The sequence below is a fragment of the Typopeltis vanoorti genome, chromosome 9, assembly GCF_054136105.1.
Source record: "Typopeltis vanoorti isolate ZY-2024b chromosome 9, IOZ_Tvanoo_1.0, whole genome shotgun sequence".
Taxonomy (NCBI): Eukaryota; Metazoa; Arthropoda; class Arachnida; order Uropygi; family Thelyphonidae; genus Typopeltis; species Typopeltis vanoorti.
The window spans coordinates 23,835,394-24,079,186 of record NC_143557.1 but is presented as its reverse complement, the minus strand read 5'-3'; the positions used below and the strand labels follow the sequence as shown (position 1 = coordinate 24,079,186).

Sequence of the window (243,793 nt, the reverse complement as noted above, 5' to 3'; positions counted from 1 at the left end):
AATTATATTTTTTTCAATTATCGTTACACGAAACAAATGCACTGCGATCTAACGCAGTGTGAGAATTATCGCGCAATTGCGGCTAGACTCGCCGATATTCGTTTACGCATGTCATTGCACGTTACAAGTTATTCCGACATTGCTCGATTGGGCAGTGTAGCTTACATTTATTTATTAATAAATTGGTTACTGATTAGGGGAAAAAAAGATTTTTATTTATTTATTATGTATATGCAGCACCCCCACTTAAAATTTTCACAAGCCGCCACTGCAAGCCTTGTGTTAGTGACTCAAGGCTTCACTAACACAGTCGTGAATCTGTAAAATAGGCAGTAGTCGCAACCAAATCCCTTTCTTCTGAAGCACCCTCCAGAATTTTTAGATATGCAGTAAGTTCACCAGCCCAGTGCGTCACTTTGCTCATTGTTTATCTTCTATGGATATTTCCATAGTCGCTGTTCAGTAGAACTAGCATCAATTACGTCTCTCCACCATTTTTGCTTACCTTGCAGGAACTCGAGCAACAGCTCAACATCCTTTTATAGTTGGACTGCTGATGAACCGAACCTGCTAATCTTAATCATCTTTTATTCAATCTATCTCCCATCCCCATGAAATATTATCCGACTCCATCCCCTATAAGAAGAATGTTGATACAATACTGTACTTTGTTCTTAACACTCAGTCCACACTCAGCATTTATTGACAATAGGCCTTTCCAGCCACTCATGTGTGGGAGTGATATAAAAATAATAATAACACCAGTAAACCGCTATCAGTATTTTCGCCACTTTTTTTTTTATAAAAAAAAAAATATTATGCAAGATCTGATCCCACTAACACCCTAACAACACTAACCATCAAAGATTCCATAAATAAAGTACTGTATTTCACGCGTTTTTCTCTCGCATGGCTGTTACAGGTATATAACTTGTACAGGCAATGTTTATTTTTTGATAGGGGATAAGTAAAAGAAAATGCGATGTTGAGTCTTAGTTTTGTTGACTAGGTACAAGCATTTTTTTCCCTATTCATGGTTAAGGGATATGAACTTTTATCCTTACTACATATTTAATTATATTTAAGAAGATGCGATGTTGAGTCTTAGTTTTGTTGCCTAGGTACAAGCATTTTTTTCCCTATTCATGGTTAAGGGATATGAACTTTTATCCTTACTACATATTTAATTCAAGAACTCTCAACTTCAAAGCAGATTTTATTAAGAATTATATATGCGCGCGTATGAAATAGAAAAAAAAAAGTTCACCCGGAACCAAACATTTATACCGAATGCAGTCTTTATAATATGTGCGCACGTGTGTGTGTGTATATTCTCTCCCGTGTCTAAGATCAACGAAAGAATAATAGTATTGCCTAGGATATATAGGAATTCGATCATCGCTCCGTTTGAGATAACTGTTTCTGAATTTAAAATGCACACAATGACATGTTACTGTTTCAGTTAACTGTATTGTATTCCCCGCCCTCCTCAACGAAATTCTAATATTGTTCTTCTCCATTTGACGAATTACTGTAATTTTTGAGATACTGTTTCTCCAAAAGCATTACTATATTTGAAGAATATACAAAACAACAAAAACATGCTTATTTTTTCACTGTAAAAATTGTACCTTTGTATATCCTTTAATTCTATCAGCTGACTACAGTTTCATAACAGAATATTGCTCCCGTTATAATGTTTCGTTTATCCCATACAACTGTAGCCTTTTGAGGCTACAGTTATATGGGATAAACCAACTTTATCTTTCTTTTCTATAATTTTTCTTAACTTCTAAAGTATGCTTACTGTAACATTTATTGAGGAAATTCCTCTTAAGTTTTCACGTTTTATTTTTTACTTTTCAAAGTGGATTGATGTTCTGTGTTCCAATCATGAATTTGACCTTTTGATCACACCATCCGAATTATACCAGTGTAGTCACTATAAAACTTTTATGCCTCTATTAAGCATTTCTAGTTGAATATCACTTACTACAACTATCTTTCCACATTTCAAGTTTCAATGAATTCTTGTGCCTCAAGTATTGATATAGACCAAGGTGTACTTGATGCAGTTTGAAGTTCCTTAGACTGAAAGATAAGATCTAAAAATATTCAACTCCTGACAAATAACAGACTAATTTGGAGAGCTGATGGTAGGTGGTTAATAATGTAAAATGTCATAGTGCTTATACCCTTGAGGATACACATTGGGAAATTAATGAAGTATTGATATGTATTACTGATGAATATAGAAAGTTGGATATTTTGCACTGCTTTCTCTCATTTAATCATCCAGAATATCTTTAGATTTTATGTTTACATTGCCTTAACTATCTGATTATTTTTACAGTACTGTTTCCTTCATTTCTAAGTTTTTTACCAGTATCCTCCAAAATGTTTTATGAGGCCTTTGTGTACATTATTTATTTTCTCTATTCATACCAGTCTTAGTCTTCCCATTACCTTGGTTTAGCTACTTTTGCACGTTATTAATATTAACATCTGACCTCCGTGGAGTCAGAGACTCATTGTGACTTATCTTAGCATTCTTATGTTTTCCTCAGTATTCCCCGAGGATCCATTTTCACTGAATTATCAGGAATTTTTGACATTTATTCTTTTCTTGGACTGCCTCTTAGACTTCTTAAGTCAGTTATGAAATTCAGACTTTCTATTTTTCAAACCACTGTCACCATATGCCTCCCTTACCAAATCAGTCAGTATTTTCTTTAGAGTTTGTCACTGAGTCTCCAAGGTTTGGTTCTTATTTTCATTCATGCATTTTTTTTCTTAAATAATATTTGTACATGTCTCCTCTGAAAGCAGCTCTATTTTAATTCTTTTTAAAATCTTTTTACATATTATGCTTATGTGAGCTAAAAAATAGAAAACACAGAAAGGAAAGATAGTGTGCGTGTTACCCAGGTATGATAATGACGAGCTATCAGAAGAGCAGTAATAATGAATAGCAGAATGTGTCAGAAGAGAGGATTGGAATACGTGGATGCTTGGAGGGCATTTGAGGATAGAAAGGAGCAGTATGCAAGAGACTGCTTGCATTTGAATGAGGAAGGATGTAGGCATCTGGAGAGATTGCTGTTTTCTGAATGAGTTGGTGTGTCAATGCAGGGAAACTAGAATTCCCAGGGTAGATGGTAGCAGGGGTAGCCTCTTGTGGGAATGGGTTTGGGGGAAGGGGGACGACATCAGGTAACACTGAGTCCAGCAGACTCTTGAGGGGATAATGATAGGTATAGAAGCAGTGACATTTTTATGCTTTATACTAATGCCAGGAGTATCAGAAATAAAGGAGATGAATTGGTGGCTCTGATAACATCAGCCTGGGCCAAAGATTATTGAGATCTTTGAGACATGGTTGACAGAAGATGATACAATAACAGGAATAGAAGTAGCAGGGTACAGCATTTTTCGGCAGGATAGGAAGGGAAAATGCTGTAATGGAGTGCTGTTTATGATAAGTAATGACTTATGTCCTCTAAGAGTGGATTTGAGGAATAAAGAGTGGAATAAAGGCAGTGACACTAATGGTTTTGAGAGCATATAGTGTGAGGTAGAGGTGGGCAAGACAGGATATTTAGTGGGATGTTGCTACAAACCAAGGAGCACAGAGGGTGGGGACCAGGAGATGTTTAGACAGTTGAGCTTGGCAAGTGCAAGAAAAATTATTGTTATGGGAGATTTTAACTACAGCAGTATAAGTTGGGAAGAGGAAAATGCATGTAGTAATAAGGGAATGGAATTTTTGGAATTCTTGAGGAACAGATGTCTTAGGCAACATGTGATAGAGGAAACAAGAGGTTCAGGAGTTTAGGATTTGGTCATAGCATCAGATGAGTATTAACTGAGATGACATCTCTCCCCCCTGAGAGAGGCTTTGGAGGGCAGTGACGCTAATGGTTTTGAGAGCATATGGTGTGAGGTAGAGGTGGCCAAGACAGGATATTTAGTGTGGTGTTACTATAAACCAGGGAGTACAGAGGGTGGGGACCAGGAGATGTTTAGGCAGTTGAGCTTGGCAAGTGCAAGAAGAATGATTTTTATGGGAGATTTTAACTACAGCAGTATAAGCTGGGAAGAGGAAAATGCAAGTAATATAGGGAACAAGAGGTTCCAGAGTTTTGGATTTGGTCATAGCATCAGAAGAGCTGATAATAAGTGAGATGAGATATCTCCCACCAGTTGGAGAGAGTGACCATGTGGTTTTGACTTTGAAGATGAATAGACATGCAGGAGTATCAAAGAAAAGGGAACATATGTGAAATTATAAGGCAGGTGATTATAATAGTCTCAGATATCAACTTGGGGCAGTTCCACAGAGGGCAGAATTGGAAGGCCAGGATATCATTAGTGCTTGGGAAATTGTGAAGGAATATTTGTTAGCAGCAATAGTAATCTGTATTCCATGAGTGAAGAAGAGGACATAACTTGGTGGAAAGTGGATGATAAACAATATCAAACAGGAACTGCAGGTGAAAAAGAGGTTATGGCAGAGATATTAGGAGAGGGGTGGAAAGCAGATGCATGAAAAATATAAGACTCAGACCAGGAGAGTGACTAATATGGTAAGGAAGGCAAAACTGGAATATGAGAAGAGATTGGCACTATGATCCAAAGATAATCCTAGGGTATTTTTTTAGCTATATGGCCAGTAGGAGGAGAAATGATTGTGGAAGAATGACATTATTTTTATTACGTAATACCTGCAGGGAGTCCAACGCCTCATCGAGGGATGGAACTTACCCTACAACTCTGTATCCACCATTCCACCAACCTTCATCATCTACATCAACGTCATCTACTGCTGACCACCACCATTAGTATTTTCACAGACAATTGCAAACATCCATGCTCGTGGTGGGATTCGAACCCGCAGCCTTTTGGCTGGAGAGACGATATTCTAACCACTCGGCCAACCAGGCTGGCATTATGAGATAAAAATGGGGACAGTGACTGATGCAGAGAACATAGTGGAGTTTTTCAATAAACACTTTATTGGAGTATTTCATCCTGGAGAAGTAGGTTTTAATACTAGAGGGAGATGGCAGGTTTGAGGTTTTAGAGGTGCAGGAGGAGAGTATGTTCCAAGTACTGAGTGCCCTGATGTCAGTAAAGCTGTGGAACTGGATGGTATTTCACCACAGGTTTTGAGAGAATGCGCTAAAGAAATGACAGCTCCGTTGACGTGGCTTTTCAATGAAAGTCTGGCTACAGGAAAAAGTACCCAAGGAATGGAAGGAAGGTAAGATAGTGCCATTGCATAAGGGCGGTAGCAGACCAGATGTGTCTAACTATAGGCCAGTTTGTGTTTCATCAGTAGTTGTTAATTGGAGAAATTAGCATGTACAACATTGGGCAGATGAGGGTAGCATTATCTGTGAGAGGCAACGTGGATTTGTTAAGGGGTGCTCTTGCTTTAGTAATATGATTGCCTTTTATAATAAAGTGAAAAGAGCAGTTGATGAGGGAAAGGCATATGCTGCCATATTTTTGGATTTTGCAAAGGCATTTGACAGACTGCCACATGATAAGCTGATATTTAAGTTGCGGCACATAGGTTTAGATGTCGGGTTATTCAGCTGGATTCAGTATTGGATTCTCACACAAGACACAACTGCTCTCTAATTAAACCTAGGACACAGCTACATTTATGTTGTGAAGTGTTGTGAGAACAAGCAGCCTTTTCATACTTGTTACAGCAGGACGATAATTGTCCCTGGCTTCATTATGACAAGTTACTTTTACTTTATTTATAAAAAAAAAGGAAAGACTTAGAAAGCTGGTTGTGCCTTTTATGTAATGAACTTTTATATGTTAAGATTTTCATAATTTGTTGCTGGAAATTGTGATTGTACTTTTCACTTACCAGTTTCATGTAGCCATAAGCATAAATAAATAAATATTGGCTGTCTGATAGGTATCAGAGAGTTGTGTATGGTAGAGCAGTATCAAGGAGGCAGAAGGTTACGAGTGGAGTCCCACAGGGCTCAGTACTGGGACCTATATTGTTTAACCTTTATATCAGTGACATTGTCAATGGATTGCAGGGGGATATTCAGTTGTTTGCGGATGATGTGAAGCTGAGAAGGGTTATTAGTAATAGTGCAGATGCCCTGCAAGAGGATTTGAATAAACTAGACATATGGGCAAATGAATTGGGGTATCAGTTTAATGTGCAGCAAAATGTCAAGTCTTGAAGTTTGGAATACATCGATGGGAGCTGAATACTCGATTGCAGGAGCTCTACTAGAGTAAGTAAGGGGAGACAAGAGATCTGGGTGTGATAATTAATAGAAACTTGAAATTCAGGGAATATATTGCAAAGGTGGTGAAGGTAACCCAGAGGATTGCTGCAATACTGAGAAGGATGCTGACCTGCAGAGATAAAAGAGTTATCGTTCCATTGTATAAGACCCTGGTCAGACCACACTTAGACCATTGTTCTCATATTTGGTTCCCAGGATTTGAAGGGAATAAGTTAACTGTGGAAAGGTCACAGAGGAAGATAACAAAGATGGTACAGGACTGTACAATGTAGTTATGAGGATCAGCTGGGGGAATGTGGACTGCAGAGTTTGTAGATAGAAGGAGATGTGATATGATTGAACTTTTAAACTGTTGAGAAGTAGTTATAGGGTTGGCACTGGGAAGTTCTTTCACTTGGTGGAATGGCAGGAAGGAGTGATGACAAGGGACCATCCCTGGAAGTTGCAAAAGGAAGCTGTGAGCATGGAGGGGTAATTGAACCGTTGAATGCATTGCCTGGTAAAGTGGTGAGAGCAAGAATGGTCAGTGAGTTCAAGGAGTGGTATGATAGATTTTGTGTTTCCTAGGAAGGACCTTCTACGATGAATCTTTTAACTCCATGGAGGCCTGAATGATGATAATAATTGTGAGCTTCACTTTAATAAAACTAACTGTAATGTAACTATTCAGTAATATAATACCTGGTGTGAAATGAATGAAATGTTTTAGTAAGGCAATTAATCAGTTATTCCTAGATTTCAAATTAAAAAAAAAATAGTAAATGATTTGGTTGATTAGTAAGTGGTATTTCCCATATTTTTCCTCACATATATTCTACTTACATTTCCATTTTAAGCAAATATTTATTTTCAAATTGATATTCATTTTTATCTATTAAAAAAAAACAACACTAGCTATGCACTGGCTTACACACACACATACATACATATATATATGTGTGTATGTGTGGCTTCAGTTAAGTCTCTGTGGAGTCAGAAGTCTCATTGTGTGTGTGTGGGGGGAACCCCTATATTGACACACTAGCCATTATTTACGCAATGTCTATCACACTTCTCCTTAAACTCATTCACAGACAGAGCACTTTCAGTCCCTTCTGGCAATGTATTGCACCCATTTAATCCCCCCCCACACCCCCCAAGCAAAAAATCTAATCCTTAACATCCTCGTTAACCACACAGTTTCCATGGGTGACCCCTCATTCTCTTCCCTCCTACACTATACCAAAAAAGTCATCAGTGTCAATCCTTCAAAAAACCCCTTTAATAACTTATATGCCATAATCATCATTATACTACTCTAAGGTCTTTTGTATGAAAAAATTAATATTTATTAATTTTTTCTCTTACCAACTTTGCATCATCATCAACCAGCAGTATATTCCCCACCTCCCCCCAGCCCAAAGAAAAATCTACAATTGTTAATTGATAAACTTTTATGAATCTCCTAGTTCACTCTCAAGGATTTTTGTGACTGAGCTATGGTATTTATTCAGTTTATGCAATAACTTTCAATGTGTGGTGGCAGTGTCTACTTACATTACAGTGTAGCCATCGTCCTAATTCAGTTTGATTTAAACTTTTTTTTTGCATAGTCTGAGTAGATTACGAACACAAGATTACTGAGTAGATTACTAATCCTTAGCAAAGCCATGTATTGTCATTTTATTTAGTTATTCCTGAATTGTTGGTCAGACCAAAACCTTAAAAATTCTATTTAGCATCTGTCAGTATCAGTGATGCTCTTTGGTTGAATCCCATTGTAAAGAACTTTTTATAAGGGCATTTCAACTAAAGGTGAGTTAATCATACAGAGATGGGAGAGTTTTCTCCCTCTCCCAGAAACTTAGTTTTTCATTCCACCTGACATGGGGGGGGGGGAAGAGGAAAAAGTAGATAAATTTCATTGCCCAGTGTGAAAAGTTCTATACTTTGTCTCTATAGCAGGATTTCCAGACTAAATAAAAGAAGAAAAAAAAAATTAAATTTACACCACCCCTGGAAGACCTAAAAAAAACAACAGAGTCAGAAGCCCACTCTTATTACAAATCTAATGTAGCTTTTAAAAAAAAACTTCCATGGGTGGGAGCCACATAAAGAGAGAGTAATAATAAAAATTATCAGATTATTTTCAACCAGGCAGTAAAATCTAAACTATAGCAAACACTTTTGAATGTTAGTGAGATACTGTTACTAGTTATGCATATAAATAAGTGTAGGCACTGGTTGTTATCCATAACAGTACTTCACACTAGTGGAAAATAAATAATTATTGAATATGCTAATATTACAATGGATTTCACTTATTGGAAATCCTGCTAGGTATTAGCAAGTTCAATAAATGTTTATTTTTCCTTTGGTGCTATTTATACTGTGAAGCACTTATGTTACTGGTTATATATTTTTACTAAAATATACACACACATATCTTCCAGATTCAAAGCATATGAACTGTTTATTTATCTTTGCAATATTGTATTCTTTAAATTACAATTTCTTATTATTATTATCATTGTCAGGACGCTGTGGAGCCCAAAGACTCATTGCAGGAGGTCACACACACACTGCTCATCATACCATGCCTTAAGTGTATTTACTATCTTCATACTCACCAAACTCTCAGGCAGAGAATTCCAATTGTCCACCACTTGCCATTCAAAAACTTACTCCTTGACTCTCCTCCCTTTCTCATACCCTCTTTACACAACTTCCAGGATCTGCTTCTTTTTGTCCCTTTTAACTTTCCCAATTGTATAAAAATTCTCATTCACATTAATCTGGTAATAGCCCCTTATTATTATTATTCAAGCACCTCCATGGAATGCAAAGACTCATTGCCAGAGACCAAATCTATCCACACAGTCTATCATGCCTCTCATTGAACCCATTAACAGACAAAGCACTCACAACTGACTCTGACAACCTATTCACTCATTCACCACTCTCCAAACAATAAATCTAGTCCTCACACCCCTACTAAACACACCTTTATTCAACTTCCAGGATGGCTCCCTGTTCTTATCCCTCTAGCCAAATGCTGAAACATTATCCCTGCATCTATCCTATAAAACCTTTTAAGCAACTTAAATATTTCCATCATATCCCCTCTTTTTCTCCTATCAACCAAATTCTACAATCCACACACCTTCAATCTATCTTCATAAGGAACATTCCACAGGCCACTCACCATCTTGGTCACTTTCCTCTGAATCCTCCCCACTGCTTCCTCATCCCCCCAAGAAACACAGAGGACCATACTTGAGCACAGTAATCCAGATGTTATCATATCAAGGCTTTATAAAGAGGAATGACAATTTCCTTATCTTTATTTGTTAATGTATGGCTATGGAGAGAGAGATTGAAGAAATGTGGATTGCAGAGTTTGGTGGATAGGAGGAAGAGAGGTGATATGATAGAGACATTTAAATTAGTGAGAGGATTGTATCAGATTAATCCAGAGGGGATTATAAAAAGAGTAGAAAGTGAGACGGGAAGAACCAGAGGTCAGTCCTGGAAGTTATGTAAAAGTGTGGTGAAGAAGGATGCGAGGAGTAGATTTTTTACATCGAGAATTGTCAATGAATGGAATTCATTACCAGAATGTGTTGTTAATGCAATGAGTGTTAAGGATTTTAAGATTTTGTATGATAAATATGTTGTCAGTTGAATGAACTTCTCACGATGAGTCTGTCGACTCCATGGAGGGTGTATTAATAATAATAATGTGACCGACAAGTAATCTTATGGGCTACTTTAGCAATATGTCCTCTAAACTTTAAGTCTCTGTCTACCACCACCCCTAAATCTTTATCTGCATCTATTTCCTGGAGTACAGTGCCATCAGTGTGATACGTGGCTTGTAATCTGTTATCCCAAAATGCATAACTTTATATTTCTCAACATTAAACTGACACCCATTAACTTTTGCCCATACTGACAGTCTATTTAAATCATCCTGCAAGCTCTCTACATCACCTTGATTAACTATTATTCTACCTAATTTCACATCATCAGCAAACAACTGAATTTTTTCTTTTCGGTTGTTTCTTATATCTTTTATGTACAAATTAAACAGCAATGGTCCCAGCACCAAATCTTGCAGCACATCACTAGTCACCTGTTTTCACCTCGATTCTGCCCCTCCATATACCACTTTTTGATATCTGTCCAGCAGCCACCCTCTTATCCACTTAACCATTGTCATATCCATCCCCATTTGTTTTAATTTCCATAACAGAGTTACATGTGATATTCTGTCAAATGCCTTTGCAAAATCATCATGTAGCCATTTCCTTTATCTGACTCAGCTGTTACTCTATTATAAAAAGTTTGTAAATTACTAAGGCATGACCAACCCTTCACAAAGCCATGTTGACCCTCATATAGTATCATATTTTTATCTGCCCATTCTTGAATTCTCTTTTTTATCAATTTTTCTAGTACTTTTACTACCATGCCTAAGATACTAATTGCTCTATAATGGGGTGCCCAACTACACGTCCTTCTGGAGCCAAAATAATTTCAGTTATTTTGGCACAACCTTTTACCGATGCGATGGTACGGGAGTAAGTATATGTGCTCATGGCAAGGTTGTAACGAGCTTGTAAGAACTGCTTTGACTAATTACACATCTAATTTTAAGGAGATTACTAAGAAAATGGATATAAGGAAGGCCTCTATTAGTAAATAAGTAATGAAAATTATTGTTTCGACTTTAAAATTCTTCTAATTGTTCAAAGTAAACTTCATTTAATGTGTTTTGAGTTAAACTTTTTTATTGCAGAAATTTTTATTAACCCAGTTTTTCTTTCTCTCTTCTTTTTCTTTTTCTTTTTTTTTTTTTTCTTCTCTCCTCTTATATTTTTGTTTATTTTTTCCTGGTAGTTCGTGAAGAGTCACATGACACATGGATGTGAGCCGCATGCAGCTCACAAGCCACGTTGTGTCCACCCTGGTCTATAATTTGCTACTGTAGTCTTAGAACTCCCTTATGCAAAGGAATTATTTTGCCCTCTTTCCACTCCCTTGGAGCTCTACCAGAGCTGAGACTTAAATTAAACAGATTAGTCAAAGACATTGCCAGTTCCCTTGTACATTCTCGTAAAACCCTAGCTGATATCCCATCTAATCACACAGCTGCATTTACATTGAGATTCTGCAATATCCTAAGAATCTCCAATTCATCCACCTCTGTTCCCACATTAGTGTCTGTCACATAGGTTAAAGCAGTAACCTCACTAGAATGATATATCCTTGCAAAGTGGTTACTGTAACTATTTTATCTGCTTCTGTTTCCTCATGATCATCATCACTCATTAATTAATCTTCCATAGTCATTCTTCCTCTTACTTGCCATATAACGAATGAACTTTTTGGGATTTCCGTTGACCTGCTTAGCTAGATTCTTTTCATATTCTGATTTTGCCTTCCTTGCCACGGCCTTGTATTGTTCATGAATTTACTGGTCACCTTTCTCCTTATATACCCTCTACAGTATTTTCTTCTGTACCTCATACTTAATGATATTACTCATCCATCTAACTCCTACCTGATTAACCCTAGTATTTAATACTGCTTCTAAGTTTATTTTTCACTTGGTTAGACTATAATAAATTTAGTTTAATCCTTTATCCAAGTGTGAACAAACAAAGTTTGCACCTGAAAGTATCTTTCTTCAGGACTGGGGTAAGGTGGTACAACACCGTGCAACTCGTTGCAAAGGTGTTGTACCACCTTACCCCAGTGTTCAGAGATTTTCATGCAAGTCTGTTTTTGATCTGCTGTGAGCAAGCATGCACCCATCTTGCACAAAGCCTTTTCATTTGCATTTCTTCATGCAAAATGTATCCTACACGTTCTTTTTGAAATACCTATAGTCTCAGCAATTTCACGCAATTTGACTCACCAGTCATCCAATACCATATCATGCACTTGATCAATGTTTTCTGCTGTTACACTTTTTGGATGTCCTTCACATGGATCATCTTCAAGGCTGGTAGGGCCGCATTTAAACTTGGCAGCCCATTTCTGAATTGTCGAAAATGAAGGAGAAGAGTGCCCTTAAACTTTTATGAACTTCAAATGAATTTCTTTTGGCATTAAACCTTCTTTTACAAAGAATTTTATAACCGCATGATACTCAATTTTATCCATTTCAAGGGTTAGAGACAACACTTTTGCCTTAGACAGTTGTATTAAAAAAACTACTTGATAGAATGACTTGCAATTTCACATGGATGCTTTTGACAGATATACCAACTTAGGAAAAAAAATCTTGCCGACGGTGTTGCCATCTATGGTCGAGGCCAAGAACTTTTCAGACCACCCTCAAACAGTGTAATTATAATATCTTTACTCTGTGCTCACAATTTTAGAAATATGTCCCTGAAAGGTCCTTATCAATCTCCAATCCCTCATATCCTTCCTCTACCTCATCTAGGATATCTCTGCCAGTTCATACTGTACATTTCTCAAATTTTAGAGCACTATGCTTTGCAACATTCAACAGGTGACCAGACTTACCTAATCGGTCAGTCTATTCAAATCATCTTACAAGCTACAGCGTTTTCTCTACTCCCCATAGTTTTTCCCAAATCGACATCTGCAAATAACTGCATATCACCATTAAAGTCTATCCTTATATCATGTAAATTAAACGGCTATGGCTCCAAAACAGATCATGACAATAGGGACTTTCTTCTTCTTCTGGGATTCCTACATAGATGAATTTCTGATGCTAATCAGAGAACCGGCTCCAAATCCCATTCGTTCCAATTTAATTACCAGTTTGTCATGTGGCAGTCTGTCAGAGGCCTTTGCAAAAGCTAAATATATGCCACCGTGTGTATACATCTCCCTTGTTTAACCCCCTCCCCCCAACGCCATGACGTCTGTAGACATCCAGCTAAATCTAGATATGATTCTGTAACAGCCGTTGAATAATATGGATAAGAAGTGCAAATTGGTCTCACTATTTCATCCACCTCAGCCGGCAGGGAGGTTAATGCATTTGCCACCGTGTTATAATAAGTAAATAGATTGCTAAAACACGATCTTCCTTTAGCAAACCAATGCGATCTAGTGCTGTTGTCAACCCATTTCTGAATATTTGCCCTCACCAACTTTTCTAACCTGAAGAAACTTCAGGCACAAACTTTGTTTGCTTACACTTGGATAAAGGATTAAACTAAATATATAATTTATAGTCTAATCAAGTAGATAAAAACTTTCAACATCTTTCTCTAATCCAGAGTAATTTAATAATAAGGTGTTGACACCTTTTGGCAACTGGCATACGGAAATATGAGTTCTGCATTGCTTTAACCTTGGTATCAGCTCTGGGTCTGGCTCCCACTGAAGATACCTCAATAAAGGTCGAAACCAGTCTGGGTAGTGACGCTTCCCATGATGCATAGCATTATACATGTCTGCAAGGAGATGCTTTACATTATGGGATACTAAGGAAAGTGATGAGAACTCAGTCTACCTTTGCCAAGAGTTGCCCCAATCCTGAAGATACTTCAGGTGCAAACTTTATTTGCTTACACTTGGATAAAGGATTAAACTAAATATATAATTTATAACTTCCCTAACACTTGAACCACAACTCCAGATGCACTGATTGGAGTCTTAGTCTTATTGCCTCCCTTATTAAGTGGAACAATATTGTCCTTTTTCCACTTTATAACTTGTCCCAATGTAAGACTCATGTTTAAAAAAAAAAAAAAAAAAATTACATCAACACCATTTCTATCTCCTTAGAACATTCCCTCAAAATATACGGTTATGTATCATCTTGCCCTAGAGCTGTATTCATAGCAAGTTTACTTAATTCATCATGATTTCCTCTCTCCTTCCAATGCACTCAAGTTGTGCATGATATCACATTCATGAGGATGGAAAGATTATCAATTGCCCATTTAATATCTCAACCATATCCTTCCGAGCAGTTATCATTTTCACAAAGCAGTATCATCCTTCCACGATCATTCTTTTGTCCACTATCCACATTGAAAGAACATGCAGCCCCCCCCCCCTATTAATTGCTTCTCATACTTCTCTTTTGCTGCACTTATCAAGCAATTTTTGCTTTGTGTTCCTCATGCAACTAATTATCGCTACTTATCCTATGCTGCATTGTCATGCATTTCACACCTGTTGTATTTAATCTCCTGACCTCCGGAATACATTCAAATGTGATCTCCGCCAGACAGTTACTGAGTAGGGCACAAGCAGCATTGATATTCTTTTCATCCGTCCAGTTAGTCATTTCATGAAATAGTTGCATGCTACTGCCCGAGTTTGTCATAATTGATAGCCTTATCATTCCACATATCCCTTTTTCATGGTTACTTCTGGAGGAAGACTCAATACCTCATTTATATTAACATCCTCTGATGAGATTATCAAAGTGAATATCTTGATCTTTGTGTGCCCCATCTTATTTACTGCTTAATGTAGTTGCCACTTAAATACTCGAGAAATTCAATCTCTTTGCCTCTGAATGCCATATGTTCCTTCCAGTTTATATTACTATAATTAAAATTACCCATAATGATCACTTTTTTCTTATTTGCCTATATATTTCCTTCTCACTGCTCTCCATATTACCAGGTATATTGCAATACTGAACTAAATATTTCATCTTATCCATCTCATACATTACTGCCTCTATTTGCCCTTTGTATCTTCTCCATGGTTGGGAATAACTTTTCTGCTACTAATTTACAGCACTCCTCCTCCCTTTCTATCCTGTCCGTCTTCATAAAAAAAAATAATAATATCCCTCCATCTCTATTCCTGTCATCCTTATCCAACCATATCTCACTTACTATAACAATTTTTTTGGGTGAATCCAAAACATATATTTTTGCTATAATAAATTTAGTTTAATCCTTTATCCAAGTGTACACAAACAAAGTTTCCGCCTAAAGTATCTTCAGGACTGAGGCAATTCGTGGTAAAGGTGGACCAAGCTCACATCACTCCTTGTCTCAGTACTTCCCATAATGCAAAACACATCTCCTTGCAGACATGTATAACGCTATGCATTAAGGGAAGGGCCACTACCCAGACCGGTTTCGACCTTTATTGAGGTCTCGTCAGTAGGAGGAGCCAGACCCAGAAGTGGTGATACTGATGCAGAAGCAATGGAGAAGTCATATTTACCTATACGAGTTGCCAAAATCTCTACCATCTTATTATTAAATTACCCTGGATTTAGAGAAAGATGTTGGAAATTTTTTCTCACTTGGTTAGACTATAATAAATTTAGTTTAATTCTTTATCCAAGTAAACTAAATTTAACAAATGGAAAAAAAAAAACTTCCAACATCCAAAAAAAAAAATAATAATAAATATTTTTGCTACTTTATACCATCTGTAATGCATGCTCATAACTGACACTGGCAACCCATTCCATTCATTCACAAATCTTCAAGCAAAAAATCTAGTCCTCACACCCCTACTAACCATAATACATAGTGTGCCAGTTAAGTAATGAGATTGGTTTTTTTTTACAGGACAGCCCTTTGAATATAAGTGACAAATAAAAGTAATGGATAAAATTTGTACTATATGTGTAAATTTTTTTTTACAGGTATTAACAAAGTACAGAAGAATTCTTCATTCTGCACTAATTTTCTATTTTTAATGGTTACTGTGTTAAGTTTTGGTACAATTTTCAAGCAAAGACTTATCTATGCTAATATTACCAGATCATTTTCATGTTGCCTAGAATATCCATATCTGTTGAGAGCAGTACTGAAAGATGAAAATCCAAATAAAAAACTGTTATACAGAAGAAATAAGGAATTTCAAAGATCAAAATTTTTCTACTCTTCACAGTCCAGTGAACAAAATTTGAGAAACAGAAGTGCTTTACTTTATATTTCAGCAGCTGCTGTATTAGTTCTTGGATTTAGTTATGCAGCAGTACCTTTATATCGTATATACTGTAAGGTAAGTTTTATTTATTACTATTCAGTGTATTTCATTAGACTTTTTGTGAAAATTTCATTCTGAAATATATCACATTGTCCACATATACTGTCCTGCATTTTATAGTGTTTTAACTTCCAGACTGATTTGCATTTCCTGTTATGGTTAAAATAAATCACTTTACATAATTCTTTTACCATGGATAAATAGTGATCTCTAGGATAAAGCTAGTTAGCAAGAAGAAAACCTCCACATGTCCTCAAAGAAACCCAGAAAACTAGGTGGGCTTCTGATACATTGTTAGCTCACTGTTGTGTATCCTGTTTGTCGGGTGCATAAAAATAAGGTCACAGTCTGTCAGAAACCTATCCTTGTTTATTTATTCTGGATACATATAGCAGAAGAGTTCCCTTGAATTATCATTGGCCCGACTGGTTCCAATCTTCTCTTATACTGCACTTTTTCTTTCTTTACCATGCATATCACTCTTGCCTGCATTTTATACTTTTCATACATCTGATTTCTATCGACTATCTTGCACCTCCTTTATAACTTATTTCCTTTCTTTTTTTTAGTATTTTTATTAGTCTTTAACTGAATTTATTTGTTTACAGCTATTAGTTTCTATTTTTAATTCTCTCTAAATATTTGGTTTTGAGATTATTATTGTTATTCTTGTGTAGGCACCTTCATGGGGTCTGAAGACTCTTTGCCGGAGACCTAAACTATCCATACAATCTATCATACCTCTCTTTGTACCCATGAACAGACAGAGTACTTATAACTGACACTGGCAACCCATTCCATTCATTCACAACTCTTCAGGCAAAAAATCTAGTCCTCACACCCCTACTAACCACAATACATAGTGTGCCAGTTAAGTAATGAGATTGATTTTTTTTTACAGGACAGCCCCTTGAATAAAAGTGACAAATGTGTTTATAGTTTTGACCATTGGAGTGTGTTGGTGCACTAGTTTTCATGTGCCAACCATTGAAGTGTGAGTGTAGTGTGTTAGAAGTTGCATCATGGAGCAAAGAGCTGTGGTAAAATTTTACTGTATATTGGGAAAAACTGATACAGAACTGAAACTGGTACCAAGACCTAAAACAGTTTACAGTGATGACTGTCTGTTTAAACCAATGTTTAAAGAGGGGAGGGAGTCCCTTGTTGATGACAAGCAAATAATCAATAAGCTACTTGCTGTACAGCTTGGTGTTGGTAAGGAAATGGCCAGATTAATCTTAGAAAGAGATTTGCACATTAGGAAGATTTGTTGACACATGAACAGAGATAGAGTACTGGGTTTCATGTTGTCAAAATATCATCTATGCACTTGATCAAGATTGTGATGTGTTGCAAAGAATTGTCATGATGAAAGCTGGCATTTTCAGTTTGATCCGGAAATGAAACACCAGAGCATGGAAATGCCGTGGATTGTGTTCTCCTCAGTAGAAGAAAGTCAGGGTGCAAAAATCACATGTCAAGACAATGGTCACTTCTTTTTTTTTTTTGACACTGACTGCAGGAATTACCCACTGCAAATTTGTTCCTGAGGGTGCCACAGTGAATGATCAGTATTATTTAGGAGTAGTGCAATGTGTCAAGAAAGAACTGTTCCACAACAACAATTGGTTTCTGTTGCACAACAACATGTTTGCACGCTGTGTGCTGCCTGTGAAGCAGTTTTTGGCTTTGAAGTTGATCTGTGTGATCGAACATCCCTCCCCTATTTTCCAGATTTGACTCCTGCAGACTTTTTCCTCTTCCCAAAGATGAAGTGTGTGCCTTAAAAGGCAAGCACTTGAGTGACATCAAGGACATCCAAACTGTGTGACCCAGACACTGAAAGATATTCCCATTCAGGACTTCCACTGTGTCTTCGACCACCTGTACGACAGATGTAAAAGTTGTGTGGAGTTGGAGGGAGATTATTTTGAATGTGTGTAATTAACAAATCCAAATATACTTCTTTGTTTTGATATAATAATTCTCATTACTTAATGGGTACATCATGTACACAATCTTGCCATAAACACTGTTACAACTTCTGCACACTCATGCACTGCCCATATAATTGTGTGAGCCTGGTTCCATCAATGGCACTGTGTACAGCCAACATTTGCATGTTTTATCAGTAGAGAGAGTTGTCTATCTGTACCAATTAGCATGCAGTGGGAAGATTATGAGAACTGTATAGCTGTAATAGCACTTTACAAGGTTGGAATGCAGCCCCCCCCTGTTATTTTCAAAACACTAAAAACACTCAGAATCAGTAGGATATTGTGTATTGGATTATTAACCATCATAATGATTCAGAAAACATATCTGCCCACCAAAGAACAGGACAATCATGCTGCATTAGGATGCAACAGATTGTGAAGGCACACCTCTGCCATGCCTAAATCTGTGAGAACGCAGAAAGCGATGCGATGACAGATGAATGTTTTGCAGAGAATGATGTCACACCTGGGACTGAGCCTATCGTTCTATGGGACACTTCCTAACACCACAACTTATGCAACAAGTACTTCTTTGGCAATATGTGAACAACAGACATGGAGATATCCTCTTCACAGATGAGAAGATTTTCATCGTTGAAGAGTTGTTTTACCATCAAAACAATCAGTTATATGTCCCAGATGGTTGCCCAGCACATGCGATAGCACTAAGGATTCAGAAAGGTCATTATCCTGCATCAGTAATGGTTTGGTGTGGGGAAGGGATCATATCAGGTGATATCCAAGTTTTGTTTCTGTGAGAAAGGGGCCAAAACCTCTGCCAAAGTGTATCGAGACACTGTACTAGAACCTACGGTATGGTATGGCCATTGAACATCACCTTGTTTCTTGATATGTGGCCACACAGACTTTGGGCATCTGTGAAAACAAAAAGTGAACATTTCGAACATTGGGTGCTGCTATAGGCATGTTATATATGTGGTTTGTATGTGCTGAAAGCTGTAAATGATTTACTATTAGATTATAAGTTTATTTCTATGCTGTTAAAGTTGTAATAGTATTAATGGCTAGAGTGGGTACTACTCAACTTCCAGGGATGACCTCTTATTCTGCTTCCCCATCCCCTCAGCCAAATGCTGAACATTTTTCCCTTCATCAATCCTATAAAACCCTTTAAGTAACCTAAACGATTTCATCATCATTGTCTGAACAAATTTACATATAGGCTTTTTATATCCTATTCCTGCTCTGCAGATGAAGTTAGAGGAGAGGTATGATAGATTGTGTGGATAGTTTGGGTTTCCTGCAATCAGTCTTTGGACTCCACGAAGGTGCCTGTACAATATAATAATTCTACAGAGCACTCACCATCTTAATAATTGCCTCTGAATCTTCACCACTTCTTCATTCCCAAGAGCCCAGCTGTGGTACAGTGATCCAGATGTGGACATATCTGGATTACAGTAATCCAGATGTGAACATATCAAGGCTTTATAATGAGGAATGACAATTCCATACCTCTATTTGTTAGTGTGTTCTGTAGCCAAGTAATCTTTATGAGATACCTTAGCAATATGTGCGCTAAACTACAGATCTGTCTTTCACCATCCCCAAATGCCTAGCTTCATCTATTTCCTGGGGTATGGTATCATCTACTCCAGCTGCCTTTCCACATTTCAAGCTTTTCATGGATTTTTCTCCCTCAAGTATTGGTATGTACTCCTCTTTGCATTCCTCTTGAAAATTTTCTTAGTATGGTTCTGTCACTGCTTGATTTTTTTAACAGTCTTTCAAAGTAATTACTCCAGACATCTAGGATATCCTTATCTTCAGTTTTCATGTCACTTTTATCATCTTTGATTCCTTTTACAGTACTCTTTCTTCCATTGCTAAGCTTCTTCAATAGCTTCTAAGATATTTTGCCACCTTCCTGATATTTATTTTTATATTTTTACCAAAGTCTTTCCATGACTTTTGTTTAGCTACTTTTATACACAGCTTAGCTCTCTTACATTCTCTTGCAGTGGCTACACTGCATGATTCAGAGGGTGGTCAGAAAATCGAATTCCCAATGATTGGAGTAGCGCTCTCATACTACCCATCTTTAAAAAAGGGAATAAAACTGAATGTGAAAATTACAGAGGAAATTTTCTGCTAATTGTTCCAGGTAAGATTAATTTGAGCATACTTGAAAAGAGGTTGAGAAAGATTGTGGAAGAGAAACTTGGAGAAGAACAAGCTAGGCTCAGGCCAAATACAGGTATTCAAGATCATATTTTCACTTTAAGACAAATAGTTGAGAAATCATGGGAATATGACAAGGATCTGTACTTAAGTTTTGTAGATCTGGAAGGAGCCCAGAGAAAAGGTTTTCAAAACATTACAATTATATGTGGTGAATGGAATATTATACAGAACAATACATAGTCTATATTTAAGTTGTCAGTCAGCAGTTAAAATTAAAGGAAATACAGGAAGATGCTTTGATGTAAAATCAGGGGATAAGACAAGGATGCACATTATCTCTTATTCATCATCTATATGGATCATGAATCAGGCATCAAGCCTGATCAGGGGATAAGACAAGGATGCACATTATCTCTTATTCATCATCTATATGGATCATGAATCAGGCATCAAGCCTGATTCATGATCCATATATGGTTCATGGATCAGGCTTGATGTCACTTACAAAAGAGGCATCAAGCCTGATGAATTAGAATTGGAGATTGACATCTCTTTATGCAGATATTGTTCTACTCCTAAACACATCTAGTGCAAGTAACAAATTGGGCATGAAAATCAGCAATAAAAAAACCAAAAGTATGAAAATACACAGGAGCTTAGAAAACTTCAGCTGCATTCTGAATGGAGATCTGATCTGATCTGATCTGATCGAAGATAGCAAAATATTTCAGCTATTTAGGCACAGTTTTTAGTGAAGATAGCAGGTTAAATCTGGAAATATACAACAGAATAAGAAAAGCTGGAAGTATGGTTATTAGCCAGCTGAATAAATTTATATGGAATAAGAGAGAAATTAGCCAAAACACCAAACTCACAGTATACAAAACAGTGTTTAAACCAGTTTTAAGTTATGGATCTAAGAGTTGGGTTAGAAATAAAGCACTTGATCCAAGACTAGAGACCACAGATATGAGGGTTCTGAGAAAAATTAGGGGAGTGAACCGATGGCATCAATGGCAGAATCATATTAAAAATAGATATTAGAAAGGAACTTGACATTATTAGCATTCAAGAATGTGTCAGCAGAGCTAATCTAATGTGGTACGGTAACTCAAATAGGAGAGGAATAACTTTCAGCCACCTTCTTCATATTTATTTTCTATGTTCTTACCAAAGTCTTCCCATGACTTTTGTTTAGCTAGTTTTACACAGTGTTTAGCTTTCTTACATTTGTCTCTGTATTCTCTAAGAGCACAAGTTGACTTATTTGTCATGAACTTTTGATATACTTTCTTCTTTTCCTTCACTGCCTCTTTAACTTCCTGTGTCCACCAGGGAGTTCTGATTTTTCTATCCTTGTAGACAACCTCACCCCATGCCTCTCTGGCAGAATTAGTCAATGTTTTCCTTAGAGCTTGCCACTGAATCTCCAGGGTTTGATTCCTGTTGCCAAACTCTTTCATTTTTTCTTGAATAATGTTTGTATATTTTAATCTACAGTTCATATCTGAGATCTGCTCAACTTTTATTTGTTTTAAAACTTTCTTACATGTTCTTCTTTTCAATATGAAATTCAATTTTATCCTGCCTAAGACCTAATGGTGATCACTTCCAATTTCAAATCCTCTGTACACTCTAGTGTTCTGCACCAGCGAGAAAACATCACTATCAACAATAATATAGTCAATGAGACTTTTCTTATTCCTTGCCTCTTCTATCCATGTGAATTTGTGCACATTTTTATGTTGGAACATGGTGTTAGTAATAATCAGTCCATGCCCTGAGCAGAAATCCAACAAGTATTTGCCATTATTATTAGCTTTGCTCTTTTCTCCAAATTTTCCCAAAATATTTTTGTATGTCTGACAGTTTTCCTACTCTGCTATTTAAATCCCCAACAAGGACCATCTTTTCATTGTGTCAATTTCTTTTTCTAAAGCCTCAAAAAATTCCTCCACTTCTACCTTAGGAGAACCTTCTGTGGGACCATAGGCACAAATATATCTCATTGTCCAGTTCTCCATTCTGATATTTGCCCACATCACTCTACTTGAGACTGCCTGCCATTCAAGAAGATTAGCCTCGTATTTATTGTTGAATACTATGGCTACGCCTTATTTTCCTTGATTGTCATTGCCTAAATATAACATTTTGTATTTATTGCTCAGAAAGAGATCACCAGTTTTGTTTTGTTTTTTTTTGTTTCAGTCACTCCTATTATGTCGATCTGGTACTTATCTAATTCCTCAGCTAGCTCCATTTCTTTGCCATTCAGGCTTCTTATGTCGATAGTACCGATCTTCAATTCTTGTGATATTGATTTGGCATGTGTTTTAGGATTTGTTCCAGTAGCTGACTTTTCACTGTTCACCCTGGTTCCCTGGCAAAAACAACAGGGGCCTTGTTTGACAGGGCGATGCCCCAGCCGGCATAAAATTCTATGATGTTGTACCATCATTTAATATTGTGGTTTAAGCCAATAAGAATACAATTTGGTCGCCTAAATCCCAAATTGCCGGTCCATCCTCATTCGTTCAGTATCCAGGTAGATACCTAACAGGGTGCACCACGAGAAGGTGAGGATTGGACATTAGATCAGACGCCCTGGTCGGTTCTCCACATTCCTTTAAAGGCTATGTGGAGGTCTCCTCTCAGTTATACAGCTTTGACCCTTAAGCTTATTTTTATTAAATTCTTTAGTCACATAATAATGTAGTCTCAATACTCAATAACTTCTCACAGAACTACTAAACCACAAACTTACATTTGCATCTAATAGATTATATTATTTGGGTGAGATTTTTAAACATAAATATCTCTAGTTTGCTTAATCAGTGTAAGTATTATTCCTTTTCTTTAGTAAATGATGTGGACTTCCTTGAATGCATCTGATTTGAGATTTCATGGAATTATTGAAAAAAGAAAACATAGAACTCTCCTATTTCAAATCAAAGCAAATCATGAAAGCTTACTGAATATAGAATATTGTGCAAGCAAGGTGATTATTCATTTTGTAATAACCTAATGCAATGAAAGACCTGACTAATTTCATCAAGTTGAAGGTTGAAAATGGTTTTAGAAAATTCAAAGAAATTTTGAAGTTTCAGATTTTTTTTTTTTTTGCTCCTTAAATTGTGAGTTTTGAATGTGTCTTGTCTGTTGTACACTAACATTTGTCTAAAATTTCAGCTTTCTAGCCTCAAGGAAGTGAGTAAAGGAACGTTTGGAAATTTTAATACTGTTCAGTCATTCACTCACTTGCTTAGCAGTGTATATGATAACAGTTTTTAAATATGTTTAATAATATATATATTATTATCATATATATGTTGCAAAGACTGATATGTTCAACTATTGACTTGGTATCTCTGGAATGGTGGAGAAAGTTTTGTAAAAGTTAGTCAGAGCTTGATTACAGAAATGGGTGGACAGAGAATATATATATATATATATATATATATACTTTGCAATGAATAGCATATTTCTTAAACATGAACAGGGAAGTTCATGTTTAAGAAACTTGCTCACATATTTTAATAATGATGTTACTGTTCAGTTTGACAAGAGGAATGGATATACCATGATATTTTTGGACTTTAAGTCTTTTGACAGGATACACCATGGGGAAACCATTGCATAAATTGGAGACTATGGGATCGAATTATAAAATATTAGTGTGGATAAGAGAATGGCTGACTGACAGATATTAAAAAGTGGTACATGTTGGATTTCAGTCTTCTGAGTTCATGGAGGTGCTCATATTAATATCTACTAATGCCTTTTAATCTCAAAAGGAAGGGAAAGCTATTTAGTTCAGACCAACTTGAAATCACGTGTGGCCACTCTTCACCTTTGGCCATTGCTGATAGCTGGTCCAAGCCATCAGCGATTTACTTGTGAGCAGGAGAGTACATCAGACAACTGCTGCCATCTCATGGCTCCCGATCTTGGCATTATATTATTTAATTTGTTTATAATAATATCTTACGAAATAAAAAAATGATGGTACAACATGACAAAATTTCATGCCGGCTGGGGCGTCGCCCGGTTAAATAAGGCCCCTGTTGTTTTCACCAGGGAACCAGGACGAACATCGAAAAGTCAGCTACTGGAACAAATCTGAAAGCACACCCCAACTCAACATCACCAGACTTGAAGATCAGTACTATCAACATAAGAAGCCTGAATGGCAAAGAAATGGAGCTAGCTGAGGAATTAGATAAGTACCAGATCGACATAATAGGGGATGACTGAAACAAAAAATACAAAATGTTATATTCAGGCAATGATAATCAAGAAAAAGAAGGAGTAGCCATAGTATTCAACACAAAATACGAGGCTATTCTTCTTGAATGGCAGTCAGTCTCAAGTAGAGTAATGTGGGCAAATATAAGAATAGGGAACTGGACAATGAGACTTATTTGTGCCTATGGTCCCAAAGAAGGTTCTACTAAGGTAGAAGTGGAGGAATTTTTTGATGCTTTAGAAAAAGCAACTGACACAATGAAAAAGGAAAAGTTGGTCCTTGTTGGGGATCTAAATAGCAGAGTAGGAAATGATTGTGAGACATACAAAAGTATTTTGGGAAAATTTGGAGAAAAGAGCTAAGCTAATAATAATGGAAAATACCTGTTGGATTTCTGCTCTGGACATGGACTGGTTATTACTAACACCATGTCGCAACTTAAAAATGTGCACAAATTCACATGGAGAGAAGAGGCAAGGAATAAGAAAAGTCTCATTGATATGTTATTGTTGATAGCGATGTTTTCTCCCTGGTGCAGGACACCAGAGTGTACAGAGGATTTGAAATTGGAAGTGATCATAATTTAGTCTTGAACAGGATAAAATTGAATTTCATATTGAAAAGAATGACATGTAAGACAGTTTTAAAGCGAATAGAAGTTGAGCAGCTATCAGATGTGAACTGTAGACTAAAATACACAAAGATTATTGAAGAAAAAATGAAAGAGTTTGAGAACAGGAATCAAACCTTGGAGATTCAGTGGCAAGCCTTCAAGAAAGCCCTTATTGATTCTCCCAGAGATGCATTTTGTGAGGTTGTCTGCAAGGATAAAAAAATCAGAACTCCCTGGTGGACACAGGAAGTTAAAGAGGCAGTGAAGGAAAAAAAGAAAGCATATCAAAAGTTCCTGGCAAATAAGTCAGCTTGTGCTCTTAGAGAATACAGAGACAAATGCAAGAATGCTAAACACTGTGTAAAACTAGCTAAACAAAAGTCATGGGAGGACTTTGGCAAGAATTAGAAAATAAATATCAAGAAGGTGGCAAAATATTCTGAAGGGAAATAAAACTGAGTGTGAGAATTACAGAGGTATTTCCCTACTAAGTATTCCTGGCAAGATCTATTGCAAGTATACTTGAGAAACGGTTGAGAAGAATTGTGGAAGAAAAGCTGGGCGAAGAACAAGCTGGATTCAGGCCAAATAGAGGCTGTCAGGATCAGATCTTCACTTTATGACAAATAGTGGAGAAATCATGGGAATATAACAAAGATCTCTATTTGAGTTTTGTCGATTTGGAAAAGGCATATGACAAGGTGCCAAGAGAGAAGCTATTCAATACACTACAGTTATATTTTGTCAATGGGGAATTATATCAAGCAATACTTAGTCTTTATTTGAGTTGTAAGTTAGCAGTTAGAATTGAAGGAAGTACAGGAAGATGGTTTAATGTTAAATCTGTTGTGAGACAAGGATGTACATTATCCCCTCTGTTATTCATTATCTATATGGATCACATTATGAAGGAAAGTGGTATTAAACATGATATCAAAATTGGATATGTTAATGTCAGCTCTTTGCTTTATGCGGATGATGTTATACTTCTAAATAAATCTGCTACAAGTTTGCAAGATTTTCCCTGACTAAATTGAATAACTGTTGTAATAGATATAGTATGAAAGGTTAGCATTAAAAAGACAAAGACAATGAAAATAGGCAGAATCATTGAAAATGTCAGCTGTGTTGTGAATGGAGAACCTGTGAACAAGTAAAACATTTCAACTACTTAGGCAGATTTTTAGTGAAGATGGTAAATTAAATATAGAAATAGACAACAGAATCAGCAAAGCTGGTATGGTGGGAAGTCAATTGAATAAATTCATATGGAATAAGAGAGAAATTAGTCAGAACACTAAATTAGCTGTATACAAGACAGTGTTCAAACCAGTTTTAACTTATGGATCTGAGAGCTGGGTCAGAAGTAAAACACTTGACCAAAGACTAGAGACCGCAGATATGAGAGTCCTGAGAAAGATTATAGGCGTGAACAGATGGCATCAGTGGCAATATCATATTAAAAACTATGGATATTAGGAAAGAACTTGACGTGGTCAGCATCCAGGAATGCGTTAGCAGAGCTAATCTCAGGTTGTATGGGCACTTAAATAGAATGGGAGAGGAAAGATTAGCAAAACAGGTGTTCTTTGCCAGGTTCGCAGGAAAACGACCCAGAGGAAGACCAAGATATAGGTGGATTGATACGGTACAAAGTGCTTTAGACGATAGAAATATAAGTTCTGATAATGTTGGAGTCTTGACAAGTAACAGAGACTGATTTGGAGGAAAATTGTAGATGGGAAGTTAATAATGATGTAATTTTTTCATGTGGTACTATCATATCCTGTACACCCCTTGAGGGTACATGGCAGGAATTTGATGATGATGATAATCTCATACATGAAAATTTGCATGACAACCTATAGTACTCTCAGAACCGGCACTGGGTCTTTGCCACCCGCATGCAATTTCTATTTAAGTGCCCCTTTAATGATCCGGGCATGTGTGGTTCTTTTACAATAATAAAAATGTAAATTATTTGAAATTTCTTAAATAAATTTTGACAGAACAGCCACACGTTGGTTCGCTAAATGTAATGAACCGGAGGTGTTGACTAGGCAGGATAATCATTAAAAACCCGAATATTCAAAAAATTCTCAAAAGTTAAAGCAAATTTTGATAAAGCCACTTCACTTTAATCGTTGAATACAGGGATTATAGAAGTCTCACCAACCAGAATCGCTTACAAAATTAAAAGGAATTTTAATTAAAGTTAAAATTTATTTGAACTAAAGTTTAAAAAATTCTTGCATTTTACAAGTTACTAAATTCTTAGTAACTTGTAAAAATTTTTTAATAATTTTTATAAGTGGAACTATCTTTTAGGAAAATAAAGATAAATGAGAAAATAGGAAAAGAATTCAGAAATAATTAGAACATTTAATATATTAGAATATTTAATATACATTTAATATTTTATATATTTAGTATTCAAAAAATAACATCTTTACAGAATAACAGAAAATAAATTAAATTACATAAATATACTTGAAATTTTTTAACTAAAATTTTAGGGTTTTTGATTTCATATTCACAAAATTAGAATAATGGTCTTAACGTCTAATTCCACATGTATATCATTTTCAGTAGCTATTAACGCCAAACTAACACGTCTTTTTTGTGACATACTTGTTGTTAAGTAGGTTTTAATCAATTTCAACTTGGAAAAGGAACGTTCACCGCTTGCTACACTAACAGGTAAGATTAATACTATTCTTAAAGCAATTGAAAAGTTAGGGAAAGATAAATTATTGGACAAAATAAAATTAAGAATATCGAAAGGGTTTTGAATATTTAAATTATCCCCGAAAAATATCCCGGAAAGCACATAACTCGTCATATAGTTCTATTGCATTTACGTTTTATTGTCACCATCCTTCAAGAGAATCTCTAAATCGTCACAATTTTTTCGTAAATCTTCGTTATTAATTTGTAGTAATCTATACAAGAAATTAAAATTATCATAACATGTTTTTAGTTGTTCAAAACATTCTACTAACGAACACATTGCAAATTTAGAAGTGTAGAAAACACATTCATTCTAAATTTATCTTCTGGCGATTGTGGTGTTTCGTCATGATGCTTGTAGTCAAATTGTCATGTCTTCTTTCGTCATCGAACTTCCGTACAAGTTTTGAATTCTTGTTCTCCATCCACCTCTGCACTCAGTTCTTTTGCCGTTTTTAGAACTTCTTTAAAATTTGTATCTTATTGATACTCTTGTAAGAATATTTTTATGTTTTTGATAGATTCTAAAGCAAGTGTAATGTTCATATTTTTGTCTGGAAGCATTTTACTCACAGGGTTTATTCTGTTAAATAAATCATAGCAAATTATAAGAGAACAAATAAATTTGTAGTCCTTTATTTTAGCATATAAGTTTGTGCTTCATGCTGAGTTTCTTTATTTAAAATTTCAAAAAGTACATAAATTTCTCTTAACTGATATTCTATAGGGCGGATTGCATTAATTTTACTTTCCCATCACATTTCTGATGGCTCTTTAAATGTTAATTTTTTTACGAACTTTAAAAGGATTGCCCAACATTTGTAAGAGAATGAAAGGAATTGTATATTTCTTGAATGATTGCAAAGAAACTAATTGTATCTGCATTCACTTTGGCTGCATCGTTAATGATTAAATTTAGACTATGAGCAGCACGTTGCACATAAAAAGCTTGAGGATTTTTGTTCAAAAGCAAATTTTGGAGCCCATGTTTTTTCCCTTTCATATTTGCCCCATTGTCATACCCTTGACCTCGCATGTCTTCAATGGGAATGTTCCATTTTTCCAGTTCCATTATCGTTGCACATAAACCACATCCTGTGGAATCTGATATATCTGCAAAACCTAAAAAGTTTTCCCTGATCTTGACAATTCCATTGTCACAGGAAACAAAGCGAATAATAATGGTAATTTGTTCTGTTTTACTTGCATCAGGGGTGCTGTGTAAAATTATGGAATAATATTTAGATTTTCGAATTGATAATAAAATTATATCCCTGATTGCATTACTTAAAGTTTCCAATATTTCATTTTGACTGTCTTTACTCAAATAGTGTACTCTATTATTTCGCTGTAGGGCCCTTTCAACATGATTTTCCATAACGGGATCAAACTTCGCAAACAGTTCAACTAATTTTTAAAAATTGCTGTTATTCCTTTCATATAATTTATCAGATGATCCGCAAAAAGCTAAATTTTGGCTACCAAGGAATTTTATAATTTCAATCAAACTTTCTAAAACACTCGAATATGTTTCTTTTCCCTTTCATACATGCTTTGAGTCTGGCAATCAATAGTAGTTTTGTTTTTTTAAATTTTTATCAAGTTCCTTCCATTTTAAGAATGTTTCATGTGAGTTAAAATAGTCACGTATCTATGCAAAGTTTTACTTACATTTCTCCAATCGTTATAACCTTCTACAAGACTACTTGATTCAGTAGGTGTGAAAAGTTTGCAACAAAAGCAAAAAACAGAATTTAAAGTTTCGGAATAAATGAGCCATGTTCTTGGCACGAGCTCCCCGTTTTCCATTTTTCTATTATAATACATGTAGCCAAATTTACAACCATACGTATCTCTGGGATATATTATATTTTTCTTTTGAACAGGCCACATTTCAATTAAAACAACTCCTAAGTTTTCATCAATATTTCCCCATTCACCTTAATCTTCTAAATTTACGGAGACTAACAATGTGTTAGTTTCGTGGTCAACTACAACTAAATCTTCTCCTAACTGTTTTTCACTTAAATCATGCTTCTTGTTATCTTGTTCAATAGTTGCAATAATACTTTCATGCAAACTGGATGGACTGTTTACACATCTGGGCACCACCCCAGATGTGTAAACAGTTGATAGTTGGTTGAATTTGTGATTTGTATAGGATTGATAGCTGTTCAGGTATGAAGTAACATCTTGAGAGAAAGAGATCCTATTTTTTTGATTTTTTTTTTTTTTGGATGCCAGGGAAGCAATAGTTGTAATTTCTCTATCTGAAGAAGAGAGGGGGGGGGGGGTATCATCTAGTTTAGAGATTTGGGTTTTGTCAAGAGTAAGACTGGAAGAAAAATTATCCTTTTTTGTAGAAGATAGAGAGAACTGTGTTTTTCTGCCATTGAAACTGGCAAAGTTGTTCAAACTCCATCAAAGAATGGTTTGGAGATCAGAATTTAGGGTAGTAGAAGTTCTGGAGGTTGTGGTAATTTCTGTGAGAAATGGTTGGTCAATGAGAAAGAGATTTGTAGTGTGTTATCAGTAAAGCTGTGTATTGAGTTGATGGTCAACTGGAAAATTCCTTGATATGTAGAAGGAAGAGAATGGGCAGGAGAACAGATCCTGTTGAACTCTAGTTTGCATAGTAAGACCATAAGGAACTCTTAAGTATTACAAGCTATGTGTCCAGTCAGAAAGCTGGCAATCCAGCTGCAAATCCAGAGACTGAATGATCTGATCTTATTTAAATAGACCCTTATGCTAGACCTTTTAGAGGTGTTGGTGGTTGAGAGCAATTTTCCCATGGTATTTATCCTGTGATAGTGACATAGATAACTGAATCCCCTGTTGATCTACAGTGAAAAAGTCCATATTGGTGATCATTTATTAGTTGAGTGGTTTCAAGATTACAGATGAGTTCAGTGTGGTTGAATGCGAGCACTACAGTTGCTTTTCTTGACTTTCAGGATTAAAACCCCAAATTTTTTCCACAAAGAAAAAAAAAAAGAAGCCTACTTTCCCATGCCAGAAATTTTCTAATTCAGGAACCAGATGAAGAAATCCTTCAAAAATGCTTCTAGTTCAGTTCTTGTCTAATTCTAGACTAGAATTGAAGTGTAATGATCTTTCTTCAGGTGATCTAATGTTATGGATGCAAATGCTTTTTCAACATAACCACATAGGCACTCAGTTATTATTCCTAAATTAGAAAACACACACAGAAAAGTATAGTCCATATGCACAAGAACCTAAAATCTTGCACTATGTCTACTGTATTGAGATCTGTAATCATTCATATCACTAAACTCTTCCTTTTTTTTTTTTTTCTTTATCTTGTTATAGCATTTTCTTCCTTCCTTCATTCACACGCTCTCTCTCTCTCTGTCATCTAAAGATGCTGTTATTCTCTTATTTTGAAACTTTTCAATGATTCCCCTTATCACAGAGCTTCAGAATACAGTTCTCCTCCTCCAATTAGGTAGTAGTCATTTTTTCCAGCATGAGACCACTGCTACTCAGCTTATTGATATTTGATTCCCAGGAGTGGAGCTCCCAGATTATGTCATTAGTCCATTCACTTTCTTAATGTATTAGAGATTTAAAACCTTTTATGGGTAGGAACACTTTGGAACATTAGTTCTAAGAATTTATGGTGTACCAAAAATTCATATGATAGGTATTTCCTTAAGACCAATAGTAGATGGTAGAGACTCTCTGACCTCTAATTTAGCAAAACATCTCACCAAAATGATTTTACCTCATACAGGAAAAGCATCTTCTTTCATCAAGAACAGTACACATTTTATTGAAAAAGTAAAAGATATTTATATTGGACCTTCAGACATATTAGCAAGTTTGGATGTGATCAGCCTATTTACAAATGTTCCAAGAAACGAAACTGTGAATCTCCTAGAAGACCTTTTTCCTCCGGACATCGTAGATCTTTATAAACATTGTATAAATAATGCTTTTTTCAAGTTTCAAGACAAATTTTGGGAACAAAAAGAAGGATTGGCTATGGGCTCTTCCCTCTCTCCGGCTTTGGCTAACCTATTTATGGAAAACTTTGAAAATAATGCTTTAAACAATTATCATCAAAAACCAAAAATATGGCTACACTATGTCGATGATATATTCATTATATGGCCAGGAACAACAGATGAACTCATTGCTTTCAAAGATTACCTAAAAAATTTGCATAATAATGTAAAATTTACTTTAGAACAAGAACTTAGAAAATTGCCTTTTATAGATATTCTATTAGAAATCAATGAAAAGGATAATAAACTTTCTTTCTCAATATATAGAAAACCCATCAGCACAGGAAGATTTCTTAATGCAGCCTCACACCATCACTCTTTGCAAAAAATAGGTCTAATAAAAACCCTAAGGGACAAATTTCCAGCACAGAGAAATGGAGAATTAGAATATCTAACACAGATCCTTCAAAAGAATGGTTATGAAACCAAGACTATCAAAAAAATCCTCCACACACCTCCTACAAGCATCTCTCAGAAACAAGATTTCAAAAATGCTATCTCGCTTCCATATATCAAAAATGTTACAGATAAGATGGCTAAATTACTTAACAAATATAACATCAAAGTAGCCTTTCTGCCCCTGGAAAAAATTTCAAGATTTCTACATCCCCCGAAACCTCCTCATCATCCTTTAAAAAAAAAACCAGATGTTTACAACATTTATTGTTCTTGCAGTATCTGCTATGTAGGACAGACAGGAAGATCTGGGGAAATTTGCATGAACGAACACCAAAAGGATGTAAAAAACAGAAGAGAACAAAAAGCAGGTCTAGCTTTCCATACCACTTCCACTGGCCACAATGTACTATGGCAGAATACAAACATGTCGTACATAGAAAAAACTGTTACATAAGGAAATTTAAAGAATCTGCAAACATGCTTAAAATACCAACACAATGCAATAAAAATCAAGGATTAATTCTCCACCAAGTTTGGTCAGCTTTAATAAAAAATATATCTCACTCGACCTCAGACATTATGAACGTGAACAACAGAACTTGGCATCATCCAGCATAGTTTAAACCCAGTACTGCTTTGAATCTGCATTCTGATTTTTTAATTTTATGAATAGTCAGACGGCTACAACTGTATAGTAAAAATAAATAAATAATCAGCTAACGCCTTTTTATTCCCGTATACAGGGAGTAGGCGAGGCCATTTAGCTCTATCTAACTTTTGGAGACTGAGTGGGCAGTTCAATCTCCACTGGTACCAATCAGAGTAGATGGCCCAAGGTTATCACTAATTAAGCGGTACTCAGTGAAGAGAGACAGCTCAAATGTGCCGCCATCTCGTAGTCCCTAACCCTAACACAATATATTTAATGTCTGAAATAATGTGGGTTCTACGGTCGATTTTCTTGAGTTTACAGGACAAAAAACCCGAGTTTCTGGGAGGAAAAACCTGCTTGCCCGTGCCAGAGATCGACTAACTCGGGAACCGGTCGAAAAAAGGCTTAGAAAAATTTCCTCTAGTCGCCGACTAGACTCGAAACCAAGTCTTCCTTCGTGCGGCCAAGTGCCGTGGTTGGCAAACGCCACATCCACTGAGCTACACAGGCTCAACTGTTAATATCAACTGTAAGTATGAACTGTTAATCTCTTTTTTGTTGTTTTAACTTTCAGTTACCTTTTACCCCTGAAGATGTAAGTCAAATGACTTACAAAACTTGTCGGGTCTTTTATTAATTCATTGTATTTTGTATAGCTTATTAAAAAAAAAAAAAAAAAGTGGTCCAATTACCGAAATATACCATGTGAACTTTTAAACCACAGAAACCTCCACTTACAATTAAACACTTACATTGGGTATGAGCTTCTTATTGGTGGATCCCAAATTTTAAGAATTAACATTTAGTTGCATTAAACTAATATCCATCCCTATTCATTCATTCATTCACCCACTTTCCCAGCTTATTCACAACCTCCTGTGGAACCAAAACATCAGCATTATTATCAGAGCTTTAAAAAAATGTTTGTGTGCTCATCCATAAGTAAGAATTTTTGGTTGATGAATAAAAAGAAAAATCTGAAGAGCTTAAGTTTAATTGTCAGTTTTTCTTTACATATTGCCAATTCAGTGATTTTTTTTTTTTTAAACTTATTGTGCTTAACACATGCTTGTTTTGTTGAATATCACTTATTTTATCATAGAATATGCATACATGATTTTATTTTTAGACAGAGTTAAAGCATACTGCAAAGTAACCAACTAATTGCGACACAATAACCGAAAATAGATGCACAGCAAACAGCAGTATGGAAAGCTTGGAAAGTTGAGAAAGAATTATTACAGTTTTTTTTTTGTTTGTTTGTTTTTGTTTTCTTCAGAATGTTTAATTTCAATTTATTGATTCTGAAGTAACCAAAATGTTGATAAAGTAAAAACTGACTTTGCTGTGTCTCAATAAAATAAACTGTTAAAATTAACAGTTTATTAATAGAAAAGAGAAGAGAATTTCAAAAAGAAACACATGTGGCTTTTATTGATTATGAAAAAGCTTTTGACAAAATTAGTCGACAAAAATTGTTTAAAATATTAAACAATTTAAACATACCAAACCAACTTTTACAATCTATTCAAGAAATATATACAGGAAATAAAATAGCAGTTAAATTAGAACACACCTCAGAATGGAAAGATATATCAAGAGGAGTACGACAAGGATGTACCCTCTCACCTCTGCTTTTCAATATATATATAAATGAAATATTAACAATCTGGAAACAGCATAACCCATTTGGTATACAAATGACCCCTCAAATGAAGATAGATACACTACTATTTGCAGATGATCAAATAGTATTAGCTACATCAGAAGATGACTTACAAAGATCATTTAAATCATTAAATGATATCTCAAAGCAATATAATATGACAATATCCAAAGAAAAAATAAAAATAATGGCATTCAAAGGAGAAAACCCAATAAGAAGTAAAATAGTGATAGATAATAAAATACTAGAACAAGTAAACACTTTCAGATACTTGGGATGTGATCTATCATACGAAGAAGAAAAAGACATAGACACTAAAATATCAAACTTTGTCAAAGTAAATGGCATAATAAACAGTATATTTAAGCCATCCCTGGTACAAAAACACACTAGAATCAGACTATATAATGTCTTGTCAAAACCAACTCTACTATACGGAAGCGAAACATGGACCATGAAAAGGAAAGATGAAAAACGAATTCAAACAGCAGAAATGAAGTACCTCAGAAAAACAGCTGGATATATCAAGTGGGACCACAAAACAAATGAAGAAATCTTACAATCCCTAAAAATCAAACCAATTAATTACTACATAAGACAGTATAAACAAAAATGGCTAGAACATTTAAATCGAATGGACAACAGCAGACTACCAAAAATATTATACAGATACAAAATAAGTGGAAAAAGAAGAATCGGAAGACCAAGAAAGAGATGGCATGAAACCAGAACAGGCCACATGGCCTATATTCCATGTTAGGAAGAAGAAGAATTAACAGTTCTATTTTGAAGATTTATAATTTTGATTGTATGTTTATGCCTTCAGCATATAATATGAATTGACTTTTTTCATAAGTGATTCTATAAGTGCTGAAAGGTATTCGATAAGTACTAAAACTGAAAATGTATGAAAGTGATTCATCCTCATCATGAACCATGGGCTCACTGCCCGTTGATGTCTGATGCTTGTTTCACTATCTTCTTCCACCTTTCTTTGTCCAGTGCACAGTGTCGCAGTTTTTGCACACCCATTTGACACCAGTCTTTTATATCGTCTATCCATTCTCTGTATGGTCTATCTCTTCTGTTTAAACCATCCAAAACACCAAACATAAATGTCTTTATCTTCCGGTCCTCACTCATTGTACAGATGTGTCGAAATAATTGTAGCTTCCATTTTATAATCTTCTGTATTAGATTCTGTTTTGGTTGTATCTTCTGATAGAGCTCTTCATTGGTGATTTTCTGTACCCATCCTATTCTTAGAATCTTCCTGTAACAAGTTCTTTCAAATGCCAAAATTCTTTTTCTTGATTCCTTATTTATTACCCACGTTTCAGATCCGTACAGTACACCGCTGAAGATGCATGTTTCCAGTACTCTTATTTTGTTTGCAGACTGATCACTTTACTTTTCCAGATGTTATCCATGGCCTTCAGATTTGTTCTTCCCTTTGCAATCCTGATCTTTATTTCTTTTTTACAGTCCAAGTCATATGTCAGTTTACTTCCCAAATATGTGAATTGTTCTACATTTTCTATATTAGTTCCATCCACTTGTATCTTTTGTTTCATGTTCTTTTCACCAAATACCATTGTCTTTGTTTTTTCCAAGTTCATAACAAGTCCAAATCTCTTCCCTTCCTCATTTAACAGTTTCAGTGTTTTTTGTAGTTCTCTTTCGTCCTCTTCAATAATAACAATGTCATCTTCAAATCTCAGATTAATTCCGTGTACAGATATTCCTTTGGCATCTTCCTTCAATTTGTCCATTGCTCTTTCTAAATGTGCGATGAAAATGCTTGGTGATATTGGGTCTCCTGTCTAGTACTTCTGCTTGTTTTAAACCATTTCCCTAAATCATCACCTATTCTAACTGCTGCAATTACATTCTGATAAACATATTTTAATATAGCTATTAGTTTTTTTTATCAATTCCATAGGATTCCAGAACTGCTAATGGTCAATACTTTCTGGTCAATACTGTCAAATGTGTTCTGAAAATTAACAAAGCAAGTATATATGTTTTTGTTTTTTCTCCTAGCTTTCTCTGCTATTAACCTCACTGTCAAAATCTGTTGAATTGTAGTTCTATCCTTCCTAAATCCTGCTTCCAATTATGTTCTCAATCTTTCTGTCAACATGATCATCATCACTTTATCAAGGTGACTTATCAAGGCAATTGTTCTATAATTTTTACATTCTAGCTTATTTCCTTTCTTGTATAATGTTACTAATATTGATTTCACCCACTACTCTGGCATTTTCCCTTCTTTCCATACCATATTACATAGTTGGTGCATTTCTGTAACCATACTTTCACCACCATATTTAATCATTTTTCCAGTAATGTTCTCGTTACCAGAAATGTCTTGAAATGAAAATGATTGTGTATCATTAATAAATAATAAATGTCTGTGTATCACTGATAAAATGTTTTTTTTTTTTTAATTTTTTATGCTGTGAACACACTAAAGATTTTTTAATGTTGTACCTGTAGTACATGAAAACTCTACTTGGGCTGTTTTTTTTATTTTTTAAAATGTGTATTTTTTATTCATATTAAAAAAGAAGATGGAAGGAACTTGACATTCTAGCATTCAGAAATGTGTGAGCAGAGCTAATCTTAGGTGGTATGATCACTTAAATGGAATGGGAGAGCAAAAGTTAGTAAAACAGGTGCTCATTGCTAAGGATGGCATTAAAAAAAAATCTAGGGATGGATTGATAAAGAAGTTCCTTAAAAGACCGAAATATAAGGTCTGACAATATTGGTGACAGATAATAGAATATAATAAAGCCCTGAGCAGAGCTTGAAAATGTGCTCATTTGTTTGCCCATGATGAGTGAGAATTTTAATTGAGTAAAAAGAAATCAGAAGAGGAGTTTATGTTTAATTGTGTTTAGGTATATTTTATATATGTAGGCATGTTAAGGCCTCCTGATCATAACAAACTCTTGATTATGACTGATTTTGTTGTAATGGAATATGATTGATAAGAGGATAGAATATGTAGTATAAAGAATCTCAAGTTTTTTTGCAATCTGGTGAGTAGGAGGAAAAAATGAACGAGGACAGTGTTAGATTGTGATAGAGTAGAAATTTATGAATTCCTATCTTATCAGTCTAACATGCTTTTCCAAACAAAAGAATGAGATAAATACAGTAAATTGCCTCTAAGTGTAAAATAAGTAATATGTATATATATATCAAGCATGTTCTGTAATGAAAGGGTAAATAAGTATATATTTTGTGCCATTCGCGAACGTGGTTAATTTAGTAATGAAAATGTAAAACATTACCAGTGCTTTAGAAATTAACTTGTGTAAAAGAATTATAAAATGTAAGCACAAATTCAACAGTTGGGGGGGGGGGGGTCAAGTCCAAAGGTTACGGAGTTGTAACGCGGGGGAGCGGCTCACATGTCAGCTTACGTGCAATGAACAGGGCAGAGAATGGACGCCGTGATGTAACAGCAAGTGTGAGTCGGCCGGTCATCGAAAAGAGCGAGAATCGCCAAGAAGAAGAAGAGGGGAAATATAAGGGTCATACGACCCTGTAACAAGAGCTTTTTGTCCCTGGATCTCCTGTGTGTTCGTCTTTCGTGGTGGCGTAGGGTGCGAGTGTCCTCGATGTCGGACGGTGCCCTGGTATCGGAGAAATCCCAATAGGCAGCTACGGTCTTGGCGGCTGTATTCTCCTTGAAAAGAAACAAGTCTGGCTGTCCACAGAAGGCCAGTTTCCTGTGAACCTATGAAGCACTAAAGAACCGAGAGGGAAAGATAAGTAAACTTTGTTTGTGTTTAACAGAATATGTGCCATGTTATTATGTTATGGAAAAGGAACATTAATGATATAGGATAAGGTTGTATTGATATCGTTTTAGAAGAATATTGATTTTACCTTACTATCTGTCATTGTGTTAATGTTCGCCTTTATATTGAATGAAATTAAGGATATGTTTACAGTAAAGAATTGGCATAATATAAAGAGATTGTGAAAGATATGAATGTTATCTTGTGTAGTCTGACAGAGCTACGGAGTCTTCGATTGATTATGATAATAGTACATGATTAATGCATTAGCGAAGGTTAATATAATTCATACTTTAGGAAGCTACTGTATATTATTTTTTTAGTATAATAGTAGTGTTTGAATATTATATACCTTGTCTGGAACTCCCTTAAGATGGGATTTTAATTTATGTTATTATGTGTATCAACTTTTGAGTATAATAAACCTTGCTTTTGATTCTAACAAAGACTTTCTGTGATTTCTGGAATCCGATGCACCGCTTATAAAATATTAATGCGAACCTATGCGGGATATTAAAAGGGATATTAGAAAAGAGTAAATTTTGGTCACGTCTGTAGAGTTGATAGGTATCATTAAGTACTGTCCAGAGATTACCTCTTCGTTGTTAATGTTTAATAATCTAATAGCGCTAAGTGGCGCAGCGAAACAAATAAATTTCTTGGCGTTTTACGAGAGGTAAATCTTAGACACTCTGTTACTCTGGTACTGCCTCTATCTCGAGGAAATTCCATTGTCCCTCAGAGGTACCACGTACTACCCGATAGTGTATTATGGAGATAAAGCAACAAAGGTTTAAAATAAGTGTGAATAAGAAGAAGCATTACAACATAAATGGCGCAGCCGGTAGGATAGTTATAATAAGGAAGAAAAAAGTTACAACATAAATGGCGCAGATGGTAGGATTATTATAGAAGAAGGTTTAGGTTAGAAAAGATTGAATAAATTACAACCATTGTACAATAAAAAAACTACAATTCGATACAACAACAGATTATCTCGCTGGATAGGGATGGAACGTGGGTAACCAGTGCAGGTGAGGTGACATAGTTGAGCTGTTTAAGATTGTTTTCTTAATGTTCCATCCTGGAACAGCAGGTTTTATTCTTAGAGTGACAAGGAGTGGTGAAGTGTTGAGGACGATTTCTTGAGTACTGAGTATACTAAATGTCAGTGAGGTGAGGGACAGGACTAGAAGGAATTTTACTGCTTGTTTTAAAGGAATGTGCTGGGGAACTGACCATACCATTAACCTTGATATTGCAAAAGGACATGTTCCTGGAGAGTGAGGAAGTTAAGATAGTGTTATTGCATAAAGGCAGGTGGTAGAATGGCGATATCAAATATAGGCCAGTTTGTATTTCTTTCGTATTTGTTAAGATTTTGAAGAAATTGTTAAGAACTTGTATACAGAACCTAACTTAACCTATTTATGCAGGCCAGCATGGATTTGTTAAAGAGTGCTCTTGTTTTAGTAATCTGATATTACCTTTTAGTTTTACAGTAGAGTAACAAGAGCAGTGGATGATGGTAAGGCATACACTGTGTTTTTAATATTTTGCAAAGGCATTTGAGTGGGTGGCACATGACAAATTGGTTTTTTAATCTTGCAATGCATGGATTTGAATGGATTAGTTGACTGGATTGGTAACTGGCTTTAATAGAAGGTTACAAGTGATTACAGAAGGTTACAAGTGGAGTTTCACATGGGTTCAGTGCTGGGACCATTACTGTTCAGTATTTGTCAGTGATATTGTCACCAGCCTACAGGGAGCTATTCAGTTGTTTGCAGATGATGTGTAGCTTGGGAGAGTTATTAGTAATAGTGCTTATGTTTTGCTATTCAAGAGGATTAGAATGATGGAAAAATAAATGGAGATTCAATTTAATCCAACTAAAAGCAAGGTTTTAAAATTTGGGATCCACAAATGGGATACTTCATTTCACTTAGTATAGTTATACTGGAAAAAGTGGAGGAAGCGAGGGATCTTTCAGTAATTGTTGATAGAAATTTGAAGTTCAGAGGACATATTGTAAAGGTTATGAAGATATTGACAAAGACATTGACCATGAGAGATAAAAGTGTGGTGGTTCTATTGTATAAAGCTTTGATCAGACCACAACTGGATTTCTGTGTTCGGATCTAGTTACCAGGATTTGAAAAAGATTAAATATGAAGTAACCCTTTAGAGGGTGCAGAGATGGATTATAAAAATGATATTAGAACTGCAAAATGTTGTTTATAAGGACATGCAGACAGCAGACAGTAGAGTTTGGTGGATGGTAGAAGACAAAGGAGGCATGGATATGATTGAGACATTTAAACTGTTGAAGGATTATTGGGTTAACAATGGGGAGATTTTTCACATAATAAAATGAGGGAAAGGAATAAGAACCAGGAGGACATCCCTGGAATTTGCGAACAGAAACAGTGAGTAAAAAGGTAAGAAATCATTTTTTTTTTTTTTTTTGCGTGGAGAGTGGTAGAAGCATAGAATGCATTGCCTGAGAGGTTAATGAAAGTACAAACAGTGGATGAGATTAAGGAGTGGTATGGTAGACTTTGTGTTGACTAGCGTTGACCTCCCATGATGTGTCTTGCGACTCCATGGAGGTCAAGAAAATAATGCTAATAATAATAATAATAATACCATCTTCTGTGCTATCTATTTAAGATGTTTTTAGCAACTCTGAAGTTGTTTTAAAGGCAAAGGCATTTTGCTTGTATCAAAATGGATGATTAATTGTATACATATACAAATGCTTAGGTGTTGTTGATTATTCATAATGGTGCTTCATGGTATAAACAATAGCAAGAGAAGGATAAAGTATAACTTATTGAATATAAATATTTCACTGGCTTTCTACTTGGTATCTTCAGAGCACAGATTATGACTATGATAAGCACATTCACAGCACACAACTTATAGAAACAATTCAAGTTGTGGGATATTACATCCCATATCGTTTCTTAGCTGAATAAGAAACTCAAAGAGTTTCATGCCAAATATAGTAGAAACTATATAAAGTTTGGTGATTCCAAGCGTAAGCAAATACCTGGATATATGGGATGTAATATCCCTTAACTTAAACAAGTCATATGTTGCCGAATTGAAGCCTTTGGCTCTTCATATATCTAATAATTCAAGTTCACATAGTGTCCTCTAGGGGCCAAATAACCAGAAAACTAATTTGGAGCTTATCTGGCCTCAGAATGACTGTTGATCTTTGGAAAATGAATGCAGCCTTACTAGTTGAGATTATGGGATTGCTTCATAGCAATGCTGATTCTCAAAATAGTCTCTTAGACCTATAGTAACGCCTGTGTAATACCTATGTCTTCTTCCATTTAATCCTGCATGAAGGAATATCTAGAGCATTTTATGCTGATCATGACTTGCCATGTGATGATTGTGGATGTTAATTGATCTGTATAAAATAGGCTAAACTGCAGGCCCAAGGAACTTAATACACTTCAGGATGTGCAACAGGATCAAGTTTCTCCTTAGGAGAACAGATGAAAGCACCTGGCTGAATGTGTAATTTGAAAATGACATGGAGATTATATTTGCAGAGAACTTTAGCTCTTTTTCCTGATGTACCCTGAATATAAGGGATAGGAATGGTTCTGCTGTGATCTTATGTATCAGTTGGGATGCATGCATTATTTTAACTATTTTTTAAGAGATGGTGGCCATTGACTAAAGAAAGTGTTACAAATGTACTTGAGCTCACTTTCAAGGGTTATCATTTGAATAAATAGCCCTGAAGTGTGGTGAACTACTAACTTCACCACACTCTTTTTAGCCAATGGCTACAACCCCTGTAAAATAAATAAAATACTGTATGTGCCTCCATCCCTCTTACAACCAACAAACAAGACCACAGCAGTAACCATTAGCACTCATCTAAATAGCTAAAGTTCTCTACAGATATCATCTCCGTGCTACTTTCAGACCACTCATTTAGCTAACTACCTTCATCTGTTCTCCTAAATATCGGCTTCATAGTGTATAAAGTTTCTTGTGCCTGCAGTTTAGCCTACTTTGGATAGACTAGTAAATCATTTAACATCCATCTTGAAGAACACAAAAATTACATCTATGATCATCTGTATGGCAAGTCTAGACTGGAAGATCATGCTCTGGATACTCCTTCACATAGGATTAAATGAAAGAAGACATTATTATTACATAGAAGTCACTATAGGTCTGAGCAACTGCTTTTAAAATCAGCACTGCCTATGAAGCAGTCTCACAAGTTCAATAAATATGGCTGCATTAATTTTCCAATGATCAACAGTCATTCTTAGAGACCAGTCTAGGTTGCTATAAGTTTGAGAGACTATTTTTAGAGCATCAGCTATGCAGCATTCTCCCAATCTTAATAAGTATGGCTACATTTCATCAAAGATCAGAGAGACAGTCATGTTCTTGGTCTGTGAATAGTCTGGCTTCTTCAAATTATTTTTATGGGTATTTAGCTCTTCGAGTGCACCATGTTAAGACATTACTTCTTTTTCAGTTAGTTTGAATTGTTTCTACAATTATCTAGTTGAGTACTGTGTGTTTATCACAGTTGTAATTTGTGATCTGTAGATGCCGAGTAGAAACTTATCAGATTATTAAGTTCAGTAAATTGATGATTTTTCTGTTGTTGTTTATATCATGAAGCACTATTATGAACAACTAACAACACCTAAGCCTTTCTATACATATGTTGTATCTTTGAATATTTCTGACTGATGAGATCCCAGTTGTTAAAAATTTTTTCACTTGGTTATACTATAAATTAATGATGACAAGGAATTATATTCTTGGTTTGATCTTTTATTCAAGTGTAAGCAAAGTTTGCATGTGAAGTAACTTCACAACTGGGCTACTTGTATATAAAGGCTAATGACTCCATCAGTTGCATTAGTATCCCAAAATGCAAAGCACATATTCTTACAGACATGTATAATGCTATGCATTATGGGAAGGTCTACTACACAGACCAGTTTTGACCTTTATTGAAGTATGTTGAAAGTGTGGGGATACTCTCCAAAAACTCAGTGATCTACAAAATTACTGTAAATCTCACTGAGTGACCCTAAAGGATCACTACTAAACTCATCATTCCTGATTTGAATGACTCCAGAATGGGAAACTCATTGGTGATCCATCCAATGATAGGCAAAAACCCACCACACAAAAACCCACCAAGTAGAGCATCTCTAATTCCCAGGAAGTAAGCAAACCCAATAATGAACATTAATAAATGTCATTAGTGGGAGTCAGATCCAGAAGAGATGTGAAATCATTAGCTTCTGTATACAAGTAGCCCAATCATGAAGTTACTTCATGCACAAACTTCGTTTGCTTACACTTGGATAAAGGATGAAACCAAGAATATGATTTCTTGGCATCTTTAATATATTGTGATTATAACTGGGATCTCTAAGATCCCAGTTATAACCACAATAATCATCCAAACAGTTGAAACTTACACTATAATAATGGAACATTTTATATGCTTAAGTTATAGTAGATATTTAGTTCAACTTGCATTTGTCATCACTATTAGAATGAAAGTATTGTTGTAAATAAAATTTATGCTAAGACTGAATAAGATTAGAAATCTGAATATGATTCCTCTTTAGAGGAATCATATTCAGATTTCTAATCTTATAGTAATAATAATAATAATAAAAATGCTGAGTTTGTTATTGTCAATTGGTAATGGTTGCATGATTGCAATGCCTTAATAGTGGAAACTTAGTGCTGTGATAATAGGCTACTTATATGCTTCAGTTATAGTTTATATTTAGTGCAACTTACATGTTATTACTTGTAGAATGAAAGTATTGTTGTAAATATAACCATTCATAAAATCTAGACTAGTTTGCTAAGGCTTTGTTTGGAGTTATTATTATTGTATATTAGTAACAACACTGAGCAGATTTTTGATGCTGAGTTTGTGTTATTGTCAGTCAACTGGTAAAGGTGGCATGGCAGTTATGAAAGATAGTGAAGAAAAGATTGAGAAGATGAAGAAAATTCGTCATAGAATGGTCACAGTTTATTTTAATGCAGATACTGTATCCAATCTTCAATGGAATTTTAAACCTCAGCAAAGAAAAATCAAGGTCTGTAAAAGATTTAGTGTACTGAATTCCAAAAATATATTTCAGTATCTGAGTCACAAATATTCATATATTTTTTTATGAAACTTCAGTATGTTTTAAAATTTGAATAATTCATATATGCGAATAATTCATGTACAAACCACCTCTCACAAATATTAGGCAGTGTAGTGTGCAATTGACCTGTTATTGATAACCCTGTGCCTATGGGTGGGGGACTCTGGAAATCCACTTGCCACAGATGAGTGATCAAAAAGAAGTGGCAAGTGAATTTTCAGCCTCATCTAAATGTATTCAAAATATATTTTTTTTTTTTGCAGCAAATAATTTACACTTTTTTTTGTAAACATCTTATTCACTATTAGGTGTTATATGATTACAGGTGGCTGCCAACGAATTTTTCAAATAAGTTTTATTTCTAGAAATAAAACTTCTGGATCTGAAATCAAATCCTCCATTCAGATACCTACAGTATTTGAATGAATGCCTACAGTGATTACAGCATTCCCTTTTGAAGAATCGCAAAAAACACTTGAAAATATAGTTGCTGGCTTCTCTAAAAGTCATAACATAAACCAATCATTACTTTCTTCCATCCTTTTATCTCCTTTAAGGATTCACAACTTTATATAAGCAAAGTGGATGTTAGAGCAAGCATTATTTCAAAGCTGAATGTAGAAATTATGAAAGTTTCATAAGGTAAGTTGACCAGAGAGTTTACAGGAATACACTCCCTGGCATTCACGAGTTGCCTTAGCATGAAACATGCCACCCAAGTCTTACTAAGTTTTGTAAGACTTGGGTGGCACCTACGTCTTAGTTCATGCTAAGGCAACTCGTGAATGCCTTATGAAATATAGAAACTATGAATATGAAACTTTCATAGTTTCTACATTTGGCTTTGAAATAATGCTAGATCTAATATCCACTTTGCTTATATAATTTTGCATTGCCAAACTGAAGCCTTTTGCCGCTTTATTTTAGTAATGCAGAACTTTACTTTTCTTTCTATATGAAAGACTATGAAACAACGAACAGTCATTAAAAACTCAACCTGCTGTTCTGTTGTCATTGTCGTAACATAACAATTGATAACTTTTAAATGTTTTTCTTTCTATATGCTTCATAATTATCTGTTGTTGAGTTCCAAAAATGCACTTGTTTCTCTCATAGCAGTATTATATTATTCTTTTCTCTCCATGCATGCTCAGCTATTGGTCACTCTTCCGGTTTTCATTTCAGTCATGAAGCTAGAAAAATGAGCTGCCATTACATGTTATAGTTGTTATTATTATTACCCAATACCCCATGGGGTCAAAGACTCATCTGGGAGGTCCTTTTATCATACACACAGCTCATCATACCATGCTTTAAACACACACTCAAATTCTCTGCACCACACTCTCAGGCAAAGCATTCCAATCATTCACAACTCTGCATGAAAAAAACCTCCTTCTCACTCCCCTACTCACACCCTCTTTATACAGTTTCCAGGAATGACTTCTGGTTCTCCCCTAATCACCCACTGTTTTCTGTAGAATCTTTCCCACATTGATCCTATAACAACCCCATACTAACTTGTAGGTCTCTATCATATCTCCCCTCTTCCTCCTGTCCACCAGACTATAAATTGCATCTCCTCAATCTTTCCTCATATTCAACATTCCAGAGGTTAGAAACTACCTTAGTCAGTCACCTCTGGATCCTTTCCAACATCTCTTCATCCTTCTGAAAACCAGGTGACCAAATCTGTGCACAGAAGTCCATGTGTGGCCTAATCAAAGCCTTATATAATACAATGGAACAAGAATGTCCCTACTTCTACAAGTCAGTGTCCTCTGAATCATTCCCAGAAGCCTTTGTGTTGTCTTCACAATTTTGGTAATGTATCCCCTAAATTTCAGATCCTTATCCACTATCACCCCCAGATCTCTTATTTCCTCCACCTCCAACAATATATCCTCACCAAACATAAATTCTGCATCCCATCTTTGTTTTCCAAATTTTAAAACCTTACATTTTGCAACACTGAACTCACATCCCCATTTCTGTGCCCAACTCTCAATTTATTCAAGTCTTCCTGCAAGGTCACAACATCCTCACTACTCTTCATGGTTCATCCCAACTTTGCATCATCTGCAAACAACTGAATATCTCCATCCAAATCTTCACCTATATCATTAACATAAAAGTTAAACAGTAATGGCTCTAAAACAGATCCCTGAGGCACTCCGCTAGTGATTTTCTTTTCCTTGACATTGCTCCCCCCCATACACAACTTGTTGATACTTATCAGACAGCCAATGCACCAATCTAATATCCAACCCCATCCGCTCCAGTTTGACTATCAATTTACCATGAGGTACTTTATCAAAAGCCTTTGCAAAATCTAAGTATATTACTGTGTATCCTTCTCCTCTGTCCAAGGAAGCAGTCACCTTATTGTAATAAGTAAGTAGATTACTAAAACATGACCTTCCTTTAGCAAATCCATGCTATTCATCAAAGATAATACCATTATCGTCAACCCAAGTTTGGATCCTGGTTCTCACAAGCTTCTCCAACAACTTAAGCACAACATCTGACACACAGACAGGCCTATAATTTGATTCTCGAGTTCTATCACCTCCCTTATGATGCAGCACAATCTTACCCTCCTTCCACTCCTTAGTAACTTGACCCAGTGCAAGACTCATATTAAAAAAAATGTCAAAGCAGATGTCAACACCCTGGCACATTCCTTCAGAATACGTAGTAATATATTATCAAGTCCCACAGCCATACTAACATCAAGTTTGCTCAACTGCCCATACACCTCTTGCAAACTTACAGTCAGTCTCTCTACCCCATCACAACTGCTCTCAATCTCTTCACAAGAATGAAAGACCTTTCTGATACTTATTAAGTATCTCCACTGTATCTTCTGCAACAGCTGTCCTTATACCATTTTTTTCCAATCAGTGTCACCCTTCCATAATCATTGTGTTTTTTGCTGGCTACATATGGAATAACTCCCTAGGATTATTTTTAGCTTCATTAGCTAACTGCTGCTCACACCTCACTTTTTGCTACCCTTACCAACCAAGTCATTTGCCTTATATGGTCTTTGCAATCCTCATAGAATTGGTTATTACCACTTCTCTTATTCTGCCTCCATATTATCACAATCCCCATCACAACTGCTCTCAATCTCTCCATGAAGTTGCATTCTCAAGAATGAAAGACCTTTCTGATACTCATTAAGTATCTCCACTATATCTTCTGCAACAGCTGTCCATTTTCTCCAATCAATGTCACCCTTCCATAATCATTGTTTTTTTTTTTTGCTGGCTACATATCGAAATAACTCCCTAGGATTATTTTTAGCTTCATTAGCTAACTGCTGCTCACACCTCACTTTTGCTACCCTTACCAACAAAATCACCCGCCTTATCTGGTCTTTGTAATCCTCATGGAATTGGTTATTACCACTTCTCTTATTCTGTCTTCATAATGCCCTTTTTTGCTGTATCACATGCTTAATCTCTTAATTCATCCATTTCACACCTACCTTATTTAACCTTCTGACCCTTGGAATACAATTAGACATTGCTTCTACTAGATAGTTCTTGAATATCCCCAAGCTGCAATGATCTCTTTTCCAACTAACTCCTCTTTCCATGCTACACCTGCAAGCTGTCTCCTGAGCTTTTCATAATCAACCTCCTCCTTATAGTTCCACATATACCTTTTCTCACAGAGGTCCTCACACTTGCGGCAACCACCCAGGTAATCACTTCAAGGTCACTCTTACCAATTGGTGGTGATTTGACACTTTATTTATAATTACATCCTCTGATGAAATGATCAAATCCAACACCCTCAATCCTTGTGTGCCCTCTGTTACATACTATCTGAGGTAGTTATCCTTCAAAAACTCAAGAAACTCATTTTCTTTACTTCCAGTTGCTATCTCACCATTCCAGTCTATATTGCCATAATTAAAATTGCTCATAATGATTATCCTTTTCTTATTTGCTTGACGAATTTGATTATACATTTCATTATCACTACCATTCACATTACCTGGTCTATAACAACATCCAACCAAATATTTCATTCCATTCGCTTCTATCTCACACCATACTGCCTCAAAACCATGCACTATTTCCCTCTTGCATCTTTACTTTGTATGGATATAACTCTTTCTCTATCATCAATAGCCCTCCCCCCCTTCCTTTTTATCCCTTCTATCCTCAAGAAACACATCATACCCTTTCATCTCTATTCCTGTCAGGATGTTGTCCTCATCTAACCTTGTCTCACTTATTTCAAGAATTTTTGGATGAACAGACTCAATTAGTGCAACCATTTCATCTGCTTTGTTTCTTACACTTCTAGCATTTGTATACATACACAACAGCTCATTCCTGGATCTACACTTAGTTCTGCTGATACCTCTCATTCGATGTGATCTCTCCATGCTCAACTGGGGGCCATTTCCCTTTATGCTTATTCATTTTAAAACCCTCTTCAGTTCCAACTGTTTCCTCTTGATCCCAGGTCATATCATTCCTTTCCTGTCTAAACATGCTTTCATATCCTCCTAGAGCATCCACTTTCTCACGCTGTGTACCCCTGTCCACCCTGAGCTTCCCCGTTTCCCTGTTCTTCTTGCATACCCATTCTGTCATTTTCCATACTCATGGCACTCACTTCCTCATTCATAACCACCTCTTCAATTTCTCCTGACTTACTCTTCTGCTCTTCCACATCACTTCCCACTTGATCTGATTCATTCTCTGTACTCACTTCTCTACCCTCCAGCAGCAGTCTCTTCAAGTGACTCACACCATAACCACTCAAATGCAGTGCATCTCTCTTATATAGTTCACTTCATCTTTTAACTCATTCCACACATTAACAAACTGTACACATTTCAACTAACATATCATTCATAATCCTTGCTCTCTGCCTCATCTCACCACTGTCATACCTATGCAACATGCTTACTACCCTTCCTATCATACTATTCTCTTTTATCCGTCTAAGCAGCCTCTTGATATCCATTCTGACGTGCTCTTTGTCCTCTGTCAAGTCATTTGTACCTATTAAAAACCATGAACTCCTTTGCTTGCTACTTCCTCATATCCAATGCCTCAATTACTCTACTTATTTTACCACCTGGAAAACATACCTTGTGCATCTTCTCATCCAGCACACCTTTAATAATGGAGTCACCATACAACGCCTTCACTCATCTTTCATTACCTCTTTCGTATCAACATATTTTGTTTTAATCGTTTTTCACCCGAATTTTCTTAATTTCATTCCACATCCATTTCATCTCTTGCCTCATCCTACCTAACTCAACTTTCAAATCTCGTGTCAACTCCTTTGCTCGCTCCCTCCTCATATCCAGTGCCTCAATCACTCTACTCATTTTACCATCTGGAAAACATTCTTGTGCATCCTCTCAATTTAGGGGTGCAAGTTAAAGCACCTAGTTCAGGTGCTTTTCTTGGAAACAATAAATCTTGCACAATTGAAGTGCAGAGAAAATACAAAAGTTTTCCATCTCTTGAATACATTTAAATTAAATTAGTTATCATTTCCAATAACTTAAAATTTTAATCAAATCAATGCATTCCTTTATAATGTATGTGGTTTCCTTTATAATGAATCAGCAGGCCTTGGGTTTGAGAGTGAAGTTGCTATCTACCTACTGTAGGCATTGGTGTGTGCAAATGCCTTTAGGTCAGTAGTGTTCATACTATGCCCCCCCCCCATTCCCCAAAAAATCTTGCACCTCTACATTTAAGTCTTTATAGCATTATTGGAAGTGGGTGCCTTTTGATACAAAAAGGACTGACTTTGATTCTCGTTATGATGACAGGAATCTTTATATCAGCTTTTTACAATTGAAGGTGAGTTAGCCGATCTCACATGGAGGTATTGGGAGGGGGGGTTTCTCCTGAAAACTGAGGTTTCTCATCCCACATACAAGCATAAATACTGTTGTTGGTAGTGGGTGGTAGATGGCATTGTGTGTTGATGTTAATAGTGTCATTGTATAACTGGAATATTAAGCAGAGGAAGACATTGAGTTGTGTAGTGGAGTGGTGTGGTGTGCCCTCCCATGGTGAGTCCTTGGAGGCATCATGGAATGATACTATTAAGTTCAGTATTGATCTTACATGTAGATACAGTATGCATATGCACAACATATGTAACAGACAGTCTATTATTAAAAACAAAAGTGTACTTTTCTGGTAATATAATTTCATTAGCAAAATAAACATAATTATAAACACAAATTAAAATTGGCACAATCTAATTAAATAATGTAGTACATTCATCACTTTTTATGGAAAACAATAGGTGCTGGTACGCATCTTTGCTAGCTGAAAAAGTTGAATAAAATGATACCACATCCTTGTACCATGGTTTCACTATTAATAAAGATGCTGGTATGCTGTACTATTGCATACCATCCAAAAAAAAACAGCACTGTACATGTATATATCTTATTCTTCCAACTGTCCTAATCTTATTTTCATAACTCAATATAAATTTGCGTAGTATAACTAAATGCTTGCAAAATTTTACATAATGAAAATGGTTTTTAATACTGTCATTTAAAAAATACAATTATCTCGTAAAGACATGACTTTGTTTTCCTATTAAATTATGGAGAATTTATATCAATTCACCCTTTATTACAAACAATAAACGAAAGACCTAAACTGAATAATGATGATTTGTGTTGTGGAATACATTTTAAACCCTCATTAACCTCCTACCAGCCAGGACATATACACACGTTCAGCACAACCTGGATACAACTCACTACCATGTTGAAAGAACATGGATATGAAGTGCAGTTTGGCTGTCATGTCCATTAGAAGGCGTGATAATCCTCCACGCTGAGAAGAACACTTAACCAGATTACCTCATGTATGTAGCTATGTTCAGTTATCTATACAAAGAATGCAGTTGCTTGCCATTTGCTCGGTAACTGGAATCTTAGTTATATTAGACCAAATACCTAAAACTTATATTTATTTTTTTCTACTCTTTATCATAGCGTTATAGTTCTTAATGCCAATACAGAATAAGAGATCATTTCATACTTTTCTTCATTTAAATATTGTATCACCTTGGAAGATCAATGTCATTATCAATTTTTTTGCTAATTATCTTAGTTGCCAGTGCATTTTATTCTCCCAGAACTTGAGTCAAGATAATTATTTTTATCAAACAGTTATTTTGAAATACTGAATATTAAAAAAATGCAGCTCACCTCTGTTCCAAATTAAGTTTTTCTTATTTTTTATTCATAATCTTAGTTGAAGGTTAGTTCGCAGATTGTGAGAAATTTCGCTCTTTTATAATTTTGCTTTGTAGAGAACTGTACATAAATCTTGAATCATATCGTGCAATGTGTAATCTTTATAATGTAATCAATACAGGAAAACCACTTTCTTGCTTTCCCTGTATTGCTCATTACAAATAGAAATAAATGGCTGTTATATACATATTTTCTGCTAGTTTAGATATTATGCAGCAGTTTGAAGTTGCGATATTTCCCTTATAGTTCATCATTCAAAACATGCATTGTTGAATGCATCAAAAGTGAAATTTCATTTAAAAATTTTTCATAATAGAATTAAAATTATATTTCTCCTTTGATAGCTAACCCCCCCCCAAAAAAAAACCTCACACACACACACACACACACGCACATACACACAACACTGCTAGGTAACATAGCTGCACTTTATTTTTTGTTTGAATTTGTTATTTTTCCATAGTAATTGTACCAGATAACTTTTAATTTTTCAATACCAAAATTAAATTGTGATTATTATAAATGAGCAAATTTTATATATTTTCTCATTTATATTATTTCCTGATTATTATGAATCAAGAAATAATGTAATGTTTGGTAAATGGGGAAACTAATGTTTAAAAAACAGTGTCATCCTACTTAATCAATATTAGAATAAAATTTTAATTTTATTCTAATATTGAATAAAAATAAAAAAGTCCCAAGGCTGTTCCTTGGGACTTTCTTTCTCAGTAATCTTCATTAGCCTGTTACTCAATCAGAAAGGAATATTAACAAGTATATTAGCAATATTATCAGACACAATTCACTTCTGAGATGTCAAGTAGCAGTAACATTCAGGATAAAAAATTTGGCTACTGATGATGATGATGAGGGAAAGTTTTCTAGCTCTGAAGATAGTGATTTTGCCTGTAGTTTAGACATGTCTTCATGCAGAAGATGGGTGATCGTCACTAAACGCACACCTTTCCATTCATAGTTTAGGTAGCAACTACTGAAAACTAACACATTTTAGGCTTATATCTATTTCAAGACAATGATATTCTTTCTTCCATAGCAAAACAGACTTGCCTTTATGCTTGCCAACAACATCAAGCTGAGTACACATTTTAGAGTTCAATAGATATCAACATGCTGCTTACATTTATTATTGCACACTTGATTTTGCAAGGTATCATGAAAAAGTTTACTCTTAAAATGTATTAGTCTACAGAATGGATTCTAAACACGGCAATGTTTTGTGATGTTATGACTGAAAAACAATTCAATCTCATTGTGAAGTATTTGCATTTTCAGAATAATGAGGAATATGATCATGCAACACATCCTTGTCCAGTCCTCAACAAAATTTATGATTTTCTGATAAATTCGTCAGAAATTTAGATCACTCCACATTCCTGAGAGAGACATGATTATCGATGAAAGCCTTATGTGATTCAAAGGCAGATGGAAATGATAGCAATATATTCCCTAAAAGAAAGCAAAGTATTGGGTAAATTTATGCTGTGCAAGTGGATATCCTTGGGATTTCAAACCTTATACAAGAAGGCAGACTGTACTCAAGCATGATAAATATTTGGTTCTTCCTTTGTTGATGCATGTAGTAATGGAGTAACTAGTCCCTTTACTGGGAAAAGGTGACTGAGTTACAATGGATACATACTATATGTGCCCATAACTCACTGATTTGCTCTTACAGCATTGTACACATATTACAGGACGCCTACAACTCTCTCTCCACCACCCAATCCACACCAACTCCATCTACTACCCACCACCACTAGCATTTTCTTAGACAATCACAAACATGTCCACAGCAGGATTTGAATCCACAGCCTTTTGGCTGGAGAACTGATACACTAACCACTCGGCCAACCAGGTTGGCAATTATTGTACCGTAAATACAAAAAAGACAAGACATGCCTCCATATCTGGCATGGAAAACTGTCGAAGGGAAAAATCTGAGCTTATCAGTGATTGAAAGTCTTTGCACTACATTGCAAAGACAAAAAAGTTGTTTTTCTCCTGTCTTCCCTGCACAATCCATCAATGGAATCGATGGAGAAGCATGGTTTCAAGAAAGTCAAACCCATTGCTGTATATGCATATAATGACACTATGGGTGGAATCTACAGATGCGATAAGTAGTTATCAATTTACTCTGTAATGAGGAAACAACATAAAACAGTTACCAAAAAAGTGTTTGGACATATATTGGATTTTATTATTTGGAACAGTTTCTTCTTGTACAAGCAAAAGTGTACGTCTACCATAACACATCTATATTACAGAGCAGAAATTGCAAAATCATTGCTAGAAGTTTATGCTCCATCTTCAGCAAGCAGGGTAAACAGACAATCCTTTCAGACTTCTCAGATTGAGTGCTGCTAACTCTATTTCCTGGAAACTTTACCACTCTATTTAAAAAAATAAATAAATAAATAAAAAATCGCATGCAAATGTTGTGTCTGCTTTAAAAAATCAGAAAGGAGACAATGATGGTATCCTGAATGTAAGTATGTTCACTCTTGTTGAATGAAACTTGTTGTTTCATACTGTTCAAAATATATAAATTTTGAACAGTATGAAAACAAAATCTTACCTTTCAGGTCCATCAAAACAGTCCTTTTCAAGATTACAAATATTGATACAGAGGCCTGAGTGTACTGATTCTAGTTCCTCTTGAGGAGGAATTTGTTTAAGCTGTTTTTATAACATACAGAATCATTATTATTATATGGGCACCTCCATGGAATCTGAAGACTCATTGCAGGAGACCCAATCTATCCACACGGTCTATCATACATTTCCTTGAACCCATTAACAGAAAAAGCACTCGTAATTGATTCTGGCAACCCATTTCACTCATTCACCACTCTTCAAGCAAAAAAAATCTAGTCCTCACATCCCTACTGACCACAGCTTTATTCAACCTCCAGGGATGATCCCTTGTTCTGGTTCCTCTAGCCAAGTGAACCTCCTTGGAATCTGAAGACCCCATTGCAGGAGACCCAATCTATCCACACAATCTATCATACCTCTCCTTGAACCTATTAACAGAAAAAGCACTCATAACTGACTCTGGCAACCCATTCCACTTATTCACCACTCTTCAAGCAAAAAAAATCTAGTCCTCACACCCCTACTGACCACAGCTTTATTCAACTTCCAGGGATGACCCCTTGTTCTGGTCCCTCTAGCCAAGTGCTGAAATCCCTTGCATCTACCTTATAAAATCCTTTAAGCAACTGAAATGTTTCTATCATATCCCCTCTTTTTCTCCCATCAGCCCAACTTCTGCATTCCACACACCTTCAATCTATTCTCATGGGGAACATTTCACAGGCCACTCACCATCTTGGTCACCTGCCTCTGAATCCTTTCCACTGCTTCCTCATCCCCAAAAAACCCAGGAGACCAGACTTGAGCACAATATCCAGATATGGATGTATCAAGGCCTTATAAAGAGGAACTATAACTTCCTTATCTCTACTTGTTAATGTCTTCTTCACTAGCCAAGTAATCTTATGGGCTACCTTAGCAATATGTTCTCTAAACTTTAACTCTCTGCCTATCACCACCCCTAAATCTCTAGCTTCATCTATTTCCTGGAGTACAGTTCCATCAGTGTGATACATTGTAATCTATTTATCCCCAAATGCATAACTTTACATTTCTTGACATTAAACTGACACCCGTTAACTTTTGCCATACTGACAGCCTATTTAAATCATTCTGCAAGCTCTCCACATCACCTTGATTAACTATTACTCTACCTAATTTTGCATCATCAGTACAGGTTATTTCCTATGTCATTTATGTACAAATTGAACAGCAATGGTCCCAGCACTCGACCTTGTGGTACTCCACTAGTCACCTGTTTTTGCCATGATTCTGTCCCTCCATATACCACTTTTTGATATCTGTCCAGCAACCACCTTCTTATCTACTTAACCAGTGTCATATCCATTCCCATTTGTTCAAATTTGTGTAACAGTGTTCCATGGAGTATTCTGTCAGATACCTTTGCAAAATAGCAAAATCATCTTGTAGCCATTTCCTTTATCCAACTCATCTGTTACTCTATTATAAAAAGTTAGTAAATTACTAACTGATTGGTCTATAATTTGCTACTGTAGTCTTAGAACGTACCTTATGCAAATGAACAATTTTGTCCTCTTTCCATTCCCTTGGAACTCCACCAGAGCTGACACTTAAATTAAACAGCTCAGTCAAAGGCATTGCCAGTTCCCTTGAAGTGACCTATTTTGAGGAAATAAAAATAGGGAGGGCCGTCAGGACATGTGCCTTCTAGGTGCAATTTTCTTTTTCTTTTTTTTTATTGTTCACAAAAGTTTGGAAATTATAATACGTTAATGCTATATGCATGGAAATTAACATCAGATTTAAAATAAACATGTTTTTTCAAGCCTCCAAAAAAAAAAAACTGGGTGATGACCTTGCACTGTGCTATTTACAGAACTAAATTCATTTACCATCTAAATTTTTTTATAAGCATTCGTGCAGTATAAGGATTCTAATCTGGGGTTTCTATATTTTTTTATAAGCATTCGTGCAGTATAAGGATTCTAATCTACTTAGAAAAAAAAACAGTGACTCTCTCCAGTTGGCTATTCAAGTTTGGTTGTTCAATCGGAAAAATGATTGAGTTGACTAAGGCCATGATTTTGTTTTGATTGGAATTATGGCAGAAGCAACTATGAGCAAGGACATTGTGTGTGTCTGATATTTTCCAGTGCTTTGCATGTTTGCTATAAAATGTGAATTCCTGGCAGGGAAAAACCATCTCAGTATGAGACTAACTTATTTTCTTGAAAAGCCCTGATGAAGGTTTTCATAGCACTACATAGGTTTCAGACCCAAATTTTCTAACTGAAGAAAACTGTTGTACTCTCATCACATCTGCATTAGAGGCATACACTATGGACCACATCTGATATCTGTGAGACGCATGCACACCAACTAATTTATTTGTTTTGTGGAGAAGAGTCCTAATTTCTAAAAAAGGAATGAAATTGGGATAATTTTTCTATTGTTTTAGAAACTGTGTTTATTCAAAAAAAAAAAAAAAAAACTACAAAAATTTCACAGTTCATCCAAAATAACTTTGGATGAGCTGTGAAATCCTGTTTTCCACAACTGGGAAATTCAAAAGAACACGTGGAAGAGTTCCCATTGTTCGTCCTAGCACACACAAAGTTTCAAGTTTTACATTACTTGAAAGGAAAACCAAGAAATATGGCTACTTTCAGAATACAGAACATAGAAAATAGTGTTATTATTGTTGTTAGTAATATTATACTAAAAGCAGGAAAAAGGGGCTCTTTTCATGTACATATTAATTTATATCAGAAAACTTATTGTGTTGTTATTATTATTATTACCTGACACCTCGAAGGAGTCCAAAGACTCATCAAGGGAGGGCATCTACTCTACAGCTCTCACCCCTGAATCCACCAACTATAATGAATCACATCATCTACTGCCCACCACCATTAGTATTTTCACAGACAATCAGAAACATCCATGCCCATGGCAGGATTTGAACCCACAGCCTTTTGGCTGGAGAGTGGATATGCTAACCACAGTCAACCAGGCTGGCAATAACATATATCATACATTTTTATTTTATTTTTTTATTATCCCATGGTATTATTACACCAGATCATAGAGGTCAAATTCATGTATTTTATACAGCACCTTTTCTGGGTTGTTGTAAAGTTCACATTTGGAAATATTCATACAATTTAGTAAATGCATTGGTAAATTTAGTAAATGCTTCCTCGATGTTACAGATTTTACTAAACATGAAGCGAGAGATCATGGTAGTGGCGCAGTGATTAAACTTGGAGTTGATGGTAGCTCCTGGTTTTTCTGCTGAATACCAGTGGTGAATCATTCTTTTTATGTTTTCTTTTTGAGTGATTTTAAAAAGATTGAAATCTGTGGTATCACTTGATGTTGCAGCCATTTTTGCTACTTCATTTATACAGCACCTTTTCTGGTTGTTATGAAGTTCACATTTGGAAATATTCATACAATTTAGTAAACGCATTGGCGATGCTTCCTTGATGTTATGGATTTTGCAGATGAGGAAGACTTTTATGCCATTCCTAAACTTGATTAGTCTTGTGTGGCCAGTCTTGAGGCGAGAGATTATGGTAGTGGCACAGCAATTAAACTCTCTCATGGAGATATCATACATAATATATCATAATGTAAATTGTATTCTATAATAACAGCATAGTGATAATAACAATAGTTACATAACATATTTATTATTTTCATTCACTCAGAAGAATGAATAAAATAAGGTTAACTATTACTGTTATAAAATTTTTATTTCTAATGAAAAAGAAAAACTATTTGAACATGCAATTTTCTGAATACCTACAGAGCAATCCTCAACAGAAGATGCTCATGTTATCTCGTAATACTCAAATTCTGTTTTTCATGAAAGCTCAGTTTTTATCAGGGGAGAATATGCTATAATTGAAAAGTAAATTATTTCACTAAATAAATAATAATGTGAACATACTCACCCCCCCCCCAACACACAGCACTGATGTGATATGGGAAAATTTCCCATGTGATATATATATATATATATATAGGCTAAATTATTCTCAGATATTTATTTCTTAATTTTTGAAACATTCTGTGTATCACAATCCAGCCTAATGCAACTGGTTTTTGAAATTTGTCTATTATAAGATTGTTTTTAGTAAATAAGAATGCAATTTGCTGATAGTGAAACTTTGTCTTTTAAATTTTCATAGCAGTGTGTGTGCCACAGATTAGAAATTTTCAGAGTAGCACTTAATAATATTTTTTATTACAAAACAGCAAAGTAAAAAAAAAAAATTATGTTATGATATATTCAAAGAGAAAATATAAGATTCTATATAAACCATAGTGCAGGAAAATTATTTCATGCAGTTCAGCTTCCTTCCTTTTTTAGGTCAGAAAATATTATTAACATTCACATTTAACCTTCCTGACAAAGATGAGACTGAGAAGGAATAGAAAATAATGGTTGGAATAATCAAATATCAAGGAAATAGTATGGATATAGATAATAGAATAATTTTGTTTCATTTCTTGACTATTAAAATGAAGTTATAGATTTCAGATACTGAAATGTGTAGTACATACTACGAAAAGCATGAAATACGAAAGAATAAAAAAAGTAGATATTTATAATTCAGTTACTATAGGCAGTTGTGGTGGTAGCAGGGTGATTAGAATACTTCAAAACTAACATAAAATTTAAATAATTTCCCTATAGGACATGTCTCAGGCAATTTCACATTTATTTACAATGGTTAAAAAATAGATCCTTTCTTTTAGTTTATTATTATTTAAAAAAAATTTTTTTTTTAAACGAATGCTGATCACCGTGTAACGGTGATCAGCATTCGTTTTTGAAATTATGGATTCTACAACCGTGTTAAAATAACTCTTTTTATTATGCCAACATTTCGATCTTCATATCAAGATCATCATCTGGAGCAGGCACAACCTCTAGTGAAAAAAAAATTTTTTTTTCAATAATAATAATAATAATAGTTATTTCGAGTAATTTATGTGATTTAATTTATGATTACATGAATAAACTTCTTGCTTACAGATGGTTTTCCTTCCAGTAGCAGTGATGTCCTATTTCTATTATTACAATTGTTATTTTTGATTAAAAAAAAAAAAAATTATAAATTACAACATGAATAAACATTCTTTCTCATAGATTTTTTCTTTAACATTGATGTCCTATTTTTCAGTATTAAAGTTGTTATTTTAGATTTAGGTTCCTGGATTTTCTACAGTCCTGTTTATAGTTGTTCTTACGGAGGAAGGATTCCTGGGATGAATATATGCCTTCCATATGTGTGGGATTTTTAGACCATCGTTATTGTTTAGATTGGGGTGGTTGATAACGATCTCACAAGCTTCCTTAAATTTGCGTTCATACCATGTTTTGGTGTGATGTAGACAACTAGTGCTTTTCCAGTCAATTCTATGTATGGTGTTCAGGGCATGATCAGAAAGGAGAGCTTCACCATAATTATTATATTTGATGTTCTTTTTGTCTGATTGGAATTGTGCGTCCTGTTTCTCCTATGTATGGTATGTTGCAGGTGCAGTAAATACGGTATACTCCAGGGTGGGCCAGCAGAAGGAGTGAGTCTTTGGATGAGTTGAGTAAGCTTTTTAAGTTTGCAGGAGGTTTAAAGGTGGCTTTGAGGTTGTATTTTTGTAGTACAGGTATCCCTTGATTAACGCGGTTAATTAATTCCTCGATGTTACTGCATATATCAAAATAGCGTTAATCAAATCTAATAATCAGTGGTAAAAATTATAGTTCATCCATGATTGATTTTTCTTCTTCTTCTTTTCAGCCATTTTCTGTCCACTGCTTGACGAAGGCCTCCTCCAGTTCTTCCCACCTTTCTCTGTTCTTGGCAATGGTTGACCAACTTTCCCCAATAAACTCTGACAGTTATTATTACAGGCGACTCCAAGAAGTCCTTAGACTCATCGAGAGAGGCCCTAAACATCATGTCCACACAACTATTCGACATTCTCACAGTATCTATCATACCTTGCCTTGAACTCATTCACTGTCATAGCACCCACAACAGACCCTGGCAGCTTATTCCACTGATTTACCACTCTAGCTCTAACACCCTTGCTAACCACACTCTTGCCCAGCTTCTATAGATGTCCACTAGTTCTCCCACCACCAGTCCTAATCTCAAAAATATCTTCTGAATTAATCCTATAGAAACCCTTCAGCAATTTGAATGTCTCAATCATATCTCCCCTTTTCTGCCTATCAACCAATTTCTGCAACTCACAAGTCTTTAACCTGTTCTCATAAGGTTCGTTCGATAGACCTGCTATCATCTTGGTCACTTGCCTCTGGATCCTCTCACCTCCTCCCCAACAAGAAGAAACCTAGGTGACCAAATCTGGGCACAGTAGTCGAAATGAGATCTTATCAACGCACGGTGCAGAGGAACAATAATTTGCTTGTCTCTGCTCGTCAAAGTATTTTTCAGTAACCAAGTGATTTGATAAGCTGATTTAGCCACTTCTGCAATGTGTCCCCTAAACTTCATCTCCCTGTCCACCAACACTCCCAAGTCCCTGGCCTCATCAATCTTCCAGAGTACAGTTCCACCAATGTGGTATACTGCTGCTAATATTTTCACCCCAAAATGCATAACCTTACATTTTGTCACATTAAATTGACATCCATTCTCTTTAGGCCAGAACTCCAATCTATCCAAATCATCCTGCAAGATTTTTATATCTTCTGCATTCACTATTGCCCTACCCAACTTTGCATCATCAGCGAACAAATGAGCCATTCCTCTTAGATCCTTCCATATATCGTTAATGAACAAATTAAACAGCAGTGGTTCAAGAACAGAACCCTGCGGCACACCACTAATCACAGACTGTCTTTTGGATTCTACTCCTGAATAAACTACTCTCTGATATCTCTCCATCAACCACCCACCTATCCATCTCACCAACCCTATATCCATTCCCCTATGTTGCAGTTTACAGATTGGAATTCCATGTGGTATCCTGTCAAAGACCTTAGCCAGGTCCAGCAGTATCACTGATGAAAAATGGTTTTTGAAACCTAAAAGATGTCCTAAAAGAAGGTGTAGTTTATTACTCCACCTTCTTTAAGGATGTCCTCGACTTCGTTTCCCTTCTTTAGGAATTCAGTTCGTAAGTATAGTGGTCCATTGCTCATCTTCTCTTCTGGATAAATGTCCAGTCCTTTTCCGTTTTAGTCGCTTGTGGTGAAGAATGATGTCAGTGATGCGAGTCCGGCTTCTTATCCAGATGTTTCGCTTCTTATCTTTTAATGTGATGGCTAGCATTAACCTCTCCATTTTTCTTTGAGTTGTTGTTAATTTATTTGCCAGTGCTCTTGTTAGTGACCAAGTTTCGCAACCATATGAGATGACTAGAAGTATACACTGGTTAAATGTCTTCCTTTTTAAACAGAGTGGGACATCATCGTTTTGAACAATGTTTTTCAATTTTCTGAATGCACTCCATGCAAGTTGAACTCTCCTATTTATTTCCTTTTGGAGTCCACAGTTTAGGTCAGTGAGATGACAGTATGCATATAAAGAGACTCTTTCCAAAAAATTGTTTTCTATTATTATGTTTATTGGTGTTACTGAACGATTAAACATGATTTTAATTTTTTATCTGTTTATCTTTAGACCAACTTTTCTGCTTTCATGATATAGGTCTTCTATCATTATATTAAGGTCTTCTGGAGTGTTTGCAAAAATTATGATATCATCTGCATATCTTAGATGTGTTAAGTTTCTGTTATTAATTTTTATACCAAGGTTTGTCCAGTTTATATTATTAAATATTTCTTGAAGGACTACTGTAAAGATTTTGGGTGATAGTCTCCTTGTCAGACACCTTTTTCATTTGATATTTTATTGCTACTCGTGTGAAGTTGGATTGTTGCTGTTGCAGTGAGGTATATTGCCTGGAGGAGGTCCATATATTTTCCAGGAAATTCCTGATTCTGGAGTGCATTGATTATTGAGTTAGTTTTGATGGAATCAAATGCTTTTTCATAATCAATTAAGGCTAAACAGAGAGGCAATTGGTTTTCTTCTGCTTTTTCTATTATTTGTTTTACTGCATGAATATGAGCTTCAGCTTGTTGTTTATTATTTTAACGGTATAATAGAACACAGAAACTAAGTAAATAATTAATTTATTGACTTGATGCTGATATTTCGCTGGTATTATAACCAGCATCTTCAGAGCACAAAAACACTGTTTGTCACAATACGCGAGACTAAAACAACATGGTGTACTTAACCAAAATTGTAGCAGCAACACAAAGACTAGAGTCCTGATTTTGGCGCCCTCTATCTGAAAAAAAAAAAAAAAAAAAAAAAAAAAAAACGCTATCATATATTACTAGAGTCCTAGAAAAGTGCTAGTTTTTTCTTAATATGACTGTCTCCCAGATCTTCGGCAAGTTAATACAGCCATATTTGTTGAGATTTGGAGTGTGTTTTAGGGCTTCTGTCGCCTCTAAGAACAATCTCTCTGATTTATATGGGTTTCTGTGTAGTACTTTTGTGTTTTTCCAGTTGATCCTGTGTGCAGGGGTATCCAGAGCATGGTCTGCTAGGCCCGACTTCCCATAATGATATTTCCGGACGTATCGTTTATGTTCGCTGATGCGGATATTCACAGTTCTTCCTGTTTGACCGTAGTAGGCTTGATTGCATGAGCAGGGTACTTGGTAGACTCCTGGATGTGATAAAGGAGGAATGCTGTCCTTGGGTGAGCGGATGAGGGTGGCTAATTTGCTACATGGTCTGAATGTGGTGCGTAATTTATGTTTATTGAGGATTCTTGAGATCTTTTCGGATGTGCCTTTAATGTAGGGGATGGTGACTGTTTTGTTGTAGTTCTCTGTGGTAGATGGTGGGAGGGGTTTCTTAGGAGTGTTTAGTATTTTGTTTATTTTTTGTGGATTGTAGCCGTTGGCCAAGAAGGTGTGGCGTAAGTGAGTCAGTTCAACAGTCAGAGCCTTGTCATTTGAACAGATTGCTCTCGCTCTATGGGTTAGCGTTTTTAATATGCCATATTGTTGAGAAGGATGATGGTGTGATTGTTTGTGTAAGTATCTGCCTGTATGTGTGGGTTTTCTGAAAACTGAAAATGATAAGGAACCATCTGGGAGACGTGTGATGAGTGTATCCAGGAAGGGCAGACAGTTGTTGGCTTCCAGTTCCATAGTAAAGTGGATTTTTGGATGTTGGCTATTTAAATGTGCTAAGAATGTTTTCAATGTCTCAGGACCATGTGGCCAAATAGCAAGCACATCATCAACATAGCGTAGCCAAAGTGTTGGTTTGAGAGTGGCTGTATTGATTGCTTGTTTTTCCAGGTGTTCTATGTAAAAGTTGGCTAGGGGGGGAGAAAGGGGGGAGCCCATGGCTGTCCCATCAATTTGTTTGTATATTTTCCCTTTCCATGTGAAATATCCTGCATGTATTGTGAATTTGAATAGTTCAAATATATCAGGGGGGAAGTGTGACTTCAGTAGATTGAGGGTTTCTATTAGTGGTACATTTGTGAATAGTGAAGTGATGTCAAAGCTTACTATTAAGTCTGAGCTTTTTAGGGTGAGGTGTTGTAAGATGCTTTTTAGGTGTGCTGAATTTTTGAGCTTCAGCTGTGTTGAAGCCTTTACAGAATCCTGCTTGATCATGATTGATTACTCTATTAATAATTAGTATATGGTACTCTTCAGGAAAGATAAAAAATGATTAAAAAGTAAATGTTTAATAAATACTTGTACCTACATTATTTACTGCAATTTTTTTATCAAAAGAAGTTATCGAGTCGTTTGAACAGTTTTAGTTTTTTTTTTCTTATCGGCATAAATTCTATGATAACAAGCAAAATGACTCTCCCCGACCTCAGCAAACAAGCAATAAAACATAAAGAAACACACTGCAAATATCATACATGATGGCACAAATTAAGTGGATATAGAATCCAATATTATTTCATAGCCGAATATAGAAACTACAAGAGTTTCTTGCTGAATATATAGAAACTAAACGTTTCGGTATAAGCAACCTTATGGGCAACTCGTAGTAAAGGTGGAGTAAGCTTCAGATCACTTTCCTTAGTATTTTCCATAATGTAAAGCACACCTCCTAGTGGACATGTATGATAAATATTGAATCCAACATTATTTCATAGCCGAATATAGAAACTACAAGAGTTTTGGCAGATGCAAGCATAAACAACCTTATGAGCAACTCGTGGTAAAGGTGGAGTAAGCTCCAGATCACTTTCCTTAGTATTTTTCATAATGTAAAGCACATCTGTTAGAGGGCATGTATGATAAATAAGCCTTTGGCTCTCTATTTCAGTAATATATGATGGTTTATTTATTTTCATTTGCAATCTAGAAATTATTAAACAAAGAATAAAAAAAAACAGCAACTAAACCATACTAAACTGACATCGGAAATTGCGGTATCTCTCAGATACAATTTACTGTCAAATATCACAAACCTTTACATAACTTGTGTTAAATTAAACTGACAGCAAAAACAGTGCGGAATATCACTCGTAACATATGAATGCACAGCTACTAATGACCTCCAAGCTATATACTGAATTGTGTAAGAATATTTATATTAAACATTTTGCATGTATCTGTCAGATCAGCTGCGAGCGCCACAGGGTTAAAGGCACGCTAATCAAAACTCTTGCCGCATATATCAAGGGATTGCCACAATTAATTTCGGCGCGTTAATCAAATCCTGCGTTAAGCAAGGGATATCTGTACTCTGTTTATTTTGTCTGATGTCCCTTTAATGTAGGAAATGGTTATAGTTTTCTGCAGTATGGTTTGTCTCTGTTTTTTATTGAGGTCTTGTAGAGAATTTTGTTAATAGTGTTTTGACTGTATCCATTTTTTTGAAAAGTATTGCTGATCACTTTAAATTCATTTTTCAGAGCCCTGTTTTATAGAGTATCGATGACACCTAGTTTTATTGTTGGGCGGTGGTAGGAATTTATTTGTATATATTGGCCAGTATGTGTCGGTTTCCGGTAAACAGTGAAGGAAAGATTGCCCGAGGGAAGACATGTGACAAGTGTATCTAGAAACGGCAGTGTGTTATGTTTCTCAATTGTGAACTGTATGCGTTTGTGTTGCTTGTTTAGGTGGCTAAGGAATGTGTCTAGTGTCAGACTAGATTGCGAAAACATCATCAACGTATCTAACCCGGACTTTGGGTTTTAACGCGGAGGAACCTAATGCAAGTTGTTCAAAATGTTCCATATAAAAGTTAGCAATCGGGGGGGGGGGGATAATAGGGAGCCCATCACTGTGCCTTCTTTTTGTAGTTAGAAAGCGTTTTGCCATACAAAATAACCAGAACGTAATACATGCGCAAAGAGCACCATGATATCTGGAGGAAATTTGTTCTGTAAAAGAAGAATTGTGTCATTGATTGGGACATTCGTAAAGAGGGCAGAGACGTCAAAACTGACTAATAAATCATCTTTTTCTAATGTAATGTCTTGGATGATGTTTATGAAGTGTTGTGTAACTGGTAATTAATTTACGGAATTGACAACGCATATAAAGTAAATAAATTAAAGATAACTTTAATGAATCACTTCTATATTTCGGCAATGTCACATTGCCATCTTCGGGAACATAAAGATATGGTATGTGCACTAAGGAACTAACAAAGCAAATGAGGAACTTCAGCCCAACTGCCAAGACTACCAAATTAGCTCGCAAGAGGGCACCATTAGGACTTTAGGAACAAAATTAGTTCTTATTTTCTTCCTCATTTGCTTTGTTAGTTCCTTAGTGCACATACCATATCTTTATGTTCCCGAAGATGGCAATGTGACATTGCCGAAATATAGAAGTGATTCATTAAAGTTATCTTTAATTTATTTACTTTATATGCATTGTCAATTCCGTAAATTAATTACCAGTTATGTCTAACCAACGTATAAGTCTTACTACTAGAAGTGTTGTGTGTTTTTGATATAGGAGGGGGAAATGACCTATCAGCTCCTTGAGTGTTGCTGCTAGTTTTTTGGCTAAGTAATAAGTTGGGCAATCAATCTCTTCGACTATAGGCCTTAGCAGTGTGTTTTCTTTGTGAATTTTCGGTAGCCCATAAACTCGGTGAATGAGCATAATGTGGAAATAGTTTTTGAGCCATGTGGTAATTGACTTAAATGGATTCTCTGTTTTCTTTTTTATTCTATTAGTTGGGTTATAGTTAACTAATTGGTATGTGTTATTGTCTGAGACCAGCAGATTCATTTTTTCCACATATGTGGTTTGGTTTAAGATAATGGTGGCACTTCCTTTATCTGCTCTGGTTATTAAGATGTTCGGATTTGACTTTAGTGATTTTATCACTGTTAATTCGTGTTGAGTTAGGTTGATTGTTATTGTTTTGTTATGATTTAAAATGTTGGCAGTTTCTAAACGTATTTTTTCTGCTATGTTATTTGGGATGAATCTTAGGCCTCTTTCAATATTACAAATAAATTCAAGTTTGTTTATCTATATGGGTGCTAGGGCATAATTAAACCTTTGTTAACTTTCAACTTTACTGACATAAGGGGGTGAAGCAAAAGCTTTTCATATTCCCCGCTATCTTAAGAGAAATTGTCAGTGGAGAAAGTTTATGAGCTAATTGCTCACCCTGAGTGGGATAGGAGATTAGTCCTCAGTGTTGAAGTTTAGGATGGCTTTAGGTCTTTTATGTTTGAAATAATTCATTTCGTCATAATCTGCAGCCAGTTGGATCAGTTTGTTAGGGTGTACAGATGCCTTTGGGAAGAATTTGATTGCTATAGTCTACATGAAAGTATAAATATAGGGGACATTTGTGTCCCGATGAAGCTGCACAGTTCGTATGAACCACGGGGCGTTCAAGATCATTCTGAGACATTTCTTTTGCACACGTTGTAACTTAAGAATATTAGTATTAGCGATATGACTCCAGGCTGGCGTGAAGCATAGATGAGTATTGGACAAAACCATCAATTTATATATGAGTAGTTTGATTCTGGTGCTCAGCTTACTGTTTCTTTTAATTAGCGGATAGAGCTGGGCTGTGGTTTTTGATGTGTTGCACAGAGAGTCTTGAGATGGGAGCTGAAAGTCAGTTTTCTGTCTAATACTACTCCAAGATATTTGATCTCAGTTAGCCATGGGATTTTTGTGTCGAATAGGAGGATATCTTCTTTAGGAGGCAAAGTTCTTCTAGTGAATAGGACGGCAATGCTTTTCTGGGGATTCACTTGGAGTCACCATTTGGCGAAGTATTGTTCAATTTGTGATAGGTTTTCTTGCAGTTTCTTGATGGCTAGGTGTGGCTTTAAAGATCTGGCCAATATCACTGTATCATCTGCATATAGAACTTTGATTGAAGATAATGGGTTGTGCGGAATATCACACAAGTATAAGGAAAATAGAATCGGTGCTAGTAAGGATCCTTGTGGAACTCCAGCCAAGATGCATTTTTGTGTTGAAACTACCCCACACATCCTGACTTGCACGCACCTATCTTAGAGGTATGCCTTTATTAGATGAATGATTCCCATTGGTATACCAGATGAGATGATATCAGTTTGTATAGCAAACCATAATGCCAAACCTTGTCAAATGCACTGGCTATATCAAGGAAAACAGCCCTAGTGCATTGAGGCCAGTTAAAACCCGTGATGATATATATCACTAATCTGTGTATTTGTTGCATAGTGCTATGAGATTGGCAGAAGCCACACTGCTCCTCAGGCAGGATATTTAGTCGGTGTACTGAATCTTGGAGTCTGGTAAGAATTACTTTTTCTTCAATTTTGCCAAGATTTGAGATGAGGCTGATTGGTCTGTAACCTTGAGGCAATCTAGGGTCTTTTCCAGGTTTATGGATTGGCATTGTCTGCCAGTTTCCAGTAGGAAGGGAAATGTTTGTAGTGAAGAATGGAATTAATTATATTTGTCAGATGGACAATAGCTCTACGTGGTAGAAGCTTTATCACCTCGTTAGAGATACCGTCAGGTTCAGGAGCCTTTTTGTTCTTAATAATATCATATATTTCAGCAGGTGAGATGGGTGCAATTTCAGTGGAATATATGACAGAAGATTTGAGTGAACATCTGACGTTACAGTGGATCTTGTATATATGATAAAATTAGTTTAATCCTTTATCCAAGTGTGAGCAAACAAAGTTTGTGCCTGAAAGTATCTTCAGGACTGGGGTAAGGTGGTACAACACCAGGACAACTCGTTGCAAAAGTGGAGCAAAATCGAGGTGATCATATGCAGGTTTACATTGTTTTTCTAGATGATTTGCTATTGCTTCAGCTTTATCAGCATCAGTGTGGATGAGACCTAAATCTTTGTGAAGGAGGAAAGAGGTTTATTTCTGTTTTTAATCTTTCGGATGAGATTCCATATGGAGTGGTTATCAGGAGAGACGGAGGTCAATTTTTCTTCCCAGAGTTGACTTCTATGGGCTGAGAGGACATCTCTCACTGCAGAGTTGAACCTGTTCAAGATCCATTTGTCTTGCGGCACCCTGGTGTTGTGGCATCTTTTTCTTGCCTTTTTTCCTCGGATCAGATTCATAATATCTTCTGGCAAGTGGTTGGATTTGCAGGTAGTTGCAGGGTTAGTAACTGCTGCACAGGGCTGCTTTAATCTGTTCTGTTAGATTTTTAATGGCTGTTTCAATTTCCTCTTTTGATTTTATGATGGGAACAGGACCAATATATTTCGGAAATACCTTGGAGAGCCTTTCCCAAGAAATGAACGAGTGAGGGGGGGGGTAATTTTTCAAGGTTTCCCAATTTTAACCATATTGGATTGTCATGTGATGATAGATCATTACTCGTCATTAAACTGTATTGGAGTCTGATGTGCTGCAGTATGGCTAGGTCCAAAATATCAGCCCAACCATAAGTGTTGTGATGGGTGGGGGTCGGCGGGACTTATCACAAGCAGGTTGTTGAAACCAGCATAGTTTTGTAGTATGTGTCCATTTTTGTTGGTGGAATGGCTATTACAGATTGAATGCTTGGCATTTAAGTCACATGCCACAATGATAGGCTCTCCGGTATCGAATAAGGCATTCAAATCAGAGAACAGTAATATTTTTTGTGGAGGATTATATGCTGCGAAGATTTTTAATTTCCAGCGAACTCATGAGAATCTCAATGCCTGTGACCTCGAGGTTGGTGGTAGGAGGGATGTTTATAGCGTGATGAGAGATGAATTTTTAATGAAAATGACTGTGCCTCCTCCTCTGTGGGATAGTCTATTGGCTCTATACAGTTGATATCCACAAATTTTGGGGTTGTCTTAGGTGTGTCTCGTTTAGTAAAAGGACATCTGGCTGATGTCTTTGGGCAAAATCCTGAAGTTCTAAAATCTTACTACTCAGGCCATTCGTGTTCCATGCAATGATCTCTAGAGAGACTGGTTTTAATTTGTTACTGTTCATTAGCAAGTGCTGAGATGATGGTTTGTGTATCCTTTAGGAAGTTTCTGGTGGAAGAAGGTGAGAGGTTGGATCTACTAAAGTCCAGCAACATATTTGCTAGAGAGGCAGTGATGATAGCTGTCGAATTGGATAGTGGTGCTGGTTGAATCTTTTCTTGGGTTGACTTTTTTACATGAACTGCATCTGCATATGTCTTTGTCTGATTCTGTTGAGATGATCTTTTAGAGAAATCTGGTTGCAGAGGATGAGTTTCTGAGCATTTTTGGATGTCCGTGGGGGACTGTGCAGTTGTGGTCTCTTGGATAGGTCTACTATGAGGAGAGCCTGCCGGCTTCCTTCTGCTTGTTTTTCGGGTTTTGGATGCAACCTCTATAATTGGCAGTATGAGGGCAGCCGCAGTTGGCGCATTTTGACGGAGTAGTTTTTGGTTTTGTACATGTGTTGGTAGGGTGGCTTTTTGCACACTTCAAGCATTTGAACTCTGCCTTGCAAAGTCACTGCGCATGACCGAATCTTTGGCATCTATGGCATTGTCCAGTAGAAGCCTACTTTCTCAAAGGCTCTGGGGTGATTCTAAGATCACATACTGATTTCAGGTCATAGATATTTTTGTAGACTTGATGTATCTCTATTAAAACTAGAGGCATGGGTGTTTTGTCTGCTCTAGTCATCCTGCTGACCTTGATAGGTGGTAGGTCCTGGAGGCAGAAGTCAACCTCTATTTTGTCAGAGGTTATATCCTCTGAGAGACCCCTTAGAACCACCTTCAAATTTCGTTCCGAGCCAAGAGAGAATGTATGGTATTGGATATTGTTTGAATCCAGCTCTTTAGTTAGTTTTCTAAAGTCTAACACAGTAGTAGGCTGAATCCTAATGCCATCATCAGTATTTTGGGTTGAGATATACTGTATCTGAAGGTTTGACATGATAGATCTCAGTTGTGTTCACTTCCTTTTTTCCCCTTGGACAATCGGAGGTACCCTCTCTTTGGGGGAGGCAGTGCGATCAAGGCTGGGGGTGTCCTCTTCCATACCTAAATCCATGAGAGGTTCAGTGTCAGAGGTTTTATGTTTCTTATGAGCCTGAGTTTCATCGAAGTCTGTAGTAGGGGAAATCGCCAAATCAAGTTTCTCCTCAGTCTGGGAACTGTCTTCGCACTCATCAATTTCATTTGGCAAGGAGTAGAAATTAAGAGTGCCAGGCCAATCATTTTCAGCTTTTTGCAGTATCTTTTTGAGAATGCTAATTAGACGTCCTTTGGTGCTGAGTGAATTAATATAAGCATCCTCCTCCTCTTCCTAACACATTGCGAGATATTTAGAACAATAAGTCAGCAATGGTGGTTAGGCCTAGTGAATTGGCCTATATATAAATACAGAATCACTTACATGTGAGTGGTTAGCTTTAGTAACCACAGGCACTTTGACAACATGTACACACTTGTCTAAAAATTCTTATGACTCTTATGATTAGAGTGCAAAAACAGAGGGTGAAAGAATTAATAATTGTGGCGGGTACAAATGATTTGAAAGGAGATAAATTTTTTATGAGAGAGGACTTGAAAGTATTGTTAAAGGTAGCAAAAGAAAAGAGTGACAGAGTTAGAATGGTTAGTCTGTTGCCGTGGTATGACAGAGAGGAGTTTAGGAGGAGGGCCATAATTGCAAATGACATTATGCGTAGGTTATGCAGACGGTGTGGTGTGGAATTCGTGGACGTGTGGAATGAGTTTGAAGGGCGAAAGGACTTATACAAGATGGATGGCCTGCATTTGAATGGACTTGGTGTGCAGAGACTGGAAAGAGTGTTGCTGAATGAAGTGAAAATGGAGGTGCAAAACCAGGAAAACTAGAACTACCAAGGAGGGGGGGGGAATGGATATGCAGGCATCAGTGAGACTTCCTTAGGAACAAGAAGGAAGAATTTTTGGCCTTGATTGGTTCTTCCTGGCCACAGGTTATTGACATTAGTGAAACATGGCTGATGGAAGATGATATAGTTAGTGGGATAGAATGTGTAGGTTATAGTGTGTTTAGGAGGGACAGAGAGAATAAAATGGGGGGAGGGGTATTATTGATGATAGCTGATGAACTGCAGCCAAGGAGAATTGAAGTTGTATCGCAGGATAGTGAAAGGAGCTCATTTGAGGCTATTTGGTGTGAGATTGAGACTGGCAGAATAAAATATACAGTTGGGTGCTGCTATAGACCAGGTGATGGAATAGATGGTGGAGATAGTATGCCTAGCGAAATTGATGAAATGAGTGGAAGGAGAGTAATTATTATGGGGGATTTCAACTATGGTAACATTGATTGGAAGGAGGAGAGGACACATGAGGAAGGAAAAGGATTTTATTCAATTATTAAGGGATAACTATCTGAGACAGCATGTAATTGAAAATACTAGGGGTGTGAGAGTGCTTGACCTGGTAATAGCATCTGAGAATTTGACTGTAATGAATATGACCATGTTGCCACCTATTGGTGAGAGTGATCATAAGTTCTTGACCTGGGAGGTGGCTAAAGGTGTGGAAATTTCGATTAAGACAGGGTATATATGGAATTACCGTGCTGGCAAGTATGACAAGCTTAGGAGATTGCTTGGATCAGTGCCATGGCATGTACAACTGCAAGGGCTGGACGTCGATAGAGCATGGGAAGTGGTCAAGGAGCATTTACAGGAGGTAATGGCTGATTGTTTACCTAGGGTCCGAATAGTAAAACAAGTAGAGGTTAAATGGATGAATAACACCATTAAGCTTGAGCTGCAAAAAAAGAAACAACTGTGGAGGGAATTTAAAGAAAGGGGTGACCTGCAGGCACACGAACGGTATAATGTACAGGCCAGAAAGGTAACGAGTGTGGTAAAAAAAGCAAAAGCGGATTATGAAAGGAAACTAGCTTTGCAAGCAAAAGAGAATCCATAACAGTTCTTTCAATATGCTGCAAGTAAGAAAAAACTGTATACGGTAAAATGATTTTAAGGAATGACGATGGTAAGGAGGTCACTGAATCAGTCGATATAGTGGAGTTACTGAGCGCGCACTTTGCAAAAGCATATCATCCAGGTGGTGACATTGAAAAAATGAAGGAACCATTAGTTTATACGGGAATAGTGATGAATGAAGTGGAGGTGACTAGTCTATTACAGAACCATAATGTGAACACATCTGTGGGATTGGATGGTATACCGGCACGGGTCTTGCGTGAAGCGGCTAAAGAATTATCAGTGCCCTTGACCATGTTGTTTAATCTGAGTCTCAGATTTGGCTTAGTCATGAAGGTGTGGAAAGAGGGGAAAATAGTTTCACTGCATAAAGGAGGATCCAAGACTACGGTTGCAAATTACCGACCGATCAGCATATCAGGAGTCGTTGTCAAGGTCTTAGAGAAAGTAGACAAGGGAAAAATACAGGAATGGATTGATGAAAACAAGATACTGTACAGGGGACAGCATGGCTTTGTGAAGGGTAGATCATGCTTCAGTAACTTGCTCAAGTTTTATAACAAGGTGACGGCTGAACTGGATAAGGGAAATGGGTTTAGTGATACTGCTGTACCTGGCAAAGGCGTTTGACAGGATACCACATGGAATACTAACTCGTAAACTACAACATATGGGAATGGATATAGGGTTGGTGAGGTGGATAGGTGGTTGGTTGATGGAGAGATATCAAAGAGTAGTTTATTCAGGAGCAGAGTCCAAAATACGGCCTGTGACTAGTGGTGTGCCGCAGGGTTCTGTTCTTGGACCACTGCTGTTTAATCTGTTCATTAACGATATAGGGAAGGATCTAAGTGGAACAATTCATTTGTTCGCTGATGATGCAAAGTTGGGTAGGGCAATAGTGAATGCAGAAGATGTCAAAGTCTTGCAGGATGACTTAGATAGATTGGAGTTCTGGGCTAAGGAGAATGGATGTCAATTTAATGTGACAAAATGTAAGGTTATGCATTTTGGAGTTAAAAGATTAGCAGCAGTATACCACATTGGTGGAACTGTACTCCAAGAGATTGATGAGGCCAGGGACTTGGGAGTGTTGGTGGATAGGGAGGTGAAGTTTAGGGGGCACATTGCAAAAGTAGCTAAATCAGATCATCAACTCACTTGGTTGTTGAAAAATACTTTGACGAGCAGAGACAAGCAAGTTATTGTACCTCTGCACCGAGCCTTGATAAGACCTCATCTCGACTACTGTGCCCAGATTTGGTCACCTCGGTTCCTTCTTGATGGGGAGGAGGTGGAGAGGATCCAGAGGCGAGTGACTAAGACGATAGCAGGTCTATGGAATGAACCATATGAGAACAGGTAGAAGATTTGTGGGTTGACGAAACTAGTTGATAGGTGGAGGAGGGGAGATATGATTGAGACATTCAAATTGCTAAAGGGATTCTATAGGATTAATTGAGAGGATATTTTTGAGATCAGTACTGGTGGTTGGGAGAACTAGGGGACACCTATGGAAGCTGGGCAAGAGTGTGGTTAGCAGGTGTGTTAGAGCTGGGTTCTTTACTTTAGGGTGGTAAATGAGTAGAATAAGCTGCCAGAGTCTATTGTGAGTGCTATGACAGTGAGCGAGTTCAAGACAAGGTATGATAGATACTGTGAGAATGTCGAATAGTTGTTTGGACAAGATGTTTAGGGCCTCCCTCGATGAGTCTAAGGACTCCTGGTGTCGCCCGAAATAATAATAATAATGATAAAGAAAAGCAGAATCCATAACCTTTGTTAAGTATTGAGATTTCATCTTTGTTTAAAGCGTGGTTGGATAGATTAACTATATTACTGTTACCTCTAGGTGGTTGGTGGCACTTGTTATTTCTTGTTATTGTTCATCGTGGAGAAATTGAATATGGCAGCTGGTTCTTTCGATCTTTTAGTCTTTGGAATTTGGAAATTAGATTTTCTTTCTTCGTTTGGAGGATGTGGTTTGCCGAATTGTCAGTAATCTTTTCCAGGATCATCCAGATATCTTTACATAGTTTACATAGTTTGAAAGTTCCACTTTTTCCTTTTGTAGCTGGTTTTGTGTAGCGACTAAGTTCTTTCTGGAAGCTTCGATTTGTTCTCTGAGAAGTGCTTTCTCCATGCGGAAGTATATTCGTTGAACTTTATTCGTGTTATTCGTTGAACTTTATTCGTGTTGTAATTTATAAATTTTTTTTTTTTTAAATCAAAAATAACAATTGTAATAATAGAAATAGGACATCACTGTTACTGGAAGGAAAACCATCAGTAAGCAAGAATGTTTATTCATGTAATCATAAATTAAATCTAGCTTGATATAATTATTATTTTTTTTTTTTTTTTTCACTAGAGGTCATGCCAGTGAGTAGCATGTGATCAAATCATTGTTTCTCTAGCTTACGGTTTGAAATGTAACGCAGCTTGTTTCGTATATTTATGTATGCTCCAGATGATGATATTGATATGAAGATCGAAATGTCAGGATAATAAAAAGAGTTATTTTAACACAGTTGTAGAATCTCCTTAATTTCAAAAATGAATGCTGATCACCGTGTAATACTAAAAGAAAGGATTATGATAATTCATGGAGATTCGACCCACAAGAAACTTCTTTTACACAAGATCATTTTTTACATTAGAAAAAGATGATCTATTAGTCAGTTTTGATGTCTCTACCCTCTTTACAAATGTCCCAATCAATGACACAATTCTTCTTTTACAGAACAAATTTCCTCCTGATCACGGTGTTCTTTGCGCATGTATTATGTTCTGGTTATTTTGTATGGCAAAACACTTTCTACCTTCAAAAAGAAGGCACAGCCACGGGCTCGCCATTATCCTCCCCGATTGCTAACTTTTATATGGAACATTTTGAACAACTCGCATTAGGGACCTCCCCTTTAAAATCCAAAGTCTGGCTTAGATACGTTGATAATGTTTTTGCGATCTGGTCTCATGGCCAGCAGACACTTGACACATTCCTTAGCCACCTAAACAAGCAACAGAAATGCATACAGTTCACAATTGAGATCGAAAAACATAACACACTGCCGTTTCTTGATGCACTTGTCACACATCTTCCCTCAGGCTATCTTTCCTTCACTGTTTACCGGAAACTGACACATACTGGCCAATATATACACATAAACTCCTACCACCACCCAACACAAAAACTAGGTGTCATCAATACCCTAAAAAACAGGGCTCTGCAGATCTGCTCCAATGAACAGGCACTAAAAAATGAATTTAAAGTGATCAGCAATACTTTTCAAAAAAAATGGATACAGCCAAAACACTATTAACAAAATTCTCTACAAGACCTCAATAGAAAAACAAAGACAAACCAGACTACTGTAAAACTATAACCATTCCCTACATTAAAGGGACATCAGACAAAATAAAGAGAGTACTACAAAAATACAACTTTAAAGCCACCTTTAAACCTTCTGTAAAATTAAAAAGCTTACTCAACTCATCCAAAGACCCACTCCCTCTGCTGGCCCACCCTGGAGTATACCGTATTTACTGCACCTGCAACATACCATACATAAGAGAAACAGGACGCACAATTCCTGTCAGACAAAAAGAACATAAACGACACATCGAATATAATAATTATGGTGAAGCTCTCCTTTCTGATTATGCTCTGAACACCTTACATAGAATTCACTGGAAAAGCACTAGTTGTCTACATCACACCAAAACATGGTATGAACGCAAATTTAAGGAAGCTTGTGAAATCGTTATCAACCATCCCAATCTGAACAATAATGATGGTCTAAAAATCTTATACATATGGAAGGTGTATATTCGTCCCACGAATCCTTCCTCTCTAAGAACAACTATAAACAGGACTGTAGAAAATCCAGGGTCCTAAATCTAAAATAACAATTTTAATACTAAAAAATAGGACATCACTGTTAAAGAAAAAATCTGTAAGAAAGAATGTTTATTCATGTTGTAATTTATAATTTTTTTTTTTAATCAAAAATAACAATTGTAATAATAGAAATAGGACATCACTGTTACTGGAAGGAAAACCATCTCTAAGCAAGAATGTTTATTCATGTAATCATAAATTAAATCTAGCTTGATGTAATTATTATTATTATTTTTTTTTTCACTAGAGGTCATGCCAGTGAGTAGCATGTGATCAAATCATTGTTTCTCTAGCTTACGGTTTGAAATGTAACGCAGCTTGTCTTGTATATTTATGTATGCTCCAGATGATGATCTTGATATGAAGATCGAAACGTTGAGATAATAAAAAGAGTTATTTTAACACAGTTGTAGAATCCATAATTTCAAAAATGAAAAATTAAGAAATAGAATTATTGAAATGTGCATTTCAATAATAATTTATTATTATTGTAGGGTGCACATTTCAATAATAATAGAATTTTTATCGAAATGTGTACTCCACTCTGAATCCACAAGTCTGATTTTCAGTATGCTTCATTTATATATGTAGTTGAATGTGTATGCCTAAAATCACTTTGATCGAAGTCTTTTTTTTTTAATGAAAAAATATTGCATTAGTTAGCTTTAAAGAAAAAAGCTAACTTTCAAGCCCAAAAATGTTGTGGGGTAATAAAAATAACTGGTACTCACCACGTAAATGTAATTTATTTTTCCAAAGAAAAAAAAATCTTGTTCTCAATTTTAATAATTTTAGAGAAGTTGATTTTAATAGTTACTATCAATAGAGCAAGTTTGGAGATGCTAAATTGGCAGCTCCACCATGAAATTACGCTGCAGATGGCCAGTAAAACCAACCCAGCTGAATCTTTTCTTACTCCAAAATCTCAGGATGCAAGTGACCAGACTCACTCTGGAAAGCAACTCAGAAAAGGTTAACAGATATGAGCAGGACAAGGAAATGAAAAAGAATAAAAATAAATAAGAATATCTGGAATGTTGCTACTGTTAGAGTGTCAGGAAAATTCATCACAAATATCAAGATCTAGACAAAATCTAATAGAAAGAAAGAAATATCAGAAATACAGTAATACCAGAAACAAAGAAAAGACAAAGTTTTAGGTGAAACTAATTGCATCTATATCTACAGATAGAATACCAGCAGAAATAGTAAAGTTATTAGAAGGTGACAACACTAACATATTAGTAAAGCTATTTAATAAGCTCGACAATACAGGCATAATCCCTCAAGACTGGTTACAGTCGACCTTCATCATGCTACCTAAAAAAGTAAATGCGAAAACTTGTAATGACTATAGAATGATCAGCCTAATGAGTCACGTTCTCAAAATGTTTCTGAAAATAATTCAAAAAAGAATATACAGAAAATGTGAAGACACCATTAGTGATACCCAATTCAGCTTAAGAAACAGCTTGGGAACAAGAGAAGCCCTTTTCTGTTCTCAGATCTTATTTCAAAAATGTATTGACTAAAACAAGGTAATATTCATTTGCTTCATCGACTTCGAGAAAAGCATTTGACAAAGTCCAACATGCTAAAATGATTGTACTATTAAAAAGAATTGGATTAGATGGTAAAGACATCAGGATCATTGAAAACTTATATTGGAACCAAAAGGCATCTGTTCAAGTTGATGACATTAGTACAGACTCCATTAACATCAAACGAGGAGTAAGGCAAGGATGTGTGCTGTCACCTCTTCTTTTTAACATCTACTCAGAAGCCATATTTCAAAAAGTCCTGGAAGGAAGGAAGGGATTAGTGTAAATGGTGAAATCATCAGTAACATCCGATATGCTGATGATACAGCTCTTCTGGCTGACAATATTCAGAATCTTCAAAATCTTTTGGAACTAATAAATGAAGAGAGTGAAAAAATGGGATTAAAAATAAATATCACCAAAACTAAATTCATGTCATAAGTAAGAAACCAATTCTTAATTTAGCACTTTCTTTAAATAGGAAACAAATAGAAAGAGTGGCAAAGTTTAAATATCTCGGATGCTGGTTAAATGAAGATTGCAATCCAGAAATGGAAATAAAAGTTAGAATTGAAATGGTGAGAAAAAATTTTCTCTTGATGAAATCAACACTGTGTAACCGCAGTTTAAGCTTAGAGCTTAGAGTACGCATGGTTAAATGCTATGTATGGTCTGTACTGCTGTACGGTGCAGAAACTTGGACCTTAAAGACAACATCAATAAAAAGACTTGAAGCTTTTGAGATGTGGTTATACAGACGAATGTTAAAAATCCCATGGACAGCAAAAACGTCCAATCAGGAAGTACTGGAACAAATGGGGAAATCACGTGAACTTTTAGACACCATAAAAAGAAGGAAAACTGCATATCTTGGTCACCTACTTCATAATGAAAAATATAAGATACTTCAATTGATTATAAAAGGGAAGATAAATGGAAGAAGAGGACAAGGATATCAGACAGTGGACTGGTATGAACTCTGAGAGACTGCTCAGAATAGCTGAGAATCGCTCAAAATTTGCCAAGGTGGTCGCCGACCTCCGATAGGAGATGGCACTCAAAGAAGAAGAATATCTACAGTGATTAGATCCAAAAAGGAAAAAGAGCAAAATCAGGAGTAATGATTTTTATTCATAAATCTATTTTAAAAAAATGTCACGTTACAAATACTATGACTTCATGACTATTTTTGGTGCATGTGCTCCAAAGTAAGGAAGATGAAAATGCATTCTATTTAGATTTACAAAAAATGAAAGATAAATTAAACCTGAATGATTATCTATTAATAATGGGAGATTTCAGTGCCAGAGTAGGAAATGTTTCACTTGTTACAAATATTACAAATACGGGAACAAATGGTGAAACTACATGCAGTAGAAATGGATACAGACTTAGAGATTTCTCCACATATAATTACTTAAAAATTACTAATACTTTTTTCAAGTATAAAGATTACTATAAATTCACTTGGGAAATGTGAAACCTAAAAAGTAGAATAGACTATATAAAATAACTAATATATAGACAGCTGAGTATTTAGAGGCACAGGAATAGAATCAGATCATTATCTACTACAAGGAAGACTGAAAATACTCCCAAGATGGTTTATAATTAACCAAATCAATGCAGAGAAAAATTATTTTATAAATGCCTGAAACACTTAATACCCCTTTATCTGCAGATGACCAAATAATCATAGCAAGAAGTGAACTCCAGAGATCAATATACTCCTTAAGCATAATTGCAAAAAATTGGTTAAAAAAAATTATTAACTACCTTTATTTGCAAATAATAAATGAAAAACTAGAACAAATAAAAGGAAATGATATTGAAATCAAACAGAGTAATTTAAAAACCATATTAATAAGTGTAGCAACAGAATGATTTGCAGCCAAAAATAAATGGAAGAGGAGAAGGAGAATAAGAAACTGGAATGAGAACATTGAAGAATAATCAAAGATGAGAAAAAAAAAAACTTATAAACAATGGATAAACAAAATCACTAGGAGCAGAAATTAATTATAAACACAAAAAAGCAATAGCAAAAATAGCGAATCACGGAATCGCTTCATAGCAATATTGGAAAGAGATTTTACAGTGAAGAGACCAAATACATACAAAACTTCTAAGAAAATGAAAAAGAGGTAAAAGAAAAAGTGAAACTGAATAATTAAATAGAAAACATGCTAGACTTCTTCCAAAACTTATGGAAAGATGGTAATGAAACTGAAATTGATATAATGATAACTACTTACTGTACAGTGAAAGAAATAACATTACATGAAATCCAGCAAGCAATATATCAAAGTAAATCTGGAAAATCCCCTGGAGAAAATGGAATAAATATAGAACTTACTAAGTATGCAGGTATCCTGTTCATCAGACAACTTTTAAAATTATTTAACGACATCTGGAAGCAAGGAAAAATTCCAGAAAGTTGGAATAAGACAATTATCATCCCAACATATAAAAAAGCAATAAGTGTAACTGTGAAAACTACAGAGGAATAAGTCTCCTAAAGTTATAACTTTTAGCATATAACCTCTTTGGTTATAAGTTATATGCAGAAATATTGACTTAAGAACTCAAATCATATGTAGAAGATAAACTTTGCAAAGGACAAAATGACTTCCAAGAAAGGCTAATCATGTATTAACCTAGCTTTTACGTTAAAAATCTTAATGGCAAAGCACTGTGAATTCAACCTAGAAATACACAGCATTTGTACATTACCAGAAAGGCTTTAACAAAATCATAAGGAACCAACTGTAGATAATACTCAAGAAGCTAAGCATTCCAAATCAGCTGCTTGCAGCAATAACTAACCCTCTATCAAAGCAGCTAAATAGCTGTAAATTCATGAAAAAATTATAGAATAGAAATAAACAGGAGTCCATCAGCAATGCCCAATGTCACCACTTATTTAATATCTATATAGAGAAAATAGTAAAGAAATGGAAGGAAAATATAAAATCAGCATTTAACCTGAATCATGAAACTATATTTAATACCCCTGAGTTTTGCAGATGACCAAATAATCATAGCAAGAAGTGAATATGAATTCCAGAGATCAATATACTCCTTAAGCATAATGCAAAAAATTTGGAATGCAGATATCAAAAGGCAAAACAAAAATCATGGATTTTAAGGGAAGTCACTCCAGTCAGAAGTAAAATCCTGATTGAAAATAAAATTTTAACAGCTTAACCTGCTTCAAATACCTAAGATCTGCTGTATCATATACAAAAGAAGTTGACATTGATATCAAAATTTCAAGCTTTAAGGACAGGGATGCTCAATCTTTTCAAAACTGAAAGACATTCTAAAGCATAACATATAAGAATCAGAGTTTGTAAACTTTTGGGCCGACCTGGTTGGCTGAGTGGTTAGCGTATTTACACTCCCGCCAAAAGGCTGTGGGTTCGAATTCCACCAGAGGTACGGATGTTTGTGATTTTCCTGCTAACCATTTTCCATATGTACTACTGTAACTAACTTGTATCCTGGGGCAGTATGACCTTTGATATTTTTGCACCATAAAAATTAAAAACTAATTGTAAAGTTCTCTATTGTACAGAAGTGAATTATGGATCATAAAAACTGCAGAAGAAAAAAAGAACAGAAACTGGGGAAATAAAATTCCTGTGAAGGACAATCCAAGAACAACAACAAAAAAAAAAATAAAATAAAGCACAAAATACATAAACTAAAAGTATGCTCAGTATTGAACAAAATCCATAAATATACATAAACTAAAAGTGCACTCAGAATCGGACAAATCCATAAATAGCAAAAGTGGATTAAACATATTGAAAGAATGGACACTTTGAGACTACCCAAAAAACTGCTTTGCTACCACTGAGTTAGAGGACATAGAAGTCAAGGAAAAGATGGAATGAGGCTGGAACAGGCCATTGGGCCTAAATCCCTGAAAGGACGGTGATTTTATTACAGCAAACATGATCATTCAGTCATGGTAAAATTTTGAGTGCGGTTAGTAGTTGGAAGGGGGTCAATCGTTCGATGCTTTTGGCACACTCTCCCTCGATGAGTCTTTGGACTCATCACATAATAATAATAATAAAGTGACTGCAAAAACTGTAAAGCTCTCTGAAGCAGAGTGGTGGTGGATCTCATTTTTCTCATTGACTGGGAGGGACATGGCTAATAATTCTTGTCAAGTTTCAATGCTTTTGTAAAACATGCTGCTTTCACGTTCAATGTCTTCATTGGATACAAAAAAGAAATTCATACCATAGTGTTACTATAACAGATGTTGAATAGAACTTCTGTTTTCTAGCAACATTTTGAACAAATTGTGCAGCCTCCACTTCTTGCAGACAGGTTTGGACAATATTTTCAGTGGGTCCGATAATTCTGTTCATATCCTACTATTATCTTGATTAGTTTTTTACCTTATCTAAGTTTACAACCAGAGAGGGATCATATAACCCTCAATGACCATATTATTTTATCTTATCAAAATGCTGTTCTCTCTTGAAAATGGAGTGAATTGTTCACGATAAAAGTTTCATGGAGTGAAACAGCACTAGAAAATAATTAAAAATAGTATTTATTATTATTATTATTATTACCACCCCAAGAACATCATGGAGTCAAAGACTCATCTAGGAGGTCTTTTATTATACACACAGCTCATCGTACTGCACCTTAAACACCCTCAAATTCTTTGCAGACACCACACTCTCAGGCAAGATATTCCAATCATTCACAACTCTGCATGCAAAAAAACCTGCTTCTCACACCCTCTTTATACAGTTTTCAGGGATGACTTCTAGTTCTCCCCTGATCTCCCACTGTTTTCTGTAGAACCTCTCCAGCATTGATCCTATAACAACCCCTCACTAACTTGTAGGTCTCTATCATATCTCCCCTCTTCCTCCTATCCACTAGACTCTGTAAATTGCATCTTTTCAATCTTTCCTCATATTCAACATTCCAGAGGTCAGAAACTCCTTAGTCAGTCGCCTCTGGACCATTTCCAACATCTCTTCATCCTTTTGAAAACCAGATAACCAAATCTGGGCACAGTAGTCTGTGTGTGTGGCCTAATCAAAGCCTTATACAATGGAACAAGAATCTCCCTGCTTCTGCAAGTTAGTGTCCCGCTGTATCATTCACAGAAGTCTTTGTGTTGTCTTTGCAATTTTGGAATGTGTACCCGTAAATTTTAGATCCTTATTCACAATCACCCCAAGATCTTTTATTTCCTCCACCTCTGACAAAATATCCCCACCAAGCATAAATTCTACCTCCCACCTTTGTTTTCCAAATTTTAAAACTTTACATTTTACAACATTGAACTCTCATCCCCATTTCCATGCCCAATCACTCAATTTATTCAAGCTGCCCTGTAAGGCCACAACATCTTCTCTACTCTTCATAGTTCATCCCAACTTTGCATCATCTGCAAACAACTGAATATCTCCATCCAAATCTTCGCTTATATCATTAACATACAAGTTAAAACAGACCCCTGAAGAACACCACTAGTGACTTTCCTTTTCTGAGATATTGCTCCCCCATACACAACTTGCTGATATCTATCTGATAGCCAATCTCCAATCCAATGCACTAGTCTAATATCCAACCCATCCACTCTAGTTTGACTATCGACTTATGTTGTAATTTTCATAAGACTCTGCAAAATCTAAGTATACTACTGTATATCCATCTTCCTTGTCCAATGTGACCTTCACCTTATTGTAATAAGTAAATAGATTACTAAAACATGACCTCCCTTTAGCAAATCCATGCTGTCCATCAAATATAATACCATTGCTGTCAACCCAGTTCTGGATCCTAGTTCTCAAAGCTGCTCCAACAACTTAACCACAACATCTGACACACAGACAGGCCTATAATTTGATTCTCGAGTTCTATCACCTCCCTTATGATGCAGCACAATCTTACCCTCCTTCCACTCCTTAGTAACTTGACCCAGTGCAAGATTCATATTAAAAAAATATCTCAAGACAGATGTCAACTCCCTGGCACATTCCTTCAGAATACGTGGTGATATATTATCAAGTCCCACAGCCTTACTAACATCAAGTTTGCTCAACTCCCCATACACCTCTTGGTCACTTACAGTCAGTCTCTCCTCCCCATCATCAACTGCTCTCTATCTCTCCATGAAGTCACATTCACAAGAATGAAAGACCTTTCTGATACTTATTAAGTATCTCCACTATATCTTCTGCAACAGCTGTCCTTATACCATTTTCTGCATTCATTGTCATCCTTCCCTTTTTTTTATGCTGGCTACATATCGAAATAACTCCCTAGGATTCTTTTTAGCTTCATTAGCTAACTGCTGCTCACACCTCACTTTTGCTACCCTTAACAACCAAGTCACTCACCTTATCTGGTCTTTGTAATCCTCATGGAATTGGTTATTACCATTTCTCTTATGCTGCCTCCATAATGCCCTTTTTTGCTGTATCGCATGCTTAATCTCTTCATTCATCCATTTCACACCTATCTTATTTAACCTTCTGACTTTGGAATACATTTAGACATTGCTTCTACTAGATAGTTCTTGAATATCCCCCAAGCTGCAATGATCTCTTTTCCAGCTAACTCCTCTTTCCATGCTACACCTGCAAGCTGTCTCCTGAGCTTTTCATAATCACCACCCTTGTAATTCCGCATATACCCTTTTCTCACAGAAGTTCTCATACTGCTGGCAACCACCCAGGTAATTACTTCATGTCCACTCTCACTAATTGGAGGGTGATTGGTCACCTCATTTATAATTACATCCTCTGATGAGATGATCAAATCCAAGACACCCAATCCTCCTTTGCCCTCTGTTACATAATGTCTGAGGTAGTTGTCCTTCAAAAACTCAAGAAACTCATTTTCTTTACTTCCAGTTGCTATCTCATCATTCCAGTCTATATTGCCTTAATTAAAATCACCCATAACGATCACCCTTTTCTTATTTACTCGACTAATTTAATTATACATTTCATTATCACTACCATCCACATTACCTGGTCTATAACAACATCCAACCAAGCATTTCATTCCATTCACCTCTATCTCACACCATACTGCCTCAAAACTATGCACTATTTCTCTCTTGCATCTCTACTTTGTATGGACATAACTCTTTCTCTGTCATCAATAGCACTCCTCCTGCCTTTTTCTCCTTTCTGAAACGCATCATACTCTTCCATCTCTATTCCTGTCAGGATGTCATCCTCATCCAGCCATGTCTCACTCATTCCAACAATTTTTGGGTGAACAGACTCAATTAACGTAACCATTTCATCTGGTTTGTTTCTTACACTTCTAGCATTTGTATACAAACATCGCATCTCATTCCTGGATCTATAGCTAGTTCCATTGATAACACTCATTCGACGTGATTTCTCCATGCTCAACCCAAACCATTTCCCTTTCTCCTTATTCGTTTTAGAACCCTCTTCACATCCAAGAGGAAACAACTGTTTCCTCTTGATCCCAGGTCATCCCCTTCCTTTCCTGTCTACACATGCATTCACATCCTCTTGGAGCATCCACCTTTCTCACCCTGTGTTCCCCTGTCTACCCTAAGCCTCCTCCATTTCCCTGACCGTCTTGCAATATAACATAGCCTTTCTCTCATACTCTATACTCATGCCACTTACCTCTTCATTCATAACCATCTCTTTAATCTCTCCTGTCTTACTCTCCTACTCTTCCATATCGCTTCCCACTTGATCAGATTCATTCTCTGTACTCACTTCTCTATCTTCCATCAGCAGGATGCTGATGGAAGATAGAGAAGTGAGTACAAGTGAGTAAGAAGTGAGTACTCTCCAAGCGACTCATACCAAAACCACTCAAATGCAGTCCATCACTTTTATACAGTTCACTTTGTCCTTCAAACTCATTCCACAGATTCATAAACTGTACTCCTTTCTCCTCACGCATTTCCGCTAACATATCGTTCATAATCCTTGCTCTCTGCCTCATCTCATCACTGTCATACCTATGCAACACACTGACTACCTTTCCAATCACACTATTCTCTTTTATACATCTAAGCAACCTTCTGATATCCAATCTGACGCGTATTCTTTGTTCGCAGTAAAATCATTTGTACCTATCAAAATTACCAACTCTTTTCGTCACTTACTTCTCTTATCCAATGCCTCAATCACTAGTCATTCTGCCTCAAGTAAAACATATCTTGTACTCTCATCCAACACACCTTTAATAATTGAATCACCATATAATGCCACTCGCAATATAACATTATTTGATGAAATCAAATAATGTTATACTGACATTATTTGATTTCATCATTTCGCTCTCCCATACATTTCCCAAATTTTCTTAACTTCATTCCGCATCCATTTCATCTCTTGCCTTATCCTAACCAACTCAACTTTCGAATCTTATGTCAAATTTAATGCTTCCAATATATCATCTTGGTTAGAGACATCATCAGGGAGTACAAAATGAGACTTGTGACACAAACACAGCACAGAACTAACTGAAACACGTGAACGAAAGACGAGCCCTAACTAGGTGGGGGATGCCCTCTGTGGATACCTGTTGGTGACCTAGGATGTAAACCGAGATCTCACAGTATTAGTGTTCCCTATATTTTGGGAAGTTTTATGCAACCATATTTATTTAAATTAAGCTGATTTTTAAGAGCAGCAGCAGATTCTGAAAATACTCTCTTTTTTCTAATTTCCTTTATTTTATTTTATTTCTATATTTTATATTTTTAATTTTTTCCTAGTGCTGTTTCACTCCATTAAACTTTTATCATTAGTTTTTACCAGCACTTCACTTAAGCCTTAACCCATGCAGTGAATTGTTAAAAAAAATTAATTACAGATTAACATTCCTCTAATCCATATTAAAGTAACTGAATGAGACCAAGTTTGCTTTATAGCCGCCTATGAAAAATATCTCTTATAAAAAACTTTCAAATTTTTATTTGGTCCTCCTGAATAACTTTTTTAGCTTCAAAAAACTTTGTAATTTTTTCTGAGGAAAGGCTTCAATCGGGATAATTTTGGGCATTCATATTCCATGTATAAATGAAGCCACACAAAAAAATCACTTGCGAATTCAACCTAGGGCCTAGAGTACAAAATGGGAAAATTAAACACTCAGAACAACTAAAGCAGGTAGCATTTATATATATATATATATGTTACAGTTAAAGTGATAAATCCGGTTATTATTAATAATTACCGGTTAAAGTGAATAATTTACGAGAATTAATCACCTTATTATTATTATTTCGGGCTACTCCAGGGAGTCCTTAGACTCATCGAGGGAGGCCCTAAACATCTTGTCCATACAACTATTCGACATTCTCACAGTATCTATCATACCTTGTCTTGAACTCGCTCACTGTCATAGCACCCACAACAGACTCTGGCAGCTTATTCCACTCATTTACCACTCTAAAAGTAAAGAACCCAGATCTAACACCCCTGCTAACCACACTCTTGCCCAGCTTCCATAGGTGTCCCCTAGTTCCACCACCAGTCCTGATCTCAAAAATATCCTCTGAATTAATCCTATAGAATCCTTTTAGCAATTTGAATGTCTCAATCATATCTCCCCTTTTCCGCCTATCGACTAGTTTCTGCAACCCACAAATCTTCAACCTGTTCTCATATGGTTCATTCCATAGACCTGCTATCGTCTTAGTCACTCGCCTCTGGATCCTCTCCACCTCCTCCCCATCAAGAAGGAACCGAGGTGACCAAATCTGGGCACAGTAGTCGAGATGAGGTCTTATCAAGGCTCGGTACAGAGGTACAATAACTTGCTTGTCTCTGCTCATCAAGGTATTTTTCAACAACCAAGTGAGTTGATGAGCTGATTTAGCTACTTTTGCAATGTGCCCCCTAAACTTCATCTCCCTATCCACCAACACTCCCAAGTCCCTGGCCTCATCAATCTCTTGGAGTACAGTTCCACCAATGTGATATACTGCTGCTAATCTTTTCACCCCAAAATGCATAACCTTACATTTTGTCACATTAAATTGACATCCATTCTCCTTAGCCCAGAACTCCAATCTATCTAAGTCATCCTGCAAGACTTTGACATCTTCTGCATTCACTATCGCCCTTAACAGGTTAAAGTGAAATAATTCCTAGAGGAGTCTGGTAAATGTAATAAAAACATCTTTATAGGTTTTCATTCTCAATAGAAATTATAACAGCTTAGGTTAGGTTATAATGAAAAAAATAAGGAATGTACTTCTTTTGCACTCAATGAAATCAGAAATCATTATAAACTAACCTAACCTTTATTGGTTAGGTCAGTTTATAATGAAAAAAGTAAGGAAAGTACTTCTTTTGCACTCACTGAAATCAGAAATCATAAAATAACCTAAACTAATCTGGATGTCGCATGTCAAACCAGAGTGCAGTTAGTTGTAGTTTGTCGTGGGCAGATTAATGGGGTTGAAAGATAAACGTTGTTGTGGGCTGAGATTAATGATAGCAGGCAGATAAATGGGGTTAACAAAAGTTGTTGTGGACAGATGAATGGGGATAATAGATAAACGTTGTTGCTGTGCCTCTTTCCTCATCAATGGAGAAAAACACTGATCAGTTCCCCTCTGATTTATCAATTATCCCCATTCATCTGTCCACAATAACTTTTATTTGTTATCCCCATCTATCTGCCTGCAATCATTAAGCTCGGCCCACAACAACGTTTATCTTTCATACCCATTAATCTGCCCACGACAAACTATGACTACACTCTGATTCAACATGCGACATCCAGGTTAGTTTGTAATGATTTCTGATTTCACTGAGTGCAAAAGAAGTACTTTCCTTACTTTTTTCATTATAGACTAACCTAACCAATAAAGGTTAGGTTAGTTTATAATGATTTCTGATTTCATTGAGTGCAAAAGAAGTACTTTCCTTACTTTTTTTCATTATAAACTAACCTAACCTAAGCTGTTATAATTTCTATTGAGAATGAAAACCTATATACGGAACCTATAAACATGTTTAAAATTAAAAGAAACACACGTATTAACCACAGTGAAAATTATTTAATTGTAAATATTTCATCCTAAGTATTTAGGTACTTAGGATGAAATATTTACAGTAGTCATCAGCACAGTAATTTAAAACAATAATAGGAGTAACATACAGTTAGGGTGCATGATTAGCAATTATTGTTAATTATTAACTATAATTGTTAATTATATTAACTATTGTTTTAAACTACTGTACTGATGATGTCCTAAGATACTTAGGATGAAATATTTACAATTAAATAATTTTCACTGTGGTTAATGTGTGTGTTTCTTTTAATTATGATAGCACCACAGGTTTCATTATTTAAAAAAAACTATAAACATGTTTTTATTATGTTTACCAGACTCCTCTAGGAATTATTCACTTTAACCGGTAATTATTAATAATAATAACAGCATTTATCACTTTAACCGTAATATTATTATTATTATTATTATTTCGGGCGACTCCAGGAGTCCTTAGACTCATCGAGGGAGGCCCTAAACATCATGTCCACACAACTATGCGATTACATTCTCACAGTATCTATCATACCTTGTCTTGAACTCGTTCACTGTCATAGCACCCACAACAGACTCTGGCAGCTTATTCCACTCATTTACCACTCTGAAAGTAAAGAACCAAGCTCTAACACCCCTGCTAACCACACTCTTGCCCAGCTTCCATAGATGTCCCCTAGTTCTCCAACCACCAGTCCTGATCACAAAAATATCCTCTGAATTAATCCTATAGAATCCCTTTAGCAATTTGAATGTCTCAATCATATCTCCCCTCCTCCGCCTATCAACTAGTTTCTGCAACCCACAAATCTTCAACCTGTTCTCATATGGTTCATTCCATAGACCTGTTATCATCTTAGTCACTCGCCTCTGGATCCTCTCCACCTCCTCCCCATCAAGAAGGAACCGAGGTGACCAAATCTGGGCACAGTAGTCGAGATGAGGTCTTATCAAGGCTCGGTACAGAGGTACAATAACTTGCTTGTCTCTGCTCGTCAAAGTATTTTTCAACAACCAAGTGAGTTGATGATCTGATTTAGCTACTTTTGCAATGTGCCCCCTAAACTTCATCTCCCTATCCACCAACACTCCCAAGTCCCTGGCCTCATCAATCTCTTGGAGTACAGTTCCACCAATGTGGTATACTGCTGCTAATCTTTTAACTCCAAAATGCATAACCTTACATTTTGTCAAATATAAATTGACATCCATTCTCCTTAGCCCAGAACTCCAATCTATCTAAGTCATCCTGCAAGACTTTGACATCTTCTGCATTGACTATTGCCCTACCCAACTTTGCATCATCAGTGAACAAATGAATTGTTCCACTTAGATCCTTCCCTATATCGTTAATGAACAGATTAAACAGCAGTGGTCCAAGAACAGAACCCTGCGGCACACCACTAGTCACAGGCCGTATTTTGGACTCTACTCCTGAATAAACTACTCTTTGATATTTCTCCATCAACCAACCACCTATCCATCTCACCAATCCTATATCCATTCCCATATGTTGTAGTTTACGGATTATTATTCCATGTGGTATCCTGTCAAACGCCTTTGCCAGGTCCAGCAGTATCACTGTAAACCCATTTCCCTTATCCAGTTCAGCCGTCACCTTTTTATGAAACTTGAGCAAGTTACTGAAGCATGATCTACCCTTCACAAAGCCATGCTGTCCCCTGTATAGTATCTCATTTTCATCAATCCATTCCTGTATTTTTCCCTTGACTACTTTCTCTAAGACCTTGACAACGACTCCTGATATGCTAATCGGTCGGTAATTTGCAACCGTAGTCTTGGATTCTCCTTTATGCAGTGAAACTATTTTCCCCTCTTTCCACACCTTCGGGACTAAACCAGACCTGAGACTCAGATTAAACAACATGGTCAAGGGCACTGATAATTCTTTAGCCGCTTCAAGCAAGACCCGTGCTGGTATACCATCCAATCCCACAGATGTGTTCACATTAAGGTTCTGTAATAGACTAGTCACCTCCACTTCATTCATCACTATTCCCATATAAACTAATGGTTCCTTCATTTTTTCAATGTCACCACCTGGATGATATGCTTTTGCAAAGTGCGTGCTCAGTAACTCCACTATATCGACTGATTCAGTGACCTCCTTACCATCGTCATTCCTTAAAATCATTTTGCCGTGTACAGTTTTTTTCTTGCTTGCAGCATATTGAAAGAACTGTTTGGGATTCTCTTTTGCTTGCAAAGCTAGTTTCCTTTCATAATCCGCTTTTGCTTTTTTTACCACACTCGTTACCTTTCTGGCTTGTACTTTATACCGTTCGTGTGCCTGCAGGTCACCCCTTTCTTTAAATTCCCTCCACAGTTTTTTCTTTTTTTGCAGCTCAAGCTTAATGGTGTTATTCATCCATTTAACCCCTACTTGTTTTACTATTCGGGCTCTAGGTATACAATCAGCCATTACCTCCTGTAAATGCTCCTTGACCACTTCCCATGCTCTATCGACGTCCAGCCCTTGCAGTTGTACATGCCATGGCACTGATCCATGCAATCTCCTAAGCTTGTCATACTTGCCAGCACGGTAATTCCACATATACCCTGTCTTAATCGAAAATTCCACACCTTTAGCCACTTCCCAGGTCAAGACCTTATGATCACTCTCACCAATAGGTGGCAACATGGTCATATTCATTACAGTCAAATTCTCAGATGCTATTACCAGGTCAAGCACTCTCACACCCCTAGTATTTTCAATTACAAGCTGTTTCAGATAGTTATCCCTTAATAATTGAATAAAATCCTTTTCCTTCCTCATGTGTCCTCTCCTCCTTCCAATCAATGTTACCATAGTTGAAATCTCCCAAAATAATTACCCTCCTTCCACTCATTTCATCAATTTCCCTATGCATACTATCTCCACCATCTATTCCATCACCTGGTCTATAGCAGCACCCAACTGTATATTTTATTCTGCCAGTCTCAGTCTCACACTAAATAGCCTCAAATGAGCTCCTTTCACTATCCTGTGATACAACTTCAATTCTCCTTGGCTGTATAATAAAATTAGTTTAATCCTTTATCCAAGTGTGAGCAAACAAAGTTTTCGCCTGAAGTATCTTCAGGACTAGGGTAAAGTTATACAACACCAGGGCAACTCGTTGCAAAGGTGGAGAAAGCTACCAACACTCCTAACTCAGTATCTCCTATAATGCAAAACACATCTACTTGCGGATATGTCTAATGTTATGCATTAAAGGAAGGGCCACTACCCAGACTAGTTTCAACCTTTATTGAGGTCTCTTCAGTGGGAGCCAGGCCCTAGTGGAAATACCAGGCAGAAGCATTAGCAGGTCATCTCTACCTATAGGAGTTGCCAAATGGTATGCCACCCTTTTTTAATAAATTACTCTGGATTTGGGGTGCCCTTCCTTTAATGCATAACATTAGACATATCCGCAAGTAGATGTGTTTTGCATTATAGGAGATACTGAGTTAGGAGTGTTGGTAGCTTTCTCCACCTTTGCAACGAGTTGCCCTGGTGTTGTATCACTTTACCCTAGTCCTGAAGATACTTCAGGCGCAAACTTTGTTTGCTCACACTTGGATAAAGGATTAAACTAATTTTATTATACTCTAACCAAGTGAAAAAATAAACTTTCAACATCTTTCTCCAAATCCAGAGTAATTTATTAAAAAAGGGTGGCACACCATTTGGCAACTCCTATAGGTAGAGATGACCTGCTAATGCTTCTGCCTGGTATTTCCACTAGGGCCTGGCTCCCACTGATGAGACCTCAATAAAGGTCGAAACTAGTCTGGGTAGTGGCCCTTCCTTTAATGCATAACATTAGACATATCCGCAAGTAGATGTGTTTTGCATTATAGGAGATACTGAGTTAGGAGTGTTGGTAGCTTTCTCCACCTTTGCAACGAGTTGCCCTGGTGTTGTATCACTTTACCCTAGTCCTGAAGATACTTCAGGTGCAAACTTTGTTTGCTCACACTTGGATAAAGGATTAAACTAATTTTATTATACTCTAACCAAGTGAAAAAATAAACTTTCAACTCCTTGGCTGTAGTTCATCAGCTATCATCAATAATACCCCTCTCCCCATTTTAATCTCTCTGTCCCTCCTAAACACACTATAACCTACACATTCTATCCCACTAACTATATCTTCTTCCGTCAGCCATGTTTCACTAATGCCAATAACCTGTGGCCAGGAAGAGCCAATCAAGGCCAAAAATTCTTTCTTCTTGTTCCTAATACTCCTGTCATTAGTATACATGAAATGCAGTGATCCCTTAGTCCCCTCCCTATATTGATGCATTATTCTAAATGACCCATTTCCATTTTTTGTCCTTAGTGCTGGCTCAGGTACATTATATACATTCTTACACTCATCTGTCTCACTGATGTCTGCATATACATTCCCCCCCCCCCCTCCTTGGTAGTTCTAGTTTCCCTGGTTTTGCACATCCATTTTCACTTCATTCAGCAACACTCTTTCCAGTCTCCGCACACCAAGTCCATTCAAATGCAGGCCATCCATCTTGTATAAGTCCTTTCGCCCTTCAAATTCATTCCACACATCCACGAATTCCACACCACACCGTCTGCATAACCTATGCATAATGTCATTTACGATTATGGCCCTCCTCCTAAACTCCTCTCTGTCATACCGTGGCAACAGACTAACCATTCTTACTCTGTCACTCTTTTCTTTCGCTACCTTTAACAATACTTTCAAGTCCTCTCTCATAAAAAATTTATCACCTTTCAATTCATTCGTACCCACCACAATTAGTAATTCTTTCACCCTCTGTTTTTGCACTCTAATACTCTCACTTACAACCTTAAATTTCTCACCCGGTAAGTACGATTTAGGAAACATATATATATATATTTAAAAAAAAAAGCATTATTTTGCCTAAAAATGCAAATAAGAAATCAAAAAGTGCACATTTTGAGTAATAAAATGGCCTTAAAAAATCAGAAATTGTAAAGTATAAAATTCTGCGGATCTACTGAATAAGAATGGCTGCCGTTATTAATAGGGTGTCAGGAAAAAGCTAAAAAAAAACATTTCTTCCATCTAAAAAAGAGTAACCAAATAACCCTATTAAATAACCCACTTTCATCATAATACAAAATTATGCAATCTCAGTTTAAGTTTTAATTTGATTTCACATGGAATGATCCACAGATGCTTCTCATCTGAATATGTAAGGTACACCTGAAATAAAGAAATGAAAGCATAATTTTTAAACCCTAACCCAACATGACATTATTATTGACTATTTGCTTATGTTTGAGTTGTTTATGACCAAAGAGCTCAACAGATACACTTGTTTATGAAAAGGAGTTGCACACTGACAAAATAAAATATATTTTTATTTAATAAAAAATAACTTTCTAAACGAAATATTTTTTTTTAAAACAATAAGAAAACACAGAAGAATATGCATAATATAAATGGCCATTCTAGTAAAGAAATTAATTTCTTCTTTCTCACCATATAATAAATTTAGTTTAATCCTTTCAACATCTTTCTCAAACTTTCAACATCTTTCTCACCGTCATATGACAGGTTAAGTCCCCTGTGGAAGTTGGAAATCTTTGCCATCTCGCTCTATCACTGGCCAATTCTGTCATCTCTCTGTAACTCAATAATTGTGATCTTTCCTTCAAAGACTGTGCCAAGTTCTTTTTGGTCTATGAGTTAGCAAGAGATATATGGAGTTGAGCAAACCTGATGTTGATAAGGCTATGGGACTTGATGATATACAGGGTGTTCGGGATAAATTTGACAGTTTCGTAAGGAAAAAGAAAATCTTCTTTGTATCTATTAAATTTAATGAATTGACAAAAAAACATTACAGGCAGAGTTAATTACAATACTATCAACAAGATTTACTCAAAATAACCACCATTAGCATCGATCACAGCTTCAATTCTGCTTCGGAACCTCGAACAAGCTGATGCTACAGTCTCCCTGGGAAGGGCCGCAAAAACTGTTTTAATTTTATCCATTAACTGGGCTTTTGTATTACTGGAAGTGCAATTGGTGTCTTTTTCAACTGCGCCCCATACAAAATAATCCATGGGGTTAAGGTCTGGGGAGTTTGGAGGCCAAACATTTGGACTGGTGAAGTCGTATAAATTTTCAGACAACCATTTTTGACTTTTCCCAGAGGTGTGGCAAGGGGCCGAATCCTGCTGCCATACATACGGCCTACCATTGGCTACCCTTGTTATCCAGGGCTTGACTACAGTTAGCAACTCCACGAACAAAGCCCGAATTCCAATGCCAGGGTTCTTCAACACCTGTTCCTGCAGATTTGCGAGGAATTCTGCTGTACGAACGCAATCAGATCGTCTGCTAGGGATCTTTCTTCTTGCTACATCCTCGTAGTCACCATTGCAAGTCTCTAGTTCATGCCTGATTGTTTTTACTGTATTCAGGGAGCATTGGGCAGCAGTCGTAATATCCTTATTTTGATGGCGGGCACGAATCATCATGATACAAGTTATTCTCTTCCATGATTCAGGTGGGTTCCAGCTATCCATCCTTTCTGACATCTTGTATATGAATGAAGAAGGGTCCAAACTTTTAAATGAAGAGAAGTGTGTGTTAATACATGTAACTTACGGAAAAATATAATTAATTATAAATATGTCAAATTTATCCCGAACACCCTGTATCACTGTATTTTGAAGGAATGTGCTAGGGAGTTGACATCTGCCTTGGCATATTTCTTTAATATGAGTCTTGCATTGGCTCAACTTTCAAAGGAAGGAAGGCAAGACTGTACTGCTTCATAAGGGAGCTGACAGAACTCGAGAATCAAATTATAGGGCAATCTCTATTGGCCTATAATTTGATATCGAGGTTAAAGTGTTGGAGAGGCTAGTGAGAACACAATTGGGATGACAACAGTAGTGTTGTATTTGATGGACAGCACTGATTTGCTAAAGGGAGGTATGTTTGAGTAATCTACTTACTTATTACAATAAGGTGAAGGCCACATTGTACAAGGGAGATGGATATACAGTAGTATACTTAGATTTTGCAGTCTTTTGAAAATTACAACATGAGTTGATAGTCAAACTATAGTGGATGGGTTGGATATTAGACTAGTGCATTGGATTGGAGATTGGCTATCTGATAGATGTCAGCAAGCAGTGTATGTGAGAGGAAAGCCTTAATTGTGTGTTTTGGGACCACCCCCCCTGTTTAATCTGTATGTTAATGATATTGGGGAAGATTTGAATGGGGATATTCAGTTGTTTGCAGATGATATACAAAGTTGGGAAGAACTGCGAGGAGTAGAGCAGATGCTGTTGCCTTTCAGGTCGACTTGAATAGACTGATTTAATGAGTACAGGATTGGGATGCTAGTTTAATGTTGTGAAATGTAAGGTTTTAAAATTTGTAAACCAAAGATGGAATGTAGAATTTACTCTTGGTAGAGATATATTGTTGGAGGTGGACAAAATAAGAAATCTTGGGTGATGGTGGATAAGAGTGGATCTAAAATTTTGAGGACACACTGCCAAAATTATCAGGACAAGAATGAATTCTGGCAGTTATGAAGAGGGTACTGTCCCCTAGAAGCAAGCAGATTTTTGGTTCCATTGTATAATGGAACCGAAAATGGTTGATCAGTCTATATATGAACTGCTGTGCACAGATTGGTCACTTGGCTTTCAAAAGGTGAAGAGATATCAGTAAAGGGGTCCAGAGGCAATTGACTAAGGTAAAACATACCAGAGACATTCTAGTCTCTGGAATGTTGAGTGTGAAGAAAGGTTGAGAAAATGAAGTCTGCAGAGTCTAGTCGATAGGATGAAGACGGGTGATATGGTAGAGACATACATGTTGGTTAGGGGTTGTTATAGGATTAACGTTGAAGAGGCTTTTCATGAAATGGTGGAGATTGAATGAGAATAAGAGATTATTCCTGGAAGCTGCATAAGGGTGGTGTGAGCAATGGAGTGGGAAGCAGGTTTTTTGCATGGAATGTTGTGTTGTGAATGACTGGAATGCATTGCCTGAGAGTGTGGTGTCTGCAGAGAATTTGAACATATTTAAGGCATAGTATGATAAGCTGTGTGTATAACAAAGGGATCTCCAATGATGAGGCTCTAGGATAATAATAATCTCTGAATCCCTATTCGTGACAGTAATCAGAGATACTGTTTGTTTTCTGTTTTATTTTTTATATTATTGATATGGGTAGTGTAAATGTAATAATTAATAATATTATGACTCTTTTTTATATTTGTTTTTGCATGTTGAAATGTTTATTCATTTCAGTTTTTCTAACTATATAGTATCAGCACTTACCATCTGCCCGATTAGATAGTGATAAATTTTTCTTATGAAAGATCTGATATTTGTAATAATTTCAATTATTACAAATAAGACTTCAAGCAAAAGTGGCTCACAACCAATGCATTAATAGTGTAATTAAACGTATAATACTAGAAAGTTGACACTCACTGGACATTCTCTTGCTGCATGCAAAAACGCGTCTAAAAGGAAAAGGTATAAAAATTATTATTTATAAAAGTAAAGAAATTAACCTGAACTGTACAGTAGCTCAAATAAAGAAGAGCCTAAGTTTCCTAATACTTGCAATTATTTGTAAGACATGTAGAAAGGTATTGGCAAGTTTATTTTATTTTTTATGTACAGTTTAATTCACAAAATGATAAGAAGAAAATAACTAATATATTTATTTACTGAGTTGATGATATTTTTACTGGTTTTATACCCAGCATCTTCAAAGCACAAACAGCAGTTTAAAATTGTAATTAATAAAGAGAGATTTACAAGTACAGTATTAATTTTACCTTAAAATGACTCTCATGTTTTTGTTAAAGTGATATACACACATTCTCTTTTACAATAGAATTTGTGATTTTTTCCTAATCTGAGATTACCTTAGGTAAGACAATATTGATGCTCAGTAGTTTAGTGAGAAAGAAGATACTTAGTCTTATGGAAGTTTAAAAAAATGACATTTGGAGAAAGACCTTATAAAGAACAATTATTCTGAAATTTTTTCAGGAGAAATAAAGTACTCAGTCTGGTAGACTGATAGTCATATTATTAATATTCATTAATTTGTAAAACAACTGGTAATAGCATGTCAGATCCTCCGTGGCTCAGTCGGTATAGATGAAGCCCTTTGGTCGGAAAGACCTAGGTTCCAGTTCCTGTCCATGAGGTGCGGAATTTATCTGGTCTCTTTTGACTAAAGATGAGTTAGCTGATCTCATACAGAGGTAGAGGTATTTTTCATGTGGAAACTCTGGTTTTTCATCCCTCAGAACAGACAAGCTGGCCCCATGAACACATAGATCTACATTCATGAATATTTTCCCTTAGGGGATGTAGCAGAGGAGTAATGAGCCAGCTGCATTAATTCATCATAAATCCCTCATTAGGGGACTCTACCCATCCTAAGCGATGGATGAGAAGGAAAAGAAGAATAGCATGCCAGTGTATGAATGATTAATCTTCTGATTATAAAAAAAAAGGAGATCTCAAAGATATTAATTTTAGTCATCAGAAAGACTAATTCAAAATAGTTTTATATTTATTAATTTTGAAAGATTATCATCTGTGTACCTTTTGTTTATTCTTATGAAATAACATCTTTATTCTGTTGTTTATATTTTTATTTTATTTTCCTTTTTTTCTTTTTACTACTCGATTAGGGGAGAAGGATCCCAAAAATGAAACTAACTTTGCTGTCTAAAAAAAATAATAACGATAAATGTGTAATTCCAAATTCTTTGCTGTAGTTAAGGTTTGTGTCATGAATATTGCATTTCTTTCCAGTATCTAATAATTCTATGGCCCAGAGGCATAGGACACTATCTCCAATTTTCATAAAAAATTTAAATTTTTCATGGTGTTCATGTTTCGCAGGATACAGAGCACTATTCTAAAATTTCCTCTCTTTGAGAAGTTAAACATGTTTATCATTAACCTATCTGCAGCAAATTGCAGCATTACTCCAAATTGAGAGTATTTATGAAGGATCAGTGGTAAAAGATTATTCTTTCGGCTGTACTGAAAAATTAGCATTTTGCGAGATAGTGTCCTATGCCTTGGGTTACAGAATTATTTACCTTAAAAAAAACATTTTCTCCAAGTCTTAAAGAAATATTCGCTTCATTCACTTAACTTAGTCTCAAAAATAGGACAAGAGAAGTAGAATACAAAAACAATTACTGTATGTCTCTAAAGATACATAACAGGCAATAATCAGAGATTGGTAATAATCAGAGACACTAAGATTGGTTTTATTTATTATTTTTTTATTTTTTGAGCACTTATTCCACCGAAAATGAATAAGTGGTGGTAATCTCTTATTATTTGAGATTTTTTTTTTCCCCTGTTCGAAAATAAACAATTATGCTCTATACGGTATTCTCAGCAATTTTATATAAATCTCTTAAAGTTTTCAGAAATCATGAAGCAAGTTTTATTATGCACATTTAATGGAAAAATGAGTCTAAGCATAAATTAATGGTGATAAAAGTACCACAATGGCTCACTTTAGTGAGTACAGGAGCGGAAAACCCGAGGTACCTGATGCTGAACCATGCCTTACTTCATGTATTATACATCTGTATATTATCCGTAGACCGGTCCCTACTCTTTCTTTCTTTCTTTTTTGTTGTTCCTCTTGCTCCTCTACCCCCCCCCCCCCCCAATGCTATTAGAGTATTCGAGGGCTAGGGGTGAATCTTTCCTATTATACTTTATTTTTTTCATCTCATGCAGTGGGAGTCTGCTTTCCCTCCCAAAAGGCAGGTTTGGAGACCTTAAAGTGGCAGCCCCCCACTGAACTCACCCTGCAAGAGGTTGGTAGCCTATCCAGGGGAAATTTCAAATTACTTGCAAAGCTCTGAAGAAGAAAAATAGGATGGATTTGATCAGAATTGACCCAGCTAATGGACAGGGACTACTCTTTGAAAAATTAAAAATAGCCACTTGGAATGTCCATGGAACCACACACAAAATTGATGAGCTAAACAGAGAACTAAAAAATAGAAACACTGATATAGCAGCAATAACAGAGACAAAAAAAGAAAAAGAAGGGATCTCAAATTCTGGAAGATTATGTCATGATCTTCTCTGAAGTTCCAGAAGACAAATGGGCTTCATCTGGGGGTTGCAATTTGGATTAATAAAAATTGAAAAAACAAAATTTTAGATTATATTTAGGTATCAGACAGAATAATCAAAGTTATAATGAAAATTATGAATCAAACATTCAATATTTTCAGAATTTATGCACCAGTGAATGAAAATGAGGAAGAGACAGAAGAATTTTACAGAAAACTTAGAAAACTTCAGGAATGTATTGATGAAATAAATAAAAACGAAGCAACAATTTTGATGGGAGATTTCAATGCTAGAGTGGGAAATAACATAACAGGAGGCATTGGATCAGAGGTAGAATCAGTAATCAATAAGAATGGAATTTTATTAGGAGACTTCTACACATTTAACAGTCGAAAAATCAGCAATGCTTTCTTCAGGCATAAAAATATAAATAAGTACACATGGGAAGCAAGAACAACAAAATCAATAACAGATTACATTATTATTAACAACAAACTAAATAATATCATGAATACAAGGGGTTTTTAGAGGGAGCGAAATTGATAGTGATCATGTGTTATTATTATTATTATTATTATTATTATTATTATTATTCAGGCCTCCTAGGAGTCAAAAGACTCATCGAGGGAGGTCCTTCCTAAGACATAAAGTCTGTCAAGACTCATCGAGGGGAGGTCCCCCCCTGAGAAACACAAAGTTTATCATACCACTCTTTAAACTCACTGACCATTCTCGCTCCCACCACTCCATCAGGCAATGCATTCCACGGCTCAACTACCCTCCACACAAAGAAACCACTCCTTACCCTCTTGCTCACAGTTTCCTTTCGTAACTTCCAGGGATGGCCTCTTGTCATCACTCCTTCCTGCTGATCAACCAAGCGAAAGAACTCCCCAGTGTCAACCCTGTAACCACCTCTCAGCAGTTTAAAAGTCTCAATCATATCACCTCTCCTTCTTCTATCCACCAAACTCTGCAGTCCACACTCTCTCAGCCAATCCTGATGACTAACATTGTACAGTCCTGACACCATCTTTATTATCTGCCTTTGTACCCTTTCCACAGTTAATTTATCCCCTTCAAATCCTGGGGACCAGATCTGAGAATAATAGTCTGTGTGTGGTCTGATCAGAGTCTTATTCAACGGAATCATAATCCGTTTGTCTCTGCAGGTCAGTGTCCTTCTCGTTATTGCAGCAATCCTCTGTGTTACCTTCACTACCTTTGCAATATGTCCCCTAAATTTTAGGTTTCTATCAATCATCAACCCCAGATCTCTTGTCTCCGCTACTTCCTCCAGTTTAACTCCTCTCATAGAGTATGCAGCATCCCATCAATCTGTCCCAAACCTCAAGACCTTACATTATGCTACATTAAACTGAAACCCCCATTCATTTGCCCATCTATCTAGCTTATTCAAATCCTCTTGCAGGGCTGCTACATTTGCACTATTACTAATAACCCTTCCCAGCTTCACATCATCTGCAAACAATTGAATATCCCCTTGCAATCCACGGACAATGTCATTGATATAAAGGTTAAACAATACAGGTCCCAGTACTGAGCCCTGTGGAATCCCACTTGTAACCTTCTGCCTCTTTGATATTGCTCCACCATACACAACTCTCTGATATCTATTGGACAGCCAATCCTGAATACATTTGACCAATCTGACATCCAGACCCATGTGCTTTTACTTGAATATCAGCTTATCAAGTGGCACCCTGTCAAATGCCTTTGCTAAGTCTAGGAAAGTGGCAGTATATGCCTTTCCCTCATCTAATGCTCTTGTAACTATTATAAAAGGCTAGCATATTGCTAAAACAAGAGCACCCCTTCACAAATCCATGTTGACTTTCACAGATAACATTACCCTCATCTGCCCAATGCTGTATACAGTCCCTCAGTACTTTCTCCAAGATCTTACTAACTATTGATGACACACACACACAAACTGGCCTATAATTAGACACTTCCAGTCTGCTACTGCCCTTATGCAATGGCACTATCTTACCTTCCTTCCATTCCATGGGCACCTTTCCTGCAGCCAAACTTTCATTGAAAAGCCAGGTCAAAGGTACTGTCCTGCACATTCTCTCAAAACTCGTGGTGAAATACCATCCAGTCCCACAGCTTTACTGACATCCAGAGTACTCAGTATTTGGAACACACTCTCCTCCTGCACCTCTAAACCTCGAATCTGCCCTATCCCTCTAGTATTCAAATTGACTCCTCCAGGATGAAATACTCCAATACAGTGCTGTAGCTAGAGCTTTTGCTGCCCCTCTCAATACACCAAAAATACTACAAAAAGTCAAAACGGTGTATAGGGAAATAAATTAAAATGCTATATTTATTTTTCAAGCAAAACTTTAATTTCAATATTCTAAAATGTTATATTTCTTACTTTTCTGTTAGCAAAATCATCGATGACATTGCCGAAGTCTATTTCATAGTAATGTAGGTAATTCTTGATCCATTTTATTTAAAAAAACTCCTCTCACAACCATCAACACCTACAGCAATTGTGAGGAAAATTCGCAGTAGTATTACAAAATTTGGAACTGAGTTCTCGAGCCTGCATTTTAGAATTAACTGTAAAAGTTCAAAAGGGTTCAAAGTGCCTCCCCTCCTCTAGCTATGCCACTGCTCCCATAAAGTGTTCATTGAACAATTCCACTATGTCCTCTGCATCAGTCACTCTATTCCCATTTTTATCCCACAATGTCATTCTTCCACAGTCATTTCTCCTCTTACTGGCCACATAGCTATAAAATTCCCTAGGATTTTTCCTTGGATCTAAGGGCCAATCTTTTCTCATATTCCAGTTTCACCTTCCTTACCATACCTAGTCACTCTGCTGGCCTGCGTCTTATATTCTTCATACATCGTCTCTTCACCTGTCTCCTTATATCTCTTCCATAACCTCTTTTTCGTATGCAGTTCCTGTTTAATATCGTTTGTCATCCACTTTATTCCAAATTGTGTCCTCTTCTTCACTCGTGGAATACAGCTTACCATTGCTGCTAACAAATATTCCTTCACAATTTCCAAGCACTAATGATATCCCGGCCTTCCAATTCCTCTCTCCATGAAACTTCTCCAATTTGATGTCTAAGACTATTACAATCACCTGCTTTATAATTCCACATACGTTCCCATCTCTTTGATACTCCGGCATGTCTATTCATTTTCCAAGTCACAACCATATGATCATTCTCTCCAACTGGCAGGAGAGATGTATTCTCAGTTATTATCTACTCTTCTGATGCTATAATGAAATCCAAAACTCTCGAACCTCTTGTTCCCTCTGTTACATGTTGCCTAAGACATTTGTCATTCAAGAATTCTAGAAATTCCATTCCCTTATTGCTACATGCATCTTCCTCTCCCCAATTTATACTGCTGTAGTTAAAATCTCCCATAACAATCATTCTTCTTGCACTTGCCATGCTCAACTGTCTCAACATCTCCTGGTCCCCACCCTCTGTGCTCCTTGGTCTGTAGCAACACTCCACTAAATATCCTGTCTTGCCCACCTCCACCTCACACCGTATGCTTTCATAATCAGTAGTGTCACAGCCTTCCAAAGCCTCCACTCTTAGAGGACATAGGTCGTCACTTATCATAAACAGCACTCCACCACCACACTTTCCCTTCCTATCCTGCCGAAAAATGCTGTACCGAGCAACTTCTATTTCTGTTATTATGTCCTCTTCTGTCAACCACATCTCGGTGATCCCAATAATCTTTGGTCAGGCTGATGCTATCAGTGCCACCAATTCCTCTCCCTTATTCCGAATACTCCTGGCATGAGTATAAAGCATAAAAATGCCATTGTTTCTGTACCCAGCATTATCCCCTCTAGACTCCACTGAGCTCAGCGTTACGTGATGTCATCCCCCTTCTCCCAAGTACCCATTCCCACAAGAGGCCATCCCTGCTACCATCCACACTGACTCTTTCAGTACAGCAATCTTTCCAGATGCCTACGTCCTTCCTCATTCAAATGCAAGCGGTCTCTCGCATACCATTCCTCTCTGTTCTCAAACGTACTCCAAGCATCCACATATTCCAATCCTCTCTTCTGACACATTCTCGCTATTATACCATTCAATATCACCGCTCTTCTGCTCAGCTCATCACTATCATACCTAGGCAACACACACACACACACACACACTATCTTTCCTCTCTGCATCTTCTTTCATACACCCTAAAACAAGAATCTCATATCTCTCACTGCCCTACTTACGTTACCACTCAAGTCATTTATTCTACCATCACAATCATCTCATTCACCCTTTTACCTCTCTTAATTGCCATAGCCACACTTTCTATCGTTCCTCCTGGCAAACACTCCTCACATCCTATCTTGAACACCACGGATCATTGAGTCCCCATACATTACACTTCTTACCACCCTATTCCTCAATTGCTCATATGCATCCCCCTCTCTCTCTCTCCTGTAACACTTTCTCTCTGTGCTCCCCCTAGTTACCTGCCTTCCCGACATCACTCTATCCCTAGTCCCCGTGCTCCCTTGCATTCCTCTCATTCCCTCTCTCCTGCTGTTTCCATTCTTTCCTCTTCTATCATTCCTATATATGACACTCATTCCCTCTCTTCCACTTATCCTATTCTCACCTCTTCCATCATTCATACAGCTCTCTCACATTCCCTCTCTTCTACTGTTCCCATTCTGTCCTCTTCTATCACTCCCATAACTCTCACTCATTCCCTCTCTTATATTGTTCCTATTCTCTCTTCATCTACCATTCCCATAACTCTCTCATTCCCTCTCCTCTATTATTGTTCCTATTCTCTCCTCTTCTCTCATTCCCATAACTCTCTCTTACTCCTACTCTGATTTGCCTTGCATTCGTCTCTTCCATTTGCGTAACCTCATCTTTCACACTTCTCATCTCATTCCCCAGACATTCCACCTGCTCTTTCAGCTCATCTATCTCTCTCTCTGTAAGTCAGCCACTCTTGTTTGTCATTCATCCTCCCAATTGAGACCACTCCTAAAACTTCAGAATCATTCAACCTTTCCGTACTCCCTGTTCTTATTATTTTATTCATACTTCTCTCACCGTCTATAATACCAGTCATCTCTCTCTCTCTCTCTATATATATATATATATGTGGAGACTCTCCCGTCTCTGACTCATAGGTCAGTTGTAGTCTAAACGAGGTCAGTTATGGTCATTTCCAAATCAATAAGTTCCTCCCATTGCCTGCATTTTGCGCATATACATTTTCCCCCTTCTCTCTCCTGCCACATATACAACTGCCGGGACACATACATTCCAACATTGCAAATGATAATGAGAGAGGGAGCATACCTACATGGTCTTTGACAGGATAAAACATGTGCTTGAATACTTAGAGAAATGTCTGGTAAGTGGCACAGCAGAGAAGCAAAAAAAAGAAAATGGTGCAAGGGAAGAGCAAGAAGCGTATGAAAGATCAAAAGAGAGGGATGTGAAGATTCTGTCAAGAGAAATACTTGATGACAATCCTCCGATGCTGAGGACTATATTTTTTGTAAGCTCTCTGGTCAGATTTATGAAACTTTCATACTATCCACAAACTCTATTTGGCTTTAATATAATGTTGGATCGTTAATATCCACTATTTCTGCATAATTTACTTCACTAAAATGAAACCATATGGTTCTTTCTTTATTAATTACTTTTATGCACCTACCGAGAGCTCACTTACAAAAATACGTTTCTCTGATATCAGATTTCTTTGGTATTGAACAGGAGTTTTTGCTCTCTTAAGGTTTCTGCCTGAGGAGAGTTTTTGCTCCTTTGCGGGCATTGGTATTTTCTGGGGTGACTGCTTTGGCAAATGCTTTTTCCCCTGGGATGTAAGTGGTTCTGCTCAGTGGGTGAGTGAGCCTGTCACTGAGTAGTGAGCTAAATGATCCTTTGGGTCACTCATTGAAGTTAGACGGATCCAGGAAATTGTAGTGTTTGGACAAGACCCTTTACTTATACAGTGATCTCTGAAGTTTCTCTGAAGATATCAAACAGTGATCACTTCAGAGATCTCTGAAGTGACCTATAGATATAGACACTTGGGCAGTAGTCATGTTCTTTTAAGTAGTGCAAAGCTAAGGCAACTCCAGTGTTGAGGCTTGTATATATCATTAGCTCTCTGGTCAAATTTATGAATCTTTCGTAGTTTCTAATAATATTCAGCTTTGAAATAATGTTGGATCTTTAATATCCACTATCCCTCTCTCTATCTCTCTCTTACTTGCTCCTGGTGATATTTAGTACTTTTAGATAATAAAATTGGTCTCTTAAAAAGATTGATAAATTGGTTAGAAAAGTTCAGGTCCTTACATGATATTAGAGAAGTTATCTCCAGTAAATTTTAAAATACAAGATATAAACAATCCAAACAAAATATTAAATGTGCACTCTGATAGGTTAAGACCTATTAATGAATGATAATTTAATATGTTTAGGAGATAATTTAAATAAAGTGTTAATGGATGAAGGTTTTCCCATTATAAATAATAAAACATGATATCAATCTATTTTCACAAAATTCTGGACAACAAAGCCATAATAATAGCTGTAAAAGATCATATAGTTATGTACCTAATTCTCTGAAGAGAAACTACATAATATGAATAAGCAACATGAGAACAATTCGGATCATGAAAACAATTGTAATTTGGATTAGTTGATGTCAGAATATCATAAGTACCCAAATTTAAAAAAAAGTATTCAAAAATATACATCATCTTCTAACTTAAATACTACTTATCAAGATAATCAGTCTTTTGAAACTGTTAGTGAAGAGTCCATACTAATCAATGATAAATCCACAGAATTGGATGAACTATTAGAAGCTTATAAAAGTGATAAGAATAATTTTGCTCATATTCATGATAGAGATTTATATCTCTTGGATTTATCAGATGATTCTCGAGAAAGTGATAACTCAAATTACAGTTGATAAATCCGATGAAAATAGTCTACGAAGACAGTATAATTTGAGGCCAAGAAATCATATTCATAAGAATTGTGATTATTGTTAAAATTAGAATTCTATAATATGTATGTGTTTTGATTATTATTTTATTTTTTGAAAAAATTTCAAAGAAATAGTAAAAATCTCACATAATAATTTTACTTCTGATGTTCAGTTTTTATAATATTATATATAGTGATTGTAAATTTCATTAAATTTCATTAATGATACTTAAGTTTTGTTATATGATAGTGTAATATATTTATTTATATTTGTGATAAACATTTATATTTATATTTGTGATAACATGTGTGCGTGTGTGTTATTTAGTATTTAATGACTAGAACACTAAGAATTAAAAAATAAAAGCATATTTTATTCGCACGACTAATTTTGTCTTTCACAGATTTCTTCAGTTGCAAAAAACGTAGAAATAATTAGCGAGATAACCGTACAGGAACTGCCTCCGAACAGTACAAAAAAGCATTAGCATTAACTGTTAAGGTTCAAGCCTTGATGAGTTTAAAAAAGAACTCTCTCTAACTGTATTATGTGTGCGTTTAAAATCTTGAGCATGCCAATATTGGATAGCAGAACACTGACAATCTGACAAGTTGTAACTAAGGTTACTGTTGATATATACAGGGTTAAGGATTATTTCTTTTGATTCTATTATTTTCCTTTCTATTTCATCGTAACAACGATGCATGTTATTTGACTTTTCCCAGAGAACTGGATGTGGGAATCCTTCTTCATTGGAATTTGTGGAAAACAAAACATGGCTAGATAAAGCACTGGCTCATGTTCTCTTGTAATTTATATCTCTTTGATGTTCCTTAATGCGAAGTTCAATTGATTTTTCCGTCTGGCCAAAGTATGGTTTACCACAATTGCAGAAAATCTAGTAGATGTCGGGATATTTGAGATAGTTATGTCTAGTCTTCGGCTGACTTAAAAGGGAATGTAGCTTTGGTAGTGTCGTGAAGAACGTTCATATGTTATATTTTCTTAGAGTCTTTGTCAATTTTGATGTGACAGAGCTGATTAAGGAATAGAAATTCAATCTTCAATTCTCTGTTCAATCCTCTACCTCGCCGCAATGAAGATACTACAAGTTTTAAAGGAACATTTCTATTTTCCTTAAATATTCCTTATTCCGAAGATTCTGAAAAAATATAACATACAGACTTTCTTCACAATAGTACCAAAGCTATGTTCCCTTTTAACCGATGTTCTCCTACATGTCTGCAAGGAGATGTGCTTTGCATTATGGGAGATACTGAGACAAGGAATGATAAGAGCTAGGTCCACCTTAGCTCGAAGTTGCCTGATGTTGCACTACCTTACCTCAGTCCTGAAGATATTTTCAGGCGCAAACTTTGTTTGCTTACACTTGGATAAAGGATTAAACTAAATTTATTATAAAATAACATTTATCGTTGTTACGATGAAATAGAAAGGAAAATAATAGAATCAAAAGAAATAATTTTTAACCCTGTACATAGTGACTGCTTCCTTGGACAGAGGAGAAGGATACACAGTGATATACTTGGATTTTGCAAAGGCTTTTGATAAAGTACCTCATGGTAAATTGATAGTCAAACTAGAGCAGATGGGATTGGATATTAGATTGGTGCATTGGATTAGAGATTGGGTATCTGATAGGTATCAACAAGTTGTGTATGGGGGAGCGATGTCAAGGAAAAGGAAAATCATTAGCAGAGTGCCTCAGGGATCTGTTTTAGAGCCATTACTGTTTAACTTGTATGTTAATGATATAGGTGAAGATTTGGATGGAGATATTCAGTTGTTTGCAGATGATGCAAAGTTGGGACGAACCATGAGGAGTAGTGAGGATGTTGTGACCTTGCAGGAAGACTTGAATAAATTGAGAGATTGGGCACAGAAATGGGGATGTGAGTTCAGTGTTGCAAAATGTAAGGTTTTAAAATTTTGAAAACAAAGATGGGATGCAGAATTTATGCTTGGTGAGGATACATTGTTGAAGGTGGAAGAAATAAGAAACCTGGGGGTGATAGTGGATTAGGATCTGAAATTTAGGGGACACATAGCCAAAATTGTGAAGACAACAGAAAGGCTTCTGGGAATGATACATAGGACACTGACTTGTAGAAGTAGGGAGATTCTTGTTCCGTTGTATAAGGCTTTTATTAGGCCACACATGGACTATTGTGCCTAGATTTGGTCACCTGGTTTTCAGAAGGATGAAGAGATGTTGGAAAGGATCCAGAGGTGACTGACTAAGGTAGTTTCTAACCTCTGGAATGTTGAATATGAGGAATGATTGAGGAGATGCAATTTATAGTCTGGTGGACAGGAGGAAGAGGGGAGATATGATAGAGACCTACAAGTTAGTAAGGGGTTGTTATAGGATCAGTGCTGGAGAAGTTCTACAGAAAATAGTGGGAGATTGGGGGAGAACCAGAGGTCATCCCTGGAAACTGTATAAAGAGGGTGTGAGTTGGGGGAGTGAAAGGCAGGTTTTTTTTAATGTAAAGTTGTAAATGATTGAAATGCCTTGCCTGAGAGTGTGGTGTCTGCAGGGAGTTTGAATGTGTTCAAAGCACGGTATAATGAGCTGTGTGTGTGATAAAAGGACCTCCCAGATGAGTCTTTGACTCCATGAGGTCTTGGGTAATAATAATAATAACAATAATATCAACAGGTAACCTTAGTTACAACTTGTCAGATTGTCACTGTTCTGTCCAATATTGGCATTCTCGAGATCTTAAACGCACATGTATGCCTAATAATACATTTAGAAAGAGTTCTTTTTTAAACTCATCAAGGCTTGACCTTAACAGTTATTTGCTAATGCCTTTTTGTACTGTTCAGAGCCAGTTCCTGTATGGTTATTTCTATGTGTTTTGCACCTGAAGAAGTCTGTGAAAGACAAAACTAGTCGTGCAAATAAAATCTTCTTTTATTATTTTTTTAATTCTCAGAGTTCTAGTCATTAAATACTAAATAGCATGTACTCAAACTGAGTAAATCAATCTATAAACATATATATATACACACATACATTGTTCATATTTAGTGATAAGTTGCATGGTGAGTATTAATGCAACTGCCATGTGGTTTAGTGGTGACTTCACTTTTTTTCCTAAGTTGAAACTGAGATCAAAACAATGCCAGTATGTTCCTCATTCACAAGAATGGGAAAGCAGAACTAAATATGATCATAGCAGATGTGTTTTTTCAGTCTTTTCAGAGTTATCAGAAACATGTGTAACAAATATATTTGGTCACTTGGGGATTATTTTGAGGAAGACATGAAAGACAATATTTTCCTTAATCCATATTTTGATTTATTTGAATTCATTCTTGTTACTTTTTTTTTGTCACATTGTGTATATGTTTAGATACCAAGTCACACTATTCCATTATGTATGATAATGTCTGCACACATTTACTATTTATATATGTTAGGTATATCCCGGAGAAACAGCTTTAGCTTTTTATACTGCTGAAAATCCAACCAAAATCCCTGTTACTGGCATTGCTACCTATAATATAGTTCCGTATGAAGCTGGGCAGTATTTTAATAAAATTCAGGTAAATATAACTTTTTTTTAATGCTTTGGCAGTTAATTAATGTTTCAAATTGTAAAGGTTGATGGGATTTTTTTTTTTTTTTTTTTAATTATGCTTTCACTGATTATATTTTTGTATAAGAGACATTTCAAAACAAATTTAAAATAAAGTTAAAGGAAATTTGCTTTATTTTATTTTATTAGAAAGTCTAAGGATACCTCAGCAATAATAGTATCTTTAGACTTCAGGTTAATTTCCTTTTTAAAGTAACGTTCCTTGCATACTGTATATTTTATTTTTTTACACTCACTATCAAACACTTGCAAGCCAGCTTGATTTCTTGTATAGGATAGCAAGTAATGGTAATGGTTTGCTTCATTTCTGTGTCTGAGAAAATTTTCTTGGATAGAATAATTCTATTTTAAGAGAAACACCAAGAGATTATGTGAGACAATCAGAAATGCAGAGTAGATGTTATAGGTATCCCACCAATGGATGCATATACAGTGATATTATTACATGACACCTCCATGGAGTCCATGAACCTAAAGAGACCAGAGTAATAATATTAATGTTTGGTATACTTGAGGCATTTTTGAATAGATGTGTTAGCTTTTTGTTCATGTAAAATGCCAATATGATCAAACTGGAAAATTGGTTGATTACATAAGCAATGTTTAACACCATTGGAAGGATAAATCAGGCATCATATCACATTTACAGCAGTAGGGCATGAGATGGACTTGCATTACATCTATATTCTGTTTAGTGCAGAATATTATTATAAGATGGCAATAGTCACTAGAATCCATTCTAACCAGGGAATTAGGCTATATGATGTGGAAAAAGCCTTGATAATAAAATGCAATCTTGGAGCCATAGAATTCATATGGCCACATCTAAAATGCAACCAAGTATGTAATAGATTGATTTGTGATGCAACTGCATATGCAACTCATTGTATATAGTTATGAAGCTATTATTTTGTTTATAGTACATGGAATGATTAAATATTCTAAATTATTATTATTATAATGTGATACCTCCAGGGAGTTCAAAGACTCATCGAGGGAGAGTGTGCCAACAGCATAGAACGATATACCCTTCCAACTACTAACCACACTCAAACTTGCTTAACTTTTTGCGTGAGCAGCCATTAGTAGCAGAGGCTCTGCATACTTGATCAGTAATATTTTTATATATCAAAGTCATGAATTTGTTGAAAGACTAAAAAAAAAAATTACAGCATTCATGCATAGGCATATATTTGTTGTTTGTGTAAGTTTTTTTTCTGCACACCTTTTTATCTAAAGTGATAGACTGTTATAGCAGAAAGTTGACTCTTGTGAACTTCCTTTAAAGTAAAATGTTTCTATGGCAGTGGTCAGGAGTTAGAGGTAATTCATTACGAAGAGTGCTTTATAATATATGGAGAGTTGATGGTACCTATATTTTACTAAGACTTTGGCATATTTGCATTTATGTGCTCTCAAAGTGAAAGTATTCAAGAACCAAGGAGTGTTTCTAGGATTTTTGATAATGAGGAAGCTATACTGTTTAAACCAGTAAGGATATCTTTTCTATGCCTCATGTGAAGTAGCGAAGCTTGTTTCTGGAGAACATAATATAGTTCATATTGCTGAAATTAACAGTCAAGATTGAATGTGTGATATAGTGAAACATTTCCTCATAAACATAATATATGAAGTATGTATGGATTAATAGTTCACGTTTGAATGTGTGATATAGTGAAGCCTGTTACGTGAGAACGCAATATAAAATTGAAACTGAACTTTCTGATGACTGTTGTTTTAGATTGATAAAACTTTGAAGTTAGTGAATGAATGGCTGACGACTTGTATTTTGTGATTGTTCTGAATAGTTAAACTGAATCAATATTTAAAGTACTTTGAACGATAGCTTTGTTTAAAGTGAAATTGTGTTTGGATTCTTGATAATAAGAAGAGTGGAATTTATATGCATAAATTCTGATCGTAAATGATATACTCAGCTGAGTAAATTGATAATGTTCTAATGAGAACTTAGTCATTGTTAACTGCATTATCCCTGCTAGAAAATCCTTGTTTTAATGTAAATTTATGTATTAAAGCATTAAATATTTTTATTTCAGTTGAATCTTGTGTTTGCCTGATTTCTTTCATTGCACCGCTCATTAAAATAATTTGAATCTTAGCGGGAACCCTATATTTAATAAGGAGAATTTCGGCCTGAATTAAGTTGATAACTATATGGTACTAACTGAAGGTTGATTTCACAATGTTGCTTATGTGAATTAGAACATAGAGTGGCACAGTTTAAAATAAATTTTCTCTGTGTTCGAATGTGAAGTCAGTCAATAGCTAGAATATACAATGGAGTAGAAAGTAGGATCCAACAAAGGTTACTGAAGAGAGTGAAAGATAAGTGGGAAAGGTTATCAGTGTGTTCCCAAGGTAAGACAATAATAAGTTAAGATGGAAAGCCAGAATCATGAATGGTGTGCTGGTAGAGCTGTGTGAGGAGAAGGGAATGTAGTTTGTGCATGCATAGCATGTATTTGAAGGACGAATGGAATTATAGGGCCATCACCAAACTAGTCTGGTGATGGCCCTACATGCGAGGATTGATAGTTTTAGATCTGATCATTTCATCAAGGGATGTAGTTATAATTGGGGTTTCACACTTTCCTCCAGTCGGTGAGAGTGATCACCTGGGTTGTGGCCAGCCATATGATGACTTCTGTGAGGAAAGGATATATGTGGAATTACAAGGCTGATGATTATGACAAGCTTAGGTGACAGCTTGGAGCTATAGCATTAAATGAGTAGTTGAGGGATAAGGGAATAAATGCTGCTTGAGAACTGACAAAGAAATACATAACCTTATGAGTGTGTGAATGTATTCTGAAAGTCAAAAGGTTGAATAAGGTAGATGTAAAATGGATGAATGAGGAGATTAAGCATGAAATCTGGAAGAAGGTACTTTGGAGGCAGCACAAGATGAATAATGGTAATAATCAGTTGCACGAAGAATATAAAGATCAGGCTAGGAGAGTGACCCACTTGGTAAAGACAACAAAAGTGCAGTATGCAGAAATTAGCAAATCAGGCCTAACAAAACCTCATGAATTTTTTGATATGTGGCAAGTAAAACGAAGAATGATTGATTATGGTAAGATGATTTAAGTGGGAGATTGATAACTGCTGCAGAGAACATAGTCGAAGTTTTCAATGAGCAGTTCATCAGGGTGTTTTATCCTTAGTGTGATGAAAATCAAAATTAGAAGCTCAAGTGGTGAATGAAATGAGAAATGACTTAATGATGAGTGAACAAGAAGTATATCAGGAGTTAAGTAAGCTAGATATCAATAGGACTTGATGACATATCACTATGTGTCTTAAGGGAATCTTCCAAGGAGTTAGCATCAGCCTTGGCCTAACTGTTTAACAAGTCTTCCAACAGCACAAATCCAAAAGAGTGAAAGAATGCAAATTTGATCCACTTCAAAGTAGTGATGCTGTACGCCCACAGATACGAGACCCTTCGACACTTCTGTGCGTGTCAAAAGAAGGAGAATCCATTCCGATAATAGGGTAATTAATCCATCTTGTGGGATGAGTTGTTTATTATTACACATAGGAAAATTAACTTTTCTTTTATGTACATGATAGTTTTTAAAATGGTTACTATTTTGCTTGTATAACAGTTGGAAAATTTTACGTATAAAGCACTTGATTTCGCGTGTTGGTGACCAATTCATACATCCTTTATTTCTTTTTCCCCTTCAGGATGAATTCACTCTTCCAGGCAGGTTGCCAGACTAGGCTCTCGGATCTGTGGTCAGACAGTGAGGCTAAGGCAACAAATTATAGGCTGATCTGTATATCTGAAGTTGTAGTTAAGGTACTGGAGAGGTTAATGAGATATAAGATACAAAAGTGAGTTGATAACAGCAGTATTCTTTGTGCTTGTCAGCACAGATTTGTTAACACAACTTGTTTGTGTACTATAACAAGGTAATGAATGTATTGGACAAGAGAAATTCATGTACAGAGGTATATTTAGATTTTGCAAAGGGTTTTTATAGATTTCTACACCACAAGTTGGTAACTAAACTAAAGCAGATGGGATTGGATGATAGACTTGTGAGTCGGATAGGTGACTGGCTATCAGATAGGTATCAAGTTGTGAAGACATCACATCAGATTATGGAATGATGCAGAGGACCTTAACTTGTAGAAATAAAGAGGTTCTGGTTCTATTGTATAAAGCCTTGATCAGGCCTCATATGGATATTGTGCACAGATTTGGTCTCCTGGTGTTCATGGTGATGAGTATATATTGGAAAGGGTCTGGAGAAGACTGTCAAGGTGGTAACTGGTCTTTGGAATGTGGAATGTGATGCCAGATTGACGGAATGTAGTCAGAAGCCTTGTGAATATGAGGAAGAGAGGGGGGGTATTAATTAGGACATTTAAGTTGCTAAATGGTTGTTACCAGGTTAATGTGGAAGAAATGTTTCATAGAATAGGAGGATAGAACAAAGGGACATACCTGGAAGCTGTATAAGGAGGGTGTGAGCAGGAGCAGGTGAGCAAGTTCTTTGCATGAAGAGTGGTGCAAGTGGAATGCACTGCCTGACATTGTGGTGAATGCAGATACATTGAATAAGTTTAAAGCTTCGATGGGCTTTTTGTGTAGCAGTGTTCACTTCCTGCAATGAGTCTTTTGACTCCATAGAGCTCTGGTTAATAATAATAATTTCTGGTCAAATATCTACTCCAGCTGCCTTTCCACATTTTGGGTTACAGATGTTTTTTTTTTCCTGATTTAAGTAAACGATATGTACTGATTGCATGGGATATTGAATATTTTCTGTATATATATATATATATATATATATATATATATAAATAAAAGAAAGGATGGAACGAACTTTCCCCCACCTAGAAAAATGACTTGCGACAAGCACGTCAAAATCTTAATCGCTCTTATTAGTTTTGATAAGATCGCTCTTATCAAAACTAATAAGAGCGATCAACAACAAGTTCAGTTGTCCCCAATTGTGCATACGTGCTCGACCAGATTTATCATTTGCACAAAGGGAACAAAGACTCCAGCTTTGAAGACAACTCATAGAAAAATGTGAAAATGTGTGACAACAGTTGATTTATCAACTACAGACAAGTTAAACTGGCGCAAAAACCAAGTGATGTCACATGCAGCCACCTTGGAGACCAGTATGCATGCACTGCATAGGAAATATGCAAGACCCTTGCGGTCAAACATATGGCTCACAAAACCCTACATATTCACTTTCCAACATCTGTATCCTAAACTCCAACCTTAATAGCGTCCACTAACACCTTCAATCTACCAAACCCCACCTACTCTTTCTGGCAGAACCTCAAATCTCACCTCTCCCCAGCACTATTTATCTCAACCTTCCAAACTACTCACTCTTTAACAACTTTCATCCCAAGGGTAGTGTTTGCATACATCCACTCTGACATACCTTGCCAGAGAGCACCCAATCTAGAATCACCCAACTTTGACCTTCATTGTTTGAAAATATCCCTTCCCCACTCAGTCAAATTCATTTGCTGTCTCTATCACTCCCACAACACAACCAACCACTCTGAGCTCTTTAATTTCCTCTCCTTAAAAATTGACTTTCTCCAGTCCCACTTTCCTAACAGCAAAATTATCCTCCTAGGAGATTTTAATCTCCACAACATTAGCTGGCTTTCCTCCTCCAATTTTACAGATCTTGCAGGCAGAGATACTGAAACATTTGCCATCACTAACAACCTTACATAACTTGTTCAGATGCCAACCAAAATACCTTATAACCCAAACCACTCCTCCAACAACCTAGATCTCTTCCTCACCGATGACTCCTCCAAATACAAAGTAGTGAGTCCCCTGGGTAATTCGGACCACAATCTAGTGCTCATCTCCTCCTGCATGCAACAATGCTTACACAGACACTTCCATACAAGAGTAGTTGCATTATAACAGTGCCAAGTGGGACAGCCTCTGCAACTTCTATGCTACATTCCCATGGTTGGACTATTGCTTCTGGCCTTCCAACCCAAACATATGCACCGAACTTATTACCAAAGTAATCCTCACCAGCATGGAAACATACATTCCACACAGTACTCTGAACTGCCATTCCCTAACTAAATCTTGGTTCTCCAAAAGATGTGCCAAGGCTGTACAGATGAAATACCAGACATATCATAACTGGCTGAAATCAAGAACCTCATCCTCCTTTAGAGATTATACTGAAGCCCGAAATAGATGCAAAAAAAAACAATCAATGCTTTCAAAACAGAGTTTGAAAGAGCAAAAAAGCAGGAAATTAGCAGGCTGTCCAAAAGGCAGCCGAGCCTTTTGGTCTCTCACCAAAGCAATTGGCTGTAACTTCTGCCCAACACTATTTCCACTGTTATCATACCCAGATGGCTCTATTGCATCATCACCCACAGAAAAATCCAATCTTCTAGCTTCACACGTTGCTTCCAATGCATGCATAACTGATGATGGTAAATATCTCCCTAACCATTCCAGACATTCAACATACAAGGCCCCCTATATCCTTTTGCCAGGATGAAATCAGAAAAATACTGTCCAAATTAGACACAAAAAAGTCTCCTGGCCCTGATGGCATTCCCCCCAATTGTCCTGAAAGTTTGCGCACCGAACTGACTCCTATGGTGACAAGTCACTGCTGTCCAACTACTGCCCTATCTCGCTTACCTCAGTCCTGTCAAAAGTAATGGAAAAAAATCATCAATTCTCAACTCCTACACTACCTTGAAGACACTCACCTAATAAACAACTGCCAGTATGGATTTCGTTGCTGCCGATCAACAAGAGATCTGCTCACATGTGCCACCCATCTCTAGACAAATGCTATGGAGAAGTTTGGTGAATCTCAAGTGGTTGTACTTGATATCTCCAAAGCCTTTGACTGGATCTGGCACAAAGGCTTACTAAGCAAACTACCATCATTCGGTCTGACCCAGGACTTCTGTAGTTGGATTGCCAGTTTTCTGTCTGGACGCACACTGTGTGTGATGGTGGATGGCTTTCTATCCTCTCACCATTTAATTAATACTGGTGTTCCAAGGTTCTGTCTTCTCACCAACCCTCTTCCTGCTATATTTCAACGACCTACTTCAGTTGACTTCCAATGCAGTACACAGTTTTGCAGACGACAGCACATTACACTCCTTGCTTTCATTTGATAAACCTTACCCTACAGAACTCACCTCAACCTACAGAACATCAACCACCACCACCCTCAATTCCGATCTCCAAGCCATACTACAATGGGGTTCGGATAACATCACCAATTTTAATGCTAATAAAACCCAGTTCTGTCCTATTTCCCATAAAAAAGAACCATTTTTTCCCAGTATCCTTTTTGATGATACCCAAATTTCCAGACAGTTTGAGATCTCTCTTCTTGGAATTACCTTCACATCAAACCTCTCCTGGCAGAAACATCACAACCATTGCATCCTCAGCTTCAAAAAAATTAGGATTTCTTTTTCGCTCAAGACATTACTTCACCCCTGAACAGCTGTTAACATTATACAAATCACAAATCTATCCAGCTATTGAATACTGCTCCCACATATGGGGTGGGGCCCCTAAAAGCTCTCTCAAAATGCTTTTGACTCAATACAGAGGAGATCAATTAGACTTATTAACAACCCATCTCTTACCAACTCTTCCCCCCCCCATTTTCACACAGATGTTTGATTTCTGCAGTTATGTATATTCTACAAATATTTCCATGGGAAATGCTCATCTAAAATAACATCAATAATTCCTCCACTCGGTACTAAGCTCATTGGAACACGTGCAGCAGCTGTTGCTCAACATCTCTTCACAGTACACCTAAAAACAAAAAGAACAAGTTTCTTTTCCTCTGCCTTCATCCCTGCAACTGCTGCACTGTGGAACAGTCTCCCATCTACTGTGTTTCCAAAGGAATACAATTTACAGTCATTTAAATCAAATGTAAACAACTTTCTCCTTTCCCAACCCACTACCCATACACAGTACTAATGTACTGTAGGTTGATCAATGAACCTCTTGTGTATGGGTACAACATAAAAAAAAAAAAAAAAAAAAACTGCTGTTCTTTCACTGCTTATGAGTATCTAATTGAATGTTTCAAAGTAATTACTCCAGAAACACAAGATATCTTTATCATTAATTTTAATGGCACCTTTATCATCACTGGTTCTTTTTCAGCACATTTCTTCCATTTTTAATCTTTTTCAAGAGCTTCCATAACATTTTACTACCTTCATGATATTTAATTTTGGGATTCTTCCTGAAGTCTGTAAGATATGTAATGATATGGGAACTTTTGTTTCCATATCTTTTACTTAATTATCTTTCATTTGTCTTTAAAGGCACACATGCGTACTTAATTGCTTGGACTTTGGCCACAAGTTTTCTTTGAGGACTGTGTAACCTTGTGTCATTTATTCTTGAGCCCATTATGAGGTTCTGATTATCTGCTCCATATGGACATGGCTCACGGACTGAATTACTCTGTTGTTTCTCAAATTTTGCCACTGGATTTCTTAAGTTTGGTTCTCTTTTTTAAACACTCTCATATTTCCTTAAATATTTTTATATTTGAGTTTGTATATTTCATACCTGAAAGCTAAGCAGCTCTGATACTTTTTTATAACTTTCATACATTTTTATCATCATTAGATTTCTGATATGTATCCTCAACATTCTTCAAGATACCATGATACTACTACATGAAATAGTTTTCATTATCACCAACTTCCTGTTAACAGTTTCATCCAGATTAGTCTGTTATTTGTTAGGATTCCAGTATTGTCAAGTCTTATATTTCAGTCTTCTAAAGCTAACTGCAACAACACCCAACTAGAACTTAGTCATCTTCCTTTTAAGTGTTTTTCCTACCACCGTACAATCAAAAGGCCAGGTTTGCTAACCTTTCTTCTCCCTTTCGGTTTAACTGACCTTATCACTTTATGAGGGTGGTCTGAAAAGTTCTCGGCCTAACAATGAAAAAACAAATTTATAATTTCAAAATTATTTTTATTTTTCAACATAATCTCCCTTAAGACTAATACATCTATTCCAGCAATGCTGTAGCTCCATTATCCCGTCCCTGTAATGGTTCTCAGTAAGATCTGCAAAATACTCTTCTACAGCTGCAATCACCTCTTGCTTTGAAGAAAAATGCTGACCAGCTAGGAAGAGTTTTAGTTTTGGGAAGAGATAGAAGTCAGAGGGAGCCAAATCTGTGGAATAGGATAGATGTTCCAACAATTCATAGTGCAGATTCCTTAATTTTCCCATTGTCAAAATGCCTTTGTGGGCAGGTGCATTGCCCTGATGAAAGATGATTTTTTTCTTCTGCAAACCAGGTCTTTTCTCATCTTGAGAAAAGACGTGCTACACTTAATTCTGGTTATTGTTTTAACCTTTTCAAGATAATTAATAAACAAAACGCCTTTAGCATCTCAAAACCGATGCTGACCTTTCCTGCTGATGGAACCTACTTTGTCTTCTTTGGCGCTGAACAAACGGCTTCTGTCCACTGTTTTAACTATTGTTTGAATTCTGGTGTGTAATGGTGAATCCAAGTCTCATCCATAGTAATAAATCAATGCACAAATTCAGTCTTATTCTCTTGTTAAAACGCTCCAAACACTGTTCGGAGATTTTCATGCAAGTCTGTTTTTGATCTGCTGTGAGCAAGCACAGCACCCATCTTGCACATAGCTTTTTCATTTGCATTTCTTCATGCAAAATATATCCTACATGTTCTTGTTTGAAATGCCTATAGTCTCAGCAATTTCCCGCAATTGGACTCACTGCTCATCCAATACCATATTGTGCGCTTGATCAATGTTTTCTGCTGTTGTTACACTTTTTGGATGTTCTTTACATGGATCGTCTTCAAGGCTGGTAGGGCCACATTTAAACTCGGCAGCCCATTTCTGAATTGTCAAAAATGAAGGCGAAGAGTGCCCATAAACTTTTATGAACTTCAAATGAATTTCTTTTGGCATTAAACCTTCTTTTACAAAGAATTTTATAACCACATGATACTCAATTTTATCCATTTCAAGGGATACAGACAACACTTTTGCTTCAGACAGCTGTATAAAACAAACTACTTGATAGAATGACTAGCAATTTCATATGGATGCTTATAACAGATGTACCAACTTAGAAGAAAAAAATCTTGCCGATAGTGTTGCCATCTATGGTCGAGGCAGAGAACTTTGACCACCTTCGTAAATTAGCTCTGCTTTCACATTCTTGAATGCTAATAAATGTCCAGTTTCATACTAATATCTTCAGTTTTCATATGATTTTACCAATGATGCCATCTGTTCACTCTCCTAATTTTCTCAGAATTCTCAAATCTGATAGTTGATCAAAGATTATCTTCTAATATTTGACCAGGTGGTTTAGTGTTTTGATTAATTTCTCTTTTCTTCAATTTTAATGTATTTAGCTAACTTCCCCCCATACTATCTTTGCTTATTCTGTTGTCGATTTCCTTATTTAATTGCCATCGTCACTAAAAATTGTGAATAAATAGCTGAAATATTTAATGTTCAAAAGGTTGTCTGTTGAAAATTCATTTGATGTGTTCCATATTCCTGCCTATTTTCTTTTTTTTTTTTTTTTTTTTTTTTTGTATTCCTGATTTTCATGTCAAATTTGTCACCGCAGCTATATTTAGTTTAGTTAAATAATCCTGAAACAGTGTATACTGGTTTATTTAAGAGTATAACATCTGCATAAAAATAGAGCTGAGATTAACGTCTTCAATTCTGACATCAGGTTTAATGCCATGCATTGACAAATATGAGTGAAAATAGCATGCATCTGATAGCAAGCAAAAAAAGTCATCCCTAACTTCTGTAAAAGAGTGTGGTGAAGAAGGAAGTGGAAAAGTAGATTTTGGACACAGATAGTAGTAGTAAGTGAGGGGAATGCACTCTCTGTGTGCATTTAAGATATAGTGTACGTTATGAAACTTATGGATACAACTACCATATTAGAGTAAAACTTTAGTTTAATATAAACCAAAATATACACTTCATGTTTCAACCTTCACATTAAAGTCATCTTCTGGAGTATACGTATATATATATATATACAAAGAAACAAACTGCACTACAATCTACATGGCATGCTAAGGCTACTGATCAAACGTTAAAACTATTTGCCTGACCTCTGGTGCTTAGAAAAAAAAAAGAAAAAAAAAAACTCGCTACATCAAAGCTAGAGTCCTGTTATTGTTATTATCTATTAGATATTAGATTACAAAGTTAAATTAAGCTGGAGAGTAACATGTTTATACAGAAAATAATTGATAATAAATAAAATTACTTACATAAGTATACATATAAATTGCAACTGGTATGAATAGTGGCCAATAAAAAAATGAAGAATTGTTTCGAATGTTAAAGTCAGGGTTTGCTGCAAACTAAGTGGGCTGAATGTGTGAAATCCAAATTCTTGGGATTTTTAAGTTCCATTATTATTAAGATTAGGATGATTAATCACAATTTCACAGCTGCTTTAAATTTCCATTTATACCAAGTTTTAGTATGATGCAAAGAACAAGTACTTTACCAATCAATTCGATGTAGGGTGTTAAGAGCGTAATCTGAGAAGCCTGCTTCACAACAATTATTGTATTAATGTGTCGTTTGGAACAAATCCTAAAACACACCCCAACTCAATATCACCAGAATTGAAGATCGCAACATAAAATGCCTGAATGGCAAAGAAATGGAGCTAGCTGAAGAATTAGATAAGTACCAGATCAACATAATAGGGGTGACTGAAACAAAACAGACCAAAACTGGTGAGCTCTTTCTGAGTAATAAATACAACATGTTATATTCAGGCAATGACAATCAAGGAAAAGAAGGCGTAGCCATAGTATTCAGCACTAAATACGAGGTTAATCTTCTTGAATGGCAGGCAATTTTAAGTAGAGTGATGTGGGCAAATATCAGAATGGAGAACTGGACAATGAGACTTATTTGTGCCTATGGTCCCACAGAAGGTTCTCCTAAAGTAGAAGTGGAGGAATTTTTTGAAGCTTTAGAAAAAGCAACTGACACAATGAAAAATGAAAAGTTGGGGATCTAAATAGCAGAGTAGGAAATGATTGTCAGACAAAAAAATATTTTGGGAAAATTTGAAGCAAAAAGCAAAGCGAATAATAATGGCAAATACTTGTTGGATTTCTGCTCAGGACATGGACTGGTTATTACTAACACCATGTTCCAACATAAAAATGTGCACAAATTCACATGGATAGAAGAGGCAAGGAATAAGAAAAGTCTCATTAACTATATTATTGTTGATAGTGATGTTTTCTCTCTGGTGTAGAACACTAGAGTGTACAGAGGATTTGAAATTGGAAGTGATCACCATTTAGTCTTAAGCAGGATAAAATTGAATTTCATATCGAAAAGAATAACATGTAAGAAAGTTCTAAAATGAATAAAAGTTGAGCAGCTCTCAGATGTGAACTGTAGACTAAACTATACAAACATTATTCAAGAAAAATGAAAGAGTTTGAGAACAGGAATCAAACCCTGGAGATTCAGTGGCAAGCTCTGAAGAAAACATTCATTGATTCTGTCAGAGAGGCATGGGGTGAGGTTGTCTGCACTCGCTGGTGGACACAGGAAGTTAAAGAGTCGGTGAAGAAAAAAAGAAGAAAGCATATCAAAAGTTCCTGGCAAATAAGTCAGCTTTTGCTCTTAGAGAACACAGAGACAAATGTATGAAAGCTAAGCACTGTGTAAAACTAGCTAAACAAAAGTCATGGGAAGACTTTGGTAAGAACATAGAAAATAAATATCGGGAAGGTGGCAAGATATTCTGGAGGTTGTTGAAGAAGCTCAGAAACAGAGGAAAGAGTGCTGTTGATAAAGGTGATATCAAAACTGGAGAAAAAGATATCCTTGAAGTATGGAGTAATTACTTTGAAAAATTGCTAAATGAAACTAGTAGTGATGACAGCACAGTGATAAAAAAACACTGACCAGGTATGCAATCAGGAATACATATCCATGTTTGAAGTAGAAAAAGCCATTAAAGTCTGAAATGTGGAAAGGCAGCTGGAGTAGATGATATTAGACCAGAAATGCTCAAGTATGGAGGTATAAAAGTTTTACAGTGGCTACACTGCATAGTTCAGAGGGCCTGGACAGAATGATGAATTCCAGATGATTAGAGTAGAGCTCTTATAGAACCCATATATAAAAAGGGAAATAAAACAGATTGTGAGAATTACAAAGGTATTTCTCTATTGAGTGTTCCTGGTAAGATTTATGCCAGTATGCTTGAGAAACAGTTGAACAGGATTGTGGAAGAGAAGCTTGGTGAGGAACAAGCTGGATTCAGGCCAAATAGAGGCTGTCATTATCAGATATTCACTTTACGACAAATAGTTGAAAAGTCATGGGAATATAACAAAGATCTGTATATAAGTTTTGTAGATCTGGAAAAAGCATATGACAAGGTGCCAAGAGAGAAGCTATTAAAAACGATACAGTTGTATGGTGTCAGTGGATCATTATATCAAGCAATACTTAGTCTTTATTTGAGTTGTAAGTCAGCAGCTAAAATTGAACGGATTACAGGGAGATGGTTTAATGTTAAATCTGGTGTCAGACAAGGATGTACATTATCACCTCTGTTATTCATTATCTATATGGATTACATTATGAAGTAAAGTGGTATAAAACCTGATATCAAAATTGGAGATGGTAATGTCAGCTCCTTGCTTTATGTGGATGATGTTATACTTCTAAATAAATCCGCTACAAGTCTGCAAGATTCCCTGACTAAATTGAATAACTGTTGTGATAGATATGGTATGAAGGTCAGCAATAACAAGACAAAGATAATGAAAATAGGCAGAGGCATTGAAAATATCAGCTGCATTGTGAATGGAGAACCTTTAGAACAAGTAAAACATTTCAGCTACTTAGGCACAATTTTTCGTGAAGATGGTAAATTAAATATGGAAATAGATAACAGAATCAACAAAGCTGGTATATTAGGAAGTCAATTGAATAAATTTATATGGAATAAGAGAGTAATTAGTCAAAACACTAAATTAGCTATATACAAGACAGTGTTCAAACCAATTTTAACTTATGGATCTGAGAGCTGGGTCAGAAGTAAAACATTTGACCAAAGACTAGAGACCGCAGATATGAGAGTCCTGAGAAAGATTAGAGGTGTGAACAGATGGCATCAATAGCAATATCATATTAAAAATGAAGCTATTAGGAAAGAAGATAACTAATAATTAAGGAATTGACAGCGTACACTAGAAATATAAATTAAATAAAGTTTAATATATACTTTCTATATTTTGGCAAATGTCACATTGCCATCTTCTTGGGAACTTAATACAAAGACAAGTGCACACAAGTACTACATAACAGCAAATGAGAACCGAAGCTAGGAAGTTAACGTTTTCCTAAACTCCTGATGGTGCCCCCTGGCAGGCTATATTGGTAGTTCTTGGCCTTTGGGCTGAAGTTCTTCTGATAAATGTTTCCCAAATTTGGAGCAGTCTCATGCATCCAAATTTGTTGATGTTTGGCATGTTCCTAAGGGCTTAGGCTGATTCCATGAATAGTCTTTCATATTTCGCCAGTAGGAGGAGAAATGACTGTGGAAGAATGATATTGTGGGATAAAAATGGGAATAGAGTGACTGATGCAGAGGACATAGTGGAATTGTTCAATGAACACTTTATTGGAGTATTTCATCCTAGAGGAGTCAGTTTTAATGCTAGAGGGATAGGACTGGTACGAGGTCTGGAGGTACAGGAGGAGAGTGTGTTTCAGATACTGAGTACTCTGGATGTCAGTAAATCTGTGGGACTGGATGGTATTTCGCCACGAGTTTTGAGAGAATGTGCTAGGGAATTGACAATACCTTTAACGTGACTTTTCAATGAAAGTCTGGCTTTGGCAAAGGTGCCCAGGGAATGGAAGGAAGGTAAGATAGTGCCATTGCATAAGGGTGGTAACAGACTGGAAGTGTCTAATTATAGGCCAGTCTGTGTGTCATCAGTAGTTGTTAAGATCTTGGAGAAAGTAGTGAGGGATCGTGTACAGCATTGGGCAGATGAGGGTAATGTTATCTGTGAGAATCAACATGGATTTGTGAAAGGACGCTCTTGTTTTAGCAATATGCTAGCCTTTTATAATAAAGTTACAAGAGCATTAGATGAGGGAAAGGCATATACTGCAATTTTCTTAGACTTGGCGAAGGCATTTGACAGGGTGCCACATGATAAGCTGATATTTAAGTTGCAGCACATGGGTCTGGATGTCAGATTGGTCAACTGGATTCAGGATTGGCTGTCTGATAGGTATCAGAGAGTTGTGTATGGTGGAGCAGTTTCCAGGAGGCAGAGGGTTACAAGTGGGGTCCCACAGGGCTCAGTACTAGGACCTATATTGTTTAACCTTTATATCAATGACATAGCCAGTGGATTGCAGGGGGATATTCAGTTGTTTGCGGATGATGCGAAGCTGGGAAGGATTATTAGTAATAGTGCAGATGTGGTAGCGCTGCAAGAGGATTTAAATAAGCTAGATAGATGGGCAAATGAATGGGGGTGTCAGTTTAATGCAGCAAAATGTAAGGTCTTGAGGTTTGGGAAACATCGATGGGATGCTGCATACTCTATAGGAGGAGTTATACTGGAGGAAGTAGGGGAGACAAGAGATCTGGGGTTGATGATTGATAGAAACCTGAAGTTTAGGGGACATATTGCAAAGGTGGCGAAGGTAACACACAGGATTGCTGCTATTATGAGAAGGACACTGACCTGCAGAGATAAGAGGGTTATCATTCCGTTGTATAAGTCTCTGATCAGACCACACTTGGACTATTGTTCTCAGATTTGGTCCCCAGGATTTGAAGGGGATAAATTAACTGTGGAAAGGATACAAAGACGGATGACAAAGATGGTTTCAGGACTGTACAAGGATAGTTATGAGGATCGGCTGAGAGAATGTGGACTGCAGAGTTTGGTGGATAGAAGAAGGAGAGGTGATATGATTGAGACTTTTAAACTGTTGAGAGGTGGTTACAGGGTTGACACTGGGGAGTTCTTTCGCTTGGTTGATCAGCGGGAAGGAGTGATGACAAGAGGCCATCCCTGGAAGTTACGAAAGGAAACTGTGAGCAAGAGGGTAAGGAGTGGTTTCTTTGTGTGGAGGGTGGTTGAGCCGTGGAATGCATTGCCTGATGGAGTGGTGGGAGCGAGAACGGTCAGTGGGTTTAAGGAGTGGTATGATAAACTTTGTGTTTCTCAGGTGGGGACTTCCCCTCGATGAGTCTTGACAGACTTTATGTCTTAGAAAGGACCTCCCTCGATGAGTCTTTTGACTCCTTGGAGGCCTGAATAATAATAATAATAATAATAATAATAATAATTTGAACTTGCTGCGGTGTATTACTGTGACTTTCTTCCATCTTATTCTGTGGCGAGTATCCAGAGCATGGTCTGCAAGTTCAGAGTGGCTGTACTGGTGAAATCGGATGTAGTCCTTGTGTTCTGAGATTCTGATATTTGCTGTCCTGCCTGTTTGGCCAAAGTAGGACAATTTACAGCTGCAAGGGACTGGTATACACCAGGAAGGTCTAGGGGAAGTGGTTGGTCTTTAGTGGAGCAGGTAATGTATGCCAATTTTCTATGTGGTCTGTAACAAGTGGTCGTCATGTTTTTTTAAGATTTTGTTGATTTTTTTCCGAGGTGCCTTCGGATGTAGGGAATGGTGATGGATTTAGAGTAATCTTTTTTCTGAAGGGGGGAGGTGGGTTGTGGATAACTGGTTTAAGTATTTTTTGGATTCTTTTTTTTTTGGAGGGGGGGTAGCCATTGGCTGAGAACGTGTCAATGATGTGATTTAGTTCAGTGGCTAGGGCTTGATCATTTGAACAGATTATTTTTGCGCTGTTGGCCAAACAGGCAGGACAGCAAATATCAGAATCTCAGAACACAAGGATTACATCTGATTTCACCAGTACAGCCACTCTGGGCTTGCAGACCACGCTCTGGATACTCGCCACAGAATAAGATGGAAGAAAGCCACATAATACACCGCAGCAAGTTCAAATATGAAAGACTATTCATGGAATCAGCCTCAGCCCTTAGGAACATGCCAAACCTCAACAAATTTGGATGCATGAGACTGCCCCAAATTTGGGAAACATTTATCAAAAGAACCTCAGCCCGAAGGCCAAGAACTACCAATATATCCTACCAGGGGGCACCATCAGGACTTTAGGAAAATGTTAACTTCCTAGCTTCAGTTCTCATTTGCTGTTATGTAGTACTTGTGTGCACTTGTCTTTGTATTAAGTTCCCAAGAAGATGGCAACGTGATGTTTGCCGAAATATCGGAAAGTATATATTAAAGTTTATTTAATTTATATTTCTAGTGTACGCTGTCAATTCCTTAATTATTAGTTATCATGTTTAGCCAGCGTATAAGCCTCTCAACAAAAATTATTAGGAAAGAACTTGAATTGTTAGCATCCAGGAATGCGTTAGCAGAGCTAATCTCAGGTGGTATGGTCACTTAAACAGAATAGGCAAGGAAAGATTAGCCAAACAAGTGTTCTCTGCCATGTTGGCTGGAAAAAGCCTCAGAGGAAGACCAAGATATAGGTGTATTGATACGGTAAAAAGTGCCTTAGAAGAGAGATATATAAATATAAGATCTGACAATGTTGTAGCTTTGACAAGTAACAGATTGATTTGGCAGAAAATTGTAGGTAGGAAGTTAGTAATGATGTAAACTTTTCATGTACTATCATATCCTGTACACCCCTTGAAGGTAAATGTCAGGAATTTGATGATGATGATGATGTGCCATTTGTGTTCTTTTTTACAGATAGGGATTGTAAATCCAGTTTTCCCAATATAAGGTAAGTTACAGGTGTAATCAATGCAATAAACTCCAAGGTGTGCCAATGGGCGAAGAGGATCCTTAGAGGTGTTGAATATGTTTTTTTAATTTTAAAGGTGGTTTAAAAATGGCATTAAGATTATAATGATGTAGGATTCTATTAATTTTTTCTGATAATCCTTTAATGTATGGGAGTGTTATGGTTTTTTACTGTGGTCTATATTACTTTTTGATGAAGTTTTATGAAGAATTTTATTAATAGTATTTTTGCTATATCTGTTATTTATAAATGTATCGCTAATAATTTTTAATTCTTGTTTAAGTGCTTGTTCATTAGAGCAAATTGTTATAGCTCTGTTTTTGAGGGTGTTGATGACTCCAAATTTTTGCGAAGCATGGTGATATGAGTTAGCATGTATATATTGGCTGGTGTGTGTAGGATTACGGTAAACAGTGAAGGATAGACTGCCTGAGTGAAGACGTGTGACTAGTGTGTCCATTGTTTTTTTGTATATATACTTATACTCCAGAAGATGACCTTAATGTGAAGGTCGAAACGTCGCGTGTATTTTGGTTTATATTAAACTAAAGTTTTACTCTAACACAGTAGTTGTATCCATGAGTTTCATAATGCATTCTGATCACTGTGTAAGCATGAAAGATAAGATATAGTGTGAGGTGTTGGTTGGGTAACCTCAATTATGGAAGGCTTCAGCCTTCCATAATTGAGGTTACTGACTTTGTAGGTCTGTTAATATTTCTTTTATTTTTAATATCAGCCTCATATATCATATATTTAATATATGATTTTTTGATAATTTGTATATCAAATTATAATTTGATAATTTATGATTTTTGATATATGATTTAATGCCGGCCTGATTGGCCGAGTGGGTAGCACATCCGCTCTCCAGCCAAAAGGCTGCGGGTTCGAATCTCGCCGTGGGCATGGATGTTTGTGATTGTCTGTGAAAAATACTAATAGTGGTGGTGGGTGGTAGATGGCATTGGTGTAGTTGGTGGATTGAGTGATGAAGACAGAGAGCCGTAGGGTAGGTGTCCTCCCTCAATGAGTCTTTGGACTTCCTGGAGGCGTCAGTAATAATAATAATATCATATAAACCTAAAAACCATCAATGCCATATCATTCCTAATATTAATCCCGCATATGGAAGAAATGGATAAAAGTAAACTGGTTCTTTGCTTTAGGAAATATATGGATTATGGTCATATCAGGCTTCCAATAAGCAAAGAGATGGTATTATAGCAGAAAATGAAACTCATTTGCTATCATCTGCTGAAATCCTCACCAACTTAGTTTCTCTCTCTTCTTTGCCTATCCACTAAACTTGTAAGTTGAAACCCTTAACCTTCTCCCATAACCATCATTCTGGAGTTCTGATATTACCTTAGTTAGTCATCTCTGAAGTCTCTCTAGAGTTTTTTCAACAACACTGGAAACAAGTTGACCAAATTTGTACAAAGAAAAGAATATGGAAGGATAGAATAACATAGAGCACTGATCTACATAACCTGTCTTCCAAAAAGCAGCCACCCATCAGACTGGAGGGAACAATCTAGGAATGAAAGAATTTAAAAGTTGGTGTATCTTCTGCTCCTCTCAGAGCTAAGCTTCTGTGGCACTAGATGCCACTAAGTAATAAATGAGTTTAACTTGATATGGCCATTATCCATATATATTCTCCAATGCAAAGAAGCAGTTTACTTTTATCCACTTCTTCCATATATGGAGTTTGATGTGGAGCAAAAATATGGCACTGATGGCGTTTTGGTTTATAATCTTGTATATGAGGTTGATATTAAAAAGAAAAAAAAAATCAGCAGATCTTCAAAGTCAGTAGCCTCATTACAGAAGGTCGCCACTTAACCAACATCTCACACTACATCTTAAACACATGAAGAGTGCATTCTATTCAGCTACTCCTGTTCCTATCCAGAATTTACACTTTCACTTCCTTGTTCAGCACACTCTTTTACAACTGCTTGAGACGACTTCTTGTTCTTTTTGTCTGATATGATGAAGGCAGGGTTTTTCATCCGACAGACCAAGCAGAATACATGCAATTATTGCCCTCACAGCTTTTCTTGCTTCAGCTCTAATTATAACTAAACCAAGATGCTTGTTCTTCTTCTCTCACTCTGTATAATTTGCATCAGTCTGCTGAAATTCCATCACCAACATAGTCTCATGATAAAAGTCTAATGGAGTAAAACAGCACTAGGAAATGGAAAATTAAACTAGGAAAATTAAAAGAAGTATATAATGCTTACTATATTTCTTCTGTTGCAGAGACATTGTCAGGAATACAAAATGAGATGCAAAACACAAAATGCAAGCTGTCCTCTATGGACACCCCCACCTATCAGCATCCTAGGATGTAAACTGGGATCTCGAAGTATTAGTGTTTCTCATAAAGTCTCTCTTCTCTACCTATCCCCTACACTTACAAGTTGATTCCTGAGTCTTGATATTGCCTTAGTTGGTAATCTCTGAAGTCTCTCTCTAGAGTTTTGAAATAACATTGGAAACAAATTGGACAAATTTGCACACAATGTTCTAGTTTGTTTGATCAGTCTTCTATAATGGCACAACAGAATTTTTTTCTTGATGCCACTGCCCTGTCGCATAGCAACAGCATATAGTGTAGTCTTCACAACTCTTGTAGTGCATTCTATGAACTTCAAGTGTATCACCTTTGAAATGTATATCACATTTGTCAATGCAAGGTTTGTATTCCAGTTTGCAGAAGTATAAAGTTGTATATTGTATTGGTGGAACTGTGCTTGTGAAGAACTAAAATAAAAATAGTATGTCCTCGACTCATATGTTTGAGCTTAGTCTCTAAATTTTTCTGAAGAACACTCTATATAACACTCTCTAATTTTGCATCATCAGCAAATCACTGAATTTACTCTATCAGTCTGCATGAAATATCATTAATGATAAGTTAAATGGTCATAACTAAAGAAAGGACAAAACCATGTGACACATCACTGATTATCTTCCTTTTATGGAATGTTGCTCTTCTGTATGGCCAGCCTTGTTGACCATGACTTACTGATTACAAAGTGCTTCCATTTTGTAATCAGTAAGTCATGGGTTCACATTTCATTGTGAACACGTATGTTGATTAATGTCTTTAAGTGGTAGATAAATGTACAAGGCATGTCATGTCCTGAAAGTAAGGTCCATTCAGAATTTACCACCAAATAAGATATGAGAGCTGGGTTGAATATGCATGGTAGCATAGAATGACTCATTAGCTAGCTATTGACTATTTTACTTTTGTCACGTTATCGTTTGCCTTCTGCGAAGAATTTATAATGAGTGCTGTGATTAAAAAAATCCTTCAAGTTACAAGGCTTGTGGTGGGATACGTTTTTTGTTGGCAAAAAAAAAACAGTAGTGTTGCAGAAATTCATTGACAACCATATAAGGTTTACGGACCTAATGTAATAAGTGACAGTAAGTGAAATGTAAATGTAATGTGTGACAGCAATGGTGTCATTTAAAGAAGGGCACAACCAACAGTGTTCAAAATGAAGAGTGCAGTGGCCTGCCAAATATGGTGACAGATGATTTGGTAGATGGGATTCACATTTATATGAGAATCCCATCTACCATAGATTTATATATATTGTTAGTTCACCAACAAGTGTTCTTCTCAGCTTTTGCACTAATTTTCCTTGAAGTAGTCTGTCAGGTGTATGTCAAGGCCAAAGATATCACTGAATATGACTGTCCCTTATCCTAGTACATTATTATGATTTTTAATAAAATGCAAATTAATTGCTTAAAGAGACTCTCTATATAGAATCCTGCTGACATCAGAATCTGATGCTGACAGATTCTGATATTATGGTCAGCTTTGACATTACTTTACTGTTCTAATATACCTTTGATGGAGACCCTTGACCTCATTAAACCACATTTCCTCTCTGATGTATTTCATTTATTCTGGTTCTTTTGTATAGAAAGGAAAAAATATACAAATAGTTGGGTTCCCCTTTTTTCTTCTATAATGAACATTTTTAAAACCACTCTACACTTAACACAGTAATTTGGCTGCACCATGCTGATAATTTGTTTGCTGTGTGTCCCCTTTCTAAACATACTAATGACACAACCACCAAATCACTCATTATCCTTTTCCATTTAGAGAAACCTACCCAGACACACACACACACACAAGAAGGCATTTACATAAGTATTCACACAACTACCACCACCACCCATCCCAGTAGCATGGCATTCTCTAAAAGCTTACACACTGAGTCAGAACAGGCACAATAAAGTGTCCTGTTCCTACAAGTTGGCATACTTTGAACAGACAGATAGATCAGCCACCATCCACAGATGAACACAAAACATACCTCTGCAGTCACGACCTATGGTCAGTCTGGTCTTGTGGACCACATATTGGCTACCACTCAAAAAAATCCTCTGAAAAAAAATACCATGCTCCATCACAGTAAATTTAAAAAAGAAAGACTTTATGAAATCTGCAGCTGCATTCAGAAATCAATCAAATTTAAATAAATACAAATGCAAGAAACTTCACAAAATTTGGGAAACATTAATCCTCAGAGATCCCAAATTGCAACCTAGGCCTCCTAAAAATGCCCATAGAGGCTGCCCCACCTAGATAGGATTTTAGGGTCATATCCATGTGTTTCATTTAGTATTGTGCTGCCTTTGTATGTGTATGTATGTTATGAGTGTTAGTCTGCACTCCCTGAACATGAGACAATACACTGGAAGAATTAAAATAGTTTTTAATAATTTCTTAGTGCTGTTAATGCTCCATTAAAACTCCAACATGATAACATAGGATTCTCTATGATGGTTAGCATGGATTTGTAGAGTAGGTCTTGAGATTCAAGCATGGTGATATTCTTGGAAGTCACAGTCATTTAATAGACTGTCACATGATAGAGGAAAGATGGGGTGGATAATAGATTTTAGATGTATTGGAGATTTGCTCCCTGATCAATGCAAGATGTGTATACTAGGCAGTATCTTAAAAAGTGGTATCCTGCAGGGGTTTGTTTTAGGGATCCTGTTCTTGACTGCTATGATAAGTGATACATTCACAAGTGGGTATAAAGAGGTGGTTGTGTTACCATATAAAGCATTAGTTGGACTGTACATGAACTACTGTGTTCATATTTGGTCTACATTCATTGTGATGTGGAAATACTGCAGAGGATTCAGAGATGAATGACTAAAGTAATATCAGGATTTTAGACGTTGTTTATTGGGAGAGGTCAAGGGAATGTAAATTACAGCATTGGATGGATGAGTAGAAAAGAGTTTTATAATACCGTCTATATTAATCCAGTAACATGAGACAATGGCTGACTGTATACCTAGAGTCCGAATAATAAATCAAGTAGGGGTTAAATGGATGAATAACACCATTAAGCTTGAACTGCAAAAAAAGAAACAACTATGGAGGGAATTTAAGGAGAAAGGTGACCGACAGGCACATGAACGGTATAAAGCCCAGGCCAGAAGGGTAACGAGTGTGGTAAGAAAAGCAAAAACGGATGATGAAAGAACATTAGCCATGCAGGCTAAAGAGAATCCCAAACAGTTTTTTCGATATGTTGCAAGTAAGAGAAAAAATGTATATGGCAGAATGATTTTAAAGAATGCCGATGGTAGGGAGGTAACCGAATCAGTTGATATAGTGGAATTACTGAGCGAGCACTTTGCAAGAACATATCATCCAGGTGGTGACATTGCAGGAATGAATGAACCAATAGATTATACGGGAATTGTGGTGAATGAAGTGGAGGTGAATAGTCTATTACAAAACCTCAATGTCAATACATCATAAGATGGTATACCAGCTTGTGTCGTACGTTAAGCAGCTAAAGAATTGTCAGTGCCCTTGACCATTTTGTTTAATTTGAGTCTCGGGTCTGGGTTAGTCCTGAGGGGATGGAAAGAGAGGAAAATAATTCCACTGCATGAAGGAGGTTTCAAGACTGCTGTTGTAAATTACCAACCGATTAGCATATTAGGAATCATTGTCAAGGTCTTGGAGAAATTAGTCAAGAGAAAAATAAAGGATTGGATAGATGAAAATGTGATACTGTATGGGGGACAACATGGTTTTATGAAGGGTAGATTATGCCTCAGTAACTTGCTCACGTTTTATAACACAGTGACGGCTGAACTCGATAAGGGTAATGGTTTACAGTGATTCTGCTGGACTTTGCTAAGGCCTTTGACAGGATACCACATGGAATTCTAATCAGTAAACTGCAGCATATGGGGATGGATATAGGCAGTAGTGAGCTATGGAAATTTTAACAAAGGGCTTTCATCAACTAGAAAAAAGCCGTATTTCACACAAAAACTTTTATTAATACAGCTTGTGTACAAATGCCAATCAAAAAGTATGAGGGGACAATCAACCTGTAAAGGCTATCATTTTTAAACAAATCTTTCATGATCTAAACATGAAATATTTGCACACAATCGTCTCTGTTAATTTATCTTACATATGAAAAACATTTTTTAACTATCAAAATGTAATAAGATTAAAATCTTTTATAATCGCACATATGAGATAGTCCACATTTTTTATAAATAGGACTATACCAATCAAGAGGTATAGTCCTATTTATTTATATGCGATTACCAAAAGTGAATTCTTATTTGTAAAATGGTAGTAACAGTAACTATATAATATTTTATTTAATAAAATCACTTTGTTAGTATTTCAAAAAATTATGTTTTTTTTTTGAAAAAATAAAGTAAACAAGAAGAACGAGGGGCTCGGAAATTTGAGAAAAATTTAACAAAGGGCTTGGGCGAGCCCCTTATAGCTCACTACTGGATATAGGGTTGGTAAGATGGATAGGAGGGTGGTTGATGGAGAAATATCAGAGAGTGGTTTATTCAGGAGTAGAGTCCAGAAGACGGCCTGTGACTAGTGGTGTGCTGCAGGGTTCTGTTCTTGGACCACTACTTTTCAATTTGTTCATTAACGATATAGGAAAGGATCTGAGAGGAAGTGTTCACTTGTTTGCTGTTGATGCAAAGTTGGGTAGAGCAATAGTGAGTGCACAGGATGTCAAAATTTTGCGAGATGATTTGGATAGTTTGGAGGACTGGGCTAAGGAAAATGGATGTCAATTTAATGTGTCAAAGTGTAAGGTTATGCATTTTGGGGTGAAAAGATTAGCAGCAGTATATCACATTGGTGGAACTGTACTCCAGGAGATTGATGAGGCCAGGGATTTGGGAGTGTTGGTGGATAGGGAGTTGAAGTTTAGGGAGCACATCGCAAAAGTGGCTAAATCAGCTCATCAAATCACTTGGTTGCTGAAATGACAACCAGAGACAAACAAGTTATTGTTCCTCTGTATCGAGCCTTGATAAGACCCCATCTAGACTACTGTGCCCAGATATGGGTGCCATGGTTTCTTCCCGATGGGAAGGAGGTGGAGAGGATCCAGAGATGAGTGCCCAAGATGAAAGCAGGGCTATGGAATGAACCTTATGAGAACAGGTTGAAGATTTGTGGGTTGCAGAAATTGGTTGATAGGTGGAAAAGGGGTGATATGATTGAGACATTCAAATTACTGAAGGGTTTCTATAAGATTAATTCAGAAGATATCTTTCTTCTGAATTAATACAATTCAGAAGAAAGGGCAAGAATGTGGTTAGCAAGGGCGTTAGAACTAGGTTTTTTACTTGGAGAGTAGTGAATGAGTGGAATAAGCTGCCAGAGTCTGTAATGGGTGCCATGACTGTGAATGAGTTCAAGGCGAGGTATGATAGATACTGTGTGAATGTTGAATAGTTGTTCTTGACATGATGTTAGGGCCTCCCTCGATGAGTCTGTCGACTCCTTGGAGTTGCCCATAATAATAATAACAACATCCCCTCACTAACAAATGTTAGTGAAAAATTTTATCTCTTTTTTTTGTTGATCAACCCAACTCTAATATACATTCCTCGATACAGAGGAACAATAACTTGTTTGTCTCTGCTTGTTAAAGTATTTTTCAGCAACCAACTCATAACCAACTTTGAGACTCCTGATAGAGGGGGAGGAATGAGTGTCATCCCTGGACGTTCTGTAAATGGATTGAAGATTTGCTTCCTGAACAATGTAAGATGGCAAAGAGGAGAGTGAGGAGTGAATTTTTTACATGGAATGCATAGTGAATGCTGGAAGTGTGAATGAGTTTTAAGGTTCTGTATGATAGATAATGTTGCTCATTAATTTAAATCTCCCACAATGAGTTTTTAACTCCATGGATGTTGCCATCATAATATAATAAATGTAAAATATGTAGAAATGTAATTTTCATTTAATTAAAGCAAAGTGATTATACTATTGTTTTCCTTCATTCAATTAATTTAGTGTCTTATTCAATTTTAGTGTTTTTGCTTTGAAGAACAGAGATTAAATCCCCTTGAAGAAGTAAGAATATAAAATTATTTCTTATGAACAAATTTCTTTACTAAATTTTTTCTACTTTATGGATACCATAATTCATAAATATTATTATGTGACACCTCCAGGAAGTCCAAAGACTCATCGAGGGAGAGTGTGCCAACAGCATTGAACAATTGGACTCCTTCCAACTACTAACTGCGCTCAAACTTGCTTATCGTTTTACGAGCAGAGAAGCTACGAATCGACCAACCTTTGCTGGCTTTGATATCATTATCCAAGTTGTGCCTGCAGGAAAGTACAAGTGCATTATCAAGGGAATGAGGGAGTTGAGCTGAAACAGAGAACTATGCATTTGTATAAAACTTAGTTCCATTCAATATATGCAGCTTTTTAGAGTATTATGAACAATTTTAAATATATTAATGATTGATTTTCAAAAATTCCTATAACAAAAAAGAGAAATGCAAATTTTGATTTACTATGCAGATTTTTTTTTTTTTTCCAGTTAAGCAGAAATTATTAAATAACACATGTTGGAGTGCAAGGAAGGAAAACTGTGTACTACTTCATAAGGGAGAATTCACATTACTGATGTCGGAGTATAGGCCAGCTTGTATCAGGAGTGGTAGTAAAAATGTTAGAAGTAGATTTGAGATAGAATAAAAACTTGAATGAAAATAGACATCTTTCTAGAAAGCAGCATTAGTTCTTTATGGAGTGATCTTGTTGCACTGCAGTAACCTGGCTACATTTTATAATAAGGTGACAAGTATATTACCCAAGGAAGATACTTATACAATACTTTTTTTTAGCAAAAAAAAATATATTGTTAAACAGCATAATTTTCAAGTTATGATCAGTGATTAATACCACATTGTAATGTGTAGAATTACAATGTGGTATTAATGGAAGGAAGGGCATCCGGTCGTAAAACTTCAATGCCAGCTCAAACTATGATATGAGTCAAAGAGAAAATGATATAAGGGCTAGGGCATACCCCTTAAGCGACGCACAGCCACATCACCCTACAGCTGTGCGAAGTGGATGAGGGCTACCGCATCAAGGGCAGGTGCGGTTAAAGAAGCGAGCCCAGCAGGTGGAGAGGATGTTGCAAGTGGGAACACTGAATGTTGGAAGCATGACTGAAAGGGGAAGAGAGGTGGCAGGCATGATGAGGAAGAGGAAGTTGGACATTTTATGTGTGCAGGAGACAAGGTGGAAGGGGGAAAAGGCAAAGGAACTGGGAGATGGATATAAATTGGTCTACTCTGGAGCGAATAACAAGGGAAGAAATGGTGTAGGAATTGTGGTGTGTGGCGGAATGAAGGGCGCTGTACTGGAAGTGGGTAGAAGGAACGACAGGATAATGCGAATGAAATTGGGTCTTGGAGAAGAGCGGGTGCTCGTATTATGTGTATATGCCCCGCAAGTTGGTTGTACAGCAGAAGAGAAAGATGAGTTCTGGAACGTGTTACATGAAGAAATGAGGGAACTGGAAGAAAATTAGATGGTGATTGTCGGAGGAGACTTGAACAGACACATAAGGAGACAGAACAGAGACTGTGAGAGGGTACATGATGGCCACAGCGTGGGAATGATGAACCCGGAAGGAGAGAGGATTGTGGACTTTGCAGTAGTGTTTGATCTGGCAAGTGTGAACACGTTTTTCTACAAGAGGCAAGAACATTTGATAACATTTAGGAGTGGTAACGACAGTTCACAAATTGACTACATTTTGATTAGAAGAAAACATCTTAAGTTTGTGACAAATTGTAAAGTAATTCCAACAGATCAAGTAGCACAGCAACACCGACTGCTGTGCGCAGACTTTAAAATAAGATCGAAGATAAGAACCTCTGGATGCCATGGAATGAAGACAATTAAGTGGTTTTGTTTAAAAGAGGAGAGTGTGAGGAATCGTTTTAGGGAGAGGGTGTTAGAGAGGATTTCGGATGGACTGGAAAGTGTACAAGATTGGTGGAAACATTTAATTTAATTTAATTTAATTCAAAAGTAATCCTGAGCTGTGCAATTGAGGTGCTTGGTGAGACATCTGGAAAGATTAGAGAGCAGAAGGAGGGTTGGTGGTGGAATAATAACGTACAAGTGGCAGTGAGCTAAGAGGAAGGCAGAAGTGGGATGAGTCAAGAGTGGAAGAGGACAGAGAGAGGTGTACAGAGAAAGAAAGTAAGAAGCCAAAAGAGTTGTGGCACAGGCAAAGGCCATGGCATATCAAGATCTGTATGATCAATTAGAAACAAAGGAAGGATAGAGAAAAATTTACCAAGTAGCAAAATGTAGAAATAAAGCAGCAAAGGACATCTTACATGTGAGGCAGATCAAAGACGCTGAAGGAAGAGTATTATGGAGGGATGTGGACATAAGAAACAGATGGAAAATATACTTTGAGGGACTTTTGAATGAGGAAAATGCAAGGACTCACATAGAAGATGGGAAGCCTTCTGAGGGGATGGTGCAGAACATCAATAGAGTGGAAGTGACGGAAGCCATGAAGAGGATGAGGGATGGAAAATCAGTGGGCCCCGACAGAATTCCAGTGGAGGCATGGAAGGCACTGGGGGAAGAGGGAATTGACCTGCTGTGGGACCTGTTCATGAAAGTTTGCCAACAGGAAAATATACCCGAGGAATGGAGGGAGAGTACTCTTCTCCCCCATCTACAAGGGTAAAGGGGATGCACAAGACTGTAAAAATTACAGAGGAATAAAGTTGATGTCCCACACAATGAAAATCCTAGAAAGAGTTCTTGATGGTAGATTGAGGAAGGAGGTGGAGATTGCAAAGGACCAATTTGGCTTCATGCCTGGTAGATCAACAACAGATGCTATCGTTGGGTTACGGCAGATGATGGAAAAGTATCGAGAAAACCAAAGGGAGCTACATCTGGCATTTATTGATCTGGAGAAAACATACAATAGAGTGCCAAGGCAAGAAGTCTGGAAGTGTCTGAGGGAGAAGAAGGTTCTGGAGAAATATGTCAGGTTGGTGCGGGAAATGTACAGAAATGTGAAGACAAATGTTCGGACCTGTCTGGGACAGACAGAAAGTTTTCAAGTAACAGTTGGCATGCATCAAGGGTCAACATTAAGTCCGTTTCTGTTTAATATTGTGATGGAGGTGGTAACGGAAGAGGTGAGAGAAGATGCGCCTTGGACAGTGTTGTATGCAGATGACATCTTGCTGTGTGCAGATTCAAGAGAAGAAGCGGGAACTAAACTAGAAAGATGGAGAAAGTACTGGAAGTAAGACAGAGTATATGTGTTGCACAGTGGGCGGCAGACAGGAGACAGATCTGGAGCTGGAAGGAAATGTCATCAGGAAGGTGAGAGACTTTAGATACTTAGGTTCAACAGTGGAAGAAGATGGAGGAGCTGAGAAGGAAGTGGAATGCAGGATACAAGCGGGTTGGAGGAACTGGAGGGAGATGGCTGGAGTGTTATGTGATGAGGGTGCCGATCAATCTGAAAATCAAAATCTATAGGACAGTAGTGAGGCCAACTATGACATATGCTATAGAAACTGTATCCCTGAGGAAAAATAACATCAGCAGGATGGAAGTAGCAGAGATGAGAATGCTTAGGTGGATGTGTGGTGTGACCAGAAAGGATCGTCTGAGAAATTACTATGTCAGGGGAACAGTGAAAGTTACAAACTTAGAAGCGAAAATGCAGGAGGCAAGGTTGTGATGGTTTGGTCATGTGATGAGGAGGGAGGACGAATATGTGGGAAGATGGGTCATGCAGATAGATGTGCAAGGAAGGCAGAAGCGTGGGCGGCCAAAGATGAGATGGAGGGAGCTGGTAGAAGAGGATTTGAGGATGAAGAACTTGGATGTGGTGACAGTCTATGACAGGAAGGTGTGGAGGAGACTCATTATCAACAGTGACCCCACTTAAGTGGGAGAAGCTGCAGAAGAAGAAGAAGAATGTGTAGAGTTACAGTTAAACAGGTCAATTACTGACAAGTGATTGGAAGAGAAGGTTGGCAAGATCACGGACCAGTGTGAAACATAACGGAGTTTTTTATATTGTTCCCACCCACAAAATGTTATGTGCAAACCTATATTACATTTTGTGCTGTGGGTGGGCTAAGGATTTTTTTTTCTATTTTTATCAATTTTATATTTTTTAATTTATTTTTTACATAGTCTGGAAAGTGGTCTCACACCAGGCAATGAAATTCATCTCCTACCTAAAGACAATCACAAACATCCATATGCATGATGGGATTCAAACCTGCAGCCTATTGAGTGGAGAGTGGATGTGCTAACCACTCGGCAAAGCAGGTCGCATTATTGATCTTCACATGGAATGCATTTGGTATATAAAGCAAGGAATATTAGAAATAAAGGATGCTGAGTTTGTGGCATTGAATCAGTTGCCACAAAAACGAAGACTTTTGGTAACTGAGTGTAATACATAGGCAGGAATGGAAATACAGGGAATCTTTCAAGTGGAAAGGACAAAGGGAGGAATAGCACTTCTAACAAAAGCAAAAGAATTATACCTGCTCAGGATGAAAGCTGGCAGTGCATAATGATAACTTTGAGGATTTTTGTTGTGATGTTGAGATTAATAGAATATCTGATAAGATGTTGTCATAGGCCTTGAATATAGAGAATAATGATTCCAAAATATTTTAGACAAATTAGTTGGGCAAATGAAAAGAGAATAATCTTAATATGAACTTTTAATTATAAGAATATGATTGGAGGATAATGGATAAAGATGAGGTAATTTAAATCATCCTGGAAGCTCTCTACATCACCTTGATTAACTACCCTCAACTTTCCATCATCGGCAAACAACTGAATATCTCCCTTCAAATTATTTCCTATGTCATTTATGTACAAATTAAATAGCAATGGTCCAAGCACAGAGCCGTTTGGCACACCACTAGTCACTTGCCTTCCCCTGGATTCTGCTCCTCCATATACTACTCTTTGGTATCTGTCCATAAGCCATCCTTTTATCCATGTCACCAGGTTCATATCCATTTGTTTCAATTTGCATAACAGAGTTCCATGTGGTATCTTGTCAAAAGCCTTTGCAATATCCAGCAGTATCATTGTATAGCAAGTGTGACCACAACGTGGCTTGCGAGCTGCATGTGGCTCACATCCATGCATCACACAGCTCTTCATGATCTACCAGGAAAAAATAAACAACGAGAGAAGAGGAGACAAGAAAAAAGAGGAACAAAATAAAAAAAAAGAGTGAAGAGAGAGAGCAAAACAGGATTAATAAAAATTACTGCAATAAAAAAGTTGACTTCGAAACACACTAAATGAAGTTTACTTGGAACAATTAGAATAATTTTAAAGTTGAAACACAATAATTTTAGTTATTTATTAGTAGAGGTCTTGTTGTATCCATTTTCTTAGTAAGCTCCTTAAAATTAGGTGTGTAATTAGTAAAAGCAGTTCTTACAAGCTAGTTACACCCTTGCCATGCACACACACTCACTCCTGTTCCATCGCATCGGTCAAAAGTTGTGGCTCTTCTAAGTTTTACCAAAAGTATTTTGACTCCAAAAGGATGCATAGTTGGCCACCCCTGTTGTATAGCCATTGTCATAATCACTTGCCTTGTAGTTTCACATATACCCTTCTTAACTGAAATTTTCACGTTTTGCTACCTCCCAAGTCGAAACTACATGATCACTTTCCTGAGTCGGAGGCAATGTAACCAGCTTAGTTATTGACAGATCTTCTGATGTTATAACAAGATACAACACTCTCATATTCCAAGTTGCCTCTGTCATATTCTGCTCCAGGCAATTACCTCTCAGTAAGTATGTGAATTCCATTTCCTTCCTACCATACAATCTTTCTCCTTTCCAATCTATGTTGTCGAAGTGGAAGTCCCCCTCCTCTCCATAATAATTACTCGACTTGCACTCATTGTACTAATCTGTTAATGTATGTCTTCCATATCATATCTGGCATCCCCTGGCCTGTAGTAGCAACCTATTTTATATTTTGTTCTACTCCTCAACTTCGCACCAGATGAATTCAAAAGAACTACTATCTGGCTGACTAACTCCTACTCTTGTTGGCTGCAGTTCATCTGATACCATTAGAAGTACTCCCCTGTCCTGTCTACTCTATCCTCCCTGAAAATACTAAATCCATCACATTCTATCCCTGTAACTGCATCATCTACTGTTAGCCAAGTCTCACTAATGGCTATAACTTTCGGTGAGGTTGCACTAACCAATGCCAAAAACTTCTCTCTCTTATTCCTGATGCTTCTAACATTAGTATATCAAAAACGTTTACATCCTGAATTGACTACCCTATTTGATATTGTTGCTTGAGAGACTAGATTTCACATTTTTTGTTCATGCATTTTGTTCACACACAAACATGTTTGCATCCACCCCTAATATCTTTAGTTATTCTGACTTTTCACTTCCACACTCAGTGAACAGTACTCTCTAGACACCAAACTCTAAATCTATTTAAGTGGAGTCCATTAGCATTGTACAAATCTTTCAGTACATCAAACTAAGGCCACAAGTCCACAAAGTCTATCATTCTTTCTGCACAACCTGCATATTGTTTAATTAGCTATCATTGCCTCTATCACAGTGTGCTAGCAGATTTGCAAAATTACCTTCTTGGTCTTCTTTTTCACTTCATCCAATAATTCTTTCACAACCTCCCTCATAGAGTACTTCTCACTATTTCAGGTAGCACGTGATGAAAGCAGTGAAAGGTTTTAGAATGTTAGATTTAGTGAGGGCTTCAGAAAATGTAGTTGGAAATAATGTATCAATACTGCCCCTTCACTATTGCTCTCACCACATTTTCCATAATTATCCACCACACACACACACACACTCACACACTCACTCACTCACTGGTGTCCAAAACCTATGGATGAACACTATTTCTGAATTAATATAATTAACGGCTATATTTTAGCCTGTTTTTGTTTAGGGGTGTCCCTTATATTTAATACATTGGCTAACATAACTCAAAAGGGGTATATATATATAATTTAGGACATTACGGGCGAGTGTAGAAGGCAATTATGGCAGAATAAAAAATGTTGAAAAATTATGTACATACCTTGATTTTGGTTTAAAGATGCCTTCTAAATCCAAGCTGTTGTGGAAGGGGGGAGAAGAGAGGGAAAGAACATGGGGATGTACTTGGGACATGGGAAATAAGTTTAGGAACCCGGGTTACAATTAATAATATATATATAAATATATATATATATTATTTTGTTGTGGGGAGAGGGGGGGAGGAAGGGGAAGGGTATCCTTATATGGAAACTGGGGCAAGGGTTTACGGGGTGTGGACCGTTTCGGTCATCGTCTGACCATCGTCGGAACTTTGTGGGAATGACTGTAGGGCTATGTCAAGGCTGCAAGATGTATCTGCCAAATTTGGGCATTTGTTGTCGCTAAATGGCCAGAGGCGTGGCTTAATTTGTAAGTTTTGGAACGTCCAACATTCGGAAATTAGGTAGGGGCGGTGGACGTTGATAGAATTACCATCACATTTTATGGCAATAGTTTCGGATATTCTAAGCATCGTTTCGTTTTCTTGTTTGTCAATGATTATGGCTTTGTCAATTTGGGGAATGTGTTTTAGTTCAAGGGCGTGAGCTGCAATTTCAGTCTTCCTTGTATTCTGTGGTTTGTTTTTCTTTTTGATGTTGCGATGTTTTTTCGTGTTCAGATATTCTGGAATGGGAATATTGCAATCCCTGAAGTGCTCTTGTAGTCTAGTCCATAACGATCTAATTGTACAGCCCGTGTAGGTGACGTTACAGTCTTTTTGACAAGGAAATTTGTAGACTACGTTGTGGTGTTCGAATAATTCTTTATGAGTGAGAGATTTAGTAGGTTTTAGGAGAATTCCTAATTTATGGTTTGTGGTGAATACTAGCTTATAGTTCGTGTTTTTGAAAATGTATTTGTAAGCCTTGTATGTGTTTTGGATGTATGGCAATTTGATGACCATGCGTGTTGGGAAGTCTGCTTTTGTTGTATTATTAAGACGGCATTTTGCCGTAAAGTTTGCATAATTTATTAGATGCGTGGGGTAGTTTCGATTTTTGAAAACCTGTGTTAAATACTTGAGTTCAGTGTTAAGAAAATTGCTGTTGGTGGAGAATTTGTAAGCATTGATAAATTGTGATAGGATGACTGATTTTTTAACGGAATGTGGGTGGTATGAATTGAAATGGAGGTAGTTTCCGACATGTGTGGGCTTGTGAAATATCTTCGTGGCAATTCTGTTATGGCTTCTGATTAATGTAAGATTTAAGAAATTGATGGATTTGTTCTGTTCTGTTTCCATGGTGAATTGTAGTCTGTTGCTAAAATCGTTGAGGGATGTGTGTAAGGCGGAGATGTGTGAGGGTTTGCCAATGCATAGAATATCTATTTCTGAATGTTACAACTGAAAATTCAGATGAATCAACTTTTGGCAATTTGTATCACTGATGATTTCAAGTTGAAAGTGGGTACACATTCAAGTGGTAGCAATCAACAGCATAAAAAGGCTACACTAAGCAAATTGTTTTTGAAAGAAGCTCTTTTTATGAAGGAATAAAGTTTCAAACGTTGATGTCTTTTAATGCCTCAAAGACATCATCTAGATAATTATTGGAAACTTTGAAGAAGGCTGCAGAATTACTATTACCTTCTGCTAGAGAGTTTGGAATCTCACATAGCATTGTATCCAGGTGCTGGGCAGCATTTCAAACTAGTGGTATGTGTTCTAGACATTTTTGCAAAGAGGTTGTCCTTGTGCTACCATGAAGATAGATTTTTGGTTATAACAGCAAAACATGATTGATACACCATGGCAGGGCAGGTCAGCTTGCAAGTTGGCTCCATTCAAGCACAGCTATGCTGATATCTCAAAAAACTATGGCAAGACATCTGCAGCAAGTAGGCCTGAAAGTTTTCCAATTTGGTTATATTATAAATTAAAGATACCATTATCATCATCATCAAATTCCTGACATGTACCCTCAAGGGGTGTACAGGATATGATAGTACTATATGAAAAATTTACATCATTACTAATTTCCTATCTACAATTTTCCTCAAATTAGTCTGTTACTTGTCAAGACTCCAACATTATCAGATCTTATATTTCTATCGTCTAAGATACTTTAAACCATATCCATCCACTTATATCTTGGTCTTCCTCTGGTCATTTTCCTGCCAACCTGGCAGAGAACACTTGTTTTGCTAATCTTTCCTCACTTATGCTGTTTAAGTGACTATACCACCTGAGATTAGCTCTGCTAACGCATTCCTTTATGCTGAATGTCAAGTTCTTTCCTAATATCCTCGTTTTTGATATGATATTGCCATTGATGCCATCTGTTCACACCTCTAATCTTTCTCAGGACTCTCATATCTGTGGTCCCTAGTCTTTGGTCAAGTGTTTTACTTCTGACCCAGCTCTCAGATCCATAAGTTAAAACTGGTTTGAACACTGTCTTGTATACAGCTAATTTAGTGTTCTGACTAATTTCTCTCTTATTCCATATGAATTTATTCAGTTGACTTCCTACTATACCAGCTTTGTTGATTCTGTTGTCTATTTCCATATGTAATTTACCATCTTCACTAAAAATTCTTGCCTAAGTAGCTGAAATGTTTTACTTGTTCCACAGGTTCTCCGTTCAAAACACAGTTGACATTTTCAACGATTCTTCCTATTTTCATTGTCTTTGTCTTTTTATTGCTGACCTTCATACCATATCTATTACAACAGTTATTCAATTTAGTCAGAGAATCTTGCAAACTTGTAGTGGATTTTTAAATGTGTGGACAGACTTATGTGTTCATCGTACATGTTGTTTATTTTTTAACGGTATATATTAGAACACAGAAAAATAAGTAAATAATTAATGTATTAACTTATTGCTGATATTTCGCTGGTGTTATAACCAGCATCTTCAGAGCACAAAAACACAGTTTTTCACAATATGCGAGACTATAACAACATGGTATAATCAACAGACTAGTTAAACAAAATTGTAGCAGCAACACAAAGACTAGAGTCCTGATTTTGGCGCCCTCTATCTGAAAAAAAAAAATTGCAGCTGTCACATAAGACTAGAGGCCAAAACAGAAAAAAAACCGGTACTAGTTTTTTCTTAAGATGACTGTCTCCCAGATTTTAGGCAAATTTATACAAGCATATTTGTTGAGATTTGGAGTGTGTCAGGGCTTCTGTTGCCTCTAAGAACAATCTCTCTGACTTGTAAGAGCTTCTGTGTAGTACTTTTATGTTCTTCCAGTTGATCCTGTGTGCAGGGGTATCCAGAGCATGGTCTGCTAGGCCCGACTTGCCATAATGATAATGCCGGATGTATCTTTTATATTTGCTGATGTGGATGTTCACAGTTCTTCCTGTTTGACCATAGTAAGCTTGGTTACATGAGTAGGATAATTCGTAGACTCCTGGATGTGTTAAAGGGGGAATGCTGTCCTTGGGTGAATGGATAAGGGTTGCTAATTTGCCACACGGTCTGAATGTAGTGCATAGTTCATGTTTATTAAGAATTCTTGAAATCTTTTCGGATGTGCCTTTAATGTATGGGATGGTGACTGTTTTGTTGTAGTTCTCTGTGGTGGATAGTGGGAGGGGTTTCTTAGGAGTTTAGTATTTTGTTTATCTTATGGAGATTATAGCCATTGGCCAAAAAAAGGTGTGACGTAAGTGAGCCAGTTCAGCAGCAAGAGCATTGTCATTGGAACAGATTGCTCTTGCTCTGTGGGTTAGCGTTTTTAAAATACCATATTGTTGAGAAGGGTGATGGTGTGATTGTTTGTGTAAATATCTTCCTGTATGTGTGGGTTTTCTAAAAACTGAAAATGATAAGGAACCATCTGGAAGACGTGTGATAAGTATCCAGGAAGGGTAGACAGTTATTAACTTCCAGTTCTGTTGTAAAGTGGATTTTTGGATGTTGGCTATTTAAATGCGCTAAGAATGTTTCCAATGTCTCTGGGCCATGTGGCCAGATAGCAAGCACATCATCAAAATAGCGTAGCGTTGCCAAATTATCAAAAAGCGTAGCCAAAGTGTTGGTTTGAGAGTGGCTGTATTGATTGCTAGTTTTTTCAGGTGTTCTATGTAAAAGTTGGCTGGGGGGAAAGGGGGGGGGAGCCCATGGCTGTTCCATCTATTTGTTTGTATATTTTCCCTTTCCATGTGAAATATCCTGCATGCATTGTGAATTTGAATAGTTCAAATATATCAGGGGAGAAGTGTGACTTCAGTAGATTGAGGGTTTCTTTTAGTGGTACATTTGTAAATAGTGAGGTGATATCAAAGCTTACTATTAAGGCTGAGGTTTTTAGGGTATGGTGTTGTAAGGGCTGAATTTTTGACAAAGGAGGGAGAATTGTTAGTGAGAGTGGCTAGTAGCTTAGCTAAATGTCTAGCCAGTTTGTATGTGGGACTATTTATACTGTCCACAATTAGGCATAAGGGTGTACCTTGTTTGTGAATTTTTGGTGCTCCATAAATCCTAGGTGTTTTAACATGGAAGGGCTTGAGTTTGTTTACTGTGTCTTTGGGCCAGGAAGTGACTTTTTTCAATAATTTATGCGCCTTATTCCTTTGTGTGTTAGTGGGATTGCGATCTATAATTTTTATGTTGACTGATCTTGTAACAGTGTCTGCATTTTGTTTTCATATTCTGTTGTGTCCATCACCAAGGTTGCATTCCCTTTGTCTACTTTTGTTATGATAATCTGGCTATTATTCTGCAGCTCTTTTACAGCAATGATTTCCTTATGCGGGATATTATTTTTTGGAAGCTTAGACTTGATTAGGATGTTGGCCACATCTAAACGTATGTTGTTGGCTATTGTTGGAGGCAGGTCGTATATTCCCCGTTCGATGGATGCCATTATTTCGGCTTTTGGAACTTGTTTGGGAGTCACGGCAAAATTGTGCCCTCGACTTAAAGCACTACTGGCTTCTTTGCTTAAGGTGAGCAACGATAAATTCATGACAACGAGGTCTTGTTGTAATTACAGTCATTGTATAGCATTGCGTTGTTGGAGATTTTCAAACTTATTTTGGTTCCAGTTCTTGACTATGTTGAATTCTTTTTTAGCCGTTGCATCGGTGATGTTATCTAGGATCTCCCATAGTTCCGTATTCAGAATATTATATAGTGTTTCATGTAGTGCTTTGATGGTTGAATTTGATTTTGCTAATTCCAGACGAGGGGCTTTGATCTGTTCACGTAATAGCGCTACACTCGCTCATTTATAAATGCATTGGGCTTTGGCCAAGTGGAACTTGTTTTTGATTTTAACACAGTTTGATATTAAATTGGTGTCTCGGCAGCTAACAGGAAGAACTGGGAACATCCGCATCAGCGAGCATAAAAGATACATCTGCCATTATCACTATGGCAAGTCGGGCATAGCAGACCATGCTCTGGATACCCCTGCACACAGGATCAAATGGAAGAACACAAAAGTTCTATACAGAAGCTCTTATAAGTCATAGAGATTGTTCTTAGAGGCAACAGAAGCCCTGAAACACACTCCAAATCTCAACAAATATGGCTGTATAAATTTGCCTAAAATCTGGGAGACAGTCATCTTAAGAAAAAACTAGTACCATTTTTTTTCTCTGTTTAGGACTCTAGTCTTATGTGATAGCTGCAATTTTTTTTTTTCAGATAGATGGCGCCAAAATCAGGACTCTAGTCTTATGTGATAGCTGCAATTTTTTTTTTCAGATAGATGGCGCCAAAATCAGGACTCTAGTCTTTGTGTTGCTGCTACAATTTTGTTTAACTAGTCCGTTGATTACACCATGTTGTTATAGTCTCGCATATTGTGACAAACTGTGTTTTTGTACCCTGAAGATGCTGGTTATAACACCAGCGAAATATCAGCAATAAGTTAATGAATTAATTATTTACTTATTTTTCTCTGTTCTAATATATACCGTTAAAAAATAAACAACTTCTAGCGGATTTATTTAGAAGCATAACATCGTCCACATAACGCAAAGAACTGACGTTAACATCTTCAATTCTGATATCATGTTTAGTACCACTATCCTTCATAATGTGATCCATATAGATAATGAATAACAGAGGGGATAATGTACATCCTTGTCTCACACCAGATTTATCATTAAACCATCTTCCTGTACTTCCTTCAATTCTAACTGTCAACTTACAACTCAAATACAGACTAAGTATTGCTTGATATAATGCCCCCATTGACACCATATAACTGTATGGTTATATACAGATCTGTTATATTCCCATGCTTTCTCAACTATTTGTCGTAAAGTGAAGATCTGATCCCGACAGCCTCTATTTGGCCTGAATCCAGCTTGTTCTTCACCAAGCTTTTCTTCCACAATTCTTCTCAACTGTTTTTCAAGTAAACTTGCATAGATCTTGCCAGGAACACTCAGTAGGGAAATACCTCTGTAATTCTCACATTCAGTTTTATTTCCCTTTTTATATATGGGTACAATTAGAGCTCTACTCCAATCATCAGGAATTCGTCCCTCTGTCCAAGCTTTTTGAACTATGCAGTGCAGCCACTGTAAGACTTTTATACCACCATACTTCAGCATTTCTGGTCAAATATCATCGACTCCTGCTGCCTTTTCACACTTCAAGCCTTTGATGGCTTTTTTCTACTTCAAGTATGGATATGTATTCCTGACTGCATGCCTGGTCAGTGTTTTTTACCACTGTGATGTCATCACTGCTTGTTTCATTTAGCAGTTTTTCAAAGTAATTACTCCATACTTCAAGGATATCTTTTTCTCCCGTCTTCATGTCACCTTTATCATCTCTAACTCCTTTAACAGCACTCTTTCCTCCATTCCTAAGCTTCTTCAACAACCTCCAGAATATTTTGCCACCTTCTTGATATTTATTTTCTATGTTCTTGCCAAAGTCCTCCCATGACTTTTGTTTAGCTAGTTTTACACAGTGCTTTCTTACATTTGTGTCTATATTCTCTAAGAGCAAAAGCTGACTTATTTGGCAGGAACTTTTGATATGCTTTCTTCTTTTCCTTCACTGCCTCTTTAACTTCCTGTGTCCACCATGGAGTTCTGATTTTTCTATCCTTGCAGACAACCTCACCACATACCTCTCTGGATGAATCAATCAGGGTTTTCTTCAAGGCTTGCTACTGAATTTCCAAAGTTTGGTTCCTGTTCTCAAACTCTTTCATTTTTCCTTCAATAATCTTTGTGCATTTTAGTCTACAGTTCACATCTGAGAGCTGCTCAACTTTTGTTCGCTTTGAAACTTTCTTACATGTTATTCTTTTCAATATGAAATTCAATTTTATCCTGCTCAAGACTAATTAGTGATTACTTCCAATTTCAAATCCTCTGTATACTCTGGTGTCCTGCACCAGGGAGAAAACACCGTCAACAATAACATAGTCAGTGAGACTTTTCTTATTCCTAGCCTCTTCTCTCCATGTGAATTTGTGCACATTTTTATGTTGGAACATGGTGTTAGTAATAACCAGTCCATATCCTGAGCAGAACAAATATGAATTACAATAAAGAAGACTGATTATTATTACATACAATTATTACAAACTATCAGAATCTAGCAGGTAAATGAATTTCAAATTCTTTACATTTCATTTTTCCAAATCAATAAGGCACATAGCAAGTGCCGATTATATGTGTTATGAAAGCAAAACTAATAATATACTAACATAAACAATTGTAAAAAGATTCATAATTATAAATTATGATTATATATACACTACTGATCCATCTCCCTTGTCCAATGTAGCTTTCACTTTATTGTAATAAGTAAGTAGTTTACATGCCTCCTTTTAGCAAACTCATCCATCCATCAAGCTGCATTGATCTCCTTTCCACTCAACTCCTCATTCCATGCTATACCTGCAAGCTGTAATCACTTCATGGTTACTCTCAGCAATTGGGGGATGATTTGACACCTCATTTATAATAACATCCTGTGCCCTATGTTATATACTGCTTGAGGTAGATGTCCTTCAAAAACTCAAAAAACTCAGTTCTTTCAGTTGCTATGTCATCTTCCAAATCTATATTGCTGTAATTAAAATAACTCTAATGATCACGCTTTTACTATTTGCTTATACATTTCCTGGTCACTACCCTCCACATTACCATGTCTATAGCAACATCCAACGAAGTATTTCATTCTTTTACATCTCTATCTCACACCATGCTAACTCAAAACCACTACCACTATTTCTCCCATGCATCTCTACCTTGTATGACATAACTCTTTTTCTATCATCAATAGCACTCCATCCCTTTTTTTCCTTTCTATCATCACGAAATACATCATACCCTCCATCTCTATTCCTGTCAGAAAGTCATCTTCATCCAACAATTTTTGGATGAAAGCTCAATCAATGCAACCATTTCATATCTCTTGTTTCTGATAGTTCTAACATTTGTGTACAAACATAACAGCTCATTCCTGGATCTACAGCAGGTTCACAGATACCACTTACTAGATGCGACTTCTCCATACCTTCCTTGGGTCATTTCTTTTTCTCCTTGCTCATCCCAGAACCTTCTTCAAATCCAACTGTTTTCACTACATACTAGTTGATCCCCATCCCTTTTTGTCCACACATCCACTCACATCCTCTTGGCACATCAACCTTTCTTGCACTGTGTTCCTCTGTCCACTCTAAGTCTTCTCATTTCCATTTGTCTTGCACTTGTTCTCTCTTTCTCTATACTCATGCTACCCACTTCTTCATTCATAAGCACCACTTCATTCTCTCCTTCCTTACTCTCCCGCTCTTTCACATTGCTTCTTACTTGCTCAGATTCATTATCTGCACTCATTACTCCCTTCCAGTAGTAGTCTCTCTAAATGACACACCAAAACCATTCAAATGCAGTCCAGGATACAGTTCATTTCTTCCTTCAAACTCACTCCACACGTTAACAAATTGCACTCCTTTCTCTTCATGCATTTCTATTAACATATCATTCATAATTCTTGCTCTCTGCCTCAGCTCATCACTGTTGTACCTGGGCAACACACTAACTTTCCTATCACTATTATCTTTTATCCTTCCCAACAACCTCCTGATATCCAATCTTACATTCTCCTAGCTCTCGGTGAAGTTATTTGTCCCCACTACCTCTACCAACTCTTTTATCCACTTTTCTTATCCAATGACTTAATCGCTGTATTCATTTTACCTCCTGGAAAACAACCCTTGGGCATCTTCTCATTTAGAACACCCTGTAATAATCAAAAATGCCATTTGTGGGTCTTTCATTAACTCTTTCATACTGACATCATTTGTTTTCCTATTTGTCACTCTTCCATGCGTAGTTACAATTCTCGTCATTTCACCCTGCATCTGCCTCATCTTCACCAACTCAGCTTGTAAATCTTGCATTCACTCTACCTATTTTATTGTCAGTCACACACACACTTGTTTGCCATCAACTCTGCTCACCACCTTGCTGTTAATTGCACTCCATTTTTCAATCATTATCACTCACTTTATCGTCAATCAAATTTTTTTCCTTGCTATCACTTCTACACAAACTTTAACTGCCATGTTCCCTACTCGTATTTAAGCAAGCCTCATAGTCCATCAGAATATCACATTTTCTACATACCTACACTCATTCTTTTCTCTTATTCATCTTCTCTACATAAATATCTCAGAAATCTTCCAGTGCGTACATACTACATTCATGGCACCATCATGCCATTTTTTTTTTTTAAATCCAAGCCGTTCCTTTTATCACCATGTTATATCAGTGTGATAACAAAAACAATGAATTTATGATAATACTGCCTAAGAAATTTATCCAAACACTACCTTACACACTCAAATATCTCACAATAAAACTCAGTCTACAAATTAGACATTATTGGAACACATTAAATATAAAATTTACATATCTTGCTGCAGCCCATACAATGACAGATATGTAACTTTTGTTTGCTCAGTGGATTTATTACGCTGTAATACTGGAAATAAATGTATAATTACAGATATATTTTGTTAGTAAATATGCATCACCCTTTGTTTGTAAACCATGTGGTCCTTTTAAATCTTCATGGTCTTTAATGTAAACTAATGCATCATACAATTCACCCAACTGATACCTAATTGGTCTTACTATGTCAATCCATGATTACTTTTTAGGGTAAATTTGGTAATTATTATTTTTTTTTTAACTATGCTGTTAATGCATGTTTAAATTTAATTTAAAATTTTAACTAATCTGTTGATGCAACAACAACAAAAAAAATTATAACTGCTGGATTGTAAAAATAAAAATGATTCTAAATTACTTTTTACTTTTAGCTGCATTATTTATGACTAAATTTAAAGAATTATGTTGATTTAAGTTTAATAGCATGGTTTAATAAAGTGGATTAAATTTAATAATTAAGTTAAATAGTTTAATTTAAGTTTAATATTAAGTTTAATAATATATTAAATGAGACATCATAGGTTTAAGTGAAGTTTGCAGACAGGATGAACATTTAATAAAACTAAAAAATGGAGACTACTTATACTATTATGGGGAAACTAAGGACAATATGGAGTGGGATTTCTAATTAAGGAAACAATTACACACCTTATAGAAGAATTTAATTATACAGATGAAAGAATAATAGAAATTACACTTAAAATAAACTCTAAACTTAAAATCAGGATCATCCAAATATATGCTCCCACCTCATCCCACACTGATGAAGAGATAGAAGCATTTTATGACTCATTGCAGCACACTCTAGATAAAAAAAGAAATAGCAATCAAAACTTTACTATAGTGATGGGTAGTTTTAATGCCAAAGTAGGTCATCCCATTCACCAAATAGATACAATAGGACTCTACATATATGGTACAAGCAGCAACTCAGGAATGGCTCTTACAGAATTCCCTATCAGTAACAAGCTTTATATTATGAATAAATTTTTTAAGAAAGCCCTCAAAAGAAAATGAACATGGAGAAGTCCAAACAGAGAAATAAAAAATGAAATAGATTATATACTGTGTAATAATAAAAAAAAAATAGTTCAAGATACCTCAGTACTAAATCAAGTAAAAACAGGAGGTGACTACAGACTGGTCAGAGCCAAAATTAAAATAAACTCCAAATTGGAAAGACTAAAATGGCTAAACAACAAAAAAACAAGAAGTTTTGACTTAAAACCTATCGAAACAAGAAGAAAGATTACGAAGAAAAATTCAATCAAAAACTAGACTTAATAAATATATTTGAAGAAGACGACAAATAAAATAAGCAAAAACCTAACAGAAGTCATAATCTCAGCAGCCAGTGAATTCAAAAACAACAAACAACAAAAAGACCATAAACTTTCAGAGGAAACCTTACAACTACTAAAAAAGAGACGAAATATGAAACAAGACAAAAACTTAATTTCTAAAATAGAATATGCAGAACTATGCAAAACGATAAGGAAAAAAGATGAGAAAAGAAATAAGATTTTATAACACTAAAAAATAAAAGAAACAATTGAAAACAATAAAAATATGAAAATACTAAGAAAATATTTATCAGTTGGCAAAAGTCAAATAACTGCAATAAAAGATAAGAATAGAACTACAATAAGAAACGAAGAACAAATCCTAAGCAGGCTAGAAGAATTTTATAAAGAACTCTATAGTGATCCTTCAGTGGATAAATCAAATATAAATAACTCTTCTCCATTGCATATGGAATTCATCCCCCCATTCACTTCAGATGAAATAAAACTTAATTTTTCATTTGTTTTAATAAAAGCATTAAAACAACTGGAAAATGTCCTGGTGAAGACCAAATTCACATAGAATTAATTAAATGGGAAAGAAACAATATAATTCACCATGTCACAAACTTACTAAATCTATGCCTAGAAGAGGGGACTGCTGCTTGTTCTACTGGTTGATTGGAGTCTAGAAGAGATGCTAATCTGTACAAAATTCTCACAAAAGTAATAACAAACAGGTTAGCACCTCTTCTAGACTCAAATCAACAAGTAGAACAAGCAGGATTCCGTAAAGGCCTTAACACAATTGATCATATTCATGCAATAAAATAAATAATAGAAAAAGCAGAAGAAAACCGAATGCCTCTCTGTTTAGCCTTCATTGATTATGAAAAAGCATTTGATTCCCTCAAAACTAATGCAATAATCAAAGCACTCCAGAATCAGGGAGTTTCTGGAGAATATATGGACCTCCTCCAGGCAATATACCTTACTGCAACAGCAACAATCCAACTTCACATGAGTAGCAATAAAATATCAATTGAAAAAGGTGTCCAACAAGGAGACTCTCTATCACCCAAAATCTTTGCAACAGTCCTTTAAGAAATATTTAATAATATAAACTGGACAAACCTTGGTATAAAAATTGATAACAGAAACTTAACACACCTGAGATATGCAGATGATATAATTTTTGCAAACACTCCAGAAGACCTTAATATAATGATGGAAGACCTATATCATGAAAGCAGAAAAGTCGATCTAAAGATAAACAGAGAAAAAACTAAAATCATGTTTAATCATTTTGTAACACCAAAAAACATAATAATAGCAAACAATTTCTTGGAGAGAGTCTCTTCATATACATACTTAGGTCATCTCATTGATCTAAACTGTGGACTCCAAAAGGAATAAATAGGAGAGTTCAATTGCCTGTAGTGCATTCAGAAAATTTCAAAACAATGATGTCCCACTCTGTTTAAAAAGGAAGACATTTAACCATTGTATACTTCCAGTTATCTCATATGGTTGTGAAACTTGGTCACTAACAAAAGCACTGGCAAATAAATTAACAACTTAAAGAAAAATGGAGAGGTTGATGCTAGGCATCACATTAAAAGATAAGAAGCAAAACGCCTGGATAAGAAGCCGGACTCGCATCACTGACATCATTCTTCACCACAAGTGACTAAAAATGGAAATGGGCCAGACATCTATCCAGAAGAGATGAGCGATGGACCACCATACTAATGAACTGGATTCTTAAAGAAGGGAAACGAGGCCGAGGACGTCCTAAAAGAAGGTGGAGTGATGAATTGTCAAATTTTGTTGGGGAAAATTGGTCAACCATTTTCAAGAACAGAGAAAAGTTGAAAGAACTGGAGGAAGCCTTCGTCCAGCAGTGGACAGAAAATGGCTAAAAGAAGAAGAAGTTTAATAGATATCTGTGAACTGCACTACTTTTGTCGGGCATATTGGTGGCATTGTCATAGTTCTGCCCTCGCACAATATCTACATTCATACAATTCTGTAACTATTCTATTAAAGATAGTTGGATTTCCAAATATTTGAATGAAATATCGCAAAAAAAAAAAAAAAATCACATATTAATCCTGAAGTTTTAGAAACAAATCAAATAATAATGGATATTTTTTTTCCAGTGACTATTATTAGTTGCAGACTCTAGCACTATTGTATAATATTTTGCTTGTTTTAATTTATTTACTATCTGACATTTAATTTTTTGCAACGTTTTATTAATTCATTTTGAATTTATGGTCCAAGGTAATGGTACTGTTTTTTTTTCTCCTGATTATTCTTCACTTTATTTCAGTGAGTTTTCAAAACGTTATCAAACAAACTGAAAAACTCAATTTTTTAAAAAAATTTGATTGTTTGCTTCTTACAATTTGGATGATGATGATCCTCTAAAAGATGAATTCTGAGATGCTATTATTCTAATAATTGCACAGAAGCAAACAAGAACAACTTTCCAGGTTTTACTTCCTCCATCACTTATATGTTGTTCAAAATTAATAGTTTTAAACAAGTTTTTGTTTCTTGCCACATTGAAAAATTACATGTGTGACAGATTTTTCATGGCAATGGACAGATTTTTCCAGTTTGATGAATTTCAAAACTATTTAAATGTTTGTTAAAAATTCACAACGAAAGCAGTATACACTATAATTTTTAGAGAATAAATCAGCCAAGTCCAATCAGCTAACTCTCTGTTTTTCAAAACATATTTGTAATAATCATCAAAATTTTTTGCAAACATTTGTTAATGGGAAGAAAAAAAAAAGTTCTTTTGTCTCAGTTGGTTCTTTTTTAACTAATCAATCGCCAAGTACATTATCTATAATTAATTTTATAATTCTTCTAGTAGTTGTGAATGTTCTTCATATTGATCACTTTATAATCTCTTCTGTGTCAGAAAATTTCCATTGTCATTTCCATTGTCTGCAGGTGCAGTCAATATGGATGTAGATTGTGATGTGCCTTCTTCATGATGTGTAGACAATTCAACTCACTTTACAAACTCCCTTCTATAATAAATTCAGTTTAATCCTTTATCCAAGTGTGAGCAAACAAAGTTTGTGCTTGAAAGTATCTTCAGGACTGGGGTAAGGTGGTGCAACACCAATCAACTCCTTGCAAAGGTGGAGCAAGATACTATCACTGTCATTTTACACTCCTATCTCAGTATCTCCCATAATGCAAAACACATCTCCTTGCAAATATGTCTAATGTTATGCATTAAGGGAAGGGCCTTCCCTTAATGCATAACATTAGACATATCTGCAAGGAGATGTGTTTTGCATTATAAGGGAAGGCCCTTCCCTTAATGCATAACATTAGACATATTTACAAGGAGATGTGTTTTGCATTATGGGAGATACTGAGATAGGAGTGGTAGTAGCTTGCTCCACCTTTGCAAGGAGTCGCCCTGGTGTTGCACCACCTTACTCCAGTCCTGAAGATACTTTCAGGTGCAAACTTTGTTTGCACACACTTGGATAAAGGATTAAACTAAATTTATTATATTCTAACCAAGTGAAAAATAAACTTTCAACATCAAAAAGCTCCCTTCTATTCAGAAGGATGGTTCCCGTTTTCTGCAGGAACAGTCTATACAGATGTACGGATTGTACCTGCATCTTCTTTATGATTCTCTTTGTGTCTATTTTCTGCATGCGTAATCAATTCTGTAAATTCCACCAATAAATGGAGGGGAAAATGACTGCCAACTTGACTGGCTAATTGGAATTACAGGAAAACATCAATTATCTGTGGCAGTTGGAGGATGCTACAGCCTGGATAATTGAAAAACACGGTTAATCCAAATTACATTTTATTGGGTTAAATACATAAAAAAAAAAACCAAAGATAAACATTCTTAATGTAAATACAAAATTGAGCATTTTTAAACTTATTTAGATAGCAAGTCCATGATTTTTGTTTGTTTTCTTTGTAGCATTATTTTTTTGTTTTATTTTTGTTATTTGCAATGTTATTTAAAATACACAGTAATGGCTTCTGTTATTTTATGAATTCAGTTGCATAGAGAATTAAAAAAAAAAAAAAATGAAATTCGTATGTGCTACAGGGGACCATGGTTAATCTGATTCCACAGATAATTGAGCCCTGGATAATCGCCATTTTACTGTATTTAGCTTTACGTATTTTTTTAATACACTGCACCTGATAGTCTTTTGCGTTAATTCATTTCTTAATTTATTTACTTTAAACTTATACTTTTTTAAAAAAAAAATAATAAAAATTTTTATAGTAATAATAAATTTTGTTTTGATATATAGCTACTCATATTTCCAAATATGAAAGAATCTGCTTTAACTCTTGTACTATTCCAAGTGATGTAGTCTAAGAAGTACTAAAAATAAAACTCTTTTATGTCTATTGTCATTTTATTCTCATTCATGTAACTGTCCATTTTTTTTTTTGTCTTCACTGTAATTATGTAATAGGATACCACAAAATATAGTGTTTGACATTTACCAAAATGCCCCAAAATACACTCAATAAAATATAATAAAATTAGTTTAATCCTTTATCCAAGTGTGAGCAAACAAAGTTTGCGCCTGAAGTATCTTCAGGACTAGGGTAAGGTGATACCACACCAGGGCAACTCGTTGCAAAGGTGGAGAAAGCTACCAACACTCCTATCTCAGTATCTCCTATAATGCAAAACACATCTCCTTGCGGATATGTCTAATGTTATGCATTAAGGGAAGGGCCACAACCCAGACTAGTTTCGACCTTTATTGAGGTCTCTTCAGTGGGAGCCAGGCCCTAGTGGAAATACCACGCATAACGCATAACATTACTGGCTGGATGGGTGAAGCAAATATGCTTTTCGTTTTCCCCTTTGTCTGTTACGTAAGTGTTTTGAGTGGGTTGTTTAATGAGCTTTATGCTCGCCTCCTGATGGCTGTGAGTTTAGCTGTGTTTAGCTGGACGTAGAATGGACTTTGGCCTTTTGTGTTTGTTTCTTTCTTCTTCGTTATATTCTGAGGCTTCCTTGATCAACGGGTTTGGATGGTTGCTTGTTGTGGCAAAGAATTTCTTTGCAAGATCTGTGAGTAGGGGAGAGATGTAAGGGATGTTCATTTCTCTGTGGATTTGTGAGTTTCTGATGAACCACGGGGCATCTAAGATCATCCTCAGGCATTTGTTCTGTATTCTCTGTAGTTTTTGGATGTTTGTATTCGTAGTTTGACTCCATGCAGGGGATGCATATGTGATGACCGGGCGTATTACCATCTTGTAGATGAGAAGCTTGGTTTGTATGTCCAGTTTGCTTTTCCTGTTGATCATAGGGTAGAGCTGCGCGATTACTTTCGATGTCTTTGAGGCAGTGTACTTTATGTGATTGTTGAAGTTGAGTTTTTTGTCGAGTGTTACTCCGAGATATTTGATGTCGTTCTGCCATGGGATCTTGACTCCTAAGAGGTGAATGTCATCCGTGTTTTGGACTCTCTTTCTGGAAAACAGAACGGCTAAACTTTTTTCAGGGTTTACTTGGATCCTCCAGTCTGCCAGCCATTTTTCAATTATGTGAATGTTGCTTTGTAGTTTTCTAATTGCCAGATTTGGACTCCTAGATCTTGCCAGTATTGCAGTGTCATCTGCGTATAATGCTGTGGTTGTTGTTCTTGGATTCAGAGGGATGTCTGCTATGAAGATTGAGAACAGGAGAGGTGCCAGAAGTGATCCCTGAGGAACGCCTGCCGATACCTTTCGTCTGGATGATAGTGTTTCATTGATTTTTATTTGCATCTGTCTTTCTTTTAGGTACGAGTGGATGATTTTCGTTAACTTAACTGGTATGTTAAATTTTATGAGTTTGTACAGGAGGCCTTGGTGCCAAACTTTGTCGAATGCCTTTGCTGCATCGATGAAGATAGCAGCTGTGTGTTGTTTCCAGTTGTAGCCTTGTGTGATGATCTCCACTAGCCGGTGTATTTGTTGGACTGTGCTGTGGCCCTTGCGGAAGCCGAACTGCTCGTTTGGTACTATTCCCATTTTGTCTGTTTCCGCTTGAAGCCTTGAGAGTATCACTTTCTCGGTCACTTTTCCGAGGTTGGGTAACAAGCTGATTGGTCTGTAGTTTTCAGGGTGTTGGGGGTTCTTTCCCGGCTTCTTCAATGGTATGATATTTGCGATCTTCCAAGCTGTGGGGAAATGTTGGTATCTGAGGACAGCGTTAGTTATGTTGACGAGATGTATTATGGCCTTTCTTGGGAGAAGTTTTATTATCCGGTTGCTTATGCCATCTGGGCCTGGAGCCTTTTTGCTGTTTAGATGGGTAATGATGTTCGTTATTTCTGCCGGAGTGGTGGGAGTGATGGGTTCTGAGTTATCTTTCTGCAGTTGTAAGGTTCTCTTAACCTGACGGTGTATCTTATATATGAGGTTGATGTTTAAGTTTGTGTAAGATGGATTACACTGTGATTCAAGTTTATCTGCTAGTGCTTCAGCTTTCTCTTTATCTGTGTGTGCCATTCCTTTCTTGGTTTGTATGGGGGGTATGATTTGATGTTTGATGCGGATAGTTCTTAGAAATTTCCAGACAGAGTGGTCTTCCGCATTGATGTTGGTCAGTTTGTCTTCCCATTTTTGGTTTCTATGTTTTTGAAGAGCCTCTCGGACCTGTCTGTTTAGGTTGTTGAGTGATCTTTTGTCTTGTGGTGCTCTTGTGTTATGGTATCGCTTTCTGGCTTTATTCTTTGCTCTTATTAGATCCATTATTTCCTCTGGGATGTGGCTGGTTGGGTGGAAGACTATGGTTTGCCTGACAGCTTTCATTGCTTTCTGGATTTGGCTGGTTAAACTGTTTATCGCTATGTCTATCTCTTCCTTTTTGCGGATGATTGGGACTGGACCGATGTGCTGTGGGAGAACATTTGCTAGCTTGTCCCATGGTATGAATGTGTGTGGAGGAGAGTGTAAGTCTGATGATCCTAGCTGGAGCTCTATGGGATTGTGGTCCGAAGAGAGTTCGTTTATTGTTTTCAGTTGGTATTGGTATTTGATATTTTTAAGAATGGCGATGTCTAGCACATCTGTGCTGCCTGTAGGGCTGTAGTGGGTTGGTTCAGTGGGACCAGCCACAACCATAGAATTGGTCAGTGCATAGTTGAATAACGTGGTGCCTTTGGTGTTGTTTGATGAACTAAACCAAGATGTGTGTTTTGCATTGAGGTCCCCTGCTATGATAATGGAGTCGTTGAATCCTAGGATGGAATCCAGATCTGTTTTCAGTATGGGTATGCTTGGTGGGTTGTAAGCAGCATAAATTTTTATGCTGTTGGCGTTGCTGGTATGTACTTCCACTCCGGTTACTTCCAGGTTCCTTGTTTTGGGTTTGGGTATTGTATTGTGATTTAGGTAGCTTTTGATGCATATAGCAGTGCCTCCTCCTCTTGCACTAAGTCTATCATTTCTGTATGTAGTGTAGCCACGTATTCTTGGGTTGTTTGCTGGCCTTAAGTGGGTTTCTCCAATTAAGATGATATCGGGACTGTGTCTGGTTGCGAATTCTTGCAGCTCCAGGACTTTGTTTGTCAATCCGTTTGCATTCCATGCGACTATCTTGAGTGACTTTGGTTTGAATTTTTTGTTCATCGTGTGTGGCTGTTATGGTAGTTTGGCTTCCTTGTGGGGGTATCTTTCTGGAAAGTGGTGAGATTCTGGATGACTGTTTTGCTAAATTCTTGCATCATGTTGTACAGCGAAGCTGTTAAGGCTGCTGTTAAATCTGGGTTTGCTTGCTCATGGGTGGTGGGGATATGATTGCTTGCAGCCTCTGCGTACGTTTTGATCTTGGTTGTGGGTCTCGTGCCTTCCTGTGTTGATGTATTTCGGATTGAAGGGTGACCTGTTTCATTGCTTTTGGTGTAAATGCGAGTGGGAGCTGGGTTATTTCTTGCCGATTCTCGATTTTTTGGGTGGTAGAGGCATCCTTTGTAATTGGCTGGGTGAGGTCCTCCACAGTTTGCACATCGTGCAGGAGTTGTGCGTGGTTTAGTACAGGTGTTGGTCTGGTGTCCCTCGCCACATTTCAGACATCTGTATGCTGCTCTGCACAATTTTTGTGCATGTCCGAACTTTTGGCATCTGTGGCATTGCCCTGCCGATGCCTTTTTCCTTAGTGGCTCTGTTGTTATTTTGAGCCTGCAGATATCTGTGATTTCGTAAATCCTTTTTTGGGTATTACTTATTTCAACAAGCACAAGTGGCATTGGCTTTTTGTCAGCTCTTATCATTCTGCTGACTTTGACTGGTGTCAGGCCTTGTTTGATTAGGTCAGCAGTGATCTCGTCGATCGTGATTCCCTCAGCAACCCCTCTGAGGACCACTTTAAGGTTTTTCTCACTTGGCAGTGAGAATGTGTGGAAGGGTAGCTTAGCGTTGTCCAACATCTTCGTCATTTTGCGGTAGTCGGTGACTGTGTCTGGCTGAATTTTTACGCCATCGTCTGTGTTTCTGGCAGTCGAGAATTTTATGTTTTGTTGGCCTAACGATTTTGAGACTAAAGTCCACTTCTCTTTGTCCCGGAGGATGACTGGTGGGACCTTTTCAGTTTTAACTTCTGTGTTCTGTGGTGTTACGTCTTCTTCCATGTGTTCTTGTTCTGTCTTCCGTCTCTTGGGTGCCTGTTCATCTTGTAAGTCTAACTGTCTATCGGTTGTTTGTGATGATGTGTTTGTGAGTTCGGCATCTGTTTCCTCTTCGTCTCCCTCTTGATCGTTGACATGTGTATAAATGTTTAGGTATCCTGGGAATTCTGTGTCAAACCTTTTCAGAATTTTCTTGAATAGGTCAAGCAGCTGATCTTTGGTAAAGGCTTGAACTAGTTCATCGGTGACGTCCATGTCTGTCCAGTTAGGGTGCGTGTGTGTGTGTGGGGGGGGATACTGGTCAATAACAAAGTCCAACTTACTAAGTAAATTAGTAGCAAGACCTTACCTTTCACTGAACACGTTTTATTCCAGATCCAATCCTCGGAATCGAGTTGGTTCGTCCATCACTGAAACACTATAATATCACTATATCACTGTAATATCACAATATCACTATAATATCACATTCCTCAATCGAGTCCTCCCTCAATACTCACTGAGTCGCCTCCGGAATCAGTTCTCATTCACGGTCTTTTTTGGCTTCCTTATATCGTACACACGGCGATTGTAAATACACTACCGTCAGTGAGAGCTCTTGACTCCATCAATATAGTTTACTTGTTCGTACTTCCTTTACAGATTTACTGAATTCCTCTCTATGTCAGGTCTTGGGCTATCACCTTAGAAGTTTCATGGATGCGATTTTCCTGCGTTATAGTTACTCAGATGTAAGGTCAGATGATCAGTGGAAATACCAGGCAGAAGCATTCGCAGGTCATCTCCACCTATAGGAGTTGCCAAATGGTGTGCCACCCTTTTTTAATAAAGTACTCTGGATTTAGAGAAGGTTGTTGAAAGTTTTATGTATTTAACCCAATCCAGAGTACTTTATTAAAAAAGGGTGGCACACCATTTGGCAACTCCTATAGGTGGAGATGACCTGCGAATGCTTCTGCCTGGTATTTCCACTAGGGCCTGGCTCCCACTGAAGAGACCTCAATAAAGGTCGAAACTAGTCTGGGTTGTGGCCCTTCCCTTAATGCATAACATTAGACATATCCGCAAGGAGATGTGTTTTGCATTATAGGAGATACTGAGATAGGAGTGTTGGTAGCTTTCTCCACCTTTGCAACGAGTTGCCCTGGTGTGGTATCACCTGACCCTAGTCCTGAAGATACTTCAGGCGCAAACTTTGTTTGCTCACACTTGGATAAAGGATTAAACTAATTTTATTATACTCTAACCAAGTGAAAAATAAACTTTCTACACTCAATAAACTTATTACACATGTAAATTACAAAAAAATTAAAATAAAGAATTTAATGTAAAACACTTCACATTTTATGGTATCATTACATCATCAAAAAAGAATGGACACTTACATGAAGAAGAATGAAATAACAACAGATATTACAGAGTGCTTTCTTTCTACTGCCTTCAGGCCAGTCATATAATTCTAAATCAGTGGGGCACTGTCAATATAGTCGTTAACACAGCAATAAAAAATCTTAACAAAAGTGCCCATGGTTCCTTTAAACACAAATTCTTTTTTAAATGCAAAGTTTAAAAAAGAAGTTAGTAAATTAAAACTTAAATTATAACAATTCCATAAAATTTGCATAATCCATATAATTAATAGATTATTCACATAGTGAATATGAGAAGTGAATGTAAAACAGAATGAATAACGAAATTAGACTATATCCTTATCGCAAAACAGATTTCTCAATCCAGGTTGAGAGATTTAATCTTGCAGAATACAGAGTTTCTAGTAGCCACAGAAAGATTCTTCACAAAAGTCTTTTCAAATTTGAGAAACACTTTAAAGCACATATGGGCAACCCCCGGCCTGCGAGCCGGATCCAGCCCTAATCTATTTCAGCAAAGTTTGTCTGATTCATAGTGGGAGAAAACATGGTGTGCCCTACTAACTCACATTAAGCTGACATCATATGACTTGTGTAAAACACACTATGTTTTCTCCAACCAAGGTCTCTTTCTCACTTTGACTAGCACGTGTGTGAACATGTTACAACATGTCAGTTCGGTACTTGCATTGGTGTTGTGCTTTGTTCAGTGCCTGCGGTGTAGAAGATAGTTTTGTTTGACAGTTCTGAATATCGCTTATAAATTTGGGACAGTATCAGCGGTTATTGCAAAAAAAAGAAAAGTAGATGTAGAGAATCGTCAATTTCAAGACAACTGGACAGAGTATTATTATTTTATTCTGAATAAAGGTTTGCCTGTATGTTTGCTGTGCAATGAATCCGTATCCGTTAACAAAGAATACAACTTGAAGAGGCACTTTACTTCGAGACATGTGGATCACCCAAAAATTGATGGACAACTATGAAAAGATGAAATACAGAAGTTGAAGAAGAACTTGGATATCCAACAGCAAATATTCAACAAGCAAAGAACGCAGCACCACAGCATTGTCAAAGCCAGCTTTTTGGTAAGCGAAAAAATTGCTAAGCATTCTAAGTCATTTGGTGAAGGAGAATTTATCAAAGAATGTCTGCTGGATGTTGCAAGTATAATATGTCCTGAAAAGAAAAAAGACTTCAAGAATATTTGTTTGTCGAGACGTACTGTTGTCCGACGGACAGAAATTATGGCTGATGATATCAAAAAAAGTTTAAAAGAGAAGATTGCTAGATTGGAAGCATTTTCGATTGCTTTGGATGACAGCGCCGATGCCTCCGATACAGCACAACTAGCAATATTTATTCGAGGAGTTGATGCGGATTTCAACATCACAGAAGAATTATTGCTTCTTTGGCTGTTAAAAGGAACAACTAAAAGGTATATTTACCGGTGAAGATATATTTGAAACAGTCAACACAGTCTTCAAGAAATTTGGGCTTAAATGGAGTTCACTATCTGGCATATGCACTGATGGAGCTCCTGCAATGGGTGGTGCACAGAAGGGATTTATTGGAATAGTTCATGAAAGAGCAATAGAACTACAAATCCATCCGGAAAATTTAACAAATTTTCACTGCATTATCCACCAACAAAATCTGTGTGCAAAATCGATTAAATTCACAAATGTTATGGAAGTTGTAGTAGCCAGTATTAACTTTATTAAGTCACTTGCACTCAATCGCCAATTTAAGGAGTATTTGGCAGACCTATTTTCGGATTATGAAGATGTGTCTTATTATTGTGAAGTGAGGTGGTTGAGTAAAGATAAAATGTTAAAACGATTTTATGATCTGACAAGACATAAAATTTGAAACAGTCAACACAGTCTTCAAGAAATTTGGGCTTAAATGGAGTTCACTATCTGGCATATGCACTGATGGAGCTCCTGCAATGGGTGGTGCACAGAAGGGATTTATTGGAATAGTTCATGAAAGAGCAATAGAACTACAAATCCATCCGGAAAATTTAACAAATTTTCACTGCATTATCCACCAACAAAATCTGTGTGCAAAATCGATTAAATTCACAAATGTTATGGAAGTTGTAGTAGCCAGTATTAACTTTATTAAGTCACTTGCACTCAATCGCCAATTTAAGGAGTATTTGGCAGACCTATTTTCGGATTATGAAGATGTGTCTTATTATTGTGAAGTGAGGTGGTTGAGTAAAGGTAAAATGTTAAAACGATTTTATGATCTGACAAGACATTGCAGATTTTATGGACATAAAAGGAAACAATTAACCAAGTAAAAGATGATGAGAGGGTGTGTGATTTAGCATTCCTTGTAGATGTCACCGGATACCTAAACGAACTTTATGCATGGACATGTCAAAGCTTTTTGTAATAAACTAAGATTATTGGAAAGTCAGATAGTAGAAAGAACTAAGAATTGTTATCATTTTCCTACTCTAGCAACTCATAAAAATATCCCTTATAATTGTTATGGAGATGAACTGAAGGCACTAATAGAGCAATTTGTACAAGGTTTGCTGACTTCAAAAACAAAGACTCCTCATTCGCTATATTTGCTCGTCGGATGGATGCTGATGTAAATAATGTGCCAGAAAACTTACAGATAGAACTTATTGAGCTTCAGGCAGATTTATTGCTAAAATCACAATTTAACAACATTGCTTTGACGGATTTTTATAAATTTTATTTGGTGGAAGAAAAATATACAAATTCACGTGCCTTTTAAAAGAAAAATCATTTGTCTTTTCGGCAGCACATGTATGTGTGAACAGTTTTTTTCGAGGATGAAATACAATAAATCAAAAATTCGGACAAGAATAACAGACGAAAACCTCGAAAATTCTATGCGATTATCCTTAAGTAAATTAATGTCAATATTGATAGTCTCATAGTTGAAGTACAAGGCCAATCTTCATTAAATTGTTATGTCATTCATTATATTATAAAATTTATGTACAGCTTTATACCAAAACATTATATTATAAATAAATGAAATATGAAGTAGCAACTTGTTTTAATTCATTTAATATTAATTTATTTTATTTAATAATTTGGTCCGGCCCTTGACTTGGAGACAGAATGATAATTTGGCCCCCAAACTAGGAAAGGTTGCCCATGCTTGCTTTAAAGAATGCTCTGACATTCTCCACAGTCAACCTAATCTAAATTGTAATGATGGCCTAAAAATTTAAAAATTCTGGGAAATGGTGACTCTGAAACTGTAAATTATTATTATTATTATTATTATTACGGGTATCTCCATGGAGTCAGTAGACTCATCGCGGGAGACCCAAACTAGCAAAACAATATCTGTCATATCTCTTCTTGAATTCATTTACAGATGAAGAGCTCACAACAAAGTCAGGCAATGAATTCCACTCATTCACCACCCTCCAGGCAAAAAACCTTGTTCTGACACCTTTGTTAACCACACTCTTCTTTAATTTCCAGAGATGACCTCTTGTTCTTCCATCACTATCACACAGCTGAAACATTTCCCCTGCATCAATCCTATAAAAACCTTTTAGTAATTTGAATGTTTCTATCATATCCCCCTCTTCTTCGCCTATCAACCAATCTCTGCAATCCACAAGCTCTCAATCTATCAATGTAGGGAGCATTTTTTATATCACTCACCAACTTGGTCACTCTTCTCTGAACCCTCTCCACAGCCTCCTCATCTCCAAGGAATCCAGGTGACCAGACCTGAGCACAGTAATCCAAATGTGGAAGTATCAATGCTTTATAAAGGGGAATAATAACCTCTTTATCTCTGGATGTCAGTGTGTTCCTCAACAACCAAGTAATCCTATGTGCAATCTTCGACACCTTAGCAGTGTGTCCTCTGAACTTCATCTCCTTATCTACCAATACCCCTAAGTCCCTAGCCTCATCAATCTCTTGGAGTACCTTTCCATCTATGTAGTACACAGCTGGTAATCTTTTAATCCCAAAATGCAAGACTTTACACTTTTCCACATTGAACTGACATCCATTTTCTTTTGCCCATTTTACCAGCTTATTTAAATCCTCCTGCAAACTTTCAACATCAGCTTGATTTTTTATTGCACTACACAACTTTGCATCATCAGCAAACAACTGAATATCTCCCTTTAAGCCGTTTCCTATATCATTTATATACAAATTAAACAACATTGGCCCAAGCACAGAGCCCTGAGGCACACCACTGGTCACCTGCCTCATTCTATTCATAATATATTGTATATATGTAGTTTTTACATAATTTTTAATGTATGTATGCGTATATATTTATAGGTTGATGATTCTATGTTACAGGTTGATTTAGTTGTTCGTTCTTTTTTATGCATACTTTTTCATATTTACTTTACATGAATAATCTATAAATTGTATTCTAATGCAATTTTATGGAAATTGTATAATTTTATTTTTAATTGTTGTTTAAGAGAATACTTGCACCATGGGAGGTTTCTTTAAATGAACATAAAAAACACAATAATAATAGGAACCTAATAATAGTAATAGTATTCATTTAAGGCCATATATTTCAGGTTGAATATTACAGGCCATTATCAGTGGCGACAATAGTTAATTATAAAATAGAATATGAACAATGGATTGATTTCAGTAAGAGCCACTTGGTTTTATACATAAACCAAGGCAATGGTATCACTAAGGGAATATTGCAATATTAATTATTAATTAGCTATTTAAAATAAAAATAAAAATTGATGTGATTAGAATAAGTTCAGATGGTGAAATAAAGTTTCAGCACTTTCTTTAAATAAAAATAAAAATTGATGTGATTAGAATAAATTCAGATGGTGAAATAAAGTTTCAGCACTTTCTTTAAATAAATGTTTAAATGTATACCAACATTGATGAAGTAAGCATGTTTCAGACCATAAGATATTGTAGTCTGTATCTGTTCTGTGCTGTGTCAAGTCAGATTTACTGTTGCTAATATAGGATTGATGTTCTTGTATTCTCTTTTCTACAGAGCATTCAGTTTGTCCCAAGTAAGACCAAGTCACAAGGAACTTGGTAGATACCAGATACCAGGGGAGATAGAGGAGACTGTTTATCTTTTGACAGTAGAAACCATGCTGATAATTTGTTGATAGGAAGAAAAGTAGCCACTAAATTATATTTCTTAAGAATTTTGGAAATAGATTCTGAAATACCAGAAATGTATGGGATTGGAACTTGACATACTGTTTCCTTGTTATTTAAGCTAGGATTATAGGAATTAAAAGGCTGTTGTGTGGTCCTTTCTGAGAAGCTACTGACTTTCATGTATCATTTGATGTTTAAGAGTTCCTGATGATAGTCAAGATGTGGAACAAACCGTATGAGAACATCACATAATTCCAGTCTTCTGTGATGGATTGCTGTTGAATGTAGTGACCAGTGAAAGTAGGCTTCTGATAAATTATTATTATTATTATTATTCAGGCCTCCAAGCAGTCAAAAGACTCATCGAGGGAGGTCCTTCCTAAAAAAATGGAAGTAATTTTCACTCTAAAAGAAATGGCATATGCCCATGAATTTGTAAAGGGTGCCAAAAACCTAGCTAGGCTACTGTTTCCATGAGTTCCTCATAGTTTCATTGGCCAGAGCAATAGAAAGTACTTTGTAATGTCTGCTGTCATTCTATTATGCTTCATGTAACTGTCTTTTCTTTTTGTGTCTGCCCTCTGATGATGTGATGAAAATGAAATGAGACATTTATTTCCGTTTATATAATTTACATATACAGTAAGTTCATCATGTGTAAGAATTACATTTGTATTAATAATTAAATTCACATGTGAACCTCATAAGAGCTACTCACTGAATGAAAGTATTTTGATATAAACTATTTCATCTGTACTGTTGATTTTATTTTATTTATTATTATTTTGCTATCAATACCTTTCGTTGCAATGGACAAGAGAAAATAATATCATACACGAATAAACGACATTGATTATGTACCCAATCAACTGTTAGAGACTGCTTTCAAAAACTGTGTGTGTGTGTGCATAATTTTTAATACTATAAATCACATGCCATTGAGTGCATTCATCTTTTTTATTGAGTATTAGTTTTGACTTTATTCACCTCATGAATTCTCTGAAAGAAAGAAATTGTGTCAACAGTGATAACATCATGTTGAAGGCTTAATGGATTTTTTATACCCTAAAAAGATTAAAATAGAATTTAATACTTCCTATATTTCGTCCTAGTCACTAGAACATCTACGGAGATTACAAAAACAACTAATGTAACATGCACACAAATATCATACAATACTAAGCCCAACCACGTGGGTGACGCTAAAGTCCTATCTAGGTGGAGCACCCTCTAAGGACGGTAGTAGGTGGCCTGGAATGTAAGGTGGGACCTCTGGTGATGAGTGTTTCCCAAATCTTCGGAAGCTTAATGCAACCATATTTATTAAGATTTGGTTGGTTTCTGAGATCTGCTGCTGCTTCTAAGAAAAGTCTCTCTTTCTTGAATTTGCTGTGGTGGAGCATAGTGGTTTTCTTCCATGATACCCTGTGGGTGGTGTCCAAAACATGGTCAGCCAAGCCTCAATGACCATAGTTGTGTTTACAGATGTAAGACTTGTGTTCCTCCAGGCGGGCAGATGCTGATCTACCTGTTTGTCCAAAGTATGCCAGCTTACAGGAACAGGGTACTTTGTAAACTTCAGGCAGAGAGAGGAGGGAGCTGATCTTTCGTAGAATGGATAAGGGTAGCAAGTTTGCGGTGGGGCTTATATGCTGTGTGTAGGTTGTACTTTTTTAGAATCTTGGCTATTTTTTTGGATGTGCCATGGATGTAGGGTATGGTGATGGCATTTTTAAAATCTTGTTGACGAGAAGGACAGGGAATGGGAAAGGAACTGATTATTTTTTTGATACTGTGATCGCTGTAGCCATTGGAGAGGAAAGTGCTGTGTTTGTGGTTAAGCTCAGCAGTGAGGGCGGTTCCACTGGAACAAAGATTGTGGGCTCTTTTGGTAAGAGTTTTAATAATGCCATATTATTGAGAGGGGTGGTGGTGGGAGAGTTTGTGAATGTATCTGCCTGTGTGTGTGGGTTTTCTGTATACAGTGAAGGCAAGTGTATCATTATGTTTATTATTTTAACGGTATAATAGAACACAGAAACTAAGTAAATAATTAATTTATTGACTTGATGCTGATATTTCGCTGGTATTATAACCAGCATCTTCAGAGCACAAAAACACTGTTTGTCACAATACGCGAGACTAAAACAACATGGTGTACTTAACCAAAATTGTAGCAGCAACACAAAGACTAGAGTCCTGATTTTGGCGCCCTCTATCTGAAAAAAAAAAAAAAAAAAAAAAAAAAAAACGCTATCATATATTACTAGAGTCCTAGAAAAGTGCTAGTTTTTTCTTAATATGACTGTCTCCCAGATCTTCGGCAAGTTAATACAGCCATATTTGTTGAGATTTGGAGTGTGTTTTAGGGCTTCTGTCGCCTCTAAGAACAATCTCTCTGATTTATATGGGTTTCTGTGTAGTACTTTTGTGTTTTTCCAGTTGATCCTGTGTGCAGGGATATCCAGAGCATGGTCTGCTAGGCCCGACTTCCCATAATGATATTTCCGGACGTATCGTTTATGTTCGCTGATGCGGATATTCACAGTTCTTCCTGTTTGACCGTAGTAGGCTTGATTGCATGAGCAGGGTACTTGGTAGACTCCTGGATGTGATAAAGGAGGAATGCTGTCCTTGGGTGAGCGGATGAGGGTGGCTAATTTGCTACATGGTCTGAATGTGGTGCGTAATTTATGTTTATTGAGGATTCTTGAGATCTTTTCGGATGTGCCTTTAATGTAGGGGATGGTGACTGTTTTGTTGTAGTTCTCTGTGGTAGATGGTGGGAGGGGTTTCTTAGGAGTGTTTAGTATTTTGTTTATTTTTTGTGGATTGTAGCCGTTGGCCAAGAAGTTGTGGCGTTAGTGAGTCAGTTCAGCAGTCAGAGCCTTGTCATTTGAACAGATTGCTCTCGCTCTATGGGTTAGCGTTTTTAATATGCCATATTGTTGAGAAGGATGATGGTGTGATTGTTTGTGTAAGTATCTGCCTGTATGTGTGGGTTTTATAGAGGGCGCCAAAGGATATTACAGATAGAGGGCGCCAAAATCAGGACTCTAGTCTTTGTGTTGCTGCTACAATTTTGGTTAAGTACACCATGTTGTTTTAGTCTCGCGTATTGTGACAAACAGTGTTTTTGTGCTCTGAAGATGCTGGTTATAATACCAGCAAAATATCAGCATCAAGTCAATAAATTAATTATTTACTTAGTTTCTGTGTTCTTTTATACCGTTAAAATAATAAACAACATGTTCGACGAACACATAAGTCTGTCCACACGTTTAAGTGTATCATTAGGCAGGCGTGTGACTAAGGTGTCTAGGAAGGGTAAACAATTGTTCTTTTTCTTTTCCATGGTAAACTGGATTTTTGGATGTAGGCTATTGAGATGACTGAGGAAGGAGTCTAATGTGTCTGGGTCATGAGGCCAAATAGAGAACACATCATCTACATATCTTAGCCAGATAGAAGGTTTGAGTGGGGCTGAGTCTATGGCTCGTTTTTCGAAATCTTCCATATAAAAATTGCCAGGGGGGGTGAGAGGGGGGAACCCATGGCGGTTCCCTCTATCTGCTTGTTGATTTTGTTCTTCCAAGAGAAATACCCAGAGTTAATGGCAAAGGAAAAGAGATCTAAGATGTCAGAAGGAAAAACGTTTTCTAAGAGAGATAAGGTTAAGGGAATATTGGTAAACAAAGTTAAGGGAATATTGGTAAACAAAGAGGAGATATCAAAGCTTACCAATATGTCTGCATTATTCAAGGTTAAATTTTCTGGGAAGGATTTAAAGCGGGCCGAGTTTTTTATATAGGAAGTGGACCTTCCGGTGAAGGGGGGGGGCGCAGAGAGTTGGCTAGCTGTTTAGACAGTCTGTAGCAAGGTGCATTGGGCATTGGTGGCATCTACTATAGGCCTGAGTGGGGAATTGGGTTTGTGGATTTTTGGTAAACCGTATATTTGGGGGGGGGGGGAGCGGAAAGGTTTAAGTTTTTTCGTGATGTCAGGGAGCCAGGAAGATACTTTTTTAAGTAAGATTTTTAATTTCTTAACGTGCTCTAGCGTGATGTAGGTAACGCGATTCCAGAGGATAATATTCATTTTACGATTGTATTCACTGGTATTAAGAACAACTGTGGCATTACCCTCATTTGCTCTGGTGAAGACGATACTTTTTTCTTTCCGTAGTTTCAGGAGAGCTGTGCGTTGGGCATACGATAAATTACCTTTTGGAGGCGAAGAATGAGGGAGGACGTTGGCTATGTCAAGTCTGATGTTGTTGGCTATCTCCAACAGTAAGCGACTGATCTCCCGTTCGATGTTAACCATTACATCAAGCACCGGCACTTCCTTCGGAGCGACGGCAAAATTCTTTAAGGAAAGGTTTAAGTTTTTTTGTGATGTCAGGGAGCCAGGAAGATACTTTTTTAAGTAAGATTTTTAATTTCTTAACGTGTTCTAGTAGGTAACGCGATCGCGGAGGATAATATTCATTTTACGATTGTATTCACTGGTATTAAGAACAACTGTGGCATTACCCTTATTTGCTGTGGTGAAGACGATACTTTTTTCTTTCCGTAGTTTCAGGAGAGCTGTGCGTTGGGCATACGATAAATTACCTTTTTGAGGCGAAGAATGAGGGAGGACGTTGGCTACGTCAAGTCTGATGTTGTTGGCTATCTCCGACGGTAAGCGACCGATCTCCCGTTCGATGTTAACCATTACATCAAGCACTGGCACTTCCTTCGGAGCGACGGCAAAATTACAGCCGAGGCAAAGGGCATTGACAGCATCGTCATTGAGCCTTTTGGAAGAGAGGTTTACTACTGTCTGGAGTGGTTGAATTTGTGGTTGTGGTTTGTCTTTAACCAGGTTGTTATATTTCTTAACGTGTTTATTTTTTATTTTTTGAAATTCTCTCTGTGCGGAAGTTTCCGAAATGCCAGAGAGAACCGACCAAAGTTCAGGGTTAAGAACGGTGGAGAGCTCTGAATGTAAGGAGCCAATGGCGGCGTTCGTCACTGATAGGGTGGCACGAGTAGAGGCGATTTGCTCGCGTAGTAATGCCAGGCTGGCACGGTTGTATATACGGAGTGCTTTTTTGGAATGGAAATTGATCTTCAATTTAACGCAGTTCGGTATCACTCTTGTATCCCGACATCTTTTTAAAAAGGCCAACCTATTTAGTTAACTAGATAGTCGTAGTTTTGACTTACCGTATTGCTTGGATTTGCGTGCTAAATCTTCTCCATGAATGATTAGAATTCGTGTGTAGAGGCTTAAGTGCTGTGAGGAAGGACATCGTGTTGGAGGCTTAATGGATTTTTTACAACACTCAAAAAGGATTAAAATAGAATTTAATACTTCCTATATTTTTGTAATTTAATGTAATTATGTATTATTATAATGTATGTATTAATGTAAAAAATCCGTTAAGTTTCCAACATGATGTCCTCACAGCACTTAAGCCTCTACACACAAAAGAAGTGATAACATCAGTTAGGTGGCATTGTTCTTTATCTCATGATATATATATATATATATATATATAATTTGGTCTTAGGAAAGTTGAACTGAATTAAAAAGATCTTAGTTATCTTTCTGACACACACACACACACACATACTCTCAAGTGTTTCTGAAGAGAGTATTATTCATTATACACTTGATAGTGGTGATAATAGTACCCGTTTAAATAACTGTATTTGCCTTATCAGTGCATCATTTTCAGAAAATGCTGTCACAACTTTGTCTGCCACTTTTTCAAGTAAATAAAAACTTAACATTTATTGTAATAATAAAAATATTATATATTTTATTTTTATTATATAATTATATATTTATCTGACCCTTCAATTATCAGAACAGCAAGTTCTTATTATTGAAGGGTCAGATAATTGAAATAAAATTGCAAGTGATCTACCAGAAGTCACTTGTGACATGCAAAGGTGAATTAATTGAAGGGTTGTTGTTTTCAAGATTGGTAAATGGTAGATTACTGTGTGTTTGAGTGTGAGTGAGTGATATATTTTCTGAAATAGGACATTAACTACCAATAAGTTAATTAATTTTTTTTATTCAACTACAAAATTCTCTTTCTTTTTTTTTACCATCCCTTGCTCTCTCTTTTATAGGTTGACATGCCTGTTTTCTTTTATTTGGATCCTGAATTTGCTGAAGATCCAAACATGGAAAATATTAATGAAATAACTCTTTCTTACACATTTTTTGAAGCAAAGCCAGGTTTGGATCTACCTGCATCTGCTTTCAAGTTATAAATTATAAAATAAATATATTTTTTGTATTTTGTTGCATCATTATGTAAATTTGTAATAAAATTTAAAAATAGTTTATTTGTGCAGTTGCTTACTTATTGATTGATGATAAGAAATTAGAAATATCAATATCTTCAACATTAATCTCTAAAATATATTATTATTATTATTATTATTATTTAGGCCTCCAAGGAGTCAAAAGACTCTCGTGGGAGGTCCTTCCTAGGAAACACAAGTCTATCAAGACACAACGTGGGAAGTCTCTCCCAGGAAATACAAAGTCTATCATACCACTCCTTAAACTCATTGACCGTTCTTGCTCTCACCATTCTGTCAGGCAATGCATTCCACAGTTCAACCACCCTCCATACAAAGAAACCACTCCTCAACCTCTTGCTCACAGTTTCCTTTCGTAACTTCCAGGGATGTCCCCTTGTCATTCCTTCCCACTGTTCAACCAAGCTAAAGAACTCCCCAGTGTCAACAGTTTAAAAGTCTCAATCATACACCTCTCCTCCTTCTATCCACCAAACTCTGCAGTCCGCATTCCCTCGGCTGATCCTCATAACTAACATTGTACAGTCCTGAAACTGTCTTCGTTATCCACCTCTGTACCCTTTCCACAGTTAATTTGTCCCCTTCAAATCCTTGGGATCAAATCTGAGAACAATAGTCTAAGTGTGGTCTGACCAGGGGTCTTATACAACAGAATGATAGCTCTTTTATCCCTGCAGATCAGCATCCTTCTCGTTATTGCAGCAATCCTTTGTATCACATTCACCACCTTTGCAATATGTCCCCTAAATTTCAGGTTTCTATCAATCATCAACCCCAGATCTCTTATCTCCCCTACTTCCTCCGGTATATCTCCTCCAATAGAGTATGCAGCATTCCATCGATGTGTCGCAAACCTCAAGACCTTACATTTTGCTGCATTAAATCAACACTCTCCCCCATTCGTTTGCCCATCTGTCTAGCTTATTCAAATCCTCTTGCGTGACTACCACATCTGCATTATTACTAATAACCCTTCCCAGCTTCACATCATCCGCAAACAACTGAACATCCCCCTGCATTCCACTGACAGTATCATTGATATAAAGGTTAAACAATATAGGTCCCAGTATTGAGCCCTTTGGGACCCCACTTGTAAATAAAATGTAACTCTTTGATGCCTATCGGACAGCCAATCCTGAATCCATTTGATCAACCTCACATCCAAATTCGTGCTGCAACAGAAATATCAGCTTATCATGTAGCACCCTATTAAATGCCTTCGCTAAATCCAAGAAAATGGCAGTATATGCCTTTCCTTCATCTACTGCTCTTGTAACTTTATTATAAAAGGCTAGCTTATTACTAAAACAAGAGCACCCCCTCCCAAATCCATGTTGACTCTCACAGATAACATTACCCTCATCTGCCCATTGTTGTATACAGTCCCTAACTAATTTCTCCAAGATCTTAACAACTACTGATGACACACAAACTGGCCTATAATTAGACACTTCCACTCTGCTACTGCCCTTGTGCAATGGCACTATCTTACCTTCCTTCCATTCCCTGGGCACCTTTCCTGTAGCCAGACTTTCATTGAAAAGCCAGGTCAAAGGAGCTGTCAGTTCCTTAGCACATTCTCTGAAAACTCTTGGTGAAATACCATCCAGTCCCACAGCTTTACTGACATCCAGAGTACTCGGCATTTGGAACACGCTCTCCTCCTGCACCTCTAAACCTTGAACCTGCCCTATCTCTCTAGTATTAAAATTTACTCCTCCAAGATGAAATACACCAATAAAGTGTTCATTGAACAATTCCACTATGTCCTCTGCATCAGTCACTCTATTCCCATTTTTATCCCACAATATCATTCTTCCACAATCATTTCTCCTCCTACTGGTCACATAACTAAAACATTCCCTAGGATTTTCTTTGGATCTTAGGGCCAATCTCTTCTCATATTCCAGTTTCGCCTTCCTTACCATACTAGTCACTCTCATGGCCTGTGTCTTATATTCTTCATGTATCTTCTCTTTACATGTCTCCTTATATCTCTTCCATAGCCTCTTTTTCACATGCAGCTCCTGTTTAAAATCGTTTGTCATCCACTTTAGACCAAATTGTGTCCTCTTCTTCACTCGTGGAATACAGCTTACTATTGCTGCTAACAAATATTCCTTCACAATTTCTCAAGCACTAATGATATCCCGGTATTCAAATTCCTCTATCCATGAAACTTCCCCAAGTTGATGTCTAAGACTATTGTAATCACCTGCCTTATAAGTCCACATATATTCCTGTCTCTTTGATACTCCTGCATGTCTATTCATCTTCCAAGTCAAAACCACATGGTCATTCTCTTCAACTGGTAGGAGAGATGTATTCTCAGTTATTATCTACTCTTCTGATGCTGTAACGAAATCCAAAACTCTTGAACCTCTTGTTCCCTCTGTTACATGTTGCCTAAGACATTTGTCATTCAAGAATGCTAGAAATTCCATTCCCTTATTGCTACGTGCATCTTCCTCTCTCCAATTTATACTGCTGTAGTTAAAATCTCCCATAACAATCATTCTTCTTGCACTTGCCAAGCTCAACTGTCTAAACATCTTATGGTCCCCACCCTCTGTGCTCCTTGGTTTATAGCAACACCCAACTAAATATCTCGCCTTGCCTATCTCTACCTCACCATATGCTTTCAAAATCATTAGTGTCACTGCCTTCCAAAGCCTTCACTCTTGGAGGACATAAGTTGTCACTTATCATAAGCAGTACTCCACTGCCACGCTTTCCCTTTCTATCCTGCCAAAAAATGCTGTACCCTGCTACTTCTATTCCTGTTATTATATCCTCTTCTGTCAACCATGTCTCAGTGATCCCAATAATCATTCGCCTGGCTCATTCTATCAGCGCCACTAATTCCTCTCCTTTATTTCGAATACTCCTGGCATTAGTATAAAGCATAAAAATGCCATTGTTTCTATACCCAGCATTATCCCCTCTAGACTCCACTGGGCTCACTGCTACCTGATGTAGTCCCCTTTCCCACAAGAGGCTACCATCCAAGGTGGATGGTAGCCACCCCTGCTACCATCCACCTTGGGCATTCTAGTTTCCCTGCATTGACACACTGACTCGTTCATAACAGCAATCTCTCCAGATGCCTACGTCCTTCCTCATTCAAATGTAAGTGGTCTCTCGCATACAATTCCTCTCTGTCCTCAAACGCTGTCCAAGCATCCACATATTCCAATCATTCTGACACATTCTAGCTATTGTTATTCAGTATGACTGCTCTTCTGCTCAGCTTGTCACAATCATACCTAGGCAACACGCACACTATCTTTCCTCTCTGTGTCTTCTTTCATACTACCTCAAGCAAGAATCTGCTATCTCTCGCTGCCCAATTTACATTACCTCTCATGTTATTTGTTCCTACCATCACAATCATATCATCCACCCTTTCACCCCTCTTAATTGCCATAGCCTCACTTTCTATTGTTCCTCCAAGCAAACATTCCTCACGCATCCTATCTTGCACACCACGGATCATTGAGTCACCGTACATTACGCCTCTTACCATTCCATCTCTCCTACTGTTTCCATTCCCTCTTGTATTATTCCCATAACTCTCTTTCATTCCCTCTCTTCCACTTATCCTATTCGTCCTATTCTCTCCTCTTCCATCATTCCTATAACTCTCTCTCATTCCCTCTCTTCTACTGTTCCCATTCTCTCCTCTTCTATTATTCCCATACCTCTTTCTATCTCTCATTCCCTCTTTACTGTTCCCATTCTCTCCTCTTCTATCATTCCCATACCTCTCTCTCATTCCCTGTCTTCTGCTGTTTCTATACTTTCCTATTCTATCATTCCCAAACCCTCTCTCATTTCCTCTCTTCTACTGCTTCTATTCTCTCCTCTGCTATCATTCCCAAAACTTTCTCACACTCCTATTCTGATTCGTCTTGCATACATCTCTTCCATTCTCTTAATCTCATCTCGTTCACAAGATATTTCACCTCTTTCAGATCATCTATCCCTTTCTGCAAGTTAATCACTCTTACTCTGCATTCTTTTACCCAATCAAAACCATCTCCGTAAATTTCAAAGTCATTCAAGCCCTCCACACTCCCGACTCTTATTTTCTCATTCATACTTTGCTCGTCATTCTCTCCTATCACACTACTCATCTGACATTCATTTCCTGTCCCTGAAGCAACTAGGTTGGTTATCGATATATCCAATTCATTAAATTCTTCCCACTGTTTGCATTTTGCACATATACGCACTCACCTGCCACATATCCAACTCCCGGGAAGACCTGGGAGTTGGATATGTGACTGTGACCTGGGCTTCTCGGTAACCCAACGAAACTTCAAAAGCAGAACCACTAAATAACACTTGTGTTATTGAGAAAAAAAATGCAGCAGAATTCACAAAAGAATTCACGCTATACACCATTTAAAAAACACTTTTCCCTACCGCCGCTCAAATTACCCGCCATGTGCTTCAGCGACCTTAGCACCCTCCACATCCAATATGTTACTGGGATGTCTGTGTGGTTTGTATGAACAGATACCAGGGCAACTTGTAGCAAAGTCATCTGCTCTCTTCATGAAGACACATCACATGCAACATTTCTTCCAGAATACTGTGTTAACTCCAGAAGCTCTTTATGACCCAGGTTTGTTCAGGAAACAACCTGCTACACCCTACAAAAAAAAAAAAAAGGTCAAGTAACAAATATATATAGAACACTATAAATTAAAGATGCCAAGAAATTATATTCTTGGTTTAATCTTTATCCAAGTGTAAGCAAACAAAGTTGTGCCTGAACTATTTTCAGGACTGGGCAACTCTTATAAAGAAACTAATGACTTCACATCACTTGCCTTTGTATCCCATAATGCAAAGCACATATCCTTACAGACATGCATAATGCTGTCTATTATGGAACGGGTCACTACCAAGGCCGGTTGCTATCTTTATTGAGGTCTCATCAGTGGGAGCCAAACCCAGAGGCGACACCAAGGTTTAAGTAATGCAGAAGTCAGTCATATTTCCATATATATGAGTATCCAAAAGGTTATACTATAAATTAAAGATGCCAAGAAATGATATAACCAAGTATAACTGAATGGATAAATTTGAACAACTATCTCTAATCAAGAGTATTTTAGTAATAAGGTCAGGGCCAGCTCTACCGAAGGTACAAGACATGCATTTGCACGGGGCGGCAAAGTTGGCATAAACTATACAAGAAATAAGGGAGAAGGGGCTGCAAAATATGCTACTGCACAGGGCGACTATACGAAAAATAAGGGAGAAGGGGTGGCAAAATTCCTAGGAGCAGCCCTGAATAAGATATGACACCTTTTGGCTACTCATATATGGAAATATGACTTCTGCATTATTTTAACCTTGGTATCACCTCTGGGTCTGGCTCCCACTGATGAGACCTCAATAAAGGTCGAAACTGGTCTGGATAGTGACCCGTCCAATAATGCATAGCATTATACATGTCTGTAAGGATATGTGCTTTGCATTATGGGATACTAAGGTAAGTGATGTGAAATCATTAGCTTCTTTATGCAAGTCGCCCAGTCTTGAAAACAGTTCAGGCGCAAACTTTGTTTGCTTACACTTGGATAAAGGATTAAACCAAGAATATAATTTCTTGGCATTTAACCAAGTGGAAAAACTTCCAACAATATATAGAATACCTATACATTTTTATAGGTGTTCTGTAATACAATGTGAATAAATATTCTCTCTATGGAAAAAATAGATAAATAAGACTTCTTGACTTCTATAATAAGAAACAAAGTTCATCTGTTCTGGAAATATTTTGCAAACAATGATGTCTTTTATCATCTATTTAGGCAGTGCTCTTCTGTTCATATACTAAAAAAAAAAAGTCTGAATTTTCCTGGTGTGCCTCATATATCTTCCAAATGTATGAAGAAAATTAAGAAATGTTTTTCCTAACAACAAAGGAGGGGGGGGGATTTGCTGTAAAAATAATCTAAAAGTTCATCATGCAGATCTCTAATACATCATATATACTACAGAGGAAGATAAAAATATAAATGTCCCACCATTTCATTGTTCTGACAGAATATGTATCTGTTGTGCTGATAACCTGATTTTATTTCACTAGAAAGCTCTTATAAACAGTCATCTAAATCATGATGAAATGACTGTTTCTGATATAGAGTACCTCTGAATATTGGTACTCCATTGTGAGATAGAAAAATTTGAAATTATTATTATAAAAATTTGAAAATTTTAGAAAAATTATTAGAATAATTTAAGCAAGTGTCATTGCAGCTGTTTGGAATTTAATTTACACAGCTTGAATCCTATTTGGCTGAACATAGATAATGCAAGCACTCCTTAGCTATTAGCAACAGTAAATCTGAGAAATCTGGTTTGGCACAACACAGAATAGATACAAACCACAATATTCTATTGTCTGAAACACATTTACTTCATCAATGTCAGTATAAATTTGAACATTTGTTTAAAGAAAGTGACGAGGCCTTACTTCACTGGTCAAACTTAAATTGGAATGACGTCTTCTCTATTTCAGCATAAAAATTATGAAAACAACTGCCATATTAGAGTAAAATTTCAGTTTAATATAAACCAAAATAATCATTCAACATTTTGACCTGCACATTAAGGTTATCATCTGGAATATACACATATATATACAAAGAAACAAGCTGCTCTACAATCTACATGGTATGCCAAAATTACATTGATTTGGTCAACCATTAAAAACTATTGGCCTGACCTCTGGTGAGGAAAAAAAAAGCCTTACTACATCCAAGCTAGAGTCCTCTTAGTATTATTATCTATTCGGTTACAAAATAAATTAAGCTAGAGAGCAACATGTTCACACAAAAGTACTCTTATAAGTATACATATAAATTAAAACAACACAGCATGGATAGTGGCCAATAAAAGCTGAAATAATTGCATAGAGTCCTAAAGTCAGGATTTGCTGGAAAACTTGAAAAACTAAGTGGACTGAATGTGTGCCATCCAAATTTTTGGGATTTTTATGCCACCATTATTTGTTAAGATTAGGATAGTTAATCAAAATTTTACAGGCTTTTTTAAATTTCCGTTCATACCAAGTTTTTGTATGATATAAAGAACATATACTTTTGCAATCAATTTGGTGTAGTGTGTTAAGAGCATGCTAAGTAAAATGGCAGTCAAAAATTTTTAACTTTAATGTGTCACTTGTGTGATATTGTACATCCAGTTTCACCAATATAAGGTAAGTTGCAGGTGCAATAGATATGTGAACTCAAGGGTGAGCCAGTGGGGGGGGGGGGTATCCTTAGAGGAGCTGAAATTTTTTAATTTTATAGGTGGTTTAAAAGTGGCATTAAGATTGCAATGGTGTAGAATTCTATTAAGTTTTTTCTCATAACCCTTTAATATAGGGGATAGCTATGGTTTTACTAATTTATATTATCTGTAATTTTTGATGAAGCTTTGTGAAGAACTTTATTGATAGTTTCACCAATATAAGGTAAGTTGCAGGTGCAATAGATATGTGAACTCAAAGGTGAGCCAGTGGGGGGGGGGGGGGTATCCTTAGAGGAGCTGAAATTTTTTAATTTTATAGGTGGTTTAAAAGTGGCATTAAGATTGCAATGGTGTAGAATTCTATTAAGTTTTTTCTCATAACCCTTTAATATATGGGATAGCTATGGTTTTACTAATCTATATTATCTGTATTTTTTGATGAAGCTTTGTGAAGAACTTTATTGATAGTATTTTTGATATAGCAATTTTTATAAATGTATTGCTAATAATTTGTAATTCTTGTTTGAGCTTGTTCATTAGAGCAAATTGTAATAGCTCTATTTTTGAGGGTGTTAATGACTCCAAGTTTTTTACAAAGGGTGGTGATATGAGTTAGCATGTATATATTGACCGGTATGTGTAGGCTTGCAGTAAACAGTGAAGGACAGACTGCCTGAGAGAAGATATGTGACCAATGTATTCAGGAAAGGAAGTGAGTTCTGATTTTCAATTGTAATACTAAATTGTATGCACTCATGTTGTTTGTTCAGGTGGCTGAGGAAGGGTTTAGCATTTGACGGCCATGTGGCCAGATAACAAAAACCATTGTCACCATATCTAAGCCAAACTGTAGGTTTTAAATTAAAGAAATCCAGAGCACATTGCTCAAAAGCTTCCATATACGAGGGTGATCTGAAAAGTTCTCGACCTAACAATGAAAAAACGAATTTATAATTTCAAAATTATTTTTATTTTTCAACATAATCTCCCTTAAGACTAATACATTTATTCCAGTGATGCTCCAGTGCCATTATCCTGTCCCTGTAGTGGTCTCAGTAAGATCTGCAAATTACTCCTCTACAGCTGCAATCACCTCTTGATTCAAAGAAAAACACTGACCAGCAAGGAAGAGTTTTAGTTTTGGGAAGAGATAGAAGTCAGAAAGAGCCAAATCTGGGTAATAGGGTGGATGTTCCAACAATTCATACGAGGGCTGTTCAATAAGTAATAAGACTAATTTTACTGTCGCGAAACCACTCATCACAATATTAATTTCTGTGGAATAAAGAAATGTTGCTGTCTGTATTAACAAAAAAGGTTGATAGATGGCATATACCGGCTGATGTGCCAGAGTGTCATGTGACTTAAACGCAAGCTTGTTTCAACGCTCGTACGAGCTGCGACCAGTCATCGAAATGGAAGCATCCTTGGAACAGCGTTATGCAATTAAATTTTGTGTGCGTTTGCAAAAATCGGCATTGGACACTTTTAACATGATACGCGACGCTTTTCACGATGAAGCAATGTCGAGGGCAAGTGTTTTTGCTGGCATAAAACTTTTAAGGAAGGAAGGCAAAATGTGGAAGATCTTGAACGTGAGGGAAGACCTTCAACGTCCATCACAGAGACAATGATCAACACAGCAGCGATTATCATCAAGGAGGATCGCAGAATTACAGTACGCCAGCTGCATGTTGTCCTGAATATTTCTGGACAACATGCAGCTGGAACTGAAACTTGTTTGTGCACGATGGATTCCAAAACTCTTGACACCAGAGCAAATGCAGCATCGAGTGGATGTGTGCACAGAATAGAAAGAAAGACTGGATCAAGAAGGCGACAGCTTTTTAAAACACATCATTACAGCAGATGAAGCTTGGTTGTATCACTATGACCCTATAATGAAACAACAAAGCAGTGAATGGAAGCATCCGTCTTTGCCTACCCCCAAGAAAGCAAAAACTGCAAAATCAGCTGATAAAGTTATGACCATAATGTTTTTTGACTATAAAGGCATTATTTACCAACACACTGTAGAACCTGGGAATACTGTAAACGGCTCATACTATGCAGATGTTTTACGGACAGTGGTACAGCACGTCAAAAGGAAGCGTCCATTGCTGAAGAATGGCTTCTTATTGCACCACGATAATGCAAGGCCACATATTGCTGGTGGTGTAGTGGACGTTTTGCAGAAGAACAACATAGATATCTTACCACACCCTCATACAGTCCTGATCTCGCACCATATGATTTCTGGCTGTTTCCTCAGCTCAAGAAACTACTAAGAGGCCACCATTTCGAAAGCAACAAAGCATGTGTAAAAGCTGCGGAGGCGGTTTTGAAAGAACTCTCAAAAAACGGACTTTCACATATGTTTAAGAAAGAAGTAGGCGCAACATTGGGACAAATGCATCACGTCTCATGGTAGTTACTTCGAAAAAGACCATGTAAATGATGACGATTAAAGGTAATCTGTTTTCAGTATAAATATAGTCTTATAACTTATTGAACAGCTTCCATAGTTCAGATCGCTTAATTTTTTCATTGCCAAAATACTTTTGTGGGCAGGTGCATTGTCCTGATGAAAGATGATTTTTTTCTTCTGCACACTGGGTCTTTTCTCACAAATTTTTTGTCCAGTCTGGTTAAAAGATTGGAATAATATTCCCCGGTTATTGTTTTACCCTCTTCAAGATAATAAACAAAATGCCTTTAGCATCCCAAAACACCATGACCTTTCCTGCTGATGGAACCGACTTTGTCATCTTTGGCGCTGAACAAACGGCTTCTGTCCACTGTTTTGACTGCTGTTTGGATTCTGGTATGTAATGGTGAATCCAAGTCTCATCCATAGTAATAAATCGATGCACAAAATCAGTTTTATTCTTGTTAAAATGCTTCAAGCAGTGTTCGGAGATTTCATACGATTGTGTTTTTGATCTGTTGTGAGCAACCATGGCACCCATCTTGCACAAAGCTTTTTCATTTGCAATTCTTCATGCAAAATATATCCTACACATTCTTTTGAAATGCCTATAGTCTTGGCAATTTCACACACTTTGACTTGCCGGTCATCCAATACCATATCGTGCACTTAATCAATGATGTCTGGTGTTGTTACACTTTTTGGATATCCTTCACGTGGATCATCTTCAAGGCTGGTACAACTATGTTTAAACTCAGCAGCCCATTTCTTAATTGTCTAAAATGAAGGAGAAGAGTGCCCATGAACTTCGAATGAATTTCTTTTGGCGTTAGATCTACAAAGAATTTTATAACTACACGATACTTAATTTTATCCATTTCAAGGGATACAGACAACTCTTTTGCTTCAGACAGCAATAAAACAAACTATTTGATAGAATGACTAGTAATTTCACATGGATGTTTATGAGATATGTACCAACTTAGAAAAAAAAAATCTTGCCGATAGTGTTGCCATCTATGGTCGAGGCTGAGAACTTTTCAGACCACCCTCGTAAAAGTTAGCAATTGAAAGGGACAGTGGTGGGCCCATGGCCATACCTTCTTTTTGTAGGTAAAAATTATTTTACCACACGAAGTAACTGGAGTGTACTACATGGGCAAAGAGCCACGATGTCATACAGAAAGTTGTTCTGCAAAAGAAGAGTTGTGTCACTGAATGGGACATTTGTGAAAAGGACAGAAACATAACATCAGGACTGACTAATAAATCCTCTTTGCTGAGTGTTATATTTTTAATTTTGTTTATGATGTGTTGTGTGTTCTTTATATAGGAGAGGGAATGACCTACCAACTCCTACATTGTTATTTCTTGGCCAGGTGATAATTTGGGTTGCCTATACCCTCAACATGGTATCACCTAGCCAAGAAATTAGCCTCAACACTCAAGGAGTTGGTCTCTAACTTAAATTATTTTGTAACCAAATAGCTTTGATGTAGTAAGGTTTTGTTTTTTCCCACCAGAGGTCAGACCAGTAGTTTCAATGGTTGACTAAATCACTGTTAACTTGCCATGTAGATTGTAGTGCAGCTTGTTTCTTTGTATATGTATATACTCCACATGATGCCCTTCATGTGAGGGTTGAAACATCGGGCGATTATTTTGGTTTAATATGAGATTCTATTTAAAATTAACTCTTAGGGAGAAAGGTAGTGGGTAGTGTTGGATTCTGAATGAAGAGAAATTTAAATTATTAATACTCTCTTCAGATTCCAACATAATCCACCATGGTGAAGGCTACAATTGTAAATATTATTTAATGTAAATCACTTATTTATAAATTAATATTCATATAACTACCTATAAGTTGATTTAATATTTAATTATTTAATCAAGAATGTGTACTAATAAAGAAAACACTGTATTAAAATATTAAGCTATTTTATTTATTGCTGTTAATATTATAGGACTTTGTATTTAACATTTAACTGCGTATTAATTGAAATGTAAATATTCTTTATTTGTTCTTGTTTGTAGAGGTATAACGTTATGCAATGCCTCAATTTTATTATATTTTGTTTTGTTGTCATGGAAACGTATGTTAGATAGCTTGCACGAGTTTGGAACAGAGCGTGAGGGAGAATGTTGAAAGTTTACTGAAAACAATTTTAGTTAAAGAGAGAGCATGAGAACAATTTAGGCGGGAAGAAGGGATATATAAGTGAGAAACGCTGAAAAAAGAGAGGATGATGTGCGATGGCGGTTGCCAAGTGTTTATTTATATGATCAGTGATTTTAATAGTTATGATGAGAAACTTTGGTTTTGTAGTGTAGCAGCTAGATTAACTAGCAGAGACGTGTTTAAAGTAATAAATTGCAGATTATACTGTATTTAAGAACATCAGCAAAGGTAAGTGGACTGTAATTGCAATGAGGGCGATTCGTTAGGCCTAAAAGCCGTTAGAATCGCCATTGTTAGCATATCTAATTCAGATCCATTTACTCGCGTTTATACGCAAATCGTCAATGATGAATGTGTTAGATTTGGACGCCCTCACAGATTCGCTGGATGAAGAGCCAGCGCTTATACTTGTAAATAAACTCCAAAGGAAATTTAAGCTCAAATGGCCATCAAACATGATAGATCCTGACATCATTATAGACTCTAGATAAAGGACTGGCTTTCAGCTTCATAAAGAAACTCCTTAAGAAGTTCGAGCTTGAATGGATTGGCTTCCTAAATTTTAACTCTTTACCAGAGACTGATAAAGATCAAAATGAAGATGCTCCTCAAATGGAGGAAAAATTAAACTTAGTAATCTCTGACTGTACTCATTCTGATCAAAGAGAGAGGCATGCGCGTAAAAAATGCAAAACTCTCGCCTCGGAGTCAGCAAACGAAAATGGCATGGATGAAGATGCCCCCAACACAGATTCCTCTGCCTCCACCAATGAAAAGGTGCCTCCAGTCATTCTTAGGGAAAAGCAGAGATGGACAGCCTTAAGAACCACCATGGCCAACCTGCAGATAAATTACTCCACTGCCAAGAACATAGAGGAGGGCATCAAAATTCAGCCCACTACATTGACTGACTATAGAAATTTAACCAAGGAGTTGGATGTCAGAGGTATACAATACCATACCTTCACACTTACCTCGGAGAAAAATTTTAAAGTGGTACTCTGAGGAGTATCTGAAGACATTGAAATAGCTGCTGACCTCAACATGCAAGATCTGCCTCCCACAAAGGTCAGCAGAATGTACAGATCAAACAACACCCCTATGCCTCTGGTATTGGTGGAAATATACAATATCTATAAAAATATTTATAACTTGAAGACAATCTGTGGGCTTACAGTCTCACCAGAACCACTTAGGAAGAGGGCCTCTTCTGGGCAGTGCCATAGATGCCAAAAATTCGGTCATGCCCAGAAGTTGTGCAAAGCTCAATACAGATGTTTAAAATGTGGTGACACCCACCCAACACATACCTGCTCCAAGCCAAAAACCACCCTGGCTAAGTGTGCTAATTGTGGTGGCCCCCACCCTGCAAATTACAGAGGGTGCATTTGCCACTCAAAAAATAGGCAAACTGAGTTAATCAATCTACCGCACTATCAGAAACGAGAGCCCCAGAAGCTCAAGTTCATCAGGCTCCTATTAGTTTGAACAAGACGACAGGTGTTCACCCACCATCAACTGAGCCCAATAAGAAAATAAATCTTAACACCAAACAAGAACATATGCTGATGTGTCCTGCCCCAAAAAAGCAATCCATGACCAGGATATGCCAAACCCACATTCAAATATAACAGCCATCATCACCTCTTCTCTTGTAAATATGTTACAGGATTTCAGTAATGCAAATTCATCACTGGGCACTACAAAAAGTTTCTTGCAGCAAACACAGTTCATTTTATCTGCACTCTCCAATGCATAGGAAAAAATTTACCCCAGATTCTCTAATGATTATTTCATGGAATGCCAACGGCCTTAAAAAAAAAATACTAGAAGTGCAGGAATTCAATGACAGATATAAGGTTGGTCGATTGGTAGAGCCTCTGCTACTAATGGCTCAGTTAAGTAAGTTTGAGCGCGGTTAGTAGTTGGAAGGGGGCCAATCGTTCGATGCTGTCGGCACACTCTCCCTCGATGAGTCTTTGGACTCCCTGGAGGTGTCAAAATAATAATAATAATAATAATAATATAATCCGGATATATTATTAATTAATGAGACTCACCTAAGACCTGCTGACAATCCTAAATTCAAAGGATATCAACTCTACAGGAATGACTGGCTGGATTACAGATGGGGGGGGGGGGGGTGGGGGGGGGGGGGGGTGGGGGGGGGGGGGGGTGGGGGGGGGGGGGGGTGGGGGGGGGGGGGGGTGGGGGGGGGGGGGGGTGGGGGGGGGGGGGGGTGGGGGGGGGGGGGGGTGGGGGGGGGGGGGGGTGGGGGGGGGGGGGGGTGGGGGGGGGGGGGGGTGGGGGGGGGGGGGGGTGGGGGGGGGGGGGGGTGGGGGGGGGGGGGGGTGGGGGGGGGGGGGGGTGGGGGGGGGGGGGGGTGGGGGGGGGGGGGGGTGGGGGGGGGGGGGGGTGGGGGGGGGGGGGGGTGGGGGGGGGGGGGGGTGGGGGGGGGGGGGGGTGGGGGGGGGGGGGGGTGGGGGGGGGGGGGGGTGGGGGGGGGGGGGGGTGGGGGGGGGGGGGGGTGGGGGGGGGGGGGGGTGGGGGGGGGGGGGGGTGGGGGGGGGGGGGGGTGGGGGGGGGGGGGGGTGGGGGGGGGGGGGGGTGGGGGGGGGGGGGGGTGGGGGAAATCATGTTCACTATTAATTGGTATTGTTTTTAATTACAGAGAAATAAACTGTGTAGTATTCTAATCTTTTCTCTTTTTGCAGCTGGTTTGCCTTTGTAATATTGTTTTATTGGTATGTTATATTATATCTTCTCTCTTAATGGTTCTCTATTATATTATTGTTATTCTCTACTCTTTATCTTTTACTACTTATATTAATTTCTCTACTGTATGGATTAGTATTTTTCCAATACGGGAGAACTCTGGAAATTTATTTAGATTTATCGACTGTGCCACCAGTGTTCTCCTTATGGTATTAGATATAATTATACTTCCAGCAGAGTTGAGACTATCCTAAAGCTTAATTAAACAGTTGCAGCTAATATTTAATTCCTTCACACACAGGTCTGGTATTTTTTTGGAAACAGTGCATTGCATAAAGATTATGCAGCACACTTTGTAAACAAAACAAAAATGTTTATTTAAACTAAACTGCAATTATATTATATCATACAATAAAATGGGATTCTCTCTCTTTACTCTAAGCATAAAATTTCAGCAATTAAACATTAGTAAATGCACAGAGTCATGCAACATATTATATTGACACTCAGAGAAAACTATTAGCCCTTCTCATTTCTAGATTATCATGCTCTATAATTTATGACAAGTATTTCTAACTATATTAGTGAACAATTTATTCTTAGATTAACTTTCCAGTCCTGAACTATAAACTACATTAAGCGCAATAAATGTTCCATGGACCTTCAGTCAATTTCACATATCTTAAGCAATCAGAACAGACTATACTCACATATCTTCTTTAAAGTTACTGTACATCCCACCCGTTCCTAGTTCCTTCGCAGGTTCCTTTGGCTTCCCATCTGTTTCAGGTTTTTGACGTCCAACCAAAGATTCTGTCCTCACCGTCGTCTCACGTAGATGACTTCTGGGGCTTGAAGTACATTTTTACCAGTGTTTCTGAATCTGCCAGAGGGGTTCGATGTTCGAGGCACTTAGCAGACTGTCCTACTGGCAATGCATGCTGGTCCTGCTTCTCTTCTCCTTCGGTGGCTTCACGGCTCCGTGGCTATCCCTCGGGACTTCAACAGGCCGACGATGCACGCCGAATGTGGACTGGATCTGAAGTCTCTCTTCTCCTCTCTTTTCCTTCCTTTCTTCTTTTTTTCTTAGATTACCTCCTTTATACGATTTCTCATTTCTCGGGTCCCTGAACTGAGGGTCGAGGCCCCCGAACATTCCTGCGCAAATGGTCTTGACCTTCATGTTAATGTTCACTTTTGGTTCTCACGGTATACACGCACATAATCCTGTTTTCAAAAAGCGGAACTGCTTCAGAACTAAGCCACCTTTTATTACTCTCCTTGAATCTGGTATCTGGCTGACTTCGAGCACATTAAAAATCACTTGCATTGTATACAATTCCTACATGAATACTGCGCCGATTTCTAAGGCTTTGCCCTTGAATCTTGCAATTTAAACATTTACTCTTTTGCACAAACTTGTATGATAGTTTCTTGGAGTTAAATACATCAGCTTTTATAATATTTACAATGTTAATACAAAAATTGTTTATCTTGTTTACGAGTTGCGACCTCTGTAAAAGTCGATGCAAAAAGAGGAAAAATCCTACTGCATCGAATTTTACAAAGGCCCACCCCTTCACAAAAAAAAATTTAGCCAAGAATATTGATTAGGTTTGATTAGGTTTATTGACCTTCAGTGAGCTAAAGAAAATATTTAGTCAATTTCATATATCTATCTGCGTTGCCGCTCACCTTTCTCCATGGGCATTCATCTTCCATTTGATACCAGGCTCTCTCTCTTTCTTCCTAAAACAGGGCACTCATTCCTGTTATCTCCTTCTGCCTCATGAATCCTCCATCGTTTGGCTAGGATATGTAACCTTCTGTAGTCTCAACGGGCATGATGTCTATCGTTGCTCCTTTCTTCCTTCTTGACAAAGTTCATTTCTACTGTGCTCTTATCCTTGAAGGCTCCATCTCTTCTCCTTGATTTACTGCCACTTTGACACTAGATGTAAAAGGTTTCTCCTCTGCTACCTTGTAGGCTGTCTCTAACTTCAGGGATTAAGTAAAAGATCTACCTCATCTTTCTGACCTTTTTTCCACTTCCCTCTGCTTTTCTTTTTTCTTCATAGTTGTGGTTGTTCCCTTTGCTATCCTCATTACTGATTCTGTCAGTGCAATGCCGTTGAGTACCTCCCTTCCGAGCAAACTGCTTAATTTTCATTATGGAAATTTCTTTGGTAAAAAAATCACAAGAGAACGTTATGTTTCACTAACAAGTCAGTTCCTAGTACTACTTTAACCTTAGTTCGAGAGGTCTCTGGGAGAATGAGTAATTCTGGTGAGACTTTCAGTCCAAAAGCAGGCAACCAAATGTCTACTTTCATCTTCTTTGGAGCATAAATAGTGGGACTTGCAATTCCATTCAACTTAATAGGTCTTTTCAGCACAGTGATACAGTCTGAGACTCGGGATCTCAATCTCTTGAATAGTGATCCGGTTATTACTGAAACTTGGGATCCTGTGTCTAGCAAAACATCACACTGTGTCCCCCTTATTCTTCCCTGTATGACTATCATGGATTTGGGAATATTGTTCTCTAATGTTTCCTTCCATCTTTCTTGATCTCCGTGTCGGATGGTGGTGAGTTACTACCATATTCGATTCATATTTCTTATCTCTATCGGTGTTCCTTCTATTTCTAAAACAATATCGGGCAATGTGCCCAATTTTTTTGCAGCTATAACACTGGGGTGCTTCTCCACGGATTGCTCCCTCGTTACTTACTCGTTCAAAGCATGAAGTCTCCATGGAGGAGTCTTGCTCTGACTTTGAAGCCTCTTTACCTCTCTTGATTATCAAGCTCTCTCCCATGTCAGTGGATTCTGCAACCTTTGAGGTTGTCAGTCTGTTGTTGTCCACGTTGTTTACTTCGATTGCCTTACTTTTATCATCACTTTCTGTTGATCTTTTGTCTTTCCTTTGGAATTATCTGGATTTTTCTCCCATCTTATATCACTCTTGGAATCTGATTCCCTTTTTATGATGTGTATCTGGCCGGCATTAGATGCGGGATGAAAATTGCACAGCCTTTCTTTCTTTTCTTTCACTGCCAGGGAGCACTCTTCCAAGTTATTAATTTTCTTCTTATATGCAGTCTCCCTGAATTCTTCCCTCATTCCCAATCTGAACTGGTGGAAGACTGCACAGTCAAGATGGTTCCTGTCTTCTTTGGCGACACTCAGGCTGTTTGCTAGAGTTAGTATTCTATTATAGAAATCAGTGATGGTGTCCTTTTTCTCCTGGGTGCCTCTTTGTAACTTCCACAGGTTCAGACCTACACTCCTTACTTTGGAGAATTGGGATATCAGGGTATCCTTGAACTTATTGTATTCCAAAGTGTCTCACAGAATTGGAGAGGAATGCAAAAAGTTCTTGGCCCTTCCAACCAATTACCAATCTTTCTTAACTCCTCTACAAAGTTGAAGAAGGACAGCACATCATCGTTCTCTTCTCCAGAGAATTGTGGGATGATGAGGTGATGGTTGATGGTTCTAAAGGACTCCCTGTTACCCATCGTGTTATTGCTTGTAGCGTCTGAATTTACGCCATCCACATTCATGCTTTACACTTTCTGAATATATATATTTTCTTATACACCTTTGTCATGTTGATCTTTATTCAGAACTGTTTCAATCCAAATAATTTAACCTAATTATTGTGGATTTTATCCTGTCAGCTACTATGCCATAGTAAACATGTTGTTTTAAAATTATGGATAAATATCAGGTAACCAAAAAAAGTTCATGCAGTTTTCAGAGTTCGCTGCAATAACTTGTTTTATTTTCTAATGGTTTGCAGAGTATAATTTTTTTTTTTTATGTGCATCATGATGTACCAATACCCGTCAGTCAATCAGTGCACTCTAACTTGGTGTGTACTCTTTTTCTGTGACTCTGAACCCTTTTAAACTGTCGATTGAACCTGGTGTAATTCAGGCTTGTTTGCTTTACAAATTCAGACTCAGTTTGAAGGCTTCAGATGTAAAATATTATTATTATTATTATTACTACTACTATTTCAAGACACCTGCAAGAAATCTAAAGACTCATCGAGGGAGGGCACCTACTCTACAACTCTTTTTCTCCACCACTTAATCCACCAACTACAGCAAACTGCAACAATCATCACCATCAGCACCAATGCCATATACTGCCCACCATCACCACAACTAGTATTTTTGTGTGTAAAGTTCATGTGTTCTCAATTTCGATTTGTCTCTATGTGGGATGAAAAACTTGCTATCCCATATGAGATCAAATAGCTCACCTTCATCTGAAGAAACCCATATAAAGATTCCTCTCATCATGATGAGAATCAAACTTAGGCCTTTTCCAATCAAAGAGTACAACATGCCATCGTTCTTCCAATTGCACTACAGAGATGGCATACATGGATACATATGTCATTTGGAAAAGATATGCTAGCAGAACATACTGTGCAGAAATGGTTTAAAAATTTGTTTCTGGTGATGAATCACTTGAAGATGCACCATGTTCAGGAAGACCCTTTATTGATAATGAAGAATTATATGCTGCTGTTAAAAATAATTGAAGATTAACATGTCAAGAACATTCACATGAATTTAATGTGAGTGGTGAAACAATTCGTTTAAATTTGCATCAACTGGGAAAATCATGGAAGCTAAGCAAATGGGTCTCAGTGAAGAGCAAATTGATAGCCTTTGAAGTTTGTTGTTTTTCACTTCTTTCAGTCATAAAAACGAACCAATTTTGAATTACTTATCCACTTGTGATGAAAAAAGGATCTTGTACTCAAACAGGAATTGAACGTATCATTGGTTGTCACCAAACAATCCAGTACCCTACACTTTAAAGGCACTGCTTCATCCCCAGGAGATTATGCGTTTTCTGTGTGTGTGGAATGGAACTGGTATCGTCCACTATGAGTTTCTCACTGCAGGCCAAACAATTACAGGTGAGGTCTACTTGATGCAACTCAAGAGTGTGCAGGATGTGTTACTTCAGAAGCAGCCAGGACTAATTAATCAAAAGAAAGTACTATTCTTACAGGCCGATGCAGAACTTATCCATGAGAAGATTTGTGCTTTAGGATGGTAGATACTCCTTCATGCTCCACATTTCTCCAAGTAATTATCACTCCCCCCCCTCTTTTTTTTTTTTTTTGTTGTGCTAGACATGTGAAATAGACATTTCTCCAATAAAACGGTGATTGAAGTGCAGGTTGCTAGGTTTATTACTTCTAATGGCAAGATGTTTTATAAAAGCGGAATTTACAAACTTGTATCTCGTTGGGAAAGAGTTGTAGATTGTGAAGGTGCATATTTTAATGAATAAAACATTTTATGAAAATTTCTGCAGTTGTTTAATTTTTATTATGAAAACCCCACAAACTTTTTTGGTTACCTGATATGTGCTTAATATTAAGTATAGTGTAGTTTATACAAGCATTATTGTTGTTGTTGTTATGTGCCATCCAATCGTTTTAGACTCTTGATGATCTTGTGAACAGAGATTCTCCATCCCAATTGGCCTCTTGTCCTTTCTTTCAGTAATTGTAAATTCAAGTTAAGTTCTTTTATGTTGTCCATTAAACTCTTTTGTGGTCTCCCTCTTCTCATTCCTTCAATCTTCCCCTGGTGAATCATGAAAACACAGTTATGCTGCCTTTTCATGATTCATCAGCTCGCATAATATGTCGAAAGTATATCAACTTCTGTTTAGTGATTATCATATTTTTAAGGTGCATTCTGTCTTTACTCTCTAAAATCTTCTTATTGGTCATTCTTTGCAGTCCATGGGATTCTTAACAGTCTCCTCCACATTCATAATTCAAATGAATCAATTCGCTTTCTGTCGTTCTTCTTTAATATTCCAGCTTTCACATCCATACATCACTACTGGAAATACCATTGTTTGACATTTCTAACTTTTGTGTCCTTACATCTCTATCTTTCGTAACTTTTGTCAGGTTTAACATAGCTTTTTTTCTCCTGACTCTCCTTGATTTCAGACAAATTATGAAGACTATTACCATGTTAGAAATATTTCCTTTAATTTCCTGACATTTTGACCTTCATATTAAGGTCATCTTTTGGAGTATATATATATATATATATACAAAGACAAACTATATTACATTTCAAACAGTATGCCAAAGAGATTTCATTAACTGTTATTCTTCTGACCTGGTCTCTAGTGTTAAAAAAAATAATTAAATAAATAAAAAACATCAAATCTATATTCTGTTTATAACATCATCAGAAAGCAAATTCATATAGATAGTTTTATTACAGCAAAAGTGGTGTCCTGATTTAAAATGAGGGTTGTTATATAAGAGTTAAAATCCTGGATTACTTAACTCTTAGACAAAAAGGTTATGTGGGTAGAATATGTTACTTCCATATTCTTGGAATTTTTAGATTATCATTGTTGTTAAGATTAGGGTGGTTGATTAAGAATTTCACACCTCCTTAAATTTACCACCCTAATCTTAACAATAATGATGGTCTAAATATCCCAGGAATATGGAAGGCACATATTCCACCCACATGACCTTTTCATTTAAGAGAGTCACTCTCGTTTTAAATTAAGACCCCATTTTGATGTTATAAATAGAATATAGCTTTGAAGTAGTTATTTTATTTAAATTATTTTTTTTTCCCTAGAGTTCAGGCCAGTAGAATAACAGTTGATCAAATCATTGTCTTCTTAGCATACTGTTTGAAATGTAATATAGCTTGTCTCCGTATATATATATGTGTGTGTATGCTCCAGATGATGACCTTAATATGAAGGTCAAAACATCGAGAAATTAAAGTAATTATTTCTAACACAGTTGTAGTCTCCATAATTTATCTGAAATGAATGCTGATCAAAACATCGGGAAATTAAAGCAATTATTTCTAACACGATTGTAGTCTCCATAATTTATCTGAAATGAATGCTGATCACCATGTAACACTAAAGGAAAAGAGCATGACTATCCTTCTTTCTAATTTCATCTTCACATTTACCATCATTTCTGATTCTGGACCCATAACTTTCAATGAATTCTGTTATATCTCCCTCTATTATAAATTCATTTGAATTGCCAGAGCCATCACTTTTGTTTTGCTGATGTTTAAATTAAGCATGGCTTTGTTACTTTCCCTTTTAGTTTTTGCTATGAGGGTTGTATCAACTGCATATCTTAAATTTTTTTTTTTTTTACCACCAATCTTAATTCCAGCTGGATCTTTGTTTAGGTTAGCCATTCTCATAATAATTCACTATAAATATTAAAAAGATTAGGCGACAGTATACAACCCTGCTACACTCCTTTTTCCACTCAAATGCTATCTGTTTCTCCAAAGACTGTTTTTACTGAAGCTTCTTAGTTGACATACAGCTCTCTTATCAAGAGAATTAGATGATCAGATATTACCATTGATTTCATTACAATCCACAGTTTGTTGTGATCCATGCAATCAGAAGCTTTCTTAATAAAACAGATGAATACTTCCTTCTAAAATTCTGTTGTTCTTTCTATAATCCATTTCATTTTTGCTATTTGATCTCTAGTTCCTCTACCTCTCCTAAAGCCTGCCTGTTCTTGTGGTATGTTCTATTCGCATATGGCTCCAGCCTTTGTTGGATCACTTTCAGCATAACTTTACTTACATGTGAAATTAAAGCAATGATTCTGTAATTCTCACACTCTCTGGGATTTGATTTTTTTGGAATTGGGATAAATACTGATGTTTTCCAGTCTCTAGGCCAATATATCTTCTTCCAAACCTGTTGATAAATTTCAGTCAATATATTCATTACTTCATCCCCAGCTGCTTTCAATAATTCCACTGACACTTCATCAGCTCCAGGAACTTTTTCTTTTGGCAGCTTTTCCATGGCTGATATCACTTCACTTTTCATTATCATGGGTTCCTCGACAGATTCTCTGCTTTCAAATGCTTCAATATTATATTTCTTGTACAAATCCTCTACATACTCTCTCCATCTTTTTTTCACTGCTTCTTCTTCCATCAGACATTTTCCTGAATTAATTTTTACAACTGGTAATCTAGGGGATAAACTTCCCTTTAACATAATTTAATTTTCTAAATAGATCTCTTGTTCTACCTGTAAATTGCTTTCTTCAATTTCCTTGCACCTTTTGTTTGGATGTTTTTCCTTATCTCTCCTAGCCTGAATGTTACACTGTGTGTGACATTCAGGCTAGGAGAGATAAGGAAAAAGGTGCATACACCTGTGTGAGTGTAGCATTCACTGGACATGCCTTTATTCCGATTAGAATTATTCTGTCAAAAAGTGGGTTGTAACCAAAAATGTATTTTCTGAATTCTCTTCTAACTATGAATGCTACTCCATGTTTTTGAAGGTTTCCATATCCAGAGTCATATATGATGAAATCATAGGTATCAAAGTGTTCCATTCCTGTCCATCTCAGTTCACTGATTCCTAAAATCTGAGCTCGAGTTCTTCTCATTTCTTTCTTTACCAGTTCCGGTTTTCCTTGATACATGCTTCTTACATTCCATGTGCCTATTTTATGTAAATCAGTAAAGTGGAGGCATCTTCTTCTGAGATTAACTCTATCAGAAGTTGAACTTCCAAAAGTCTTTGATCCACCCTCATCATTCTTGTTAACTTCATTAGAAGTTCCTCTCTGCTCTTTCCCAGTAGCCATTTCAGTGTCTTCCGACCTAGGTATGCCATCTTCCAGCAATATATATATCATGATATATATTCATATATCATATATTTAAGTGGTTTACCATTGCCTTCTTCTGTTTGTTTAGCCTACTAGGTAAGGCAGATACCTGGGAGAAAAGGGAGACTCCCACGGCAAGAGATGAAAAGAAGTAAAATAGGAAATATGGGTGGGGGGGAGCAAGAAAGAAAGGATAGTAGAAACCAGTCTGCAAATAATATAACAGATGTATATTACATGAAATAAGGCCTGGTCCGGCATCAGGTGCCTACCTCAGATTTGCCACTCCCATACTCATGAAAGTGAGCCCTTGAGGTATATGCGGGCATGTTGAAAAGTTGTGATAATCATCATGAAGGAATTAAGGTAGAACCATGTAACTTACACATTATTCTATATTCCCCACAAAGTATTATACACTTATTACAATGCTGCTGCATCAATTGCAATCCTCTGAGATAAAAAGTATTTCCCTTGTTGCACAAACCAGTCCTCAGCTGCAGATATGACTTCATCATCTGTGGTAAATTTTTTTTCTTTCAAGTGCTTCTTTAAATTTAGGAATAGGAAATAGTCAGATGGTGCCAGATCTGGCGAATAGGGTGGGTGAGGCAGACATTGAAATACCAAGTTGTGTATTGTCTGTTGGGTTTCAAGAACAGTGTGAGCAGGTGCATTGTCCTGCAAAAGCAACATACCTCTGCTGAGTTTCCCACTGCATTTTTCCATCAGTGTCTCCCTCATTTCCTTAAGAGCTGTTGAGTAAACTGCTTCTGTAACAGTTTCACCTTTTTTTTGGGGGGGGGGGGGTACTTGGTAAGTATTACACCATCCATATCCCAAAAGACAACGACAAGAGCCTTCCCTGCTGACTTTTGGGTTCAGAACTTTTTTAGCCATGGAGAATCTTTGGGTCTCCACTCCACTGATTGCTATTTGGTTTCTGGGTCATAGTGATGAAGCCATGTTTCATCAACAGACACAATAAGAGCCAAAAAATTTTCACCTGATTTCTCAAAATGACCCAAAATCCCTTGAAATGACAGCATGTGCTCTCTCTTTTGGTCGGCATTCAAACATTTGTCAGTCCACCTAGCTGAGACCTGCATGTCCATATGTTGGTGGATAATGATCTCAACTCATTTCCTGGATATTTCCAGAGTCTTTGCAATATTTTTCGCTGGTATTCATCTATCATCAAGGATCATAACATGCACTGCATTTATGTTTTCAGGTGTGGTCACTGTGGAAGGTCTTCCTGACCTCGGGACATCTGTTTTCTCAGGATGCCCAGTTTTAAACTTGGCCACTCATCTGGCAATTGTTGAATATGCTGGGGCACAGTCCCCTAAACTCTCACATAAAGTTTGGTGTCTCAGTTGCAGATTTTTCTTGCAGCACAAAAACTTGAGGACGGCCCACATCTGTGTGTCTTTAAATTTCTTCAAAACCTCTCACATGTCTTCTTATATATCCTAAAAGAAAAAGAACAAATTATGACAATTTGATGAAACATGGGTGGGGGGGGATTAAGGGTTTTAAGATATGTTCTTTCTTGTGGTTATATCAGTTGCATTAATATAATTTTTGTTCTAGCTTTTTATCAACTTTATCAACAAGCCCCCCCCCCCCTCCAATACAAGCTTATTCATGCAAATAATATCTAGGTATGTAATTGCAGTAAATTTTTTTTTCTCTGTAAACAAAACTTATTCATCAAGTAATGAATTTTATCAAGTAATTGAGAATTAAACAATAAGAAGCAGATTGAACTCATCACTGATATAGCAAGTAATAGTTATGAGGAAATTTTGTTGGTCCCTGGTGTTTGTTTCAACTCTTCTTCCATATTTGAGTATTTCTAGTTAAATATAATCAACTCCAGCTCCTTTTCACATTTCAGGTTTTTGATGGCTTTTTTTCATTCTGAAGTGTTGATATGTACTCCAGATTTTATTCCTTTTGAATGTTTTTTCTCACTCTGCTTTCACTCCTTTAGCAGTCTTTCAAAATAATCACTTCTGATATTACAGATATGTTTATCTTCAGTTTGCACACTTAACCTTTATCATCTCTCATTCCTTTTACATTACCCTTTTCTCCATTTCTAAGCTTTTCAGTAGCCTTCAGAACATTTTGCCACATTATTATTATTATCATCATTATGGGCTATCCATTGAGTCCTTGACTCATCAAGCGAGCTCTAAACATCATGTCAAGAACTATTCAACATTTGCAGTAGCTATCATACTTTGCTTTGAACTCATTCACAGTCATGGCACCCACAACAGACTCTGGCAACCTATTCACCACTCTCCAAGCAAAAAAATCTAGTTTTAACACACTTAGTAACTACACTCTTTCTCAGTTTCCAAGAATGGCCCCCTAGTTCTCCCACCACCAGACCTGTTCTGAAAAATTTCCTCTGTATTAATCTTGTAAAAACCCCTTCAGTAATTTGTATGTCTCAATCATATCACCCCCCCCCCGTCAACCAATTTATGTAACCCACAAATATTCAACCTGTTCTCGTGAGGTTCATTCCATAGACCTGCTACTATCTTGATCACTCGCTTCTGGATTCTCTCCATCTCTTCTTCATCACCAAGAAACCAACCCAGGTGACCAGATCTTCCAGTAGGCAAGATGGGGTCTTATCAAGGCTCAGTAAAGAGGAATAATAACCTGCTTGTCTCTGCTCATCAAAGTATTCTTCAGTAACCAAGTAATCTGATGAGCTGCTTTAGCCACTTTTGCTATGTGCCTTCTAAACTTTAACTCCCTATCCACTAACACTCCCAAATCTCTGGATTTGTCAATTTCTTGGAGTACAGTTCATCAATGTGGTATACAGCTGGTAATCTTTTCACCATAATATTCATTACCTTATAATTTGCCACATTAAACGGGCATCCATTCTCCTTTGCCTATACTTTCAGTCGATCCAAATCATCCTGCAAAATTTTAACATCATCTGTATTAACTATTTCTTTACCCAACTTTGCATCATCAGCAAACAACTGAACAGTTACTCTCAGATCCTTTCCTATATCATTAATGTACAATTTAAACAGTAGTGGTCCAAGAACAGAACCCTGTGACATGCCACAGGGCTTCTTTTGGAATCTACTTTTGAATGAACTACTCTCTGATATCTCTCCATCATCCATCCTCTTTATCCACCTCACTAATCCTATATCCATCCCCATGTGCTTCTGTTTACTGATTAGAATTCCATGTGGTATCCTGTCCAAGGCTTTTGCAAGTCCAGCAGTATCACTATAAACCCATTACCTTTATCCAACTCGGCTGTCACTATTGTAAAACATGAGCAAGTTACTGAGGCAAGACCTACCCTTCACAAACCATGCTGTTCACCCTACAGTATCCCATTTCTGTCTATCCGCACCTGTATTTTGCTCTTGACCAACTTCTCCAGTAACTTGACAACAACCCCTGATATGCTTGATTGGTCAGTAATTTGATACATCAGTCTTGGAGTTTCCTTTATGCAATGGAACTATTTTCCACTTCTTTCCATCCCCTTAGGACTAACCCAGAGCTGCGATGTAAATTAAACAATGTGGCTAAGGAAACTGACAATTCTGTTTCACCTTCACATAAAACTTGAGCTGGTATACCAAATATCCAAATGTATATTTTGTTCTGCTGGTTCCTATCTCATACCAGATAGCCTCAAATGTGCTATTTTCATTTGCCTACAGGTGAATGTCTACTCTCTTTGGTTGCAGTTCCTCAGCTATCATCAATAACATTCTTCCTTCCATTCTTTTCTCTCACCTTCCTGATATTTATCTTCTGTATTCTTATCAGTCTTCCCAAGACTTATGTTTAGCTACATTTATGCACTATTTTGCTTTCTTACATTTTCTTATTCTCTTAAGACAACTGCCATCTTGCATGGTAGGAACTTTTGGTATTATGCATAGTTTTTTATACATAGCCTTTTTATACGACGGTGATCTGAAAAGTTCTCGTCCTAACAATGAAAAAAAGAATTTATAATTTCAAAATTATTTTTATTTTTCAACATAATCTTCCTTAAGACTAATACATTTATTCCAGTGATGCTCCAGTGCCATTATCCCATCCCTGTAGTAGTTCTCAGTAAGATCTGCAAATTACCCCTATACAGCTGCAATCACCTCTTGATTTGAAGAAAAACGCTGAATAGCGAGGAATAGTTTTAGTTTTAGGAAGAGATAGAAGTTAGAGGGAGCCAAATCTGAAGGAATAGGGTGGATGTTCATAGTGCAGATCTAACAATTCATAGTGCAGATCCCTTAATTTTCCGATTGCCAAAACACCTTTGTGAGCAGGTGCAGTGTCCTGATGAAAGATGATTTTTTTCTTCTGCAGACCAGGTCTTTTCTCACGACTTTTTTCATCTAGTCTGGTTAAAAGATCGGAATAATATTCCCCAGTTATTGTTTTACCCTTTTCAAGATAATTAATAAACAAAATGCCTTTAGCATCCCACACCGATGCCATGACCTTTCCTGCTGATGGAACTGACTTGGTTTTCTTTGGTGCTGAAGAACCGGCTTCTGTACACTGTTTTGACTGCAGTTTGGATTCTGGTGTGAATGGTGAATCCAAGTCTCATCCATAGTAATAAATCGACACACGAAATCAGTTTTATTCTTGTTGAAATGCTCCAAGCACTGTTTAGAGATTTTCATGCGAGTGCGTTTTTGATCTGCTGTGAGCAAGTGTGGCACCCATCTTGCACAATTCCTCATGCAAAATATATCCTACATGTTTTTTTGAAATGCCTACAGTCTCAGTAATTTCACGCACTTTGACTCACCGGTCATCCAATACCATATCGTGCACTTGATCAATGATTTCTGGTGTTATTACATTTTTTGGCTGTCCTTCACGTGGATCATCTTGAAGGCTAGTACGGCCTCATTTAAACTCAGCAGCCCATTTCTTGATTGTTGAAAATGAAGGAGAACAGTGCACATAAACTTTTATGAGCCTCGAATGAATTTCTTTTGGTGTTAAACCTTCTTTTACTAAGAATTTTATAACCATACGATACTCAATTTTATCCATTTCAAGGGATACAGACAACACTTTTGCTTCAGACAGATGTATAAAACAAATTACTTGATAGAATGACTTACAATTTCAAATGGATGCTTATGAGGGAAAAAACAAAAAACAAAACACCTCTTGCCAATATGTTGCCATTTATGGTCAAGGCCGAAAATGTTTCAGACCACCCTTGTATGTGCACTCAATGTTCTGTGTTCAGTATTAATTCTACACATTATTGTATATACTCTACCACTGCACTGCTCATGTGCATAAGTCCTTTTTTTTATCCCCCCCCCAGTTTGATTTCATTCCATTCAAAATCAATTCTCCACCCGTGTACTTGGGTTCATAGTGATTGTTTAGTCCATTCATGGTGTAACTCATTGCTATGAAATTAAAACCATTTAATAAGACCTGCTCGAAAAGTGACTATTAATTAAAATAATGAACTTTCTGTGTTTGCCATCACTTTTGATAATGTCCATTATTTTTTGTTTTCTTTTTTATAATTTTGGGAAAGTTATTAAAGCTAGATAACTAGGAGGTTAAGATCCTCTGTGTAGTCTATAAAGCATCTGAAGAATTGATTGGGTTTCCAATCTCCATCTCCTTTTTTTTGTAAATCCTATTTACAAATGGTTGTAGATTGTGGTTAGCTGAAGTTTTGATAATTGATCTAGAAATCCTACTCTAGAGAACAGTCATGGAAATTTTTGCTGTTTCAGGCATTCAGCAATCAGGATGGTTGGTGGTCTTGCTGGTACCAATCATATTACATAAAGCACTGATGCCCACAGTAAGATCAAAAATCCACGATCTCTTATTAGGCAGTGCAAATTTTGCCCATGCAGCCAATTATATCTACTCCTCACTTTTCCATGTTGTTCCTTGTTATTGTTAACTCACACTATAACAAATATGTAGGACACAGAAATATCTAGTTTGGTGCAATGAATTTTCTTCAGAATAGCATCATGCCTATGGAGCTTCTTTTGGGTTTGGTCTCGATCGTTATATAAAAGACTACCAAAAGGTGGTCTTTTATATAATGATCAAGTTTCTTATAACTGTGTTTGATATAAGGAGAGTCAACTATACTAGGCATCCTGCTGTATTTTTATATTACACATGAAAAATACAAGAAACTTACGGCACATCAGTGCTGTGTGTGTGAGGTACAGATAAGGACTGAGAAAGAGGAAATCTGTTTGCATTTTTCTTAATGAGCTGGAGTTGAAGTTATTGAAAAACACATAAGCAAGGCTATTCCAGAGGTCAGATGGACACAAAACAAATGAGGAAAAGTAAAACAGATTTGATCTATTTGCAGTTGTACTGAAAATGGATGTTGGATAGCAGCTGCTCTTATTTTAACAGGTCCAACAGTAAGTGGAGGGATGATGTTTGTCAGTTCACTGGAGCATTAATCATGGAAGTACTTTTAGAAAAGATATAAATCTTGAAACATTGTATTTGTGACATAGAAGTTGAAGTGAATCTGTGAGGGGTGGGGACAGGTCATCTATTAGCCAAATTGCTCTCCTCTGAACAGTAAGTAAATTCTGTATTGGCATGAATGTGTGAACACTGCATGCTGGTACACCATAATCAAATGTAATACTGTTTAGAGCATTGCCCAGTTAAACAAGCTCCCCTGCTGTATTTTTTAGGGAACTGAGGTGAATAGCAATAAGTTAGCTGCTGTATCAATGCTTCAACACAGTTGAAGATCACCATAAAGAACATGTAAAGCATCAATTGAAATGAGGTGTAAGTAGCAAAAGAATTACAGAAATACTATGGGGAATATAATGGTAGTACTGAAACCGAGGACTAAAACACGAGATACTTCTAAATAAAAGCCACACGATTTATTTAAGTAGTAGTGATCAGGAAAAGGAGAAATAAACAGAAGATGATCTACACGATTGCAGGCAATTTCAAGTAGAGAATTGCAGCTAAGTTTTAGGAAGGAATACAAAATACAGTTCGTTTGTGCCCAAGATCCTTGAGATATCAGTAGTGAAGATCTAGAGGAATTTTAATTATTACAAATGGCAGCTGACATAATGTAAAACATTACATTCTTGTTGCAGATATGAACAGCAGCCCAGGATATAAATTTGACCTATGTAAATGTTCTGGAGAAAATTAGCAAAATAAAGCAGAGCCTGGATAAGCCATGGACTTCTTATTATTAATATTATATTTCAACAGAAAGCTGCATAATTTTACATGAAGAGAACGTCAAAAAAAAAAAGAAGCTACTACTTTTCATCCTATCCTATCCTAATTTACACTCACGCGTAGACCTACACTTCTTACTGTGTAGGCATCCAGAACCGAAATCCTACAGAATAGGTTGGTTATTCCTTATTCCTGGAGGTATCCTATGACTGTAGCCTCTGTGTTCACTGGGCCAGTTTGCCTGCTTGTGGGATGAAAAAACCCCAGATAAACGGGGGAGGGGCTGCTGCCCACACCCAAGACCCGCTAACTTGGCTATGGCTGAGGAAGATCCTTGAGATCCTCATGTCGTCGACAGGAATCGAACTAGGACACTCCTTCCCCAGGTATGTTGTTGCAAAATGCATAGCCACTAGGCTAACCATGCAGACACTACTTTTCATACACTCCTAATTTTTTTTTTATATTCTATTTTTTTAAAAATCTTCATATGTATTATATTTGGAAACTCTGGTCAGAATACTTTTATTTAGATTAAATAGAACACTGACATGTTTCACTGTTGATTATAAGGCAGCATTAGCAGAATGAATAACTAGAAAAGCAGTAAAAAAAAAAAATCTCAAATGAACACAGTTGTCTTTTTAAACATAAACCCTAAGCTTAGAACAAATTCATATATGCGACGTGTTTAACACATTAGTCATATTATGGTTATTAGTTTGCACAGCTCATGTCTGATTGTTGGCACAGGAAAGATCTGATGTAATGCAATAACAGATGAGTGACTCACAAATTTTTTCAGAATAAGACCCTCAGTTTCTATTCAAACTGTCATTCAGCACATCACATCACATCAGTGAACTTTTTTAGATAAAATTCTATTTCATGATGATCTACAAAGACATGAGCAGTGAGTCCTTTGTTCTTTTTTGTCTCACATTACTGTGGTATTTACTTCAATGAATTTCATAACTTCTTCCAGTTAGTTGTCATTAAACTTTATAGACCTCAGGATATTTCAGAAAAGAACCTTGTCCTTTGAAGACGGCGTTCCTTTCCTGAAATACATCCAAAGCTTTAAAGTGTCTATTTATAGGACACGCTGATGCTTGCATATTTTATTATAGAATCTTCATTCCTATCAGAGTATTATCTGTAAACATCTCTTTCTGTATTATCATTAAAAATGAATTAATTATAGAAAGGATTAAGTTCTGTTTTTCTGTGTCATAATGCCAGATTTCTGTCCAGGAGTTGTGGAATGAGCTAACATGAAGATATTGATCATTATGACTGAGCTTCCTCTTCATTGTCATCATCAATTTCCTAATAGTACCCTCAAGTACTGTCATAGTTCTACTATGACAGCATTACATGATTAAGTTTATATCTTGATTAATGAACTATCAATAAATTTCCTCCAAATTAGTCTATTACTTGTCAACACTGTAGTATTTTCATATCTCACATTTCATGCTTCTTCTTCAATCCACCTAGACCTTGATCTTCCTCTGGTTCTCTTTCCTGCCATCTGGCAATCAAACACCTGTTTTACTAACCTTTTGTCCTGTTCTATTTAAGTGGCCATACTACCTTAGATTAGTTCTGTCCACTCATTCTTGAATGCTAACAGTGTTAAGTTCCTTTCTAATATCTTCATTTTTAATATGATGCTGCTATTGATGCCATCGGTTCAGTGTCCTAATTTTTCTCAGAACCCTCACATCTGTGGTTTCCAGTCTTTGATAAAGTGTTTTATTTCTAACCTAACTGTCAGATCCATAAGTTAAAATTGGTTAAAATAAATTACACTGTCTTGTATACTTGTATTTTGGTTAATTTCTCTCTTATTCTATATAAATTTATTTTTAAACCTATGGTATTTGTAGCATGGACAGGCCAAAGATTTTTCCTCTATTTTTATTGATTTTATATATATATATATTTTTTATTTTTTACATACTCTGGAAACCTTGCCCTAGAGCCAAACAAAAATGTAACTTTTTCAAGTCACTCATACTACTCATTTCAAGATACCACTCATACTGCTTGGAGAAGAAAGGGAGGATAGAAACTGGAACTTTCTGCTCTGGAGACCAACATGGCATTTGCTGCTTCAGGTCTCCAGTAAGTGGGATAGTGTTATTTCATGGGATGATGAAATTGATCTACCATCTAGTGGGTCTTGTTGGCATTTCTTCCAACTGGGAAGAGATACTTTTTAGCAGGAATTCTCACTGGGATTAGCAGACTCCCTTTCACAGAAACAGGCTACACCACAAGAAAGCAGAGTTGACTCAACAGGCAATGGCCATGTATTGCATGTTGCCCATCCATTAGTAGCCCAAACATTATATAAGTTTTTAAAAAAAAAAAAAAAGTCTGGAATTAAAAGCAGTATACAGAACTTGACATTTCACTTATTTTTTGCAGTGCATTATCAAGGATATACATGAACCACACTAATAACCAGGATTGTCATGGCACAAATCAGTAGTTTACATACATCTTCCTACTGCATGACAAATGTTATGTCATCCCTTTAGCGTAATCTTTGTCCCTTCACTTTGAAGGAGAAACCTTTAAGGGACTTTTAGTGAAGGTGAGTTAGATGGTCTCATATGAAGGTAGCAGAATTTTTCTTCCTGGAAACTTGGATTTTTTATCCCGGAATGGGGTATTTCATCCTGGAATTGGGAATATGTTGGACCACTGACCTCATAGTCTTAGTTTCTTTGATATTAACCAAACTTATCCTAAGAATGGCAAAACTGATAAGGTTTTTGCAAAAGTGACCTTGGATGGCATATCTTTCCACACATCACCAATTGTCATATTTAGTTTCATTCCATCAACTTTGTTTATTAGGCTTTCTCAGTGTTTCAGTTTTTGTTTATTAGGCTCTCTTGGATGTCAGTCTCAAGAAACAGTCTTTCGGATAAAATTATGTATAGATAAAATAAATTATTATCATCATCATCATCATCATGTGTATCAGAGATTTAGGCCTAGTATGGACTGTTCCGGCCTTAGAAGTCATCGTTGAATCGTTTAAGAGGACGTCTTGGTTTTCTTTTTCCTAATGGCTTGTTTTGGTAATCTTTCTCTTTTCATTCTTTGAATGTGTTCCATCCATTTATGCTTATATTTTTTAATTTTTTCTATTACTGGTTCTTGGTTTAATTCTTTCATAATTTCTTTGTTTCGTTTGTGATCAAATAAGGTATACTTTGCAGTTTTTCTCATAAACTTCATTTCTGCTGTTGTTAATCTTTGTTTGTCTTTTTGTTTTATTGTCCAGATTTCGCTTCCATACATTAAGACAGGGCTAATGTATTGTATACTTTTAGTCTGGTTTGTTTTTGAACTAGGTTTGGTTTAAATATAGAGTTAATTACACCTGTTATTTTTAATCATCATCATCATCATCAAATTCCTGCCATGTACCCTCAAGGGGTGTACAGGATATGACAGTACTACATGAAAAATTTACATCATTACTAACTTCCTATCTACAATTTTCCTCCAAATCAGTCTGTTACTTGTCAAGACTCCAACATTATCAGATCTTATATTTCTATCGTCTAAGGCACTTTGTACCGTATCAATCCACCTATATCTTGGTCTTCCTCTGGGTCGTTTTCCAGCCAACCTGGCAGAGAACACTTGTTTTGCTAATCTTTCCTCTCCCATTCTATTTAAGTGACCATATCACCTGAGATTAGCTCTGCTAATGCATTCCTGGATGCTGACAATGTCAAGTTCTTTCCTAATATCCTCATTTTTAATATGATATTGCCATTGATGCCATCTATTCACGCCTCTAATCTTTCTCAAGACTCTCATATCTGAGGTCTCTAGTCTTTGGTCAAGTGTTTTACTTCTGACCCAGCTCTCAGATCCATAAGTTAAAACTGGTTTGAACACTGTCTTGTATACAGCTAATTTAGTGTTCTGACTAATTTCTCTCTTATTCCATATGAATTTATTCAATTGACTTCCCACCATACCAGCTTTGCTGATTCTGTTGTCTATTTCTATATTTAATTTACCATCTTCAGTAAAAATCGTGCCTAAGTAGCTGAAATGTTTTACTTGTTCCACAGGTTCTCCATTCACAACACAGTTGACATTTTAAATGATTCTGCCTATTTTCATTGTCTTTGTCTTTTTATTGCTGACCTTCATAGCATATCTATTACAACAGCAATTGAATTTAGTCAGAGAATCTTGCAGACTTGTAGCAGATTTATTTAGAAGTATAACATCATCCGCATAAAGCAAAGAGCTGACATTAACATCTCCAATTTTGATATCATGTTTAATAGCACTTTCCTTCATAATATGATCCATATAGATAATGAATAACAGAGGGGATGATGTACATCCTTATCTCACACCAGATTTAACATTAAACCATCTTCCTGTACTTCCTTCAATTTTAACTGCTGACTTACAACTCAGCAGTTAGATATAATGCCCCATTGACACCATATAACTGCAGCATATTGAATAGCTTCTCTCTTGGCATCTTGTCATATGCCTTTTCCAAATCGACAAAACTTAAATACAGATCTTTGTTATATTCCCATGCTTTCTCGACTATTTGTCGTAAAGTAAAGATCTGATCCTGACAGCCTCTGTTTGGCCTGAATCCAGCTTGTTCTTCACCAAGCTTTTCTTCCACAATTCTTCTCAACCGTTTATCATGTATACTTGCATTGACCTTGCCAAGAACACTCAGTAGGGAAATACCTCTGTAATTCTCACATTCAGTTTTATTTCCCTTTTTATATATGGGTACTATGAGAGCTCTACTCCAATCATCGGGAATTCGTCCCTCTGTCCAGGCTTTCTGAACTATGCAGTGCAGCCACTGTAAGACTCTTATACCACCATACTTCAGCATTTCTGGTCGAATATCATCTACTCCTGCTGCCTTTCCACATTTCAAGCCTTTGATGGCTTTTTCTACTTCAAGTATGGATATGTATTCCTGACTGCATGCCTGGTCAGTGTTTTTTATCACTGTGCTGTCATCACTGCTTGTTTCATTTAGCAGTTTTTCAAAGTAATTACTCCATACTTCAAGGATATCTTTTTCTCCTGTTTTCATTTCACCTTTATCATCTCTAATTCCTTTTACAGCACTCTTTCCTCCATTCCTAAGCTTCTTCAACAACCTCCAGAATATCTTGCCACCTTCTTGATATTTATTTTCTATATTCTTACCAAAGTCTTCCCATGACTTTTGTTTAGCTAGTTTACACACTGTTTTGCATTCTTGCATTTTTCTCTGTATTCTCTAAGAACACAAGCTGACTTATTTGCCAGGAACTTTTGATATGCTTTCTTCTTTTCCTTCACTCCTCTTTAACTTAGAACTCCATGGAGTTCTCTGCAAGTTGTCTGCAAGGATAGAAAAATTAGAACTCCATGGAGTTCTAATTTTTCTATCCTTGCAGACAACTTCACCACATGCCTCTCTAGCTGAATCAATCAGGGCTGTTTTCAAGGCTTGCCATTGAATCTCCAAGGTTTGATTCCTATTATCAAACTCTTTCATTTTTTCTTCAATAATTTTTGTGTATTTTAGTCTACAGTTCACATCTGAGAGCTGCTCCACTTTTATTCGCTTTAAAACTTTCTTGCATGTTATTCTTTTCAGTATGAAATTCAATTTTATCCTGCTCAAGACTAAATAGTGAACACTTCCAATTTCAAATGTTATTTTTAAATATTTTGCAATTTTTACATTTATATCTTTTTCATTTTCGTATGTGATCATACATCCTAAGTAGTTAAATGAATTCACCTGTTCTAAGATCTTGTTATCTATTACTATTTTAGTTCTTGCTGGATCTTGTCCTTTAAAGGCCATAGTTTTTTATTTTTCTGTTGATATTATCATACCATAATCTTTGGTTATCTCATTTAGATCTAAAATAGCTTTCTCTAAGTTATCTTCAGAATTGGTAATTATTATTTGGTCGTCAGCAGAGAGGAGAGTGTTTAAGTTAATTTTAGGAGAAAGTTTAATTCCTTGATGTAAATTTTTATTTCATTTAAGTAGATATTAAAAAGAGTTGCTGAGAGGGGACATCCCTGTTGGACCCCTTGGTTTATATTTCTCGTATATGATAGCTCGTGATTTAATATTATTTGTATTTGATTATTTTCATTTATACTTGTGATAGCTTTTAGGATATTATTTGGTATTTGTCTTTCTTTTAATATGTTAAATAATATGTTTCTTTTAACTTTGTCAAATGCTTTTTCAAAGTCAATAAATGCAATATGTGTTTCTAAATTGTATTTTCTTTTCTCTATTATTAATTTTAGGCAAAAGGCTGGGTCTATACATGATCGTCCTTTTCTAAATCCATTCTGTACTATTAGAATAAAGTTTTCGGAATATTTCATTAATTTGCTATTTAAGATTCTGCTATATATTTTGTAACAGGAATTTAGTATACTGATACCTCTATAGTTTTTAGGATCATCTCTATTACCTTTTTTAAAGATAGGAATCACAATTGTTTTTTTCTATTGTATTGGGGGGGGGATACCAGTTGAATAAATTTTATTTAAAAATAATAAGAGTCTTTCTTTGAATCTTGTTCCTGCATATTTATATAGTTCTGAACCTAGCTTATCTTCTCCAGGTGATTTTCCGTTTCTTGTTTCTTTCAGGCTGATTTCTAATTCTTCTTTCCTTTTCATTTTCATTAATTGTTTGCCAGTTGTCTTTTTTAAAATATTTGTCTGTCCACAATTCTGTGTAGTAATTTAGAAATTCTTCTAATTTCAATTCGGTGTTTAATTTTATGGTTTCTTTGGTATCTGCATTTAAGTATTTCAAAATCTTATACATTGGGTCTTATTTTATATAAATCATGTTCTAAATTAGAAACAAATTTGTTCCATGATTCTCTATATCTTTTTTTTTTTCTCTTTTAGCTATGGCTCTTATTCTTTTATATTCTATTTCATCTTCTAACCTTTTACTGCTTAACCATTTGTGATGTACTTCTTTTTTCTTTTTGATTATTTATTTGATTGTATCATCCCAGATCTTCAGTTTATCATACTGTGCCTTAAACATATTCGCTGTCTCTGCACACACCACACTCTCGGGCAAAGCATTCCAATCACTCACCACTCTCCATGCAAAAAACCTGCTCCTCACTCCCTTGCTCACACCCTCCTTATACAGCTTCCAGGAATGACCTCTTGTTCTCCTGCTATCCTCACCCATTCTGTGCAAAACCTCCCCGACGTTAATCTGGTAATAACCACTTAACAGCTTATATGTGTCAATCATATCCCCCCCCCCTCCTCCTTCTATCCACCAATTTCTGCAAATTGCATTTTGTCAATCTGACTTCATACTCTACATTCCAGACCAGATCTGTGCACAGTAATCCATATTTTGCCTGATCAAAGCCTTATACAAAGGAACCATAACATCCTTACTTCTACAAGTCCATGTCCTCTGCATCATTCCCATTATCTGCTGTGTTGTCTTTGCTATTTTAGTAACATGTCCCCGAAATTTTAGGTCCTTGTCCACAATCACTCCCAGATCTCTCATTTCCTCTAACTCCTTGAAGATATTCGCACCGATTGTGTACTTTACATCCCATCTCTGCTTCCCAAATTTCAAAACCTTACACTTTGAAACATTGAATTGACATTCCCACTTATTTACCCATTCAGACAGTGTATTCAAGTCCTCTTGCAAAGCTACAGCATCCACACTACTCCTGATAGCTCTGCCCAACTTTGCATCATCTGCAAACAACTGCACGTCACCATTCAGACCTCTCCCTCCAGATATCATTTACATACAAATTAAACAGCAGTGTGCCCAAAACAGACCCTTGAGGTACACCACTAGTAACTTTCCTCTTCTGGGATATCGCCACTCCATAGACAACTCGTTGATACCTATCAGACAACCAATCTCCAATCCATTGAACCAATCTACTGTTCAGCCCCATCCATTCCAGTTTAATTACCAGCTTGTCATGTGGCAATTTATCAAACGCCTTTGCAAAATCTAAATATACTACTGTATATGCAATACCCTTATCCAACGCATTCGTCACTTTATTATAAAAAGTAAACAGGTTGCTAAAGCACGATCTTCCTTTAGTAAATCCATGCTGGCTGCCAAAGAGTATTTTTCTGTTGTCAACCCAATTCTGAACTTTATTCCTAATTAACTTCTCTAATACCTTGACCACAACTCCAGACACACAGACTGGTCTATAATTCAAATCCTTACTCTTATCACCTCTCTTATGAATTGGAACAATTTTCCCCTCTTTCCACTCTTTTGGAACTTGATCCAGTGAGAGACTCATGTTGAAAAGATATACAAAAGCTGTTGTTAACTCTCTGGCACATTCCCTCAAGACACGTGGAGAAATAGCATCAAGTCCCACAGCCTTATTTACATTCAAGTCTATTCAATTCCTCATATATCTCCTGTTCACTTAATAACAGTTCCTCCTCTTCCTCCTTTCCCACTGATTTCAAGTTTTGCATGATATCACATATATTAATATAATGATATATTAAGCCATCCTATTTCTATTTCTTCATTATTTTATCTAGATATTGATTAATTCTTTGTTCATACAGCCATTGTACATTTGTGTCATTCAGTAGTCTAGTTTTATAAACAAATGTTTCAATTTTTCTTTCTGTTCTTGTTACTTGTAGCCATTTAGGTGGTAATCTTAATTTTATTTTACAAGGAAGTGGTCACTGCTTATTTTGTATCCTCTGTGAATTCTGACATCTAGTGAAAATTTTGATGTCTTTTCATTTAATATAAAGTAATCTAACATTGATTTCCATCCTCTTGCTGCCCAAGTATATTTATGTATTTCTGTATGTTTATAGAAGGAATTCATTATTTTTAGGTTATTATAAACTACAAAGTCAATCAATTTTTTACCATTCCTGTTTAGAGTATGTTCTTCGTGTATTCCTATATTATTATTAATTTTCATGTTTTCAATTCTTGCATTTAAGTCTCCTGCTAAAATTATGTAATCATTTTTATTTATATTATTATATAAGTTTTGTAGCTGATTATAAAAATCAATATTATCCTGTTCTCTTCCTTCTTCTGGGGGCATATAAACCAATTATTGTTAAATAGCCTCTGTCTATTTTTATTCTATCTTCTATTATTCTTTCATTCCATAATTTATAATGTTTTAACTGTTTTGAAAGGGAGTTATGAATCCAAATCATGACTCCTGCTTGTGTTCTTTGGTCTCTGTCGACTCCACTGTATATCACATTAAAATTTTCGATACTCATAGTTCCTTTTAATTTCTTTTTTGTTTCAGTGATTACTGCTATTTTAAAATTTCTTTCGTTTAATAATTGGTCTAATTCTATTTCTTTATATGCTATTCCTCTTACATTCCAGTTTGCTATGTGTATTATATTTTGTCGTTTCCAAATTTGTTTTACCTTTTCCATTCCAGGGTCGTTTCCCATAGATTCAATCTGATTATCTTTTTCTGTCAGCTTACAAGTAGAATTATGTTCTACATGTCAGGGGACTAGCCTGACGATGGACTAGTTCAGTTTAGGCTGCTGTTTAGTTTAGGCTGCTACCTTAAGGTTTCTGAACTAGCCTTCTTCCGAATTTAAACCCATAGGGGGAATAGGGTATATTGAAGGGAGTAGATTATAGTAGAATTATAGTAAGGTTTATAGAGAGGACATAGTTGTAAGATCAGAAATGAAAAGACCCCATGGCCCTCAAGTACTCTAATAGCATAAGGGTCATAAAATAAGAAGAGTTGGCTGATAAGGCCTTATAGGAAAGATTAAAGTAAGTGGATCTTCCTCAAAGTAGAAGAAGGAGAGGATAGATCCAGCTAGGGGGTCCATGGGAGTGCCGCTTCCCTTACAATCAATATGATTGCCCCTTATAGCTCTGTTGGTCCACGAGTCCTTATTCAGTATATTCGGACCACCCCACCATATACACGCACACACGGGCGCGCACATGCACATGGTGGGCTCCCCTATCTGCCACCCTGAGTATGCACTCTCTAGGGGTTACAGGGTCCTCCGAGAGATAAATTATTATTATTATTATTATTATTATTACACAACACCTCCAGGGAGTATAAAGACTCATTGAATAAGGACACCTGCTCAACAACTCTCTGTTTCCACCATTCAATCTGCCAACTACAATGAACCAGTGCCATCTACTGCCCACCACCACTATTATTTTCAAAGACAATCACAAACATCTGTGACCACAGTGGGATTCGAGCCCTCAGCCTTTTTGCTGGAGAGCGAATATGCTAACCACTCAGCCAACCAGGCCGACAAATAATAAATCGATAAAATAAAATAATGCATAGATAAAAATTCAGATCTGAATTTTTATCTATACATTAGCACTGTGCATCATGAAGTAGTCTTCGTTAATTGCATAATAGGTAAAGCCAAATTTTGATCGATGGTATTCCTTGTATAAATTGGCTCAGCATCATGCCTTGGCCATAACATCTTTTTACATGTGGTACCAGTTGTCATATTTTTGGTTACCAGATTCTTCACAAGGAGTCTCAGGACCAGATAATTGTAGCCATAGACGATGGAGGTCTTTAATGGCTACATCTCTGTGAGCTGAAAAGAAATGGGAACCTGCCACCTTATTTCTCCAAGACTACATAGCATGAAGTTGAAGTAAAGGACCACCAAGTAAGGGAAACCAGCTCTCTTGAGAATCGGAGGATCATCCCATGCAGGAGAGGAAATCATTGCAGAGCCTGTGAGGTCATTAGCCAGTAAAATCCCTGCATTTTGATAAACCTGAAACTTTAGGATGGAAATGAGACCAGTGAATATTGACATTCTTGGAGTAAGTGAGATAAGATTGGCCAGACAGTGGAGATCACAGAATGCTCTACTTGGGTTCCCCAAATGACATATGTGTTAGATGCCTGGTAAATAAGAAATTAGGACATAAGATTAAAAGTATTTGGGAATATAAACAATAAAAGAAATTAGGATATAAACAGAACCAAGAAACCTAGTCCTTATACAGATATACATGTCAACAACAGATTGAAGAAGTGCTGATGAGAGTAAATGATCAAGAAAATAACCTTGATAGGAGACTGGAATGCAGTTGTTGGTAAATTCGGACTTGGCAAATAAAATGGCAGAGGAAAAGCACTCATCAAATTCTGCAAAATCCATAGTCTTAACCACAGTAAAAACACTGTTTGAACAGCCAAAAAGAAGAAGAAAATACACATGAAATTGCACCAGGCTACACGAAAAGATATCAATTAGACTATCTGCTCATACAGAAAAAAAATATCACAACCAGGTGAAACTATATAAAAGTTATCATGGGACAGATAACACCGACCACATCCCATTCATAATGACAAGTCAATTACAATTAAAAAATTCATGTATAAATAAACCATACAAAACATAGAATATAACTAAAACAAAAAAATGATCAAAAGTCCTTAAAGACTTTAGAGAAGAAACAGTCAATAAATCCTCAAAAGCTATATGAAAAACAGAAATTAATGAAAAGTGGGGATCTCTAAAGAGAGAAATAAATAATGCTGTAGAAAAATATATTTGAAAAGAAGATAAAATACAATAATGACACATTGAAGAAAGCACAAAAAATCAATAAACTAAGGGGAGTCTATAAAATATAGAAATATTGTGAACAGAGAACCCAAGAAAGCAAAAGAAGAAGAATGGATTGAACAAATATGCAAAGCTGTACCTATTAACATGAGTAGAGATAACACCCAAAAGGGCATAAAAATCACTTCAGGTAAGAGTAAGGATGGAAACGTGCTAATCAAAAATGATGAAATAATGCAAAGATGGATGCAATATACCAAAAAACTCTATAGAGAAGAGAAATTAGATAAATCTTTCCTAGAGGAAGAAATACAGGTGGAGGAAGATGAAATTCTTGCCCACCTCTCTTAAAGTGAGAATTCGATAAGGCTCTTGAAGAGCTGTAACAATGTAAAGCACCAAGAAGAAACTGAATCCCAAAAGAAATTTTATAAGCACTAAATAAATCAACAAAAAGTGAACTATTTAAACTGATCAATCAAATTTATACAATTGGATAAATTCCAAAAGATTTTGAGCACAAGCAGGTGAATATTACTGAATGTTAGGTCTATTACCAAGTACCCTTAAAATCCTAACTAGTATTATATAATGCCGTATTCAACACCCAGAAATTATGATGACAGTTATCTGTTTGTACAGAAGTATGGGTTCATGAAAATGGACAATAGAAAATCATGGTATTCTTAAGACAATAAATAGTAATCCTTTCTTTTAAGCTTACACAGTGATCCAAATACATTTTTGAAAATTATGGAGACAACTACTGTGTTTGAATAAAAACTTTAGTTTAATATAACTAAAATCTGCATTCAACATTTAGACCTTTATGTCAAGGTCATCTTCTGGAGCATACAACTATACACAGAAAACAAGCTACACTACATTACAAACTGGCTTGTTAAAGTTACTGACCAACCGCTAAAACAATTGTTGGCCTGACCTCTGGTGAAAAAAAAAAAAAAAAAAAAATTATACATCAACGCTAGAGTCCTATTATTAGTGTTATCTGTTGGTTGTAGAAATACATTCGACGCAACAACAAGTCTGTGTACCTATCTATATACATATATTAACATCATGATTATAAATGTACATTCTAGCCAGTTGGTATGGAATGGTTTCTAATACTAGCTGAAGATTGGCTAGAGTCCTGACTTATGCTGGATCTTATATATTTGATAGGCTGAATGTGTGCCATCCAGATCCTTGGAATTTTCATGCCATCTTTGTTGTTGATATTTGGGTGGTTTATCAGGATTTCATAGGCTTCCTTAAATTTCCTTTCGCTCATCACCAAATAAACTGGAAAAGCGGGTGCTTTTCCAGTTTATTTGGTGTAAGGTGATGAGCGTGTGATCTGAGAGGCCTGCTTCACCATAATGGTTATATTTAATGAGTCTAATGTGTTCTTTTTTATGTATAGGGGTTATCCGTCCTGTTTCACCAATGGACAATAAGTTACAGGTGCAGCGGATGCAATAGACTCCAGGATGTGCCACTGGGAGGAGTGGATCCTTAAAGGAGCTGAATATGGTTTTAAGTTTAGTGGGTGGCTTAAAGGTGGCATTGAGGTTAGAATGTTGCAGGATTCTGTTGATTTTTTCTGATAACCCTTTAATGTATTGGCCCGTGTGTGTCGGTTTTCGGTAGACCGTGAAGGATAGACTGCCTGAAGAAAGACTGTGACTACTGTGTCTAGGAACGGGAGCGAGTTTTGATTTTTGATTTCGATGGTAAATTGTATGCATTCGTGTTGCTTGTTCAAGTGGCTAAGGAATGTGTTTAGTGTTTGTCGCCGCTGCGGCCAGATCGCAAACACGTTGTCAACGTATCTAAGCCAGACTGTCGGTCTTAGCATGGCAGAATCAAGAGCAATTTGGCCGGTCTTAGCGTGGTGGAATCAAGAACCATTTGCTCAAAGGTTTCCATTTAGAAGTTAGCGATTGGGGGATGGGGGATAGTGGTGAGTCCATGGCTGTACCTTCTTTTTGTAGGTAAAATTTGTTTTGCCACACGAAGTAACTGGACTGTAGTACGTGGGCAAAGAAGGCCGTAACGTCGGGCAGAAATTTATTCTGTAGTAGGTGAATTGCGTCATTGATGGGGACATTTGTGGAAAGGGCAGAAACGTTGAAACTGACTGATAAGTCGTCTTTGTCGAGTATTATGTTTTTAATTTTGTTTATAAAGTGTTGTGTGTTCTTTATGTAAGAGGGGGAATAACCTACCAACTCCTTGAGTGTTGATGCTAATTTCTTGGCTAAGTGATAATTGGGGCTGTCTATTCCTTCTATGCAAAAGCACCTAAAAAGGTAAACAAATTGGATTTTATCTACCACATAGAAAGAGGCATCAGGTACCTAATAATATAGTCGATAAAATACGATTAGAAACTAGTAATGTCCTTAACATTAAGAAAACCATACAGAACAATCTCATAAAAACAGAACTAGCAGCAATAAGTCATTAAAATCCAAACAATACATAATAATAACGAAATCGGATAAAGGCAATGCCACTGTCATCCTTTACAGGTACTTCAGATGAATCAACTAGTAGCTGATACATACTTCAGATGAATAAACTAGTAGCTGATAACAACAGATAAAACAGAGAAACTACTCAAGTCCATCACTTCTTGGCCACCAGACATGGTTAAAAAACTCAAACCCCCACTACGTCCCCCCCCCCCCAGAATATATGGGGTCCCAAAAATACACAAACAAAATGTGCCCCTTCGACCAATTGTGGAGAAATGGACAGCCCCAATTACCACTTAGCCAAGAAATTAGCGTCAACACTCAAGGAGTTCGTAAGTCATTCTCCCTCCTACATAAAGAACACACAACACTTTATAAACAAAATTAAAAAATAACACTCGACAAAGATGACTTATCAGTCAGTTTCGACGTTTCTGCCTTTTTCACAAATGTCCCCATCAATGACACAGTTCTCCTAATACAGAACAAATTTTTGCCCGACATTACGGCCCTGTTTGCCCACATACTACAGTCTGGTTACTTCGTGTGGCAAAACAAATTTTACCTACAAAAAGAAGGTACAGCCATGGGCTCACCACTACCCCCCCCCAATCACTAACTTCTACGGAAACCTTTGAGCAAATGGCTCTTGATTCCATCACGCTAAGACCGACAGTCTAGCTTAGATACGTTGATGACATGTTCGCGATCTGGCCGCAGCAGCGACAAACACTAAATACATTCCTTAGCCACCTGAACAAACAACACGAACGCATACAATTTACCATCAAAATCGAAAATCAAAACTCGCTCCCATTCCTAGACACACTAGTCACAGTCTTTCTTCAGGCAGTCTATCCTTCACGGTCTGCCGAAAACCGACACACATGGGCCAATACATACATGCTAATTCATACCACCACCACCCATCACAAAAATATGGAGTCATTAACACCCTTAAAAACAGAGCTACAACAATTAGCTCTAACCAGCAAGCCCTGAAACAAGAACTAAAAATCATCAGCGACACATTCATAAATAATGGGTATAAAAATACTATTAATAAAATACTCCATAAAACAACAAAAACGAATCTAGATTACAGTAAAACCATAGCCATCCCATACATTAAAGGGTTATCAGAAAAAATCAACAGAATCCTGCAACATTCTAACCTCAATACCACCTTTAAACCACCCACTAAACTTCAAACCATATTCAGCTCCTCTAAGGATCCTCTCCTCCCATTGGCACATCCTGGAGTCTATTGCATTTGCTGCACTTGTAACTTATTGTACATTGGTGAAACGGGACGGATAATCCCTATACATAAGAAAGAACACATTAGACTCATTAAATATAACCATTATGGTGAAGCAGGCCTCTCAGATCACACGCTCATCACCTTACACCAAATAAACTGGAAAAGCACCCGCTTTTCCAGTTTATTTGGTGATGAGCGAAAGGAAATTTAAGGAAGCCTATGAAATCCTGATAAACCACCCAGATATCAACAACAAAGATGGCATGAAAATTCCAAGGATCTGGATGGCACACATTCAGCCTATTAAATATATAAGATCCAGCATAAGTCAGGACTCTAGCCAATCTTCAGCTAGTATTAGAAACCATTCCATACCAACTGGCTAGAATGTACATTTATAATCATGATGTTAATATATGTATATAGATAGATGCATAGATTTGTTGTTGCGTCGAATGTATTTCTACAACCAACAGATAACACTAATAATATAATAATATAGAATTGGTGTCGAGGCTAGCTGGTGAACGGACGTGCTATCGGAGAGCTCCTGAGAGATTTGTGTTTTTTGTTGATTTATTGGTGTTTTGGATTCAATTTAATGGACTTAAGTGTTTAATTTTGGTATATTATTGGAGCTTTATTAGCGTGGTTAGTGTACTAAAGTGTTTTATAACATAATCTATGTCAGGAAGTTGCCGCTAGATGAATTCGTAATGTGTGGTGTTCGTGCAAGCTCCAGATAAGATAAGCACCATTTTCAGTTATCGATACAAATTACTTAATATTGTGTAGTTTTGTTTTGTTTGCCTTGCGTATTTTAGTGCATCTATTTTTGGTGTGTTATAACGTATAATTTGACAAAAACACGTTACAGATAAGTATGGCACCTGTGCGAAGGAAAATGGCGGCCAGTAATGAAGGTTCGCCATCGTTATCAAAGAACAGTAGCATAAAAGAAATGAGTCAGTGTACTAGCTGTGAAATGTACGCTTTGCGGAGTGCGGTCGGAGTGTGGTTAGATGATAATAAAGGATTGAATGTGTGTAGAAAATGTAGGGAGAATGCGGAATTGAAGTGTATTTCAGATCGCGAGTGTGATATTTTTGTCAACCTTCAGAATGAAGGAAATAGGGATATGACAAGAAACGGCAAGGTTGTACATGAAAATTGTGAGAGTGTGAATGATAGTATAAATGGTTTCTCAGAGAACAAAAAAGATGAGATAGATGCATTGAGTGAGATCGCGTTGTTGAATAGTGCGATAGAAAGAGCAAAACAGCTAGAGTGCATGAACAAAAGTAGACTGAATGAACCAACCAATAATAAAAGGTATGACAGGAAAAATAGACGTATGAATGTGAACATGAACAAAATGAAGGATAGAGTGCTGTATGGAGACTCGTTAGTATGAGGTGTGTTAGTAGAGGATTTGACAAAATCGTACCAACCTGGTGCGACCATAAAGGACGTAACTGCGTCTATTAGAGAGCAAAAGGAAAGGGTGAAAGAAATGATTGTTGTGGCAAGTACGAATGATTTGAAAGGAGATAAAATGGAAATGATAGAAGACCTGAATGAATTGTTTCAGGTAGCAAAAGAAAAGAGTGAGAGAGTTAGAATGATTAGTCTTTTGCCACGCTATGACATTGAAATGTTTAAAAGGAGGACTATAATTGCAAATGACTTTATGCGTGGGTTATGTATGACGAGTAGTGTGGAATTTGTGGATGTGTGGAGTGAGTTTGATGGGCGAAAGGATCTATATAAGATGGATGGCTTGCATTTGAATGGTTACGGTGTAAGAAGACTTGAGAAAGTGTTGCTGAATGTAGTGGATGTGCAAATTCAGGGAAACTAGATTTATTAGGGGGGGGGGGGGAGTAGAGATACAGTCCTTATGGAGGCAGTTGAATGTAAGAATGAATATAATATGCCAGAGCAAATAAGGACAACAAATCTGAGTGGGATAGTTAATATAAGGCATCAAGGTAGGGTTGGGGCTAATGGGGGTCTTAAATTCATGTACACTAATGCTAGGAGTATTAGGAACAAGAAGGAAGAGTTTTTGGCCATGGTTGGCACTTCCAGACCACAGGTTATAGGTATTAGTGAAACATGGCTGACTGTAGATGATATAACTAGTGGGATCGAATGTGATGGGTATAGTGTGTTCAGGAATGACAGAGAGAATAAAATGGGGGGAGGAGTATTGTTGATGATAGCTGATGAGCTGCAGCCAAGGAGAATAGAAGTTGAATTGCAGGATAGAGAAAAGAGCACATTTGAGGCCATTTGGTGTGAGATTGTGGCTAGCAGAACTAAATATACAGTTGGGTGCTGCTATAGACCAGGTGATGGAAAAGATGGTGGTGACAGTATGCACAAGCAAATAGAAGAAATGGGTGGAAGGAGGGTGATTATTATGGGAGATTTCAACTATGGTCGCATTGATTGGAGTGAGGAGAGGACACACGGGAGGAAGGAACTGGATTTTATGCGGTTATTAAGGGATAACTATCTGCGACAGCATGTAATGGAAAATACTAGGGTTCAGAGAGTGCTTGACCTAGTAATTACATCTGAGGATTTGGCTGTAACAAATATGACCACATTGCCACCAATCGGTGAGAGTGATCATAGGGTCTTAACTTGGGAGGTGGCTAAAGGTGTAGAATTTTCAATTAAGACAGGGTACATGTGGAATTATCAGGCTGGAAAGTATGACAAGCTTAGGAGTTTGATTGGTTCAGTGCCATGGCATGTACAACTGCAAGGACTAGAAGTTGATAGTGCATGGAAGGTAGTTAAGAAGTGCTTGCATGAAGCAATGGCTGACTGTATACCTAGAGTCCGAATAATAAATCAAGTAGGGGTTAAATGGATGAATAACACCATTAAGCTTGAGTTGCAAAAAAAGAAACAACTATGGAGGGAATTTAAGGAGAAGGGTGACCGGCAGGCACATGAACAGTATAAAGCGCAGGCCAGAAGGGTGACGAGTGTGGTAAGAAAAGCAAAAAAGGATTACGAAAGAACATTGGCCATGCTGGCTAAAGAGAATCCTAAACAGTTTTTTAGATATGTAGCAAGTAAAAGGAAAAATGTACATGGCAGATTGATTTTAAAGAATGCCGATGGTAGGGAGGTAACTGAATCAGTTGAGATAGTTGAGTTACTGAGTGAGCACTTTGCAAAAGTATATCATCCAGGTGGTGACATTGCAGAAACGAAAAAAACAGTAGATTATACGGGAATTGTGGTTAATGAAGTGGAGGTGAGTAGTCTATTGCATAACCTTAATGTCAATACATCTGTGGGATTGGATGGTATACCAGCTCGTGTTGTACGAGAAGCAGCTAAAGAATTGTCAGTACCCTTGACCATTTTGTTTAATTTGAGTCTCGGGTCTGGGTTAGCCCCGAGCGGGTGGAAAGAGGGGAAAATAGTTCCACTGCATAAAGGTGGTTCCAAGACTGCTGTTGTAAATTACCGACCGATTAGCATATCAGGAATCATTGTCAAGGTCTTAGAGAAAATAGTCAAGAGGAAAATACAAGATTGGATAGAAGAAAATGGGATACTGTATCGGGGACAGCATGGTTTTGTGAAGGGTAGGTCATGCCTCAGTAACTTGCTCACGTATTATAACACAGTGACGGCTGAACTGGATAAGGGTAATGGGTTTACGGTGATTCTGCTGGACCTTGCCAAGGCCTTTGACAGGATTCCACATGGAATTCTAATCAGTAAATTGCAGCATATGGGAATGGACATGGGTTGGTGAGATGGATAGGAGGGTGGTTGACGGAGAGATATCAGAGAGTGGTTTACTCGGGAGTGGAGTCCACAAGACGGCCTGTGACTAGTGGTGTGCCACAAGGATCTGTTCTTGGACCACTGCTGTTTAATTTGTTCATAAATGATATAGGAAATGATCTGAGAGGAACACTTCATTTGTTTGCTGATGATGCGAAGTTGGGTAGGGCAATAGTGAATGCAGATGACGTCAAAATTTTGCAGGATGATTTGGATAGATTGGAAGTCTGGGCTAAGGAGAATGGATGTCAGTTTAATGTGGCAAAATGTAAGGTTATGCATTTTGGGGTGAAAAGATTGGCGGCAGTTTACTGCATTGGTGGAACCGTGCTCCAGGAAATTGATGTGGCACGAGATTTAGGAGTGTTGGTAGATAAGAATTGAAATTTAGGGGACACATTGCAAAAGTGTCCAAAACTGCTCATCAAATCACTTGGTTGCTGAAGAAAATTCGGATCTAGCGGGAATCCCTTCTGGGATTCCCGCTAGATCCGAATTTTTGTGAACGGTGCAGTAAAAAGAAATTCAGGCAAACACAATATTTAAATTAACAAACAAAACATTTAATATATGGTTATATAACATAATACATGTATTCCAGTTTTAAATATGATAACTCAGTCAAGCTAGTACATCAGGTCAAGTCATTCACAATAAATCAATCTTCCAAACTTTCACATACAATTTCACAGTTTCAGAATCACAAAGTTTCTTCACTCAATTTATTACAATAGAATTTCTTATTTAATCAGTTTCCATGTATCACTCAGCTACACTCTACGATTACCTCATAACAGGCACTAACCACAGTAGATATCACTTCAATGTCTATATTTTCAACTCTCAGCCTCGATGGTAAGCTACAGTTAATGTTAGAAACAGCGCAACGGAACTAATACTTAAATCTTCATACACTGAAATAAACTAATGTGACTGTCCTTACCAGAAATAATCTTCAGTACTTCCAATATTTTGTGAGCACACTTTCAATTTGTATTTATCATACTTGCGAAGCACATTTATAAAAATTCTCCAAGGTTATAACTAAGCCTTATTAATCACGCTTCAAAACTCCAGATAAAAACTATAAGGTACATTAATTATTCTTATTTTTCATTCATCAACTAGTTTAACTCCGTACAATTCCTTTTTTCGTAGTATAGAAATAAGTCGTAATTGTAGACTGACTGGATTTATTCAGAATTCTTCTTTGAATGTCCAGTTCTCTAATTATCCGATTACGGCAATAATTTCCTTTATTACTACGGCTGACTTTGCTTTCAGCCAACTATAAGATTCACTTATGGAAAAAATATCTACTCAATTCTTCCCTAAGAACCTTTTAATTACATCTACTTCTTTAGTTTACTTCCTTGCTACCTTATAGTTCCAAAGTTCCGTTCCGACTCCCACTTACAACTACGTATCTATTTTCTCTCTTCTCCACAAACGCTCCCTTCACACGCGCCCGTTTATTTTCACGCGTCTCCATGACAACCGATAGACGTAAACATTCTCGCGAATGTTACATTACGCTATACAACTACATTGAGTTATTACATAACATTAAGCTTTCACAAAAGGAATAAATAGAATGATCGCATTTCAATAAATGCGCAGTTAAACTACAAATATAAGTTCTTACAATATTGACATAACAATAAATAAAACAGCTTAATAACATTTAATACAGAATCTATTTACCATTAACACATTTCTTTGATTAAGCAATTAAATATTTGACATAATTAAGGTAGTTATATAATATCAATTATAATTTATGTTATTTACATTAAATAATATCTACAAATATAGTTCTTATGACGGAAAATCATGTTGGATTCTGAATCAAACAACATTTATTCTATTTTCTACATAATTAGAATCCAACAGTCAGTAACTTTAACAGACCAGTTTGTATTGTAGTGTAGCTTGTTTTCTGTATATAGTTGTATGCTCCAGAAGATGACCTTGACATAAATGTCGAATGTAGATTTTTGTTATATTAAACTAAAGTTTTTATACAAACACGGTAGTTGTCTTCATAATTTTCAAAAATGTAATGAATGGTAATATTCTTGAACAAGATGAATAGACGTCATTAGTCAAGATAACATCATATTACCATATCTAAACTGACAGACAGAGTTGGAGGCAACAGGAAGTCAAAGCTCTGTTTGAACTGTAGATCTATAAAAAGAAGGAATTGGTTAATGTGAATTTCTTATTAATTTTAAATGAATAATGAGATCTAAATTAAGACCATTTTGTCAAGTTGTTAGTTAAAGGTTTGTTTCTTCCTTTTTTTTTGCATGTTACTAGCAAGGTATTTTGAGTTGTTATTTTTACTTTTGACTCCTGACATCTTGCTTGGATATGAAATGAATTTATTTAGTTAGGTATCATTATCAGTTTCTGATATGTACCCTCAAGGGGTGCTCAGGCTACTATAACAGCACTACATGATTAAATTTACATTGTGATTAATCTCCTATCAACATTTATTTTCCAAATTAGTGTGATACTTGTCAGCACTCCAATATTGTTGTATCTAACATTTTGCACTTCTAAGACATTTCTGACTAAATCAATCCACGTAGACCTTGGTCTTCCTTTGAGTCTTTTTTCTTGCTGTTTTGGTATCAAACATCTATTCTGCTAAACTTTCTTCTTTCATTCTGCTTAAGTGACCATACCACCTTAGATTAGCCCTGTACACACACACACATTCTTGAACACAATGTCAAGTTCCTTTCTAATATCTTCCTGTGCCCCCCCCCCCCCACCCGCCAGTAGTTTTACATTGCTGATACTTCAGACAAAGAAGCTCCAGAGATGTAACACTGGTAACATGAAGCTAATGTCTCTAATCAGGTATTCAAAGATAAGGTGACAAGCCTCCTGGACCACTTGCAGCAACCATGATAAATACACAACTCGAAAAACACCATACTGGCTCGATCGTTGCTGAGAATAACAAGGATCATGTTGCTTGTTTGGGAGGAGGGCAAGCTTCAAAAAATAAATTATAGTTCCCCTAAACAATACTCTTTCAAGGTCTGTTCTTTAAACATAGAAGGACTATCTAAATTCAAAGTTGAAGTCATCAGTAAAATAGCCAAAGACAAAGTGATTGACGTCCTGGCTCTCTAGGAAACCCATGTGTCTGATATACAGCTCTCAATAGACTAAAGATCCCAGGCCTAATTCTTGTGTCTTATTGCTGCTATTCCAAGTGTGGCCTGGTCTCAAGGACATGACCCAACATGTGCCTGAATCAGAATACTCCATAGGTATTAAAATTCAAAATACCACCATCTGCAACGTCTACAAATCACCATCGCAATCCTGGCCTGACCAGATGGACGGGCTGCCACCTCACCTTGCTATCTATGTTGGTGACTTCAACTCTCATCACACCATGTAGGGCTATTCTTCTAACAACCAAGATGGTGATAATCTAGTAACTGGATGGATACATGTAACCTATATTTAATTTATGGCGCCAAGCAAGAGGGCACTCTTCATGCAGCCAGAATGATCAAAACCTACACTGCCGATCTGTGCATATTCTTTAAAGACTGAAGACCGCCCTCTGCCAACAACCAGAACCATCCTCAACAGATTCCATGACAGCCAGCATTGTCCTGCACTAATAGAGACAGGCACGTCAATCCCAGTCATCGGTAGAACACCAATCGCTAGATGGAACCTTTGCAGATCCAACTGGAATGTATTTGAGAAACAAATTGAACAGATCATCACAACAATACCACCCAACCTTAATTGCTATCTCAAATTTGTTAAACTAATCAAAATTGCAGCTAAAGTCTCTATTCCTACAGGCTACAGAAAACAATACATCCCATGATGGAGTAAGGAAACTGAGGAACTTTTAGCCAAATATGAAGAAACTGAAGACCCAACTATTGGTAAGGAGCTCATAGCAGTGTTCAACATTAACAGAAAGGAAAGATGGATCTCAACCATTCGTGAATTTGATTTCAGATCTAGCCGGAAAAGCTGGTCACTTCTGAGAATATTGGGGGGGGGGGGGAGAACCAACAACATACAGACCACCAGAGATAATTCCTGATCAAATGGCTAATCATTTACCGAAAACCTATAAGATACTTCCCAGCTCTACCAGGATAACTGTGCAATCTTCCATCAGAAAAAATCTGAAGATGGGGGGGGGGGGCCCTGAGCTACCTGAACTTTTATGCCCAGTATCTCTGGAAGAGGTGCAGGATGCCTTGAAACTCACCAAGAATGACAAGGCTACAGGAGTGGATGGTATCCTCCCCGAGTTTTTATAACATCTTAGCCAACGAGGTCAAATATGGCTGACCGCCCTTTTTTCAAAAATTATAACAACTGGAAAACTACCCAAACTGTGGTGGGGAGCCAAAATAATTGCTCTGCCCAAACCAGGGAAAGATCCAAATAATGTCAAAAATCTATGACCTATCTCCTTGCTTTGCTCCACCTTTAAGCTCTTTTAAATTCTCCTTAAAAGAATTTCACCACTCATTGAAAGAGCACTCCCAATTGAACAAGCTGGCTTCAGGCCAGGAAGAAGTTGCTGTGCCTTGGCCCTGACAACACAGATTGAAACAGGTTTCTGGAAGAAACTTAAATCCAAAGTCACTTTCATTGACCTAACATCAACTTATGACACAGTCTGGATCAGGAACCTTCTCCTAAAGCTAGGCAATATTATAAGGTGCAAAAAAAATTTTTCCAGCTTTTTGAATCCATTCTCTCCAACAGAAAGATTTGGGTCCATATTGGTTGAAAAAAGAGCAGGCCCAGATTCCTCCACATCAGTCTTCCACAGGGCTCTGTGTTATTCCCTTTACTATTTAACATCTACATGTCTGACTTACCACATACCAGCTCAAGCAAATATGTATATCAAATGATCTCACTATCCTACACTAGTCTACCTCCTTTGCAAACCTGGAAACAACCTTGAACACAGACCTAAACATCCTGAAAGAGTACTTCAAGCAGTTGTACCTCAAGCCAAAACCTGAAACCAACAAAACCTGTGTTCACAGCATTCTACCTGAACAATGCAGAGGCAAATCGGCACCTCAGCCTCTCTTTCTGTGGCAAAATAGTAGAACATGAGCCTCACCTGAAATACCTTGATGTGATAAATTTAGTTTAATCCTTTATACAAGTGTGAGCAAACAAAGTTTGCACCTGAAAGTATCTTCAGGACTGGGGTCAGGTAGTACAACACCAGGCAACTCGTAGCAAAGGTGGACCAAGCTACCATCACTCCTATCTCAGTATCTCCCATAATGCAAAACACATCTCCTTGCAGATATGTATAATGTTATGCTGACCCCAGTTCCTGAAGATACTTTCAGGTGCAAACTTTGTTTGCTCACACTTGGATAAAGGATTAAACTAACTTTATTATAGTCTAATGTGAAAAATAAACTTTCAATTCCTTGATGTGAGCCTAACCTATAAAATGCACGCCATCAACCTGTCCAACAAAATTAAAATGAGAAATAATATCATCTGAAGGCTTGCTGGAACAACCTGGGGGTTGTGGTGCAGCAGTCCTAAGGTCGTCTGGTCATCTGCCTGAATACTGTGCCCCCCCCAATCTGGTAAAGAGGTGCACACATTAACATTATAGACACCCAGCTGTGAACTCTACCATGCACACAGTTAGTGGGACACTGAGAAGCATCCCTCTCCCAAGCTGCCTTATCTTACATTGCTCCACCAAAAGAATTTAATTAAGTAATGAGCAACCTGTTCCAGACTGTCATAAATCCACATAGTCCTCACCTAAAATCAAGAAAGCCTTTCTGGTTTATGGACAAACTCTCTTCAGCTGCCTTACCATCAACACCTGTCATGTGAAGAGAACACTGGTCCAACAATCTTCCAACAAATGGCTTCGTGGTTGAAGATCGCTGTGCTCCTCAGCCTGGTTTTGCTCTTCCTAGGAAGATTTGGTCATCTATCAACAGGATCAGAACTAACAAGGGCAGATGTGGCTACCTACTACATAAATGGAGACTAACCATTTATGGTCATTTATGGTGGTCAAATGAGACCCCCCTTATTGTTACTGTTTTCCCCCTGTGGCCCTGACAATCACTCATATTGTGAATGACTGCCCAAGGCACCAATTTCATGGTGGTGACCTCCAGGACATCCTCAAAGTGATGGATGAGGCTCCAAATTGGCTTTCTAGACTGGACATTGGTCTGTAGCTGCTTTGTGTCCATTTTGGCATAAGAATAAATAATGAATTCTCCTAATTTTTCTCAGAACTAGCATATCTGTGGTCTCTAATCAGTGATCAAGTGCTTTATTTCTCATCCAACTCTCAGATCCATAACTTAAAACTGATTTAAACACCATGATAAAGAGCCAAGAGGCTGCTTTTCCGGTGGCAATATAAATTAAGTTAAGGGAATAATAAATCCCCTCAATGAGTAGGTAGACCAGGAATACCAAGGTTTAAGTGAACCGAACTTACTTATACCCCTACTACAGTGATTTAAACACTGTTTTGTATACTGCTAGTTTGGTATTTGGCTAATTTCTTTCTTGTTGCCTATTTCAAAATTTAATTTGCCATTTTCATTAAAAACTGTGTCTAAATAGCTGAAACAATTTTAATTGTTCTATAGGTTTTCCATTGAGAATGCAGCTGAGTTATCTATATTCCTGCCTATTTTCATAGTATAATAAATTTAGTTTAATCCTTTATCCAAGTGTGAGCAAACAAAGTTTGCGCCTGAAAGTATCTTCAGGACTGGGTTAAGGTGGTACAACACCAGGGCAACTCGTTGCAAAGGTGGAGTAAGCTACCAACACTCCTATCTCAGTATCTCCTATAATGCAAAACACATCTCCTTGCGGATGTGTCTAATGTTATGCATTAAGGGAAGGGTCACTACCCAGACTAGTTTCGACCTTTATTGAGGTCTCTTCAGTGGGAGCTAGGCCCAAGCTGAGATACCAGGCAGAAGCATTCGCAGGTCATCTCTACCTATGGCTCCCACTGAAGAGACCTCAATAAAGGTCGAAACTAGTCTGGGTAGTGGCCCTTCCCTTAATGCATAACATTAGACATATCCGCAAGGAGATGTGTTTTGCATTATAGGAGATACTGAGATAGGAGTGTTGGTAGCTTACTCCACCTTTGCAACGAGTTGCCCTGGTGTTGTACCACCTTAACCCAGTCCTGAAGATACTTTAAGGCGCAAACTTTGTTTGCTCACACTTGGATAAAGGATTAAACTAAATTTATTATACTCTAACCAAGTGAAAAATAAACTTTCAACTATTTTCATAGTTTTGGTCTCTTTATTGCTGACTTTTATGCCAGCTTTGTTACTGCTGTCTGCTGTTATTCAATTTAGTCATAGAATCCTTAAAACACTTGCACTGGATGTGTTTAGGAGTATGATATCATCGGCATAAAGCAAAAGAGCTAGGTTTGATCTATGATTGGAAATCCTGTTTAATGCTACTGTCCTTCATAATGTGATCCGTATAGAAGATGAATAAGAGTGGTGATAAGATGCATTCTTGTCCTACATCTAATTTTACATCATCTAAATGTGCCTAAATAGTGCTGAAATATTTTACTTAGTCTTAGATTCCCCATTGAGAATTCAGCTGAAATTGTCTATATTCCTGCCTACATTCATTTAGTCTTTTATTGCTGATTTTCATGCCAAATTTGTTACAGCTATAATTTAATTTAATTAGCAAATACTGGAGACTTGCACTGGACAATTTCATGAGTACAACCTCATCTGCATAAAGCAAAGACCTAAGTTTCATATCTCCAATTCTGATATCTGATTTAATGTATCAGATTTAATCACCACTTCTTTTATGATGTGATCCACATATGTGATGAATAAGAGTGGAGATAATTTACATCCTTGTCTTACCCCTGATTTTACATCAAACCATCTTTAATTCTAACTGTTGACTTATAACTTAAATATAGTTATAAGTCACCTATAGACTGTGTATTGCTCTTTATAATGTTCTATTTATCCCATATAAATGAAGTGTTTTGAAAAGCTTATCTCTGGGCACCTCGTCATATGCCTTTTCCAGGTCTACCAAACTGAATTACAGATCCTTATCCTATTCCCAGGATTTGTGAACTATTTGTCTTAAAGTGAAAATCTGATCTATTTCTTCCACAATTTTTTTAAGCTTCCTTGCAAGTATGCTTGCATAAATCTTAACTTGAACTCTTAGTAGAGAAATTCCTCTGTAATTGTCACATTCAGCTTTATTCTTTTTTTATAGATGGGAATTATGAGCTCTATTCCAATCTTCTGGGATTTGACCTTTTCACCAGGTCCTCTCACCTATTAAGTGTAATTACTGCAAGACTTTTATACCTCCATATTTGACCATTTCTGGTCAAATATCATCTTCTTCTCCAACTACGTTTCCACATTTCAAGTTTTTTGAGACTTTTTCTATCTTAAGTATTGATGTGTAGTCCACTTTGCATTCCTCTTCAAAATATTCTGATATTGTTCTGTCTCTCCTTGTTTTGCTTAACAGTCTTTCAAAGGAAGCACTCCAGGCATTTAGAATAGCCTTATCTTCATCATCATCATCATCAAATTCCTGCCATGTACCCTCAAGGGGTGTACAGGATATGACAGTACTACATGAAAAATTTACATCATTACTAACTTCCTATCTACAATTTTCCTCCAAATCAGTCTGTTACTTGTCAAGACTCCAACATTATCAGATCTTATATTTCTATCGTCTAAGGCACTTTGTACCGTATCAATCCACCTATATCTTGGTCTTCCTCTGGGTCGTTTTCCAGCCAACCTGGCAGAGAACACTTGTTTTGATAATCTTTCCTCTCCCATTCTATTTAAGTGACCATATCACCTGAGATTAGCTCTGCTAATGCATTCCTGGATGCTGACAATGTCAAGTTCTTTCCTAATATCCTCATTTTTAATATGATATTGCCATTGATGCCATCTGTTCACGCCTCTAATCTTTCTCAGGACTCTCATATCTGCGGTTTCTAGTCTTTGGTCAAGTGTTTTACTTCTGACCCAGCTCTCAGATCCATAAGTTAAAACTGGTTTGAACACTGTCTTGTATACAGCTAATTTAGTGTTCCGACTAATTTCTCTCTTATTCCATATGAATTTATTCAATTGACTTCCCACCATACCAGCTTTGCTGATTCTGTTGTCTATTTCTATATTTAATTTACCATCTTCAGTAAAAATCGTGCCTAAGTAGCTGAAATGTTTTACTTGTTCCACAGGTTCTCCATTCACAACACAGTTGACATTTTCAATGATTCTGCCTATTTTCATTGTCTTTTTATTGCTGACCTTCATAGCATATCTATTACAACAGCAATTGAATTTAGTCAGAGAATCTTGCAGACTTGTAGCAGATTTATTTAGAAGTATAACATCATCCGCATAAAGCAAAGAGCTGACATTAACATCTCAAATTTTGATATCAGGTTTAATACCACTTTCCTTCATAATGTGATCCATATAGATAATGAATAACAGAGGGGATAATGTACATCCTTCAATCCTAACTGCTGACTTACAACTCAAATAAAGACTAAGTATTGCTTGATATAATGCCCCATTGACACCATATAACTGCAGCATATTGAATAGCTTCTCTCTTGGCATCTTGTCATATGCCTTTTCTAAATCGACAAAACTTAAATACAGATCTTTGTTATATTCCCATGCTTTCTCGACTATTTGTCGTAAAGTAAAGATCTGATCCTGACAGCCTCTGTTTGGCCTGAATCCAGCTTGTTCTTCACCAAGCTTTTCTTCCACAATTCTTTTCAACCGTTTCTCAAGTATACTTGCATTGACCTTGCCAAGAACACTCAGTAGGGAAATACCTCTGTAATTCTCACATTCAGTTTTATTTCCCTTTTTATATATGGGTACTATGAGAGCTCTAGTCCAATCATCGGGAATTCGTCCCTCTGTCCAGGCTTTCTGAACTATGCAGTGCAGCCACCGTAAGACTTTTATACCACCATACTTCAGCATTTCTGGTCGAATATCATCTACTCCTGCTGCCTTTCCACATTTCAAGCCTTTGATGGCTTTTTCTACTTCAAGTATGGATATGTATTCCTGACTGCATGCCTGGTCAGTATTTTTTATCACTGTGCTGTCATCACTGCTTGTTTCAATTAGCAGTTTTTCAAAGTAATTACTCCATACTTCAAGGATATCTTTTTCTCCTGTTTTCTTGTCACCTTTATCATCTCTAACTCCTTTTACAGCACTCTTTCCTCCATTCCTAAACTTCTTCAACAACCTCCAGAATATCTTGCCACCTTCTTGATATTTATTTTCTATATTCTTACCAAAGTCCTCCCATGACTTTTGTTTAGCTAGTTTACACACTGTTTAGCATTCTTGCATTTTTCTCTGTATTCTCTAAGAACACAAGCTGACTTATTTGCCAGGAACTTTTGATATGCTTTCTTCTTTTCCTTCACTCCTCTTTAACTTAGAACTCCATGGAGTTCTCTGCAAGTTGTCTGCAAGGATAGAAAAATTAGAACTCCATGGAGTTCTAATTTTTCTATCCTTGCAGACAACTTCACCACATGCCTCTCTAGCTGAATCAATCAGGGCTGTTTTCAAGGCTTGCCATTGAATCTCCAAGGTTTGATTCCTATTATCAAACTCTTTCATTTTTTCTTCAATAATTTTTGTGTATTTTAGTCTACAGTTCACATCTGAGAGATGCTCAACTTTTATTCGCTTTAAAACTTTCTTGCATGTTATTCTTTTCAATATGAAATTCAATTTTATTCTGCTCAAGACTAAATAGTGATCACTTCCAATTTCAAATCCTCTGTACACTCTGGTGTCCTGCACCAGGGAGAAAACATCACTATCAACAATAACATAGTCAATGAGACTTTTCCTAGCCTCTTCTCTCCATGTGAATTTGTGCACATTTTTATGTTGGAACATGGTGTTAGTAATAACCAGTCCATGTCCTGAGCAGAAATCCAACAGATATTTGCCATTATTATTAGCTTTGCTCTTTTCTCCAAATTTTCCCAAAATATTTTTGTATGTCTCACAATCATTTCCTTCTCTGCTATTTAGATCCCCAACAAGGACCAACTTTTCCTTTTTCATTGTGTCAGTTGCTTTTTCTAAAGCCTCAAAAAATTCCTCCACTTCTACCTTAGTAGAACCTTCTGTGGGACCATAGGCACAAATAAGTCTCGTTGTCCAGTTCCCCATTCTCATATTTACCCACATTACTCTACTTGAGACTGACTGCCATTCAAGAAGATTAACCTCGTATTTTGTGTTGAATACTATGGCTACTCCTTCTTTTCCTTGATTGTCATTGCCTGAATATAACATTTTGTATTTATTGCTCAGAAAGATCTCACTAGTTTTGGTCTTTTTTGTTTCAGTCACCCCTATTATGTCGATCTGGTACTTATCTAATTCCTCAGCTAGCTCCATTTCTTTGCCATTCAGGCTTCTTATGTTGATAGTACCGATCTTTAACTCTGGTGATGTTGAGTTGGGGTTTTTATCCTTATCTTTAGCTTTCATATCACCTTTATCATGTTTCTTTCCTTTTACAGTGCTCTTTACCACCTTCTTGATCTTTACCCTCCATATTCTTGATAAAGTCCTCCCATGACTTTTGTTTAGCTACTTTTACACATAGCTTAGCTCTCTTATATTTTTCTATTTATTCCTTTAGAGCATCTGCTGACTTATTTGCTAGGAACTTTCCATCTGCTTTCTTTCTTTCCATAATTGCTTCTTTAACTTCTTGTGTCCATTATGGTGTTCCTATGTTTTTTTTTTTTTTTCCTTCCCGACAACTTCGCCACATGCCTCCCGAGCTGAATCAGTCGGTGTTTTCTTCAGCGTTTTCCGCTGAAACACTACAGTTTACCTGTAAAAGCTGCTCAACTTTAATTCCTTTAAAACTTTTGTACAAAACTGATATTTTTAATGTGATATTTATTTTTATCCTACTTAAAACTAAGTTATGTCACTTCCATTTTCAAATCCTTAAACCCTTATATCCTAAACCAGTATGAAGATATTACTATTAACATTGACATAGTCATTGAGGCTTTATTTCTTGTATCTTCTCTTTACTTGAACCTGTGCACATCTTTATGTTGGAACACGGTGTTAGTAATGACTAGTCTGTATCCTGAGCAGAAATCCAGTGGATAGTTACCATTATTATTAGTCATGCTCTTTCTCCAAAATTTCCCAAAATATTTCTCGATGCCTGGTGGGAATCACTTTTACTCTGTTTATTTAGATCTCCAACAAGTACCACTTTTTTTATTTTCTCTGTCAGCTGCCTGCTTTAGTGAGGCTAAAAATTCCTCCACTTTTTCCTTAGGAGATCCTTCTGTCGGACCATAGGCACAAATAAGTTTTTTTGTCCATTTCCTCAGTTTGAACTTTGATCACATAACTACTTGAAACTGCCTTCCAATCAATGAGTTTATCTTAAGGTCAGATGTTGAATGCTATCGTTACTCTTTCCTTTCCTTGATCATTTTTGCTTGAATATTATTATTATTATTATTTGACACCTCCAGGGAGTCCAAAGACTCATCGAGGGAGGGCACCTGCTCTACAACTGTCTCCACCAACTGACCGCAACTACACCAACGCCACCGACCACCACCACTACAATTTCCACAGACAATCACAAACATCCATGCCCATGCTGGGATTCGAACCCACAGCCCTTTGGCTGGAGAGCAGATATGCTAACCACTCGGCCAGCCAGGCTGGCCAAGAAACCAGTAATATCAGTACACAATGGAGAATTGAAGCAGAAGTTGTTCTACTGTATTTCTGAACATGCACAGAGAGAAAACAGCAGATGTAACTAAGGTTGGGAAGGAAAGAAAGAGAACACAGGAGGAGGAAATTGTGTTGTTTCTGTGATTTCATTATTTGGAGATGGAAGAGAAATTAAAATAAATAAGTTAGAAATAGAAGACTGATAGAGCATATCCTTAGAGATAAAGAACTAAATATAACATTGTATACTTTTTATTTAGTAAGAGCTCATCTTTTTTTGTCTTTTTTTTTGGATTAGTAGTGCCAATCATGTTGATGTTGTACTTTTCCAGTTCTGCAAGTTCAGTTTCCTTTCCATTTAGTTTGATATTAAAGTTTGATTATATTTTATTTGCTTCTATACATAATATAACCAAACCCTTAACAAATCCATGTTGCCACTCACAGATAACATTATCCTCATCTGCCCAACACTGTATATGGTCCGTCACTAATTTCTTCAAGATCTTAACAACTACTGATGACACACAAACTGGCCTATAGTTAGACACTTCCAGTCTGCTACTGCCCTTATGCATCTTACCTTCCTTCCATTACTTGGGTACCTTACCCATAGCCAGACTTTCATTGAAAAGCCTGGTCAACGGAGCAGTCAGTTCTTTAGCACATTCTCTCAAAACCCATGGTGAAATACCATCCATTCCCACAGCTTTACTGACATCCAGGGTACTCAGTATTTGGAACACACTCCTCTCTAAACCTCAAACCTGCCCTAAGTGTTTATTGAACAACTCCACTATGTCCTCTGCATCAATCACTCTATTCCCATTTTTATCCCACAATGTCATTCTTGCACGATCATTTCTCTTCGTACTGGTCACATAACTAAAAAATTTCATAGCATTATCTTTGGATCTTAGTGCCAATCTTTGCATATTTCAGTTTTGACTTCCTTCCATGTTAGTCACTCTTCTGGCCTGAGTCTTATATTCTTCATGCATCTCCCCTCCACCCCCTCTCATTATATATATCTTCCATAACCTCTTTTTCACCTGCAGTTCCTGTTTGATATTGTTTGTCATCCACTTTACACAAATTGTGTCCTCCTTCCCTTATGGAATACAGCTTATTATTGCTGCTAACAAATATTCCTTCACAATTTTCCAACCACTAATGATATCCCTGCCTTCCAATTCTGCCCTCCATGGAAATGTCCCAAGTTAATATCTAAAACTATTATAATCACCTGCCTTATAATTCCACATACGTTCCCTTTTCTTTGATACTCCTTATATCTATTCATCTTCTAAGTCAAAACCAAATGGTCACTCTTTCCAACTGGGGGGAGAGAGAGAGATGTCATCTCAGTTATTATCAGCTCTTCTGATGCTATGACCAAATCCAAAACTCTTGAACCTCTTGTTCCCTCTGTTACATGATGCCTAAGACATCTGTCCCTCAAGAATTCCAGAAATTCCATTCCCTTATTACTACATGCATTTTCCTCTTCCCAAATTATACTATAGTTAAAATCTCCCATAATAATCATTTGTCTTGCACTTGTCAAGCTCAACTGCCTAAACGTCTCGTGCTCCCTATCCTCTGTGCTCCTTGGCTTGTAGCAACATCCCCTAAATATCCTGTCTTGCCTACCTCTACTTCACGCCATATGCTTTCAAAACCATTAGAGTCACTGCCTTCCAAAGCCTTCACTCTTTTAGAGGACATAAGTTATCACTTATCATAAACAGTACTCCACCACCGCGTTTTCCCTTCCTATCCTGCCAAAAAATGCTGTACCCTGCTGCTTCTATTCCTGTTATTATATCATCTTCCGTCAACCATGTCTCAGAGGTCCCAATAATCTTTGGCCAGGCTGATGCTATCAGCGCCACCAATTCATCTCCTTTATTCCAGATACTCCTGGCATTAGTATAAAGCATAAAAATGTCACCGCTTCTATACCTATCATTATCTCCTCCAGAGTCCACTGGACTCGGCGTTACCTGATGTCATTCCCATTCCCCCCAAGAGGCCACACCTGCTACCATCAACCCTGGGAATTCTGGTTTCCCTGCATTGACACATCGACTGATTCAGAAAACACGATCTCTCGAGATATCTACGTCCTTCCTCATTCAAATGCCAGCGGTCTCTCACATACAGCTCCTTTCTGTTCTCATAGAGCTCATTTCTGCCATCTAAGCATCCACATATTCCAATCCTCTCTTCTGACACATTCTGGCTATTATGCTATTCATTATTACCGCTCTTCTCAGCTCATCATTAAAATACCTTGGTAACATACACACACACACTGTCTTTCCTCTCTGTGTTTTCTTTTGTACAACCTCAAGCATGAATCTCAGATCTCTCACTACCTGATTTACACTGCCTCTCAAGTAATTCGTGCCCACCATCACAATCATCTCATCCACCCTTTCACCCCACTTAATTTTCATAGCCTAACACTCCTCTGGCATCCTATCTTGCACACCACAGATCGAGTCTCCATACTTCCTACCTCTTACCACTATGTTCCTTAATTGCTCGCCTGCATCCCTCACTCTCTCCTCTAACCCTTTCTCTTTATGTTCCCCTACTTACCTGCTGTCCTGGCATCACTCTGTCCCTGGTTCCAGCACTCTCTCGCATTGTTCTCATTCTCTCTCTCTCTCTCTGACTGTTTCCATTCTCTCTTCTCCTATCATTCCCATAACTCTCTCTCTTGCACACTCCTACTCTGATTCACCTAATCTCATCTTTCATACTTCTCATCTCATTCCTGAGACATTCCACCTCCTCTTTCAGCTCATCTGTCTCTCTCTGCAAGTTAGTCACTCTTGCTCACCATTCATCCTCCCAATCAAGGCAGTCTCCAAAAACTTCACAATCATTCAAGCCTTCCACACTCTCCACTTTTATTTTTTCATTCATATTCCCTCGTTATTCTCATACTCTGTCACACTACTTGTCTCTCTAGGTTGAGATTCTCCTGCTCCTTATGCAACAAGGTCGGCTGTTATGATATCTAAGTTCCTCCCATTGCCTACATTTTGCACATATATATACATTCCCTCTTCTCTTACCTGCCACATATCCAACTGCTGGTAAGCATGTATAGCACAAGCACTGAATGCCATAAAATCCTGTTCTATGTTACGCAAAATAGAGTCCTTAAATGGGGGAGGATTTTAAGACACGCCATTTGTAATTGAAGCTATAGCTACTGCCACCATTCAAATAGTGCCGAGGAACTACTACAACTAAATACTAAATGTTCAATTATACTATGTTATATGCTCTACTGTAAGCTAATTTACTTACGCGATACTATAAGTATAAACTATATTTAACTATACTAAATAACTAAATACAAAAACTTATCTTCTTTTTCTCTTCCACTGTTGATGCATCCAACTTTGATCTCACCTTCTCTGTAACCCAAAAATAACACAATATAAATAACAACTAAATTCCAAAAGCAGCACCACTTGTATTACTAAAAAATGTAGCACAGCTCAAATCCACCACCACGTTCTTCAGCGAATCTATGTCCTCCTATGTAAAATATATAAAAACCAGTATATAACCTATATGAAAACCAGTATTGCAGATTTTATATAAACCAAGAGTTAAGACTTCCAAATTTGTTATACAGTTTATGCTTATCATAACTTAAAGCATTATTATTATTATTATTAGCATCTGAGACCTCCAGGGAATCAAGGACTCATCGAAGAAGACTCTAAATTACCCAATCCAGCTGTCA

General features: G+C 36.8%; 1 protein-coding gene and 1 pseudogene across 4 annotated transcripts; one reads left to right on the top strand and one right to left on the bottom strand.

Annotated features, from left to right (window-relative positions):
* Window positions 1–265: 265 nt before the first annotated feature.
* Window positions 266–177,404, top strand: Cox11 (Cytochrome c oxidase copper chaperone COX11). 4 transcript variants are annotated; one of them, XM_090397989.1, is made up of 6 exons: window positions 266–389; window positions 15,883–16,244; window positions 44,493–44,648; window positions 111,088–111,213; window positions 137,618–137,659; window positions 177,186–177,404. In XM_090397989.1, exons 2-6 carry the CDS (start codon window positions 15,936–15,938, stop codon window positions 177,327–177,329), a joined length of 777 nt encoding a protein of 258 aa, XP_090254115.1. In that variant the 5' UTR covers window positions 266–389; window positions 15,883–15,935; the 3' UTR covers window positions 177,330–177,404. The 4 variants fall into 4 exon arrangements, with proteins under 4 accessions (XP_090254115.1, XP_090254113.1, XP_090254116.1 ...); XM_090397987.1 differs by lacking the exon at window positions 266–389 and adding an exon at window positions 895–1,009; XM_090397988.1 differs by lacking the exon at window positions 266–389 and adding an exon at window positions 991–1,121.
* Window positions 177,405–200,179: 22,775 nt separating this feature from the next.
* Window positions 200,180–200,656, bottom strand: LOC150102926 (protein CFDP2 pseudogene; annotated as a pseudogene).
* Between the last annotated feature and the right edge of the window lie 43,137 nt (window positions 200,657–243,793).

Excerpts from the sequence above, each read along its gene's own strand:
- Cox11 (XM_090397989.1), top strand. The coding sequence starts at position 15,936 with ATGGTTACTGTGTTAAGTTTTGGTACAATTTTCAAGCAAAGACTTATC. Across the intron at positions 16,245-44,492 it reads TATATCGTATATACTGTAAG|TCAACTGGTAAAGGTGGCAT; the intron begins GTAAGTTTTATT and ends TGTTATTGTCAG. Across the intron at positions 44,649-111,087 it reads CTCAGCAAAGAAAAATCAAG|GTATATCCCGGAGAAACAGC; the intron begins GTCTGTAAAAGA and ends TATATATGTTAG.